A 288,358-nucleotide genomic window follows, 5' to 3' on the forward strand; every position below is an offset into this window, starting at 1 on the left:
AATTGCTCTGTGCAGATCTAGGTGCTCCCAATTAAATATTCAGACCTTGTGCTGTTGGTGTCAGTAGAAGCAGGGTTAGCTCCACTCTGGGTCATTTTGAAAACGCTTGTCCCAGTTGTACCTTCCAGCTCTCTAGATGGGAACCGGTGGCGACCGACGCAGTGCTACCTTCCTGCCTCGGCAAACAGCCCCAGTCTCAGTCCCATGGGAAGGAGCCCATTGACTTTACTTACCTGTTAGCTCTCAGCTGTGTGGGTACCATCCCAGTCATAACCACTGACGTATTTCACTGCTGATTAATAGACGTGCTCAGTTAACGTACCTCCATAAACAGGGTGTTATCAGGGCAACGGCCCGTTTCGCGATTGCTGCTAGAAATGTTTAGAATGGGGAAATGAGTTAATGCAGCTTTCCCTGGGTTTTCAGCTGGCTCTCGACTTCCCCTTTTGAAAAAGCAGAAGGATGGTCCATCCCTTCTTCGCTCTCAGCTATCTTTAGCAGGCATTTTTTGCACAGCTGCCTGCCCAAGGCTGCGTATTGCTGATGGCGTCGTTAGTGCTCACCAAAATGAGGGTGAGGCATCATAGCAAAAGAACTGTGAAAATAAGTAATTCCAGGCTACTGCTTGTCAAGTATATAACAGCAGTGTGGACATCCTGCAGCTTCGTGTGCAGGCGGTGAAAAAAAAATGAAGTGAAAACTCATGCAGTGGTTTTACTGGAAGGACTGGAGTCCTTATGTGACGCTGGGAGTTAGGGTGGTGGCGTGCGTCGTGTCCGTCCCGCTGCTGGGCTTGCAGTAGTGCTGATAGCGTGTCCGCGTTCAACACTGAAGTCTCTTTTTGGTCTCAGACATTTTGAGTTATATCCAGTAGAGAGAAATTAGACTGACAAAATAATTGCACCAATATTTATACCTTCTAAATATCAATTTTATATAAAGAATTATCTATCTATATATATAGTTCTAAGAGGTAGCAGACTTTTAAGATGTTGACCGTGTATGAAAATCTCACTCATTTCCAAACTAGTAATACATGAGGTGTGTCACTCTTCGGGTATTGAGTGATAATGCCCTAAAAAGCCTTGGCTGTACTAATAAACAAGTAAATAAATGAAATTGCAACAACTTACCAGAGCTCTGAATATTTTTTGTTCCAGCAGAGCAGCTTTGTGGTGATGAAGCAGCAGACCAGTCACTATTCCCCATGTGTTATTGAACTTCAAAAGCCCGTCCTGCACATTGGGCTGGTTCCTTTCTCTTAAATAGGAATTTTGGATCCAGGCAGTGTAGGATCCGGGGTGTCTGTGGTGGAGCCTGCCGTTCCTCGGGTACGGCACCCTGGCTTTTCTCGCATGGTGACCATTGCATGGCAGATGAGGTGTGGCACCTCTGTTGTGCAGCTGCTGGCCAGTGGTTTTCCCTTGGGATCTGAAGTTCTCCGCATACAAAACTTGGACCCTTTCTCCTTCTTTGCTTTTCGTATCTGTCCTATCCGTGATGGTCTGCTAAGGAAGAGCGCAGACTTTCACGTCTGTGATTTTGCAACAGCTGTTAGAGCACATTGTACTGTTCACATGTGCAGCAGTTTGCCCTCAGTGACATAAGCGAGGCCTCCTTGGCTCTGGATTGAATTAAGCTTAAATTTAAACTATGAAAAATCAAAATTACATTTTGAACTCAATTAGGTTGGCATTCTTTTCTTCAGCTTTTAATTTCTAGGAGGTTTTGGTACTAGTTAGGGGTGGAGCACTACAGAAAATAGGATAGTCCTTTCTCCTAAGAAACTCTAAACCTGCAGCGCTTTGTTTTCAATAACCTTGGTTGAAATCCATCAGCCTAAGTCCTGTATCTGCTGTTCTCACTCCAAAGCAGGGGTGCATTGCTGCAAAGCACTGGTACCAACTCTCCAGCTTGGGGCCAGTGGAAGTTCTCCACCTCTCTCAAATATCAGGTCCTGCGTTCAGCCAGCCTTGTTTCCCAAAACATGAATCAGCTGATGAACTCCATAAACAAGCTGAGTTTATCAGGTGGGTCATTACTCCTCCAAGAATTTTCTTCCAAAATTACACTGCTTGCCATCTACTAACTATGGGACAGTTGGTGGAAACACTAAGCAGGGGATCATGCAGTCACACGTTGTGTCTTGCTGAACTAACCGTTGCCAGCAGTGAGATCTACAAGCTCTGTTTCATTTTTCACATCACAAGATGAGGAGTGAGGAAACAGGAAGAAATGTGAATTAAGTGGTTTCCAGTAACGCACTGTCTGTAAAGCAGTTTTAAATTCAGTATAAGCCATTGTAATTATGAAATTAGCTTTCATTACAAAGCTTGTGGTGGTTCTGCATAAGAAGCAGCGACCTGGCTCTTACCCAAGCAGAATCTGAACAGCCCTGGAGGTGTCTTTTTTTAATATTACTGGTTGTATAGTTTTGCCTTCTGTACAGGGAAGTCCCCGTGTTAAAATAATAAGAAACCAAATTTGAATGATCGTGTTTCTGATCTCAACAGCTGCAAAGCACCATACTTGAGATTCAGGGGAAAGCTAGGGTTAGTATTTGATTTTTGTAATGCAGCTGGAGCAAACTTTTGGCTTTACAGCTCATAAGGGCATCAGCGGCTGACCCTGCGGTCCCAGCTCTGTGTGCCCTCAGGGGACAGCCCAGCACTGGCACCCATCGTAATCAAGGGTGCCCTTGCTGGGGACAAAGGAGGTGCTCCCGGGTGGCCCTTTGCCTAAGGGCAGCACAGGATTGGTAAGGTGCAGCCCTCATCCCTTCACACCTTTCTGCTCAGAGCTGGGGGCAGAGGAGGAGGACGCTGGTGTGCTGCTGTTGCAGAGGGGCTTTGCTGGGGACCCTCGTGCTCTCCCCCTGGGAGGCAGGGGTCCATCTCCAGCCCACCCTGGGGTTTCCCCGTGGCCAGGGCTCCCACGCAGCCCTGTGCCCGGGTAAGGCAGCAAGCGGAGCTGCAGTGCTGGGGCTGGCTCAGGTCCTCAGGGGCTGCTCAAGGGAGCCTTTTGGTGGCAGATTTTGGGGAAGCTGCAGGTGACTGAAACGGTGACGCAAGGGTAGAAGCTCTTGCATGCGCAGCCTGGGGCCACGCTGTCCTGCCTGCATCGTGCCCCCAGCTTCCCCAACCAGCTCTGGGAGCACAGGATGGTCCCTGAGCCATGCAGAAGGATGGTGCTGCCGTCCCTGCCCTCGGGGAGCACGTTACATGCTTCACTCAGCCCATCCAGCCCTGCTCAGGGGGGTGAAGGCTCCTCAGCCCATCACCAAGGCGCTTGTCCTGCCCATGGCCTGTGACCCTCTGCAAAACGGGTGCTGCAGCACCCTGTGCCGTCACGGGGCAGCGTCGGCGGTCTGTGGGGACGTTTGGGTACCGGGGCAGCCAGCCTGGCCCTGGCCCCTCTCTGTCTCCTGATTTCAGAGGTGCCACCAGGGCGTCCCTAAGGCCTCCCCGCTGCCTGCCTGCTCCCCAGCCGTGGAGCCGCTGGAGGGGCTGGGCTGGAGACTCTCCACGGGAAACACCGACTCAATACAAACCGCAGCGGGTAAACACTTACGGGCACGGGCAGGCTCGCAGCGGGACTTCCTCTTTCCCGGGGGCTTTAACGGCGGAGCGCGGCCGTGCGAAGGCAGAGGGGAGGAGAGGACGCCGAGACACCCGCGGAGGCAGGAGCAGGGGCTGGAGCGGGACACAGCGGCCGGGAGCAGCGATGGGGGACACCTTCATCCGGCACATCGAGCTGCTGGGCTACGAGAAAAGGTTTTTCCCCAGCCAGCACTACGTGAGTACGCAGAGACCTTATGACAAGCTGAGTAGCGAGGACTGGCTGGGGTAAAAAGCCTGGCCAGGTTATTTCTTTAGATAAATGCGACCAAGGGCCTAAAAGCATCTTTTTTGGGGGGGGTCATGGCGGCTGGCATGAGCTGGAGGCAGCCAAGGGCTAAAATGTCCTGAACGCACAAGATTTTGGGCACCTCCTTGGCAAGCTGTTGGTTACTTGGCAGGCTTGGAAAGGGCTTTTCCCTCTTTGATTCCCACCCGTCTGCGTGTTTCTGTCCGCTCTCCATCCCTGACGAGCTTCCCTAGTGCCCAGCTTGCTCTCTGCCTGGGCAGAGCCGCTCGCATTGGGGTGGTGCAAGAAAAACATCCAGTTTATCTGAAATGGAAACACCACAGGGCTCCCGGGGGCTTCGGCCGCAGCAGGGTGCGGGGTCCCGCTCACCTGCAGAGCTGCAGCACCTCTGCTTTGCCCCTCAGGTCTACATGTTCCTGGTGAAGTGGAACGACCTCTCTGAAAAACTCGTCTACCGCCGGTTCACCGAGATATACGAGTTCCACGTGAGTCGTCCCGGGGTGGGCACTGGCCCCTGGGGCGGGCACTGGCCCCTGGCCCAGCACACCAGGGCTTGGGGTGGGGAAAAAGAGGAGGGCAAATTCCAGCTGAAATTGCCCCAAAACAAACCTCGTTCAAAAGAGGCTCCTGGGTCCCTGTGCTTCAATCTCCTTCACCCCTCGAAGTGGGGAGCTGCTGGCTCCATGCTCCCCTGGCAGGTTTCTCCTGGTGTCGAGGCGCGGGGTCGAGCCAGCACGTGCCAGCGAGCGCCGGGAAGGGGGGGTGAGCTGTGGGCAGGGGTGTGGGTGCCACTGGGGGACCCCCTGGTGCCATCCTCACGGCCATGCCTGGCTCTGCTCTGCAGAAAGCACTGAAGGAGATGTTCCCCATTGAATCCGGGGACATCAACATGGAGAACCGGATCATCCCGCACTTGCCAGGTGAGGGGCAGGTGCCGGGGCTGGGGGCTGAAGTAGAAATTGAAGCTGGTTGGGGAATTCCCCAGCAGGCTGGGCTCTGCCGGCTCCCTCCCACGCACGTGCTTGGGGAGATTTCTGTTCCTGCCCACCAAACTCGAAACCAAAACCCCAGGAAGGTCTGAGCAGCTGCATTCTCCCAGCACTCACCAGCCCCACAAACCCAGTCCTTCCTCCCTGAAAGCCCGGCGCCCCGGGGATGCACCCTGCAGCATCGGCTGCAACCCATGGCTGGTGCAAAGGGTCTGGCTCTGGGGAGCCTGAGCTGAGCTGAGCCCTCCGGGGACACCATCTCTGGGACTGGTTTTAGTGCCCTTATGACAACACTGTTATTTCATAAGAGGAAGCGATGCAACATGTCTTCAGTGATAGGGAATGAACTGCTGATCCAAAGAGCTGGGTTTGTCCCCAAGCAAGGCGCAGGTCAGCAAAATTCCCCCTTTGATTTAGTTTCCTGCTTTAAAGGAGGGAGGAAGGAGCATGAGAAATAGCTGCGGGTTGTGGCTGACGCCTCTCGAGGAGAAATAAACCTGCAGCACACAGCACATCTGGGGGGGGTCCACTTGGGGCCGGACTAACACCGCTGTACCAGGACCCTTCCCACGCGCTGCCGCCACCGTGCCAGGGCTGTTAGGAGCGTCCTTGTCCCGTTTGGGGAACTGAAAGCGCTGGGGACAAGGCAGGCGTCCGGCTGCCGCGGGGGGTGCAGGGGTGCCACCAGCCGCACACGTGCACCCCATGTGGGGTTCAGCAGTGGTGTGGGTCAGGGCTGCCAGTGGCGTTTTGGAGCCCTGGGGTCAAGCTTCACCTTACAGGCACCACGCAGCCATGCAGCACCCTGGGGCCGAATCCACTCGTTTTCAGGTCAAAATTAATGATACAGAGCAGCCTGCTTGGGAAATTCATAAAAACAGGGCAGTCGGTCTGCTTTTTCCCCTCTCCCCCAGCCCCGAAGTGGTTTGACGGGCAGCGCTCCACCGAGAACAGGCAGGGCACGCTGGCCGAGTACTGCTACACGCTGATCAACCTGCCCCACAAGATCTCCCGGTGCCTGCACGTGGTCAACTTCTTCAAGGTCCGTCCTGACGACATGAACCCCGCCACGGACAGCCAGTGAGTCCGGCCGACTGCCGCTTTGGGGACAATCCTGCGTCCCCGGCCCCGGGCGCTGGCAGCAGCCCGCAGGGAGGGCTCCGCTGCCGGCGGTGAGGGGTGGTTGGCGTTGAGCTGCCTTTGCTCTGACCCATCTAGGATCAAGACGCCAGAGGTCTTCCTCCTGCCGAAGGATGCCAAGAAAAACTCCACCGGTAAGATGCCTCGCTGGGGTATGAGCAGCTGCCCCCACGGCAGCAAAGCCCTGCAAGGAAAGGGACAGCAGCAGGGAGGACAGGGCAGGGGTAAGCCGAGGAGAGCTGCCTCATGGCAGATGCCCTGGCCGAGAGCGCAGGGGGCATGGACCAGCCCTGCCTGTGCCAGAGCTACAGCTGGGAGGAAACCACAGCCTCAGGGAAAATGAGTCTGTGTCCTGGGTTCCAGCTGGTTCGGGCCCAGGAGGTGCTGGGAGGGCACTTTGGGGTGTCCTGGGCTGCTCTTGGCCTGCCTGAAATAGGGTATTTCTGTGCTGGGGGCCAGGAGAGGAAACATCTGTCACTTCTCCCCCACAGACATCACAGGCCCCATCGTCCTGCAAACGTACCGAGCCATCGCCGACTACGAGAAGAGCTCCACGTCCGAGATGCCTCTAAAAGCTGGGGACATGGTGGACGTCGTGGAGAAGGGCGAGAGCGGTATGTGTCTGCCCTCTGGAGACCCCCGGCAGGCCGGCCCCCTCCTGGCCACCATTTCAGCAGGGACAGGGGCTGCCCTTGCATCTGGTGTCTGCACACGCGTGCCCTGGGAACTGGTTATGCCAGAGTGTGGGTTAAGGGGGAGGTGGTTGTATGAGGGTCTTCTGATGGAGGGGAGAAGTGCAGAGCAAATGTAAATGGCAGCGCTGAACCTCTCAGCGCTTTCCATCCCCCGGGACATGGTTCACATTCACATGGATCCACATGATAGTCGGGGAGGGTGTGGGGCAATCCTAGACAACCCTGCAGCCTCCTCGCATGCCTCAGCCTGGGAGGTTTCCTGCCCACGAGGAAACAGGATGAACTGGCCAAGCTCCCTGGTTGCACCATGTAAACAGAGACTGGCCCCAGCACCATCCCTTCTGTCCGGGCCACGTGGATGCCTGCGCCCACCCCGGCGGGGACAGACCCGGTGCTGGTGCCCCCACAGCACCCTCTGCTCTCGCCCACGACTCCTTTCATTGCAGGCTGGTGGTTCTGCCAGTTGAAGAATAAACGGGGCTGGGTGCCAGCTGCCTATCTGGAGCCGATGGATGGTCCTGATGAGTCTGAAGAGCAGGAACCCAACTATGCAGGTAAAATGTGGGGGTAACTGGGGTGTGCACCAGAGCACAGCCTGCCGCTGCTCCCTGACGGGGTGGTTCATTGCAAAGCCCCCATCAGGCAGGACCGCTGGGCAGGGAGGTGTTGCTGTAGGAGCTGCCAGGAGGGATCAATCTCATGGGTCAGTGCCTTACTCTCGACCTCGGGAGCTTCCCGTGACCTCCAACTCAGCATTAGATGCCTGTTTTGGCCAATCACAGATGCGCATCTTCATCCCGTGGCCATCCTGAGCTGGCTGAGTGCACGCTGAGCGGCTGGGTTGGCAAAGGAGCATGGTGCAGCACCCAAATCGCAGCGCAGGCTTTCCCCAGTGCCTGGCTTCTGCACGGTCCTTATCAGCCCTCCGCATCGCCCTGCCGCGACAGCGGGGCCTTATCACAGGGAGCAGAGGGGGGACCCTGCACACTCATGCCGATTGCTCTCCGGGCTTCATCTTTGTGGTTTTCAAAACACTGCAACAGACTCTATTAGCACAACACTTCCTTTTCCTCTTTTAATGACGCGAATTATAAACACACTCTTAGCAGAGGTGTGCTTCCGCTGCTTGCACTCACCAGCTTTCTCCTGGAGAGGTGCTGGAATGAGCCACAGGCACCGACAAGGCTGGGGAATGTCTGAATCCAGACTTGGAGACCTGAAGCACCCTGGGTCTGGCTCAAAACATAGGGTAGACGCTCTGGGGCCTCCTTGGCGGCTGGAGAGGATGAGCCCCATCCCTGGGGCGGCAGCACACAACCCGCTGTCCCCACTCTGTGCGCAGGTGAGCAGTACGTTGTCCAGAAAAGCTACACCGCCGTGGAGGAGGATGAGCTGACCCTCAGGGAGGGTGACACCATTGAAGTCATCCACAAGCTTCTCGACGGCTGGTGGGTCGTCAGGTGAGAGCTGCCACGAACAGGTCAGGCAAGTGGAGTTCGGGCAGAGGGAGGGGACGAACCAGCCGTTCTCCGCACCGGGGCTGTGAGAGACACGGGGCATTTGGTGCCGCTGCCCAGCGCTTCCTTTTGCAGGGCCACTGCTAGTCGCCTGTGGCTTTGCCAAGTGCTAAACATGGCACGTGGGGCTTCCTCTGCTGGTGGCTTCACAGATACCCAAGAAGGAGGCAGATGGGAAAAAAAGTGTCATCTGTTCTTTTGCCTGCCCTGAAGTATTCAGCACATTTTGCTTTGCCAAAGCTTCAGCTTTCCTCCCAGCCCTGGCCTGCCCTGCAACCTCGGGCTTTCCCAAGGGGAACCCTGGCTGCGTGTGTGCTCTGAGTCACGGTTGTGCGTTTGCAGCACTACACGATGTGGCTGCAAACCCCAGGGATCCTCCTGGCCCAGCCTGTGCCCGGGCGAGTGGTCCGGGAGGATCTCCTGGTGCTTGCAGGTGTGCTGGGCTGGAGGGGAAGATGGACAAGGGCCAGGGAGTGTTTCTTGAGGACATCGCGGGGTGTCTGGCAGAAGGCCCTGAGCAATGCTTCAGGAGCCCAGCGGAACCCCCTGGGGAGTTAATATGAGCTGGTGAGACCCTGAAAGCTGGGAGCTATCGCTCTGTCCGCTGCCTACTTGCTTTTGGGACTTAAGCCACACTTTCAGGGAAAGCCACAGGCACACAAGGTGGGGGGAACAGCTGAAGTCCCCCATCCCTGCAAGCAACCTAAGAAGAAACATCCCACCCAGCACAGCAATGCTGCTGGGGACGGGGGCAAGGAGACGGCGGTCGTCGAGCTGAGACCGCAAGCGATGTTGCTTTGTGTTGCACTGCAGGAAGGATGAAACCACGGGTTATTACCCCTCTATGTACCTGCAGAAAGCCGGGGAGGCGAACACCTCCATGAAGAGTGAGCTGAGGAACCGGAGCGCTCCTCCGCGGAGGTATGAGAAGCCCTGGACAGGGGGGAGAAGGACTAAAGCTCTTCTTTGAGGCGGGGGAAATGAAACCAGACAGTGGTTGTAGTGTCCTGTGCTTGCCCTGGCGATGAGGAACTGCCCAGGGGAGATGTGAGCGGGGCAAAGACAGGCCAGGAGGCAGATCCTGCAGGGCTGCAGCAAAAATAGCTCTGTGCTCCCCGACTTCCACGGTCAGAGGGACCCCAGCATGTCTGACGCAGGGCTGCATGGTCCTCACTCCAGCAGGTCCTCCAGCCAGGTACATTTCTCCTTGTCCTTCTGCAAAGTTTCTTTTCTGGGCTAATCTCGTTTAATATTCAATTGGCCTTTTTCTTATTTCCGAAGCGTATCCCCTGAATCTTTGAGAAGCGAGGAGAGATTCGACGAATCAGAGCTGCCAAATGGCCTAATCTGATGGGAGGATTTGAGCTAATGGAAGGGATTTTATTTTGATTAAAAAGATAAAAAGCAATAATAACTCATTAATTCTGATGCAAAGAAAACTGCTAGGAGCGGCAGAGCTTGCCGCTCTCTTTTCCTCCCTACGAGACAGCATGGCAGCCTTGCTATAAAGTCTCTCAAAACCCAGCTCGGCTGGAGCACAGATTGAGTGAGACAGTGTAAAGTGGCCCAGATCCACTTATTTGAGCGCGGTGATGCCTGCGGATACCCTTGGGGGAGGCGAGGTGGCCTGTTCCAAGAACAGTGACTGGCCCCACCGTGATGAATGCTGTCCCTAGGCTGAGCCCTGTGGCAAAGGGGGTGACCTGCCGCTGTGGGCAAGACCTTTGCTTTGGGGTGGATACATGCCCCCAACCAGGGAGAGGCTGCAGACAGGTGGGCACAGCCAGGGGCCATTGCCTTGAGCGGAGCAGGAGGACGATGCCGTGGGATGGATGTCAGGAGCCACGTCACTCATGCCCTGGTAGTGAAGACAGAGCGGTGGCCCTGGTCTGTGTGCCTGGGGACGGTCCCTGACGCTGGGGTTTCCCCTGCAGCAGCGTGCCTCTGCACAGCCCCAGGCTGTTCAGCCTTTCACTTCTCTCGGTAGTTTCTCTGCTGCGGGTTCAACACCGCACACCCATGTGCGCGCTGACACGTACCTCACACTGTTCCCCTGGCACAGGGGCTGACCCTTGGGCATTGGGAGGCCATGCCAAACACCACACCAGGGATCTCAGTGTTGCAGCCAGTATAGATGCTGCATGTCCACCCACCCAAGAGCTATAGATTGCTTCCAGGGCTTTCTTGAACTTTGTTGGATAAACCTCGTGTCCTTCCAGCCTTACGCCCAATCTGCCATCCCCATCATTTCTTTTCAGCTTGTGCTCAGGCTTCACCCTTCAGTGTCTGCTTCCAAAACACTGCTCTAGCTGCCTCCTAACACACTGCACATCACGTCTCACCTACAGCTGCCCTCGAGGGCTGGTATCCAACTCCTGCCTCCCACCCAGCAAACCCAAAAAGCAGATGTTGGGGTTTGGGTGAGGCAGAGGAGGAAATCCTCGATGAGGAAGTGTGAGGTGTGAGAGCTGCCAGAACGGAAACTGAAAGTTTTATTTCTGACTCACTGCAGATCCACCATCCGAAACGCAAAGAGCATCCACAAGCATGGACGGAAGCAGATCAGCCAGGAGACCTACAGGAGGAACAGCAAGAAGTACATGCAGAGCCGGAGGAACAGGAAGGAAAATTTCCAGAACAAGGCCAACGTCATCAGTAAGTCTCAGCAGGGCCTTTGCCTTGGACACGGGCTGAAGTCCTGCAGGCACGGCCTGTGCCCTCCAACGCTGGTTACTGGAGTAGGACAGCACATGGAGGTCACGCCTTGACTGTCCACCCTTATCCTATGGGGAAGACACGTGAGGGGAGATATTTCTTTTCAATGAGGTTTCTTACCTCTAGTTATAGGTCTGAGAGAGAAGGAGCAGAATATGGTCCTGGTGGGAGGTCAGCCCACAGTTAGGACCTGTGCTTTACTCCGTGCACCGAACCTCACCTGTGCTGCTGTTACCATTATCATTATCACGTATGTTAGCTGTCAGCACAGCACCTAGAGGGAGGTGGTGCATGAAGGAGGAGGCTGCTGTTGAGGTAGATGGTTTAGATCTGGTAATCCCTGTGTGGGATTTATAACCTTCCCAAGGGAGAGCAGCTCCTCATGCAGACCTAGAGCTGGGCTCCCTCTTGAGCAGAGCTCCCAGCAGGGAACTGATGGGCTCAAGCCACCACCTCGACCTCCAATAAGACAGGAGGAGAGACAGGAGGTTTGGTGGCCATTGCATAGGAAGTTTTTGAATGTTCACACGAAGGTGTGGGGTGGTGGAGAGCTCTGACCCATCTGTACGCCTGCTTTACCCACAGTTGAGAAAAACGAGCGAGAGGAGAACAAGCCCAAGGCTCAGCCTGCTGTTCCTCCCCGTCCCAGCAAGGACCTCATCCTGAACCGCTGCACTGAGAGCACCCGGAGGAAGATCCTGTGAGCCCTCAGCCCCCCACACCAGCCAGCCGATGCTTTATCTCCAGCAGCTCCTTCACACCCAGGGCTCAGAGCCAGACCAGGGGACCCGGGTGGCTCTGGCAGCCACCGCAGGCCCTGGGGGGCTGCTGGCTGGATCGGTGCAGCCCAGCACCCATCTTCATCCACCAGCACGGCGACCCCAAGGCGTCCTAATGACACCATGAGGAGGGACCCTCATTTTGAATGTTTTTGCGTTTTTCACCAATAAAAGAGAGACACTTTACAGACATATTTCAACATCCACCTGGATGTTGCAGACAGCGGGGAGCAGCCCGGCAGCATGGCGGCAGGAAAGGCGTTTCTCCCCGTCGGGAGATTGGGCAAGGGTCTCTTGCAAAAGATGCTGGCGGAGAGGAAATTTGGTTTGGGGGACAAATGACAGCAGCTTCGTCCTGGAAGTCGGCTGCTTCGCTTCCTCTGGTGGGAAGCAAGGGCTGGGATGTGGGAATATGGTGTTTGCTGGGGTGGGGTAGGAGCCATGAGGCAAGGTGGCTGCCCCAAATGGCAGCTGGGTGTGAGGGGCACGGGGCGGGCAGCCCAGGGCCTGTGGGGTTGCCAGGGCATGAGGGGCAAGTGGCTTCCCAGGGCTGTGGACACTGGTCCCTCCTGCTGCCTCATGGAGGACCACCATGTCGGGAGGCTGGCGGCCACCACAGCATGGCCAGTGTCTCTGGGACAGGGCTGCTTTGCAACAGGGAGCATGGTGCGAGGGCTGCGTTTGGGTGCCACCACAGCCAGCCCTGCCACCGCCATGCCAGGTGGGTTCGGGTCTGGGTCAGGGTTTGGGTCTGGGTTTGGATTTGGGTTTGGGTCTGGGTTTGGGATGGAGTCTGGGTCTGGGTCTAGGTGTAGGTTTGGGTCTGGGATTGGGTTTTGGTCTTGGTTTGGGTCTGGGTCCAGGTTAGGGTCTGGATTTGGGCGTGGGTTTGGGTGTAGGTTTGGGTCTGGGTCTAGGCTTAGATCTAGGTTTGTGTCTGGGTGGGTGGGACCCACCCTCTGTGGAGGAGGCATAGCCCCTTTAAGAGAAGAGCGCCGCACGCCCGCGCTGGCCCGCGCCTCGCGCCGCCCGTGACCCGGCGCGGCGGCCGTGCGCATGCGCGCAGGGGTGGTGAGCGGTGTCGCAGGGCAGAGGTCGGCAAGATGGCGGCGGCGGCGGCCTGAGGGGCGCGGGGGCGATGTGGGGGGCGCTGAGGGGAGTGCGGCGGCCGCCGGCGGCCCTGCGCAGGGGCCTGGCCAAGGCGGCGGGCCCGCGGAGCGCCCGCCAGCTGAGGGAGGCCGAGGAGGCCGCCCCGGTCTTCCAGTACGTGGGGAAGGCGGCCAAGCGGAAGGACCGCGTCTTCGTGTGGGGTTTCTGCTACTCGGGCGCCCTGGGCATCCCCAGCTTCGTGAAGCCGGACGTGGGCTGGAAGAAGCCGCGGCGAATCCAACCCACGCCCTACCGGCTGGAAACGGAGGAGAAGGTGGGCCCGCGGGTGGCGGCTCCGTTTTGTGGCGACAGGGTAGCGCTAGCGTTGCTGCTCCTCGCCCGGCACAGCTCCTCTGGCGGGCCGGGTCGTCTTGGCGAGTTTCTTCTCTCTGCTTTGAAGGGCGCTGAGTAATCTGATTTAAACACTTCATCGTCGTTCATTTTTTGTATTGATACAGCGGTAGGCATCGGGGTGATGCCTGGAGGAGAGAAGGCTGAGGGGGGATCTTATCAACACTTACAAATACCTTAGGGGGAGCGTCAAGGGGATGGGGCCAGACTCTTCTCAGTGGTGCCCAGTGACAGGGCAAGGGGTAACGGGCACAAAATGAAACATGGGAAGTTCCATCTCAATACGAGGAAAAATTTCTTTGAGGGTGCCAGAGCACTGGCACAGGCTGCCCAGGGAGGGTGAGGAGTCTCGTTCTCTGGAGATATTCAAAACCTGCCTGGACACGACCCTGTGCAACGTGCTCTGGGAGAACCTGCTTTGGCAGGGGGTGGGATGAGATGATCTCCAGAGGTCCCTTCCAACCTCAGCCAGTCTGTGATTGCGTGATTTTTGGTATAACTACAGCAGCATGCAATTTGGCAAATAGGTGCGTATATATATTGTCTTGTTAGAGGCATAAGAGAGCAAGGGTGTGAACAACTTTTGTCAGAGAAATAGGGTCTTGTTTTCAGTGGCTTTCATGGCTGCTTTCACCTTGCCGAAATTGGAAGCTTGTGTTGAAAATCTTGTTACTCTTCTGTTTGCATGTTTCAAACATGCTATGCTGCCCAGTTCAAAGAAGGTAAGAGCTTTTATACTGGATTTTTTTTGGCAAAAGGAGTAAAGCAGGATAATGTTATTCTCTTTATATCTCTTTGTGTTTGTTGTTTTTTTTCTATCTACTGCTGCTGCAGTTCGGCAAATAGGTCTTTCTGTTGTGTTTGAATGGGTCCAAAGTAATGCAAAACTGAAAACGTATGCACGCGAAAACAAAACTCTGAGGCAGTAAAGCTGGACTTGAGTTTACACCATTGTGCTTATTGCTGAAGGATGTTTCTGATCATTTTTGCCAAGACAATATGTACCGTGAGTTTGGGCCATATTTGGATATAGCTTAATGAAGGATGAATGCTGATGAACAAATAGCTTGGGGTGAAACTTGGTTTCCTAAGCCGTAGTTTATACTGAATGGTGTGCTTTTGTTTGTCTTCAAAGATATCCTCTGCTGCCTGCGGTTATGGGTTCACGCTGCTGTCCTCTAATACCACGGACATCACCAAAGTGTGGGGCATGGGGCTGAACAAGGATTCCCAGCTTGGGTTCCAGAGGAGCAGAAGAGATCGAGGTAAGGGTTGAGGTGTTTTAAAGACTTACAGGGCGGCACTACAGGGTACATGTGATGTGGGAAACTTTGTGTTAGAAGGCATGAAAAATGTCTGGGAGGCTTTGATGCAGAGCGTGGGGCTGTGGTTTGTTTTTTTTTTTTTAGAGAGGTCTTTTTTTGGAACTTAGCTGTGGTTTTGTGTGCTTTGTAATTGGTCGAGGTATGCATCCGTTCTGTGCACTGCACTTACATCCTTGCCTGGATGTAACTAAAATCTATTCTGCAGAAGTGTGTGTGTGTTGGTTAAGGTGTTGCTTTGAATCTCTGTAGTTTGATAGTAGACAATGTAGCTGACTAGTTAATAAAACGATTTTGTCAAGATGGTTTGCTCACTTCTGTTGCCTTTGCATCTGTAGATTAGTTTCCTTTCCCTCAGAGATCTTTTTAAACAGTCAGTGGAATTTTGTGTGAAGCTGTAGGGTTTTTTCTATTTTAATACCAAATTGCATTTTGAAGGAAAACCATATTATTCAGTCATTCTGTCCTTTACCAGGCTCTCAAATGCGTTTAAGATGATGATTTCTGTGCAGGACATTGCCACCTTCCACCTAAGACATATGAAAAACACAAACTTACTTCACTTATAGAATGGCTGTCTCTAACTCTTTGAAACAATTCCTCCATAAACAATTGGGGAAAACCATGTTAAAAGCAGTTTTTCTCTTTATAATGTAGAAGAGCATAAGCCACCAAGGTATGGTGAGTCTTCTATGGGCAAAAGATTAAACTTTGTGGAGAAGCAATAGACAATTGCAGCTGCTGTGCAGAATGCTGAAGCTTACAGTGGTGCTGCTGGTGTGCGTGGCTGCTAGCGCACTGTATGGATTTCCAAGGGTGTGTGCACGCAGCAAGCGTGTGTGCTTAAACAGCAGCTGCCAAGTGAAGGGACTGCAGAAGCAGCCTCCACTCACTTCTGCTTTTAAAGGTTTCAGCCCTTACTCTGTCTTAGTTCTGTACACGCTCATGTCTCAGGAGCGTCTTGTAATTTTCTTGGTTTTCATTTGACCTGCAGATTATTTTTGCCAGAGAATCCAGAAATAGGTTAAATAGTTGTGCAGTTCAAGCCCTTCTAAGTAAGGGAGCGTTCAGTGTCTGGTGGGATCTGTTGAACGTGTGGTGGGGATCAGTGGGGTTGCTGCTGCTCTGTATTTAACTTCCCACAGACAAGCTTCCTGTCGGAGTGCGGCTCATTACTCTGCTTTGCAAGCGCTCTTGGGTACCTGCTAGTTCTAACGCTGTGTCCCTGTAGGTGCTTCTTTTCCAGGGGAACTTCTGAGCTTCTGACTTTCTGGATGGTTGTATTTCATACTCTAACCTCCCCTGCATTAGCCACCTTGTTGTCTCTTTTCTCTAAAATCCTCCAGGTATTATCAGTGATGATACTGAATTACTTAACATGGGTAGCTGTGTGGCTCTGCTGGAAGGAACAGAGAGAGGAAAAGGTTTTTTTGCTTCGTGACTTCCACATCTCTTTAGACAGATACAAACTTCACTGTCTTTCAGTTCCTGCTATATTGCATGGCAGGCTCCCACCATTTGCAAGCAGCCAGTTGTGATGCCTGTCCTCGCATCAAGTAGTGTCTTACTGTAAAAGGGTCTGTGTAGATTTTCTGGGTTTTTTTAATCGAAGGTAGTGAGAACTAGTTAAAGCAGTGCTATATGTAAGCAGAATGCTGCTTTGGGTCCTCTGGGATTTGATTTCACTTGTTACAGTGGCTTTCTTTGATATCAAAGCGTTTTATCTCCCCTTAAACTTTTCCCTAATACTGATTATGTTTTGCTGTTCTTTCTTTTTTTTACCTTTTTTTTTTCCCCAGTTGACCGTAAGTGATTACATATTCTTCAAGTTACTAAATCTTCCTTTTTTTTTAGTACAGCCCATCATTTTTTTTTTGGTAAACATCAGATCTTTCATCCCCTATGGAGCCAGGCTAGCTAATGTTTCTTGCATTCCTTTTTTCTGAAAGAGCCTTTAATCTACTGTTCTTCAAATATGAAGCCCTAAGATTTTTTTGTTCACCTTTTGTGCTCTTTTTGTGATTGCTGCTGTTGTACCTTGTTTGCAGTATCCCCAGTTGCACGGTGTACTTAGTTTGTGCTTGGTGTTAAGCTCTCTGGTAATCCAGCCTTATTCACCAAAGTGGTTGAACATATGGCTGGAAGCCTACGTTTGTCAGTTCTGGCCACCTGAAGCCATAATATCATTCAGCTTGTAGGTATGGTGGATTTTTGATTAGGCAGTGATTACTGGCTTCAACCATCCCCATGGCTTTTAACTTCTTCCTCCCCATGATGAATCCCAGTCACGCTTTTGCTTTGGTTAGTATCTTGGCTTTCTAAAATATATCTGCTTTTGTGACAAAATAGGAGTCAGTGTGTGTATGTACAACAGGATGGGCAAATATATGATGAGTTTGCTTTGTGGAAGCTACTGACTTTTTAAATTTCTCTCTTCCTTAAGCTAAGGGCTATGAATATGTCTTGGAACCATCTCCAATTCCATTACCACTGGAGAAGCCGCAGCAGACTCGAGTCTTGCAAGTGTCCTGTGGGAGAGCTCATTCCCTGATCCTGACAGACAGCGAAGGAGGTATAGTATCGCTTGTGCTGGTGACAAGGGACGCCTGACTATGCTTTTGTTAAAATCTCTGGAACAGATTGTCTTCTGTCCTTTAGAGCTAGACCCCAGATGGGCTGTCTGCACTGCAAATGTGATGCAGGTAGCTGTAGGCCTTTTTGGGATTGCTCCCTGGAGGCAGAGCCCTGAGCTGATAACCGTGCATTGAGCTCTGCTTGGCTCAAGCTGTAAATGTGTTGGAAGCTTTTTCACTACAAGTGTTGCAAAATATGGTTTGTTTATCTAACCCCAGGCCTCGTTTAAGTGTAGCCTGTTTGTCTTGTTCAGTTAGATGTGTTTTTGAATTCCATTTTGGATGGCTATGCCAATATTCCTGTGTTACTTTCCCCTTGAAGCCCCAGAGTGCTTCATTTATAAAAGTGATTAATTAATAGGCCTTTATTCAGAAGTTCCTGTGTGTGAATTGGCTCTCCACGTCTCTGGGAATTCTCTGGTGCAGTGCTTCAGTGTTGTGCTGAGCGATCCAGTGCTGCTTATCAGTGGGTGAGCTGGTTGGTTGGTTGATTTAACACTCCTGTGGGAGGGCTGATCTATTTCTGAGTCTCCTTGGCAACAGCAGGATGAGCTGGGCAATTAATGAAAAACAGCCAGTGGGCTCCAGGTACCGCTGCTGTGCCTGCCACAGTATCGCTGGGATATTGTTGACAAAAACGGGTTCAGTCACTTGCATTTAAGTGGACTTGGTTTGAAGAAAGCTTATGCCAGTTTTTACAGTACTATGTTCCACCTTTCATACTGAGGACCGCATGAAAATATTTTGTGTACTTGAAAAGAGGCTTTCAGGGGATTGGACACTAATAAAACTGATGCATTTTATCATTGTTTTTCAGTTTTCACCATGGGGAACAATGCTTATGGACAGTGTGGCCGTAAAGTTGTTGAAGATGAAACTTACAGGTGAGAATCCAAAGATCCTGGACTTCCTTAAAGTTAAAAACATAATTGCATGAAAACAACCCTACAGAAAAGTCTGGAGTTGGGAAAAATCTGGTAGCATAAGGTTACCTTTTCAGATGAAGGAGTCTGAGAGCAGGCTTTTATGCTGCAGGCTTCATATAAACAGCCTGGCTTTAAACCCAGGCTGGGCACGAGCACTCTTCTGACCACATTCACAGAAGACAGAAAGACATCAGCGTGTGACAGTTTTCACAGGGCATAGTGAGAAAACCCAGCCTTCATACATAGCCTGAGGTAATTGGTGTTAGTGGTCGCTCTTTCTCCCTTCAGCCTCTCAGAGTGGAAGTGCTATTTCTGAGGGTGTTAGAAATGCCATGTAATGATGAAAGAGGCACCCTTTTGTCGAATCTCTTGGCTGTAACTGCCTTTGAATCTGCAGTGCTTTTGCTTTACAGGGTTTTTGTGGGCCACAGTAAAGCATATTCTCAAAATGTTCTATATGATTTGAGTAGATAGTGGGAATATGTTGAAAGTTACTAATTCCCTGGCAGGGCCTAGGAGAGAGCTTGCTGATTGCTCTCTCTGTGATCCACAAGACTTGGCCTGTAGAGTTTAAGAAAATAGCTATAATTTAGCTAGGGTTTTTTTGCCTTGATGCTAGAAATTTGTCATTGGATTGTTCAGAATTCCTGTTTTTGTGAAAGAATGAAGTGCATGTTAACATTACACTGTTGGTGCTCTGGGATTTAAATCTGGTTAATCTCTAGTTAAGTATTGTGTTTACATAGGTGCTGTAGTATTATCTAGTGTCTGTGCTCATTTCAGACTAGGGAACGTGTTTGAGGACTGCTCCCACCACTAATTCCCATGAGAGGTTATTTTTAAAAAGTGACAGTTCTTAACTTCTTAAATAAAGAATGCTAAACTAGTTTCCTTCTTTGCACAGTAATTTTACAGTGGAACTGTGCTCTTTGAATATGTAAGAGAACATGTGAAAGAATGTCTGTTCTTGTAATAGCAAAGTGCCTTTCAGTAAAGGCAGGTCTACCTTCACGTTTTTCAGTTGCAGTCCTCTGAAATCCTCTGTGTTGCCTTTTCTCTTCTCGGTGGTTGTTTGATGGTGTCCAGTGAAAGCCATTTGATTCATCAGCTGAAGGAGTTTGACAGCAGAGTTGTCCAGGTAAGAGGACCTTATGAATCAAATTCTGAAGGTGGATTGAAAACTAGCTGAATAGCTGAGCCCAGAGAGTGGTAATCAGTGGCACGAAGACTAGTTTAATGCCACTAATTAGTAGTGTATCCCAGGGGGTACAGGGATGACAGCAGTTATGGGCTTAATATTCTTGGTAGTCGATCTCTTAACTTGTGGATCTCTTAACCTTTAATCTTTGCCTAATTTTTAATGTCTGCTTTTGAAGATCTTGGCTTTAATTCATGCCAAGCCTGTGGCAGACATGATTGCTAGTTCAACATAAATGTCAATTTGGGAACAGATGTGTTCCTGGAGCGTTTACATGGCAAGGAATCAATGGCAGTTTGTGGCTGGCATTGAGAGCCATGTGGTAGCACTCTGTGAAGGGAGATCTCTTATTTACTCTGTGCTGTTTTGTTGTGTTGTACTGCTGAATTGAGCTTTCTGTTAACTAGGCCTTGTTCTGGATCTCAGAACAAATCAACTGCAGCATCACCTTCCACAAAGAAAATTCTGCTGTGTTCTGTGCTGTATCGTGCTGTTCTTAGCCTTTGCTGCCTGTAGAGCCATTTGATCTGGAGAGAGAGGTCAAAATCGGAGTGGATGGGCGTTGTAGAGGTTCATTCCTCAATTTGTCTGCCAGTAATGCTTCATTAAATCGATTCTGAACATGTAGCCTTTCCTGACCAGCTCTGGCTTTTTGTTTGTGTGCAGGTTGTGTGTGGGCAGGACCACAGTCTGTTTAGAACCAAGAAAGGTGCGGTCTACGCATGTGGATGGGGAGCTGATGGACAAACAGGTAGGAGCTCAGCTCAGCTTGTGTTGCGGTGAGTTGATGAATATAGCAAGCTGTCCTACTTCAGAGCTTGTGATGTATATTTGTTGTGCATGTGCAGACAGAAAGGGGCTGGTATGTTTCCAGCTGTGTGCAGATGTTCTCAATACTCTTGTGTAACCAAACTGAGACAAACCAGTTCATTTTTAGAGGAGCTTTAGGATGCCATGCTGGCAATCCAAACATGCAGTTTGAGGACAATGTGTCTACTGTTTGAAGCTGATGAAGGGATGTGGAAGTGGCATGGGAAGGTTAGCTCCCCAGTTCTGTGCAGGCTTTGCCTTACCAATTCTCCTTTGTGTTCTGCTTCTTGCTCCTTTTGAACTGACAGAGACCTTTGGCAGCTACTGCTGTCTTAGCATGGGATCTTTGACCAGGCCCTTTTTCTGGTGGCCCCTGCTGTCAGAGGACTTCCAGTCCTTCCTACTGGTTAGTCCTGCTGCTCCTGAAGCTGGGTTCTGCCCATGGTTCTCTTGTGGAGGCATATTGTAGCCCGACTTGTTTGTCATCTACATTCTGGGCTCTTGTCCAGGCAGCTGTTTGTCATGTAATGTGTTCGCTTCCCAGCCTCTTTTGCCATGGTGTCTAAACCGGTTGCAGTATGCTGGCACTCATGGCTCTCCTTGCAGAAGACAGGATGCAGCTGGTTTGTTAAACTTCACCTCTGTCGTGATATCTGCCCAGCTTGATTACTTTGATCCGTGCAGACAGGAGAGACGAGGGCCTAGACTCTTTTCCAGGTGTGATTGTATAGTTGTTTTGTACTCTAGAGAGGTAGCTTTGGCTAGTAGAACTGGTGTTTGTGTCCATTGAAGCTGGTAGTTGAGAGATATGGGCAGAAAGATTTATTTTGGAGGGAGGTTGATTGGGTTATAACATGACAAAATGGTCCCATGTAGGCGTTAAAAGAACGTCTGGAAAAAAAATTCTTCATCATCTCTCTACTTTTTTCCTTTCAGGTCTTGGACACTACAACATCACCAGTGTTCCTACTAAGCTACGTGGTGACATTGCTGGAGTAAACATTATCCAGGTCTCTTCCTATGGGGACTGTTGTCTGGCTGTTTCAGATGAAGGAGATGTCTTTGGTTGGGGAAATTCAGAATACTTGCAGTTGGCATCTGTCACAGAAACCACCCAGGTCAGTTGGCCCGGGGGTGTGTTTTAACATGTGTCAGTTCAGCTGCTGAGCACAGAGTTAAAAATTACACACTTCTCCCTGCTCAGGGTTCTTCTGACAGCAGTGTGATTCAATATACACTAACACCACTAGCAGGCTGGTTTTACCTATTCTTGTAAGCCCAATCTGTCTGAAATGTTTGTATTGCTTTAGGGCAGTATGTTTCCCAGCTATTGATAGGCAAAGGCTTGTGTCACCTCACCCCAGTTTGTTAGTCTGTTATAAAGGAAGAGTACACCCTGTTCTCTCCTTTCCCCATCCCGAGGACTTTGCACCAAATTGAGATCCAGCTCGAGTGCTTGTGCAGGTTTCAGGACAGGAATTATTCTTCTGGCTGGCTAATACAGAATTTCGAGTGGTCCTGCTTTGAGCATGGTGTTGGTCCAGATGACTCTTGGAAGTCCCTTCCAATCAACCCATATGATGGTGAATTTTTCACGAACAACCTTAATAAGTTTATAGATGAGTCCTAAACAAATCCCATTGTCTCACAGAAAAAAGGGGTTTTGGAGCAAACTTATGTGGGGCAAAAATATAGTGCTGGCTTGACACTAAGCGTTGTACTACTGAGGTAATTAGGCAGATTGTCTCCCCTTACAGTTAGTGTAGGAAATTGAGTCAGGGAATTAATACTCAAGCTGCTCTTGGCAGAAGGCTAAGAGCAGATAATTGCCTTGGTATGGCAACAAAACCTTTGTTTCCCATGCCTCTCCTGGGCTAGTCACTGAGACCCATTAAGTCCTGAAGACAACGACCAGGTTAAGTAGTGTAGTAGTTTCCTGCCTGGGTGCTCGATGGAGGTCGGAGGGGTCTGAAATGGCTGAATGGCATGTTTGTCAAAGCAGGAGGTTTAGGTACAATATCGATAAAAGTCCAAATTGTGGAATAGCGGAGCTGGATGTTACCTGTGAAATCCGAGGTCACTGTTTATATGTGTAAAGCCATGTAGGCTTGTGTTGTATTGAACTGGACCAAGTAAGAGTGATTTCCTTTAAGTGTTTTTTCCTTAGTATGTTCAAAAATGCCACCACAGACCAAAGCTTAGTGATCTTGCCCATTGTGAAAACTTGCAAATGTGCTCACCTGTTGACTTTCCCATTGTCTCTGACTTACAGAGCCAGGAATGTAAGCACACCCAAAGCATTCCCAGCTTTGTTGCCTTGCATATAAGCTTTACAGTGGGTAACTTTTCCAACTTACTTTGCACTCTCAGCCTTAATGAATTTCATGTCTTTTTTTTTTTAATCTTGGGACTTGCATTCATTCTGTTATTCAGGCAATGAAGGTTGTCTGTGTCAGGAATTCAGTGTATGTAAGCTCTGACCAGAACTAGAGGACAAGTTAAAGCTATATGTCTAGTTTGCAGTTTATTACCTTGTCTCTAACGACTCTCTTGCAACCTTGTACAGGTGAATGTTCCCAGACATTTGCCATTCAAGATTGGGAAGATAAAGGAGGCTGCGTGTGGAGGGACTGGCAATATCGTGCTAACAGGTGAGTTAGTGCAAAGCCATGCAGCAGGTGGATTGTAACACCATGGAGCAACCATCTTATTCACTGGAAACAGGAAAGTATGGTCTGTTATGAGGAAAGCTGGGAGACTGAGAAACGTGTGATTGAAGAATGTACTAGGGGAGTTATTTTCACTAGCCACAGAGCATTGCTTCCAGTATGTGCTCTTGTGAGCACTTATACAAACTAGAACAAGAGTGTGGTCGCTGCTTGCTGTTCTGATCCCTTGTTTGCTGATCACATGGGCCATCTGTGGCCTATAATGAAGGTGGATATAAGGAGGAAGTAAGAGAGAAGGAAGAGCCCTTTGGACTCAACATAAATCTGACATGTAAATAAGTCTCTGTAAACCAGGATGGAAAGTAGAGAGTTCTGAGAACAGGGAAGCTCTGCAGCAGGCTTCTTAGTGACTGCTTCTTTGGATTGCCAATGGCCAGGGGAGCACAGCTTCAAACTCACTGAGTAAAGGAATGAGGGAGAGGATTGTACTTTCATGAAGGATCATCTCAAGGAAGATGTTCATATATATGATGCAGTTGTTGTGATGACAAGACATTTGAGCTTCTAGCGTGAAGGGAGCAGAGCTAGCAGAAATAGCAGCTTGCTCTGTCTTACGCTGTCCAACTGCTGCCTTTCCCAGGCACCCAGCTTAAGGCAGAGTGCCAGGCAGAGCGACTAGCCTGCCAAGGTTTGGCCAGGCCTCAAAGGAAAAAGCGGTGATAAAATGCTCAGCCTCTGTCCCATCAGTCAGTGAGCTGAAGTATTTTATCCAGCCCACACTCTGTTGGCATTATTTCCCCATGAAAGTTTTGCCTGTGAAGCTTGATCTGCTTGCACAGCTTAGGAAAAAATTAAGGCATTTGGATGGGAATGCATTGTTTGCTAATTTTAAATAATCAAAATGTGCTAGACTGCTCTGGGAGAAAGGAAAATACCCCTTTGGATCTGATTAACTCTTGGTCCCGGCATGAATTTCACAAGCACAGACTTTCTTACAGAATGTGTTCTTATTGTAATGCAGAAGAAGGAAATGTTTTTGTCTGGGGATATGGAATTCTTGGGAAAGGACCAAACCTAATAGAGACAGCAGTGCCAGAGATGATCCCACCCAGTCTTTTTGGCTGGTCAGACTTCAATCCGGACATCCGTGTTGCTCACGTTCGCTGTGGACTCGGCCATTTTGCGGCACTTACAAGTAAGTTTCTAATCCTACTGTCATGGAAAAGTCGCGTTGCCCTATTACTGGCAGTTAAAAGTGGAAAAAAACCCAACCGTCTTTCTTTAAACTTAAAGCACCCTGGAATGCAACAGGAGGGGCGGGCACACATGTACAGGTGTCAGCATGGTTTCTAACACAGGTAGAGCTTATTATAATGTGAACATATGGCTGTTACATACCTGTCATTTTTAGAACTAGCTTATGCTTTAATTAAAGCGTTATTCTTCTAAAGCAAACAAAAAATTTCTCTCAAACAGGAAACCTGGGAAGGTTTTTTCATTTCCTTGTACAGAAGGTCAGTCAGTTGCACTTTAGGGGCAGCAGTAATTCGTGTGATAAATGGACAAAGTAAAACTGAGAGTCTTAAGTCAGAGGTAGATGTCAGGGGTTTCTTGGCTCTTCTGACCAATTCAGTTAACAATCTGAGGTGGAAGGACCTACACATTTAACATGCCAAGGGTACGATACTTGGGTATGTACTTGATACCAGCCTTTAAAGGCAGTTTGAATTTGAAGGTCACTTAAAAATGGGCAGCAGAGGGCAGCAGCGCAGAAAACCCATGTGCTTGGTAGGGAAAGTAATGGTGTGCTCATGAAAAGTGCCAGATGCAGATGTGCGTTGTCCTGCTTGGGGGAGTGGTATGCATGACACTGCCAGTCAGGTTACAGGGTGCTTGTAACTGGTCTTCCCCTGGTATTCAGGAACTGTTGGAAACTGCGTTCTGATTAAATTGTGCTAGATCATTGGGACTGATCCGAACACTTCTGAGATCTACGTGTTTTGCTGAGGAGCTTAAAACTCTCCAACTCTGTTGAACACAAGTGTTTTCTTTTCCCCAGTTGTCATTAGAAGGTCACTTCTGTCAGGCAGCTGAATAACCGGTCCCCAAGTGATGGCCTGGGACAGATTTCACTGCCTTGCTTACCCCATTTGCTGTGCTGGTAGCTCATGTGGGTCAGCTCTAATTGTCTAACTTCCAGAACAAATGATTCGCTTCACCACAAATGATTCCGTGGAATCTTTTCCTCTGCACTCTTTCTTCCAATAAAATTCCAAAGCAAGAACTGTAAGAGGGGGAAGCAAAGACTTGTGTCCAGAACTTGCTGCTTGTCCTGCTCATTAGGCATCATTTTCCCCAAGCACAAGTACATTTATTGTACTTGGAACTAAACTCGATGGCTTTCGTGCTGCCTGTATAACCCTTTTTACTTCCAGAAGCACTGTAGCCACATTTGCCAGCATCACAAATAGAATTCTTCCTTTTTAGTGTCTCTGCCCTATTTTTTTATTCTTTTTGTTCTTTTTTTCCCCCCTGTATAGACCGAGGAGAACTGTTTGTATGGGGCAAGAATCTAAGAGGGTGCCTGGGAACTGGAAGAATGGAAGACCAGTATTTCCCATGGAGGGTAAGGATGGTAGTATGAAGGCCAAGAGTATATTCTTTGGCTGGTCTTTGTTTCCTGAGGGCAAGAAACATCATATGCTGCATAGTTTTGTTGAGTAATTTTGAAAGAAGTGGAAGCTAAGATGACTGTAGAACTGCTTTGTTTTCCAGAGATCCTGGCCTAGCCTGCTTAGGGATGGAGGTATTCAGTAAACTTTTTTGAGTCTTCTGGCTCTGCTGTTTCAGTTTAGATTTCAGATCCCAAAGCAAAATCTGGTGCTGTGCCATCACTTCTGAACAGTTCTTACCTTGCTCCTGTCCACAGTCTTCTACCTGCTACCCTTTACTGCCTCTTCCCTCCCCTTCGAAACTGCACTTCATTTTTGTACGTGCTGCAAAGAAAACCACCAATATTGGTCATGGTGGTGAGACTATAGTGGCAGCAGGTCCACGTAGCAGTGGGCTGCTTTCCCCTGTTTCTCTTCCGAGTCAAGCAACTGTGGTGGTGGGTGATTGGACTGCCTGTGTAGTTACAGTAGGAGATCCTTTGCCACTGAACTGTTTTCATGGCTGTTTTGCAACACTTCCAGTCCCGATCCCTTTTCTCAGACTGCTCTGAAAGCCAGACTCTGTGGGTGTGGAAGAGTCTTTGGCTCTGGAGTTGAGTACTCGGCCTAACAGATGTTCCTGGTCTCCATGAAGGCCAAGTAGGAGAGGAGGAAGGCAATCAGTTGGACCACCCTGGAGTCCCTTTCCGTGTATCTGAACTTGCAGTGGATGTGTTTCTTTAGTATGCTTTCTCCTCCTTTTAAAAATGAGGAAAAAAAAGACCAACTCTGGAGCATTTGCCTAAAATCATACTGCTGTGGCCGAGGGGCGTCTCGGAATTCACTGAGCATGGCACGTCCAGGTTTCCCTAAGTGTGGACACAGAGGGTTGTGCTCCCTCAAACAGCCAGCTCCTGTCTGACAGTACTACAGCAACGTACCAGAACAAGGGCAGTTACCAGGGTACTTGTCTGTAACCTCCTGCCCTAGAACTAGCCATCTCCCTCTCCCTCAGCTCTAAGGAAAAACTGGTGTCTGTAGGCTCTGCTTCCCTTGAGTCTGAAGTCAACTTTAAGTGGAAGAGCTGTAACTACACTCGTGAGTGAGCGGGGTCTGCTTAGCATCAAAGCAAAAACTGCCTTAGACTGAGTTGAGCTTTTGCCTTGTTCCAGTCCTTGCTGATGAGAGAAGGGGCAAATCCTTGTGGTGCTTGGGCAGATCCTCTTCCTGCTGTGTGGATTAGTCTTTGCTCTGTCATGCTGTTTCTAGTGCTGCACAGATGGGCTGAGGCTACAGTCTCCTCACTGTCTGCTAGTGAGACCTCTCTTTCTGTCCTTCCAGAAGTTTCCATGCTTCTGTGAAGGGAGAAATGGAATATTTCATGTCTGGTGCTGAATCTTGCTTTCTCTGGGTTTTCAAGATGACACTTTCATAGGTACAAGTCCATGTGAAACCAGCTGGCATGTTAAGCAGGAGGAGGATGAGAAATAGGAAATGAGAAATAACCCACTCTTGTGTGTCTCATCCAGGTGACTGTACCCGGTGAGGTGGTGGATGTTGCGTGTGGAGTTGATCATATGGTGAGCATGGTTAAGTCTTTCACCTAGTGATACTGCTGGGCCTCAGCACTGTGCTAAGAAGACGGGGGGCTTGGTGACAAGCTTCTTGGAAAGGAAGACTCATTCTGAGAAGCCAAGGAAGAAGTGACTGTGAGCAGAGACAGCCATGGCAGTGCCTGGGTGTGTTGTCATCTCTGCATCGTTGAAACGATCCAGCCTGGCTGCGGGAAGGATGTACGTTCCCCAAGGAGAGTGGAGATGCGGGGAGTGCTCTGACTGGTTTGTGATGAGCTCCCAAAGGTCTAAGGCCCAGCCCACAGCTGGTGAGTCCCTCTGTGTGTGAGGATGACGAAGAGCATCTCCCTCAGGGAAGACTGGCACGAGATGAAATCTGTAGCACAGGACATGGATTTATGGATGCTTTCCCTGTCACCAGCTCTGGGGTATCAGCATTGGGCTGAGCCAAACTATTTCTCAAGGGAAAGGTTTTTTTAATAAACTGTTTTTCATGTGGAAGAAAAGTCATGCTGGCTGTTGGAGTCCAGCACAGCTGTCCTTGTCATCCACCACCAGCTGCAGTCTGCCCAGGCTGCTGTTCTGTGCAGAATCTGGACGCACGGCCAGTGGCCCGGAGGCTGCGGTGTGCTCTTACCCTGGGCTGTGGCAGGCTTTCCATGCGGACTCTAAAGACTGAACACCCAAGGGACGCACACGTTAAACTGGAAGAGTGAGAACTTGTTTGCAGGGGGAAAGTACTGTTAAATTTAAGACAGCATGGAAAGATAAATCACAGGCTGTCCACACTGCCTCTGCTGTGGAAGGACAGATCGATAGTGACAGTAGCCAATCTAGCCTGTTTATGGAGATAGGCTGGAAACAAAGCTCCCTCTTACCTACCTGCAGGGTCAGTGCTCATCAAGTACTTTTGTCTTCACGGGCTGATCACAAACCACTGCCGTTGTTTTTTTGGGGAGTCCCAGCTCTCCTGTCTTCAGGGCTATGGTGGCTCTGTTCCAAACGGCCCTTAGAAATTAGCCAGGCTTTTTGGTAGTGCCTAGCAGGGGAAGGAGTCCCAACAAGCAAGCAACAGAGCCTTGTTTGTTGGTACCTTCTTAGCAGAGAAGTTGTGGTGAGTGTGTTTAGGACACAGTAAGCTGCTGGAGATGGGATGCAACAGCTGTATGTACCTGTAGCAGGCAGTCACCAAACCTCACACTGGAGTGTGGGAAACCGTCTCCTGTGGAACACTCAGCCATCAGGCAGAGCTGTCATTTCTCTCTGTGTGGGACACTTCTACCGTGAAAATTATTTTGGCAAAAATCCAAGCTAATATTTTTTTAATAAAGTGATTATAAAGTCTTTATCTTGAGCTTGAGCTGCTCTGTCTTACACTCTGCATTTAAACATAAGCATTTCAGTTCACGGTGATGTGACAGGAAACCACTTCTGTCAGCTGAGCCCCCTCTGCCCACAGGACTGGTACCCTCGTAGGCAGGCGCTGTATCCACAGTCCCAGGGGACACCGCGTGCTCCCATTTTGGCTCCATTAGCTGAAATTCTGTATCAAATCTGTTGTGTAATTACCAAAACTCGGGGGGGGTAAAGTCTACCTTGATGAAATAAGTCTTGCAGGGCTTTGCATAAAATATAGGAAAGGTGAAACAAAGTACACAGAAATAAAGCGAAGTATGTGAGGTGTTACTAATGTTACTGTGTCACTGGTGTTGCTGGAGTGGGTTGAGGCAGAACAAGCAGACCACTACCATTAAATTGCAGCAGCCCTTCACTGCTGCGATTCCCCATTAAATTAGCTTTAATTTATACCTTCTTCTACACTTGAGTTGGGCAACTTGAGCTGCCCAAATGTGTCTTGTTGGCCCCATGGGAGCAGCTGTGCCCTTTTATCATGAGGAAACTTATTAAAGCATTAAAAACAAATATAAAAAACTATGGTAAGAAATGTGTTTCAAACACTGCCCTTTGTGGATGCTGCTGTTTGAGGAGGGCTGCACAGGGTGGCTGGGGAGGGCTGGGGAGCACCACAGGCTTTTAGCTGCTCTCCTTCACAAGTGCTGCCTGATGCCACGTGGGGCTAGGCCTTCTGGAGAGCTGGGATGAGAATTAATGCCGTGTCGTACCTGGTTGTGTTGCAGTCTTGCTGTGCAGTAAATTGCAAAATCTGTGTGTTAATTAGATGCCAACAAGGTCTTTAGCCCTAAATAGAAGTGTTGTATGGCTTAATGCAGGGGGAGTGTTTGCACTTGCATTGCAGTGGCTGTGGGCAACCTCGAGCACGCTGCTGGATGGGAACAGGGTTAGTGGCAAACGCCAGCACTGCCCCTTGGTTTGGTCACAGTGCCATGGTGGGTTGACCTTGGCCTGGTGCCACCAAGATGCTCTGGCACTCCCCTCCATCAACAGGATGGGGGAGAAAATCTGATGGAAAGATTGCAGGTGGAGGTAAGGGCAGGGAGATCACTTACCAGTTACCAGCCTGGACCAAACAGACTCAACTTGAGGAAATTAATGTATTGCCAATGAAACAGAGCAGTATAATGAGGAATAAGAACAAATCTAAAAACATGTTTCCCCCACCCCTCCCTTCTTTCCAGGCTCAACCTTACTCCTCACTTTTCCACCTCCTCCCTCTCCTTCTTTACTGCCCTTGGTGTCTGCGTGGTCCGTCCTTTCACAAAGGGACCATGTTCCCTTTGCCAGGGACAGCGCTGCCGGGAGCTGCTGCACAGCATGTGCCCTGCGTGTCAGCGCAGCTCCCTGTGGGGCCATCCAGGCCCGGAGGGTCGCCAACAGCAGGTTGCAAATTGGGGAACACAGAGGCAGGGGATGAGCTGGGTCCAAAGGTATTTGGGGATTGTAGTGGGGGAGATGGATAGAGGAAAATTGGAACATGCAGATGAAAAAGTCCATACCAGTCCTAATTCACAGCATTCCTGTAACAGCACCCTTCCCTGGACTGCTTTGTATTTAGGAACTAAGACAAATGTTTTATTTAAGAAGAAAAGACTCAGAAAATAGAAAATAAATACACTCTTTCCCCGCCCAGCCCCTGTCAAAGCCAGCCACCACCTGAGAGGTTGGTGCTGCCTCCCTCGTGCCCCGTGGGCCAGGGCTGTGCAGGGGCTCTGGCGTGGTGCAGCGACCCCAGCTCATTACAGGGGTGTGCTGGAAGGCAACTTTGCATCATTCTTGTCCTTCAAAGCAGCAAATTAGCCAGCCCAAAATATACCTGCATCCCTAAATATACCTGGGGAGGGGGCCCAGGGACGCACACGGGGAGCAGCTCCAATTAGAACTAAAATAACCCACTTGATTTCGCATTGATTAACAAGAGTAATTCGCCCTCCAAACACCACTGCGCTGTCGGGTTTGGCTTAAAATAGCCTGAAAGTGCTTCAGGACAAGACACTCGTGTGGAGCCGTGGCCGTGTACAGCTCTGGGCACGTCGGAGCAGGGCTGCAACGGGGGCTGGGGGCTGCAGGCGGGGCGGGGTGAGGGGTCCATGCCCCAATTCCCTGTCCGCACCCCGCCATGCTGAGGGGCTGCTGGCAATTCCCCGCAGGAGAGCCGGCCCCGACAAGGCTCCTGCAGCCCCTCGGCCACCCCACGAGCCCCACACAGCAAGGCTGGGCTTTAGCGGCAACCTCCTGACTGGGAATAAACCACATGAAAGCCCCATAAAACAAAGATTATTTCAGGCACCTGCTACATTACAGCAAACTCTCTTCTCTACAGGATCCTTCAAAAACAAATGACTCAGAGAACTAATAATTAGCCTGAAGCATTCAAAATACTCCTGAAATAACATTACTGCCTCATGATGCATCAGATGCTATTTTTATAGATTTTTTTTTTTTTTTTTTTTTTTTTTGCAAGGGGCTGGAGCAGCACCTGCACAAGGGTGTGAGCCTGGACAGGTGAAGTAAGGAAAAAAACCAAAAACAAACCACAAAACACTAATGCTAAAAACCTCTCAGTGTGTCCAGTCTCTCAGGGGTCCAGGTGACAGTTTAACAGCCTAAATCCTGTGTATTTACCCTAAGTTGCTTTTGCGGGTAGCTGCAGGCAGTGCTGAGATTATATGGTGGTGCATGTGTTGGTTTTGGTGGTTTGGTTTGGTTTTTTTTTTTGTTTGTTTGTGTTTTTTTTTAAATGTATTAACCCCTCAAGGCAACGTGCTGCGTTAAGGCTGCATTCCAGATTAATAATCCCCACACTAAATTCTTATGTGAACACTCTTACACTTGACCAGAAGAGTCAAAAAATGGGTTACACTACGCTAAAAAGAGGATGCTTTTCTTGACCACAGTTTATGTAGATGAGCTGCTTCCCTTTAGACATCCACTGTAAATTAACTGTGATAGGGCTGATGATACACCTCATTTCACTGGTTTTTTCCTTGCACGCTTCAGCCGGGCTCTTCAGCTCCTCCTTGCCCAGAAGTGTGTGGCAATGGCATTGTGTGGCCGTGGTGCTTACTGAGACTGGGACAGCACCCAGCAGCAACTGCCCTAAACACTCTGCGAGGGGATGACATTTCTCCCTGCCCCGTTGGGTGCAAGGCTCAAGTGATGGCCTGGCACCATCTCTGCTGGGGCCTCCATGCTCCTGTGTGTTTCATGTCCTTCTGTGAGCAGGTAAAAATTAGGTCTTGCAATACACTAGTGGTGTCCCCTGACTTCTTATTTGAAGGGAATAGGCTGGGGCAGGTTTGGTGGCTCCCAGACAGCAGCGGCAGGATGGAGAAGATGGTGGCAGGTACCACCTAGGGGGGTAAAACACACTTGGTGACAGGGCCTGTGGTGAGCATGACATGGGACACCGAGAGCCTTGAGGACATCTGCAGCCCTTCCTATGGGTGTATGTAGGCAAAGGGCACTGGTGGGAGTAAGGCTCAGTGTGGCTGTAGGTCAAAAAAAGAGAGCTACATCTTATAGACAATGCCAAGCTCTGCTTTATTTTCATCAGTTTGATCAGTACAAAAGCAGACAGCGTATGTTTCACTTTTTATTCTTTTTCATTTTAATTAACACTTTACAAAGTACAAAATATACTGTCATTTATTTTGGAACATTAGGATTTTTTTTATTTTTTTCTGTTTTGTTTTTTTTTTTCCCCATACAGTACATAAATCTCAGCTTTTCAGCGTAAGACCAGCAAAAAAAGGAAGCGTGTGCGCTCGCTGGGAAAGCCAAGCAGCCACTTCTCAGCTCCACACTTCATGCCCAGAGCATGATCCTCAGCTGCTGCCTTGTTCCCTCTGCCCTACGCATGACATCCCTTCTCGCACAGAGGCCACCATCACTCTCAGTCTCCCCTACGCCTTGTGCCCCCGAGCTCTCAGGAGCTGCTGCCAGCACACGGTGCCCGACCCCACCGAGCGCAGCCGGCACGAGCAGCCTTCCCACAGCCCCAGCCTGGAGCAGGGGGTGCAGCACGGGCCCCTGTGCAGGGTGGACCCCCCCCCCCAGCTGGTTTGCATGAATCTGGTAATTAAAGGGAAAAAAAAAAAGCATTTTTTTGCCCCTCCCAAAGGAAAGGCTCCTGTGGGGTTTCTCAGCACGGAGGAGGGGCTGCAGGAGGCTGTGGTGTCCGTGTCCCCAGCCCGACCTCAACCACTTTGGTGGGTGTCTGAGGCCAGAACTGGCATTTCACGTGCAGAGAAAATGATACATAACTAACTTTTTTAAGAAGGTCCTGAAGGTTTGTGTTTCCTCCCCCAGGCTGCCCAGCATGGCCGTTCAAAGCAGCTGGGAGCAGCAGGGCAGACCCTGGTCTGAGCTGGGCAGATGCTGCGCCAGGAGCCTCTCTGCTCTCTTGGCTGCTCGCTAGAACCTCGGGTCAATGCCACGGCCACCCTGGGCACCTGGGGAAAATCTGGGCTCCTTCTTAAGTCCAAAAGAAGGGGAGAAAGAGAGAACTGCTTAGTCTTGTTCAAGCCAGTTGAGACGCTAATAAAGTGGCGATGCACTATGGCCGTGGAGGGCTGACACCCCCCCCATCCACCTCAGAACGTGCCCAACGCGGTAGAGTTATGGTGTAAACCTGCACCGTGACCTCACAGGGCAACAGCTCGCTGCATTTCAGCCCGGAGGAACCAAACTAAAAGTCTGTCCCTAAGCACTGGTGAGGGCAATGAGGCTCCCTCCAAATTAGCTCCTGGATGCCTTACGGTGCCCAAGGAGCAGGAGACACCCGACACGAGCCAGACACGTTTGCAAGGGGAGGCTGCAGGTCCAGAGCTGTTCCCTGGGCACTGTGGCACCGAGGAGCCCCCCCCCAAATCCCAGCACCACCAGGACCTGCTGGCACAGCTCGGTGGTGAGAGCGTGTTCACTCAGTTGAGGTCATCACAGTCCCTAATTTTAGTGAAAACAAGGGGAGAACGGGCTGCTGGGGAGTTCATGGAGAGAGGGAGGGAGACGGGCTCTTCCACAGGCTCAATCAGAGCATCCAAAGCTGGATCCTGCCATGAGCCACTGCCCGGTGACCTCCTTCTCCCTGCCTGTCCAAGCGCCATGGTCACCTGGCCACTCGGGTCGGCAGAACGAGTGTCCCCTTGCTGTCACTGCCATCTCTTGCTGCTGCAGAGGCAGAGTGGAGGAGGAGGAATAGGAGGCACTGGGAGAAAATACAGCTGCCATGGTCCTAAACAAACAGCCCACTCCTCGACTTCATGTCTCATGAACCCCAAATCCAAGCCTGTAGCCCACACAGAGGGGAGGGACAACGGGAGGAGTGACCCAGCCATGGGCAGCAGGGCCGGGGGACGGGACCACGCTGGCTGTGACACTGAGCACAGCCCTGGGCTGGCGAGAGGCAGGCGACTGCCACCGCCCTCCACATCGCCAGGGCCCTGCTCCGGGCACTGACAGCACCCAAACACAGGTCTCACACCCCAACTATCGACAGCCATCGGATTAGCATGATGATTTTTAGCAGCAGTGAGGTTTTTGGGTGAGAGGCAAGGGCAGCCCCGGCTGTGGGGCAGGTCTGGATCCCTGCTCCAGCACAACCAGGAACACTGGGAAAGGACCCTCCCAGTCCCCTCGGGGAGCTGCAAAAGAACCCAGCCCCTGGCCCAGGGACACCGACAGGCTCCTCCGTCCGTCCCCCCCCCGCTACTGGAGTGGTTCACAAATGCAGAGCAAATAAAAATTCAGAGGCAGGAAGAACAGAGCCAGCGTGGCTCGGGCCCCGTGGGGCTGAGAGAGGGGACCCCGGCAGGCAGGGTCTGAGGGACAGCGAGGGGACCATTCAGTTTTTAATTCTATGATGAACCTAAAATAAGGCCGAGGGCATCAAGTTGAAGCAGACTGCGTCTGTGCCTAATGGTAAAGGGAAACCCGGGCGCTCCTCCTGCAGAGCCGTCCTTTTCGTATACCGAACCTCCCAACCCCAGCACGGGGCTGGCTCCTGCTCCACAGCACTGACCCACACACACCATGTTCAAATGAGATGTTCAAAATTCCTTGATTTCTTCAAGAACAGGACTAGTTAAATAGCCTGCCTACGTGTATGGCTGCAGGGGACGGCGCGGCTGGATGGGAGAGCCCCGAGCACCCGGTGCCTCGGGCTGAGCCGCGGTGGGAAGGGTCCCTGCGCAGCCTAGTCCTGCCCGCAGGCAACCAGCCCCAGGAAGGTTTGCAGTTCCTGCAGTCGCAACAGCGGAGGCAGCTCTTTAGGTAATTTCAGTGATCTCAAAAATTCAAAAAAATCACAAGGCTGGCCTTAAAAATAATGACAAGAAACAACTACAACAGAAGGCCTAAGCATACACCCCCCCCTTGCCTCTTCCTCCAGCTCCCCGCATGGCAAATGCTCTTCCACTCTTCCTGCTGACCACAAACCCGAACAGGAGAGCGCTGGTTTTCTCCAGCAAAGGGGACGTTCCCTCTGCGTCCCCTCCCAGCCGATGGGAATGCCTCTGTGCGGGCAGCCAGGGCACGGCGGGCGAGGCGGCTCCGTTTGCCGGGGCCACGTCTCCCGTGGGACCCGTTCTCCAGAGCAGCCTCCCGACAGCCAGAGCCCGGTGCCTGTGTCGGTGTGCGTGGCCGTGGGGACACGGGGCCGAATGGATTAATTCCTCTTTCGGCGCCCGAAGGAGCATTAATGCTCTCAGCAGCTGTGCCGGCAAGCGGGGTGCTTCCAGCAGCGTTCCCACAAGGGCCAGGGAATCGGGTACTTGGAAAATTACATTTTTCAAGTTACAAAAGAGCTGGTAGGAATCCTTTGGGAAAAAGAAAAGGCTTATTACTGGAACTGCAGAAAGCTGGGGCGGACGCAGGGGGACCCCAAACTACAGCCAGCCTCCGACAGCATCTTCCCAAATGCAAGAGAGATGCTGCCTCTGCCCCGTACACACAGGGAGGATAAAAGCAACCAGCCCTCCAAAACGAAGGACGGAACAAGCCCCTGTTTTGGCATCATCTTTTAGGGTTGGGAGGACTCTGGTAAAACCGCTGTGTCTCCCTAGAGAGGGACACTCATCAGCCGATTGCTCTGCTGTGGTACAGGCAGAGCACGGACCCAAGGCAGAGTGGAGCGAAGTGCTCCCGCTCCGCTCTCAGAGGTACTTTGAAACTTCAAACCTGCCAGATTCCTGCTGGAATGCTTCAGCCTGAAGGAGAAATGGCTGGTGCTGTCTAGAGAGATCAAGAAAGGGACATCTTGGCTATGGATGTTCCAAAGAGGTATGTTTCTCTGCACACTCACACCCTAAAATGATAACAGACTTTCTTTGATACATAATTCATTTATTTCCACACTCACCAGAGCTTCTGCAGGGGCTGCTACAGCGAGGGTTCGCTGAGCAGCCTCCAGTGCACGTGCCATGTCGCAGCACCCAGTCCTTTTCGTCACCTGTGCCAACTACAGACGGTATTTCAGCCGAGCTGGTGTCTCAACCGAGCTGGTGTCTCAACCGAGCTGTGCTTAACGAAGACTGAATAAAGGGAGGCCGAGGGATGGAAAATGGGGGGGCTGAAGACAGGAGAATAACTCAAGATTCACAGTCGAGCGTTTCCCACCCAGGTGTCGTGGGAAGGTCCCGCAGCCCTCGCTGGGGATGGGCACAGAGCATTTCTGTACCAGCTTGGTGCTGCCAGGATGCCCGAGGGCTGCTGCTGGCCCCTGACACACATGGCCCATGGACAGACAGATGTGCTCATGGGGGGAAGGTGTCTACATCTGGAGGCAGATGTGCACGTCTCGGCCAATGTAAACACACCCCAGCACACGCTATAAAATGTAAATACTATTTGGCAAAGGATGACTGGGTTTTACTCTCTAGCAGGTAACAAAAGTTTCATCCAGTCCAACGTTTGCAGGCAGGACTGGAACAGGTCAGTGAGATGCCTTAAGCTGCTCACTGGGGATGTCCACAATCGTCACAGTAACGGAGAGGAACGAAATCCTCATCAGAAAATGATTTCTTGTCCATTGCCAAACGCTGCTGTGAGACACCTTCACTTGGGAGCTAGCAGCCGACGCGCAGGCTTGGCTGAACAAAGAATTTCTCCCTTGTCATGATCAGAAAATACCAATTATCCAGTGCCAAGACAGGAACGTTTGCTCTCACTGAGCGCTGACTGTGCTGATACGGGACCCGGCAACTTTTAGTCGAGTTGCTGACGTCTAAAGCAGGGAGTGTGGATGCCCCGGTGCTCTGGAACAGCACGTGTGGGAACACGGATGGGAAAACCCACATGGATGTGACTAACCCCTCTGGCCACAGTGCCCGACACCACCATTACTTCAAAACACACAGTGGTACTTGGAGGCTTTCTCCCAGGGAGAGGTTGAGCATCGGAAGATGTTCTGGATAGCGGGGGTGTGGGAGGGCTCGCGCCACCTTTGCTGGGACGGTGCTACCGGGACAAACGCATCCCCGGGGGTCACTGGGCCGAGCGGGGAGGCTTGGCAGGGACAGGAGGTCTGTTTGATTCAAAAAGGAAAAAGAAGAATGAAAATGCTTTTGTGTTCACAACAACAATGTGCAAACCTGCGTACATTCACATTTGCACAACTGAAAAAGAAACAAGTAATTCCTTCACATCACTCGGCCCTCCAGCTCTCCCCACCCTTCCCCTGGCCTTCCCGTGCCTCCACTAACAGGGACCTCCGCAGAGCCCTTCGTGCCGTGGTGCGGGGAACAGCCGAGACACAGACAGGGATGCCCACAGGAACAGAGGAGCCGGGGCCGACACCACGGCTGCTGCAAGTCAGCACGGACCAAAGCCACGGCCCTGCTCACACCAGGGAAGTTGCCCCCTTGGCAACAGAAGAAAATTCAAGCATTGTACAGCAAAGCTAAGAATAGATGGGAAACGGCTTCTCTCAGAGCCAGACTCTGATCAAACACATGCAATTTAGCCTTTAATGTCCCAAACAGCTTCCCAACCTTCATGGGATGCCAGAGTCACGCTATTAAAACCTCATCCCAGGGACACACTGTGAGACAACAGGTCCCCGCGCAGGGCAGACAGTGTGGGAACGTGCCTGGGGATGGCAAATGCAGCCCCTGCAAATGCATCGCACACGCCGGGGCAGCCTCTGCGCAGAGCTGCTTTCTGCCTCGCCTCTCTCAGGTGTCTGCACCCTGCTGAGAGCATCAAGTGCGTCAGGAGAACACCTGGGTGCTCACGGAGCCACGCTGGAGCTGAGCGACCTCCTCTCTACGTGCTCCCCACGCTGCGCTGCCTCATCGCCCTCCCAGCATCTGCAGGACAAAACGTAACGCTGCAGAAAAATTAAACCTGAAAAACTTCTGTTGGATGCTTTTCTTGGCTAAAGCAATCGTGCCCTTCCAGAAACATTTTCCTTCGAGTGTCAGTCCTGCAAATCCCTACGCCTGCTCTGCATGGCACGTCTTAACAGACCAAACTACTGCTCAGTGCCACCTGCAGCCCCCCAAGCAGGATCTGACACCAACAGGCTTTTGTTAGAGACAAGGGTTGAGTCATCTCTGACCAACAGCATTCCCTACCCGTGCCCTGGGAACGGCAACACGGAGCTTGGAGTTCAAAGCACATTTGGAAGCAGCAGCGTGAGGTTTATATGATGAATGTTCTTTCTAAACGGCATCGCCATTCAGCACTAATACCAACGTCACCCGCTGCAGGTGCCACAATCCCTGCGCTCCAGTCAAACCCAATACTTCCATTAAGGCCTCCCTATGCAAGAGAGATTAATACATTTAAGCACAGTATTTCAGAAACTCTACCAGCTGCAAAGCAAACGGACTGCCGTGTCTGACCAGAAACAGAAAGCTGCGCAAACCCACACGAGGCTGCATTCATGGGGCAGACAGGAACCCTGAAGGAGCTGCAAGGCAGCACCCCACTGCGTTTGGTGGGGTGTAACCGAAATATCAAACTAGAGGATTCTTTTTTTTTTTGCATAAAAACCTTCTCCCACCTGGACCCCAACAAACAGCACTGCTGGTCAGCAGGAAAAGCTGACAATGAGACGTGCAGACTGCACACTTCCATTGATGGAGTTCAAACAGCCCCTCCTGCTTTTAATGGGAAAAGACCCTCCAACATTTCCATCTATTTAAAAATAACCCACAGATTTAAGCTCCTCACAGGCCAACAAATCCAAGTTTTCCAATAAATACCAGAGCTTGTGTGAGCCATGGGTTGTCTTCTGGACACCAAACCCCCAACAGCCACATCTACCAAAAAAAAACCCATCCCTGGAGAAGTGAAGTGCCCGCAGGCAAGAGGCAGCCGGGCAACCACGTACCCACAGCCTCGCATGGGGACCTGGGGAAGGCCACCACGAACCAGCTCCGGAGGAACCGCGGAGACCTGGCAGGCAGGAGGTTCAGGAGGTGCTCCCGGACCCAGCCTTGGCTGGGGGAAGGCGGCACAGGCACCAGCTCGGTGCTGCCAGCAACTGGAAGCCCCATTGCAAACCCCCCAGCCAGGCTCTGGGCAGGCACTTCGCAAACGAACCATCGCTGCTGATGGGCTGAAGCGATTCAGGGCAGCAACTAAAATATATATAAAGAAAAAAGGAGCAATTTTCCTACAGTCTCTGTGCTTGAGGCACCAAACTGAAGAGGAACGGGGTGTTTCTGGAGCGGGCAGGCAAAGCTGATGCTCCGGGTCAGCTTTGCTCCTGCTCTTCGCTAAAAACGTGGCGAGAAATCCCGAGAGCGTAACTAGGTATTCATATTGCCTATATACTTGAATTAAAAATATATGGTGAATAAATGTGTGTATACAGCACTTACTACACACACATACACACACACACACACACACAGAGTGTGTGCCTGGAGTATACACACATGTACCCACGCAGTATATATTAACCGATATTGCTCAAGTATATACGCTATGTACAGTATAGAGCCATACAAACATAAACCACGGATATTTATATATATGTGCACTATAGAGACCTACTCAGCATTTCTATGTAAACACTACACAATTATATGAACGTACGCACACACTTGCACACACAGAAAGGAATTTCCAGCCAAAATCTAATCGGGGTGGGGGAAAAAAGACAAAAGAACTACGTAGTAACACACACAACATGAGAAAGGTCGAGATTTCTAAGAAAACAAAGGCCTCAGAGAAACAAGGAGGGCGCGGGAGGGCCTCGGTCTCCTTCCCTGCCCACCCCTCCTTGCAGGGCTGGAAACGCTTTTTGCATTTCGCTGTTTGGTGAGTTTTTGTGCAACGAGAGGAACCGAAAGGGCCCGGGGAGGGTCCCGCGGCGTTACGGCGATCCCTGATTAGCAGCAGCAAGCACGGCGGGGTGACGCTCTCGAGAGCCGAGCAGGGATGCTCGGGGCAGCATGGGGGGCTGGCAGGTCACCCGGGCTTTCAGCGACGGGGACACCCAGCCAAAGGGCGTCCCACGGAGACACGCTCGTCCTTCACACAGTGTCAAACAGCACGGCGCCAGGGATGCTCAGAGACAGTACTAGCATACAGCATTAAAAAAAAAAAAAGACAAGACCCCTCCATTTTTGCCCACCCCAAAGGCCAGGAGTTGTTGAGCAGCTTTAAAAGCCACCACTTTGGGCTCTTCAAGCACTGTGGTGTTATATTATTATTATTACTATTTTATTTTTTTTTAACAAAGCCCCTACAGACCCCTTCGTGCCTTATCCAGTGAAGGTCTCACAAGCAACACCACTGTGCAAGTTTGCCCCGATCCTGCCCGCGTGCTGGTGCGAGGTCCAACCAATTCTGCCTGAATTCAGAGTACCGCAGTTCCCACCAGCAAAGCGATGCGGGGAACGCTAAAGGGAAAGCATCAAACTACCCCAAGTTCTCTGAAACAACCTTCTTGGTTCTCAGGACAAAACGAGAGAGGAAATAAAAAGGTGAAGCCGAGGATGACGGCAGAGACAGAAAGTCCCTCAATGGCTTTTCACACCTTGTGAATTTTTCAGGCTAACTTTCTCATGCTGGGACATCAACCTGCTTTGTGAAGTATTGAAACACCCCAAAAATTTCTACAGATTTCACAAATTTAAGGCTGACTCCCTCGGGAAAAAAAGTGGAAAATTTAAATTAAAAGATCAGCCTCTAAAATAGCCTGAGTGCAAAGTTTAAAAAAAACCATTAAAACCTATTTTTTTCGCTTTCTCTTAAGGCTCAGTAAATCTGATGCTTGTTTCAAGTAATCCCTCACCATACACGTCGCGGTCCCTAGAAAGCAGCACCAGCACACGCGGAGGGCAACTCAGGTTGCTCTCTGATGCGGAAAGTGGCTAAATAATCATTTTCCAATGGCTGACAAAACCCAGGAGCACAAAGATGACCCTGTCCTGGTGAGCCTGTCCACGCACACAGGGAAAGCTCAGGCTCAACTGAGCCGACCACAAAGCCTGGCTGGCAATTCAGTAGCTGGACAGCAACTCATGTGCCCGTATCGCTCTCCAAACTAATCCTGCAGAGTCCTACAGACACCCCAATCTGCCATCCCGAGGAGCAGCCCTTCAACAGTGTAGGTGGTGAAAACCTCGCGACCGTCTTGCCACATCCTTCAGCCCTCGACGCTGCGCACGTTCCCATAAAACATCTCTGAGTGCTTTTAATCATCGCACTGCGCAGCCTGCGCTCGCAGCCTTACAGCACGTGGCAGGAGACCAGAGCATCCTTCCAGGCAAACACCCAGAGACGTGTGGTGCTGCACCGGGAATAAACCTTCACCCCAGAAATCTGGAGTGAATATAACATATCGTGGGGCAACTCTGAAAGCCCATGTAAAGGACCAGCAAAACATACTGTTCGGTAAAGGATTGAACACGTGCCTCAGTGCTGCTCAGCAGGGATGCTTTAATTCTGTTAGGGCCTACAAAGGAAAGTTACCCATGCTTTTCCTGTGGACGCTCTGACTCCCTGTCTAGCTGCCACACAACATCCCACTGACAAAAAAACAGAAAGATTTGAAACTCAGCACCTGGGTCCAGCAGCACCAGAAACCACAAGTGTTAAGCTCAGCCCTCCAGCACCGTGAATGGGGAACTAAACAGCGAGGCATAAGCTGGGGTGTGTGTTTGCATGTCCTACACACCACCATAAACCTGCATGTCCTACACACCAGTATAAACCTATTTGCATGTCCTAAACACCAATGTAGCCCATGCTATGATCTCAGGTGCTTGCTTACTGCCCCCAGATTAATGCAAAACCCTGGCTCAAACCTGCAAGATGCAGCCTCAGGAAAATCATGCTAGAGGCTGACTCTTAAGCAAGGCTGGAAAGCCCTCATTAGAACTGTGAGACCAGCAAGTTCTTCATATCAAAAATGAAATTGGAAGAAGAATAGAAATGCAAGAAAACCTGCAGCTCCTAACTGTAAAAGCAGAGTCCTCTGCAGGCGGCTTCTCCTTTCCGCCACCCCTCGCCGCACGGTCACAGCACAGTGCAGACCGCTGGTACCTACGTCCTGGGGGACACTTGCTCTCCTGGCACTGGTCCCTGCTGTCTTCCACGGTGCTGGGAGCAGCCACAGGCGCGATTCAGAGGCGGGTGCCACCACAGACCTCGATGCCTGGCTCCCACTGGCCTGCAGTGTTGGCTCAAGCCAGGAGCAAACACGCTCCTTGCTGCCCCACGGGAAAAGCCCCCATCATCTTCCTGCGCCAGGACCAGAAGGAAATGCCCGGAGTTTCATGCGTTTTCAGCACCGTTCTGCTTTTGAAGGGCTGCCCACTGAACCCAGTGGAAAAACCCCGGGGTTCAAGTCCCCAGCTGGCAGTGATCTCCACGCTGGTGTTGAAGGAGCTGATGAAAAACTGCAGGAGGGTCCCAGCAGGGCTTGGGCACCCTCCTGGCCCTGGTGGGGACAACCCGCTGTGGCTCGTGGCCAAGGTGGCCTGGGATGTGCAGGAGCAGCTACCCAGGGACCCCGGGCAATGCTTCGTGTCCCTGTGAATGTGTACAAAGCGGGTAGGAAAAAGCCCATGGGGACAGGAGAAGAGATGGCTCCCTCCTCTGGCTGGCCCTTGGGGACAAGGGCTTGAGGATGGCTCTGATGGGGGGGTGAGGGGACAGCAGCTGCCCTGGAGCAGGGGCCATGGCAGGAGAACACTGGGGGCAGCGGGAGGGTGACTGGGGAAAACGGAGCTGAAGCGGCTGAGTTTCACTGCAGACACAAGTCCTGGTGGCACCAGCTGCCGGGAGGTGGGCCAGAGCCACGCTCTCCCAGCCCGGGTTTTCTCAGAGCAGCCAGGCTTTGACTGCAGGGAGAAAGGGAAAAGGGGAAAATCCAAACAACTGGCTGTTTTCCCCTTTTCCAACACCAAACAGTTTTGCCAGGGGAAACAGAACCCAATTCCCATCCTAGCTCGACACAGGCAATGACGGACAGTCCTCAGAAAGTCTGATGCGAGGAGACAAGCCAGCACTATGCGACGTCTTTTCTGTTTAATTCCATATTTCATTGTTTATGGTTTCAGGGCTCTCTCTGAGCAAGTGGCCCGTCCGTCCCAGCCGTGCCGCGAAGCTCTGGGCAGAGCGCCCGCACGTACGGCCATCCGCGCCGCCGCGCTCCGGGGAGGGACGGGTGTCCCTGGGCAGCTCCCCCCACACCGAGAACACAGGCAGGTTACACTTCACCTTGGAACTGAACGTCAGGAAACCGTCTGAACTGCCTTTCGTCCTGCCCCTCATTCATAAATTTAATAAAATAACAATAATAATAATAATAATTAAAACAAAGGCTTATTGGAGCTGTTTCTGCTCAACTTTCCACAGTCTCTTTTCATGTCACTCTCTGGAATCAGATTTTTCAAGAAATACTGTGAGAAAAAAAGAATAATAATAATAATAATTATAATAATAATAATTATAATAATAAAAAGCATCTGGAACCAGCTCAGAAGATTTCTAATGCTTTTCAGCTTGACTGACTTGGAGTGCATTGACCACACCGTTTATATTTTCTTCAGGTACCTGCAAGGAAACAAAAAAGAAAGGTCACGCTCTAGCGAAAGCTAGGGAGGGACGACAAGGAAAGGAGAGGCAGGAGATGAAGCCAGCACAGTCCCAAGGAGGCACGTACTTTGCTGTTGGGCACATGAACTCCATCCACCAGAGCCACCCTCCGGCTCAAAAGCGTTAACCCGAGGAGCAAACATTGCAAGTAAGATCTGGCTGGTTTGCTGTCTGGATGGCAGGTGCTCGTAGGGAGGCAACTGTTTTGGGGTTTTCCTTTCCTTCTCCTCTTCCCCTCCCCTCCTTCTCCTTCCTTTCACTGGTAAAGCACCTCACTGGGGTGGGCCACGCTGACCCTGTGGATGGTCGCGTACCACCTCCCCTCTCGGCCCTGCTCCCTGGCCCTGGCAGACGGCGGAGCAGCTGCTCCCCACCTGGGACCGCAGCTGGGCAAGAGAAAACCTGACAACCTTTCAGTGCTGTCACTGCTCCAGTGCTGGGTCTGTCTCAAGAGAGCCACTGCCTGTCCAAAAACCACCTTATTTCTTGGAATTCCCAACACAGCTTTCACAGAGAGGAATGGGGATACCCAGGAAAAGCTCCAAGAGTCCTTGTAGTTCATTTATCACCACAAATATTCCAGAGACTTGATTTATGCGTCAAAGCATTTGTACACCAGGAGCTCACTCATGCAAGGTGGCTGCGCTGATGGATTTATGTGGCTGCCTAAGGGCCCCATGAGGCCCTCCAGTGCATCCTACAGGGCTGGGACCCATAAGTGTGGGTGGGGAGACCACGTCGAGTGACAAGGGGACATGTCCATCAAAGGAAGAGAACTGCCAGTCTGCTTGTGGTGGGGGTCCCAGATGATGTGGCGTAGCACCTGAGCTTTCTTATCCAGTCTTGTGATGAGACTGAACCATAGAAGTCCATATACAAAATTATTAGTGGGTGTCTTTTCACACTTACAGAATCATAGAATTGTTTTGGTTGGAAAGGACCTTTAAGATCATCGAGTCCAACCGCTAACCCAGCACTGCCAAGGCCACCACTAACCCATGTCCCTCAGCACCACATCTACACGGCTTTTAAATCCCTCCAGGGACGGGGACTCCACCACTGCCCTGGGCAGCCTGTTCCAGTGCTTGACAACCCTTTCGGTGAAGAAATTGTTCCTGATCTCCAATCTAAACCTCCCCTGGCACAACTTGAGGCCATTTCCTCTTGTCCTGTCACTTGTTACCTGGGAGAAGAGACCGACCCCACCTCACTACACCCTCCTTTCAGGCAGTTGTAGAGAGTGGTAAGGTCTCCCCTGAGCCTCATTTTCTCCAGGCTAAACACCCCCAGTTCCCTCAGCCGCTTCTCATCACACTTGTGCTTATACTTACTGCAAGAAAAACTCCTTGTAACAGAAGATGAAAAAGATCTCAGAGCAACTGTCATCGGTGGAAAAGAATATCACAAGTAAAGTTACATCAGACAGAAGAGAGGCGTCTGACCGTTACATAAACTCAAAGATGACACTCCAGGGACAGGCAGCTAACAGCTCTTGGAAAGTGGAAAGGGGACTGAGGGAAAAACAAATTATCTGTGAGCTGCTGCAAGAAGCCAAAATAATTCATGGTAAGTAAGTTGAAGAAGGGACTGTCTCCTCTGTGAGGTGTTTGGGTCCTTGGCCAGGAGGACAGTACCTGGATTCACTGGACACCCTCCAGAGCTCAGACAGTTGAAATACAACTGGACTGTGATTTTCCGCAAGGCTTTTGACAAAACTGAGGGGAAAAACCCATGAGAAATAACAAGAAAAACGTTCAGTTTTCCAATGGGAAGATGGAATAGGAGTGGCTAACTCTGATGATGTGTGAACAAAAGTCAGCTGGGAAAGGAAGAAAATAATCTTAAAACAACCATAGAGTGAATTCTTCTGGGTTAGGAAGAAAACCCCAGCAAACCTCCACTGTAGGAAACAGGAGTCTGAGGCAGGACTCTCTGCTGCCTCCCCTCCATCATTTTTCCCAGTATGCTGAACACTGCAGTGGAACAAGCTGTATGACTCTCTGCCTCTCCAGAAGATAATGAGAAAAGACATAGTAATCAATTTTGCAAAATACGCGTTCTCAGCCAGCCCCAGCGGAGGAACAGCAGGTCTCTGTACATGCTCCCTCAGTGCAGTAGAGAGGCAGGAGGAAGCAGAACCAGCCAGTCCTGGCCCACTGGCTTTGACCTGCACGGACCCACCTCCTCACCTAAACACAACAGGCTGACCCTCCATCCACTGCGAAATGCGTGTCTCCCTTGCCGTCAGGGAAATGGTATCAATCATACTGCAGATGTTTGGGCCGGATTTTCTCCAGGACAGATGTGCAAACAGTTTTGATTTGTAGGACACATCCTAGTTTGCCACCAGTGGAGAAGTCCTACCCCTCTCTGCCCTGTAGAGAAGATCCCTATCCCAGAGCAGCTGGTGCAATGCGTTTGCTTGTCAGCTGGAGGGCAGATCAAAGCATCTACCATGAAGGGAAAAGTAAAACTCCAAACTATGTCCCAGACATAGCTTCGGCCTCATTAGATGCAAAATGCCAGTGAAGAACAGCAAGATACCTCTGAGCATGAGGCAGCGAGAGCAGAGCACCTGGAGAAGGGACTCTTCTCACTTGCTCTCTCTAGAGGGAGCTGGAAACCATAGCTCTCCAGCCCGACCTTATGTCACCCAGCAGATACACCTCAGACCTCGAGGTTCCCATCTCAGCGTTGTCTCCCAAAGGGATTTCTTCTCAAGCACAGGTCCTGATTTCCAGGGCAAACTTCTACAGCTACAGCATTGCAGGAAGACCTGAGTATTAACACCCAGGTCAAATAAAAAATTAAGCAACAAAAAACACCTTAAGATGCACAGGAATAAAAAAAAGATCAGGTCAAAGGGAACCACAGGCTTTTACAAAGCACTCTAAATTGTTGACAACAAGTACTGAACAACCTTAAAGAACGGGAGGATGTAGAGAACGGATTCAAGATGCACTTAGACCTTGGGACATGTCACTAGAAGTCAAGGTGTCTGGGTAGCAAAGGTAGGGAAAACGTGACAAAATCTAGGTCAGGGTCTTGGCCAACAAAATCAACTAGAGCCAGCAAGTACACAGTCCAGCCACCACTCCCGGAGCAAGGTCAAGCACAGAAGGGCTTGAAATGCCCCTTCCCCATGGTGGAAGGATCTGACAGCTAGAATAGCACTGTCCAGATGAAAAGGCTTTTAAAGTCGTTAAGAAAAGAAAACAGCAAGTAGCAGAGAAAATGCTAAAATACTGATCTGAGTAAGGACGATCCGCAGACCTTAATGCATGGCCCCAATAATACCCTGCCAGCTGCTCGGAGGCAGGGCTCTGCCGTGCTCACATGCAGCAGGATGAGATGCTTTTAAAAGGCGGAGCTGCCTGCAGAGTCATCACAATTGTACGGCACAAGCTGCGAGTGAAATATCTATTTTAACTGACAGGGCTTCCTTCTGATATTGCTTGACAACTAGAAGCACTCTGCACCTTGTGCTCTGCGCAGAGAGCAGGCACCTGGGGCCACAACAACAGGCAGGAATGTGAGGCAAAGCTAACAGTATTGATTTTAAAATGGTGTTTTATTAGCTTATCTTATCAGCACAGTTAATATTCAAGAAAATAAGACAAACATATACAACACTTTGACCTTTGCTATCTGGAATAATATTTACTTTTACTCTTCACACACATGACCTATAGGCTGCAAATGGTTCACACCAACTGCGAAAAAACAAAATAATTAGCTGAAAAAAACCCGCCTTGAACTCACTGGAGCTTTCACAGGTGAAAAGTAGGGCTTGGGCAGTGAATTTACAGCGATGAATGGAGAAGTATAATGCAATAACGGGCACATTTAAGAAAAAAAAAACCCAAAAAGCACAAAGTGGCTGAGTTTTGTTAGCTTTGTTAGCGCGTGGGCTACTGACACCCTCCCTCAGGCCCCGGGGAATGGGCTCCAAGTCAAATGCCATGCTGTTTGTGGCTACAGGCACAGCAATTTTCCCTTTTCAAGGAAATTCCTCATTTTTGAGGGTGTCCTACACAGCCAAGGAAGAGCAGAGGTAGGCGTAATGCCTAGAAGGTAAAATATCCACCAGTATAAAAGAGAAGAAAAGAGAAGGCCCTCATGCTGGTGATGGTGCTGCAACTGCTATGGGCACTCATGAAAACAAACATGGCTTCGAAATCACCCTCCCTTGCTGTGCTGCCAGTTATTGCTATTTTATGAAAAGCCTACACCACGAGGAGGACGATGCAGAGACAGCAGAGCTACTCAGGACTCACAGGTGGGTCTCAAAATGCAAAGGTTAGGGCCGTGCGGGTACCGAGAGACGAGGGCAGGGGTTTGGTATTGGGAGACTCTCCAAAATAGTTCCCCCACACAAAGGCACCCTCCTAAGAGTCTGAAGCCTCTGACTATGCTTGCAGGAGAACAGAGAGGGTTTGTGGCTGTTTCTAATAAAATATAATGATGCAGTGGACGAGACTGCTGGGGAGGTTGTGAAGTCTCCATCGCCACAGGTCTTTAAGGACTGAGACCAGCCCTTTGCAAGAAGGACACTCCCTAACGCTGTTTTGCCTTGGGGTAGGGCTGGGCTTGGTTCAGGAGCCTCTGACCCAGGGCAGCGACAGGCAGGAGGCTGGAGAGGTATCTGCTGGGCTACATCACAGCAAAGGCACTCCAACAAGCTCTCCAGATGGGAAATGTTCTCATCATGAGTTTTCTCCCAGGCAAAAGACCTCCCCTATTTCAAAGAAGCTGCCTTGATACTCACCAACGCGTGATCAAACTTAAAAGTACTGATGTAGTAGGCTGGGATGTCGGCTGCGGCCAAAGGCTCAGAAATCTGAGCGACAATTCCACATTCATCTGTGGGGGAAATAAAAACTCAATCACTGTCTGAATGGCACCTGTCAGTCTCGCTGAACTCCTGGGTCTTGCCAGCTCCGTGCATGCACAGGAAGGAGTTTGTCTTCACAAACTCTGATCAGGAGGGATCTCTATAGTAAAATGTGTTCTTTCTCACAGAATGGGGCTCTTTGGGCCACAACGATACATTGCACATTTGATTTTATTGCTGCCTTCTTGTTACAAAGAATATAAATCCCCCAAAGGCACAAAACATTAGAACTGGAATGATTTTCAGAGGTCCAAAGAAAGGTAATTAATGACTTTCTGGAAGGAAGCACCAAAGACGGTCTCATATACTCTTAACCTCCATTTTTCTCTTTAGTTGTTGCTATTAAACTTTGCTGTGCATCTCTGAGAGAGGAGATGCTGACCTGCTGGTTGGCCTGGACACATGGCTGGTTCCTAGACCACAGACCACCCCAGCCCCTGAGACAGGATTTCACGCCAGTTTAAATGGTTCATCTGTCCTGTTCATTGCAGATCAATGGTACATTGTTTCCAGATGAAATCTGACTTTCCCTGATCCAAATTGCACATTTCAACTTGACTCTAAGCTAACATATTTAAACATCTCATATTTAGGGGACTGGCAGGTGTGCTGATGTCCCATCAGTGACATATACCATGCCATTTCTACACATTTTGCCTCTAAGATGCATAAAGAGAAGGTCCATGAAAATTTTCTTCTTGCTACTTTTGTTTGTCTGGTGTAGAAGTAGCAATTAAATATAAAAATTGTCCAGCATTTTTCAGAGATGTTCTTGAAGCCTGTATTTTGTAACAGTTTCAGAGACCATGGGCAGGAGCCCCAGTGTTTTCTAAAAATCAGGCCTTTGTTGCGGTATTCAGATCGGACTCCTTAAAGCTACAGGGGACACAAAAATAACAAGAACAGTTCTGCAGACGTGAAGCATTTACTCTGTGTTACTTAGGTCCAATATGCTTTTGAGTAGAGAAAATGTTTGCAGCATTGGATGTGACACAGGTCTATGAATAGGACTCCCCCTTGGACTGCTCTAAATCTACACTAAACCTACGAAAGGCACAGAGCTGCCCCAGGACTGCACTGGAGTGTCAGTGCTTCCTGACCACTGATTTCAGTGATCTATAATGCATTCCCATGTCATCTCTTTGTCCACTTTTTCTCTTTAAACAGAGACCCAGCTGTAGCTACCTTCAAAGTCCAGCAGATGAATGCAATTTGAATGGAGCTGTCAAGCATGTAGCACTTCCAAAAGTATATAGTATATTGCTATAGTATATAAATAATATAGTATATTTAGTCTGACTTATTAGATAGGAGTCAGACTCCTCCTGTTTGCAAATCTCAGCTTGCAAAGTCATGTAAAGCTGCTGGCTCTTAAAAAGCCTCAGCCTTAGATGGATTTTTCCATCATCCTTGAAGGCCCTGAGGCAACTGGCTACCTGTGCACCAACTGAGCCCACAAATGTTTACCCACCGAAGCCAAGAGGCTGCCCACCAATCCGCACCATCTTCCAGAGTTCGCCAGATGCACTTGTAAACAACAAATTATTAGGAAATCTGTAAAAGAAAAGGAACACCAAAGGTGGCAATTAAAACACAGCAGTGTGTCGGATTCTGCCCGTGGGGATGCTGCTGTTCCTGTATCCCTGCGCTGCTGGAAGCCAACAAAGCGGCGGCAGCAGCTCGGTGAAACTGAGAGAAGTGAAGGCAAGCGGGACAGATGCACCCGCCTGCCCCCCCAGATGTCCTACGGTAAATCAGCGTCTGATGCTGGAAGTGTGCACAGCGAGACCGTTAATCTGAAGGCTTGATTTGAGCTGCGTTTAGAAACACCTCGGGACAGAATATGTTTCCACACCTACTCTCTTAGGAATGTGAATGGTGATCACTGTTTTTGTGGCTGAGCATCGTCAGTGCTTTTTTCCATACCGCCCCTGGGAGGTCCCTGGGAACCCTGCAGACATCCCCATTTCTTAGCAGGGGAAAGAAGACCAGTGGCTAAGAGACTTGCCAGAGGTCAAGCAGGCAGCCTGTGACAGAGAAGGAATTGGCTGCCCGGGTTCCCCAAGCACCAGCTGCCACTCCAACCCTCTATCTTCCCTTGAAGGCAGAGAGAGGTTTACTCCAATTAAGGCTGAAGAAACTTTCAAGAGGGCAATTAACAGTTTGCAAAACAAGTCCCTAGGGCAAGCAAGGACCAAACCCAAACACTGCACCGTGTGTCAAAAGCAAATCTACACACTGCATCTCAGGGCAGCATCCTGTCTAGCCTCCAGACCTCAGAGATGTCTGTGATGTGAAGCCGCAGAAGTACACACATACACACACGAACAGGCTGATGTTTGCTCCCGAGCTGACTTTCTCCTTGCCAGACAAACGAGTCACGGGCTCCCACTGCACAGGGGTGACTCAGTACATTATCATCACAATGAGACTCCACCGAGCCCAGCCACGTGTAAAAGCAAAGCGGGAGGACAGCATCACTGACGTCCCCACCCTACTTTTGGCCTTTAGCAGTAAAATTTCAACCACGTACACCAGATTCTTTTGGTTTTTGCTCTTAAAAGCACACCTAATGAACAACGGAATCAAAATGTCAAGATCACTTTGCTCCAGAGTCTCTCATTCCAAAGTGAGGTAACCCTGCATTACATTGGCTTGTGATTTCACTGAGGGCTTGAACAGACAAGCCCAAAATTCAGGAGCTGGAATTAACATGCCAGACTTCACTCAGAAAAGTGACAGGTTGTAGAGGCACATGGCACCCACACAATGAGGCTCCCAAGAAATAATGTGCAGGAGCTTGAGTTGCTTCTTGCTCCATTGAGAACATCCTGGGTGCTTTTCTGGGGTCCAAGAGACCCTAAGACCAAAGCTCACCTCTGCTGTGTCTGGACATCCAAGACCAAAGCTCACCTCTGCTGTGTCTGGACATCCATGACCAAGGAGATGTAACCCTCAATGAGAGAAAAGGAGAAAAAGCGAATATGTCCCGAGTCTTCGTTGCCCACCACCGAGTCTTTTACTCTGAAGAAACAGAAGAGAACAGCATTAACTGTGGCTAGAAGAGCACAGGAAGGCTTTTAACGCAGATATAGCCAGTAAACCCAGAAATGTTCATACACTGACTCAGGGAAGCCCTGTCACATTATACTGCTTTTCATTTTTTTTGATTTTGCAGGGGAAAAAATGCCAGTCCCCACAAAACTCTCTCATCCCTGCCCCAAGGTCGTCTTGCAGGAGGCTGTGGGCCAGGAGCCGCAGGCACCCATGGGCAGCGGCACAGCTGGCCATATGTCCTCCGGTCATAGGTGGACATGCAGCACAAGGATCATATTGCTACTCTTAGCTTAAATCTGAAAAGGCTCAGCTTTCCAAAGCCAGTGGATGTCTTTGGGCACCCTCTGTCTCGTATGTGGCTTCCAGCTGTCAGGACAACCCTCTTGAGCCCATGAAACCTCCCTCCCTCAGTGCAGGACACGGCAGCAGCGTAAGGCCACAGCAGATCCCTGGGCATCCTGAAGGAGCAATGGGAATCTGTGCCTCCAGCCACTGGCCACATCTCCTCGGGGAGCCCGTCTCCCTGCTGGGACCTACCCATTGGAGTAAAACATGACATCCATTAGGAGTGTAGCAACAGTGGGAAGGGTATCTGGGTCCAGGCTGGTGACGCAGAACATATTACTCGGACTGGAAAGGGGATGAATGACAGGCCTCTGAACTGAAAGAGACACACACAGACACACACAATTATGAAGCCACGTCTGCAGCAGGTTCACATCCTACCAGACACGTTATCCACGCACTGGCAGCGGTCATAGAGAAAACTGACAGTGTTTGTACGAAAGTTCCTCATCGCTGAAGCCCCGCTGGTTCTCAAACAGGGACCGAGGAGCCTGGGGACAACCTGCTCTTGCAGTGTCCTCCCCCAGGCTACAGGGTGAGATCATCCTGAGTGACCCGCCCTGCACGGGGCACAGGTCAGCTCTCTGCTCGTAGGGGCTCTTAGGACACTGTGTGCTTCCACACAAGACAAGGGGCAAGCCAAAGGAGGTGGTAACACAAACTGAAAAGTAGAAATAAATTCAGCTTCCCTCATTTCAAAGGCAGGGCTATGGAAGGCATTTCTCTGGTTGTGGTTGCTGGCAGTACACCCTCTTTTCCCTCCTTTCTGGGGGTCTATTTTGCTGTAGTATCTACAAAAATTACAAACCAGCTGACATGCAGCAGCTTGGCAAACACATTTGCGGCCAGTAGCTGAGAAACAGCCAGCATTTAGGCATGCAGCTACTAAATACAGCAACACAGCAAACTGTATACCTGTGCATAACCAACGTGGGTTTCACTGAGCCCTTCATGCTTTTTGTATAAGGCTCATTTTCTTCAACAAGATGATTTATAGCTATTGAGTGACGAGGCTGAGTGGCACTTCATAATAACTGATCCCTGCTTTGTTTGGTTATGGGCACAAAATTACACACAGGCGTGTAGGTAAACATACGTATTTAAGTAGTTCCTTTTCTGATTGTGCCCTTTGCTTGATGCTTGTTCCTCTAGACTGGAAACATCCTAAGGTTCTGTACAGCCCTGGGCTGACAGTGGCCTTGATCCTGACTGGTACTAAAGTGTGAAAGTTGCACAACAATATTCTCTGTGCATCAGTCACTGCAATACTTAAACAAGCTTTTATAGAAGCCATTTTCCTTTGAAATGTTGAAATATGGAAGTATGGCCTACAGACAATGTTATTTGTGCAACTGACATGAACTGTATTTTAACCCTCTGTCCTACAAAAGGCATGTCTCCCCTAGAGATGTGAAACTAGCATGAAAAGGCTCCAATTCAGCAAAGCTCATCGGCATGGCTCAGAAAGTTAAGCACGTACTCAAATCCTTGGTTGAACTGGGACAGACTCAGGCATGTGTTAAGATAGTGAATTACATTATAACAGGATAAACCTTCACCAAAATGTTGAAGGAAGGTAGGAGGCAGACTTTCAGCCCCAGGTGTCATGGAGACCAGCTCCCTGGCAAGCTGAGCCCATGCTGGTCCTTACCCAGTTTTGGTTTGACAAATCCATTCGTTATCCCAAGGTCATCGGCAGCCACTGTCTCCCCATTCACTACTCTGAGGATGGTGAACTCAGCAGCCAGCGTGTGCATCACGAAGGGCAGGTCTCGCTCACGTACCTGAAGTTGACAACAGGATTAGCTCGTGCTGGTATGCACCAGAAGTGAGAATCCACTGCGGTGAAGGTTACGTGATCTCAGGGTACAGAGAAGTGGACACATCGCTCCTGCTTGAGCCAGCAGGTGCGTAAGGATAATTACCTGCTGGATGCGTGTCTAGAGCAGCACATTTGGTGATATCACTGAAAATATCAGAAGCATTAAGCACCACAGTGTTTATCAGACTGTGGAAAGAGTGTGGAGCCTTCTAAGAGGGAGATGTTTCACCTCTTTTCCAGCATCCCTTCAAGAACTCAGCACTGCCTGTTCTTCAGCCTTGTTTCCGAAGGAGATAAAGCTTATGTGGTTGTGCCCTCTGTGCATGCACACACATGTGTGTGAGACAGAAAGACAGCCTGCCTGTCTATCCCCAAAACAACTTCAGAGCCTCTTGGCCATCATCAGCCAACCTGACAGACACTATGTTCCTCTAACTCTCAGTGATGGTGGGAAATGCTGCCAGTACCTCCATTGAGGGAGAGACTGCACTGTGGGCTCAGCCCTCTCATTAGACATCAGAAAACACACACCAACAAATGCCTCATCCCATTGGAAAAGCTCCTGAGATGTCAGAGAGCCTAACTACAAGGCACAGAGCTCGGGGAAAGCAGACTTCAGTACTTCTGCTGCTCCTCAAACAACTTTAAAACTGCCCAACTGAACTTTCATCTGGTGGCAGATGACTCTGCCTGGTCCTCTCATGTCCTCTTACCAGGATGAAGTCCGTCTGATAGGTGGAGAGCATGAACACTGAGATGTTTTGGTCAGCTAGGGGTGCTATTACTGACTTGGCAATTTTGGTCACTCCGATGGGCTGGGAGCCGGAGAAGCCACCTCCGCCAGACACCACGTTGAGGGCAAGCCATGTCGCATCGGCCACGCTCAAGTGTTCCGAGGAAGGGAGCTCTGCAAAGAGACAGAGGGGGAGGGCAGAGGTTTGTTTCAGAGGTAGAGAAAGGCAGGTCCACCACCTGGTCCGTATGTGGTTAGCACAGACCTCAGTGCAAGGAATGAGGTGAGCCCACTTATCCAGCCAACCTCCTGGGCTTCCCACACTGCTTCACAGGTTGGTATTGTGCCACTTTTTAGATATACCAATTGCATCAACTTCCACTGCAGGATTCATATAGATTTTCAAGGACAACATAGGGAATTACATGAGCCTCAGACATTCACTCAGATGCCGGTGACCAGCACTGCTGACTTCCCCATGTGGAAACAGCCTGAGGTCCTTGACTTAACTTGAATCTCCTCTATCACACAATTTCTTCAAATAATTAACTCGAGCTTTTCTGGTCTCTTTTGTTTCCTTTTTCCTGCTCTAAACCCAAATTTTGTTCTCCTGGACTTGAGATGGAGGTTGACAGAACAGGCTGGGCACTACCCCACTTGGAGACTGGACTTGGAGACTTGGACTTGGGAGATGCAGAGCAGGTACCCTATGCATCTGTGGGCTGCTGCCTCCAATTCTAAAGCACGAGACAAGAGCCACACAGCTCTGTAATGAATGGATGGTGTAACGTATACACTAGAGACTACAAGGTGATCACATACTAAGATAATGGAAATCTTTTTAAGAATAAACCCAGTTCCATTCCATTTGCTTCTGGTTTATTGTCATTAAGTAGTTAAAAATCTGCAGCTAAACCATTTAATACAAATTATTAACTGCTTTAAAGAAACCTTAACGTATTAACAGCCCATAAAACCAGACGCGGACTCTGGAATGAAGGCATAAACTTCTCTAAGATTCTCTGGACTTTGGATTTTGGTTTGGCAAATTATAGGAACAAACAGTTCAGATCCAGATCCAGACTTACAAATGCATAATCCCAGTTAAATCTACTTGGCATAAGGAACCTGACCTCAGATGCAGATCCAGCCAGCAAAGACACAGCGGAGGTCCCAGCGGAAACCTACCCACTTTGCTCAGAGGTTAGATGCAGCCCAGCAACCCGAAAATACAAATCCCAGTATTGCTGTTGTTGCAGTCAGCACCCTGGCACCATAGGCAAGCACTTCATATCTCCATACCCACGTTCCCTGCTCTGTCCACCCACTCCTGGCTCCTCCATACAGTATCCTTCTCTTCTCCTTCAGCGAGACCTTTGGGAGCTGTTCCTGTACAGCTCCAGACACCACGTAATAAATTCACACCCTCACACACCCTGAATCCGCAGGCACCGCTGCTGTGAGAGGACAACAGCGCTGAAACCCCAAAATGAACTGAATAACAAGTACCAGGCGTTTCGCTCTCCTCAATAACCTCAGTTGTGTGTGGCATGAAAATAACCCTCAGCAAACACACTGCAAACAGTGGGGACGCTGAGGGTTCTGCTGCTGCATTTTCATGTTTAGCTTCATAGGCCGGTGTTTCTTTTTTACTGAATAATCAGAGCTTACATGGAATGAAAACTAGTCACCAGGGAGAGGGGGTAAGTTTGTGCATTAATCGACACCATGCTACCTCAGAGAGACCCGTGCAAGTTGCTTGCAAAAAATTATTGCAGCAAAATACCATTTTCTAATCAGACAGCCCTTTGCATCAGAAAAGCACCCCCAACACAAAGCTTACTCCATCAACTGGCATGGAGAAGCTAGGGCTCAAAACAACTGCTGCTGATCTAATAAGCAGCTGACGTGTTTTTTTCCTTTATTCCCACCTCTGCTCCTTGCCTGTGAAATAAATAAGAAGGAAAAAAAAAAAAAAAGGATGTGTTCCTTCTTTGGGCATATATTTGCTCCCTGGCAGCACGGAGCGGGGCCACCTGCACGTCGTCGGTATTTACACTTCCATTTCCCGTACCCCAGAGCCATTAAAGCAGCCAGGCAACTAAATCACAGAAAGGTCAAGTGACACCTTTCCTCTCTGCAAACTCATCCCCAAAAGCCTCGGGCAGCGCCAGCCGTGCAGGATGCACGGGCAGCTCCGCGTGCTCCGGGCTCCTGTGCTCACCGACCTGTGCCACCCGCAGTGGGCACGTCCCGCGTGTGCCCAAGTCCGCTAATGACTCGTTACCAGCAGCGAGAAGAGATCACAACTCATTTCCTTCTCTACAAACAGAGTACATGATATTCCTGCTTTGTACGGGTGACGTGGGCCTGGCTGCAGTTCATTAAATACCAGTTTAAACACTATTTCAGGTCAGGGGTGTGAGGGAAGATGCGGTATTTCACGGTGGATGGAGGCATTATCCCATTTCACTCTGGCAGCAGCGGTGCTGGAGGAGCTGCCTCAAGAAGACCTCATCAACCTCGTCCTCAAGGGGCAGGAAGGCGGATTTGCTGGTTGCATTTGTAATTACTGGAAAGTGTTGATCATGTTTGGTTTTGTGTGTTTAACAGGCCCCACGAAGTGTGACAGGGGCCATTGCATTTGCTGAAGTAACCTGCCTCTCATAATTCAATTAACTTTGCAAAAAATATACAGAAAGTGACTGAAATACCAATTTTAGACAGTGTTTCCACTAGGCAGCCAGATGGAAAAGTACAGCCCAAATTTTAATGAAACAAACCCAGACTAGAGGCTCAACAAATTCAGCTAAATAGCATCAAACAAGCCACGTGGGAAGGTGTTTTTGCCCAGGAAGCTGCTAAACGCAGTAAACCCAAGGAGAGCTGAAAACACCAGACGTTAACACAGACTCAGTGAGGCAGAATAAGGTAACAAATAAAGAGCAAAATGAGGAATTGCCCATGTTTCGGCACCAACCCAGCAAAGCCCCCATCTCCACCACGTCCCCCACAGGAGAGCAGAGCTCCTGACGCCCCACAGTTTCAGCACCGCAGCATCCCCTGCCCTGTGCAGAGATCTCTCTGTTGGGCTCTCAAGATCCTCTTGCAACTGGTTTATCAAAGTGCAGGTCATTCCCGCTTCTGATTGCAGGGGACATCTCACCTCTGGCTGAGAAGGACCTCTAAGAGGTCGGAGACTTGGGCTTTGTTTATTATAATCAGGGTCTTTGTTTTGAATTTGCATTGGGGTGAAGCCTTTCGATTTTTGTGTTGCTGCTGCGTAACACTTTGCAGACCTGCTGCCAGGAGCAGGCACCCAGGGGCGGTTCAGCTGTCCACAGCCTCTGTAGCCATCATTTGCTGCCCATCATCACAACCATCGCTGGCGAGGAGAGTGACAGACTCCAGTTGTCACTTCATCCACGGTAGCTGGCATGGAACCCCACCAACAAGATGTGATGATCCCGATAGCCCCAGCACAGAACTCATCTCGTGTATGATTTCGCCTGGCAGTGCAACACTAGGTACCAGTTGCTGGTGGGCTCCAGTAGCCCATGGCACCGCTCTCCATAGGCACAGCAGTTTCTCTCATCCAAAACTGAAACACGGGAAGTTCCATCTCAATATGAGAAAAAACTTCTTTCCTTTGAGGGTGCCAGAGCCCTGACACAGGCTGCCCAGGGAGGGTGGGGAGTCTCCTCCTCTGGAGATACTCAAAACCCGCCTGGACGTGACCCTGTGCAACGTGCTCTGGGTGAACCTGCTTTGGCAGGGGGTTGGACTGGATGATCTCCAGAGGTCCGTTCCAACCCTAATCAGTCTGTGATTGTGTGATTCTGTGAAAATTCCCTCCACTGCATGAAGCCTGCAGTGCCACCAAGCAGACAGACAGACAGATGATGTGCAGGACACAGCTCCTCCAAGGGAGATACTAAACAAATGCCAGTCCCTGCTCGAACCAAACCCAACAAACACATGTCAAATAAGGTTTAGGACGTGAGTTAAACTGCTTATTCACACCATGGGTGATTTAAAAGGCCAGAGGTCTGTCCGGAGCCTCACTGGCCCATTTGGCAGGTACAGTTGAAGCAAAGCAGCCTCCACAGCACACGTCATCCTGGGATGCGAGGTGGCGAGTATCGTATTGGCCATAATTGGCTCCTGCGCTCAAATAATCAATACCATTTCCAGTGAGGAGACAAGAAATGTTGGCTGAAACCCAAATAAGGACTGAATTGCTGCCGCTGGAGCGCTACAAAATGCTGTAAGCACGGCGAGCTGGTGCTCCATGTGGCACTCTTAAAATACCTTTGGGAGGATGCCGGCCAGACGATGAGCTTCCAGCTCACGGGTCTTTGCAAGCAGCCAAGGTGGCCATAGAAAGCAGGGAAGGAACATCTCCTGGTTTACAGCCCTGACCAAAGAGTCAGCCTGACGGTGGGGGTCTGTGTAACAGTGGGTAAACAGCAACATTTTTCTGCCTCCCTTTTCCACCCTGGGGACCCCTCAGCCTCCTGCACCCTGTATGGCTGGAGGCAAAGCACTACGAGAGAGTCCTGCTCTGGAGAAGTGCTGGAGAATGTGCAAGATGCTCTGAGAAAGTGCAACACCACCAGAACTTCTTTTTCCCCCTTTCTGTACCTAATTTCAAAGGGTTCAAATTTCTCATAAAAGGGCTACAGTTAAGGGGGGGTAACTGGAAACTGCACAGTTCCACAGTAGAAATGCACCTCACCTACCTACACTGATACTGGGATCAGTGCTGTACAAAGCACTGCCAACCAGAGGCTTACTCCCTTCCCCCAAAAGGATACCCTGTGAGCTGTTTTCCGTGGACCTCGTTCCAACTTAACGGCAATCAGATCCCCACTTGAGGACACCTATTAGCTTTCAAGTGAAACTGTAGATAGAGGATGGATTTTTTTGTAGTGCTTGGAGAGAAATGAAGGCGCTCAGCTGGTTTGTCTCCTTGGTGCAGTATGTTGGATCGTCTCCTGAGCACTTCACTCAGTACACACATTTTTGCATTACAGCAGAGTACTCTGGGTGATGTGCTACTCCTTGATTTGTCCTGGTACTCTGAATGAACCAATTGCTCATTCAATTCATCATTATAGGACTTACGTTCACAGCCATGGCTAACTCCAAATGTTAAAAAAATAATGAAATTAAAAAATACTGTGGATTTTTGGACCAGCCTTCTGGCTTTAGATCCCTTACACTGTACTTATTTCACCTTTTATAGCCTCCCTCTGCAAAAATGACAGCTAGACTCTTGCTTGTATTAAAAAGATAGAGAAAAAGGCTTCTGCAATAGCAGGACTCCAATGGCCAGGCATTAAAAATAAAAGCGCTGCCAACTGCAAAATTCATGATAAATTGGGAGAGCTGTCGCCAATGCCTCTATGTGGCAGCACAGTTTATGTATATGTATTTTTAATAAGATTTTTATGCTTATTAAAGGGTTCTCTTCCCCCTGTCCAGTGGAAGCTTTTCATTGCTCTGCAGTTTTAAAATCCCATCTTATAACGAAGTGAGGGATTATCTCAGGTCGTAAAGCCTGATCCAAAGCCCGAGCGACTTTCTGACTTCTCTGTTGGCTTTATCACGCAGCCACCGAGGAGGGGCTGGAGAGACCATGGGGTGCTGTGGCTGGAGGCTGCCAAGAAGAGCATGTGATGGCCAAAGCATCAACAGGCCCATGGGGATCTGGGATGCCCAAGGTAGGTTTCCAGCACCCACTGGTGTGGTTTCCCTGACATCTAATAAAAGTGCACGTTTGAACTGCATGTCTCTGCTCAGAAAACTTGGTAAGAATTTTTTTATCCTTGAGGGCACTATGGAAACTGGCCACATGAGCTCAAAATCTTGCGGAGGGGAGAGTGGGAGGAGGATAACCACCTGAGCCTCATCTCTTTTACAAAATTAGGCTAAGTAAACATTCCTTTAATGTTAGGAAATAGAGCACTCTGTTGCTCTCACTTTCAGCAAGCTGTGGGAAAGAGGATAAAGCAGGGTAAAGATGTCACTTATCAGTTTCTATACATGCCAAAATCCAGGAAGAGCTCTGAAGCTGGTCCTGTGCCCAGCTTTGTGTGTCCCAGTCCTCACTACTGTGGAAGCACAAGGGTTATTCCTGCAGAACGCCTCGTTTCTTGCTTTGCTCTGCCGCAAGGATGAGCCGAAGCACGATCCACTGCTGTGCTTCCCCCATGGGGACCCTACCAGGGCAGCAAACACGTCTTGGGGATGTTACAATGCAAATCATAACCTTTCAGAGGATGCAAACACCCTTTCTTTTCGCCTCAAACACGCACGCTGCCAGCTTCACACTGAATAACTGGGAGCGAAGACTTTTGCTACTGCACCAATCCTCAACAAGCCCCCCAGGCAGTTTGCAGCGTGGTGCGAGATGGCTGCCAGGCAGAAAGTCCTTGGTGGCGTTTGATTCGAGTGCCACAGAGCACCCCCACACCAAGGGACTTATCTAAGCACAATAGCCAGGCGAGATGAAAGCGCACCGCTTGGCTACGCGCTGGGAAACATGATGATTAGGTCCAAAAAATTAATGCTTTTGTGCACAAGAGAAGGAAGAAGATCCCACAGCTTTGATTCAGCTGAAATCATCTCACATGCCAATGAGCTCGAGCTCGTCCTGGGAAGAGGTCGGTGCGCTCACAACCCAGCAGCTTTTGCAATTTTTTTCTATTTACGCTAATGGTTTGGTCAGCTGCCACCCTCTTCAGAGGGCAAAACTGGAGGTGAGGGGCGCCAGAGGCTGGCACAGAAGACATCCCTGCGAGCATGAGTTGTGGCACAAGGAGCACAATGCCTCCAGCATCGCATCTCTGCCCCGCAGCATGCGCTCTGGCTCAGTCTCAGAGGCACGAGCCGGCAGCGAGACATCTCATCCAGCGGCACATCAGGAATTTTTAAAGCGCTGGTAGCTCCAAATGTTCATTAGATACCAAGCACTACCAGCAAATGGGACAGCAGGTTTCTTCAGGACCACAGTGGACCATCAAACTTCAATTTTTGTCTCCTTTAGCGCTCTTTGTGCATCCCAAATTTGCTCCTGTTGGGATGCCCCGGCACCTCTGCAGGCCTGCACCCACAGCCGGGGAACCTTGCCATCTCTAACTGCGCGCTTCTGTGGTTTTGACGTTTTCTCCTAACCGAGCATGCAAAACTGAGTTTTTTATTCCAAACTCCCTCAACAGGGAAGCTGTGAAACCTGTCATCTCATTTTCCTATTTAGGTATTATCCCACTCACAAAACTGTCAAAAGAACATTGTTAGGTTCATAAACTCAAACACTCTGCAGTGAGGAAATGACAGCTTGACATTTTATACATTTAACCTCAATGTTTCTGTGCCTCAGTTTCCCATCTATAAAGTGGGTACAAAACCCCTCATTTCTTCTAAATCTTGCTCTCGAGAAAGAGCTGACCTCTTCAGCTGAGGTTTATACACATCTCACAATTGAAGCATTTCACAGTTGATGCAAAAATCAGCACTAGGCAGACAAGCGGCATGGAATCTGCCTGAAGAGGGAGTTTGGCAAAGATTTAAGTGTCTGAAAACAGGGTGAGAATGGAAGGAACGGGGAAGTTTTGCTCTGGCCTCTCTGCGAATCTTTCCTTCATCATGGAGGGAGGAAGCTGTTGGTGCTAGTGCTGCTCTAGGGATATTAAGGCAGGTTTGAAAGGCAAAGGTCTCTCACTTTCCACTATCAAGACCATAAAAGACAGACAGACAGAGGGAAAGAAAGAAAAAGAAGACAAGAAGGAAGCAAGTCAGAAAGCACTGTAAGGACAAACAAGCCCACAGAGCCTGTCAAAGCCTCACTCCCTGAGCTCTGGGCAGCCGGTGCTCGCGCAGCACCCGGTACGGAGGGGCTCTCCCCAACTCCGCTCCTCCTAGGAGTGCTCCCAAAGCACATCCAGCGGTGCAGCCATCCTCCCTTATTTCTCACAGGAAATTTATCTTACCCCGGTCCTTGTTTGCTGGTACAGATTCTCCTTCAATTACGGATTAACTAAACCTAAAAGGCTGCTTACGGGTGTACATCAGAATGGGCAAACGTACTCATGCAATCTTCTCATGTTTTCCTGACAATGCAATTCAAACTCTGCCCAGTGTAATGACCAGTTTGAGTTTCAAACTATTCATGTGAACGGGACAAATTACATACACAGGGAATTACAGACGGTGACCCCAGTTCCCATGCCCATCTGATGGTAACTACTGTTATTACTCACGGGCAAGGGAGTTCTCCAAGCCCTTTACTGGAGGGAAATTATAAACACATTCATCCCACTTTTATTTTATAAAAATTGGGAGACTCAAAAACCTACTTCCAAGAGCACCAAGGTCACCCGGGGCATTTCTTCAGGCCCTGTTCTCAAAGAGAGAGAAATAGCTCCTAAGCAGAGACATCAAGTGATTCGATACTGAGTATTTCCAGCCACCTCGGGAGCTACTGGAGAGAGACTGTGTCAGCTCTGCCAGATCCACCGAAGCTTCGCTGGCCCCACAAACGATTTGCAGGGGCACATAAGTATTTTGATTTTTCAAAACATTTGGAAACTTTTAATGTAAAGTACCTACTTTGTCTAAGCAGCCCCATCCACTCGCCCGTACAACACAACTGTCTCTGCAGCGATCTAGCAAGGCCTTTACAAAAACCTTGCAGGGAAGGGAGGGTACAGCGCTGTGCAGCTTCTCCGCTGTTGTATGTCTGCCCACGTATCTGCACGAAGCAGGAAAGTCTTTCTGACAGCGCTGGAGATGTCACGCTCAAAGATGGAGAAGTCAGTGTATTTTTACCATTTACGGTACAGTTAGAAAAGACATCCCAGGCACAATGTCCATGCCCCGGGATGACGGAGGAGGACAGCTTGTTGCTGCTTCTCTTTGCCTCCCTGGGAACACATGCATCCCTTTCTCAGCAGCTACCAAAGGGATCCTCACCTCTGCTGCCATGGACACGGCCTGTGTAGATTTTGAGGAATGAGATGAGGTAGATGCTGAGGGTGGCACGTTCTTGCAAAGTTTACTAGACAGCCTGCTAAAAGCAGCAGAAGTAGCAATGTATTTACACTAGCTCCAGAGCTTGGGAAGGAGTATGTGCTAATTAAAATTATTCTTTCTGCTCAGCACGTCCTCAACTGCATTTGTACAGAGCAGAGATGACGCCATGTGGCTGACTGATCTATTTACACCTTTGGAGTTCCCTGCTCATCCCCATTCCTGTTTCCCAATTAAGGGTGCAGACAGAAATTTGGGCTAGTTCCAGCAATCAAATACACCTGGCACACCACTGGGACTGAAGAGACAAACCAGCAACTTTTACCCAACATAAGGTGTTCAGGATTTCTCTACTGCCTGAAAACAGGCAAGCAGAGGAACCTGAAAAGCCCATTCCCAAGGAAGAGCTAAAATAAAGTGAATGTTGTTACTGGGGCCTGTGGTGAATGCAAAAAGCCAGCAAAAGCCAGGTTAAAACTGTCTGCTGCTTTTTTTGACTTTAAGAACTAGAGGCAAGCATGCTGCATCCAGAAATGCACCCGTTCCTGTGCAGCCTGTGGTGCTCCGGCTCGGGGCACATCACACGTTCCTGGAAGCGAAAGGGCAGACAGCCCATGATGCACACACACCTGAGCACACAGCAGGTCCAACCCAGCACTGTTCACCAGCTCCGCACAGCCCCGGCCAGCTGCGAGCTCGTGTCCCCCCACCAAAATGAAGGTACCATTATTTTTGCAAAGACATCTCCTGCATCTGTTAAAAGAGAAGGCATGGCTGAGAGCTTGGAAGTGATGTAATTCAAAGATAATTGCACTGCAGATGGGGAATAGAAAGCTTCCAGAAGATGTGCCTTTGCTGAGGATATCAGCACCTCAAGGCTTCTGCTGGCTCCCCAGCTGGTCCTGGTCACTGAAACACCCATGGCTGGAAGAGCGATTTTAACACTTTGCGCTCTTCTCGCAGGATGGGGCTGTCTCTACACCCCAGGCCTCTGTTGGCATGGGCCACATTTCTGCCACGTGCTCAGCATACAGATCTAGAAAGCAGAGCCAGAATTAAAGAGCAGCTGACCACCAAGGTGGTGAAGAGAAAGTGCAGCAGACAAAGTTCTCCCACTGCACTCTGCCTTGCTGGTTTTGACCTAAACCATCTAGTTGTTGGCAGATGCCCTTTCCAAGTTGCAGATGTGGGTCCCTTCCTCCCTGCAGCACCCTGGGCCTGTGGACAAGGTGTTTGCACTTAGTTATAGCGGGAAGAAGAAGGAGCAATGATATTTAAAAGATTAATACAGTATGTTGCAGGTAAGAAGACTTTTGTAATTGAAAATATGTGCTGGGGAGCCTACATAATGCTACCTTTCATCAATATTCAGAAAAAAAAGTGAAATATGTTTCTTCTTATTCCCATTGCTTATTTCTCTTTTAAATATGGGGGAATTAGAGTATGTATCAACTACGTGCTGGGAAACATGAAACTGTTTGCTGATTTCCCACAGCATTTCAGCACTGGTGTTTCCTGGAGCAGCTAGTTCTCAAGATGAATATTCTTGTGGCTGCAGCAACAGCATCTCTTTCTTCCAGATTTTTTTATGCTCCTTGCCCAGCTGGCTGCTGGCTTAGGGGTAAGTAGAGCTGCAGGCTGTTTCACAGATGCCCCATCTCTGCCAGACAGAGACAGACCATGCACAGGGATGCTGGGGCGGTGGCAAGGGTTGCCGTGTTGCAGATGGATGCTTGAGTCTATCACAGTGGTCTGGCCCCAGCAGACATGGCTTACCTGCCTTACTCTGACCCTAGCTTGTGAGGTGACCTTGAGCACATCACGTCCTCTCCCTTACCTGTCTTTCCCTTCCACATTAAGTATTTGGTTGCTAAAGTCCTTCTCTCTTGCAATACGTATGTGAAATACTGGCAGCACATTGTGGTTCCTGGGTGTTACAGTAATAGCACCAAAAATAAGGTCAAGAAATGTGAGTTGGCCATCGTTCTGGTGCACTTAAAGGAAGCAGCTCCCTTTTATTTGTCTCCTGGTTCTTTCACTTAATGCAATTTTCCCAAAGCCACCTGTGTCCGCAGCAGTGGGGCACTCGGAGCCACCCCCAGCAGTGCCTGTGCCACTAAGGTGAAGGGTCTCCATGCCTCGTCTTTCACTCTGAAGTAGGAAAAACAGCAACAGCTGCAGAAATCCAAGCAGTTACTTTTTTCTTCCTCTGTTCGGCTCCAACCTACAACCAAAACAAGTGACTCCTTTGGTCTGCATCTGGAAAGCAGCTGGATCCCCTTGCATTAGTGAAAGGCCAGGATTTCCCATGAGGGAAAGAATGCGTTTGCAATGCAAGTTCCCTTTGCAGGACAGAGATCTTCAGCCCTGTGAAGCACAATACATTTCCTTTAAAATAGCAAATATTCTTCCCAGTCTCAGCTTGCTCATCTTCAAGTAAAGAATTAGCACCCCTGTGTCGACCTGATGGAGTCGGGAACTCAACCACCACTAAGTTCCAGGCAGGCGCTGGAGGCAGAGGCCAGAAATACTGCCTGGAGTCTCTGCTTGTCCCACACCAACCACTGATACACCCAAGCAGTGACATGTTCTGCTGCACATCTACCAGACCGGCTGCACCCCAAGCTGCTTCACCAGAGGCACCCAGCACAAATCTCTGAAGACCCACGTGAACTCACACGCCCAACACTCTCCCTTCCCTGGCTCAGTATTTAGTATCTGATGAGTGTATGCACTTGGCTTTGCAGGGATTTTGCTGCTACGACCATTCTTCCCTGGCCTCCTGGAAGCCCCCAGACCATGGTTCTCAGCCTGAGCCCAAAATGAAGGTTGTGTCAAGAAGAAAAGCCCGGTGAAGCTGTGCCCCCTGCGGGTGCAAGAGATCGTGGCTCCTGGAAGTGCTGCTGTGGTGCCATGTTCTGCCACCACCTGAAACACAGTGTGCATCCTGGGTCACGTCCAGAGCCCCAGACATAGCTAAGACAGTGAAATGAAGGAGAAAGGCCACTTTTAATATTCGCGTTCCAGTTAAAAGATGTGGAGTAGAAGACACCTTTCTTGGAGATGTTCTGGATAAACATCACTGAGTCAGACCAGAGGCAGTTTCATTAGTGTCCAATGACAGACGATCATGCAGGTCCATTTTTTGGGTGTTCCCATATCACTCTGAGACTACAGAATGGATCCAAAGCACCGCCCAAACAATTACAACAGTTTAAAAGTGACTTTTAGGGCGGTGCAGACCTATCGGCACGTCTGTGAGCAAACCAGAGAGAAACCTGGTAGCGCTGCCTGCCCAACTCACAAGCATGAGGATGATACCTGTTTGCCACTTCTCATCTGAGGCCATTATCATAAAAACCAAAGTCCCTTCCCAGCTGCCAGCCACACAGACCAGCTGAGTTCTGCTCTGTCCCCATCTCCTGCCTGTGCCAGGCACGCAGGTGACACAGGATGGTGCTGGGAAAAGGATTCACAGCAGATCAGTTTCCAGTTTGTGAGATGTTTCTTTCTTTCTGCCTCCCCTTTCCTACTTTATCTGTGAACTTGTGGATCGACAGAGGGGATATTTCAAGACTTTGTTCGAACTGGGAAAATCTTTCCTTGGCTGGGAGGCACCAAACTATTCCAGAGGTGTCATCAATCTCCACCGTTTCTGTAAAGCCAAGTACGCAGGTGCGAGGGCTGCACACACTCACTCAGGCAGCTGCTTTTGAAAGAGCCGCACAAGAAATGCTACCTTTTCTGCAGATGACATCCTTACAGCTACGGCTTTGTGTGCACGAGCCAGCATCGCTGCAAAGGCATGGTGTGAGGCACTGGTGGAGAGCAAACCTTTCCCTCCTGCCAAAGCGACAGATCTACCAGAGGGACAGAATTTACCAGCCAGCCCGGGACTGCAAATGGTACAAACATCTTTCCCTCTCCTACCTGGTTACACACACACCTTAGAGTCATCCTCCACCTCGTACCCAGCCAGGCTCCAGCATTTCGTATAAAGGGGTCTGAGCCACGGGCACCTTCTCTGACCCTGTAAAAGAAGGGACTACTTTTCTGGAGGGAGATAGGTGTTATGTTATATTTTACTTTTCAAAATCTGCTTATGATTCAGGGTAGACAACTGCTACTCATTCTTATTTGTACACACATACCACCTGGAGACGAGGCTGCTCCCAGAAATGGGATGTAAAGCTCATTCTGCGCTTTATCCGCCGACGCCGCTGTCCCGGAGGGGTGTACCTCTGCATGCAGCCCCACTAACACCCAGCTGCGTGCTCCCCTTTACCCCCTGCCCTGCTCCCTGCCCCGAGCTGCCCCACCAACCTTGCCCTCTTCCATGGCTAGCAAAACAACCACCAATTTTATTTAAAAGGTACAAGAGCAAGTGCTCCAGGTAAACCCAACCTGCGCACGCAAGCTGGGGAGAGAAATGAATGCAGATGAGTTTATTTTTGCACAGCCTCCTACTACCCGAGCACCCGGAGCTGCTAACATTACATCATCCGCACACCCCCGCCCCTCGCCGGATCAAACCCTGCAAAGGCACAACGCTTCTGCTGACGGCTGCTGGAAGCAATAGCCACAGGAAAATTAACTCCTTGCCGCGCAGGACGCACGCTGCGCACTCCAGCAGCGAGTAGTTACCCAGCGCTGGGTTTTGTGGTTAGCTGTTACAGAAAGGGATGGCTGAATCCTCAGAGATCAGCAACCCCAGCAACCGCTGCCTCCAAGTATTTATCTAACAGGACAAAGAGTCTGAGTTGCTCCCAGTCTGTCCCAAATGTAGGACTAAAGATGGGTAAGAGAAGCCACTTGATACCTCAAGGAACAGCCTAACAGTTTTGATAGAGGGACATGACTGAGCAGGACTTTCAATTCAATTACACAAGAAATAGGTATTGTTAGTGTCAGTTTTCCTCGAGACCCACGTGGCCTGACAGTGACGGAGCAGCTGCCGACTGAGACCGAGGCACAGGCATCTTGTCGAGAGCAACACAAAAGCTTTTCTTTGCAGGAAATTAAAAACAAGGAAACAAACACCAGCACTTGCGTAAGCCCCAGACTGGCTCAGACAGAAAATTACCTCGAGACTGTTTGTGTTCCAGATCAATGGATCAGCTGTGGCGCAGGGCAATTAGCACCTTGAAATTATTCAGCAAGCCAAGGGGTGGGAATTTTAGGGGAGGGTGGTGAGGGAAGGAGGAGAGCAAGCAGGAAGAACAATAGATCTTTCTGGATATAAAAGTCAACGCTTGGCTCCGGTTGAGCCCAAGCTACAACATGAATGTGGCTGTTGGATGCTTTTGCAACCAGGCACAAGGGGGTACAAGAGGGAGCCAGAGGGGCTGCTGACACTGCACCCAGGAATGGGTGTATGGTATGAACATGGAAAGCAGAGCAAATTTTTTCTGTCTGGGACTAAAGATATCTGCCCAGTTACACCACAAGCCTATTTTCTGCTGTAGCCAGCAAGGCAAAACTACTCTGTAAACAGATCCTAGCTGTGCTGGGTACGTGGATGGGCACCAGGTGCAAGCTGGCCACAAGGCAAACACTTCAAGCAGGTATCAGCTCGGTTAGGGCTCTGCCCGGGTCTGCGAGGAGGCTCAGGACCAGCCCCTTTCAGAGGAGCGAGCATCCTCGCAGGGGCTGGGTGGCCCTCTCCAACCACGCTCCTCGGCAGCACACACCAAAAACCTTTGTTGCTCTGGATGTTATGAAGATATTGGTCTGATTATTCCTGCCACTGTTAGGAACCAGAAAATCTCATTTTCCGATGTGCTGACATAATGCTCACATATATGTAACATGCTTTACTGTGGCTATCAGAGAAGGAGGAGGGAGGGAAGAAGGGATGACTGTGGCTGGCTCCAGTGTAACCTCTTTCATGGCCCTTCTTTAAACAAATCAAATCTCCAAACTCACCGAGGAGAAATGAGACATTTGCTCAGACGGGCCATGTTCCCCAACCCGCTGGGACCAGCAGGAATCACTCCCTCTCCCCGTGACCTGGGGAAGCACGCGTGGTCTTTGCTGTGGGACGTGGGGGCTTTCTCCACCATTCCTGAACACCAACCCCCAAAAAAGCCAGATAGCAAAGACATAACAGGGATTAAAGGTACTACATGAGAAAGCCTTGTTCCTTTCTAACAGGTCTCCACGCTTCTATTATTAATCTAGGATGAAAAGAAAACCATCTCTGTCCAAACAGTTTTCTATTATCACAAATGTGTTTGCATCTAATCTGAACACAGGGAGGCCAAGGCAAGCACAGTGCAAAACTCTTTCGGGCACTGATGCTCTTAACACTTTCAAATCATGCTAATCTGATAAGGCACTGAGGGAATTATGCAAGTAAACAAAGCTGGGCCCCGATAAGGAGTATTAGCAATAGGGTACACCCCACATTTAGCGCTCGGAGGGAGGGAGGCAGCAATGGCTAGCACAGTTCCCCCAGCCCCATCCAGGAGAAGCTGCGGCAGGGCCCCCCACGGGGAGGAAAGGCAGCCTGCCCCAACCTCCGACGGCTCTAGCCCATGACAGGGAAAACTAAACAGCAGGATGCGAGCGCTGCTGCTCACAGCTAGATTTTCCTGAGCATTAACATTTGATCACAGCACATCCTTCGCCAGGATACAGAGAGATGCAGGAGGAGGGCAGGCTAGAAACCAGGAATAAAAATGGCCAGGATATAAGGGTGAGCTGCAGACAACGCACACATGAGGTAGCAGGGTTTTTTTCTTGTTTCTGCATCATGGGTTGGTGTTTGGCAAAACCTGAGCCCTCTCTGCATTCCAGGTTGCTGGTAACACTTTAACTTTGTGCTTTGTGAAAACGATGCAGGAAGGCTGCAAACTGCTGCCTGTCCTCCCGCCATGCCGGCTTCGCTGGGAACTCGCCTCTTCTCTCCCTGCAGTCTTCCAGAAAAACAAGCATCACAGTAGGAGGAAAGCAGATCTAAGGTCCGCCTCCTAAATCAACTTTCTAATTTAGGGGCAATTTTTCAAAAGCCTCTCCCCACCCTGGGACACGCAGAGCCTGACTTTGTGCAAGTGCTGCTCTGCTCTGGGACTCAGCACCTCGGAAATACCAGGCTGCAAATCAAACCCCCAAAGCAGACCCACACCAGAGCAGCAGACACTTCCTACGAAGTTTTGTTGCTCCATTCCTCGTCTAGCTTTCCTTATTTATATAATGGGGATACGAACCCTGTCGTTTCAGGAATGCTGATGAGTGATTAATAGCTGCAAAGCATTTGGAAGGTAAAATGGTCTGGGTAATTATTACCCTGAGCGACAAAGAACAAGATATTTCAAGAGTACACACTGATAGATTACAACATCACACTACAAGGGAGCACCCAAAATCTCCCAGCAATTCCTGCTCAAGGGACCAGGTCCAATGCTGTATGTTGTGAGAGATAGGACAGATTTTCAAATCTTCTTCAGCTTTTGATTCTATTATTATTATGGTAATTGCCAGTGGGGAAAAAATAGATTAATGGGTTGAAGAGAAGGGGAACACAGGCTCCAGGAAGGGCTCACACCAACGGGATGAGGCAGGAATAGCCGGTCTCCCACCACTGGTTCCCCTTTCCTTGGCATCTGCTGTCTGGAGCATGATGCAATGGGAGCAATGCAATTGAGAAAGCCTCGTCTCCTTGATGTGTAATATGGGACCTTTCCCCGGAGCAGGAAAGGGTGAACAGGGACACAATGCCTCTCCCATTTCCCACTCACCCACTTGCACAATCATTGCAAGAATCTGAGATCTTTGAGAGCTTTTCCTCCACCTCCAATAAATTTGGTTGAAACCAGCCACGCAGAGACTCATTCTCTGCATATGTGCAAATCTCATTTTCCTAAGGAGAACGCTGGTGTTCCTGAGACAGACAGGCTTGCAGGTAATCCAGTGCTAAGTGCCACCGAAACAGCAGCGTAAGTAATTAAGAATGAGACGCTTTCCACACCAGGTTATATACCTTGGAGGCAGTCAGTTCACCCAAACAGGATTACGATAGCTCAGGACTTTTATTCTTTACTTCCACTCCCTTAACCATGAGATCAATGCAGCCAGGCTCGGAAGAAATAGGCACAAAATTCACTTACGCTGAGATGGGTCTGAAGCTAAAACGTATTTTTCCTCTATTTCTCCAGAACATTCAAGACAAAGACAAATATGGAACAGGACTGACACTGGAAAGCAAATAGCGTTTAGTCACCCACACAGACCTCTAACAAGCACTTTACTGCATAAGTGAAAATCCCCTGCGAAAGCAGTTTAGTTCAGGGGAAGGAAACCTTTAGGAGAGTGGTAGGAGAACTCCCTGACCGCTCATTTGTGGGAAATTAGAGGTAAAAACAAAACATACAAGGAAAACCAGAATGGTTTAAGTGGGAAACCTCCGAACTGAGGAAGCAGTTGGGCTGCGGTGGCCTGCTAGCACGTAAATATATAATGTGCTTGTGTGCATCTATATACATGCTCCTATATATAACACGTAAGTATGCCAGCTTCTGCACACACAGAGCAACGCTCTCCCCTCCCGACCAGCCCCATTTTCCATGAGTAGCAGGCTTGTAGGACAGGCAATTTGTCTTCAGGCCACAAACGTGAGCTGGCATCAGGAGCATTGTCCCCTTTTTGACCCCAGTGTGTTGGTTCATTCTATTTATGTATTTTTGATCTGTAACCCATGACAGAGGTTTTTGGCACTGTTGCTGGAAGGTCAGGGAAGGACCACAGAAGGGCAAGTCCCAGGCACGGAGCCCTTGCAGAGCATGATCCATCAGCTGCCTCCGCCAGGAATTTGCGGTGTTTTGAATTCAAAGAATCTCTTTCAAAAACAAAAAACCCCCCAGGCCTCCATGCCAAGCTGGTAAGCTGGCAGCCCAGAGCTGGTGGAAGAGCACAGGGAGCATCCCACGTTCAGACAGGATAGCCAACCTTACGGAGACACTCGGCCACAAGACCTGCGAGAAGGTCCTGGGGAGAGGGAAGGAATGGGGTGAGATGGAAAAGGCAGATTCATTCAGGAGGAGAAACAAGTTCTGAGAACAGGCTCTGCTCCTGCCCAGCACTAAGCATGCTGTTGGGCAGCCGGTTTATCAGCATGGCCTATGGCAGGAGAAAGTGCCTGCAGAGCTGATGGGGAGCTAAAAACCACTGCCTACATTTCCTTCTCCCTCCAAGGACCATAAAAGACATTTCATAACTTAGACCCTACTTCCATGAGGTGCTAGTGAACATCCCCTGATGATTTCTGGCACTGTCTTGGTGAACGATTCGATAAGAGAGTCCAGGATATGTGCCAGAGAGGACAGGAGGTTCAGCCAGGAAGACAACTTTGGTCCTGAGCCCCTGTGAAACAGTTAGGTGAGACAGAGGAACAGGAGACAATGACATGAGAAAGAGCCGTGTATGTCAACAGCGCGGGGAAAAACATGCCAGGGTGAAGCTACCAAGTGTACATGTTCTCTTCATGAGTTCCCAAGCAAACTCGTGTATATATGTTAGATACCCAAGAAGACATTTGGGGCGGTGGGGGGGGAGCTATGAGGCTGAGTTTTCAAATGATAGTAGAGCACAAATCTTGAAGGGATGGCCCTTAGGAGTTTCCAGCAGTTTTCTAAAACCCTAATTCCCACATGTCTGAAGAAGGTCTAAGAAAAGAAGGCGAATACAGGGGGCAGGTACTTCCCCTTGTACAAGGCACACATATATTCAAAGAAGCAACAGCAGAGGAGAGTTGTATATTCCCTACTGGACACAAACCACAGCATCCTGTTTTTCAGGGCTCAGGTTTAAAAAAAATCCCCCAAACCTGACAGTTCATGCCCACTGATGTCACGAGACAGTACCAGGAGATTTTATCATTACAAATGCTTCATCACAGGATGACCCCTCCTGCAGCTTCACACATCCCATGGTGGGGACAGCCTTTCCTGGGAAGGGACAATCCCCACAGGATTAGAGCATTTCGTGGACTAAGCACACAAGCCCAATGCCTCCCCACCTTCTCAAAACACACTAGTTATCGAACAGGCACAAGTGACAATACAAGAAATACATACGATGGTGATTTTCCCTGGATGGATGATAGCATCTTCTCTCCTCTGGAGGCCCACCTCCGGGCTGCGCTGGGTACCGGCAGCCAGGCACTCCCCTGGCCGCGGCGGCTGCATCGTCACCGTTCACCCACTCACGTTCTGGCACGTGAATTTTCTGTTTAATAAACTTTCCTGCAGTTTGTGTTTCTCGGTAACCCTGCGGTAGTAGTCATGGTGACAAAACTGGGGTCCTTGGCAACACACCAATGATGCTGCAAATCTGCGATGACTAGTCCTAAAAGCCTAATTTGTAGAACTCATTTAAATGCTTAAAGATATGCAGGTCACTGCAGGGGTCGATTTAATGGCTATGGCATATTTGGTGGTGAAGCAGTTGTTACAGGAGGAGCAGCCAGGGCATCTTCTGGTCATAAAATTAAGTGGATTTTTAATGCAAGACGTAGACTAAAGAGATTAAAAGGAAAGCACAATTTAAACATGGGCACAATAACAAACCCAGCTGATTTCCAGTGAAAGAGCTGGTCAAAGCTTCCAGTTGAAACACTGTTTTAAATAACAATCCCACACAACAATATCGCTGATACAGTATTGCCTGGTTTATTTGCGCCTATTCAGAATGTAATGAATGCTCTTCTCAACACATCTTGCCCGTCAGCGTGCAAAACCACAGTGCAGCACAGCCAGTTCCCCCAGTCGGCCCCATGAAAGGCAGAGGATGCAGACAGAGGACCTACCAGCGCAACAGTCCCAGCTTCACCGGGATGGCCGGTGGGCCGAGCATCTGCCCCGTGCCACCTTCCCCTGTGAATCTCCCATGGGGGAGCGTGCACAGGACAGCGGCTCTCGTTACCTATTCAATGTTTCAGACTTTCAGCTCCTTGTTGGCACTAAAAAATTCATGGCCACGTCTTCAGTTAATATGCTGATGACGTCGCCGAGAGAAGAGCGCCAAGGCATTGCTCTAAGTGCTCTCGGCTGGACCAACAAGGCAGCATTAAAGCCACTGGCTCTGTTTGCCACAGCGTTTACGTTTCTCCTCTCCAACTGTCTGCCACCTGGCATTTAACACACATAGGCACAAGGAAATGGAGAGCGGCTTCTGCTAACACACACATCAGCAAAAAGCCCTTTGCAGAGGCTCCCTCTCCCTCTTTATACAAATAAAGCAATAACCACTGTAGACTATTGTACCCCACAGAAAGCAAATTACGTTAGCCTGAGGCTGTAGAGACCTAAATCTTTATCCCATAGTGCTAATCAATTATCACTCACCTAATTTGTTGTGCTTTTGAGTAAGCATTCACATCACTTTGCTCAGCAACTACCAGAGACGAGCATCAACACACAACCTGGTTAAGCCTTTTTTGATCACACAGTGATACGATTTCCATGTCCCGATCCACTGCCTTCACCCACTGCCCTTCCTACACAGCAGAAAGACTTCTTTCATCTGACCAGAAGCTGGGACATGAAGCACAGCCATGTGGCAGAAAGTAGGCAGCTTCAGTTGAAAGCAAGCAGACAAAAATATTTGTTTGGTAAAATCCTAGTTCTACTTATCAGGATTTCCCCCTCCTTAAAACTGGATGCAACATAACTGCACTTGCCCTCGCGGCTGACACAGAGCCAACTCGAGCACAAAGCACCATTGGTTCCCTTCATTAGTTTGTCAATGTTTCTGTTTCTGCAGAGGAAGTTGAGTTTAACCAGGAGTTATCTCCACTCATACTTCACTATGTTGCTGTAATAAAGCAATAGCAACACCAATAATTACTGTGGGCACTAACGACTTCTACTGCACCTTCAAGAGCAAAGTGCGCCACAGGATGTATGTAATGCTTGGATGCGATCAAGATGCTTCTTGGGTAAATTCATGCAAAACAAAGTAAGTCTTGAAGATAGACTCAACCTTTGCTCTTTTGAAAAACAAGCCCCCTTGCTGATCCCACTGGGGACTGAGCCAGTGATCCTGGAGGGCCTGGGCAGTTAGACACCATCTCTGGTCACCTAAAATAGCACCTGTGATCCCTGCAATGGAAGCATTAGTCTCCTTCACCACAGAGATGCCACAGCTCATTATCAGGATGCATCTACTATAATAAGAAACCTGAATATAGATTTATGCCATTGATATTGATATTCTGGTCTTAGTGCTTGGGTATAGAAGAGCACAATGACTGTTTTCAATGACAAGGAACAGAAATTGCAATGCCATATACCAACTACAGCAAAAGATGGGAGTCCAAAAACCCCTTCTGAATCCCCATGTGTGAATATGTGATCCAACTGCTTCAACCATAGCTCAGTGCTACCACTGGTGATAACAGGTCTAGGTACCCTCTCCCGGTACTACTGTGAGGCTTTAATTAAAGCACTCATACAATTTTGTAATACATGGTGTTATTTACAGTGTTGTAAGTCTCTGTGCAGACTGAAATCCTGGACATGTGGATGTAAAGAGGCTTTTTGCTCATCGCTTTTTCAGCCAGGACTATTTCAGCTTCTCTTGTCAAAATAACAAACCTTGCAGGGTCCCCATCAGCGGTGCAGCTCACTGCTGCTGCCTCTGCAGCTCCTCCTTGGGTCACCTCCAGCAGCCTGTCACATCCCCTTGTCCCCTGTCCAGGGGACCACAGCTGATGCTTACTGCCCTGCCCCAGAGCAGCTGCCACTGCCCTTGAGCCCTGGCCAAGGCACTGCCATCTCACAGCGCTGCTCAGCCTGGGCTGCCCGCTCTGCCTCTCGGGATGGTGCTCCAGGCCCTGCACAGCCACATCAACGTTTTGCTACAGAAAATAAGGGGAAACATGGTCCGTACCGCACCTCTGCAGTGCTGGGTAAGAGCACCGTGGGGGTTTACTCCATTTCAGCAGTTGCAGCTAGGCTGAGCATTTGGGCATAGATGTCAGGTCCTGCTGGCAGCTCAAGGCAGGGCTTAAGGATGGAAAATGCAACATACTTTTAGCTGCAGCTCAGCTACAGGAGAAGAGCTCCCTATAAAACACCGCCTATGAAGCTGTCGAGTTTTCGATGGCGGCTGCACGAGCAATTGCAAAATCTATTCCCTGCTACGCTTTATGCTCCTCATGAAAACCCAGGGTCTACCACGGGCATTTAAAGCTCAGCTGAACAAAGCATTAGAAAAGGGGCTGCGCGGACCGATGGCGTGGTCAGCGGGGTGTGCAAAGAGGCGACTTGAAGAGGCATTTACCACTTCTAAAACTCCAGGCAGAAGAGGAAAAACAAGATTGGAGAAAAAGAGAGATAAGAGGCAGAACAGGTTGCTGGGCGGTCTAGGGGACTTGTAAGCTCTTCTCAACATCTGCAGAAGAGTTTGAATCCAGAACCAGAAACCCTGGGACGACGCTAGTTAAACGCTTCAATGAATTGGAAGTTATCTTCCCGTGTATTTTTAGTTGGCACCGACAGGCATTACGTAAGGGCTATTATACAACAGCACTACAGCTACACACACTCGCTTTGGGGCTTTGTGTTTCATTTTTCTTTCTCTCTCTCCTTTTTTTCCCCCAAAAAATCTTCTCCTTAGTGGGGGATTGATCAATAATTGCACTTTCCATCAAATGAGGGAGGCAAACCCTTAGGAGAAAAAAAATCAAACAGAGTAAAAATATTGTTACTAAGCCTGTGAGCGCTTCTCTCTTGCCCAACCTCAAACAGAATTAACTATTCCCAGAATAGAAATTCCACTAAGGCTTATCTGTAGTTTAAAGGGACAGGCTGTGATTCTGTGCAGACACTAAATTTCTCAATACTGGAGGGTTTTTTATCTCGTAGTGATGATAGCTCAGAAGACAAAAAAAAGGGGGGGAGCACTATGGAAGAGATGCTGAGGAAAAACTGAAGATTTTCTTTATCTGCCGGCAAGATCATTGTCCACTGATGCTCCTTTAAAATCTTCCCCGGCACATTTTCCATCTTTTCTTCCTCACAGCCGTTACTGGCAGAGCAACAGAGACTTTTGCTTCCAAACTAGGTGCTACATGAAAAAAAGAAGAAAGTTTCCAAAAGCTAGAAATATTTCCTTCCCTTTATTTCATCTCTCTGAACATGAAGAGAGCTGAAGCAGGCGGTCTGCCTCTGAATGCAAAAATAAAAACCAGTTCAGTGGCACACCACGGGCTCCCACATCATGCCACCCTCCGGGCTTCGGTAAGGGCTCACTTTGCTTTTGTTATCCCAGCACACGGCCTCTCTGACAAACACAGTGCACACAGTAATTCTGCCTTTTTCGGGCTGGTCCTCTAAAACAAATGAGCTGATTCCAGAAAGAGCAGAAGACATAATTTGGCCAATAATCACTTTTTTGTGAACAAGCTGCTCCCTTCAGCCTTTTCACTCTCCCACCTCCCCAAACCTGGTAAAGCCACTGATGCTCTCCTGACTCGCGCTGGGTTTATAAATAAACCAGACCCTGGGCTACCTAGATGGGAAGGCATCGTCCTGAGCACATCGCTGGGTGTCACACACGGGAACAAAAACAATCTTGAGAGAGCGGAGAAGGGAAAAATACAAATGCAGCTGCCTGGAGAGCACTAAGTCAATTCAGAGAGAGGCTTTTTGGCTTTAAAAGCTCTTGTGGCACACAGCAGACCCCGCTCCTGATAGCGGCTCTGAGGGCAGTGATTGCAGCCCAGTGCAGAAGGACAATCTGGCAGGGCCAGTCATGTGAACATGAGCAAAAAACCCAAGAAAACAGGACAAAGAATGAGCAGAAGGGATAAAAATGAGTTAGCTGGCATGACAGTGCTAGGTTTGGGCTGAAGTACTGCAGCTGGGGGAGCAGGAGCAGCTTACAAAAACTTATCAAATCTGCCAGGGTATGTTATTACATGGGGAATACTGCCTTGTTCTGTTTTGTGGGCTTCTGACACCGAGCTATTATGACCTTCAATAACGAAGTTGAGAAAAAAAGTAATTTGCTGGAAAAGCCGAGAAGTTGTTTGAGCAGTGAAGATACACAAGCATGAGACTCCTGCTCCACAGTGCTCTGCAAGTGGTCCATGCTAACCACAAAGAATACAGCCATTTGTCATTCAGGACTGAAAATATTAGAGAAACAAGTGTCAAAACAAGCAAAAGCATTAAGTTTACTTGCATTTGTCATTGTTTTCTCCTCTATACAAGCCATTAAGGGATTTTACAATAACTGATCACTTGCGGCACTGAGAAATAGCAAAAACAAGCTTAACTGAGACAAACGTTCATGGTTCTCGGGAGAAATGCTCCTAATTCGTTTCAAAGCTACTCTGCCCTGCTGAGCCTCCAGCCCCAGGTGCTCAGGATAAAGGCATTTGATACGGGTTCGGACGCAGTGTTGTTTCTGCCATTGAGTGCCCTTCTCAAAATCAAAGCTCAGAAGGCAACTGCCAAATCCTTTGTTAAGGAACCCTTCTACATGGCTGTACGTATATATTGGTAGCTTGTGCATGCATGTATGCAAATGAGGGGAGAAAAAAAAGAGACATCCTCAGGAATCAACAGCTGAACATACGGCTGGGCACTGTTTATCAAACAGCCGATTGCAGTTGCTGCTGCAGCACTTCTGTTTGAGTCGGCAGCGAACAGCCTGTCCGCAAACAGCGCAGCCACAATGGGAGCGCGCTTGGGGGTCTTCCTGCCGTGGGGAAAGAAAAGGATGTTTAATTTAAAAGGAAGGGAACAGCATACAGACTGTGTGAACTTGTAAAAATCAGGTTTCACTCTGACATACTCAAAGTTTGGCCAAGAAAACCAGCTGAACTCTATGAGGATGGAACAGCACCAAAGGAGCTTCCTTTGTCCAGCTCCCCATTAGTCCCAGCCAGTGGGGAGAGGGAAGAGCTGCTAACAAGGGCTCCATACGCACCTCCTGTGCTCCAGGGCCAGGCTGGGGCAAAGCCCAAAGCGATGCTACTGTGATGTGCTGGGGATACTGCAAACAGCCTGGCAGGAGGGAGAGCAGCAAACGCTGCGGAAGGCACTCCTGGATCTCACCCCTGCTCTGCCACAGCTGTGTGCTCAAATCTGAGCCCAAACCACCTCACCTACCAGACCAGCGTCCAGGAAGTGACATAAGCAAGTAGCTCACTCCTTCCCTTGCCCCACGTGATCTCCACATCTCAGTGGACCCAAACATGCCTTACCATTCCCATCCAGTCTCTCTGCACTTGCCTTTGCAAGTGCCTGACGTCTCAATCCCCTCTCCTGTGAGAGCAGCACAGTTATCCCTCATAACCTTGAGGCATAATGTACCGAGGTTCAGTTCGATGGTATTTCAGAGCTCCTTGGTTTCGTACTTTTACGAGACTTCTGGGGAAGCGCATGCAACAGCACTGCAAAGAATCCTAACCAGCTGCATGTCCAAGCACGAGCCTCTACAAACATGCTGCTGCCAGGTAAAAAAAAGCCAACTTCACTGTAAAGATTGTTCTACTGCATTTAAGATGGAATTAAAACATATTTAACTCATATAAGTGATAAGTAATAAATTTAAGAATAAAATAAAAAGCCTCAGATCTGCAAAATATGAACCATTAATCAAACAGACACTCTGAAAGACCTCACTGTGAAATCTCTAGTGATTAGCTGTGGGCACTCAGCCAAAGAGGCCTGCAAGCTCTGTTTCACTGACATGTATTTTTAAACTAGCTCCAGCAAAGAGGAGGCCATTTGGGGCACAGAATACCAGCTTTGGGGGCTGGGTCCAGTCCCCACCACAGACTATCTTGTAGAGCATCTCTCCATATCTCAGTTCTCCATCTCTAAGGCTGGGAAAATATGCCCTGCTCCTAATTCTTCCCTAGCTTTTATGTCTAAATCTGCAGGGCATGGACCACCTCTTCCTACATTTATGTAGTATGCAATGCAACTCTGTCCCTGTTTGGGGATGAGAGCTGTGTACATCTGCAATATACACCACGGAGACACTAAAAAACCAGGGTTGAAAGATCTTCAGGGCATGACACAGCCAGTCTATGGCAGGGCCAGTTAGCCCCAGATCATTTCCAATTCTATTTAATGCATTATTTGAAACCACTCAGCGATAGAGAGCCTGCTGCCTCTAATAGCCTATTGATTAAATGTATTGCCACAGCCCATGACACAAACTACTAGAAGCATCTCTCAGACTGCATGAACATCCCCTGCAACTCAGGTACACCGCAACCTGCCTGGGCTGGGTCAGGAGAGCTGACGTTTCCTCAAGCTAGTGGCCCCTGCCAACTTGTGCTGAGCAACATTATCTATTAACTTCTCTCCTTTTGCAAATCACCCAGAATGCTACAGAGACAAGAGGTTACACTGGTAACACATACAGAATTAAGCTGACGGTTTTAAAAGATTAGTAAAGTGTTGCTTTCCATTCAAATTAGGGGGAAAAAAAAAAAAAAAGATTACTTATAAAAAAATAACTTCCCCCACAGAGTGTTTACTCTCTCCTGAGATGCAGCAAGAGATATTTGCATTATTGCAAATCCTCATCAACAGAAAAGCAAATGTTTAAAAAGAGGGAGAAAAACATAAGAGTATGGAAAATAATGCCAGTTAAAAGGTTTTCAGATTGGTCTGCACAAAAAAAAAAATGGGTAAACAGTGCTCATCTAAACTCTGCTAAAGCAATAACCATTTAAAGGGTGTAAAATACCTGCAGAGAGGCAGCCAGCACAGGGGCCATGGGCGAGCAGGCTGCCCAGCGTCAGTCCCACCGCCGTTTCTGAATCCAGGTGTAGCACAGCAAACCACTGCTCGGCTGGAAGCAGTCAGCAAGTTCGCTCTTCTGTTCTGGTCAAGAACAGAAGCGTGATGGGGGGGGTTCAAACTCACAGTTACATTTGTACCTTCTGGAGATCCTCAAGCAAAACAAGGCACATAACCCAACGGGCAGCTCTGGGGGCAGATTCCAGCACCACTGCGGCTTGGCTCCTACCTGCTAACCCTGCAGGGGACAACAGCTCAGGGAAAGGGAACCCCTGCGGAGGAAGGTGATGTGCTGATTAAAAAAAAGAACAGAGCAAGCAGAAAAGCAGACATCAGTATCTTCAGCATGGCTCACCAGCTGGGGGTGATTTAACATGCACTTTTGTTTTAAATGCTTGTACTACCTAAGTTTTTAATATCAGTTTTTACTGATCACGTTACTTGCAACAAACGGATCAGAGACAGCAGTTACTCTGAAGGGCCCTGCACTTGCTTCAGAAAGATGTTTCTTGCCCCTGTGAGTTTACATTTCAACCTAACACAGAGAGACAATGGACATAAGCAAAAATGCATTCTGGCTGCTTTCACAGCCTGAGAGATGTTGGGAGAGTAAAGAAGGTAAGTATAGACAAGAATAGTTTAAATTCATTTCTGCAGACATAATCCGAGAAGTGCGAAGTGGAACTTCTCTGCGTGTTGCAGGGAATCAAAAGCAAAAGAAAGTCCCATGACAGGGCTTAGCAGCAGCTCAGCACAAGCTCTTGACCAAAGAAATAAAACAGGCATCTTCATATAAACACAAGTTCTGAAAGAACTGATTGAGAGAGATGGTGGATGTCCCAGAGAAGGAGACTTGCAAAGCGATGCAGGCTAAAATACTGCTTCACAGCTTCACCCTCTCCTCTTGAGAGGGTCAATCTGCAGGGAGATGGGCACACAGCCCTACCAGCAACCCCACTGCTCAGCGCGCTCTTCGGCTTAGAGTCTTGCCTTCAGACTATCCTCCCCAACTTCCAAAGTGCTACCCTTGACACAGCTAAACTCTAATTTCTAAGAATTAGAATCAGACCCACACATATTGGGTCCTAAAAATATAAATAAAAGGACAGCTAACTTTTTCAGCTCTGCTGTGCCCTGCTGTTGTTGTGAAAAGCCATGGGACAGCATGGTATGAAAGAAAGCATAGAAGCAAAGCATCCTGCAGAACAAAGCCGTTGTGTCTGCATTGGACTTGCATGACCTCTTCCTTAGGGTAAACAAATCTGCACTACTTCTGAACCAGACACAGTCGGAGATGACTCTCCACTCCCAGGACTCCCAACTGATCCTGAAGATGAAAGAGAGCAAGAAAACCCTAAACGTTGGGTTGTTGCAGCACCATCTCTCCCATGTGCGGCACAGATGGCCCTTCAAACAGGTAAAAGCAATCTCTTGACCTGCTGGACTCGAGTTAATAATTGATTAACTACTAATTTATCATTTATTAACATTTTATAACTTCCCTATACATGTGCCCTTAATGAAAAGGGTGATCCTTCTCAATCTAGCTGGACATTATTTGCAGAGTTTCTCCATAGGGACAATTTACTCCAGATCCCATGACAGCCTGGAATTTGGGGGCTACTACACATGCCTGGAAAGCAATACATTCATCAATGGTCAGGGATCACGCCCCACAGCAGCCATCAGTCCCCAGTGGGACAGTTCATCCTGCAACGACAGTGCAAATCAAGTAAAGCACTAATGCATGTGCCCAAGTCCCACTGATCTCAGTGGCGGTTAAACACCCATTTAGCGCCAGGAGCTGGAAACAGTGGTTCCTTGCAGACAACTTCTCACAAACCATCATCCTGGAGCCTGCTTTACACCAACCACTCCAGCACAGCTACTGAGAATTTATCTTACACATGAAAACATTGTTTAAAGTGGTGCAATATTGAGCGCTCTGAAGGCAGGAGGCTGCCAAACTGAGCTTGTCACAGACAGGGACACAATCCTATTTACCATGAAGGCATTCTTCCTTTTCCTGCCATTTACTTTATTTAGTCTCCAGCTTCCAGCAGCAGGAAGGATGCAGCTGCCTGCAGCTCCCAGCCGCATTTACCACCCGAGCCAGGTGCCACACCAATGCGGGAGCTTTGGGCACGCAGGTAATGGATCTCAAAGCAGTAGCCTGTAATGATGCAACTGAATGCCTGCATCACGAAGCAGACACAAGAGAAGGTAAATTATCACAGGCAAACTGAGTTTTGACATCAGCCTTTCTTTCTAATAACCCCAGGCACTTTTAGTAATAGTTAAAAGAAAATGCTCTGAAACAAAACCAGTACAACTACCAGCTTGGGCACTGAAAACTGCTGAAAAACTGCAATTGCATCAGAGCTTCATCGTGTTCTGCACATGCTCCTGTTTTAGAGCCAGCCCCAGTATTTTCTTCCAAGCTGCTCCTGAGAATGAGCAGAATGTTGTTGTTAAATAAGAACAATAACAAAAAAAAAAAATTGAAGAAGTCAGGTCCCCTGACATAGAGAATCTTACCCCAGGTTACCAAATCTAGCAGAGAATCAGGCAAAGCTTAGGGCATTTTAATAGAAAGCACTGGGCAAAGCTAACAGAAGGCTGTACTATCAGCCCCACCTAGAACAAGTTTTAAACTTTTGCTGACACAGTTCATTATCTTACAAAACAAATTGCTCCAAGTGAACTGTGACATTAGTATGTGTGATTCTCCAGTTGCTCAGGCTATTAATGTTTAAGATGTAATTAGAAGTAAGAGTAGAAAATAGCCTTTGCAGAATATTTTTCAGACCATTAGTTGAAAGAATTTTCCACACAATTTCTCTCTGGCATTTCTGAGTACAAGGGCCTTCTCTTCATCAAGTGCTCCCCACCCCGCTAAGCACTACGTGTTTTCAGCAGTCACGCCAGCCACCCACCCAACGTGCATCAGCAACTCCAGCTCTTATTCCACTCCTTCACCGAACCAGAGAAGATCAGGTCAAATTAGACTTACATTGACAAGGGGCTGCCTTGTTTCACTCGCCTCAAAGGAAAAAGGCCAAATCAATCTTACTCTCTAATCCATGAGTCCCTCTTGGTAGCCAAATTGTTAAAGAATTGAAGAAAGAAGCTGGGAGAAAAACAACAATAGATTATTGCACATCTACGTGCTGTGGAAATTATATGTACTGTCACTATCCAGCAACAGAGACTCTGTCCACTTACTAACATACAGTTCATTAAGCCAGCACTTCTCTATATGGGAAATTGTTCACATTAAGTCTCTTCGCCTTTTGCTCACCTTGGAAATAAGGTACCTTCTGCGCTTTATTTAAAATCTCTCTTGCCACCTAGAACCTTCTAGCTGCAATGGCTGTTTGGACAAAAAGTACTTGTCAAGCACACAAGAGTATTGCAGATTTTTGTCTCCTGGACAACATTACTGTTATTATTTATGCCATAGCAGAGGTTAGGAGACCTGGTTATGGATAAGAGCCCAGCTGCCTTGAGAGGAGGGGTGGGGGGGGGCGCGGAAATCAGAGAAATTCAAAAGCACGAAAAGGAGCAGATGAAAAGCAGTATCTAATTCTTTTCCTTTTCCCAGTTTTCCACCAAGGGCTTTTTAACCATAATCTTTCAATTTTCAAACAAGGAAGCAGGCTGCACCCTACGTCAGCAGCCCAACTAATCAAAACCGACAACAAAAGTGTCCCCACCTAGAACAATCCATCAAAAACATACCAAACTCAACCACAGGAATCTCTATAGAATAGCCTCCTTTTTTCATAGGAAATTTCCCTCCAGGAACTTTTCAACTGGAGAGACTTTTTAAAGCAGCTGGGGAAGGACTGAGAATCAGTGACAAACCCAATCGGAAACACTGCGGTGCCCATTAGAGCCTTGCAGCAAGCACGCCAGGAAGCGCTTTGCCTGCTGTACTAAAAAGCCCTGCTCAAAACCCAGTGTTCTGCACTGCCAGCAGACCATCAACTCCCCTCATCCCATAACCCAAGTCAGATACATCCACATAACGCGGCTTTCACGCGAGTGAAACATCTGCCCATGCCTTCCTCCTTCCCACTGTGAGGAGCCGGGCTTGCCCAACCGCCTTCCCTTCCTCCAGAGTCCTACACTTCTATAGGGCAGTACATGAAGGGCTCCTGAGCTTTTGGATATCTAAGCCATGTTCAGCACATGAGTGGCTCTCCAAGCCCCAGCAGAGAATATGTACGCTTAACATGCTTAAAATTAAGCAGGTGCATATGCCTTAAAGGTGCAGCCACTGCGCCACAAAGAGCATTGCTATTAAAGCTCCTGTTCGCCAGAGTGTTTTTCTTTGGGGCTGGTGCAGTATAGTCTGCAGTTCCTTTGAACTTCATGTTTATGAGACACAGGTTGTACTTTTGAGAGCAAACTGGTTTCAGTTTGTGGTTTCCTTTCATCCAACTGGGAGGCAATCTGAGAAGCTGGCATGGATTATCCTTGGACACATAAATACATTTCCTTGTAAAGGTACATACGAGCCACTAAAACCAGGCACATTGTGGCATGCTGGAGCATTCATATAGGTCAAGAATTTGTTTATACAAATTCTAAAAATGAATTTGTCTGGGGGGAAAAGGATCTCTTCTCTGTTTAGAGCATGAAGAGACATGGTAAACATCCATCACAGCAGGCACTCCTGTCTGCTGCAAACAGCAGAGAGCTTGTTCAAGAGGCTGTTTTATTTTTCGTTCACTGGTTGAAATGCCAAAACAGACATCCACCAGAGGCTCAGCCACACGATGACCCACATAAATCCTCATCCCGCATCTCCAAAGGCGCAATTCTAACTCTTCTTTTTCTTTTTTTTTTTTTAAAAAAAAAAAAACAAACCCACAACTAATTCACCAAACCTAAAACCTGGTCTCACTGAGGATATCAGCTGTATAACAGCAGTACTCAGGGACCAGGACACAATGTGCCATGCAGCTCCTGAGGATACCCTGCTCTGTTGGGCTGCCCTCAGTTATGGATGTTATGGATGTCTGTGTGTGAGGTGCCTATTTAATCCACCAGCTAAAGAAAAACCTGGTTTGGTCCTGGACCACCTGGCAGATGCTTTCACTAGATACATTAAAGCTTGAAAATCCAATATACTTTTCAGTTTCAAGCTGGAGTTTAAGGACAAGTTTCTGAAAAAGAACAGCTAAAAATGCTTTCACTTAATCCCCATCTACATCCCTGAATAAATATATACATATACACATACAGGTATATACACATACATACACACAGGCGTTACATATATATTGAAAATAAATAAATTGGCAACTTTTAATTACACAAGTTCAGCTCAGTAAATAAACATCCTACCCAAGCCCAGGGAAGCAGAAAAGAAAAACAACTGTGAAATAAATACCTCGCAGACACAGTTACTTCAGCAGGACTCCAGAGATTACCACTTACTTAGCGCTTACAATCTGCTCAGCAATGTGCAAGATCGAAAGATAAAGAAGTCAGGTTGTTGGGGACCCTCAAAGGGCATGCCAGCCACAGCCCCGCTGCTGCTGACACCTCCGGCCCTGGAGAAGTCCCCTCTCACATTCTTATGAAACTCTTCAATTTCATGTACTCCAAAACCAACACAAACAATAAATGCAGACTGTGACTGCAGAGATACGGTTCATTCCAACTTCCAAAATTCAATAAATGTGGAAGTAAGGAAGTTGGAACGGAAGAGGGATTGGTAAGTCTTGTAAAATAAACATGAGAAAGTTTCGGTAGAACATCGCAATGGAAATCCCAGAAAGACCAAACCCAAAGGAAAAATGGCCAAAACTCAGGCGAAGTGAAACTGGGGAGATGTTTACCACTTCTTGCCTAGATGGCATGCAGAAAGCTTGGAGAGCGATTCTGGAAGGAAATAAACTTGAGGTTTTATGGTACTCTGAAGGAAGTTAACCACTGAAAATCGTATCTTACACCTAAACTAGTTTCCTAGAGTCAGCATTTAGGATAAAAAATTATGTGATTCAAACTGGTATGTATATTCAGAGAGGGAGGGAGGAAAGAGAGAGGGAGGTATGAACCCAAATATACTGTGATTCTTTCCATTTGTCTCCTGGGGATGAAGTGTTTGTATTTTAGAATTTTATTCTTCTCTATCATTATAAAATCCAACTGGATTTTTTCTGTTAAAAAAAAAAGTATTATAGTTATAATGTCATTCTCAGAGATGTGATTTTAAGGCAAGATGCATTATGAAACAGCTTATCAAAAGGCAGAATTTGCCTTACGAACTTTTTTACTACTTCCCTAGTACCATGGGATGAAAGTGAAGATCCTCTGATGGACTTTTAAGAAAAATAGCAATAAACAATCAGTTCTCAATGGAAGGAATTTTGCAGGATCAACCAGTAGTGGCCCCTGGCAGGACCTAAGTTACTTAACATTTTTATCAAGGTTCTGTTCAACCCCCTTCTTAAGAGTCTTGGAGACACTGTGGATAGTTCTTTGAGAAACATCAAGTCAATGTTCAAAGATCTTTAAGAACTGTTGGGAGGAGAGATGTGAATAAGACAACAGGCATCATTATGCTACAGTGCAAACAAACACCTGAAACCAATGACTTTATCCAGGAGCAGGTTTAGAGGATCTGAACTACAAATTCATACGGCGCACACACTGCTGCACCTGCTGACAGAGGACGTCACGGAGGCTGGAAGAACGAAGAGGCTTCAAAAGGAGTTTAGACAACTTTGCGGTGGATTGGTATACTGATAGCTATTAAATATGGTAATGTGGATTCAACCTGTGATTTAGGAATCCCTCGGTTGTTGACTGGTGGGGAACTGTAGTGGGGAAAGAAGAATACAAGCTTCTTGTTCATCTTCTATCCTTGCAGATCTTACACAGAGGACAACCCATGGGCATTGCTCATGTAGCCAGAAGCCAATCTGACCTGACAAGCCCAGTTTTTTTCAAACAGATCAGCCTCTCAACAGAACTGGGTAAGTCCCGATTAATGCAGACAGTAAGTTTTCACTGTTACTATACACTGCAACTGATGCAGTAATCTCTCTTTCATTGTATTAACAGTGCCTGAGCAGGATGTCAATCACCTAAAAGCAAATGGATATACAGAATCCATACCAGAATTAAAATAGGGAGTAGAACAGTGAAAAAGAAAAAAATAATCTATTTTCTTTTAGATTCAAGACTTCAAGGGAAGTCTAAGAATTAAAGGAGGGGAAAGACTCCCCAAGAACCACTTCCTGCTGTCACAGGAGGGAATTCAGAAATCATCAATTTGTACAGCCCAATGCATAAAGCTTTCATAAGCACAAATCATGAGTCAGGATCTCATTAACATAACCTGATGCTAACACCCTTTCCAAATTGAATAAATGATTTGGAAGAACAGTTGACTTGTATGTTTATTTCTGTCACTGCCTGATTGTGTACTAAGTGCATGAGCCATAAAAGCAGCATATGGGCAACTCCACAGTGTAATACAACCCCCAAGAAGCTACAACCCTCAACTACAGGTACATCTCATATGCTTTCTTGTTGCCTGCGTGTCTCTAAAATGCTCTGCAGCCTCAGCTGTGCAAGTCCTGTTATTCTTGCTATGCTGATAAAACATATTTCTGGAAGGTGGTTAGAGCTGCAAGATAGATTTACTGATGACACAGTCCAAAAAGATGAGAAGCGTTTCAACCACAGGGGCAGAAGAGCGGGCATGCCTTTAGCATTATGCACTGAGTATCACAAGATAGACACGTCTCTGCCAAGGGAAGCTGGAAATGCAACTCACTCAACTTTCTCATGTGTAAGCTGCATACAAAATATAGTACCATGGTCGAATAAAACATTCTACCATTTTAGGCACATTGCCTAATTAGAGGCCATTGTTATCTGAGAACACTGTTTTTGCAGCTGTCAGGAAATTAAATAACCCAAGGGTAACTTGGAATTAAATGAAGCTGTACAAACACATAGCTCAGCTCTGAAATCCTGACTCTGACAAGTAGCTCCTCTGCTTTCCAAGGGACTAAACATCTAACTAGGGCAGGCAACTATCCTCTTCTACCAAGCCGTAGGAAAACACGATACCAGTCCTTCTTGAGTGGCTGATGTGGTAGTCCTTCAGAGACTGGGAACTTGCAGATCCATAAGTATGCACAGGCACTGCCTTCTCTCCACTTAGATAACCAGCACCTCCTGAGGAAAGACCTTCAGGACAAGTGTCCACTAAGAGCAATCAAGGACTGATAAAAGGGATTGCTTATACAGAAACCCCTGCCTTCCTCTCATTTTCAATCAATTACTTCTCCTCTTGCAGTCCTCGTAACTTTAAACTTTGACAGCAATCTAAAACTAAGCTGGTTATACTTTTACAGTGACTTTTTAAAAATTAAACAAAAAGGAGGAGTGCATTTCCAATGAGATTGGTACAGTCATGTAAAATGCACAGAAATGTCCATTTAGAAAACACATTTATGATGGCCTGCTTGCTTAGCTTCCTACTTGTCATTTCTGCTGTGAGGAACAAAAAAAAACCTCAGACTAATAGCAATAGTCTGAGTCTAAGAGCAAGTAGGTGAGTTCTTGCCAGGCCAGACACTGATTTAGCAATAAATAGCGTTGCACAAGAAAGTCAAGTTGCAATGTGGAAGTGGTTATAATGTGATAGCACGCTTCCCACCTGGCTGTGAGCACAGAGGGACAAGTGACTCACTACAGACTATTGGGAGGATCACTAGAAAACTGTGGTTTTACAGTAGTGCCTTAGAACAGATACTCAAGTCTTCAGAATACAGTGGTAGATAAAGTCTGATTTTGAAGTAGGTGGCAATTTGGGCTTGCAGTTAAGGCAAAAACTGATCCATGCCACAAAGAGTGTATGTGACTTGAAACAAGTCACTTTGTCTCCTTTTTATCAGTTTCCTCAAATGTGGGAGAAAAAAAATTAAATTCTTACCTCGCATGGGTATCATAAGACAGGAAGTATGAATACACTCCAAAAACAAAGCATCATTATTATGTTTGGCTAAAAATGTGGAACATGGTAAGGTAGATTCCAAAAATAATCATTATGTCCACTCTCACTGGAGAACGGGGTTAGGAAGACAAACCCAGGTTAGGTTCCAGCCTGCTCTCAGGAAGTCAGCCTGCTCTCTTCCTTCCTCTTCATGGGATAACACTCCACTAATAATGAGCAAACCTGGAAAATCAAAACCAGATCCAAGCTCCAAAAGCTGGTGTTTGCTCATGAGAAGCAAGAAGGGAGAAGAAATTGGCTTTTTTCTTTAGTGGTAAGTAAAGGAAGACTAAAAGTTTGGCTCAAGATGTGTTCAGAGCATGGATATAGGTATATTTGTCCTTCTGCACAGGATTGCCTCCCGAGTGCATTGACATGCCCTCTCTGTGCCATGATCAAGAGATGGGTCCTTCCCAACCTGTTGACCACGACTTCGTGCTCCCAGCCAGGACAGCATTGCTCACGGCTGGCCTGTCCCCACCCATGCGCTGCTTCACGAGCAAATGGGCTCCACAGTCCGAAAGAATTGAGGATTTTGTCTCTGGTAATCAGGGGACAGGAACTGCAGAAATCAGCAGATTTCCGCTTCCCGACAAAACTTTCCCCGTGTTTCAAAAACTCTTGGCAAAGGCTTTGATCGCAGAATCTGCGAGCCCGGGGGTGGGGAGGACCTAGCCCAGAGGAGCAGTTGAAGGCAACGCTGATGGCTCAGGTTACTGTCAGCAAGGGGACACAGACAGCGTGTTTCACTGAAAAATGAAAACCACAGAAATAAAAGAAGATAAAAAAAAGAAACTGATGCAATTGGAGTCATATTTCCAACTCTTTCTGTAGTTTCAAACAAAACAGCACAAGGAATCCTTTTCTTCTTCTTTTTTCGAAAATCACATTTCAGACAATATTTCACCAGACTGCCAGAGCAGAGCAAATAATTACATTTCAAACAAGACTTGAAGGTGGAGCCACTAAATTCCTAACTGTTGTATGACTGTAACCTTGAGGTGGTGAGACTTAATCCTGTGTAAGATTAAATACAAAGATATGAGATTTTAAAAAGATTATGCAACTTTTTTCGTAAAAGGGTATTTTTTTCCACCACAATCTCCGATCTGTTCCGCTGAAGAAATGATTTATTCTGTAGGTCTGCAAGTGTACCCACTGTAAAAGTGAATCCTGTGGGACAGGAGCTACCTCAGTTATTATTTATGATGGCCATTGCCTGTTACATTATCAAAGCATTTCCACATGTTTACTAATTAATCTTTATGAGGCCTGTTATGAGGTGATTTAATAGGATTATCCCTATTTTTCAGATGAGGAAAATGAGACATAATGAGAGACTTGTCCAAGGTCAAACAGAAAAGCCTGCCGCAGACCTGGGAACTTCATCACACTGCTCCGGCTCCCTGTCCCTTCACCTTGCGACTGCATTGGCAAAGCTGCTCACTCGCGAAAGGCTCATTTGCCGAACAGGCAGCCCTTCCACAAACCCAGAAGAGACTTTCTGTGACTGTCAGGCCAGAAGACTGAAGATGATGGTTGGCTGGTGTGTCACCATCGGCTTAATACTGCACACAAAGGAAAGAACATCCCCTCTTTGTTTTAATTGCACAAGAACTGGCTCAAAGCATCAAGCCTCCCCTCCTTCCCCTCAAAACAGAACTGTTAGTTTGGAGTCACACACATGCATCACTCTGCATTTCCAGAGTTAGGCACAAGGATTCAACTGATTCTAGGAAAACCCAAACAACTAGACTTATTGCACTGGGATTATGAGAGCTACCCTTGATTTGTCATTAGCTTTGGAGACTTTGTACCAAGGTTGGCAGAAAGCTGGGAAAGACTGATCACTGCACCACGAGAAAATAAAGTTGGTGAGGTTTTTGGGTACAAAACTTGCCACCTCTGCCTGAGAGCCTCTGTCTAGGTACAGACAGGATGGAAGTTTGTTTGACTTTCCCTCCCAGGTCACTTGACCAGGAGGATCCTCCAAGCCTGCCAGGGACAAAAATTTTCTCACTGACAAATGACTGCTGATCCTTGGGAAGCCTGAGGCACAGAGGCCTCCATCTCCTGCACTGACGAGAAAATCTGGCAAATCTGCTCAGAGACCAGCCCTGGGGAGTGCTGCGTGCTGGCATTTTGCAAGGGATTACCACAAAAGAAATGTTTTCTTTGTTTGCAGGCGATGACAGAGTGGTGTTTTTGAAGGTTATTGTAGTCTCACCATTTCTAGACTAAGGTCACAGCATTTATAAGATGCCACAGCAGAGGAAATCCACTTCCTCATCAGGTCACGAACTTGAGAAAATCTGGCTTGAAACTTAAAGTAGGTTCACGACTAGCAAACTTTGGGAGCTGAGGGTTGAATGTTTTCAGCTTTGGGAAAAGGAGTTCATTTCTCTGCTGTATCACTGATCCCTCAGCTCTCCCTCTGCTTCAGTTCCCTACCTGTGCACGGCCGGGTAACAGCACAACGTCTGTACAAAATTCACTTTAAAAGCAGGGAAAGATCACAAATTACAGTCCTACCAGCACTGACAATATACAAGTGCTTCAAAAGGTCTTACAGAGTGTATTCAGCCTTGTCCCTTCCTTGCCATGGGGTGCACAGATAGCCACCCCAGCATAGCTCCACCATGGTGTCAGACTGTGGTTAGCTCCAGATACAGGCAAACAATGAAAGCCACGAACTCCCCTTAAGTCCTGCCTTAAACAAAAAGCCAAACAAAAATGCACCAGTAGACCTGCATGCAGATGGTCAAATGCTGTCTAGTGAAACAAATAAGCAGGGCTGCTACTTCTCTGTTGAACTGCATCTTGCTTTTAGAGACCAACCTAAAATTTCAGTGAATCATTCCATCATTTCAGCCAGAAAAGCTTTTTTAGGTCCTGTATTTATGAGAGCGGGTTGGTAAGAGCGAGCCATGGTATCTGCTCATCTATCTCAGACTCTGGAAAGTGCTAGGAAGCAGCCAAGACGTAATAAATTTAAAGGAGGAAATCATGGTCAGTCAAGTGGTTCAGGAAGAGATGTCTGGGCTTTCTCACCACGGGCTGCGAAACAAAAATAGATATCGATACACACCCATCTGCTGGAGGAAACAGTGAAAAATATGTATTATTTATACAGTATTTCTTTAAATAGGAGCAAGCAGAGAAACTGGACCAAAAGACTTTACATGGCAGGTTACAAACATAAGGAATAATATGTGCTATCAAGATTTGCAAACCCACTCACATGGGAGCTCTAAGGAGAAGCTGAAGTGCTCCTTTCCCCAGGTGACACAAACCAGACCTTGGAATATTACATATTTCTCATCCTTCCCTCCCTTCCCCCAAAAGCTTTAACTACCAAATCCTACCACCTCTCGGGAGAGGGCAGAAATCCCATGTAATCACAGCCCCCCAACATGTTTATCGATCTAGATCAGCATATATGAACTGCAGGAAAAACGTTCCCAACCAAGCACATATTTCTAATTAGCCAGTAGTCAAATCCCCATGTTTTTAATTTGAATTTAGGTCATTAATACCACATTACTTAAAAAACCTGAAAACCACAGACATGGTGTAGTCTGGCCAATACAGAGATTCAAAAGAGAGTGATTGTGCACGTGTTTAATAGAGAAAAACATCTTCTGCCTAGCAACCAGCAGGCTCTCCTGGCAGTCCAAGGGAAGGAATTCAGCGCTATAAATGTCAGCAAGCAAATTAAGCCACTGTGCCTGAGACACAAAGGCCTAGTCACTGGGCAATAAAAAATTAAAGGAGAAATAGTTATGGAAGAAATATTAAAAAACCCAGATGCATCTATTAGCTTGCTTCCCTCTGTATCTTTAAATAAAGTTACAGATTGCTCCCAGCTAGATGGGTTCTGTGCTTGCACTTATTTATAAGCTGATTTCTTGCCCATTTTATATACAGGAGGAGAGAGAGGACACTGAAAGCAATTTACCATTTCGATGCTATTGAAAAAGGGACTCAATGTGGTACTAAAGCATATGATGGTCCTGAATCCAAGGTCAGATAGGGAACAGGTTGTCTGAGGATGATGGCTATCAAAACAAAGCACTGCCAGCAGGAGGGCTTTTTCTCTTTTTATCCTTTCTTTTTATTAGAATGAGGTCAACATTTTATGAATTCTGACAAAATCTCTCTGCTGCTCTAACTAGTTGAGATTTTTCAAATAGTTCCATTATTCTTAATGTAGTGGGCAATTTATTGTGAGGTATGAACTGAGATTAGGAGCCTCCTCATGCTGGAAACTCTGTAAATGCATGGATTTCTGGCCTTAGAGAAGTTACTAGCCGTATTAGGCAGCTGAAGAAGGTTAAAGGAAGGACTGTCACCTCCATCTTGCAGATGAACCTCAGTGTGGGGAGGGGGAGAGTCTGGCTCTATGTTCACACAGGGGATCTTCCCACTGGCGTTTCAGTACTGAAATCAAATTGCCCTTCCTCTCTGGTTCCTGCTGACTGCAGTGACCTACGTGAAACAGGCTGGCTGGTTCTAGAAGACAGAAGTCCTGAGTACGTGGTGATGTGTTCCCCTCACTCACCCCTAGTTTCCCTGAAACTAGAATAAGCATTTTTACCAGCTTGGAAATCACAAGGATTCACTCCTCCCTTGACCCCAGCGTTTGATTTCCTTTCCCCTTCTCTGATACCTTTTAAGTTCACTGCCTACAGAGAAAGAGTGCATGCAAGGGACACCAACCAAGTGCCAAGGCTGGGAAGGCAGTGATCTCGCCTTGAAAATGGCAGCAACTTGTTGGTGTCAACCTACTCAAAAAGTAGAACTTGTTGCCTTCTCGGAGCAAAGAGACTATCTTGCCATAGGAATGGTAGTACAGCGGAGCTCCTTTTCCCTTAGCACATAGCCAGGTCCCAGTGGTGGTGATTCTGGGAAGGTCCTTATCAAACAGTCTGGCTTTGTTTCAAGGGGATGCAAGAGATACTTAAACAAAGAAATACCTGAGGGTAAACTGTAGTCATCTCCACCTCCATGCAATTGGACCAAGTTACATAGATGACACTGGATGGGCTCTTCCTTCATTAGGCTTGTAGACAGTAAAGGTGGTTGAGGGAGAGTGTTAGTTCTTCATTTCACACTGTGTCGTGCAATCAGAGAAGTTCTGCAAACGGGAGGCTAGATGGATGGCACTTCATTGAAAGCTACCCAAGCACAGCTATCGCTAAACCTAGTAGTGGACTTCCAAGAGAAAAAAGGATGAACAGGACTGCAGACAAACCAGCTGGAGAAACCAGGAACAGAAAAGGGTCAATCAAAACAAACCAAACACCCCAAATTTCCCTTTGCCTCCAATAAAAGGCTCTCTGGATACATGGTACAGAAGCTGGGATGTGACAGCTGCTGGGAGTGCCACTGGAGGAATGTTGCTACCCCCAAACCCCGTTATTTTATTCAGATGGGATCTCCAGGACAGGACTGCAATGTCAGCAACTGCTTTCCGGTGCACATACACAGGGTTTTCTGAGAGCACGGCTGTCTCCAGGTGTGTTGGCATGTGCTTTGCTTTCAGTGTGTGAAAGCTAAAGCCTTTGATGAACAGAAACTACTGGGACCAGGGAGACCACAGGCCAAAAGCTCTGCTGGTGCAGCTGCCCAGGGATGGAGGGAGTCTGTCTTTCCTCCCCTTTAAAAAAGGGACAGACAACCCAGCAAGCATAGGAGCTGTGGTGTATCTGCACCACACACAGGCCGCGCTCCTGCTTTCAGCCAAACCTTGGGAATAAAGCAAACCAAACTCAAACAAATATTGCTGTATTTCAGGGAGCAGCAGCCGCTCAACTACTCTGCCACGCACTGGCTGCACAGCAGGTGATAAATGCAAGGATTTTACACGGCTCTTCAAGCACCCCAGTAGCTGAGACACTTGTCTTCACACAGGACGGCCCATGGCCGAACTCCTTCTGCTAATTCATCTCAGCATTGGCCAGGAAAAGAGCTTTCTGTGCACTATCCCCCTGTGTTATTTGCTGAATAAAATTCTTCCTCATTAACAGGCCAAAGCCCAAGAAACGGCCACTGGAACAAACAAGGTTCTGTGCAGATATAATCCCCACCTCACCGCCGGGGAATTAAAGCAAAGAATTAGGCTGTAGCTGTTCCCTTCCAGCACGATGAATGCTTAAGCAGGTTATGGCTTTGCACTGCAGACATTTTCTGGGGAGGAGAAATAATGACATCTTTACAAGCCCGACTCACTTGCTACTCTCAGGGAAACAAGCCTGAGGATTATTTTTTGACAAACCAGTTAAGAATGATTACTGCACGTCAGTATGGTTGAACTGTTGACCTCAAGGATTGCTGAAAGTGCCAGTATTTCTCCAGCCTATTCTCTTCCCTTCAGTGCTGTTTGTGATATGCAGGAGAAGGGGCCTGGCTAACTTGGGAGATGCCAGCTAACAGGACAATCCTCTCACTGCTGCTGCAGCAAAAATTCATATAGGTGCCCGAGAAAGAAAGTCCCTAATTTTCCACACAGAAAAGCCTGCCCTTCAGAGACTTACATCACGTTTGTAAAGCACTTGAAGAACAAAAGTTACCTGGAGCAGGAAAAATAGTCACTTCTTGCTGCTGGACTTGCTACCTACACTGCTCACCAAAGGTGAAAATTTACCCTGTAATTCTTGAGCTGAACCTGGCACTTCGCTGGTCAGGTCAAGAAGCAGCTGATGCACTTGAGGCAGACATGGTCGGTGGTGCTTTGCAAGAAGGAGGGATGATGCAATTCTTAGAGATTTTGATCCTGTTCAAGTCCATGGGCTGATTATACACTATACAAAGGCCAGGTGAGATTCCTCCTCCTGAGACATTTATAGTCAGACTGTGAGGGGAAGCAGGTAGTGAAGCAGAGCCCTTTCACTGTTACAAGGCATCCTAGATGGTAGATCCTGAATTCCTCCAGACTGTGAAAAACTTACAGCATATGGAAATGAGGAACAGGGATGGAGCAACAGTGGAGACTGCAGTCAGGGCTAACCCTGATAGGAAGCTTTGGATGTGGTGGTGACAATTCAGAAAGAAGAGCATGTGCTGGCCACAAACCCAAAAGGCTTGATGGTTGTGTTAGGAGAGTTACCAGGATGCAGAGGATACAAGTCTTGCCATCAGATCTTCACTTAGTAGCAAAGAAAAAGTGATGAAGTTGCCAGCTCCATGACACTACTACCCATGCTGGGTTTTGTACCTTGCCATAGTAAAGGATGGCCTTCACGTGCTCCTTCCTTCCCTTGTGTTGCCTCGAAGGTGATCTTTTCTGCTACAAAGCCCTGCTTTAACACCCCAACTGCATGTGGTGTATTTGAAAAAAAGGGACGTTATATGCTGCCAAAGCCGTAGCCCAGTGGAAGCTACATGGGTACTGTAACTGTCAGCAGTAAATTCATGTGCCTGTGAGAGCCCAGGTAACAAAGTCAAAAGGGTCCAAGCAGAGAGGGCTGCTGCTTTGAAGTGCAGCAGCACTGTCTGGTTCACAGAGATAACCTGGGGCACCAGTGCAACACGCAGCTCCTCGAGGACACCAGTCTGGCTAGACCAGGGATTTGCTCCAAGTACAACCAGTGGCGCACACAGTGCAACACAATCCCCCATTACTGATGAGCAAAACCACCACTTAAGCTTACCTTTGTTTCGAGCTGGAATAACTTTCAGAGAGGTAAATAGCAGCATGGCTGCTGGAGGCTGTACGGGGGTGGCTGCAGCCCAAACTTGCCACCAGTGATTGAACTGAGGAATCTGCCTTGTGCCAACTGAGTGCTGTGGATATCACAGGCAGAGACGTGATGCTGGAGATGAGCATGCCCCTAGCACGGCACATCTGCGAGGACAGCATGGGTCTGTGACGCAGACTCCCTCCTGAGAATGGGAATCTCTGGGTTTGTTGCTTGGCCACGTGCTGTGGCCCTTGGGAAAAAAAAAAACACCTTCTCCTCCTTTGGTGAGTTCTCTCTTAAAACAAAGCTCTTAGAGGGAGGCTTTGCATCCTACTGTTATGGGGAAACCAAATTTGAATCAATTTCCCCAGCTACCACCAATAATTAAAAAGCTGATACTACTGATAGCAGTAATAAATTTTTTGTGCACATGCCCCCTGAAAAAATGCAACCAGGGACATTCTGGCAGCAGAATTGTATGTCACCCCCTCTTTTGGGAGCAAAAGCAGAACACGTGACACACACTTTCAATCAAAGCCCACAACTCCCAAATTACAAACAGCAATAGCTGTAAAGATCCATTCACCTATTCTCAACCTAGTGATTATTTTATGAAAATATTTAGCCACCATTGTAGTGTTCTAAAATGTAATAATTTATTCTATGTTTATTAGTACTTCTGAAACTGAAAGGGGAATAATTCAGCAGTGCTACCAATTATAAAACTGACTCTGTACTAAATAAAGATGGTATAGTTTCTCATTTTCTCCTTAGGGTTTGGATATTACAAACCCATTGAATATTACAGTGTCACAAGTAGATGCTCGACAGCTAATGCCTATTCAGGAATGAAATCCTCTTTTTTCATGTTTTAGTGAAGTTTCTCCAAACCTGTAAAATGCACAGACTTCCAATTCCAACCACAGAAAGCAGTGATTGAACAAAAATAATAATAGCTGCACAACACTTCCTCATTCCACCACCTCAATAACACTGCTACAAACAAAACCTCCCCACATGATAAATGTTATTACAAACTATTTCCATCCACAAAGCCAAACCATTCTCTCCATCAGCACTCGCCCAACGCCAAGCGTCTGCAGCTCCCAAGCACATGCCCACCACCTTCTCTGACACACAGTCAACTCCACCTTTGACACAGGCAGAGAGACCTTCAGCCACCAAAGGCTGGGTGGAAGAAATGGGGATAAATCACAGCTTTTGGTGATGAGCCAAAGGAGCTGATTCACAACTCCACAGCATTGTGATGGTTGTGGGGATGATATGAACTACTCATCTTCAAGTGCTCCTTTTAAAGAGAGAGGTTGGATGAACAAGCTGGAGACACAAGATCTGGTGTGCTTGTGGAGGTTTGGGGACAAAGGCCCGCTCATTTTAATACAATGATATGCAGATGGTTTTGCTTTTTCATATATGCTTAAGCTGCTTTAAAGGCTTGTGTGTGCTCTTCTGCTGGCATTAAAATATATTCATATTCCATGTGTGAAACGCCTTGTACCGCACAGCAGCAGTGACAGTGTGCTTAAGTGATCAAAGCACCTTTCCAGCTGTACTACTAGCACTGACAAACAGACCTGTTTTACAAACGCTTTGGTTTATCATCTCAGTGAGAGATGATGTGTTCCTCCTCCACCCCCAGGTTGGATACCAAAGCGGCACACGCCGACACTCACCTAGGAAGCCCTCTTCATCCACAATGATGGTGTAGTCCTCCGGGGTTTCTGTGAGGCTGAAGAACTTGCACCTGGCAAAGGCAAACAGCAGGAGAACATGATTAGCTGCTGGACTGAGCAGAGCCTGCTCTTCCACCTAAAATGGAGGTCCTTTCCCAGCCAAGCTATACCAGAGGAAAGAGCCACGGTCTGGTGTATATGGAGAGACCTGATGCATTAACAGATCTGGATTTTATTCCTGGCTCAGCCACCCAGCTGTGTGATCCACACTCCCTCCTGCCTGCCTATGCAAAACGGAGCTAGTAAAACACTTATTTTTATGACATAGTTCTTAGTTACTTTTCTTAACTACCATATCCCTTAAGGCTTCCCGTCACAGCCCAGGACCTGCTGTACTGCACTGACACAGAGCAAAAGGCTTTGCTCACCAACTGATCACTCCAATGCCCTCCAAAAGCCTTCCCATGGTTCACATATGCAGCTGTCTTCCCTATGTACCCACTGAAGTTTCTTGCCTTGTCAAGGTTGGATATCTAATCTCTCAGCCAAGCCCCAGTATCTCTTCTTACTGCTCCAGAGGCTCTTCCCACCAGCAGACAGCATCCCAATTCCCTTTGCTGGTCCTTGCCCCTTCCCTCAGTAGACGCCTCCCTTCCCTAGGGAGCTCCAGGTGAAGAGACAAGTGGCAGCAGCCATCAGACACATGAACACAAGGTCGAGCTTCCCCCCCCCTCAATCTCCTATTGCCTCTGTTCTGCTCCATGATCATCTTTTGGCACCGCAGGCCATGTGCGGCACGGCCTCTCCATCTCATTCAGCACTGAGCACAATGTCACCCCTAACATGAGATACAAAACAAATGTGACATGGGATTCTTCCACTGCAGACACACAAAAACCCCTCAGCATTAAGGTTTAACACCACATATAACTGCATTTATTTTTTTCCCCTGACACACCAACGTATGTACAGCAACATCAACTCAAAAAAAAAAAAAACAAACAAAAAACTTTCTCCAGCTTCTATCCAGTTGGTCCCCAGCAACAGCAGGAAGGTTTGCACAACATTTTGCAAGCTCATGTTCACCTTCAGCAGAGCATCAGCACAGTGCTGGCTGGCTCTCCCAACCCACACGGGGCTCCTGGCCCCTCCAGAAGCATGCCCGAGCACATGGACTGTGTTTGCCACCCAAGCCACAAGAAAAATGTTTCCCTCTGGGAAGCTAAATTGGGTGCAACAGGAAAAGCCTGTGTCTGTAAGGACCAAAATGCAGGATTTCACCGTTACGCTGTAATACTATCAGATTTATCTGAGGCCACCTACAGAAAATATTTTAAATACTGGAAAAAGAAAGATTGCTCTCAAGGCCCCCAGATTTCACAGTATAATTCCTGCATGGAGCGCAGTTCAGCAGGACTCAGCAACGAGGGACTACCAGGGCTTCTCAGCACTGCTGAGCATCTGTGCCCCAAAGTCTTCACAATTTCTGAAAGCCAGGAGCCCCACACTAGTGGCTCAAGACATGAAAAATTGGAAGCATTCACTTGATTATAGAATCAGACTAAAAACTGGCTTGAGCTTTCTTTAAACTGGCTGAAAAGAACAGAGATTGCAGCGATCCCCTCCAAAAACAACGAGAAAAATGAGATGGCTGCTGCCTTCCCCCTCATCTCATCAGGAAAATCAGAAGAAACAACATGCAGCTCTATTACTGATCTGCCATGTAACCAACAGGATTTCATGTGAATTATCAGACAACCTGCCTTTAGAGACTCGTCCTGTTTTCCTAGAAGTGTCTGTCACGACAATCAAGCATGACACTCTCCCTCCTAGCAGAGATGTATCACTGTAAAATACAGAAGTGGCCCCACCACAACAGAAACCACAACTTAATTATTTTGTGTCATTGGTAACAGCTTCTGTGACAGCCACATTTACTAACTCAACTCTCTCCAGGAACAGTGCCAAGAGAAGCAGAAAACAGTAGCAGCCCCAATTTTTTACTCTTATTTCTTAACTGCACAAGGATGGTACCTGTGCGATGGGTGATTCAAGCTGGCTAAAAAGGACTTCTGGGATGGTGCTCCAGCTGTCTCCCAGGAGGTGTAAGTACTTATTATTTAATGGATGAATTCCCTAGAGAAGTCATTGAAATAAAATTCTTTGCTACTACCCAACTGAGCCACATGCATGCTGACTAGGGAGAAGCTAGTGGTCTTAAAGGAGGAAATATTAATATTAAAAAAAAAAACAAAACCTTTCCTGATCTGTGATAGCATTTATGGAGAAATTTTGTTCCAGAACAGTAATACATGTCTGTGTGCACACATTGACCCCAGCAGTAAAAGTATGATTGTGACAGATGCCATTTTCTTAGCACACAGCTAAAAGTGATGATATTTAAGGGATATGTACAGATGAAATCCCATAACTGCTGGCTCAGAACACAAGTCAAAACCTCACATCTTCATATACCAGCTCAAAGCCCAATCCCCACCTCAATGCAATTCTGTAAAAGGTCAGCAGCATAGAGCCATCTCAATTTAAAAGCAAAGTCTTTTCACCAGCAGAGAAGACCTGTGGTTCTTGTCATGTACATTCACTTTGTTGAAGCCAATAATGTGTTCTTTTTCCCACGGAAAGGCTAAAAATGAAAAATTGGAATTGCAAACATTGTGTGATACAATACAGCATGGAAAATTTTCTTACCAACGCATGCTGTCAAAACTCAAGTCCTCACCCTAAAACCTGTGCCCGACCATAGATATGTAAAGATCTGCTTCCACTGAGTGCAACTTAAAAATTATCTTGAATCATCAATGACAGAAGGAACTCAATGTCATCTTTCTCTCCCGCACTATAGTACACCTGCCTCTTCCATTCAAGTTATCCCAATAATTTATCTTTCCTCTTATACCAGTTCTCGATAAGCTGAATGCCAGCAGCATCTATTATCACGTCAACGCCAAGAAAGGAAAAGAATTGGCCTTTAATAATTTTGAGATATCAGGCAAACAGTATTTCTCTAAGTACATGTGGAAAGCATATATATTTAAGACGACAATATTTTTGGTTTCCCAATAGCTAAACCTCGGAGAGATTCTTCTGGATTTCTGCCTTCTTCGTGTTTCAGCACATTTCCACTTCAGCACTGTTGCTGACTTTGACTGCCTGACAACATATGTCTTTTTCTGGCAACGCAGCAAATGTAGACCAATCTATTATTAGATTAGATCTTTGAAACTGCAAAGCTTACACTTTGTATGGAAGTAATACCCAAGCTTGCACAGAGCAGAAAAGCATGTGTAGGATGCAGCAACAGCATCATTTCAGTTTGCAAACAGCACTCAAGTCTCCACGGGAGAAGGCGGCAGGCAGGAAAGTGTACTGGTTGGCCTCACTTGCAGGTCCGCACCAGAAGGGTCTCCTCAAGACATTTGGTCCCCAGGCCTGCCTAGATCATGAGGACGAGATAAAGCTGGAATGAATGCGACTTCCATTGGTTCTGGGTCACACACAAAGCACACATTTGTGGGAATACTGCTATGGGTCATTTGAGAGCTCAGCACAGACCATGGTCTTTAAGGAAGCCACAAGTCCTATCTTCTCATTTATAAGGAAACTACTTAGTTAATTGTTGCCTAGGCAGGGTAAAGTGTTGCAAAGTTGTTTGTTCTATGGAAAAGATCCTTCCCAAAAGCAGGTGTGCGACTGGCCTCCCCACGTGTCAGCAGCCATGGCCAAATGCCATTCAAAAGCAACATAATGCCTACAAGGCATTCAAATGCAGAGTCTGGAGGGAACCCAAAAGTTTGCAAAGAAGCAGTTGAACTGAATGGGAATTAAGAAGCAGCAGCAGAAAGTTGATCCGAGTAAATATGAAAAACATAATTTGTTGGGTTTTATTCCAGGCTGTCTTCTCACTTTAGATGAGAAGGGATTTGTATGCTTCACTCTGTACATTATCATGATAATATATATTCTTACTACAGAAAGACAGTCTCATGCTAATCATCTAATTCTTGGTGATCTTATCTTCTTTGCAGTTTCATACATAATGACAAGAGGTGGATTCTAGTACGACATATTGTGAAATGTATTTAGGAAAGCAGTAAAGAACACTTGTGCTGTTAATGCGTTTTGACATATTTGTGTAACATGTTAAGTACTTTACACCATCTAATTACAAGACTATGCAGTCAAATGGCACTGAAAATTGCAAACAGTGAAATGGCTGGTGTTTTCTAAACAGCATATTTGCTTGTTAGCCAAAACACTTTGCCATCTTTTTGGTGAGACTGATAAAACACAGCTTAGCTGAACTCCAAAGACAAAAAAAAGCCCCTTGCAAGAGGTGTCAGCTGACTTTCCACTCAACGCTCAGATCAGAAAGTGGTGGGTTCACGTTTCTGACAGTAACGTAATTCTGCAGCCTGATATTAGAAGGCTGCTACCCTGAGCTAAAGGAGTGTCACTGTTCGTGTGAGTTGTTTAAATAAACTCCACACTACTGTCCCTACCAAGGGAAACACTAAAGATGTCACAGCACTGTTAGAAACGGTCAAAGGACAGCGGCAACATTCCTTCCAGTCATTAGTTGTGCTCAGATCTGGGACGGAGACATTAGCAAATACAATCAGGGACCGCCTAAAGAGTCACTGTGATAGCAGAGTTTGGTTCATTACAGAAAGTTAATCATTTTCAAAAACAACACAGAACAAAACTAACAGATTTGTGGCCAAGGAAAGCAAGTCACGGACAGACATAAATTCAGGGAAGTCCTACAGCCTGTGCTACGCCAAAACTTCCACACAATAACCATGATGGTCTTTTCTAATAATAATAATGACAGTTTAAGCTACAGATTACGTTGGGTACAGTTAAAAGGGGGGACTTTCAGTCAACCCCTCTCCTTGCTACTTTTGTGTAGCTGGGGAAGTTACCTAAGCCTTTACTTAGACTTTGAGACAACTCGGAGCAGAATAATACAAAAACAATCAGCACCCTGAAGGAACAGAAATCAAGACAAAACACAAAAAGGATGACCTGCAACACAGAAAATAAAAAATAATAAATAAATACATGTGGATGTGCTGAAGAAGATACTAATCTTAAGTACAGCTTACTGTTAAAGGCAGGGCATGGCAAAAATAAGAAAGGATTATTCAAAAATAAAAAAAATTAGCAGTAGCTTGAAACAATACCAACTAGTAATTCTGATACAATTTCTATTTTTCTGGAGTCAGACCTGGTTAGTCCAGACTTCCCAAGCTGCAGATTAAAGCAAGCTACAATATTCAAGAGTTATCCTGCAACATAACCACAGGAAATATTTTTTTTGGTTCTACAAACACACACTTGGAGTTTATTTTGTATGACTAGCAAAGCCCAAGTCATGATGCTTCCACTAGAGTCAAAGCACAGCGTTTGCAGTATTGCTTTCTAAAACTGTTACTCGGGATACCAAAACATATCTTTCCTTCATTTGTCATGACAGCATTTTTTAATACTTCATGAAAAAACAATTAGAAAGCAACATGCAACTTGGCTAGTTTATTTTTCCCCCTTCAACAGACTTCCACCATCATATTTAGGAAGATTCTGTAAGAAAATCTGTTTTATCTCAACTTCTGTGTAGAAATAAATTCTTGCCAAATGTGAAGAGAGAGGCCAAAACTACACTGACGTAGCAGTAAGAAAATACACCACATCAAGAAACTAAGGCATGTTACATGCTGGAATGGAGTGGAAAGCTCAGCTTATTGAAGCAAACTACGGGAGATGAAAGGGTCCGAGTCCACCCAAGTGCAGCTCCCTCATTAAGCCACTCCATCTGATGAATGTCAACGACGCTGGTTTCCCATCCCAGCACGACTGCCAACAGGCAAAGAGCCTGTGGTGCTTAGCAGAGATGTACTGCAGGAAATATAAATGCAGTTTAAGACCATGCAAGTGTTACTGCACTCATCTGTTATTTGTTCATTGAAGGAACCAAATAGAGATTTTTTTTTTTTTTTTTTTAATGAACTCAATGAGAACAATATACAAACCAGTGACTTTAGGTGTGGACATACTGAAGTTAACACATCTTCTATACCCAAGACTTGTCCTGGGCATGAATCTGTAGAATAATTTACTGACTTGATATAATTAAAAGTTATTCTTAGCACAGATTTTTCTTCCTGGGTCATAAATTATTTCAAGTGAGCTCTGCTGTGCAATTTTTACTTGGAACGTCACCACTCACCACCTATATCAGTGAATGGGGCTGAATCAAAAACCTGGATCTGAACTTTACTGCTCTGGCCAGTGCCCAGACGATGCAAGTGCCAGGTGCTTGGCAGGAGCACTTCCTTCCACACACAGAGAAAAGTCACCCGGTTTCCTCCAAATGGCTCACTTTGCACTTTGGGACTCCAGTCTGCAGGGCACCATGTAAGCACCCTCAATGATAAGGGTGCTCAAGGGTGCAAAGCACAAGGACAGGAGCCTGCAGCAGATCTGCACCCATGATGCACCTCACTTCATACAACCACAGCATGTCATTCTTTAGGTTTTAGCATTCTTACTGGTTATTTAGCAGTACTGGATACTGGTACTCATAAGGATTTGGTGGATACAATGCATCTGAAAGCCTGTCTGGTGTTCAGAGAGGAAGCAGCTCTTGGTCTAAAAAAACATCAGTTATAGCAACATAATCTCAATTTTCCTGAAGTAACTTAAAAAAATTTTTTTTAAAAAAAGGAAAATGGAATTACCTCACCTCGACTTCTCATTCATAATTTTGTTTTGTGTTCTCTGCCATCTTACTTCCCAAAACGGGACAAAAGAAGTTGAGGGAACAAGTTCTTGATAAATTAAATCTAGGAAATCACTTCTTATAGTTTCAAGTTGAAACACTTCCTTTTAGTTTGACTGAAAGAAAAAATTTCATGCCAGCATCAAACACTTCATGGAAGGCACTATTCCATTTTGACATTAACTGAGCCTCTCAAGTCTTAATTCTATAAAGAATCTTCACTGGTTAATGCCTTCTGCTTGGGAAATGTTTGCTTGTCTTGGTGCAGCAAATGACAAGGGGAAAGGAAGAAACCAGCAGTCATGGTTCAGAGTTGCAGACAGGAACAAGAACCTCCACTAATCTTAAAGGTAAAAAAAATATGAGAACAAAACAGCATTTAGATAGGTATATGCTCATGCTTCCACTCCTCTCTTTTTGGGCCTTTGAAACTGTACTGTGTTTCACAGCAGGTATGACTGCCACACACACCTTGCTGACGCTTACCCTGGAACCACAGGATTATCTCTCTGGCTTGCACATGTTGCATGCACTATACATGCTGCCACTGGAGCAGGTTTAACAATCCCATCACACTAAGGGAGCCATGACAGACCTCACCTTCCTGCACAAGGCAGTGGCAACTGGGTGTCCGGCTACAACTACAGTCAGTAACTTTGCAGGGTCTTTAGTAAAACTCCTGCTGTTCACCCCAGGGACATCCCGGTGTGCATTCAGAGCTGTCGGGGATCTGGGTGATGAACACTGGGCACCTGCATGGGGTCAGCATGGGTTATTACGGCAAAAGCCTTTTTTGCAGCTCTTGTTCTAGGGAGCTCAAGGCAAACTGAGCACAGCTCTATCTCTTGATGCTAAAACCAGCTTTAAAACGCTTGCTGTCAAGCCTCTGAGGAGTATTTAAGAAACAAGCCTTGCAGAGCCATTGGAGCCGACGTGCCCAGAGAGCCCCCCCGGCTGAGGAGCCCCACTGCCTGGGCCAGGCGTGGAGCAATACCGTGCACACCAAGCACGTATTGCGAGAGTCACAAGGTGTGAGACAAACTCAGACACTCAGCTCTTCCCAAGGCAGCATTCATTCTCTGCTGCCCCATTTTACCAAATGGTGCATAAATTTCTACTGATTGAGATGGTCTCACATAGCTCTAAGTAAACACTGATAGGGTGACAATCTGTTTGCATTGCAGGAGAAGCACTGAAGCATGTTTGCAACAGAGGCAGGTACAACGCGTCAGCGCTCTCCCTGATCTAGTAGCCCGACTCTTCTGACTTCCATCAAACCCAACACTAGCTTCAATGAACACAAAACAGGCAAAGGCCAAAAGCAGAGAGTATTTTTGTTTATAGAAATCTCCCTTTCACACTATTGTCTCAAAGAACAGCAGTAGTGTGTCTTTATCATACAAGATTCCCATTAGGATTATCTCGCTCTGTGTTCAGCTTTTCACGGTGGGCTCTGGGCATGTTTCTGCAGCTCCTGCCAGGGTGGTGCAGAGCTGCAGAGGAGTACCTGGGAGTTGGACAGTCCCACAAAGCCAGGAGATTGGTAAAAAAATTACTTGCCACTCTTCAGGTCAAAGAGAAATACTTGGAGGCCTGGCACTAATAAAATGAATGAAGGTCAGGCTAAGACAGAAGGTGAGCCGCAGCACAGGTGAAAATGCCAGACGCACATCTCTGCCCGCAGCAGGAAGCGGGTCTCTCCAGGATCCAAAGCAGCAGGGCACTGCCAGCGTCAGTGATATCAAGAGCCTTGAATGTGGACTGGCATTGGCCATACTAAGCACTGTTGAGGTGCTGTCTATGCTACGCTGACCTACTATGACCATTAGCAGGAACCATAATAACCATTAACACGCAGGAGGAGCAGGGATGGCTCCTCTCAGCCCAGAGCACTTTAGGGATAACAGAAAATTGCCCTCAGGGCCTCTGTGCACATTCTCCTCTGTTAACCTAAAACCTGTAAGTAAACAGATTCTCCTCCCTTCTGCTCCTTCCAAAAAATTTTACTAGGAACAACTGTGAGAAGGGACTAAGACCATAGCAGCATGATCAGTGTCACAGCCCTCAGAGCCAAGAGACATGAGAGCAGCTGATAATAGAAATATTCAAAAGATAATGTAGCCTTAGAGAACGTGTTCCTCCAGTCAGTACAGCCAACTACGTGAGGACAGTCACAAAACAGGCTGTAATCACTAAGCCAGATCCTGTTTTAGAAGTGAAAGCACCCCAGGACTGGTTGCATTCCCAGCCTCCGTGCCTGGTGGGATGGGAGCAGCTCTTTCCCAGTGTGAAGGCAGGTGGTTCCAGGATCCAGTCCCAAAGGCTGCAGGTGCATCTCCATGTGCAAGGAGATGAGCAGGGGAGGTTGTGGCCATCGCTACTGACCTAAGCCTATGTGGCAGCAAGAGAGCTTTCTCTTCCCTTTGGGCAAATCCATAAATTACATCAGGAATTATTTCAGTCTGCTAATTTAGATTGCATTGTGTTTGGATTTACAAACAGGAAAATGAATCAGGACTTTTATCCACTAAAAACAAACAAACAAAAACAAACACCAAAAAACACCCCACCCCAAAACTGTCAGAGTTATGTTACTGCCTCCAGAGACTCTAATCTAACACCTTGCTCCATGCTCGTCCTATGAGCCAGCCTATGACTCAGTTTCTGTTTGTGATACAGGTCTAAAACTATCCCTGTTGAGAAGTATGGGGATATAAAACCTAACCAAATCTCATCATATTCTCATTTATTGTGCTAATGGGAACTAAACGAGCATCTCAGGCATCACTTTGCTCATGTTTTATTGCTCTTCTTCCTCCAGCTTTTTTTTTTTGGAATCAACATACCAGAAACAAAGCAATAGAGCAACAGTAAACATGTTTGAATCCCCAAACTTGCAAAAATGATAAAATTATTTGCAAAGATGAAACTACTATCTGATGCATAGTGCAATGCTGCCTGTACTAATTTCCCTCTCCAAGGACGATGGTTAAAAAGTGTACATCACTCCTTATTCAAGTCCTTTAATTTGTTCCTTTTGGTTTGATGCCCCCCCAAAGCATCTTTAACAATATTGTTTAAAGTTTTATCACTGATAATGACAGGGAAGTAATTTTTCAAATCTCCATAAAGGGTCAATGAACATTTACATCAAAATGGCAAGAACTCTTTGCTTTGGAAAAGAATGCTGTAATCAAATCTCTGAAGGGGAAGTTGGAGCAGTAAATGAAAAGGAAGCTTAGTTTGTGTGCATTGGAAAAGGATTCATTCATTATCTAACAATTAACTAATTGATCCAGACACACCTTTTCCTCTTCTCTCTTTGCTATCCCAGCCTGCCAGCACTCTTAAAAGCCCATCTATTGTGACCCAACTTATCCACACAAGAGATGTAAAGGCAATTCTTTCCATTTGAAACAGCCCATCACTTATTTAAGCAGAAGGTAACTATGCTTTAAAAACTTTTTATTTACAGCAGTAACAGTATCCCCTGATCACTGTCAGAGCTGAACTGACTTTCAGCACAAGAAAGGGAGGTGGAGTACAACACAGAATTTTCCTTAACCACAAAATTATCTTCTACAAATCAGAAACTGAACTGAGAAATACGTTACAGATGTGGGTGTGGGACATAAGGTTTACAGTTGAAAACAAAGCATGATTTAGTGTACAACAAAGGCTTGTGAATACATTTTAGCAACTGGATCCAGAAGGATTACCCTAGGAGGACAATGCAAATGCTGAGAAAAAGAGTAAGCCCTGTATCCTTTCCCCTTCCAAATCAGGCACTATACATCAGTACTGGCAAGTTTGATTCTCTCCTATATTACTCCTGTAATGCCCTCTGCTGCAGAATATTGACTTTGAAATCCTACCAACAATAAAATACAATTGAGTTTTCATAAGTGCAGTTCTGCTGCACATCCAAACCCAAATATTTGGGGTACATAGTAGCTATTATTGTGTTCAGCCAAAAACCCAATGATTATTTTGTGGACAGTACTGAAAAACACAGACTGCAGAGCATATGCTTTTTATTTCAAAGATGGGAGAAACCCAGGCTCAACCCAACGGGGGCAAGAGGTTCTTACGATATTGCTCCAAGATACAAAAGAAGGAGGAAGAAACAGCAAAACTGTTGTGGACTGGAATTGATGAACTTGTTTCCCTGCAGGAACCATAAACACAATTTTCCCAGCATGAGACATAATAGTTCTCCCACAAATTACTAAAATATATTTCCAGTGCTCAATATAGAAAGCTAGATGCACAAGAAATGTTTGCAGCTTCAATGCAGGCAGTAATTGAGAACATGTGTGGCAGGGGGATTGAAGGCGGGGGGAGGAGAGAGCAAGCCATGCTCCATCGAAACCGAGCGGCAGGAGAAACACATTTCAGTCTCATCATTTTCAAAGAGCTTCCATTTGCAAGTGGGTCCAAAACCCCGTGTTGTAACTCCATCTGAGGGGGAATGCTGTCTGTGAGTCTGCACATCAAACCCAAATTTAATGCACATTAACAATTTATGAGCCATTGTTGAGCCTGAAAAAAAAATTTAAAAAAATGGTTTCATCAACTTTCCCTTAAGCACAGAGAATGGGTTTAGTTTCTCGTATGAATTAAGGACACATTTACAGGAAAAGCTACCTTTGACTCCTCTCATTCTCCCGGGCTCTGCTTTTGGGTTCTACCCAACACGGATATCGGCTAGTCCAGCAATGAACAAGAAAAGCAGTATTTCTGTATATTCTAGCTAACATTTTGTGCAAAATAGCGTTGTAGATGTGCCCATGGCCGGCTTTCCATGGACTTTTAGTTAAGGTGTTTACCAAATCTACCACAGTCAGAGGGTCTGAAAAGAAGCTTCATTCGCTTCCTTTGCTAATGAAGCAAAAGGAAGCTGCTCTCGTGCCAATTCTCTCTGGGTTTTTTGGATAAAGTTCCCTATACACATAAGCAAAGGGGAAAATGCATTTCAAGAATTTTTTTTTTTTTTAAAGTCAGTCAGTACTGACAACCCACGAAGTTTCAGCCTTGAAAATGCCAGCCAGTATTATTTTTAACAATGCTCTTCCAAAAGGCTCTTTCTAAATCGGACTCTTCAGGCTGCGAAGGAAGAGCCCAGGGTAAAGGTAGAAGCATCAAACTTCTTCCCAGGCCTACCAGACTCAAGAAAAACATGAGAAATTATTCAGCAAGTGAGCACTACATGGCTCAGACTGAATCCTGTAGCTTCTGAGTATTGCCCCTGACATCCAGCTGCCAGATCAACACCCAAAACAAAAGCCAGAGCTCCTGGAGAAGTGAAGTCCACTGATAATGTAGAGTGGGTCACTGTTTGGGTCAGAAACAAGGTCATGGCCAGTTTTCCACAATCCCACAGACATTTCTTGTTGCTCGGCCACTCCATAGGAACATTACAGCCACTCCACAGGGCTTAGCCTCGCTGGGTCTGTCTCGGATCCCTGCAGAGCCACCAGTGTGAAAGGTGTCAAACAAGCTCAAAAGCAGCTTTTAATTTTTTTTTTTTTTTTTTTTTTGCTTTTGATCCTCTCAAAGTTTCAGCACAAGAACTCTCTTGTGCTCTCTATACAGCACCTAACACAATGAGGCTCAGACATTTCTAGGGAGCATGTGACACAAAAGTGTGCATTAAGAATACTAGTTTGAAAGGCTGTTAAGTTTGCTGGGTGATGAGAAAACAGCTGCTTACAGCCAAGGATTCATAAACGTGATTTCCACCTAAAGATCTTATAATGCCTGGTGACTGAGTAATAAGGTGGCAGGTGAAATACAAAGTCAATAAATGGAAATTAATGCATACTGGGGGAAAATAATTTAAATTCTGAATGAAGAATGACAGGCTCTAAATGAGCTATTACTACTCAGGAAAGAGATTTTGGACTCACCATGGGCTGTTCTCCAAAAGGGTCAAGGCTTTCAAAGAAGCTGAGAGAACAGGAGTAACCAGGCAGGGAGGCGAGAACATCCCATTAGCCCAAAGCACAAATCCAGCACACACCCAGCTGCCAAGTACTTCATAATCAAACCATCCCAAGGCTACCAAATGAGTTGGAATTCAGTTGGAAGAAACATAAGAGAAGGGGCCAAGGGCGATCCAAGGTGTGGAAAACTGAACAGATGAGAACGATCCAGCTGCAAGGAGCGATGCCTCAGTTTGGGATTATGGGAGAAGTTATTATGGCCAAAGCGATTAAAGAAGAACAACAACGTGTGAAAGTGGGGCATGCAATGAAGTGATCTGAGAGCACAAAGTTTTCCATTTAAAAACCTGCACGATTGTGTAGATATATGAGAGAGGGATGGCCAGATAATAACACAAAAGCCAATACATGCAAGGAAGAGATGGATTCAAGGAAGAAGGGTTCACTGGTGAACACGGTGCTCCTGATGAAATCTTCCCTTTAGGACATGTCTCACAATTCTGGTTCTGGGAGGATGCTCCAGGGTATGCAACACAGGCCCTGTTTCGCTTCCCTGAGCAGCACAATCAGTGCTATAGGAGACACAGCGCTGGGTGAGATGGCTCTTCGCTGTGACCAACCTTGTATTCCAAAGGGTAGCACAGTTCAAATCAAGGGTAAGACAGGAAGACACAGCATGAAATAATGTCACTGTACCCTCTCAGTCCTTCTAGGCATGTATCCTAGAGGCACTCTTCATGCTCAGTTGCCACCTTGGGAGAAATCTGTCAGCCCTTTCCCAGGGTGGGGAAGAGAGAACTACCAGCACTAAGCTGAGCTGTTGTCTGGCTAAGGTAAACCAGAGCCCACTGCCTCAGATACAATAGCAGACAAATCCATGTTTCAAATCCTGATCTCTAATTCACACTTCCGAGCCTGTATGTCAGGATGAGTAAAAGAAAAGTGGGAGCCAAACGCCAGGTAAAGTCTGTTATCAAGACATATCCCCTTCTGGCATAGCTCTCATGGTTACTAAATTTGTAAAGTTGTTTTTAGACAAGATGAACTGTGCTGGGGAAGAGGGATAGAACAGAAGCGTATCAGGTAAAAAGTCAGCATTTTAGTAATGGTTTAGAGGTTTCAGGTACCAGAGATCACTATTAGCTGTCATCTTAGTCAAACTAAAAAGCATCTAAATGGCAGTGGTCTGTATATGTTTTAAAGAGGCATTTAAAGTCTATGGGAACAAATACAATGCATTTAACATGCTGGGAAAACCTTTCCACAAGCAGACTCAGCAAGAAGTTAAGGTAGTTCTAAGGGAGAGCCTGAGGGCACAGACAACATCTTTCCATTTCCAATTGTCTTGGACTGGATAGGCCTTTTGGAAGTGAAAGGAAATGCTGTGCCCCAGGCAGGTTTTAATACTTTAACTAACAGATTTTCCCCTGCCTTACCCTCTTTACTTTAAAATGTAGATCAATCAAGTGCAGCACCATTTTAAATACCACTTCGCATGAAGTTCTAATCACCATTTCAGTTTATGTACTGCATTGTTCATGCCCTGCTTCCCCACAGAGAAGGAGAGGAAGAGAAAAGGAATGAGAAGATGTTTCAGTAACCGACAGAGTCCATAAACATGTTCTCTGGAAACAGCCAAAGATTGCAAAATGGCCAGGCCTTATGAAGACCCAACAGGCTGTAATCATCTGTGTCCTGTCCTCACCAAGTGCTGTGCAGGATAAGTATTAAAATAGATTGAAAAAATTAAAGCAACACAATAACAGCTGTCAAAGACTTACAGAAAATTAAAATTGTGAAATCACTAACTGAGATTAAAAAAACATAACAAAACTACACAATCTTCCTCTTATAAGGGTTTGGGGAAGAACAAATACTCTCAGAACAATACAAGGCTGCATCATCAAAAGACACCTCCAAAGTACGAGAACTTAATGAGTAATAGTCTTGGATCTTCCTCTGTGTGCGGTTGTGTTGAGGCCCGCAAACAAGGGTAAGGCTGGGCAGTATCAATATCCCCTCCATCCTAGGCAGCTGCCTGGGAATACTCCTGACTTCATTCTTCCTTCCAACCAGTAAGTGGTTAAGTGGACACAACAGAAAATACACTGTCAGATGTTGCTTTTAATTTTCACCAATAAAGAAGTTTAAACCATCAGACGACTCAAAAAGGGAAGATGAGACACCTCCAGAGAGGTCCTGAGACACCTCAAGCACCTGTGACACCTGTGTGCTTACACCACACTGCCTGGGCTGAAGAGCTTCAAAGGGAAAGTTCCCCTGCTGTGGAACAATGCGACCAGCTCAGGTGCCCAGGAGCTCAAGTCTGCAACACCAACAGTGTCCAACTCGGAAAGGAAACAAGTCCAAATCTCAGCAAGTTGAGCCTTTAATAGAAACGGCTCTTCTGTCGCCTCAGTTCTGTATTTACCTTTTAACCTTAAGTACTTCAGCAATGTAAGATTCCAGGGTAAGAGACCTGTGCAGAACATAAGTAGCTACAGACCTAAGGGAAAGCACAGTCTTGTGAACTGAGGGATATGCTTGAGGTATGGTAACAATACGTTTCCACAGATCTAAATAAGGATTTAAAACACACTTTACAGATAGAGATGAGGATTCTCATTCATTGCCAGCATGAATACTTTCTGCCAACGGTGTTTCAAAATGTTTCCAAGCATGATCATAAGACAGAGGCTTATTGGTTCATCTGGGTGAAAAAGCTAAGTTTTGCTTAATGCTTCCTGAAGACTTCGATGAAAAGTTTATTCTACTGAGGAACCAAAAGCAGGATAAATGACAAAAAAATCAGGTGAGATGCAGCTCTGGGCTTCGGGTAGTATAACACAAGATGCAAAGGTATCAATAACAGCTTATAGCCTGACTCACATAATACAATTCCCCCTTCTCCAGATTAGCACCATCAGAAAGCTCTCTCAAAAATATATTTAGGTCACAGAAAACACTTGAATATCCTCAAAGAAGATACAAGACTAAGAACAATGTTGAACTAAGACAATCAGAGGTAGAATAAGAACTGGAGAACACAAGTTATTGCTAGGCTGTGAGTGGACCTGACAGGGAACTGCTAAATTACTATTGTCGAGGAACAAAAGAAGACAAGACTCTCAGAAAGGCACAATTCCACCTGGCTCCTATTTGCTGCTTTTCGCAAGTAGACCTCAAAGCACTTTCTAAAGAAAGTCAGTATCAATATCAGGTTTTATTGCATCTCAGCTTCACAGGACAAAGCACAAAAGTAGTAATTCTCTCCGGCCTCACGCAGCCCAGGCAGGTCTGAACATTTAGTGCTCTTCCAGTGAGTCCTCTAGTAGAATAAACAGTTCATAACAGTTGAAGAACATTTTTAACCTATGCTGAGGATAAAGGGAGCACAGCCTTCGGCAATATACAAGACCTTGCTTTCAAGCCAAGACTTTGCTTTTTTCACAGCAGAAAGAAACAGGAACAAACCCACCAGGTATTGCTGTCTGCACCCTCCACACAGTGAGAAAGCAGTGAGGAGATGAGAAAACAGCACGGTCCCACAGGACAGCAGGGTCTGACCCAAACCACCAGCACCCTCACTTCCTCATCCACAGATCAATCCAAGCAATGGCACAACAGCTGGAAAAGGAAGTAATGACCTGAAAAATAAAAGTCAGTCCTGTACAGTAGATGAATACGAATAAGATTCTTTAAGCACGACTAGGGTTCTGCACTCAGTTTGGTCTGATGTGGTGCACAGGTCTCCAGCAGGATCTGTTCTCCAGTAACAAGATGTCCCCAGCAGCACTTTCAGGAGGTTTCTGCGAACACGTGCAGCCTGTGCTCCCATCCCAGGTAGCACTTGGAGGACTTATAAGAAAACTGTCTAGAACCAGGACTTCACCACTCAGGGGAACAGACAGTGCAAGACAGCCTGGGAAAGACAGATATCTCTTTCAATATGGACGACTTCTGTTTTGCTGAGCCCAAGGCTTTACTGTCAAGCTCACACTTTGTGATACACTCTGCAGGCTTTGTTCTGGCAGCAATTAATTGGCTTAGTCACCATTTTTTTCCTGCTGTCGTTGACCTATGTCAGTAAGTAAACAACATGGGTTTTTTGATCAGACAAAGAGTGAGGGGGTGGAAGCTGCTCAAAGAACAGAAAACAATCATAAATGAACCTCTGATCTTAGAAGCTGTTATAAATCAAGAGGGGGAGCAACAGAGAAGGTGCTAGGAAACCCACTGGTTATTGCACAAGCTTTTCTTCACTCAGTGCCAAGATTCAAATCCCACTGGAAGGTTAGGAACAAAACAGCCTTCTCCACAGCTATAACAGCGTGCCCAGTTTCCAAGCCGAGAGTCGTCTTTGTTATTCCAGTTCAAGATACTGCATTAATGTACCTACATTATCATAGACAAGACTCTACTATGTCCATCTTAGTCCAAATCTCAAGCATTTGCTATTATTCTCAATCCAGAACATCTCAATACACAATTCTGGTCTGTTCTGCCCCACTCTGCTGTACCTTTTCCCACTGCTCAAGCTCTGCCAAGCAGCCCTGCCTTCCCCACCACCTCCACTGCTGGTATGGGAAGTTGCACAGACTAGGGAGGCTGCTGAGGAAGATGAGCAGCCACACACTTCAGATGCCACGTCCTGGGGGCAAGCACTATCTGTAAACCTCAGCAGGATCCTGTTCCACAAACACATCTGATCTTGTCACAGTAAGAGAGATATCAACTTGAAACATAACAATACAATGATCAAAATTCAGATGCGGTGCAAGTCATAGTAGTTTGAGGATGATGAATGTCTCACAAGGGGTGTTTTGGAGGGATGAAGTAACTTATTTTTTCATATATCTGTATGATTAAAATTTCTTTAAGTAGCAACAAAAGCAAAACTAACAAAAATATAATTGAGTACTTGTGTATTAAAGAAACTAGACCACATCATATTTTTCCCTGTAGGTTATTTCAAGATCCACTTACACAGCCCTTCATAAAGGCCTGCTGAAAACATCAATCAAGCTTCCTAATGCAGAATGACTGATTTCTCTGGCCATTAAGAATACATTTATATCACAAAGAACTGAATAAATCCAACAGAGGGAAGTCACCATTCATTTATTTGCCAGCAAGTTCTTAGCCATTTTGCTCCTCTGCTAAAACAAGTACTTCCATGAATCACAGAATGATGCTCTGACATACAAAGCAGTCAATTCCTATCACATCAAAGAATCCAAACAGCATTTTGCACCCGAAACAGCAATTTCACCCATGAATTTAGGTGCTATTCACTGTGAGTGCAGGATCAAGAGTCTGGTCTGTGATGGAGCTGCGAGAAGGCTGGTAGGTATGTCTACACACTGCTGTCTCCTGCAGGTCTGGCCCAGCAACATTAATGTTTTGGGAATGTGGATTTTTAATTGCTGTCTTCCCTATAACCACATTTCACTGTTTAACCTCAATAGAGGGTTGAGATGCCCAGGAGGCGTTTGGAGAAATTGTGCATGCGCTCTAGCAGATGAAGCGTGATCCAGGGTCACCCACCTAGATGTGCCTCCAGGTGAACGGGCTGTGAGCCCAGGGCTGCCCTGCAGGTAGACAGGGCCACGAGTCACTGAAGCTGCCCAGCGTGGAAGAGTAGTGGTGACCTACAGAAGGAACTAAGGTCTTCTTAAGATGAGAAGTTCTGCTTTTTTTTTTTGCTGTTCAGTTGCTCAGAAGCAAGTGGAACATGGAAGAGATGATCACTCTCTTCCCAAAGACAGGGCAGGGAAGATTTGGGAAAGAAGTACTCATAGAGCCCATAATTTGGGCCTAGTTTTAAAGAGAAAGGCAGTTTTAATGCAAACACAGTATGCCACTTGTCCCTTCCATGTAAGTTTTTGACCTATTGGCTAATTTCTGCTAAATGTCAGAGTTGGAGATTTCAAAGGTACTAAACTGACATAAGGTTCATTATATCAAAGAGAGTCTTTGCTGCAAGAGAAAGCAAGAGGAAACCAGCTTTGCTAGTTTGGCTGCTCCTTTTCATCAGAGATGTGCAGCCTGGGCATGCTTTGCGAGGCAGAGTCCTAGTTGTTTTAGAAATCCCACATAAAGCTGTGGTGTTTCTTTACATCAAGTGCCTGAAGGGGCTGGAACACCCAGTGGTATCTCCAGTCAAGGGAAGAGCCCATGGACTGCTGCACTGGTGGGAGAGAGCTGTTCCAGCACCTGAGCTGGGGACACAAATACATTAATGCCACCACCCTAAATGGAAACCAGAGCTGACCCAAACCCAGCAGCCTATACACATGCACATGGATGTCCATGTAAGAAACAGGGTCTATCTCTGTGCTTGCTCTGGGGAGTTTGTCATAACTGAGGGGCCCCTCTGGCAAAGGACAGGGCTTAGCCAACCCTCCTGCCCTGCCAGGTCACAGCAGGCCTTGCTTCCCTCCTGGAGCTCCTCAGTCATTTTGGAAGAAACTCTCCTCTGCTAAGAAGCAGGGGCACCCAAAGCCAGCTCTGTGATTTCGGAGGAAAGAAGGCAAGCCTGAGTATGAGTTTTTGAAGGTTGAGGACTGGCAAACTTTCATTAAAGCAGTCTAGAAGTTTTCAGTTACCTCAACATCTGCCTGTATAAATATAACATTTCTCTCAAAGTCAACAGTGGTCTGTTTTTATCTTCGCTATCCTTTGATGTCATTGCCCAGAGGGCTGGAAACGCTACTTAGCAGCATCACCACAAAAGCGTAGGTAGCAGGATCTTCTGCATCAATAGCTGATGACTCAGGAATCCAATATAATTCAGCCTTCACTTTTGGCTGTTTCCGTTACCTGGATTTCCACCACACTGCAAAACCTGCACAGAGTGCTTAGTATCTTCTCCTTGGAAATGGCCATCTGTTTACCTTGACACGGTTGGCTTAATTTCAGGTTTCAGCATTGCATATTAGCTATAAGCCACCGAGCAAACAAGGCTTGAGGAGAACCCTCCAGAAATTAGACTGGGGGAAGGTATGTTTTAGTCATTGATACAAGGGGAAAATCAACTTAGAGCTGCTTCTGCCTCACTGACGGCAGCACTTTTCCAGTTACTTGCCAGCCAGCCAACTTCCGAACTAAAACCCAGCGGCCAGGCTTTCAACAGTAGGCAGGGTTGCCAACAGTGCAGACTACAAGGTTTCCAAAGCATCTGCCCCTTCAGGAGAAATGGAAATGGAGTCAGGCACTTCAGTACCTCTGAAAACCCCTATGAGTAACCACATCTCAAAATGAACTAAATCCCTTCACACACACGGTGCCCAGTCTCAGCCTGTAAGCGTGGGGAACTTCTGCTTCCCACTCAAGGCGCTGCTGTACCACGGGGTCTCTTTCCCAGGAACACAAGCAGGGACTTTTCTAGGAGCTGTTATCATTTCTAGACCCAGTGAATCACTGAGCCCTGGCAGTAGGCTGGGGGAAACCCCATCCAAGCAATCCTTGCTGTCACAAAAGTTAAGTAAGTTAAATAAACTCTCAGTAAACCAGAGATCATTCATGTTGAGTTAATCTGGCTAAGGCACAGCTCCAGCTCTCTTCCAGGCTGGTAGGAGGCAGAAGACACAACAAGTGAGATCAAAATGAGCGCGTGGTGCCAAACGCTTCCATGCTACACATGGAACAGAATGTCATCCTGCACTAATTTGTGCTATGGTTTCTTATTCATTCCTCTGCATCAGTTTCAGATACACTCAAGCTGCAGATCTTTAAACGGGCATGCTAAATATAAGCTATGGAGCTGACTGACAGGTTTATTTTTGTCTTTTATTTAAAGACATGACTGAATATAGTATTGCTAGGTTTCTCTCAGCACCCATGTTCATCATGTGAAATTCCCTCCACAGCAGGTAAGAGAGGTAGGGGAAATTTCACTCATCTTCCTAAGAAAATTAGATACTTCTATCTTAGATAAACACCATTTACATCCTCCTATATAAATTCAGACCTGCATCACTACACATAAATATACCAGTCATACTAATGAATATAGAAATGATTTACAACCTTCCTCTGTTTTCACTAGTTTCACAATCTTTGTATCCAAGCAGCCCTTTAGTAAAACCCAGAAAACCCCACTCCCAAGAAAGCACACTCTCCTCGGAACCACTCACCGGCAGTATTGCAAATTTGAGGCAATAGGAATTACTTGTGCAATTGATCGCGAGGAATCAGCCAAATCAGTCTTTCTAGTTTATCTTGTTACTTCACTGGATTTGGGGAAGACAGAACTTGGCAGCATATGTCATACAGAGACACCTTGCTAAGCCCTTTGTATAGAAAAATACCACAATAAAAGGAGTGCTCACCAGGGACAAGGAAAGTCAAAGGAACAACAGAAAATGTTTTCGCTTAGTAAGGGACATGCTTCACCCCACGTATCACACAGGTGCTACAAGACTAATCTGCTTTGTCAACACAGGCCAGCATCCGCTTCTACTACCTGACGCAACGAAGCAGATTTATTTTGGGTTTCACTTACAGTGGCTTTATCTTTCAAGCTCTGTACCTCAAAGACAAAAACAGTCTCACAACACAGTATCATGAATGCCAGCCTTCCAAAGATGGGTTTTGAGGGCCAAAGGGAGATCTTGTCATGACTGATCTTTGTCCTAGCACAAGCCACAGATTTTGACATCCAGTCCAAAACTTGCATATAAAGCAGAACCTCCAGTGTGGGAAAACAACTGCACCTACAGGTGCTGAGTTCTCTGGAACAAAGTCCTGTGGTTTTAGTAAAGAAAACAAAGCCAAAAAAGATACTTTTCCATTTTAAGATGCTTTAGTGTGTGAGGGCTCTTGTTCTCAAGAGGCAAGTGTGAAGGGCAGCCACATTCCCTTGGGAAAAGGCCAGCTCCTCTCCTCCAAGAAAGCGTCCCTGCAAAATAAGAATGCAGTGCTCGCTCCTGCATTCCTCCCTCGCTTTATGCCTATGATTGAAAAGGCTTTTTTCTCTCAAGCACGGGAGCGGGCAAATTACTACCTTCAATTTCTGCCTAGATAAAAAGCACACGTCCAAGAAAGCTAGAGTGAAAACTGAAACAGCCACATGAGTAGAAATGCGTATGTGAGCACACACGGTTGTTCGAACTGCCAGGACGAGTCTGGATCTTTGCCTGCAAGGGTAGAAATCTAGGCAAAGTGGCAGCACTGGGACTCGGGGCTCTTTGATGCAGCTCATGGCTTCAACATGAATTCACTGCAGTATTTTGGGCTGGCTGCTGAAAATCCTCTTCCATATATTTTTTCCAGTGAAAATCAGAGAAGAAAAAAAAGCACATCAACCTCTCAGGTACCCTCCAATCTTACCAGCTGTGCTGCAGCACTAGATTTCATAGGCAAGTCCTTCAGCCAGCATCAGTAAAGGTGCCAATTTATTTTATTTTTCATATGATAGTTCAGTAGATGTGGTAAAACACTTAAATCATGAAGAAAAGCTAGCAAATAGAAAATGTATGCAATTGGGGGTGACACATTATGGCTTCTGCTACTACTACTACTTGGGTAGGGGTTTATAACAACCCATCTATTCAGGACTTGAATTCAGCTTTCATGAAGTTTGCAATCATCCTTAAAAGTCATTAAAATAAAGTGCACTGAAGTGCCAAGGCACGGGGAAGAGATAAGGAGAGAAGTATTCAACAGTGGGCATATAAGAGCTTATGTACATGCTCTAAGTGTTCATATACCTGTCCCTCAACATGCAACTTCTTTACATTCATCTGTCATGTTATTGGGAATTGTAGAATACTTCCTTTCCAAACACAAGCAGTTGCCAGTGCATATTAATGAACATTAGCACTGACAGCATGCTACCATACTGTCAAAATGGGTAGCTGTGCAACTTGCTGATTTTCATGAATTTTGAAGCACAGAGGTAGGTGGGTTTGTGCACATATTATTCATCTGCCCAAGGAGAAAGAACAAACAACCCATTGTGTTCATCTGAGAAAGAAAAAAAACAAGCTGCTGTGGTGAAGACAAATCGTTTTTTAGTAATGCTGCCGGGGACACTGTTGATGACAAATGCTGAATTCTGGCTTGAATGTGTGGGGTGGGAAGATTAAACGTGCTCTGCCATTTAATAAACTTTACACTAAGCTCCGTTTTTCTCTGCCTCGCTCCCTTATCAAAAGAATGAAGCAACTTATCAGATATTTCCAGGCATGCTTCAGATATTATTACCAACTTAAATAATATCAGCTGCCTTTGCTGCTAGAAAAAGAAATGAAAGGTGAGACATAGGTCAGAAGCCCACAGTTTGGACCAAGTACTGTCACCAAGTTAACTCCTTTTGTTACAAAACCAAAGGCAAGATTACACATAAAGGGTCATATTTTAGGCATCAGACAATTTCAACAAGCATGGAGGCAAGAGAAGCAAAGCCTCAGTGTATTATTAAACCAGAACCAAGTACAAAGAAATCCAGTTAATCAGAGACTGCTGGCACCTTATTGCCCCTGGGTGTCCAGACAGTCTCCATCTTGTACCAACAACTCAGAAATTGCTGACGTGCTGGCATAAAAGTGAGGGAGTGTCAGAGAAAGCAATGCTCCCCACAGCACTTTTACCAACCTGCATCAATTTGTTGTTGTGCCATGCTACCAAATTTGCATGGTTTTTTGATTGTCAGATCTTATGACTGCCTTGTGGCTGATATATCACAAAACAGATCAAGTTTTCATGTAATCACATGCCATTTAAAAAAACCAAACCCCTCTTTAACTGAAGCAGCTAAGCTAGACTTCACAGCTGTGGAGAAAGCTCCTGAAGCATTAACGAACAACCCAAACCCAGGATGACAAATTATGTGCATATCTGAAGATTTGATGCACTTTGAATGCTGCAGGTTGACATTAAAAAAAGGGCATATACCTGGACCAATATCCAGGGAACATCCAACACTATGAACTGGAGTTAGAGATCAACTACTCAGCTACAGAGGAACAGTATCATTGGTGTCCCCCAAATGCTCATCTTCCATCAGAAATTTCTTCTTGTTTGTATTTGACAAGAATCAAGTCTGTAGCTGAACAGCCCTAATTCTCATCTCACACCAAAGAGCAAGGAGGGGAGAGAACAAACATTAACAAGTCCCCAGAGAACAACTAACCTGTTCCCTGTGCCTGACCACCATGAACATTGCCATGCCCATAGCACTGCTTTTATTGTTCACCAAGTAATTCCTTGAGTGAGTATTCAATTAGCAGTAGAGACTTGAAGAAGTGTTTGAAGATCTCTCTTCCTTTTAAATGATCTGAAGATCTTTTGAAGAGGGAGACTATATTGATGGAAGCAACAGATCTAACACGAGCCCAGGTACTTCCCCAGGTAAGAGAAGTTCGATGTCCAGACCAACGCAGAGCTGCATGTGCTGAAAAAAAAAGCCTGCAAAGAGAATTAAGCAGTTGTGCACATAAAGGAGAGCAACTGGCAAAAAATAAACAAGAATGGGAAAAGAGAAAGAGGCAATAGATGGAATAAGGGTTTCCAAGTACATTCAGTCATTGCTTTAAAATGCAACTATTGCATATTTTTGCATAGAAATAATAATGCTCTATTGTACTTCAGTGTAGTGCTGGACAACCTCCACCCTAAGCAGCAACGTCTTGTGCTCCCAATACATCCACTGTCCACCTCTTAGCTTACAAAGGAGGAGAAAAATAATTAAGGCATATACTGGGGCGTTTCTGAGGATACTGCTGCTCCAGTACAAAGCCTATTGCATTACGAAGTGCTCACCTATACACTTTCTCAGCTCCCTCCCGCTATCAGAGAAGATAGATTTGCTAGGTGCAGGCAACACGCTCTTAAACTCAGGATTTCCTGGTAGCCACATCTTGCTAGCATTTGACCCTGTGCTGGCACACACAACAGTCCCAGCAGGGCAGTATCAAGGCAGTCTCAGTGTAAGGAGCTTTGCTCCTTTTTACACATACATTTTATTTGATGAAACGGTGAGAAAGGTTCACTCTCCTGCAAGACCGTAATTGCCCCATTCCTGGTTAACAACAGTTTTTCTGTGGGTTTGTGTTCCAGGTGCATTCAACAGAGACAGTCCTGTCTGACCACAGGGGACCAAAAATTGGAATCTCTCTCTGTCCTCTATTGCGAACTCGATCAGAACAGTTCTGGCAGGATAACACAATGGTAGGAAAGGGTACATCTTTAGTAACTTTATTGTGCACATGGAGAACAAGAATTTTGTCACCAGCTTTAATGAGAGGAGGATTAGGCCGTTGTAGAGGTTGTAGAAAATCAGAAGCAAAAGCTTGTGATCCACTGGGCTGGAACAACCCTACCAAAGAAGATCAATGTCATCAGAGCCAGCCACGCTCTCGACTCCTGAGCATCAAACCACCATTACCGGTTTAATGCCACTGGAGTTCACATCTGCTGATCCTAAGAACAGCTATGGAGAAAGAGTTAATTTCCCATAAAATTTATGTCTATCAGGAAGCTATTAGGAACTTCTTCCTCTCTGCCCTGCTTAATTTCTTGCTATTTATTCATGTTCCTCTGCCACGCAAACTCAGGCCAGCACTTTCAACTTCACTGCCTAGAGGCAGGGACCTACATCTGCTTCCAAGTCCTTCAGCAGCTTCCGAAGTGCTGAGCTACTGGTAATTCCTGTTGCCATCACCTGGAGCTGCAGTGGCTCAGCACCTCTGTAGGGAACAACCTACTCAGGGTTTCAGTGCAGATGTGGCGATTTGAACACTTCCATGTGAAAATTTTGTTCCTGATTTTAAACATTCCAGTAAGTAAAGGCACAACAGCAGACAGCCATCACAAAACCAGCCATGGGTGGCCAGGGATCCCCTTGGTTACTAATGTTCTCAGATAACCTGTACATAGAACAGGACAGAGAGACAATTTCACCCTCCTGGCCTCCCAAGGCTCCTTATAAGCATGATTGAGTTGTAGCACTGTTCTAAACAGTGCAACAGATCCCCCCATGACTGATGCTCTTGCCTTACAGAGAAAAAGGCTGCTTAATAAGCCTTCCCTTCCACCCCCAATTACCTCAGAGTATTTCATTCAGTCTTTTTCAACACGTCTGATGTGGAAATCAAGCTATACCTACTAAGTAAGCAGAAAACTTCAAGGTATAACATAACGCCCCAGTTTTCCTCTCTGCTCTGCAGAGACTCAGAAGACAGTTTTGCTAGTGTGCTTATGGCAGTATCCTCAAACAAAATGCATTCATAAAAACCAACCTTACTCTGGAACTGCAGCTACCATCAACACACAACGTTTGGATCTTTTGAGGTGACAAGAAGCTGGGGAGCCTGTTTGTATTACGGTAGCAACCCCAAGCCTGAAATACAACATATTTATATGGTCACAAGACTGAAGTAAGGGATTTTTTTCTGCAATGTTTTACAGATCAAATTTGAGAATTCAAAGCTGCCTCTACTATCATCCTAGGTTCCTTGTGTGATCTTAGGCCAGTCTTTGCCCTGGGAGCTCCCTTTCACATCTACCTCAGAAAAAAAGTTTGAGAAGGACTGGCATTATGACACTGCCAAAAAGCCCAGAAGCTCTGGTGCAACCTGGGTAGGCTGAGCCCTTTCAAGGATGGAGACAATAGAGTGGAGCACAATCACTAGAAAGCAATTAGAAGACACAGAAGTTTGATTAAAAGAAAAGGCAGAGAGAGCACAGCACCGAGAAGCACATACGTACTGCTAGGCTCAGCCCATGTTAACAGCCCCTATCAGTCTGTTTTTTTAAAGTGAAGAATTGCAGGGATGCCAGACAAACGAGGAGAGCAGCAAGAACCAATTCAGTCAGACCAGAGAAAAATGTTTACAATCTCTCAAAAATCCAGCTTAAGCAAAGACCTAGAGTGGGAATACAGCAACCCTTCCCCCCATCACAGTGTTCAGCCTTCTGCCCTCCCCACTTGCAACGAACAGAGTGAAAACTGAGTACCCGAACCCCGTTAGCGAAGGAACCCAACACAGGAGCCACTGCCCGCACCTCCGTAACCAGGCACTTGCCCACATGCTCACCTTTCACAGCTAAAGTCACTGGTTTAAGCAATAACACTGCCAAAGCATCAAAATCCGGACTAGGCACTATCACGCACAGAAAAAAGCAGCTCATGTGTTTCCATGGGGACAGCGGTGATTACATATTTAGCGGCGGTGAGATAAGGCAGCGTGCATGACCAGCACACCGATTTCCTGGCCGGCAGAACAGCCACAACACCTAAAAGCCGGGACAGCCATAAAATGACAGACGGCAGATTTCCATTCAGGCTTTAATGTCAAGGCAGTATTTTCCGCAGAGCAGGAGCTGGTGGAGAAGGTTCCTACTATTTCATGTCTTGAGCTCCGAGAAGCGATGCCTTAACTCCTCCCCGGATTTGCTCGTTATAGAAATCCCAGCGGAGGAGGCCTGCCACATCTAAAGGAGTGCAAGTCCCACGACTCCTCCCTCCCGATTTCGGAGTGCCAGAAAGCCTCATGGCACCTCACAACTGACATGTGGGAAGAACAGCAAAACGCAGGGGCTGGCTGGGACACACAGCGTAGGGTCTTGGGGCAGAGACAAACACACAGGGTGGTGCAGGGAAGTGGGATGTAGTGGGGGACCAAGCAGTGCTTGCAGCAGCGCACAGCACTGTTCTGCTGCTGAGCCCCACACACCGACCTGTGAGCAGAGCCCAGATCAAGCTGACACCTGCATGGCCAGCAGGCAAGCTCCCCATTTGGGAACTGTGCAATACAGAGCTGAAAAGCCCTAACGGGAGGGAAAGCAAGAGAGTTTCGCTGACCATAAGGCCTGAGAGGGCTGTAGCGCAGTGCTGCAGGGCAGCAAACGCCTCCCAGCACCAGCCAGTGCTGCAGGAGCACCCCCAGAGCAGCCATTAAAACCTTCTTGACTATATTAGACCACTGGTGTCTTTTTATGCTCAAAAATAAAATAATGCAAAGGACTGCAGCAAAATTAATAAAAATATAAAACTCTTCTACCAACTGAAACACTTAGAGGCCACTTCTGCACGTGTTTATGTCAGTCCTTTTGCACCCTAACCAGCATGGGGCAAGGATCAGGGGTTGGTTCCTTACACAGCTGCACTTTTGTGCTAATTCCTTTATGAAAGCAAACAAGCCATTTATGGGCAACCCAAATGCACACAGACACACAGCAAAAGCATGCAGTTATAGAGGGCTTGATAAAATTAAACTCCCCGATGAATTTCAATTATATTCCTTCAACAGCTTAATAAACAGCAAGCTTAAACTACTGGCAAAAACAAAGTCATTTGACTGGTCACTGAAGTACACTTCTATGGCTTATGTAATTATACCCCTGTGGCAAAGCTGCAGCATTTGAAGTCCTGTTTAAAGAAAGGGAAGAAATTAAAAAACAACCAATTACTGTATGCTGGCCCAAAAACTCCACTACAAAGCTCTGTGCTGGCAAATAGCCTGCAATCACCAGAACAGGGGATAACCGGTGTCTAATGCTGCCAGGGAAAAATGGGGCTCTGAAGGCTGACACCTCAAACTCCCACACAGGAATGATGCAGCATCCGACATCCCTCACTGGGCTTTTCAACAGCCTATTTCACATTACTGCCCGGTACTCAGCAATTCAGGACATGCATCGTCTGCAAACGTATTTTACAAATAGATCTTCACATCTCCCTGAAGCAAAGAGGTGTAAATTGTCATTAACTTCATCACTTTCATCTTCACACATGGAAGCAGGGGTAAAACCAACTTCCAAAGCCAAGTTTAACATTAATCTAGATGCCACGTCTGTGCTCAGCTCAGACATCCCACCCCTCCACTCCCATATCTGCTCCGTGGAGAGTGTAATGCTCCTGCCATGCCTCTGCACTCCCACTACTGGAAATGGAAATTGGAAGCAGCTATCAAGCAAATTTAAGAGCTCCTGAATTAGGACACTGACCCTTGAAAAGAGAATCAGGAGAGCATGGACCTGCTTTAAAAGATAAAACAGGCTGTACTGCAGAATCAGAAGAGCAGCAAATCACTAAGTGAACTCTGAAATTTATAGTTTAAAGCCCAGAAGACCGTTTCATCACTCAATTCAGTCCCCTTTTAGTGCCAGTATTACACTGGAGCTGGGCTTCAGGGGATGGAGGATGAAGGACTCTGGACAAGAAACGTTTCCAGGACCATTTTCTGATGCTCCCCCAGACTGGGCAGATAGCAGGAAGGGTGCTGTGAAACCAGCACATCCAGAAATCCTCAGAAACAGATGTGGGAAAACCATGAAACAGACTGACACACAAGCAGCAATCCAGGACCAGGAGTTAGGATCGTATTATCTACCCAAAACCTGCCCAAGCATTCATTTTGGGGGAGCTTTTCGCTACAGCAGACCCCATTCCTCAGATAAGCCCTTCTCACAAATTCTCAGTCATTTCCCAGGTAGTTCCTGCCACAGAAAGCAGGAAAATAGTTGTTTGTTTGTTTGTTTTTTCCAGGAGTACTTTTAGGGGGCTACCTAGCAGGTAACTCCAAATTACCTTTTGGTCAACTGAAGGCAACAGCTGCCCAGCTCTACCCCAGCCAGCAACAGCCCTTTGCTGACAAGCAGCCAAGGCACAAGGCGGTTGTCAGCTGCAGAGTCGTCACTCACCACTTTCCTTCCCAGACTACAGCTGTTGAGTAGTAAATATCAGCATAATTAGAAAGAAGAGGAAAACACACAAACAAATCTAACCAACCAGGCAACAACAGCAGCACTGTGAGAACCCCGTCCTGAAGTCAGAGGCATTCTTGGCTTGCTGTTGATGTCCTAAGGCTGTGCTGGAGGATGACAACCTGGCAAAATGGGAGATGTGGCCCACATGTCCCCTCTACAAAGGTATGTCTGTACCACTAGTGATCTCCTTATCTAGATAGACACAGCAGGAAAGGGTGAAGATAGAAGGACATTTATCCTGCTTTGCAGACAGGGAAAGGAGACAGAAATTAAGGCCAGAAATGCCAATATTTGGCTTCAAGGTGTTTTTTGCTGTCCAAAGGTGGGCTGTTGCTCTTGAAACACATGAAGCAGCAGTAGTACTGAAACTGAACAGCAGAGCCCAAGTCCCACCTTAAAGACTAACCCAAGCCCTCCCTTTACAGCCTACAGAAGCACTTGCAAGTCCCTGTTTGTTGCCCACAGACAAAGCCCAGCTGCTGCCCACACCAGCTCTGTCTTCATTCAGTCCTGACATGCGCCTTGTGCCAACAAGACTGCTCCCTCCAGAAAGGCTGCAGAGACACCTCCAACTTCTCACAGATTTCTTTCTACTAAGGACATCTTCTGTTGTGGAAGGAAAAATGAAGAAAATGGGCAGACAGCAGGAGACAAAGTTCCCATCCTAGGAAAAACTATAAGTTTCTCACTTTCTGCTGGTTGGCAGGTCTTGGAGGCTGCCACCAGCCCCTGGGCTGCTGCTGGGAGCAGAAGCGATCCAGCACTCCAGGCTATGCCAAGAACTCTGCCTGCTGTGCTGGAAGGAAACAGAGGCAAGACACAGCCGCAGGGATCTTGGGGTTGCCTTTCCACCTCCAAATCAGTATTTAAAGTTACAATAGGAAAAAATGGCTACTTGTTGGTACAAAATTATTTAGTTATGACAATAAATCCCAGCTGAGCCATAGAGGAGACACACAAGGAGAGCAATTTTTCCTACCTGCGTAGTGAATGAACTGTGTAATTCTACCCTCCCCCCCACAGATGTGTTGTTAGACATTTAAACAGTGTTGCTACAATGCCGTGATTATGGCTCAAATACAGCGTTTGTATTTACTGGTGCACTTCCAAAAGTTGCACTCTAATATACCCTGATAGGGACACCATAAGCTATCCTGGGATCCTATGGAGACGGACAGCTTTCCCCCCTGCACGGCCCGCAGGCCTTGCATTGCAGCAGATCAGATGGCTACACGCTGTTGTGAAGGTTTGCGCATTAAGCATTACTAGAAATAAGCGCTTGCTCTGTAGATTGCTTGGGCTGGAAGATGGAGAACATAACACCATAGCAAAGGGAAATGATCATTTCTTTAAATGATCTAGCTGCCACTCATTCATTTAGTCCACATACTAAAAGAGGCTCCCAGCTATCATCTGTCTGCTTACACTTAACACCACCCCACCGTCCCCCGGTAATAAATACAACTGCGCAGTAACCCAAGTTTTCTTGCAACCTGATCTATAATAAGCAGCTGGCTTCCCTTCCCTCTCCCAAAACTACCTTGGGTTTCCTGATACTCTTGGAAACCTAACAGGGTTTTTATTGAGCAAGTTGGCATTGGGTAGCTATAAACATGAATTCTAACCCTACCTCTCTAAATATGACTTACAAGGTCAACATCTCTCATCTGCCCTTCACCCTGCCCTCCAAAACAAACAACAAACACAAAATTTCTTTAGCCCCTTTTCAGCTTTTGGAAGCTACCAAGCATAAAATTAAGATACTGCCTAGTCGTGTCCTCTGCTTGAATACCTTTGGCTGACATAGAGGGAGAGGAGTCGTATTCAGGAGTACCTGAACGCAGCTTAAGTAAATAAGGGTAAAATTCCTACTCGCAACCAAAGTGGAAGCAGACCAGCATGGCAAATTCTTCTTCACAGACAGATCCCTATCCCTTTTTCTCCTCCCCTAAAATGTTGCTTGTGAACTAGACCATCAAGGGCATCCATTTTAGAAACCCCATCATCACAAACTGCCTCCATTTTAGCAATTCTCACTTGGCCTGTAGTGATGCAAGGGATGCAAGAATGGTAGGCACATCTCAGCCCTATACCTTACTGCCATCAGACTGGGAGACAGAGAAAAGTCAGCAGGAACAAGGACAGAAGAAAAGGAGAACCCTGCAGGAAGCAGGAGATGGGGGGGTACTCACTCTCACTCTGAAGGGGAAGGAAATCCCATTGCAATTGCACAAGTAGGTTAACGTATCCATCTCAGTTTCCCAGATTTTGCCACGCTTCTGTCCACTGCTGTGTAGACTCTTTTTTCCAGCACCTTCATATCTGCTTGGATTAAGCCTCTCTGCAGACAGTTTTACCCGATATCTTCTACACTCTGGCCAAGACCACGTAGAGAGACATGGATCCCCCCTTAAAATCCCCTAAAGCTGCATTTTGCTAACAAAACTTATGATTCCTCCCCACGCTATGGGTTCACATGCACTCTTCATAAAATGACTGTTAATGAAATGGCTGCGTCCTGTTTCTCTGGTCTGACGTCCTTATGCTGGAACATCACCCCATTTAGGGTACTTGGTCACTGTATGGCCCACGTCAGTCTTCTCTGCCATGCCAGGCTTCAAAAGCCTGGCAGAAGGAGCCAGGTACAGGTTGTTACGTAGTGCTTTTGACCTCTCACAAGTTCATCAGTTGGCTTTTTTTAAGAAGTCCAGAACTGCTTGTGCAATGTTGTTTTGGTGAAGAAATAGCTTATTATTTACAGCATGTTTTTTCAGGAAAATATATATTCAGGCTTGAGTATAACCTTAAAAGTAGGCTGAGAGTACATCAGGGAGTAAGAATGAGTTGAGCTAATGACTTGCTCAGATTCAGCCTCTGCCTTCTGCACTGTGTATTGAGGGAATAAGCTGCTCCTACAGCACAACAGTATCAGAGCATTTAACCTGTACACATCGTCTCGTCCCTGCAGTCCACATACAAGTATTCTGGGATCTGTACATGGCTATAATAGGAGGTAATTCATCAATAACCTCTCCTTCCCAGGTCCTCAAGGAGTATTTACCCAACTCTCAGGTAAATGAGGCAAGACAGAGCACGTCTTGTTCCCAGAACCAGCCCCTCTCTATCAAGTGTTAGACACATTTGCTGAAAAACAAATTAGAGCATGTTAAAACACTTCACTTAATTAAAAGTAATGCTAACAGTATCACAAAGGTAAAAGTAATTCAATGTTTTGGTTAAACACTGAAAACAGAACCAAGGTCTGTGAGATCACTCTGTGCATACTAAATAGTGCTTTATTTTTAAAGCATACTAATGGAACAAAAAGTGATTTGAATTGGCTTTTTAATCACACAACTTATCCTGTAAATAACTATCAAAAAGCATCTGGACACAGGTAAAGGTCATGACAGAGACTTTTTTTCAGCGTTAAAAATTGGTAAGATGCATCATCAATATTCTGAAAGTCAATTAAAAAAAAACCTGAAAAATTCTAATTTCTTCCCTCCTCCAGGGCCTGTCTTTTCTCCAGCTTTACAAACAATACCCTGAGTAGATACCTGGCTCCTTGCATGAGCATGACAGAACAAATGCACTGCCTTTCACAAAACATGGATGAGCTATTGATACGACACAGAGCTCCTCTAAAGTCTAACTTGCAGCCTCCCCAGTGCCACAGAGGCGGTGGGCCACGTTCTCCCTCCAGCGAGGGGTAACAGCCTTCAGTTGCCCACCAAAGTCTGACCACAGGCTGTCAGAGATTTCTGCGGTTCTCCAACAGGCAGTTCATAAGAAATGGATCTGTCTGGCACACCAACTTTTGGCTATGAAAAGCTGGAGGGGAAAAAAATACAAAAGAAAGAATGGAAGAAAAATACAGAAGGAGCAAACCTCCTTCATTTAAAATTAAGTGTGGTAGAATAAGCCACCATCATGTCTTTTTTAACTTAATTGCTTTTTTCTTTCAGTCTCCTTCACAGTGCCTTCAAAGAGAAAGCAAGTTACATCTTAACTTTTCCAGCACTATGCTTTACTTCAGACTTCCTTAGGAAAATACATCAAAAGTTATTTAAAAGAAAGAAAAAGAAAAAAAGCCAAATTACTCATTTCTTGGCATTCAGATAATAAGAATGCTCTATCGAGATACAAGCAAAACTTCAGTTTTTGCACTAATGTATGGCTGTTTAAGAAGGTATAGTCCATTGCTCTGGACAGCTTTTATTAATTTCGTTTTTACTGTTACCATTTGATGCCAAAATACATTTTTCCTGAAGAATTATGCACTAGGATCCATAAAAAGCCAACATTTTCACCGCTGAACGCAACGAAAGCAGGATCTAGGCTGCAGTGCTGAGCATATCTATGTCCAGTTATTTTGAGAACATAAATTAACACTGAAGCATCCATCTGGCATAACAGATTGTTTGGTGCACTTCGTCCCCTGCTAATTAATCGATTAGCTCTACTGGGTAACAAGAGAGTTTCCTGCCTGGTTCTCCAGTTTCAGAGGACGGGGAGGACGGGCTGCCTGACCACAGGCTCGATGAGTAAGGGCTCACACCGATATCAGGCCTTTTAAAGCCCTTTCAATGAAACTACAGGAGGCAGGAAAATCCTTGGCCAAAAAGTATTTTGGAGAGGAGACATGGTTAGTTTATTGATTAAAAACTGTCCTTTTGCAAAAGGTTTGCAGGTGTCAAAGCTCTTCGGATTTGACAATGTGGAAAAAAAGAAAAGAACTGACAAAATTCCCACAACTTACCCCCCCCCCCCCAAAACTAGCACAGGCAACACAGTAAAGGCTGAACACACCAATTCCCAGACCCAGCGGTGGAGCCTCAGGCCAGATCACCTGGCAGCAGAGACCTGACCCACTCGAGGCAGGGATGGGGGCCAGCCACCTTCCCCCTGCCCCAGCCCTCTTCTGCTGCAGTGATGCTTGAGGGAACTTCTCAGGGCCTTCTGCTTGTAAAGTCCACCCCTGTCCCCAAATATAAGCTCATGAGAGTAACACTCCCGACCTGGGATGGGGCCAGGCAGCAGAGGATTGTGCTGTAGGTACAGCGTGATCACCACAGGGCTGCAGGATGGGGAAGGCCATTCCTGTGTTAACTGTGCTCCTCATCCAAGCCTCCACCCTGAGCAGTAAGAAAGCTTGCTGAAAGCTGAAAACCGAATTCCACGACTCTGAAAATGTAGAAAACTTGGAGGATTTCTTGATGCATCCACAAATGCAAGATGCTCTGGGAAGTGCTCTGGTAGGAAACTCTGTATAGCTTTAGCAGCAAGAACAAAACAGAAGTTCGGCTCTGTTTAAGGTCACTGGCCAGTGTATGTCCTGCAGTTTTGCTGGATTTAACCACTGGTAGCTATTTATCTGCAGTTTTTCCCAACTGCCAACTTGTGCTGCTGAAGGAGCAGACACAGGCCCTGGGAAGCCACCGAAGAGCAGAATGCGGCTCCGCTGCCCCGGCTCACCGGGTGCACATACCTGCCTGCAGCCACAGCGGGGCCTGGGCCCACAGTGGGGCCGTTCAAACCAACCCAACCCAGGAAGTCAAGGGTGCCTGTGTCAGGAACTGGGGATTAACTGACATGAGACACTGACAAGAAAATTTCTGCACATGAAAACGTTCTTTAAGCTCCTTTTTGTAGCTCAGTTCAGCAAGGTAAAGGGCAATGATGATTTCATTCCTCTGTCTGAACTGGCCTGTTTGCATAAGCTAACAAGTGAAAACTCAGAAGTGGCTTGAGGAATAACAATTTTTCCTCAAAATCTGCCCATGTCATAAAAATATTCCAAATACACTTTCTGGGAAATACGACTTTCTTAGAAACTAGCTTTCCAAATTACATTTATCTCCTCGTCAAAATTGCATGCTAAGACGGGTCTCAGTGATCTGTGTTAGCACCTTAGGGCTGGGACCATCTCTCCCAGTGCAAGTCCATGAAGTTCCTTATCACATTTGAGGGCGGTCCAACAAAAAACAGCAAGTGCAAGTGTCTGGAAAGAAGATATCTTACAAGCCAACGAGATATTCATCAAAACAGAAAGCTGATTAAACTCTAACAATTCAGTAAACAGCCCAGTTCTTTGCTACAGGGCCACCACTTTGTCACATAGGGTGTGACTGCTAAGAGGACATGTACGTAACAGTCCATTTTTGAGAAAAAAGAGCAGCTCTCTGTGCCTATGCAGAATTTTTTAAGTATCTGATGTCAGAAAACAAGGACTTTCAGTCCCTGGCATCACCACAAAGCTGCCTTAGACAGGCCAACAAGAAGTTTGTATAGTGCAGGATGTGGGAAAGAAGAAATATTTGGTTTATATGCTCACAAATAACAGAATAAAAATTCAAATGCATTTTAAAACTCTCCTGCAGGATGTGAAATTGTGTCAGGGAGCCATTCTGATATCTGAACTACGCTTCAGCTAGACATATCACATGGAAAACGTGGGACCTATACTCATACCGGGTCAGGGTCCTGAGCTTCCCACCTGTAACAGGAGCCAAACAAGCCTGAGGTACAAGGGATAGTATTCAGGTCCTGTGCGCTGGCCGGCCAACAAGTCTCGGATGTGACACAGAAGCTGTCAGAAGGATTGAGTGCGACTTTAAAATAAATGCCTGTCACAAGGAAAACAACTGCAAAACAAAATGCCTTCACTGACCAACCATCCTGCCTGCCCTGGCCACGCAGTCACCCATCAGCCACCTTCATGCTGAGATACACTCCGTGCTTTGGCTGGCAAAGGGGCTCCGTTCAAGTAACACTTGGCCATGAAGTAAAGCCTCATGAATGATCAAACACTACCGGCACACAACGATGGCCCACATTGCCCCCCTCCCCAGTATCAAGTTAGATAGCTTGGCTTATTTTCTCTCTGTACCACCCTGACTCCTGCAGCTATTCAGTTCTATTTTTTCCCCTGCTCACTATTTCCTCACACGCTCCCTGGCAAACACTGAGTGAACACAAGCTTCACAGCGCTGTAACACAGCGGCACTGCAGCTTGGAAGAGGAGGGCATGGTGAAAAGATCAGTCACTCTGCTACAAAGAGATGCAAATTATGGCTCTCCCTGTGCTGAGGCAGGACAAGCCTCCTGTGACTGCAGTATGAAACTTCCTGGAAGAAGGAAAAGTGAAGACCAAGGTCAGGAAGGATAAAGTAAGTGTTAGAGAAGGGGGAAGGCTCCCCCAGCAGCTCCAAAGCCCCCTGAAAAAAAACTGCGCATGTATCATGCATGGCCAAGATCCTGGTGCTGGTCAAAAGAGCACAGGAGCCAGTCCAGCACATGGCACTTACAGACCATGAGCACAGGGTAACTCTGTCCACCACACCAGAAGTCTGTCTGCAAGGCTCAGCTTGGAAGCTCTTCAAACAGGGATTTCATTGAAGTTACTTGCTGAGAGCACTGTTGATCTTCCATAATCCAAAGGGGGGCGGCCATTTATCCATTCAAGCACTAGCCAACACAACAGGAGCAGTTATTATCCTTCAACTCCACAGGCTCAAAACTTGCAAAGACAGCTATTTCAAAGGCAAAAGAGTTAAAAAGAACTTCCTTGCTCCTTCATTTACTTCCTTGATTTAGTTTCTTCTGCTCATCAACCAGAGTCTGGCACTGTTCTTCCAGGAAGAGTTTCCAATAGATGCCCTTCGTTACTGAATCTAATTACTGCTCAACAGGCTTGAGAGGTGGGCCTGTGTGAACCGCATGAAATTCAACAAGGCCAAGTACAAGGTCCTGCATGTGGGTCAGGGCAATCCCAAGCACAAATACAGGCTGGTCAGAGAATGGATTGAGAGCAGCCCTGAGGAGAAGGACTTGGAGGTGATGGTCGACGAGAAGCTCAACATGAGCTGGCAACGTGCACTTGCAGTCCAGAAAGCCAACCGTATCCTGGGCTGCATCAAAAGCAGCGTGGCCAGCAGGTTGAGGGAGCAACCTGGTCTAGTGGAAGGTGTCCCTGTCCATAGCAGGGGGGTTGGAACTAGATGATCTTTAAGGTTCCTTCCAACCCAAACCATTCTATAATTCCATGAACACATACCAAGAAGCCACATCCCTGCAGTCTTCCATGCAGGAAATTCTAGGCTTCATCAAAACTTGGCTTGAGACAAAAAAATAAAAGCTCTTCATGTTCACATGTCACATAAGTCTTCTGAGCACTATCATTTATACAGCCATGAGTATTTAGCTTAAACCTCTGTCACGACAGCCACATGTTCATTATTCTTATCTCAAAGTGAATTAATCAACCCTTCTCTGGTATCCAAATCCTCCATATCAGTTTTCTTTAGAAACGTATCACACCCAGAGTTTACACCAAGGTCTTTTGAGCAGTGGGGAAGGAGGTAGCTTGAGACAACAGACAACTTTCTTCCACAAAGGCATGGGATCACATTCAGATGAATGATCTCCATAAACCTAGAGAGGTCGGGAGCTGCTGAGGTACTGCGGCTTTGGAGCAAACCACTCCCCTCTTTTAGCCTCCTGCATAATACTGGGCCATCATTCATTGCAACATGGTTAAGAAAGCAGGTACCTTTTATCCAAATCTCTACTTAGAATAAGGTGATTATGCAAGACCAAACCTAAAAAAAATAAATAAATAGGTTCAGGCTTGTTTGCAGACAAATTTAAACTGAAAGCCTGGACACTAATCAGAGAAAGAAACACACAGAGAATACTTTTAAATAAAACTCACCTTTCAAAGCCAGTCTTCCTATTTCTTAGGGCCCAACCTCCTGGGGTTTTTTTTGATATCTGGGTTGTCGATGCTGAAAATGGAATGTCCAGCCCACACCTACCTCACACAGGTGTTCTGTGGCTTAACCGCTCTTAATGAAATGCTGCTGGTCCTTTGACAGCTATTTCTATTCAGAGTTTGTGGTAACATCACTCCTTAAATAGCTGGCCAGCTACAAGAGGACTTCAAGCAGTGTTTTCTCTGATTCTGCCTGGCTACTGTGCAGCACTCACCTTCATACCCAGGCTAGAAGCGACCAAGCAGAAGCCAGAAGAACCCAGCCAGCAGAGTCAGCTTTCTGCACATGTTTTATGCTCATATTCCACACAGCAATAATCTGAAAAAGATCCTTTACCGTAGCAACCTGGAGAAGCAACTCCAACAAGCCCACTACATCACATTCTTTCCATTTGGCCTCTGGCAAGTCTCTGCCTGTTTGAACAGATGCCATCAGCACTTGTCCACGTTGTGCTGTGCTGTTTTTTTCTACTTATTCCACCCTTCTTAAAAGAACAAACCAGCTTTTACAACCTGAATGTTCACCTAATGGCAAAAGATGGCTAAACATTAAACCAGAACAGTTTCCCATCCAGATCCCTAAGCACAAGTCTAGATTTAAATGTTGTCTCCCACACATTCGACACTATACAATTATATCTGTGAAGTCAGTATCAGCTGTTAGAATGGTGCTAAGAGGCGATGTTGAACAAAGCTGCCCTTTACTGGGAATGTGTGTACAGACTTGCTCTTCAGAAGTACAACCCAAAGCCAAAACCTTGGCTGAGAGTCACCTGAGAAGGCCTATACAGGCTCAATCACTGTAAGTCAGATCTGAGCCTGTTCTTCAGCTGAGGATACAGTTACGACACTCATCAAACTTTTTTTTTTAAAAAAAAAAGTAACTTCTGTATCTTTTCTTTAGCTTTCCAACTGTCAAGTATATATGACACTGTTTGGGGTTCCACTTGGAATAAAATACAGCATTACCAATCTGTTTTACTCTCACTGATCCCATGATAGGAGCTTTTCTTAAAACTCCAGCTTATAAAAATAAATCATATGCAGCTCAAGGATATGTATTTTAGGCACCTAAACAGAAAAAGAAAGGTAAATGTGATGCACGCATAACTAAAGAGGCTCGGACTGGAACATAAATAACAATAGCTCTATTTTTATTTAAAAAAAAAAAAATCAAGCTTTCAAAATTAATTCCATTGTTTTGATGACATATGTATAGTTGATCTGAGTAAAAATATTTAAAACCATCTATCTTGCTTTTTTTTTTTAAACTCTAGAATCCAACAATGAAAATAGCCACAGGCATGAGCAGGTTGTAAGAACTCCCTTGCTACAAAGCCTGCGGGCAGACAGCATTACTGATTTTATTATTTTTTAATATATGCTTTACGTACCTTGTTGAAAAAGTCTTGAGGAATATCATAAGCACTTACCGAAAGTTAATATCTCTGTAAAGCATTTAAGGAATTGTAATCCCTCTATATCAAATGCTTAAATTGTTTGAACAGCCATGGACAAAAAGTTATTCTTAATGATACTCTACATAACTTAGTTGCTTTTAAAGTAAGTTTTCTGATTTTATCACCTTTGAATCCTAGAAGCCTGTCTTCAAAAGAATCACTTGACTTTTCTTCTGCCAAACTTTGAAAAAGTTCATTAGTAAATCTTGGAAGCAAACAAATCTTGCAATTATACCACCACAGAAGGGGTTACGGCCAGATGACAGCTGGGGAACAGCCCCCCAATCCCTACTTACAACTTGCATTCCCAATTTATCAAGTTACTTAATCACATACCTAGCTAATAAATTTTAAATGAAGTGACTTATGCGCTTCAAGTTAGGCATGCCCTAAGGCAGCCTGATGAACCAGGGATATTGAGAACCACACGTGCTGACCCTGCAGAAAAAACAACCCATCTAACATAAACCAAGTTCTTATAAAATCCCACCTTCCTATTAAGGCCATCGCTTTCAGAGAAACATCCCCAAACTATCTGGTACTGTGGAGTACTGCATTTTCTAATGCATGCCTTCAGTCATTACTGGCTAGTCCATTAACAGAAATTTTAGACACAAGTTTAACAAAAACTACTTTGATCAGAAGTGAAATGTGATTTCTGTCAGCTTTGTCAGTCTTGCATCACACCAGCAATCCCAAGAGTTGACGTTCCCTTGGTTGTATTGGGTTCCCAGGGCTGTATTTTTCTTCCCAAACCTCCCAGACAGCAGGTTGCCCTTACGTTGGCATCTCTGTAAAACAGTCACACACTTCCCACTGAAACAAATTACTAATGCTCCCAAGTTTCCTGCTGTAGTTTCTCCCTCTCTTATCAAACTAAGGCAAGAGAGAATATGAAGAAAGAGACAGGGAGAAAATATACGGCTTCATTACCTAGAAGACTGTGCATAATCAAAGCAAGTCACAGGGCTGAAACAGGACAAACACATACTGCCTTTTAAATAAACAATAAATATCCACAGCGTACCCCTGATTACTAAAAGTAGTCTGCCACAGGCTGAACTGTAACTGCGTAATTAGACCCAGTGAGGACAAACCACCAAACAGAAAACTGTGTCCACACAGATAGCGCTATGGGGTTTGGAGCTTAGGTCCTTACACTTTGTTGTCATTACGCTATGAAAAATAAATTCAAATCCAGGGACTTACCAATGACTTCCAGCACTTAAAAATTTTTCCTTGCTTTTCTCTTTTGTGAAAGATTAAGTCCCATGTTTTCTTACTGAGAGGATGCAAGGAAGTAATTAACCTTCATATCAAGCTTGAAAACAAAGCCCTAAATCATATGATGCTCTAGTGTCAGCAAAAGGAAATGAACATAAAATTAAAGAAAATTTGCTTTATGGCTGAAAACACAGTAAAAATAATGGAAAAAAAATTACCAGTGTACAAAGGAGGCCAAGAGTCTCTGTTAGTTTTTGGGCAGGCTTTAGTCAAAATACTAAAAGCATCAAATGCACAACTTAGTCAACACTGGGCTACCTTTGAGTGCATCTTAAGGTGCTTGTCTAGTGCAGTACTTGGGAAAAGCAAAGCAAAGGCTTTTTTCCTGGACCATTTGTTGGGGATGAGCCCTCCTGCTTTTCCAGGGTGAGAAACACTCAGGGCTGCCACCTTCTCTGCAAAGGAGAGGGGAAGAAAAGCAGAAGCTCACATCTACTTCCGAGTCCTCTTGAGACAAGCAAACCAGCCAGCTTACCCCGAAAATGTCCCTTGCTTTACCCCCAGGGGCTACTGGTGCCCTCAGGCCTAAGAGCAGCAAACAGGCTCCTTCTGAGAGCCTTCCCTTCAAGGCAGGCAGGATCTAGCAAATGATAGAGGGAGAGAGAGCAGACAGGAACGCAAGAGACTCCTGTACCTTGAGGATGAGGAAAATAAGTTTGGAAAAGCATCAGAACAAAATGAGGGGAACCTCACTGAAGAACAGGAGCCCGCTGCACACACAAGGGCTCCAAAGCACAACTGCAAGGAGCAGAATGACACACGTTATTCTTATTTGGGGGGGACAGACCCAGCCCTAGTGCATCGATCTCTGAGGCTCTCTGTGGATATGGACTGCTTTCCCAGCGCTGGGACACGGGCACGAGCAGGACCTCCATCCAGGGACGCACCAAGAGGACCAGGAGTCACCAGCACTGGTAGCAGCTCCAGTCCATTGCCTAATATGCAGTCACATACAATTAGATAAACTGTAAAGCTGGAGAGACACCAATAGATTTATATGTGTATTTAAAGGTACAGGCATGTAGCTCCCAACAAACTAAAAGTCATCTTCAAGCTTCTGACTATGGGTTACCAGTGCTCTTTGCACCATTGCCCCCCCAGGCTCCCAGAAATGTCTTGCTGTACAAGTCAGGACAATACTTTCATTCAATGGGGAGAGAGGAAGGGAGGATGCTGTCCCAGCCTGAGGGGCATGGGAGGTAATAACTCTGCTCCTGTGCCTCTTACTTTATCTAAATAATTTACTCAGCAAGGCCTGCCCACTTTCAAGCCCTGTCAGTCAAATGTATGTAAGTCCCTTCCAATCCCTAACATTCTGTGATTCTGTGTAAGCACTGGGACAGACCTGCCCCTTCACAGGAGAGAGCATGAAGTGCCACTACCAAGCATTTCCTAACAGAAAAAAAAAACAAAAAAAAAAATCCACTCCCAGGCTCTGTGTTTTCAGAACTAAGTTTACAAAGAGATCATACTTTCTCTAACACTTATCAAAACTCAACGGACACAAAAATAAATTTGTGTTTTTTCAAGCTGACTCCCCACTGAAAAGCCTGCTAAGAGCTTTTGCCAACAGCTCTGTGGATTAATTCACCTCTGTCCCTGCACCAGGAAAATAAAGCCTCACACAAACACCAGTAGAGCAAGATGCTGCACTCAGCAGATACCAGAACTGCACGTGCCACAACATACAGCACAGCCAAATGTAAAGGTAAGGGGTTTGCACATTATAGTATCCTTCTTGTTGTGCCCTTTTATCTTACAAGATACTCTAGAAATTAACCCCTAGCCGAGAATGTTTTTAACTCAATTTCATTTTAAGATTGAAGCTCCGATGATCTTAAAGCAAAAGTACCGTACAAAAATGAACGTCCCCATTTACCTTTGCAAAAGGGTGGGAAATTAATTTAAGGCCAATAAAAGCAGAGTTCACTGTAGGTATTAATTTCCAACTCTGAGCTTGACAACCCCAGAACTCCTCAATTTCTAGCTGAGCCAGCAGCATAAAGAAAGAAGCAGCCGCACTTATCCTGGCATACAAAGCAATTGAGCAAGGTCCACGCTACATTGACCTTGCCATCTGGACATGTGGAAAGCCCAGTGCAGAGGCATTTCCAGCATTATCCTCTATAATCATGTAAAATTGTATTCTGATGAGAGAGACCAAAAATCCCATGCTCCAAAGATCCATCTGATAACAGCAATCAATCAATCCCCTTTATGGATGCCAGGTCACACACATCACAGCGATACCCACATTGCTGCTTCACAAACATTAACAAATTATCACACTTTCCGCATAAAAATGTTGATTTTCATTCTCCCAGTCCTACTGAGTAAGAGAAAAACAGCAGTTAAGAAGCTGATCCTACGTCCCCAGGGAAAAACTGAAAGGACTTTATTGGGGGCTACTATACGTGCAGAACTAGGCCTGAATGATTTGCAAAAGGCTTTGCAATGAATTGGTGACTGAGCTAAGAATAGAAGCTAGGAATCCTGGTTCCTAGTTCTGTACTCACTACACAAGTGCTGCCTGCTCAGCCTCTGTAACCGCTGCCTTCTCCCATCCTGGGCACTGAGGCACGCAGCTGGACTCCAGTGTAGCAAGACAACACATTGCCCTTGCAAGGATTCACTCGGGAATCTTCCATCAGCTACACTGCGAGAGCCATGTGCTGGAAACTATGAAACAGCTGTAGCTTCAGCTCCTACTTCAGTTTTACACACCAGTGTTATCAGTCTCCATCTTTATGCCAGGAATTCTGCAGGAATTTGCTTTCTGCAGACTAAAGAGAATGATAAAGATAAGGGGAAGTGATGATTTTGTGTTGTGAGAGAGAAAGAGAGAGAGATGAAAGGCTTTGTAATTCCAGTTTAACCTTCTGCAAAACATCGGCTGAAAAAACTGATTTAGTAATTCCTGTATCAAGCCCCTAACTTCTCAATCTGTATGGCATTCACCCTGCCCACTGTTCTACCATCTGTATTGCAACAGCTTCCAGCCTGCATTCAGACCTCTTGCACGTACAGTCTCTGCCCCAAGAAGCTTGCTTAGCTGCACCAGACAAATCCCATTGCTTCAGCAGCACAGGCTTTAGCCAGCTGAGCACAAGTGGCATTTCTTCAAAACAGCACATTTTGGGAAGAACCAAATGCCTCCAAGGCCTGAGATATAAAAGATGGACTCAAAAGGAGATCCCTCAACAACAAAAATATAGACAACCCTCTCCCACACACCCTGACATAACAAGACTTCACAGGGCTTGAGGGAGCAAGCATAACAGTTATATGTCGAAACAAGTAATGTCACTCATTCCTTGTCTTGTACGACAGATTGACCGATTGTCAGTGCAGAACTTGCAGACGATTTCAAAAGGCAGCAAGCTGAAGACAAACCGCCAGTGAAGGGACCAAAACCTTGTTCTAAAGTGAATTAACACAATCCCTGAATCTCCAAGCACTCTGGACTCTTAATAAGACACAAAACACAATCCAAGAGAACAAGTCCTGCTATAAGCCCACAGAGAAGAACAGTTTGTGCATCTTTTCTAAGCAGAAGAAACTGTTTTCATGAAGGATGTCATTATTTAAGGACCAACAATCTGGACCAAGAAAAACAGGTTAATTATGAAAGAAAAGGACCAGGAGACATTACGGGGTTTTGAGAAAGCCAGTAATGAATCAGCTAACTAGAATATCAGATAATTCCACTGAAGCCAGTCTCCCAAAACGATACTTCCCAGTTCTGGATGCAGCCATGACATTCACTAGTTTGGTGATGTGTAACTATGAGACACTGATTTTCTACATGGCATCAAGAAGGAAACATGCTCCCAGCCTGTCATCTGCAGAATGGGAAGGCTGCTCCACAGATGTAAATGTTTCAGGAGAAGGCTTCATGTAGCCAACTCTTATCACCCATAAATGCTTGGATGAAAATACTAAAAATGGCTTTACAGAGCTTGTTGCTTCAGATCTATCAGTGTGCAAGCCTGTACTGAAGTCTACTACTAGTTTGATAGCAACGTTGCACATATTGAAGGTATGCAGGCCAGGGGATCTTTTCGATTAAATCGCTGTCAAGCTTTCTCCACAACAGAAATCCAACAGCATACCAAGGTTTCCAGGCCAGTCACTGCTGACCTGTCCAAAGAAAAGCTGAAGTATAATTTACTGGATTTCTGTAAGATTAGCTTCAGTTTCATCTGAGGCTGCAATAACCAAAGCTACAGCTGCTGTGGAGTTTTAGTTGGTGCATAAAGCTTCATGCTAGAGCTGTGCGAGCAGTGGGCAGCATCTCCTGCTTAAAGAGCCATAAAGAACTGAACATAAGCGTGCTGAAAAAAGAAAGTAACACTCAAATCCATCAACAGACAGGGACAAAGTCCATCCCTTGCAATTACATTAATGTCAATAGGGCCACTGCTTTCGATCGAATCAAGATTTCTCCTATTACACAGGCTTAGCTTGCTCATTGTCTACTGAAAACCATTCAATGTTGAGCCATGCTCCTGTTAACTTCTTCCTTGAATGAGAGTATTGCCCTCATTGAAATGAGCCTGTATCACTGCCAGCTGTAATACAACCGTACAAGGTACCTGAAAAAAGGACAAAATGAGGCTCCAAAATTGTAAAGACAAAGACCTGGCAAAGATAAAATGATTGGATGTTTTTACTGCAATTATTTGAGCACTAGCGAACTTCAGTCTTTCCTGCTCTAAACAAAGGTGGTGTAAAGAGGTCAGCAGCACTGCGATGTGTACCCAACAGATGAATCTCTTCACCGAGGCTTACACAATAGATATGCAGAGAAGATGTTCCCCTCAGTTTCAAAAATAAAGCTCAACACACACACAAAAAAATGTACACGCAAGTTTTCCTAGACCCTTGATTAAGTCTAACACCGTTTCTTCCCTGCATCCTCCCTCTTCCAGCATGGCAGCCAACTATTGCCTAGCAATTTGAGAGATGTTCTGAGGTGGCATGGGCTATTCCTCACTGCAAGGCCTCACATCTTGCTTCTGAGCAGCAATGACAGCTGTAAACAAAACATCTATGAAAAGACTACTGAGGGTGAAAACCCATGTCTTAAATGGAAACAAAAATTTTCTATTTGGCCAGACTCCCAGGCAAAGGTAGTCCTGTGCCAGTTGCACTCTTAACCAGCATTTTCATGCCCAAGGAGCAAAATAATTTCTTCTTAAACGTCTCCATCAAGAGCCTGGTGAACAGCCATTCTTTGAAATGATGGCACAGAGCCATCATGGATTTTTTTCTTCAACAAACTAGCATTGAACACAATTTCACAGTCACAAAGGCAGCAATACAAGGGGAAGAGAGGTAAAAGAGCAAGGCTTCGGCAACCATCACACACAGTATCAGCGTCTTCACACTCACCACAACGCACAATGGCTTCAAACCATGGTGGAGCTGCTGAGCAACAGGATGGGAGCACTGTAAACATAAGTTATCCAGAAGAACAAAGGGATGGGAGAGCCTTGGCAAAATAAAACTTTAAGTAGCAGAAATCATGCAAATGAGTCTGGAATGGGATGATGGGGAATGAACCATCAGCAATCCTGTCGCCTGCTGAGTTTTCTGAGCTGGGAAATCAGCAACAAAATGCCAGGAGAAGGTGGCATGCTGCTTTTAGTCTGCTCATCTAGATCCAGACTGGATGTTTTGTCCCCTTAGTACAGGAACTTCACCATTTACACAATTGACCTAGAGATAATCAAGAGCTGGTTTTAATATAACATGAATTAATCCAAGGATCCTAATACATGCTACATCCAGCAAAAAGGGTTATTTTCCCCGAAACCTCAAGCGTACTGATGTCTGATTCGCGTGAACAGGAGTTTGCAGAAACATTCCGTCTCAGATTAATTTTTCAGCCTGGGCTCTAACTTGCTCACATCAATGAAGAGAAACTTGCTGACTTTGCCAGGCATAGAATTAGGTTATCAGGGCATCCCAAGCAGATCTGTAACAAAATCATTGGTTTTGATATGGACATTTCCACTCTTGTATCTGTAGGCATGGTAAAGAAAGAAATAGATCGTGCAAGAAAAAGCTCTGGTCAAGCATAACAACCAAGTCAGCTACATTTCAATACAAACAGTAAGGTAAATCATTATGCAGTGGTTATGCTGTGTTAAAGTACATATTGGCATTATGTCATACCAGGTTTTAGGCTTTCCAATTCAATTCTATTCTACTTTTTTACCTGGCAATGTTTTTCAACTTGGTACAACGCAAAATATAGTTAACTGGTACAACCTTGGAGTTTGGGCTGAATGCCATTTGTTGGCCCTACAGCAACTGGAACCAATAAAACAGGGCTTATTTGCAGCAGGAAGCTACCTGAACAATTGTTTTTGAAGGAAGACAGCAAACTCCAGGAGAAGTGCGAAACATTCCCATGGAAAAGAGAAGGCCACACCTGTAAGCTTCAGGTATTTCCTTATTATGAAACCTGCTCTTGGGGACAAGACATACTTACTCAGCATTTTTCTCACTTCTTGCTGCCAGAAATAGGTGACGCATTTGAAGAACACACAAACTTAAGTCTCTGTAGAGACCACCATTTCGCAACAACCTGATCTTTTCTGTTTATCAGCAGAGGCTGGACTAGATTTTTCAATACTATACACAAACACCTATGAGATTTGAGCTAGAAGAATACTGCCATAATTGGCAAGAATAAGTACGGCCAAATGTTTTCTCATGCGGTTCAGAGATATCACAGTCAGGCAGCATCTACTCAAAACATAACGAAAGATGACACTTCATCAGACAACGAAGATGTGCCAGGCAATAAATCTTGCAGCAGAAGGCTCCTTCCTATTTTAATTCTAGACGTCACCGATCGAGAGATACAATTGTCTTTCTCAAGACAGACACAGGAGAGGTGAAACCAAAGCAAACACCTCAAACAACTGAAAAAACACAGAAACGCTCAGGGTTTCATTTGAATCCTGGTGTACTTGTTCTGGTCTAATAAAAATAGCCCACCCCACTGTTTGCACAATTCCTGAGATCAGTAGATACTATCTTGCAGCTGCCTGCACTATTCAGAACAGCAAGGAGGCTTGTTTCCGTTGGGCACATCCATCTGTCTCCCCCTTCCCTTTTAATGGATGCATCATTTCAGCCCCAAGTATTGAACAGGTTGGAGATCTCCCCCACCGTGACTTGCATGCCTGTGCGCTACTGATCGCGTAAAGGTGTCCCCACAGCTTTGGTGTTCTGCACTATTCTAGGATCTTTCATCTAAATGTTAGCAAACAAAGCTGTTTTGCAGTATTCCACAAGAATGGTTTTTATTTGGCATCTGACCATTGCTGCTGTCAGGGCATGAGGAAAGGGCTCTCATGTATGTAGCAGCACAGAGCAGCATGGACTACAAAAAAAAAAAACAACATCTAAAACCCAGGGTAAACGGTCACTTAGTCCATGCCAAGTTCTGTGTTTTACTGGTTATAGCACCAGATTTATCCAAGCTACCTAGTTTAAAGCTATAGGCACGTTACTGCTGTGTGGCTTGGTCTTGAGGTAGGAAGTTTTAGCTCTCCATCCACAGACACAAAATTAGGCACCTACAAAGTGCAAAATAAGATCCCAGTGCCTTGTTCCCAGGTTCTCCAGCTCGTAAGGAAAAATTGAGCAGTGGTAGCATTAAGAGTCAGAACAGTTTAAAATGTTACTTCTTAAAGAACAGATTCAGAAATATTATCTAGTAAAATCTATTTGTGTGTTGGTGGCCACTTTTCCTTCAGAAGAAAAGCTCCAAGGCTCCTTCAGTGCTAGAAGCTCGGAGCTCACAAATAACCCTTTGACAAGAAGCCAGCATGCATTCAGCAGGGATATACGGCCTATGGGGATCAGGACTCAAACCAGCTTGCTTCTCCTTCTTGTTCTTCCACATCTCCCTGCATGCCTGTGGGTAAATCACTCAATCTTCCAGTGCCTAAATTCCACATTTGTATAAGAGGGATAATCACTCTTTGCTACTACAGAGGGCCATTGTCCGGCTACATTTACCAGTGATTGACAGGAGCCCAGGTACTAAAGACAAGCATCACAAAAAAATCACCCCTCTGCCCCAAATGCTTTATGAAAAACAAATGTTCCTTAAAAAGCAGGTTTCAGATTCAGTCCCCTAGTAGTTATCACGAAGAATAGCAATTTAACAAAGACTCTACAAATGCAAAAAAAACTAAACAAAACACCCAAACAACAAAACAAAAAAGCACCAACATAATTTGACAATGTCCTTTCAACCTGACACTTAAAAAACTACATGCACAACTACATATGATAATGACAAAACAAGAGAACAAAAAAGGTGGGCGATACTGTTCCTGCTAGCTTTAAAAAAAAAAAAAAAATCTATAGTGCACTCAGTTTGCCAGTTTAATAGGTGATGTGACAGGTCCTTAGTTCATCTTGAGACAATTTGGGAACAGAATGATTAGCAGTGTATGATGACAGTGATCACTAGCTGGTTCCTGGAGAGCTGATAAGTTATTAAGCTAAACAATGCATCACTATTATGAGCAAGTCAGTGCACTAACTGTAATTTCCTTGAAAGCTGAGCAGTGCATGATTATACTTGTCCACTCAGACTCCCTGCTGGCAGCTCCGTACTCTGCTATTGTTCTGAGCTCGAGTCTTCCCAGTGCCCAGGATACAGCCGCGTGAAAATGTATTCTTCGTATTCAGCCTTCGTTGTGGCAGCTGTCATCTGAAGGGTACCGGGAAGAGAGACATTCTCTATCCTGAAGCACAGCTATTAGAGGCCCTAAAAACATGTGGTTTTGTTTGTCAGCACGAGCTACCTCTCATTTCTAGCTGAGGCAATTTCCATTTCAGGACTGCTCTGACTTCAGAATGACACACATATATATCTACAAATATATTATACACATACATACATACATGTGTGTTGATGTGTATCAAAAACCACGCGTACATACAAGCACATTTCTGGTTGTTTTCTTTATGACTCTCAGGAAGCTGCTGTTATTACTGGAAGCTCAAACAGACATCTTTCAACTCATATTTCTCTCTCAAGGTACAAGCAAAGACAACAGAGCACACCTCCACTAACGAACCTAGAAAAACTACAAACAGAAAAGGCAAAGAGAAAGGAGGCAGCAGCTGGATGACAAAGATTTCAAGTGCTTCACACAAACACAGATTGGAAACTCGGCCTTCATCTGTCCTACCAAAGAGAGGCAGTTCTAGTGGTGGAGACAATGCAGGACCTGGAAAAAACAGTCAGGTCCTACTGCGGACCTGCTTTGTGAGATGGATGCACTGCTCACCCTCCTACGTGCCTCAGTTTCTTCCTCTGCAAAGAAAGTCAGCAGCATCTCCCCACCTCTCAGAGGTGCCGTCAGTATGAACGGTAACGGGTGATCCCCGGAGCGCACAGGGCCCAGGACTGCAGGATCACTGCTGCACAGCGGGGCACTGCAGGGGCCTGATGCTGGAGAAACGGAGTAAAGCGAGTCCCTAACCCACGGGGTTATGTGAGGAGAGAAGAACAAGGAGACCCCCATTTTGAGTCCCTAAACTAATTCTCAGAAATATATCTTCACTCTCATCTGCATGACCAGCCACACTAAGCCTCCCTTCAATGCATTTTTACCATGCTCTTGTCCTGAATGTTGTCAGCTAGTCTGTCCAGGAGGCAAATTTTTTAAAACCCCTAAGTGTCTTCCCCTCCAACAGCAACAGACATTTCCGAGTAAAAGCCCCATTGGCTTCCAATGAGCCTTGGGGTGCCAAGTGCTTAAGCAGTTTTTTTTTCAATGGGACTTTGGTGATTCTGAAAATATTATCATGTACCTCATATTAGATTTGATATAAAGTGAACATTAAGCGGGAAGAGAACCTGACACTGAGAACATTTGACAAGTGCTTAAAAGGCAGGTCCTAATTCATTTTAAACTTTGCTTTATGTAAGACTCATTTAAGGAGCACCATGAAATTGTTTCATTGTCCTTTTCTCTGTGCTGATCCTGCAAGGAATATATAATCAGTAATATGTTTAAACAAGGCAAGGAAAAAGTACCACTCTATTTTGAATCCAGGAACTGTTCTATTCCTGTCACCGAGTTTTTTCAAACCCAAGTAAAAGGGAGAAACTGTTACTGTTGGAATTAAAACCATAAAATTAGCAAATGTAATATTCAAAACATGATACTAGTAATACATACAGGATAAGCCTGCCCTATAGTTTTGAAAAAAGGTCAACACCATTGCTATTCGCACACCTCATTCCTTTACAAATAAATTATTTCTATCCCTACAACAAGATCTAATCATCTGACCATTCTCCTGGGCAGTAAAGAAAGGTTAAGAAGTCAATCATTTCTAATCCAACTCTGAAATTAACCATCCTGTAGCTGCACTACTGCAACTGGCTGTGAGCCTGTGCCATAAACACAACCAGAACGATTTGGCTTCAAAGGTGTGGGGGTTTTTGGTGGTGGTGGTTTGTTGGGTTTTTTTTTTTCCCTCCCCCCTGAACTTGGATCACACTCAGCAAGTTAAAAGCAACTTCCACAACACTGGGGGTGGGAACTGTTGACTCATGGCCAGGAATTTCATCAACTGCTTTGCTATGATCCTCCAACTACACCCTCAGTTCTCCAGCCAATGGAGACTGCACCTAGAGACAGAGCCATTAACTAAGTACTGTGGCCATCTACAAATCTGTAAGAAAAATGCATGGTTATGGTCCAGTCAGTGGGAACTCAAAAGGAGATAAACAGCAATAACATGCCATGGAAGGCTATCAAACATGGATTAACAGCCAAGGATGTATCAGTTTAAAGCCTCAGTGATACACGACAAACATAGAAGAAAATTAATTTAAAGCATATGCTCGTGTACATCTCAAAAGGACAGAAATCTCACAGGAAGCATTTTACACATATGTGCATATACTATTTATCATTTCTGATTTTTTTCCTTTTTTTTTTTTCCCCCACTGATAATTAGGTCATTGTCACCTTTACAATGAGATATGCATTCAAAATACACTGCTTCACAAAATCATTAAAAGCTAATAGATAACCATATTGTTTTGGGACTATTTCATATTTAAATCATTGCCTAAGATTACAATTCAACCACCATCTGAATGAACAAAGCCATTCAAACGGGTACAGGACATACAAAGTCCTTTTACTTCAGTCATTCCAGGCTGATTTCACACTCCTGTGCAAACGAAAAGTATTTCTGGCCTGTCACAGCATAAGAGCGAGCAGCGGATAGCTCAGTGATTCGGCACAAACCCTTCCCTAGAGACTTTCATCCTTCCTCAGACACAAGCCTTTCCCTACATACAAACATAGAGCGCTTGTCCTGGGGTCAAGCCTCAGCAGCCTCTGGATTACAGCACTGCGATGGGTAATGTGACAAGGCATAAAGCCAAGAAAATGACTGTACATACAGGAATTATGAGAACCGCTCAGAAATGCAGGGCCTTGGAGTAACTTGATACCAATCGAAGACTCCAGAGAAAACTCTTTCATATACTGTGGTTTCATCGCATGACCACTATTACAGTAGGGTTTCAGAAACTGTACAATAACCAAAGCACAACTTTTACTGTAGGGCATCCACCACACAATACTGTACATTGAAGTCAAACCAAGCAACGTTTGGACTTCATGCCATTCTAATGCTTTCCTTTACTTACGTCAAGGACATAAATAAAACTCCTGTGTAGAGGGCTTAGGTACAAGTAGCTTAATTAGTCTTGTACATCCATCTAACACCCTTACAAATTGTAATTCAGCTGTCTGCACTGGTACAGAAGTGAGTACGTGCCCTTTCCCAAGGCAAGCTTTGCTCTTAGCCAGCTATGGAATTTTTTGGCTTCTAGTTTGTTCAAGTTAAAGCAGCCTTGAGGCTGCTCTAACTTCAGATAGTTTTTCAGTTTACAGCCAATAAGCAGTTTCACATGAAAGGCTCACAAAGAAACATAAAGGACCAATAAATTACTGCAGTAAGCAATTTTTCCTCCATACCAACAGTTCTCTCCAAAACTGAGAGGCTGTACAGTCTCACTCATGTTGAGGTTGTACAGTCTCACGTTCAAAACACACTTTGTCCTGTTTGAATGAGACATTAAGTCACATATTATAATACTGTGCAGAAAGTAACACCAAATGGAGCAAAGGGTTACAATGTCAACAAGGTCAACTACATGTTAACACAGAAGAGAGCCAAGCTCCGTGCAGGGCTTTAAGTACAAGATCCAACTGGACAAAATCCTGAGCAACCAGCTCTAGTTGACTCTGCCTCGAGCTGGGGTTTGAGCTAGATGATCTTCAGACATCCTTCCCGGTCTCAACCATTCTGTGGAGGTTTGCTGTTGGCTAATTTTGTGACGACAGCACAGTACCAGGCTTAGACTGAAAACAGTACAAAAAGGTTAAGGCTCCACTATGGCACTGTCAAAGTCCTGCATGAGGCTCCCATGGAGTGATGAGACATCCATGCTCATCCACCAGGCCAGCCCTGTGCTTTATCATCTTCTGTTCCTCTTCCTCTCCCCCACATCGTTCCCCTCCAGAAAACCATAAAGCCTGCTTTGGTCAAGCTGAATCTTTGCTAACCTCTTCAGTGCTTAGCCAAAATTATACTTGTCTAGCAAAGCAGTTCCTGGCAGCCATCAAAATACTGTTACACATGTATGCCAGAAATACTGAGAAGAAAGCAACCATTTAAAAAAAATGCTGTGTCAAAAGTGATGCTCTGTTCTTTAGGAATCCAGCTGTTTTGTACATCTGTAACCACCATTACCTTGCCTGCAGTGCAGGTAACTCAAATCCATTTCATTTTCCAGAATAATGTATTAATATCATTTGCACAGAAATTGCTATACACTGTCTACTCTTCACAAAAACAATAACCTATCTCAATTTGGGTCCCCTTAGTCCATAAAAGGCAAGTATTGCAAAATACCAACTCCCACCACTCACCTCAAAAAAACCATGCACTAACTAGTCTAAAACCTGCGGTAAGCTCAGGAGAGAACGAGCCACAAGCATATGGTTTCACACCTTGCTAGCTCAGCAGATGCAAACAAGCCACGCACTTTAAAACTCTGCTTGCCTTATGAAAAAAACAAATGGGTAATAACATGCAACTCAAAGCACATCATCTCGGTACACCATAAACTGTCCCAAATTTATCCCCACAGCAGTGAGAGACAGGTTAATTCTAACATTTCCATTTTGCAACCAAGTACTTCGAACATGAAAACAATTAAAGCACAATTTTATTTTAACATTAGCTAATCTGACTTAAAGATATCTGAAATCATTTTTTGAGTGATGGCATCTTAGGTGTAAATAAAATAATTTAAATAATTATCGAAAGAAGTATGTTTGCTGCTGAAACTCCAAAGCAAATTAAACAAGTCAATTGAGGAGAAATCTGTGACAAAGCAACTGGAACCAGTCCATTTACGCAATAAGCCAGATTCTGACAGCAACAGCATCTTCTGAAAGAAGGGAGAATATTTTCCACATTTCAAATTACTCAGTTTAGTTCAGAATGATCACTAGTTCATTCCAGGTTCAGAAACAAATCAGGAACTGAAAAAGCAAGTAAACTTGTTTTTTTCCTTCCAGTCTGCAAACAAGAAGCAGGCGTGGGAGGCTGAGATCTACTAGCTCCAATGCCTTGACAAGCACAGTCTCAAGTCACCATCAGTTTCGTTTGTTTAGTACAGGTCACATTACACTGCTTAGTTATCAACACAAAATAGGCCGAGATATTTTTTCCTAAATACTCAGCACATTTAATATTGCTTATTAGTTTAAAAACAGCAAATGAAAATGTTTGGTTTCCATGTTATAATCAAACTCCAACTCCCACCCAAAAGCAGCTTGAAAAAGGTCACAACTGAAAGATTAATCATGTAATAAGTCATCCATCATTTTCAAAAAAGCATAAAAATAAAGACTAAGTAAATCTATGTAAATGTATACAGTTGCTTAGACGCATACAGAGTATATCCTTCTCATTATTAAGAACCACCTTATTTTCTTTTTGCCCAGACTACATTTATTTGCAAGCGAGTGCCTTAGAGGTTATCAAAAGAGAAAAGTCAATCTTTCTTCAGAAAAAGAAATAAAAGCTACAAGTGTTGAACAAGATTAACATGGGCTGTTTCAATCAAGGTCTCTGACTTGTCAACTTCAACCAACTCACCCTGTAAAACAGGATATATGTGTGGCATAATAAAGGGTTGAATACTGATCTTTTAACCACAGAACTAGGATAAATATTCAGGTATCACTAAAACCAGTGCATATCATTACCCAGATTCTCTAAAACAATATTTCTAAAAAGTCTGAACAGAAAAAGACAAGGAGAGTCACACCCCCATTTTAGCTGTTCGACCCATGTCAAAACTTGTAAATTTTCCCCTTCCAGCTTTAGAAATTCCCCCAGTATCAATTTTTTTTAATTCACCTATTTGAATACTTTACATAAGACTTAAAGGTTGCATTTTACTCTAAACTTCAATGGTGTAGCTTGCAACACCTTATGACATCTCTAGTATCCTCTGTAACAAGGATGCTAAAACTTTGCAGGCAAAGAAAATGAACTTTTCCTTTACAGTTACATCTTGATCAAACACACATTCACACTTACAAGAGGTTGGGTTCCCAATTTATAAACAATTTGCATTGGAAGAATTTGGGTCAAGGACAACCTACCACCAAGAACAGCCTGTCAAGGACAGTCTCCCTACAATTATTGGCCAATAAGTAGCGCAAGTATCTTAAAAACATCTATTTCATCACATTATTGAAACTTAATTGGACCGCAAAGGTCTGAAAAACTCACTTTGCCTACTGAGACATCCCCACAAAAGCGTATCTCAGAAGTCCCCAAAACATTAACAAATGCTTTGCTGCCACCAAGCAAACTCACCACTTCTCTTTTCCATGTGCCAACTTTGTGCTAAATAGCAACTCTGATGTCTCAGCATTATCGCTGTGAGTCTTCTAAAGCAGGCGGCAGTTCAGAAGTACACTTTTTATTTTAATCTCTAGTAAAGCACATTTAACAGACCAAAGTAAGGAAGTCTGTTCTGGTTGGTGAGGAAGTTTAGGCATTCACTGCTTGTTTTGGATGTGAAAATAAAACTTTATCAACCAGTACAAAATGTTTATTATGCATCCGACCACAAAAATGAGATCAGATTCTCTGTTTCCATGGTCAGCACAGTAAAACTTTGTGCAGTTAAGTCTGAAATTAACAAGGGATTGTACAGTCACGAAACAGGCTTACTCAAACTTTATTTCTTTTGTGCCATAATATAACATTTTTGTCTGTTGTTTTCTCTCTTAACAAACATATCTTATCGTTAGCTACACAAAACCAAGCCAAGCTCGGGGTGGGGAGTAGAGATCTTTTTACTTTGAAATTATAACTGCAATGTACAGGCTTTGCTCTGTTGATTCTGAGGAGCAATGAATGGAGTTATTTCCTCACATTCCTGTTGTATAATTCTCCCTTTACCAGCCTTCAGCTATCAGCAGATCAGAGCTGGAGTTTACTCTGGAGTTGGCAGTAAACAAAAGAACAAATCTGCACTGTTTCCTCTGAAAAAAGAAATTGTAGCCCTTGTCCAAATATATTAAAACATTGAAACATGCAGGACGATTAAGGAGTTGTGTGTTAGATAAATGAGGGAGTGTGTTCAACAGATTAAAAAAAGAGAATAATTAAGTGGAAAGATTTACATATTTATAGAGCACAAACAAGGCATTGTCAAATAGTTCCATCAAATGGAGCCTAATTTAAGTTATAACTCAGTAGAAGGAGTAGCCTGTGGATTCAAACTATTGTGTTAATGAACAACTCAGCTGTTACTTCTTGATGACGAATGCACAATAGTCACACTTTTCTTTAACAGACCTGCAATACATTTGCTCTACTGCTGAAGCATGAGACCCCCAGCTTGCAGGGGGAGCCATCTAGGAACTAATAAAAGCCACATTTTTCATTTAAATATTGACTTTCATCTGAAAGTAATAAACAAATATTCAGCTGAAGAGATTTTTAATGAGCTACATAGCAAAAGATAAATATTTTTTTCCTCTTTTTTATTTCTCAGCTCAACATCAGTGGGCAGCAGTGTTGCTTCCCTTACACCACTGATGTTGTACCTTATCCCCACATGATGCATTACATCCATGCAACAGCTCTGCCAATGGATGGAAATAGTCTAGCATGGGAAATAAGGAAAAACAACCAGCCCACTACAAACTACAGCCAGGTATTTATTTATTTAAAAGGCAAATGTCCAAGTTCAGACAAGAGGAAGAAAAAAAAAAAATCTTAAAAAAAAAATGAACAGCCCTGTTAAAATGTCCAATATCTAAACCAACATTTCTCCAGCACGTGGTGCTCCCCAGCATTACACTGTGCATTTGATCCAGTACTTCTGCTCCACCTTCTGAATCTTATTTAGTTTCTAAGCACTCCTGTCAGCTTCTGACTTGGCATCAGCCTTAGCCTGATGAGACCACATGGTAGGTTGAGGACCGCACGACAGGACTGCCAGGCAAAGAAAGATGTAAAATAAGGCAGTGCCCCACTGGTCAGCCCCTGTGCCAGAAGCAGAAAAGAAAGGGAAATAATAACAACATTTGTAGATGAACAATAAGAGACTATCAGGAAGGAAACCTGCTCTTTCCAAGGTTTAATGGATTAAAACACTGCAGAATGTTCTCACAGCCCAGCAGCAGCTGAAACACCCAGCAGCCCTGAACCCAAATTGGTAACATTCACAATTGAAGAGCTTACGTCCTTCATTAGCCCAAACAAGAAACTTCTATTCTCTCTCCTTCTCATTTAACTGATTCTCACCAGCTCTTTCTGATCCTGAATATCCACCAGCAAGTTCAGCACCCTACATGCACACGGTGACACAAAAAATAAGGTCAAGTTCTTTGGGGACGTGCAAGCAGGCGGCTTTAGCCGTGAGGCTTCCCATCGCTCCAGCCTCCTGTGGTGTCTGGACATCAGCGCTCGGTCCTTCTGTAACAGATGGTCACTAAGTCAGACTGAAAAAGAAGTCCCCATACCTCAGCTATCACACACACAGACACTCCCGGGGTGGTCGGGGTGCGGGGGGGAAATATCAATAATCAAGACATTTGGGAGTCTTTGCCACAACAAAAGAGAACACGAGCAACCTGTTTTGGATGAGTAAGCACTGTCTTATAACCTGCAAAAGCCTTATTTCAGTGGTCTTCCTAGGACATACAGGATGGCAGAAGCCAAGGGGAAAAAAGAAAAGGTTTTAACAATAGGAGTAACTTGCCTTTGCCAGATGATCACCCAATGTTGCAAACCAATCTGTATTTCATGAAAGGACATAAATGACATTTGTTTGTCTGAGTTCATACCAAAGGGAACAGACTACTGATCTCTTGAATGTCCTCAAATGATGCACAGATACATTTTAAGCACTTGTTTGTCCTATTTGCTCTGAAATCCAAAATAGAACTTTTATTACAGTATCTCCAATTTCAGGACACCTAGACAGTAAACAAGTGATCAGGGAATGAGAAACACTTATATTAATAGCAACAACACACTGTTCATAAGTAGAGGTGTCAATTATTTCTAGGCAAAAGGGATAGATTACCAAAAATACCACCACAAACTTTGCTAAGATAACAAACTTAGTTTCACTATTTTTTCAAAGACCAAAGAAAATCCAGCTTATTTTGTACAGTTTATCATCGTTTACTTCTTGTTACCTATTTATTAGAATATTTTTAAGCACCTCTCCACTCCAAGAATACCTCCCACCTCTGAGCATCCCAAGGTAGAGGCAGCATGACAAACAACGTCAAACATGGGGCAGAGCCCAGCCCGGCTCTTCCACCCTATCCGGCTTCTTTGGGAAGCATCTCACCTGCATGGCCGGCTTTTTGCACTTAGTGCCACATCTGCAAGCTTGCAAAGTGCCTGTTTCTGCTTCAAGTCACCAATATACACAAACTGCAGCTCTAGAAGAAGACCTGAGCATCTTGGGAAAGAAACCAGATGGACAGATGCTTTTGAAATGGCTGCCTTAAACACTTCTGTGACCAAGTTCTCATCCTTTACACATGCAAAGCTTGTTCCTTCTCCTCAGCATGCTGAAATACTGACCATCTCAAACTAAACAGTATCAGAAAACTCTCAGTTAGAGATGTTAAAATTTGTGATGCTAGACACATGACCTACAATTATTTTAACCACCCAGCCCTGTGAACAAACTAACCTCTCAACTTCATCCTGGTTATAAATTAATATCATTAGAATGTAAATAATACCTTTCTCCCTCAATTACTTTATTTCACTGTTTACCACCAAATCTTTATATTAGGTACCGATACAGAGAGAGGAAAGGCTACTCGTTAACTCATTGACTCCAGATGTTCAAGGGTCTACCAAAGCATTACCCAGAAATCAGGCTAACTACATTATACAGATACAGTGCTTGGAAGAACCCTGACCCCACTTTATCCTGCAGGACTTAAGCTCTCCATATATTTTTATATACACTCAAAAGACAAGGTCAGGCTCACCTTCCTTCTCCCTATTGCATGCACTGGTGGCTCAGTGCAAGCATTATCCAAGACAATCCTTCCTCCCTCTCCATTCAGATTTAATTCCTATGCAGTAAAAGGAGATGCAGTTAAAAATATTTTGCAATTAGGAAAAAAAAATTAAGACAGCAGTGTAGTGGCACATCAGTATGTCTATCAAGTCCTCAGGCAGGTTACTTGTGGCACATCATCCAATAGCATGAGATGGTTTAACTCTGACCAAAGAAGCAGAAAGGAGACACTTAATTTTGGTGGGAGGGAATCTGTTCTTCTTGCAGCACACAGGAGGCTGGAAGTGGGAATTTACAGACAAGTACAGTTCTTTGCCCCAGAGAACTAACACTTACGGAGGCACGTACAAAGGATAAAGGATGCAATGTGAAAACCAGGCACAGATGTTACATTTACCTGCATAAACAAGCAGCACACCTTCTGAATAGGTGAAGATCCTTGGCACCAAGGAACTCTCAAGCCAAACACAGACACAACACAATCAGTAAAACACTAGGATGATGATGACAGCAACAGCAAAAAAACTAGACACGTGCCAATCTTCAGCATGCAACTAAAAATTACATGGATCTGATCCCCCACGAGGGTGCCTGGCAGAGCTCAGCTGAAATCAGTAGGTCTGCACACACTTAGGCAGAGCATGAAGAGCGCAGTGCTCAGTGTAACTGCTTAGGAGTTGCACTATTATTTATTTCCGGACTACCTGTCTTAATGTAACTTTGCATAAAATACCTCATGCTCAACTTAAAGTTATGATTAATAGTGTTTTTCTTTCAGCTCAGTTCAGCCCACCGCTTTATTCACTACTGATCTCACCTCTTCACCTCGTTAACTGCTTTTTTGCTTCTGGCCATCGGAATACTTCCAAAATTGCTGTTCTTTGTTCAAAAAAATACTGCTATTGTAACAGAAGCTAAATTAAAAGACTCATGTCATGAACAAGGGCAGACTGAAAGTGGGAAAAGGTCACAGAAAAAGAGGAAGATTTGTTACTTTTCCTTCCCAATAGGATTAAGAAAAACGTACAAGATTTTAAAAACTGTTCCAGCCCTTTTCCCTGGTGTATGAGAACATGAAAGAGACTCCAATACTCCCTCCAGATCACTTCTCAGAAGAGCCTATGTAAAATTTGTAGAGTTTCTTGCTTGACTAACATAAGGATACTGATGATGTCATTGCCACCTCTCTGGATCACATCTGTCCCACAAATCATTTTTTCTTACTAGCAGTCTTGCAGCACAGGTAAAAACTCACTGGGAAAAATGTAGGTGGTGGAAATAACTGGTATCTTTGTTATCTCATCAGATAAGAATAGCAGGGGCATAGGCCACCTTCCCCTTCCATCCTCCCAAGTGGTCCTTTTCAGATGGGCTGGTTGGGTAGGGAGATTTGTCTCACACCTGTATAAAGAGTCCTTGTCTCCTGGGCCCATTCACTACTTAAAGGAGGAGGAAAAGCAAACAGTGGGATCATAAATTTATGGAGTTAGATCTCCCAGAGACCTTCACATTCCTCATACACATGGTGTTCATCAGAGCAGAAGGTCCGTGGGGCAGGGACCTTCTTTGCCTCAGGGCATGTAAAAAGCACACAGGAGAAAACAATGTTTCAGTACTATCAGTTGTCTCAAGAATGACACAAACAAGCTTTCCCTTCCCTCCCCTGCATCTCTACTGTCTGCAAGAACAACAAAACAAACAAAAGGGAAATAAATAGAAGTTCCCCAGACCAACAAACCTTTCCATAAACAGTTTTTGCTCCTGACCAGCCAGATTCCATGAAAGCTAGGGAAAAATTATCGATACTCACTGTGCACAGAAACGGCCAGCCACCACAGTAACCACAGGCAATACCAAACTGTCAAGTGCTGCACCCAAATGCAGGACAAGGTATCACACCCCAAAGGGCTTATCTTACTGTCCTAACCCTTTCACAGCTCTCTAATGCTGAAGCTGTGAAATGCAGTGTGAAACAAAAAGACAACAGGACCATCTCTGAAATTAAAAAATTAAGGGGGAAAAAAAAAAAAAAGAAAAAAACCACCAAAAGCCAGTCTAGGCATTAGGAGTGACAGATTTAAAGATTTCGCTGTTGACATTAACAGTGACATTTTAAGCACGGGAGGGAGAGCAACAACCCCTCCAAAAAATCAGCAACTACTTTCAATTACAATGAAACAACACATTAAAACCAGAAATTTAAGACTGGAGAGCCTTTAATGCCCTGTTGAGTATTCAGGGACAGCAGTAAACAAGGTGCTGATACACTTTACACTGCAAACAACGTTAGTGGTGAGCCAAATGGGCTGAGCCCCAAATCAGAGTGAAATTTCAATGCATGAAGTTTAACTGTAAGATAAGGGACTGTAATCAAATTACACCACAAATAGATCCATTCAGCTGTAAGCATTATTGCAGAGACAGGATTGAATTACAGCCTGGAATAAAACAATTTGAGAAATAAAAAGCAAATTTATTATCTATTTATTATTTTCCTCCTGCCAAAGAAAATTTCCCACCTTCATAAAAGAATGCTATCCGAGATGAATATGGGTAGAAAACTGAAATACGAATTATCAGGCTGGAAAAACAAGAAGAGTTTGAGTTGTGTTATTTACATTCCCATTCCTCTTTCTGAATAGAGCAACAAAGTCAACAAGCTAAGTGAAGACACAAGAATATGCATTTGCAATTCAAGTTGTTCTGCTGAGAAAGGCCTAGGCAGCTTATATACATTCAATAAACCGCCCAGAGTATTTTTTTTTCCTCCCCCTAAAAAAAGTCAAAATTTCTCACAGTGCCTTCCACTACGTTTTTCTTTTATTTTTTTCCCTCTGAAAGCTATCACAATCCTTATTACTCAATACCACAATTTTTAAAGAGAACCAAGTGCAAGGCATGCATTTCCCCTCGTTCCCCTCCAATCTGGCAGCACTGAAAAAGCACCTTTTAAGACAAACACGCGTGTGCACGATCCCCTCTCTCACTAAGTGCTGCAAGGAACAACAACCGGGGGGGGGGGGGGGAGCGAGAGGGGAAAAAAACCACTCCTCCTCCTCCTCCCGTAGCTGTTGCTGCCTTTGTTGTCCGGCGCTCGCCCCGGGCCCGCAGCCGCCCCCCCGGCCCCCACCTGTTCTCATTCATCCGCCCAGCGCGGAGCGCAGCCCCGGGCCAGGCGGCCCGGCAAGGGCGGCAGGAGCCGCGCCGGGGGCTGCCCTGCAACGGTACCGGGGCACCCCAAACTCCAGCGCTGACCCCATCACCATCTCCCAGGCTTGGGATGGCGGGGATATAGGGAAGACACAGGTTTCCCCCCCTCACCCCCAAAAAACCCTGCGCTCTGGCGAGGAGGGTGCCCTCACCCACCCCAGCACCCTGCCCCTGTACAAGGAGGGTGTCCCCCCCACTCCAGCACCCTGCCCCTCTGCAAGAAGGAGGGTACCCCTCACCCCAACACCCTGCCCCCTTGCAAGAAGGGTGCCCCTCACCCCAGGACCCTGTCCTCCATCCCAAGACCCTGCTTTTTTTTTCCAAGAAGGAGGGCACCCCCCACCCCACCAACCGACTCCCTTGCAAGAAGGAGGCTGCCCTGCCCCCTTGCAAGGAAGGTACCCCCCCAACACCCAGCCCCTTCGCAGGGACGGAGGGTGCCCCACACTCCAGCACCCTGCCCCTCTGCAGGGAGGAGGGTGCCCTCCCAGCACCCGGCCCCCTTATAGCAAGGAGGATACCCCCCCCCCCAAGACCCTGCCCTCTCACAAGGAGGGTGCCCCCCAACACCCTGTCCCCTCGCAAGGAGGGCGCCTGGCCCCCTCGCAAGAAAAGCGCCCCCAGCCCCCGCGCTGCCCCATCCCCAGCACCTACCTCGTCTTGGAGGACAAGAAAGCAAGTTTGATTAATCCATAGGTAAACAACTGGATGCTCTCCTTGGCTATGCTGGCCACTCTGAGCCTGTGCTCTAGGATGTGCAGTTCCATCTTTTCCTCTTTCTCATTTGTAGTTCATCTATCCCTGGGGTTTATTTTGTGTTTTTGAATGGGGAGGGGGAGGGGGGCTGTTATTGTCGGTGCCTTTTTTTTATTTTTTTTTTTCCCCCCTGGCTCCTTCTCCTCCTTCCCGGCTCCAGGAGCGGGCAGGAAGGGATGGGGTGCTGAGGGTGGCAAAAGTTGGGCCGGCGGGGGGAGGCCGGCGGAGCGGAGCCGGTCAGAGAGGCAGCGGAGCCCGGAGTGCCGAGCAGCTGGTGCTCGCTGGAACAAACAACTTGCCACTCAACCCCGGCCCAGGGCGCCTGCGCGCCGCGCCCGCCGCATGCCGGGCCTTGGAGTCCGCGCCGCGGGACGGGGCGGGGCGGGGCGGAGCGGTAGGCCCCCGCCCCGCGGAGGAGGCCCTCACCACACCGCATCCCACCGCCTCTGCCTTCAGGTGCGATTTTGACCGAAAAAAAAAAATAACAAGGAAATTTATTACAAATACATGTAAGAGACGAGCCTGTTTGGTTCTAATTTTCACTGCACCTCTCGTTCCGCCTCGGGCACGGAGGGAATCTAGAAAATCTTCCGCAACCCAAAAGCCAGCAGAAAGGAGAACTTCAGGAGTGATCATTAACGATAAGGAAATACTCGAATCTTACCCTGTTTATTCTTCTACGTGGCAGACAGGGAATCCTCGTCTATTTCCCTGCACGGCAAAAATAAAGTGGGAAAAAACCCGATTTGCATGAAAGTATTACAGAAGTACAATTGCAGTTGTTCAGAATATTAAAACAGCTTTGTGTGTATGACAGACGGTAACGTAGGAAGGGTGAATGGCCTGTTCGTCCCAGTCCTCACCCCACTCCTCAACAAGGAGGTTGAAGGGAGGTAGGAATGGACGGACCTTCAAACCTGCACCCCAGAAACAGGGGCTGCTCTGCCACCGCGAGTGCCACAGGGCTGGCACCCAGATGCTGACCCCAGCCACGCTGTTTGTGAGCACCGGCTCCTCTGCACAGAGCCCCACGGACATCATGCAGACTAAACCAGGAATTAAACTCAGGCTCGGGATATTCTTAAAACAGGCCTTGGGCCATAAACCTGATTATAGCTTCTGTGCAGGGCTCCCTCTGACTTCAGATCACACTGCTTCTGCCATGAACAACAACAGCAAAAATACCACCTAGATCACCATGGCATTTTCCATTAGTAGATCTCATATAGGCTTTTTAAAGCCCATCAATAGCATGGGGAAACTGAGGCACAGGGTGTGTCCAAGGGCACAAGATCAGAGCTCAGTTAGCCAAACCCCACTCCAGGCCATTCCTCTTCCCTACACAGAAGGAAGAGCTACTGCAATTTGTAAATTAAGCTTTTAGGGCCTGTGTTCTTGTGGCAGAAATCCCTTGAATCCAGCTCTGGAGACAAGCTTCTGAAAACAGGATTTCCAAACCCTTTCTATTCTGTTAGTTCCCACTGGATAGCTGTATTTCTCCCCTGGACATGTCTGTTCTTCCTCTGCCTGTGGCCATACTTCTGAAAGGCTGTCTTAATTCTGTTATATCCCAAAAGGAAAATCTTGAAATGAGAGACATTCATACCACTAGTTAGTCGCAATCATTCAGAGGAAAGGCAACAAAGATAAAATGCCAAATCAAAATAAGGAGTTATTTTACTTTGTTGCCTCACACAGAAGTTCAGATAACTGTAGCAGGCGTTGCATTTTAGGAAGCTGAGGTTTTAATCTGCTTCTACTGCCAGTTCAAGGTCTTGGTCTGCAAAGCTCTGAATGTACTGCGCCCAGCTAGAAAAAGTGCCTGCACCTGCAGCTACAAATCACAGAGATATCAGTGTTCCTCTGGGACAATGCAGACCGCAGAGTCCAGAAGGAAGCAGCCAGGGACAAAACATGCATCGTCAAGGTTGCTATGAGCTTCCAGAGGAAATCAGACAAACGTAGACTGAACCGCTTCTAGGAAACGCTGCAAAACTTTCCTCTTTTTTAAAGATTTTTCCATCATAATCAGGGTAACATTCACAACATCACATTTAGAGAAAAAATATGCTGCCCCCAAGCAGAGCTTTCTCAACCCAGAGAGGCCAGACACTCCAGGAAGGCCACCAGGGATTATGGTATTACCCGTCTAATTACCACAGAAAATGCTTACGTGAAACAATGAGAGATGGTAGAACAGACCCAAAGGTAAAAGCAGTGGAGACCTTTTGAAGCAAGGAAATCATCAGAGACTTTGTTCTGCCTGCAGGGAAGGAGAAAAGAGGCCCTGAGTTAGTCATCTGGATTTACTAAAAAAAGAAGAATCAAGCAAACAAGCAAAAAAAATCCCCCAAACCCACAAAACACAAAAATACTTCTTCATTTTGTAAGTTTACATCTGGTGCTCTCAAAAATTGCAATTTCTTTCCTGGGTCTGATCAGCTGCTATGGTTTTCCAAGTCTTTCAAAGAAGGCCTGAAGGCCTCTTTGAGCTGGAAACACAGACCTCACAACTACGTGAACCTCCACATAGTTGACTGTACGAAGCATTAGCAAAATATAAAGCCCTACCACCACCCAACCCCATTTTCTACACATGAAAAATATGCCTAGCTCAGCACTGACAAATTTTTCAGGAGCAGGCAACCTGGCAATTAGCCAAAATACTATTAAGTGCCCCCTCCTCCAGCTGTCATTAGTATTCAGATCTCTCTCTCCCTTGTTGCCAAGTATACCTGGGAGATGCCATGCAGGGAGCAGCCTCGAATGTGTTATTATATATAACATGCTATAATATCTTTTGATTATTGCAATTCCAAGTTCTCCATATTTTTGCAGCTCAAAAGGAGTCACTTGGCCCAGCGCAGGGACCTGTTGCGCAAGATGATGTAACCACACTTTTTTATTAAAGCCAAAACCCACTCCCTGCCCACACAGCTTCCAATGTCAGTTACCGCAGCACATGCTGGGCAGACAGAACAAAGAAACAGGGAGAACGGACAAGAAAACAGGAAGATGAGATAGCAGCAAAACAAATCTTGGTATGAGGACCAGGCACCATGAGTCATCTCCTGCCTGGATGGAGAGCAGAGCACTTACGAGCCATCATAAGCAGATGAGATTTCTAAGTGCTCTAGGTCAGAAACCACACATAACGCAAAGCAAAACTTGGGTTTTGAAGCCTCGATGCTAGAGGTGGCAAGGTTTCCTTGGGAGAAGAATGCAGACTGGACTTGGACTGATGGGCAGTTTTCAGATATCTCAGCTTCTGCTCATGATCACAAGGACCTTCTTACTGGTGAGCAGGGCAAGAGCCATCTCCCGTTTGTCCTGGGGCACTGTTTGTCTAGAAGTGAGGTCCTCAGAAGGAACAGAGTATTTTATGAAAAACCTGAGTTCAAGATGATGGTCTGTATTTTTGCCTTGAACATTTATCTCAGCAGCAACCCAGGTACAGGTCACTAACAGTCCTTTGTGAGACTCTAGCTCTTGTGAGTCTGAATTGTGTCCGAATGTGAGATTTCTCATAAAGCACACTGCAGTCCAACACTCAAGTCTCTGCATGCAGAATGCTTCCAAATCAAACTGAAACACTCAACAACAATCAGTGTTTCAGGAAAAAGAAATTATTAAAAAATTGTAGAAATAGTTTAGGTGAAAGGAATGTAACTACGTGCTGTGACGAACAGTTCATGAAGATCAGCACTATACACAGAGGAAAAATAAAGGAGAATTTCTAATCACGTGAGTCATTGTGTTTTATGCAGTTACTCCAAACTACAGTGGGATATTTCAGTATTATTTTACTTAGACGGTGGAAGAAAGTTCTTAAATCATTTGTAGTCTCTTTTGATGCCATAAAAAAAAATCCCCAAGTTACCCTATTTAGTTCTCAAGGGTGAAGCTATGGTAGCCTTTTACAGATGGATTTTAACATGCAGTATCTAAATTTTTGGCAATAAAACTTCATTTTCAGAAAAATAAATGTAATTCAGATTAAATTATCTCATGTGATTTGTATGACATTACACTGCTGCAAATCTAACATTGCTCTGCTGTTGGCAGAAGCATCTGAAGTTCAACAGCATCTTGACCTCTGACTAGGGCTTGTAACAGCTTCTAAGATCTAAAATAGCAGATAATACACATCCTAATGTGAATGATGTAATGGCAATACCCTGGATAAATATGCCCGAAGCAAGATTAATCCAGTGTTGCAGTTGTTTATACTAGCATTTGCTCTCCTGCAGTAGACAGAGCATATGAAGTTCTTAGCACGTCTATCGCTCTGGTGTGAAACCAGGGTCGCTGTGCATTTTTGGGGTCCCTTTCAGACTCAGTACATAGGGCACACAGCAAGCTGTTCCAGCTTCTAAGCTCAGAGAGTACTTTTTGAACGCAGACTGTGTTTAAAGCTTTGAGGACTGGAACTACCTTCAGGTCAGTCACCGGTTTTGACCAAAAGGGGAGCCATCACGTTTCTCAACAGCCTTAACCAGTTTATTCTGAGATGAAAGTTACTAAGTAACTATAATTATCCTGGAACTCCTTGCTTAAGTTAAACAGGCCTTTTTGACCCAGGGAGGGTAATGCTTCTTTAGACAAACAGGTAAACAAAGGCACAGAAAGGCAGGCAATGAACCAAGGTCACACCATTAGTTACTGTCATTTTGGAAGTACAATTCACAGGCCACTGCTTGATCATGAGACCTCTATGAGGTTGTTTGAGGCAGACAGGCAGGATGGGTTTACAAGAGCTATCTTACACTCCAGTGACAATTTTCTAAAAAATAAAAATAAAAATCAGTTATTTGAGAAAAAAATAAGAAAGGAGAAAAAAAAAACCCTCCCAAATGATAGCTTCTGGGCTTGCTTGTGAGAAATTACCCATTTGTTTAATTGAAAAGAGTGATTTATCAGGCTAATTTCCTTCTAGCAACCAGAGACCTTTCAAAACTTGATTGCAGTTAATGTGCCAGTGTTTCAAAGCATTTTATTCAACTATCAAACAAGCTAATGAAGACCTTTAATTTACTGTTGAAGTACAAAGTGGGCTGAGCAGGTCAGGCATTTCATTCTCCCAGGGCAGCAGAGGTGTGGATGAGACTCTGCTGTTGCATCAGCTCCTCAGAGAGGCTCAGATGTCCTGCAGTAGAGCTGGGGGAGGCCAAACCAGTAAAAGGATGTGCAGAGGCAGCTCCTGCTCTGGGTATAAGCCATATTACCCCTAACCTGAATAGCAGCAAAGAGCTGCAATTAACCATTCACAAGCCAGCTTGCAAATGAAGATTGTACAACTAAATATCTTGGTCAGGAAGAACAAAACCTCACCTCTCTGTTCCCCCATCTGTGTTCTATGCTTTGGTGACACCTCACAGCTACTGTCTTAGAACAGAAAACAATGGGACTTCCAGTGCTGGGCTGGGGAAAGGAAGTTGTGGCACTTGTAATCAATGTTACATAAGCCTCTGGATAGAAGAGATGAAACAGCATGTACCTGTCACATATAGCTGGACGTAGCAACTACCAACTGCAAGTAACTCGCCAAAACTTAGTACACCACAAAGTGGCAGGCTAATACTGTCCCCAACTAAGGCAAGAAAAATTTGCTCAACCTTGGCCTGTGAGGAGCCAAGCATAATTATCTGGTCTTGGTATTTTGCTCCAATTCCTTGTTCTCTCAGCTAGTGGCTGGCAAAGCTTGTCCACATCCTTGGAGATTCAATGACTACAGCCACTCCTATGAATCCCTCATTCTCAGTAACACCTAGATGCATTAATAAGTTGCATCCATGACTTCACTGGAAACATTCAAAGTCTGGGAGGGAAAATGATTTTTTAAAAAAAGAGGAATGTGTTGCTGAGCCAAAACATCACACGAGATAGAAGCTGAAAGTTTCCTAACCAAGATGCTGATCACACTGGTTTACTGATCAGGTGAACTACTTACACCTGTTTGCTACAGTAAGCATTATTGAAATGGACCCAGTTCAGTCCTTTAGCTCTACACAAAGCCAGGTGAAATGGTGAAAGTCACATCCACTTCATGAAGGCTGAAAATCATTGATGATGAAAAACAGATATGGCTCAGGATGTGGGAAGGACGTCTTCACAGCAACTAGGAGGTGTTAAAGATGACCTCATCTTCTCTTTTACTTCTGATACTGAAATAGGCAATTGAAGAAAATATCCCCCACCCCTCCCGCCAGCCTCCTAAAGATCAACACATCTGCAAACACGTTCTGCAAACCTAAGGGAAGAAAGCCAGATTGTAGCCTGCCTTATCTCTTCTGACTTGCTAAATGTATTTGAGGCCTCTAACATCACATGACTGTACATAACGTGTGGATACAATAACTAATGTGGCTTTCATAACGGATGAGCAGGGATCAGCAATGTTGGACAAACACCCTTATTTGCAAAAGCACCTTCCCAGCCCATGAAGCAAGTGACCTTGTCTCCCAAGGGTTACAGTGCAAAGTTAATGAACCACAAATTAAGGATTAGAAACTCATGTGAAATTTATCCACAACTCCCCCTTAACCTCACCATTTTGCACTGAATCAAACGCTGTCACTGCTCTACAGAAACCTAGTGCAATAAAAGAGGCCTGTTCCTGACAGTGCAGGAGGCAGTGGACAGTGCATTTTCTGCAAGAAGGCACCTGCTGGTGGGTCAAGATTTCATGAGAAAGCATAGATCAGTATCTTGTTGAATGTCCTTTGTTGTACCTCCAACCGAAGAACGTAACACATCTCTCACATAGTCCTGCTTAGTCCCATGGTAGACTAGGTAGGACTCCACAGCAATCTGGGTACTCCTAAAGACCAGGTCAATGTATAAGCTATTAACATTTTCCAGAAGAGTTTTCTACACACTGGGAAGTTCCGATTGTACAGGACAGAATCCTGTATGCTCTGCTGGATCACAGGAGCCAGCTATTCACAAGATTTAATTCTGGATGAAATGCCACATGGAAAAATTCTCCGCACATTACCTCTCACATTCTCAATAAATTACATCCCATATCTCGACGGTGAGAAGGCCCTATTTGCCCACATATTTATAGAGTAACCTGATGTGCACAGAAGGCAGTATACTTCAGACCATGCTATACTTCTCTTACAACTGGTGCAGCTAAGTTGGGCTCATAGGGTTTTCCCATTTCCTCTTGAATCTCTTGGTCAGTATAACCTCTGGATAAGTCCTGGGGCTTTTTTGACTTTGTGGGCCTGTGAACGCCATGCTCTTTCCTTACTAGGGAGTTTCTGGCTGTGGCAATGCATTTACTGCTGTTGAAGCTGGCTTTGGAAGTTGCAGCCTGCCCTAAGGGACTAATTCCTACACATCTGCTGTGCTAGTCAAAGCTTTTGTCTGGCTACAGGACCAACAGGGAGCTCCTGTGACAGAAATTCAGCAAAGAGGAGGAAACAGTGAATATTTTAAATCCACTCGAATGCCTGCCCCCTTCTTGAAGAGAAGCTGAGGCAAGCTGGCAGGAATCCCAGTGAGGCAAGGCGGCTTTGCTGAGACAAAGCAGGGCCTGTTGGTCATTTGTCTGTAGGAGGTGGAGGGCCTGAGCCGGCATGTCCAGGGCTCTCTTGGCAGCAGCTCCAACAGGGAAGCAGCCTGGTCTCTCTAACAGCCTCCATTTCCTCCAGCACATTATCAGCATCCATTCCCTCCTGCTTGTCTTCTTCAGAAGGATCTTTTTTTCACATGATTACTGTGATACTAATGAGCCCTCCTGGAGTGATTTAGAGATAAAGCCCAGTTGGTCCTGTAGTCTCTAACATGGGGGCTTCCTTCAAATATCTCAACCCTTCTGATTCCAGACAGCACATTTCAGCAAATACTTGAAAATACTCTCCTCCTCTTGCCTCTCATACCAGGATAAGATTTTTAACCCATTGTTGTCCCTTGAAAACAGCAGCACGCAAAACTACTCTCATGCACTCCATGGAGTTTAATACTAGAGACAGACCAAAACCAAAATGAAGGATGTACTAAAGAAACAAAAATAATTGCACAATTGGAAGTGTACACACATTTGCCTACACAAGGCCTGCTTCTGTAACACTTGGGAGTCCTGTATAATTGCTTCAGGCTCCAATTTGCAAGTGCAAAAATCACGGAAATGTCATATCTATCAACAGGATACCTCTGCAGAGAACTAGAAATGTGTTTTCACATCTTCAGATTGTGTGTTCCACCGTAGTGACCAGGGAATACTTTTCACTTGATTTATACACCATATTTGTAGATTTATAGATGCTGCAAGGGGGAAGTTGCTGAAACAAAGTCAGTGATGAACATAACGAGCTGCAGAACTGGACCATCTTGCCTGTTTCTGACAGTAGCAAATGCTGATGGCAGAACGTAAGAATAGGACATTTTTGTAGCCTCTTCTGCTGCACTGTCTAGAGTCTAACAGGTACAAAACCTCACACTCATCTAAATCACTTTTTGGACCTTGAGCCTTTATTTTAAGAGCAAAATTTTAGTAGCAATAATCTGAGTGTCCTGAGGAACTAAAGCTGAATTGAGGAATAAAGAGTCTTTAAGACAGCAGGGGAAAAACCACTGAGATATTTTAAAATGGAACATCACAAACACTGAAAACAAGCAGACTGAAGAAATGGGACAGTGAGACACACAGGGGAGCAAGTGGAAGGAGGCAGAGTCAACTGCATTTAACTGTGTAGAAAGTTTGCTTTATATAAAACATTTCCACTCCTAGGCTTAAATCATGGTTTTCCTCTGCCACTGATGCCCAATAAAAAAAAAACAACAGCAGCAGCAACATTAAGAATGTTCCAGCTTTGGGGATCAAGGGAGAAAATTCAAACATGAGGTTCTATAATATGGTCGTACATATCCCCCTCCCAACTGCTTTCTCTCCCTCTGCCGTAACCACCCATGTCTTTGTCTGGAGAGCTGACAGGTTTAAATAGAGCATATAAAACTGGCTGTTTTCAAGACCCCATTTCTGCCTGTATCAGACAGCATGTAACAGACTTCTTTACACTCAGAGTCACTTTTTCAAATTTCAGTTTTGATTACTTCAGGGCTGTGTTTCATGCTATGCTGTTATTTATTTTAATGAACTCTGCCTACTCTATCATTTGGTTCAAACTAGGAGATCTTTGGAGCTGTTATGCTGCACACAAATTCAAGATGATACAGCAAAGTAACCTAAATGGAATGAGGCCAAACAACATGTAATCATGTCTAACAAGGAGGGAGGGTAGAGAGTGTAGAGGGGGATGGGTGGGGAGAAATGGCAATGCAATAAATACCATGGACAGAAAACCAATGCTTCTCACTACACACGAGGCCTGACAAACACACAGGAGGACAGCTCTGGCTGAGAGGGGAGAACAAGATCTGGCAATCAGGTGGATAGACAGTGAAAGTCATTTTCTGAACTGGTAGCTGATTTTTTTGTACTGGCCTGTTTTCCCAAGGGGAGAAATGTAGTCCTAGAGAAAGAACCCTGCGGTAAATTGCTCTTAGGTTTTTTGCATTGCTGTTCATGACTGTCAGAAAGCAGAAAAGGGGAAAAAAAATGCAGCTACACCAAGAAGAGAGACTCCAGACAGTTACCTGCTTCCTAATCTGCTTGTTACCTGCAGACTAAGCTTTCTCAGTTCTTGGCATTAACATCATTTCTGCTGTTCTTACTCTTTAAGTGAAGGGAGTAAGCAGTGCTTTTCTGATTTGCTTCTTGGGCTGAGCTAGAAATGGGATAAATTTCTGAGGCAGAGATAACACTAAATGGGTCCACATGTTTGCAGAACAAATAGATGAGTTGAAGGTAAGGCAATACATTCACCAGAATATTTCACTGCTTTTGCTCCAGTGGGTTGAATGATGGAAAGGTGTCTGCACTGCAATAATTTGTCCCAAGGGGAAATTATAATGGAGTAAACTAGGTACACAGTATCTGTTTAACTCAGGAATGTGCAAAAAGAAAAAGAGCAGACATAACGAAGCCTAAGGAAGAGCAGAAATCCTGGAGGTTTTTGTTCCTTCCTCATATAGCAGCCACACTCATAGAAGCACTTTATGTTGTTCTCCAAGTCCTTGGACATGAACATATAACTAAGCATACCAGAACTCCCCCTACTGTGGAGCTACCACAACCACAACTAAATATTTGGGGAATTTCTTTGGTGAGAGAGTACTCTGTTGGAAAGTGCTGATTTGTTGAAACCAAAGCTTTCTGTGCAAAAACGTCAGCTTCAATGAAATATTAGCTAGGAAGAGGTTCTTGTGCTCACAGTGCAATTGCTTGGCAAGACCAGGCAGATACAGCATTGTGCACTGTCCATATACTGCAGGGTTAGACAGACAAGCAGACAGAAATACAAACACACACCAGAAAGGGCAACCTCTTCAGTGTGGAAGGCCAGATTTAGAAGTGTTTGAACCTAGCCTTTCCCACTGGACTGGTACCACATGGGAAGGCTGCTGGTTCCCGTCTCAGTCTATTTCTTCAAAAGATAGGCTTAGGCGCTTTCGGGTTTGTGGTTTTGATTTTTTTTTTTTTCCAAGAAGAGAACAAACAAAAAGACAAAAGCATTCAGCTTTTCATGAAACAGCACTCTGTTCCCACTCTCTAGTTTTAACACAAATGATATCGTTGTGCTCACACTAGGGACTTGATAATTATTTTGGCTAAAGAAAACTAAACAAACAAGAACAAAACCTTGTAACTCTGTTTGATAGTGCTACATTTAGAAAGATTAAGCACAAAGACTTAAAATGAAAGATATCCTGCCTTGCTCTCTACCCTTCAGCCTGAGGCTGACTCTCCTTGCATGCACACTTCAATAGTTGTTGCCAGCACCATCTCACTAAATCAGTGGAACAAGGTGCAAGCTGGGCCCCCTGACTAGGGAACAGCATTTTCTGATGATGTTTAAAAGCCCTAAAAATCTGTCTTAAAATGCCAGATCCTCTGTTTAAATGATGTGTCTGCAGTAAAATTTTCTTTGAAAGAATCCAACTGCAGGAAGTTGGGGGTTTTTAGCCCAGATGGAAAACAGAAAGGGTCTTTCTGGTTTTTTTTTCCTTTCTTATTTTCCTTTTTTCTTAATCTCATTCTATGCTATCTTGAGCAACTGCATTGTTTACCTCCCTTCCTAAACACCTCAGGCCCCATATATGCCAAGGACTTTTAAACCAGGCTCAGGTACTTGGCAAATTCTGTTAGCTCAACCTGGGTGTGTGCTTGTCCACGCTGATGACTGCGTGAGGGTTGTTGCTGCACGTGCTCAGGATTGAGGAGCTTAGTGTGCTGCTCTGGGATGTCTCTGCTAAAGGCAGGTGATGCATGTTTCACTGTAGTTGTCCCGAGCCCAAAAGAACTGTGCTTCCTCCTGATTCTGTGTTTCCAGGGCAGCAGCATCAACTAGCTTCAAGTCACTATCAAACTTGGACAGAAACAAGCAGTTACCTCCTGGATATATTTATATGCCTGGCTATAAAATATACCATTTAAAAATGTTTTTGCCTGATATTTTTTTTGGAAGCCACAAGCCATGAAAACAGGATGAAGACAAGGTCTTGCAGACACTGCTTGCTGGAATACAGTTGAGCATAAATTAATTGAGGTTCCAAGTAACAATGAAGACTAGTCCACAAACAAGCTGTGAGCCCACAGCCACCTTGACACAAGTCTGCATTTAGGATTAAAAGCTGAACCACAGCCATGTCAAAAAACATGGCATTATCTCATCTTAAGTCCTTTTGTTGGTCCAAAATAAGCTTTATCTGTGGATCAGTATTATGCGACTGACATTTTTATGTCCCTCATTTGCTGTACACAATCACTATTGTGGCAACAAGTGATAATGCCTTGCACTTTAGGGTTTGCTGATGTATAAGCCACTCCAGAGGGAACCGCCCAAGGAGAAAGCAACAATGACCCATGCATTAGCCATATACAGAGGGTCAAGAAGAGTTAAAGCATGCTGCTGTGCCATCAAACCTTTCCAAGCAATTATCAAAAGAAAGGTTAGCAGAGACACTTTGGTCCCAGGCTGTGTTTGCCCATGGGGTTTTTGAGCTGTAAAACTCAAGGGCTAGGAGAAGCCAAGAAAATTCAAGAACCACTTGGTGAGAGGGAGGGGCTATTTGCCAAAGCATGGGTCAGTGGAAATCTGCTTTGACCAAAACAGTAAGTAATACAAAGATTGCCCACATGTCACAGCTTCTATTAGGATATTGACTTTCAGCATCCACATGACTGCATCTGACTGACAAGGTGGCCATGATGCAATTAGCAATCTGTATACATCCACCTTTAGTACTATTGTGCATGTAAAAAGGAACAACAAATCTATCACCCCAAATACCATAAAAAGATTATGTTCCTAAAACGCAGATGCTCAATGTCTGATTGATGCCAATCACTGATTTATTATATTTTTTCCTCTTTGCTTCACAAGATTTTTTTCCTGCAAGTATAAGTGTCCCACTTGCTTAGATAATCCAGTCTAAATACTTACAGCTTTGTAGGAAGTTATGGCTTGGCTATAGCTTTTTGACTAACGGTAGGAGAAAGATCCATAATATAGTCCTGTGAGGCTTGATTCAGTCACACTTCAAAATAAGATTTTGGCACACTTGTCATCTCTGTATTTAGAATCATTGACACATATTTACAGCCTTTTAAATCTGTTTCTTCCCAACTTTCAGTCTAAACATTTCCTTGAAAGCACAGAAATATCCACGACAAATTAGAAGATACGCATCAACCAGCTGATCACAGGCTTCCTCTGATAGGCGAGAAGAATATTACTATTACACTGTTGTCCAACACAGAGGCAAAGATTCTTTATCAGAAAGGTGTCTTGCTAGTAATGTGGGCTTGCCAGAGACTCAAATTATCTGAACACAAAAGGCTTGATAATGAGGAGAAATACCACGTTCAGACCACTACTGCAAAGCTAGAGTGTTTTTTCTTTTTTCTTTTTGTCTTTCAAAAAAGGAAAAAGGAACTTCTGCTCAAGTGCCTTTGCTGTAAGTTATAAGAAATGATTACAAGTTTGATCCCCCCCTCCTTTATTTTTTTGTCCTTTTCTCCTTTAAAGGGAATCTTTCTGGAGAGAATGGCATTGCTGAAGTGTTGAAAAAACAGAATGCAGGCTGCCTCCCAGACATAGGATAGTCCATATATTACCTCTGGTTTTATCTGCTCCAGCAGCAGGTGGAACAAATTTAGGCAGTCAGGATAACAGTGTTGTCACTGCCATATTATGGTCGTCTTTGTGCCAGTCCCTCTTTGGAAGCCAGTATGAAATAGTACAGCTCCACCAGACTTTCCTGGGATAGCACTTGTTTACACCAGCTCTGATTTTCAGGCTAACTCTCTAACTACCAGTATGATGTATGGCAACAATTATAAGAGATTTAAGGAAAAGACTGATGTCTTTCTGCAGTTATTCTATGCTTTCTTGTACCACGGTTTTGCTGATTTACAGATGACTTGCTTATTAACCCAGTTTGCCCTCATGGTATCATAACTAACCTAGGGGCTGTTTCCTGCTATGCTAATCTATCACTTTGTGCAACAGCTGCATCTGAAATTGGATGAGAAATATAGATTTACTGCAGAGTAGCAGCAAGCAACCCTTAGTACTGAACCTGCAATCTTTACACAGTCGGAATTCCCATGGGGCTTTGATTGAGGTGTGCAGAATTCACTTTTAAAGGTCATACATGAACAGAAACACACTGAGGGCAAGTGCTAGTAGGGACTCTCGTGGTCCTCAGAATGGTAAACTATAACATCATACACTAATGTAAGGATACTAGGAGTTAACTATTCATTTTCTCTTGCATTTTTCAATTTAAGCTTCCATTTATGTGTTTCAAATAGTACAGTTTTATAAAAGAAATTGTTCAAAGCAGGTGTTTCAACAATGTCAAAACATTTCCTGTAAAAATGATTTTGAAAGACAAAATGGGATAGGACAGTGTCAGAACAAGCCCTCTCCTGAAAAAAAGGTTTCATTTTAATGAATTATCATTTTAAAACACAGACATTTCAACAAGAAATTCTTGATTAATTCCTTCCAATAACTTCTCAAGAAGGAACATCCTTTTACTATTTATGAGCCTGGAATTACTGTGCAAGTGTGCTGAAGAGTGCTAGAGACAGGTATGTGCTCAAAGCCACCTGGGTACTTCTCCTTCATGACCCTGGTAACCTCAAAGGAAGCACAGAGAAAGCGTTCCTCTCAAAATGACAACAGAACAATGCGATCTCCATGCCCTTGATGAATGAGGCCAGAACAAAGTAGGTTGCTTTATTTTCACATGTCACTCCAATATCCTTTTGCAGGCTCTTCAACAAGGAAGACAAGAAGAGTGCATTAAGTGGCTTTACCCATTCCACGTTATCCTGTTCTGCATCTGTGTTGATGATATATGCTGAGCGAGTTAAACTCATTCTTTAGAGCATGCTGTATCTGAAAGTTATGTTCTCCTCCCAAGGATGTGAGCAGGGAGCATGTTCTGAATCTTGAGATTCCACTCATTAGTGGAGTGTGCTGCCATTACAACACTAAGCTGCCATAAAAATGATAGCTTCAATTACAGTTTCATGATGAGAAGTTTCCACTAAAGCTGATTTTACAATACATTATACTGTCTATTTTCCATGCTTATGACGATGAATTGGAAAATTGTAGAATTTTGAACAAGAGAATAAACCAGACCTAATTGCAGCCTCCAAGTGTCAGCACTGCAGTTTGGTTTCTTCCAAACCGGTTTGGTTTCTTTGATTATGAAATTCCAAAACTTTGCCAGATGAATATTAATATAGGCTCCAAAGGGTGACTTCTGCAGTTCATTGTTGAATAGAAGTTTGTATGGTCAGATGACAATGAGTTGAACATATTTAAAAGAAACACATATATATTTAAGTCAAAAAGTATTATCAAGGATACCTTTCAAACCTTGTGCTTATAACCTTCATTCATTTCTGAAGAGACATCTTTCTCCTCTCTTCCACAGCTAGCATACCTTGCAAACAAGATTCTTTTCAGTTCTATACCTCAAAACAGACAAGGGGCTACATATTCTATTCTGCTGTGTTACTGTTCATTAAAAAGATAAGGGAAGAAAAGAGCACGTGTGAGTGCGTGAATGGACAGATTATACACATAAGGCTACTGGCAACAGCAGGAATATATTTGCTTCCATGATCTGCTTATGTTTTGTCTTAGAAAACACATTAGGAATACACCATTAAAAAAATGTCACATGCAAACTCATATTGAATGTAGAATTTTAGCAATTCTTAGGGTCAGGCCTTGAAGACAATATAATTTCTATAAAAGAAGCAATGGAAAACCAGTTATTTAATGTCTTCAGTCACAGTAAAAGAAGTTACTGTTTCTAATACACCACTCTTCAATTGAAGCAGGTCAGATTTCTCCCCCCCCCCCCCCCCAAAAAATTTTATTGGGCAAAAGACAACAACAAAAAAAAAACAAAAAAACCCAACTTTGTGGCGATTTCTGCAACAAACTAACATTACGAGATACTGCTAAAAATTAAAAGCATGTGTTTTCCTGCCTAACCATGCAGGATTTTTTTCTACTAATGCTAATGCAAATCACTGTTGTGGGTGCACACACACCACTCCATGAACTTAAGCCATTTTGGAAAGACACGAGTAGAGATGCAGAAGGGTCAGCAGAGATGCTGCACAAGGCAAACACTCAGCCTTGTTCTAATAGATGTTGGCAGCATTGGAGGACTTCAGAGAGACTAAGAACCACAAGTCTGGTGTCTTTTTGGTATTAAAAGTTATGCATAAACATCTCTTTTTGAAGACAAGATGACAGCATTTGCCTGCAGAGGGTCACTGCAGCTTTCTCCAAGCCCAGCAGGAGCTGCTGAATACTTGCAAGCAGTCCACAGAAAGATAAGGCAGGATTGGAGCCCAATAAATCCAAGACCATTTACTAATCACTCATCTCTTTGCTTCCAATGTTGCCTCTCCTCTCATTTGCCTGGGGCCTGAGGCTCCTTTCATCAAACACTGAAGGGCAATAATCTAGATCAAGACAATGGGAGTGAATCCTACTGTTGAAAAGACCATGAGGGTAACACAAAAAAAACACCAAAACAAACCAAAAAACCCTAAACTCCCCACACAAAGAAACACATTGGAAAGCTAAAGACCAAATACCCTTCCTTTTCCTTGCTGCAGAAAGCATATACTCCCACACATACTCCTATCAGCAGAAAACCAGTGATGACCACAGCCAACGTTCACAGAGAAATACTCTGCTCAATGAACAGCCAGCCAGCTCATATCCCTGTCTCTGCATTCACCTTCAGCTGGCTGCAATGGGTATTATTACATTTATAAGTGATGTACAGAAGATCTGTGTAAACACAGTATCTGGTTTTAAAAAACCCTCTGTCAAGATTATATAATCTAACAAATGTAAGAACAAATGCATGTCCTACCAACTAATCCTCACGAGAGCTGCATTTAGAAGAAACTGCAGCGCTCTGGCATTATGTTTATGTTGCTGGCTAAATCTGCTGGGTACTATCAAGGCCAAGTTGTAATCTTCCTCGGAGAGCTTACCCCTGCCTCGCAAGGCAGAGCTCAATTTCACTGGGACCAGTATTTGGCGCTCAGCGCATAAACTCCAAAGTAGCAGCCAGGCCACACTGCTGCAGCTCACACAGCCAACAGCAAAAAAGGAAATGAAGAAGCTAGCACTGCCAGTACTTTGTGGGGGGAATGAAAAGGTCAGCATTTCACAGATACGTTCTGCGTTTAGACACATGTATGTACATTTGCAAGAAACTTGTTCCCTGCCCCGGTGTGCTACATGTTGTTTTGTACATGCAGCCCTCTGTTTTCTGATTGTAAGCCTTGAGGAAGTACTATTGGAACAACCATCCTGGACATAGATATAATTGTTTGACTTGTCCGTATTCTACTTTATCAAGCTTTGACACAAAAGTTTCACATCCAGGAAAAAAAGAGGGCTCAGACATAGGGAGCTGATTTGGACCCCTGTTTTAGCATCAGCATGCTGTTAGGCACTATCCTGTGCAGTCTTGTTTCTGTCACTTACTACAAGAAGAGCAATAGTTAAATTGGCATGAAGTTCCCTGCTGTTTGTCAGTGACATTTTTATAGTACTGGAATCAGGTGGACTTTTGCTGTTTCATCTCTATTCACTTGTTTGTTTTGTAATAACCAGTCTATTTTTAAAAACAGAATCATCTGTCCTAGATATTTGGCTGTGCCTGAGAGCAGTACATGAATTAACCTTCAAATGTGCAAATTTAACAGCCTGCAATTATTGCAGTCATCTTTCATTACAGACTCTTTTAAACAAATAGTTTTTTTTCCATGGAGGGTGAGCTTCCCCAAAACTAGCAAAGCCAACAACACAGGCATCAAACTTAATCACATGCTCTCTTGCAGGCAATGGAAAGGAGGCACCAACAGCACAAGCCAAGACATGCAAAGAGCTTTGGGAGGTGAGCACTGCCCCTCAGTCCAAGGCCAGAGATGTGACTGTCCCTGTCCTCCCTGGAGCTTTGCCAGGGGTATTACCCCTGTACTGGCTCTAGAGCAGCTGCACATCACCACTTAGTGTCTTAACTTGAACTGGTATTACAGACTGCTTAGTTCCTAGCTATGGCTCAGGGCTCGGCTCATAAGTGGTTCTCCTGCCATTCCAATGGATTAGCAGAAGCTTCTGGACAAGAAGTGATACACAGAGGTAACAGGAAATGCTAACAGCAAAGCAGACACCGGGCCTTCATAGCCCAAATCTGCTATTCCTGACTGTACACAGCAAAACTTTGTTGGGAAACTGCCCATTTGCTCTCCACTTGACCAAGTCCTCTCTTACTCTAAAAAATAATTTTAACAAGCTAAATACTCAGACAACCTCATCTCTTAGTAAATTATATGAAACTATATTGTTTTCAGTCCATAAACTGGGTCATAAGAGGAACTAGATGATCTTTAAGGTCACTTCCAACCCAAACCATCCTATGATTCTATGATTTTGTATAAGGAACTGCACTAGAGAGTAAAGACAGAAGGATCATGTTCCCAAGGCTCTCCCTCTCCAACTGGGTATTACTAGAAAATAGCACTCAATTTTCAGCATAAGACTCAGCTGCCGCTTCAAATGCTCAAGGCCGAAAACCGTGGCAGCTTCCATCTTCTTATCTGCTAGTGCTTCCTTCTCCTTATCAGGTGCTTACAGACAGCAATAGGATGATAGGGAAGCTGCTGCTTGTGCTGCATCAGAAAGCAAAAAGCAGCACAGATGTGTACAAACACGCAACTCAACCAAGCCAAGCTCCAGTTCCCCACCTGCTTGTATGAGGCCAACAAATCAAGAACCAGTGGAGAACACACTTGCCTAAGCCCTCATATTTAAATTGTTCTCCTGCCAGAATAAACACATACAGGAAATTTGATTACCGCCCACTCCAAAAAGGGCAATACAGTCCTTCAATACCTTTTCACTTAATGAAAAGGACAGTTTACAAAAATACTTTGAATAATATACAACCCCAAGATGGTGCTTCCCTTCCTCCAATTTGTATAACATGCTTGTCAAAGAAGAGCTCATATATGACAAAGATAAAGGTTGCCACAGTGGTCATTATCGAAAAAACACAATCTGCACATGCAACTTAGGCCATATTTAACCTGTCACCACTTAAAGTCTCAGAAAACAACATGCACAGAAAGTAAACTCATTTAAACTTTAACTCTGAAAGAGAAATAAACTTCCAGGACATGATGTGCAAAACTTCACATGTATCATGGTCCTGGATAGCAATGGATTGCAGGGAAAAAAACCCCACTATTTTATTTTCCACTTATTTTTCTTGAAATTTGTCACACAATGTATATATTTTATGGGATGCCACTGCACTAGCAAATATAAACTCAAAATCAGGCTTTTTCCTTATAGAAGAGCTGACGTCATCCTTCAGTCATTCACATTCTTAATTTAATCAGGAACATAAACATCATATGTCCAAGCACAATGGATCAATAGATGCTATGTCAGCACAACTTACAAATAGAGACCAGTTACTGAACAGCTGACCACTCAAGTTTTGCACCAAATATAGATTTTTTTTTTTTAATTAAAAACCTCAGAGATGACTAATTAGGCAAAACAACAATAAAAAAGCCATATCTGCAGAAAGATAGGAGTGTACAAAGAATAGTTTCATATAGATATGCTTCTTTATTGAGAAAATGAATTTTCTGTTGATGAGGTAAAGTGGAATCTAGATCAAGATCTACCCACATGTATGATAACAGCAAGGAAAAAAAGAAAATGTATCTTGAGTACACAGACATTTGCTGTAGATGCAAATGTTTTTACTTAACTTGCATGGAAAAAGAGGTAGGTATAGGTTTTCTCCATATAACAAAGTTTCCTTTGGAAGCTGATCCCAATCCTTGCACATTTGCCAATCAAGGACGTATTTTCTTGTATGTCTTTTCTGAGTGCTAAAGCCTGTCTTAAGCCTTGGAATGGAGGATAGATCTTACAAAACAGCATGTGCAGAGAGGAGCCCTACAAAGCATACAGCCCCTGCCCTGTAACAGACAGGGTGCACTCACATCACATCCACATCAGGGAGGGGTTTCACACTGTCTCAAGCTGCAAGGCTGCGTGGAAGAGATGGACAGAGAAGGTGTTTCCTGTGCCTTCTACATCAATTACCCAAGAGTGTGTAAATTACTGGCGTACTACCATGGTAGGCAGGCATCCTAGAGTCCTGACAACCATCCTGACACTGAGATTCTGATGATGTGCAAAGATTATGTGTATTATCCATTATTTTACTGCTGACATGCAAAAAATCATGATTCATGAAACACACCTGTGTGGATTTTATGCATTTCCTGTGTCATGCAAACTAGCCTGAAAAGGACCCCCTCGAACTTTCTCTAGGAATGTGCTGTTTGGGTGAAAGAACACATTTCATAGGGATTAAGTGGAATAACTCTTTGCCTTCAAATCAATGAGACTCTTGACAAAGTAAGTTAGAGTTCAAGGGATCTGGAAAATATCTAAACTTAGTCCATAATCCTTCTTAATTGAGTGGAAAAATGTTGGATATTGCTCTATATCCAATCTGATTTTTTTATCAAGATTGCCATGGCAGCCTCTGATAGCATTTTGATTTGGGGTATGTGCATAATCTCATGGGGTGGGTCTGTTTTGTAGTAGCATTGGTTGACTCAGGCAGTTTGCTGAATTGAGGTGCTGTGTATTTGTTAGCACTTCTCCCCTGGATATACACCTGGTTCTCACTACTTTGGTTCTACTTCAGTTAAATCCTCAGGTAAATCCAGATGAAAACTCCCATGGCAAATTAGCTTGCCAAAGCTTGTACAGGCATTAAGAAATATATAGAGCAGAAGATAAAAACCTATTGCCTCTCTGCCCAGGCACTGATGATTCTGTGAGTCTCTACAGCTTAGAGCTAGGTTTTGTTTGGCACTAACAAAAAGGAAAGAGGCTGTGTAATGATTAGTGTTTAGCAAGACCCACCTTGGAATCTTAGAAAAACACTTGTGGGTTCAGAAAATAACCACTAAGATTAACTATGAGATCACCATCATAATAAAATTACTTTAGCTTAAAAAAAATTTTCAGATCTAAGATTTAAATCCTACAAATTCTTGGTGCTCAAATAAAACTTTTTCCTATAAATGTAGTTAAGAAATTAAATTGTCCCAGAGGATCATAAAGCAACTATTAAAAATAATCAGTCACACAGGGCATCTCATTAAGAATTAAATTGACATAGATTTCAATTAGTCTCATTTCTAACTAACATAACAATAAACCTACTGGGGCAGACAGCAAGATATGACTTTTCCTTTGGCTATCTTTTACAGATTCTGAAAGAACTGAAAAATAATATCCTCCCAGACAAGAAGTTACCCAACTCATAAAACATACTGGCATGTTCTAACAACAAAGGTAAGACAAGTTTGCATAGGTTGAGGTAAGTCAGACAATATTTTGAATAAAGGTTTTACTTCTACCTATCATGCCTCTTCTGAAAACCTAGACAACTAGCCTGGAAACCTGACACAGGCAGTAGCCTGGGAAACACAGGCAGAGGGGATTCTACACTGTAGAATCATGCCCAGTGAAGATAATACAGCTGCACTGCTGGGTGTCATCAGAAAACAAAACCCTTTACTTTCATCCATGTTCACTTCCCCAGTGCAAGGGGGAACACAATAAAGAGATCTGACACTATTGACCTGGTTAGGCAAGATCTTACCCATGATTTCTTTAGGTACACGTTAGTGCCCAAAGTGCAAAGGAGCAGAAAACTGGAGTACTGATTTTAAGTACAAACCATCCATATGCTGCGTGGAGCCTAAACACTGGACACCAACTAGGTTTCAATTCAGTGATTTTTGGATATTGTTGAAAGCAGAATAACAAATGTAAAGCTAAAACAGATAGTGATTTTACTTGCTGCCAACCTTCTCCCTTCCTTTTTTTTTTTTTGTTTTTATACCTAGCTGGTTTTGATTCAGAAGTAATGTTTTAAAAAATCATCTAACATTTGAAATAAGGAATACAGAGTTTAAATAAGCTGGTTTTAATTTCTTTTTCGTATTTCAGAATTTTTAAAACCAGACATGCTGATAAGACATTTTTCCTTCAGCTTCTTTGCAAAAAACTTCCATATTGAACCATGCCAGTTTTAGGTGAAAAATATTAGGCAAGCTTAGCCACACTTTGATGTATATTCAAAACTATCGTTGTGTTTATCTTCATGTTGCAGAGCAGCCTGTACAAAGCACTGTGGGAAACCTAGACTGGAAAGCACTTGTTCTTTCAGAATGAGCATTTCATTTGTTAAGGCTCACACTCCTTCAATTTACACAGGAAACATTCACCTAAAGAAAGCACCTCAACCATTGAAAGCCATTTCTGAATTTTAAAATAGTTATCAGCTCATGGGAAAGGATATCCAAGGAATAAGAACTCAGAAAAAGTGTCCATAACATCATAAGTAACACCCCCCAAAAAATCCCACACTCCTTCATATTTGTAAATAGCAGGCTGTGTATTAATTAACACATTATCTACATGTTCCTTGCTAATATTATTACAGCCCAAACAAGTTAATTCCCTCGGGGTGATTAGGGTGTAATTTTCCATTTAAAACATGCAGGATGTAAGCACATACAACTTTGACATCCTATACCCCCCAACACACCAAGCTCTGCCTAGAGCTGGGAGAACTGCACCAAACCAACACTATTTTAGATGACCACAGTCAGCTGCTTCAGGGCAGCCAAAAGCACAGCAGTGGAATAAGAGTCATGAATCCCCATTTTGCAAGCCTCCATGTACAGATCCTCTGTACAGACACACATCCAGTGTCAAAGGAGTTTGGCCAAAGTGCAGTATAGTTAACTGCATTCACTGAATACATGTATTGAAAACTCTCCTCTGAAAGACACTTCACTGATATAGTTGGTCCTTGTCTCCTTCAATCAAAAAAAAAAAACCAAACATTTGGCTGTAAATCCGTTCTTTGTTTTACAGAGTTAGGAAAATATTTTTTCTTTCCTTTGAAAGCTACTTGCTTGAAAGATCAGATGAGACTTTGCCAGGTAGTGAAGATGACTTCTAGTGCAAAGCGGAGTTTTTCAGTTTTGCTCACAGAATTTTTCTTGTATGCAGGCACCTAGTTTAGAAGACACATTGATTTGGGAAGCAGTAAGTACCATTTGCCTATAATTAAAGGCTGCCTGCATTGATTAATGTGCATGTATATAGAACACACAAAACAGATCACAAGGAGGAATGAAGAAAAAATGCCTGACCCATTGGCAGAACAAACAACTCGCTTTCCCCAATTTCTCTGCTGATACAGTTTGCCTGAAACATACCAGTCATGCACATTGCAATTAAAAAATACAAGTTCTTGTAATCAACAAAATCGTTAACAGAAGAGGCCATCTCCTCCCATGCCCCAGGTTGTGAATGGTAGGTTTTAATTTACTAAATGAAGACAATCTCACTGAGAGGAAGAGCCTCATTTTAAGAGGCACACTCATGGGCACCTGTGTTATCAGCCAGTTTCTCTTGCCAAATGCAGCTGAAATCAAGGTCAAAAAAGATCTCTCTCCCTCTCAGAGAACAGCTTCACCTCTCCCACCTGTAAGTTTTAATCAGTCCAAATGAACTGACCTCCAGCCTTCTCCAGTTTGTTTGAACAAGGCTGAACAACTACAAAACAATCACCTCCTTTGAAAAGACTGCAATGTTGAAGCAGAGAGAGGTGAAGCCACTTAAGAGGTTACCACTCTTTGCTTCAGTATTCTTATGAGTTAAATGATTACAGTGAAGTCACCTGCCTGTCAGCTAGCAGCATAGCCAGAAACACACAGCAGGAGTCTAGCTCCCAGTTTTATCCTCCCACTTCCACATTTGGAGTAATACCTCACACTATCATCGCTGCAAGGAGTAACAAGGATCAATGCAGGAGCAACAGGCAGAAGGCTGTGCAAAATAAGTGAAACATGGGACAGTGCAGCATACACTTCAGTGAGATGTGAACAGGGAAGTGTTTAAGTAGGATCCATCAAACTCAAGACAGAAAAATGGATGAGAAGGCCATAAAGGAAATACTAACATGACTCTGTTTTTAAGGATAACACACATGTTCAGAAGATAAGACATAAGACTTATAGACAGAAACAGGCAGGCAAGAGATTCTATGCAACACACTGATCACCTGGATAAGAAATGCAATACCCTGTTTTCATGGATAAAATTCTCCTGAAGTAACAGAGCTGTGAGCCTCGGAGGTGAGTGTGCACAGTCTGTCACCTTTCCTCTCTTCTGCAGCCTTTGCAAAACCAAGGCTCCTTCTTTCAGGTCTTCTTTAAAGGCCTCGGGCTACTTTGCCATACACAGATCCCAAAGTAAGAGTTATGAGGTCTTTAGCTCAGCTATTAATTTCTTATCCTTAGTGGTAGCATTAAATCAGCCAACCTCCTCCATCCTCTTTAGCTTTCAGACTGAAAAAAATCCAGAGTTACACTAGGTTACAACCCCAAACACACAGCAAAGCCCAGGAATTACCGTTATATTTCCCTCCCCTACTCTTTCTGGAAAAGGGTCATAGAGATATGACCTGTAACACCACAAACACAGAGGGACTTAACCTTGAGGCCTTATGTGTATCTCTGATGATCAGCTCTGTTAACTCTGACTCCTCATCACAAGCTTCTCTCTCCTTCTGCTTCTTGTTGAAGTATCCTGTGGAGCAAGTCAGGGGGATGCATTTGCAGGTCCAAGTTCTCCCATTAATATCTGCTCATCAAACCACTGCTTCTGCATGAGCAGTAGCCAGAGGTACTCCTGAGAACACAAATGCTGGCAGGAACACCAACACTCAGCAAGTTTGCTTTTCTGGAGTGTACAGTTACTTTGAGGAGAATCACTGCTGTTGAACTCTTTACACGAGAACAGGGCTAGCGCCAGTCATTTGCTACATTCCTCCTTAAACAACAGATGCAAACCCAAAGTATCACCAATACAGCCTGCCACTGACATCCCTTTTCTAAGGCAAGATAACCCATCTGACTGACAGATCCATGGCTACATCATTGGCTTTGATTCAGAAGGCTGTATTCTGAAGGGTGAGCCATTTACTCAGCTGCTGTTAGGCTACAGCTGATAATTCAAGTGCCTTCAGAACAGAACATTTTCTGAGTTCACCTCTGTGCTTTTCGTGACTGAGATACGAGGCTTTTCCATTCATCAGGTTTGTCAGCTTATTTGGACACAGCTGAGGCCAGGAGACTTATCTTTGCTCTATGCAGGGAAACAAAGATCCATGCTGCAGTGCACCCAGCCAATTTTCCTTTCTAGTTATCTGTGCAGAAAATACCTTCTGCACCTCCCTGAGCTGATGAGCCCCTACCAACTGCCTTACTTGAGAGCAACCTGTCACTTGCCTTACACAAGACACTTGAAAGCATATTATTCCCAGGCAAAAGATGCATTACAGGGAGCATACACTTACTCTAAGTAGAATGGTCTTTTTGTCTATTAAAAATGATAGCAAGTATCCAGCAACCAGAATTTGGCTTTGAGTTCGACTGGCATGAACTAAAGTAGCACAGTTCAGTTCACTGCTGCCTACAGAGACAAAAATCATCAGATCCAAACAGCACCGACAAAAGCTAGCTCATCCTCATTGTAAACACAGAGAAGCCCAAACAATCATTTGTTTGAACAGTATGAGTGTGACCAAATTCTTTACAAACCAATTTTTATTAGGTATATTTGCCTATATTATTTCAGGAGGATACAATAAGTAATACAAATACAGAGTTAATCATAAGCATATTTAACTGTCATTTTGAAAAAAAAGCATACAATTTGTATTGGCAAGTAAATATTGGGTTGGGCTGCACTTTTGATTAAGATGAACCAAGACATTAGAGACCAAGTATTTAAACTATTTGCATGATTTGCTTTGATTTCCAAAGGAGTTCCCAGATCTAAGAAACTTGACCACTAGCAGGAAAAAAGCAGGTCAGAGCAGAACAGGAAAGAAACTTCTTCAGTCTCTTCTGTCCTTGATGAGATACAGCTGTGGCCTATCAGGTAGCTGAAGGAAACAGTCCTATTTCTTAAGTAGATATTAATCTCAAAGCTAAAAGAGGATCCATCCTTTCTGGTATCCCCGAGTATATCTACTCTTGTAAAATGTATCATGGCTTATGTCAGAGGACAAATTGTTAAAAAAATTGGAGAGCCTTATTTCAATAGTTATGTATTCTGGTCAAGAAGCACTGACATTACAGATCTAGGCATACAGCAAGAACTTATATTCAGCTCCCTAAATCCAAATGTATCACTAAAGTTAAATTAAAATCTACTAGCACAAACAGAAGACGGAGTTCTGTCTGGATTTAGTCACTGATAAAAAGATTATATTTATCAACATGTGGCACATCTGGAAGAGTTACAGCCATGAACCAGATGGGGAGTAAATCAGGACAGAATTAGACCTCTGGAGTGCACGGCTGTATGGCAGCCAGATGTGCTCTCTGTCAACAAACATAATCCCTTTCGAGTCATTGACTCCATCACCAGCAGAAGTGGCATTATTAGGCAATGCTGTGCATGCAGTTTCACTAATGTACTGCCTCGGTTTCAGGGATAAACATGTGCATAATCCTCTACTGCACGACTCCCACACACTAAACAGGGGTCAGGCAGATTGGTCAGACCACCCAAGCTGAAGGCCAAACAGTACAACTTGTAAAACATCCAGACTGCAAACCCTCTACTCATACTGGTAAGCAGTCTCCTTACTTCCAGTTCACCGAGTCAGCAGGTAACGGCTTGCCAGAGGATTCACAGCCTTGCCTCAGAATAGCAGAGATACTTTTATCTTAAGAAACATGAAGCGATTGCCATAGTATACATGACAGTAAACTGGGGCAAAACAGACAGAGAATTTATAACTAGAAATACCACAACCATCTCAGAGAACTGTCTCTCATAGATACCCATCTTCAGACTGTAGAAGGTATTTGCAGAGCCTGGATCACGTTCCATGTTTTGCAATTAGAGTAGCAATGACTCTTCTTCTCTGGAAGATGACGACAGATCAGATGACCTTGCAAGCTCTTTCCTGGTCTGTCTATGACTTGATATATGCTACTTCTAATCTTCAATGGCTACGCAATGCATGGAAAGGAGGGCTGAAGCTTTACTACTCAACATGAATGAAGAGTAGAACACAGAACTCAAACAAAAGTTCAGATTCCTCTATTGATAGGATAATCAGCATGTCCCTTACGTTGTTGATGCCACCAGGACTATTCCTGGAGTAGAGTATCATCCTAGCCTGCCTAAGGATGACAAATATGACTTATGGCAACTTTATACAAGCATCACTTGCACTCTGAAAACAAAATAATACAATGCAAAACCCTTTTAATAAAGGAGAGCAAGTTTAAAGCTTCTTGACTGGCATTGCTATGTCTATGGAGGCAAGGACCCAGAATGCCTTGCTAATTGATGAAGGAAAAAAGCAAGCATCAAATCAGTGAAGTGAATTAATGTTCCCTGGAAATGACATTGAAGAGGCATTTAGAAATATTTTTAAAGGTGTACTATGCTAAAGGGACTAACAAACATTTTGTTCTGGGCCAGCAAAAAAATTGTCTGGCTTCAGGGATGGGAGTTCCAGTCTAACAATTTAAAACATGATATCTGCTCTTATACACATGAAGATTACCTAGGTAGCATCAGAGGTATATAATGTCTTAGCTCATAAAAGGTCACCTCAGTAGTTCATACTACATCCATGGGAGAAAGGTGAATTATTCTCAAGTAGGTGAATTATGCTGACAGTTTTATTTAGCAGAATTTATTGGAAGAGATGAACAATTTTCTCAACCGATATAGAAGAACAACAGAGGAGCAAGCTTTACACGTTTGAGATTTCCTTATGCGTTACATTTTTCTAGGCTTAATTCTAAACTAAAGAATTTTTACCATTTTTCTTAATGGGAGGATCATCCTCATGCTGTGTGTTGGAGTATTAACAAGTACTATGAAACTTCTTTCTAAAGCATGCCTGAAAATGGAGTTAAACACTCCACTGCTAGGTTGAGCAAATAATGCATGAGCCTTTCCCAACACCCTTATGAAACAGCTGCACAGTTTAACCAGTTTACAGACAGCTAATCAGGGAGACAGACACACTGGAGATTGGCCTACTCTTGATACAGTATCTTCTCCCATCTTTAAAAAGATGTTTTCACAGAGCCTCACAAATACAGCGAAAAGTTAGTGCTTGCTTTAGAACAAATCAGCAAGTTGCCAACCAATGCAAGCAGCATTGATTTACATTGCTTCCCCACTGAAAGTTGTTATTTTAATAGCTGGTATGAAATCCCAGGACTATCTTTTAAATTCTATAGTTAAATACAGGTGTTCCATATGCAGACAATAAAAATCCACCCTGCTTTATATCTTTGCTGGGCTATCGAGCTCTAGAACATTTTATACTATACAAATGACAACACCACTCTGCTATACATAGAAGAAATGCAGAGGGATTAATAGTCAGAAAAACCTTTAGCAATCCAATACATTCCTTGCTGCAGCTGTTTTCAGAATGGAAGTGATCATTACTCAGACTTGCCAGAATCCCTAAAGGGGCGGAAAGTCATTCACAGTTCACTATTTTCTGCCTAGAGACTGTAGGAGTCATGGTAGGCATGGAAAAAATCAGCACATTAGAGAAATTACATAGGAGCAGAATTATCAACTGGAGAAATAGGTATTTTTCACAGCACCTCCTTCCCTATTGCATAAGTGTTCCTAAAATAACTGAAATACTAGACAAACAATATTTTTGGTGGTGTCTACTAGTGTAAACTGACAATTTATTTTACTTTCATTTTGCATTTTATAGCAGACAAACAAGTTTAATGCCTGGTGATAGGACAATAGCTAAGGGGCAACAAAAAAAACCCTCCCATGGCTGTGTGAATGGCAACAAGGATTATAAAAATAGAAAGGTATGTTTTCCCTATAGAATTAGATCAGGTGATTGGCACAGGAGACAGCGGCACAAAAGATAAAAAAAAATACACATAAAGAGATCATACCAGAGATCTGTAGTAATTTTGGGTGCTGTGCTCAGTTTTGCTTCTCCCTAGTACTTACTATGTAAAAATGCCAGGAAAATACCATCACTATTTAGAGTACTTCCTCCGCGCACAGTAGAAGCACTACCGGCCATCCTGAAAGGAACATCTGACCTTCAGCTTCTAGCCTCAGGAAAACCAGTGTAATTTGTGCTGAAGGATTTCTCTGCAAGATCTAGGCCCGAAACTTGTGCTCACTGTACAGCTTATGAGTTGTATCAGGGCTAGCAGAAGTCACATGTGAAGAAAATCTGTTGCACTAGAAACAGCAGCACTGGTTGGTTTCATACACTGCCTGTAATATGGCTATTTTTAAAAAAATCCCCAATCTGAGAATTCTATAGATAATTGGATTTCAAGTAACAAAATTAGAGAGGAAAAACCAGTAATAGTATCAGCACCCATCTAAGCAGTATCAACAACTGACCCGTTTATTTTAAAAAATGCCTGTGCTATTTCATTGAATAAGATTACTAAAAGAAAATTAAAAGTCCCTTGGGCTAGATGAATTTAGCCTGAAACTATCACAAATTAGCCTTACCCATGAACCTTTTGATTCGAGGACAGCACATTTCCAATCACAAGCAGCGAGCTCAGCATCCTCTACTATCCACAGCTCCCAGAGCCCCACTCCTGTAAGACAGACCTATGCACAGTCAGGGCAGAGCTAAGGGAATTTATTTGCCTTAGGCTTCTTACTGGAGTGAGGCTTTAATCTCTGAATGTTTGCAAACTCCTGCCTAACAACAGCAGCCTTATACCTTTTCCCTCCCCTGACAGCCATTTTGTTTTATTGGGGTTATTGAGGCAGCGTTACTTAAGAGTTTTTAACACAAAGCCACCCACAGCACTTAAACAAAAAAAAAAATATCAACACATTATCTATATAGCTAGCATCACCTTGGGCTAACAATGATTTTCTAGCTAGGGATTCATATTTACTTGTTGGTACTAAAGGCTGACTCACCTGCTGAGGCAGGTCAGTCCTGCCATTCCAGTATCTGCTACTGTGCCTCTGCTGACAGGACATAAGAAGACAATACAACCCACTTCTTTGAGGAACTTTCTAAAAGTAACAGAAACACTCCTTTTAAGGATTTGGTGCTTTAATTAGTGGGGAGAGGAAGAGGCGGGCCCCTCAGGTGAGGCCTTTCCTCTCCCTCCTCCATTTCTTCTCAGGGAGTGAGGCTGATGGCCCCACCCCAGTGCCCGGGGGTGCCATTTTGTGTTCCCTCCTCACCCCTTCACCCCCCCTCAGCTCTACAGTGCCCTAAGCAGGGCGGCACCAGCAGGAAGGACTTGTAGTTCCCACCTGCCCTGACGAGGTGCTTAATGTGACAGAGGGAAGATGTCTTTGTAGTGACTTCTTGTTAAATTACCTCATGAAGGCCCAGGAACTGGGAGGTACAGCTCATTCCTGTTGTGAGGGCTGTGCTCGATGTTGTTGCTGAAATGGTTTGTAGGGAAGACCAGCCTCCAGGGTGTCGTGCAATTGGGGCCTGAGTACTTTCTGCTCCATCATGTTATACTCGTTGCTGTTTTTTAAGTCAGAAACCTTTTAAGCAGCCCAGTGTGCTTACAGCTGTGTCAGCAGTGCCAATGTCTCCAGGTGTACATCAGCTTCAGTGCTCTCTTCAGGCTGTGAGAAGGTAGGTGGTGAGGGCTGGGGCTTGGGGCCTGTTTTACCTGAGGGATGTTGCTGGCAGCCCCTTCAGAGGGTTTGGTTCTGGAGTCTCTGAGAGCATCTTTACTGACTTCTTGTTGTGTTTTAAGAGACTGCTCTGCAACCTGTTGTGGAAGTCAAAGCAAGAAAGGTTTCAACCTGAGGTAAATGAGAGTGGATGTTTAAAACACACATGGGGAAAAAAAAAAAATCACCTTTGCCAGGAGAGTAGGACTTAAAAAAAAAAAGTGTGGAATATAAATCCTAAATACAGCTATTTCTTTGCCACACAGCATGAGTTAGTAGTGCTGAATTTTGCAGCATGTTACATTCTGTAAGGCCTAGCTCACCTTTATTTCTGTGGCTATCTGACAGATTTCCAGTGCTTTATTAGGCTTTCCTGGTTGGAATTGATTTTTTTCTTTGAAAGTCTTTTCCCTGATCAAGGATTTTTCTGCATTAATGAAGCAGTATGTTCTTGTATCTATAAATGGAATAGTCTACACTGTACAGCAAGTGAATGGGGAGCAATAGAGAAACCTCTAAGAAAAAAATACCTCTTCCTCTAGCGAAGTAAGCAAATGCATGGAATCAAGAAATATTTTGTAAAATCATTGGTGTGGCAGAAGTGCTGCATATAGGCAGTACCTCATTAGCCTTAGGTTACCATAATATTTGTTTCGTGATCTTTGTGTTGTAATTCAAAAGCAAAGCAGTATCACTTTCTTGCATTTTTTAGTATTAAGTTAGAACAATGTGATATTTAAAAGCATTTTTCAGTTTCTGTATTTTTTTAAATCCTGCTCAAGTTTTCTGTTGGCAGTCCTGTAAATGTTACTAGCAGTGTGGTGTTGCTGATCCTGCTAATTGCTGTGTAGAACTTGTGTTGATTTAGCAAGCTCAGTTGTCCTTTTGCTGCTAACACAGATATCCATTCCCTGTTTCTGGCTTCCTCCCAACCTGTGGTGAAAGCTTGCTGAATAAGAATGTTTTGGCTGCCCAAGTTTAACTCATTGGAGTTATTTTAAAAATAGAATTCATATTGGTGCTGTGTGTGAAACATTCAGATTTAATCCTTCAAAGAGATATTAAAAAAAAAATCAAACCTAAACCAAACCTCTTGTGCTAGATAGTTACAGCCTGAGAATCCTGAAGCCATCCCTGAGGAGCACTGCTTCAGAGAGAGATGGTAGTACAGGACAATTAGATAAGAATTTGGTCGCTAGATGAAAGGAAATGTGAACTCCTAAACCCTCATGACAGCAGCACAAATTGATTTACCATGACGTGCAAATGATCAAAATGAGTAAAATGCAAGTATAGAGCAATTTTGCTTTCCTCTGTTTTGCTTCTCTTTCCTTTGTCCGGAGGCAAAAAGATAACATTGTGCACTTTAGTAATTTGTTTTTTAAACTGAAGATTTATATATCGTTCTAAGCAGTCTATAGTAGTTACTTCACCCGCAAATTACCATTAGGATTTCATCCTCAAGGCATTTGTATGTGAAAGCAATTCTCATTAACGGCAAGACCTATCTGGTTGACTGAGCCATAGCTTATCTTGGTGTTTGTATTTGTTGGTAAAGTATACATATAGAGTTCCTAGGAAGGTGGTAGTGTGAGGAGAAGGGAGATGTGCATGCAGGTCAGCTCCTGACTCTAACCAATATAGCTTTCCAAGGGTCTGGTTCAGGCAGAGGGGACACCATGATCAGAATGGTGTTTTCCTAGAGGGACGTTAATGCCTTATGTTTCAAATATGCTGACCCTGAAAACTTAGCTGCATCACTTGGGGGGAAATGATGTTCAGAGATGACAGCATGCTGCCCAGGCACTAACCCCTTTTGCCTAAAGCTAGAGTGGATTTTGCATAATGTGGTAGGTTTGCAAAGCTGCGGCCAGGTGAAGGCCTTTGGACTGTAATGCATTTGAAAGAAGTTGGCTTGTAATTTCTGTGCTGAATGAAGTGTTTGAAACTTTAAGTACTAATTCTACTGCGGGATGAAAACAACCGTGAGACTTAAGTGCAAACATTCCACAGGAACAGTATAACAGGACTGCTGTTTTTCAAATAGTAAAATTTTTCCTAATTGTTTCCCTTAAGAGACTAGTTAGAACAGCATAAGCACCTTTGTAGCCCTGTTCACAGCTGTGGGAGGTGTGGCATGGCTGTGTTGTATTATTTCTGAAGCTAGGACACTGCACCACTGCAGATCTTGCTCAGCAGCTCAGCATGCCAAAGTTAACCCAAATGTTTAGGATGAGAGTTGTAGTCTCTCTGTTTTAAAAGTTTTTTCCTTGTGTGCTTCCTCTTTCTCCTCCATTATTCAGTGTTTTGCTAAGGATGCATCTTTCTGTCTGAAAGAATCCTGCTGGGTTTGTCTCTGTGTAGAGAGAGACCCAGCAAACTTCAACAGAGAGTCTCTGCAGAGCGAGTGATACCCATGAGTTGGGCTCTTTGTAGCTGAGGCAACTTGTGACCTGTGTCCTGCTTCCTCTGAAAGGCTCAGCTAGAGCTTTCTGCGTTGAAACCACACGTGTTTGAGCAAGCCTGGGAGTGAACTGCTTGCACTGTGGGAAGTAGCAGCTGAGGCAATGGGTAGAGGAAGGACATAGTCCTGACTGGTGCTGATAGCCTATCCAGTTTCCTTGATTTCTGTGATGTTAGTAAGGGAGAATGAGGTCAAAACAGATTTTTACATTTATATTTTAAAAGCAAAAGAAGCTTCCAGGAAGGTAGAGATTGAAAAAACATAATACAAGGGATGAAGAGTAGCAGGAGGATTTATTTGCTCTGCAAATTAGCGCATAACATAATGAAGGTTAGATGACTCACCAGGGAGGTACAAGGGCTTTTCAAGGCCCAGGCTACCTAATGGGAAGCTCCCACTGATTTTTAACTGGTTTTGGGTCATGCTTCTACAGAGCAGAACTGAGACTGCTCTGATAGTCATGCATTTTTAAAAATGATAAGCATATGCAAAAGCTCTTCTGTGGGATTCATCCAGGAAGCAGTAGGAATACACAGATGAAGCTTTTAAAACAAAGCAGTGTGAAGGCCAGGCCATGTTACATGGAAGAACTGTGTATGAGATGTCAAATACACATATAATTATTAAACCAGTGCTTGTATGCTTGCTGGAACAGGGGTAATGTTAACAAAATGGTGTTTGGACAGTAGCTAGCACAAAGGCTTGTTTGTTCCTTCTATGAGACCTTATGCATGATTAATAACAAATTGAAAAATTTACTTGAAGAAACAACAACCTTCAAGGTTTGAACTAATGGGGCATCCTTGAAGATGTGCAGGGTTTAGATCATTACCAAGGTCTGCCTAACAGCTGGGAGGAACAGAAATACTTCTGTTAACATACAGGTTATATGAAGTCTCTTTCTGTCCCTGTGTTGACTGGGTAGTTCTGCGAGGAAAGTTTTGTCTTAATGGTGTTATAATGGTAGCATGGCTTATCCTGCTTCATTGACCAATGCCTTTTGCATTCTGTTTCTGCTCTGTTTTTATGTGATACCGTTTGCTGGGATTTGTGTGTCAATTGTTTGCAAACCTATGACTCGGAACACTGTAACTGTCACCAGCTACATTAATATTTATAGTATATTGTGGTGTCCCCCCCTCAATCTGTAAACACCAAAGCAACTCAACAACCACTATTTATATGTAGTCAAACAGGATGCTTTATAGATCTGTGGCGTCCAGTGCTGAATCCCAGAGTTTCATTACAGGAGACTCAGGAATTCACTACCTGATGTACTGAGCAGGGGTTTATGGAGGTGAACCTAAGAGGCAGAGCAGTAGAAACACATACCTTTTAAATAACATTTATTCCCAGATAGGTGTCTTCAATCTTAAAAAAACAGATACAGTAATTTTCCCTCTTATTTTACAGGTGGAAAAACTGAGGCACAGAACAGTGACAAGTCCTGTCTATCACAGCGCTGGAGGGACAGAGCTGGTAAAATAACTTGGATTTTTTTGAGTCTTAAATCAGTGATTTCTCTAATGACATTGGAATATCATGGTGGATGGTAGTTTTCAGTCTCAACTCTTGGAGCCTCCCCTCCAAATTTCAAGGTACTCGTGTGAAATTTTTTATGGGTCCAAGTGCAGGTTGCTATATGGTGTGCACAAACCTGATTTTCTTAGATGCTTTTTGTGGATCTCTCCCAAATAGTTTGTGGTCCCCGTTCCTGCACCCCAGAGGAGTGTGAACCACAGGATGAAAATTGCTGGTGTAGGAGTGTTATTAGCCAAGGCTGTAAGGACTGAAGTGTGAAGGAAAATGTGTTTGAAAGCAGGTCTGTGCTTGCTAGATTAATGCTCTACTTTGCTCCTCAGATGCTGCAGCTGGAGGAAGATCTTAAGTGAAATTCTGTTGTGTATGTCTGATTTTAGGGTAGGTCAGAAATGGAATTTTTTGAGCTTTTGTTTGTGGCTGCCACTGGATGCCACCTGTGTGACCACAGGTGATGCAGGTTGGGGCAGGCAATAGGGGTCTTCATGTGGAGCAGCTGTGCTTGTTGCAGGAGTCAAAACTGGGAGGAACTTATACAGTGACATGCAGACAGCCCCTTAGTGTCCTGGTACTTCAAGAGGGGTTTGCAGCTTATGTTCAGGGATGGCTTTAGCCAGCTTGACTGTTGCTAGGTTTATCACCCCAGTGGAAGTGCTGACAGAAAGCTGCTGGCAAGTACCATGTGTGGGGGGTTTAAAGGAAAACGAGCTGTGGGAGAGTGTGTGGGATTGGGAGCAGGTGTTTAAGCCCATGGGTGGAGTTGTGGGGTTGTGGAATGAGAGAAGGGCTGGACAATGCTATGTAAGATTTATTGGTGTGGTTTGTTTTTTTTTAATATATCTTCTGAAAGATGAAAATAGCTTTTGGGATGAGGCTTTTAAGCACTGGCTGAAGCAAATACATGCTGGTGCTGCAAGGAGCAGCTCCAGAGTGTGTTCTATTTGTTTTTCTCCTCTTGGAATGTAATTTATTTTTCTGCAGGTTCTGTCATCTTCTAGCAGATTGTTTGATATCCTCAGTATAGGGCTAGGAGACTGCATTGAAACTGTAGCTCTCTTGCTGGCTGTTTCTGAGTTGTTTAGATGAGGTCAGTGGGACATTAATCCAGTTATGAAATGAAGAGGCTGCCCATGGAAGAATGGCACCTGAGTGCATGATCCTGCTGTGTTTGTGTATTCGCTGTTAACTTAGGCCAAATGTAAAATGGGAACAGTAAATCATTCCTCGTTGTCTATCTGCAGCTGGCTCTCTTTGCTCTGAATTAAATAGCAGGGGACATGCAGTGGAGTACAGCACAGATGATGGAAGGCTGGGTTGAGCAATGCTTTAAAAAACTTTGCCTAAAAGCTCTCACATGATTGCATTATTCTCAAGAACCACACTATGCCTGGCCAGCGCAGAGCTGCTCCTTGGTGGTATCTGCACTGGTCCCAGGGCAGGAAGGAGAGCTCGTCAGTGTGTGTGCTGTGTCACATTGTATTGGCTTTAGCAGAGCTGGTATCTGAGGGGGACTGCCCTGACCTGAGTCCTTGTTCTAGCTCCAGGGTTTCCAGGCAGTGTTGCAGTGTGTAGCATAGGCTAAACGCAGCACTTTTAAACAAGAAAACTGAGCTAAGCCAGTCCCAGACTGCCAGGAATCAGAGCTTTAAAAACAGTTTACGTTTGAATATGCCTTTGAGGTTCTCCTATATCCCAGAGTTTAGCAGTTCCCTCCTCTGCTGAGGATGGACCATGCTGGAAAACCATCGGCTTTCATAGCAACTGATGAAATAATGTTAGAAGTGTAGCCACCTCAGGTGCCCTGACCAGCTTCATTCATGTGTTTTATTCTGTGTAGAGAGTGGCAGCCTGAAGGTGTAAGTTGCCGGGATCTTGGTTGATCGTCTCCCTGAACTGCAATATGCAAGACCATGGTCCAGAAAAGCATAGTTTCTGCATGGTATTTTCAGTTCCAAGTTTGATGATGGGCAGATGTAGATTTGCTAGAAAAGCACGGTGACCTCTTAGTTAACGCACATTTTCTAGAAAATCCAGGCTCGGTTCTCCACTTCTGATAGGAGGATTTCCAGGGCCTAGGGCTAAGACCCATCCTCACACTAAACTGCCTTCACTGCGTGAGGGTGGCTTTAACTCTGTGCTGCTGGCTGAAACTCAAGGGAATCCAGCTTGACAGGAGCAAATGTGACTACCCTGTAATCTCTGTGTCAACTGGTATCGCTTAAGTGGTTACAGCTTATTCATCTCTCTCTGTGCATGCTTTTAATGGACAATTTTTCACCATTTCTGTGTGACAGAAATGATTGGAGTGGTACATTACAGTTACAAGGATCACAGTATGACCCATGTCATTTGGGGGCAATTCATACAAAGGAAGGCTGTGCAGACTTGAGTGCCTTTCCCCACTTGTACCCAGTAGCAGCAACGGGTACAGTGCGTGCTCCTGTATGCCACGACCACTGAACAGGAGTTAAGGATTGTATTGAAGTAGTTCATGAATTTATGACAATAACTGAAACTGGAAAGTGGAAGTTGTCTTTCTTGCAATGAAAATCTATCATGTCTGTTAGAGCTTACTGCTTTGTATTCAGAATTTTATTTATTTTCTACAGAAACAAATTGATTTTTAAAAACTAAAATATTTCAATGTATTCATTTACCTCTGACTTATTTGTATAAACATGACAAATTTAAATTCTAACCACCTTCAACCCTTCACCCTTCTGATAGTAATTAATTCATAGTATGTTCCAGTACCACTCAGCGCAGGCTTAATCAGATCATCAGTTGTAGATGTTAACCACAACATCTGTGACGTTTGCTTAAAACCTGTAGGAGCCTGACGCTGTATGAAATCGCTCTCATTACACAGTTCATTTTGAGATTGTAAGTAGCTGTGCTGCTCAGAAAACAGGATTAGGGTTAAGTATTCTATTAACACACTTAAGCCATAACTAAAATAATATTCATTATTCCTATCCTGTTTTAGGAGACTAATGTTTTATTTAAGCTGAGAATGACCTTTCTGAATAGGACCTATGTAGTTACATCATAAAATTGAAGTTCATAATGAGAAAGATTAGTTGGAGCTTGTAATACAGCAAAATTATGTGTCAGATAGGAGGCAGCTGTGTCAGAGGTGTCACCACTTTGTCAGAGAGTTGCTTCTCTGCAGCTGGCAAGGATAAAGTTGTAATTCCTTTCTTTAAAAGTTGCACTGTGGTGTATGTTGGAGAGGTCCAACCACTGTGTGTTCCCTGCATATGTCTGAGTTAGGCATTAGTTTTTCAGACCGCTGACTGTCTGCTGGTATTTCCACAATGTCGGTATTGCAGCCACAGTTTTGGCTCACGTTCCAGGGCTGAACTAGAGGACTCCAGAGCTAAAACAATGAGCACTGACAGCTTTGGCGAAAGAGCCAAGCTCCTGTCGTGGGTGGCTGTCACAACACATATGCTTTGCATGTTCACTAGAGGATGGACATGAACAGCAATGCTGTGTTTTTCTCCCTACACAAAGGCTGTCTGTAGGCTCTGTCAGAATTACTTCTTCTGCATTGGAAACAACCGCGGGATCTTTGTCAGTGAGCGTGCTGTGGAAGAGTCACGCTGGTGACTGCCTTTAATTGAAGTGAATGCAAAATGGCTGCCTGTCTCTACAGCAGAGCTGGGGCGTTGTACAGAGAAAAGAAAGGCACAACAGCTATGCACCTACCTTGCACAACTCGCTTGCCTGAACTCCAGCCATGTTCTATTGCTAACCCAACTAGGAATTTAAAAAAAATTGTATTTGTTAACAAAAAAGTAAAGGTTTTCTATGACTGGAAACATTTTAACAGCCTTTGGGTACCTTGGTTATTTCTGGCAAAGTCTTGCTGGAGCAGAACGACTAACTGGGGTGTGGGATGCTCCATGTTTTCTGTTCTCACTGATACAGAGTGGAGTTTTTTCATCCCGTGTCACTTCAAATGAGGCTGAGCAGGGACTAGAATGAGAATCTCCCTGGTCAGTACACCTCAGTTCATTTTTCCCAACTTCACATGCTTAAATGCTGCTTTTTGAAGTATAGAATCAGCATATGGCGGGGGGGGGGGGCGTGTGTAGAAAAGACCGTGCTGATGTAGGGGGAGAGAAGGTAGGAATAGAAAAAATAACGGTGAGTTAGCAGAACAGGTAAAAAGTTAAAAGTAACAAAACTGAAGTACAACTACTGTTTTGTACAGATCTTTGTTATATGCATAAAGCCTTGCTGAATATCAGTGTCTAGCCCAGAACAAGGGGGAAATGGAGGGAAGGAAAGCATCAAGCAATTCCTTCTGTTAACAGTTTCTAGATGTAGGTTTTTTTCATGGTATTATGAAAGAAGAAGTGGCAGAGCAGCCCAGGATCTGGTTTGCATAAGGAACAAATCTGGCTAGAGCCAATCCTTTGGTCAGATAAGACAGAGTTTTATATGAGGAGACTTCCAATTCTATGAAGCTTCCTGTGGCAATGGGCAGAGGAGCCTTTGGGGTTTCTTTTCTGATAGTGGAAGATTTTCTGATGCAAGAACCATAGAAGATAGCCATAAAGCCAGCTTTTGAAGGTACTTTCCAAAACCTGTTTGGAGTCAAGAGAATTGGAGACTCTCCTGTGGCATGCCTCTAGGGTGGTTCAGAAATGAAGAAGGCCCATCTCTCTCTGAGAAAGTCTCCTTTATTTTCTGTTTTGCCAGTTGCCTTTCTTTCTATTTCTGTGATGGCATTTGTTTAAACTAAGATTTAAAATATGTGAAAACATTGTGGCATTTTTGGACAAAGGTATAATTTTTTATGTTAATGCTAGGCTGCTGTTGGAGAACAATCACAATTATGTGTTTTTAAATTAGTTTTTAGTTGAAATTGATTTCAGAAACAAGGGATAAAAGCAGATAACAAGCACAATTTAAAAAAACCTGTCAAATAGACAAATGGTTCTGTTAAAACGCATTGATGTTGTGTTCAGATATTCTTTCTTCATGAGTGTGGTCCTGTGAAAAACTGTTCTCTCCTTCAGAATTTTCTAATCTTCCTCTATTAAGCTTTCAGGGATTGTTCAAACATGCTGTAGAATATCTTTTATTTTCTATCATCATTTTATAGGCTTTTCTATGTCACTTATGAAGAAACTATTCAATTTCATCTGTAACACATTGTATGTGTCTGCTCTGTAAAGGATCTGTATGTGACTGCCAAAGATCTGGAGTATGATGGAGTCCCCTTCAAACACCTTTCTGAGAAATTAATGTAGCAAATATCTCTCCACAAGAATATGACTTTATTCAAACTGTGCTTGAGCATGGAAACAAACCTTGCCAGCTAGCAGTCCTTGTAAAGTAAATGCTGGTGTTTAGTCGCTTGGTTTAGTTTCAGCCTGAATTGAAACCTCTGATTACTGTCAATGAAAAGTGATTATATAGGCTGTTTATTTCCCATCGGGCAGGACAATGAAAGCCATGCCACGTTTTAAGTATTTGTGACAAGCTTCATGTCAAGCTTCCTGCATGTGAGTTGGGGCAATCCCAAGCACAGATCCAGGCTGGGCGGAGAATGGATTGAGAGCAGCCCTGAGGAGAAGGACTTGGGGGTGATGGTTGACGAGAAGCTCAACATGAGCTGGCAATGTGCCCTTGCAGCCCAAAAGGCCAACCATATCCTGGGCTGCATCCGCAGCAGCGTGGCCAGCAGGTCGAGGGAGGGGATTCTGCCCCTCTACCCTGCTCTCATGAGACAGCACCTAGAGTACTGCGTCCAGCTCTGGGGCCCCCAACATAAAAAGGACATGGAGCTGTTGGAGCGAGTCCAGAGGAGGCCATGAAGATGCTCAGAGGGCTGGAGCACCTCTGCTATGGAGACAGGCTGAGAGAGCTGGGGCTGTTCAGCCTGGAGAAGAGAAGGCTCCGGGGAGACCTTCTAGCACCTTCTGGTACCTGAAGGGGCCTATGGGAAAGCTGGAGAGAGGGGCTTTTTACAAGGGCATGGAGTGATGGGATGAGGGGCAACAGTTTTAAGCTGAAAGAGGGTAGACTTAGATTAGAGATTAGGAAGAAATTCTTGATTGTGAGGGTGGTGAGACACTGGCCCAGGTTGCCCAGAGAAGCTGTGGCTGCCCCCTCCCTGGCAATGTTTAAGGCCAGGCTGGATGGGGCTTGGAGCAACCTGGTATAGTGGAAGGTGTCCCTGCCCGTGGCAGGGGGGTTGGAACTGGATGGGCTTTAAGGTCCCTTCCAACCCAAACCGTTCTGTGATTCTGTGATAAATAAAAGGCATGGGCGATTTATACCACTAAATAGTGATTATAAATGTGACAAATGACTGATGCCTTTTGGTTAAAGGGGAGTGGGGAGAGCTGGCACCTTGAGATGCTGTGTCTGTGGCCATGCTTGGCTGAAGAGGCCCCTGGGAGCACTGGGCCCCTCTGCTCTGGCTGGGAGCCCGTGGGGGGCTGTGCCCGAGGCCCTGGAAGAGAGCAGAGCCAGCTGTGCTCTCTGGCTTGGGCACTCGGCTGGAAGGCAATGGCAGGCCCTCTGCGGGGTGAGACGGGAGCGTTTTGCTCACCCTCTGTTTCTGAACAGGCTACTACAAGTATTGGTTCTGGTTTTGTGGTTTAAAAAAAATAGGAAGTCAAAAAGAAAACCCTTGATTGTAGAGATTTCCTGTAGCACAAGGTGGCAGTAATGCTCTACAGTTTTGCATTCACCTTCCTGCTGTTGAACAGACAGGAATTTAGAGCTGCAGAATGCTAAGCTGAGATTTTTTTTATTTTTTTTTTTTCTTGGAGATTACTTTGTCTCTTCCTTGGCCCCCCACTGATTCTTCATATTTTTCCCTGAGGTCCAGGGGTGGATGGAGTGGGACGGAGTGGGAAATTCTTGTGACCTCAGTGATTCTCAGTCCTGAGCTTCCTACCTCAAAACCATACATAACAGTTGAGGTTGGTACTGTAGGAAAACACTGCCTATTGTTTTGCTTCCAAGCTGCAATCCAACATTGGGTCTAAAGCCCAGATATGAGGCATCTTTGTCTGTATTGCTAAGATAACAATGTTTTGAAGGTACTATGATTTGAGAGTTTTTTGGTTTGTGTTTTTTTTCCTTGTGGCAGTGTTGCCTGTTCCACTTCTAGGGTGGTATCACGGTCCTTGCAAGTCTCGTGGGACAGAGCTGGAAGGAATTACAATGAATGCTTTTGTCCTTTCACATCCCTGCTTTTTGTCTCCTTCACCTCTCTGAAGTGGACACGGTTATCCTTTCTTCCTAACACCAGTATAATTGCTACTTTTCTGCTGCGCAGTTTTGATATGGTGTGCCAAAAGTTTGTCTAGAAACCTCTTGAGCGTGTGTGGATCCCCCTGAAGTGCTGGTAGTTGTGTGTGTGTTTGCACAAAGGGCTGTCCAGATCAAAGCCTTCGATGTGTTGGCAGTCAGAGCAGTGAGGGGTCTCTGGGCTGGGCTTGTCTTGGTGCCTTTAGGTGAAGAAAGCCCTGCGTGCAGCAGTCCACATCACGGCAGATGTCACTCTTGGCTCACAGGAGAAAGCTGTGTGCTGAGAAATCCCCCATTCTCCCTACAGAACTGCTTTTCCCTTTGCACGCTGCTGTGACACTACCTTGCTGTGGTTGTCTTGTGTTGTGGTACCAGTGCTTTGCTTCAGCTGCGTGTATCATGGGAGGACAACAGCGTGGTGTTCCTGTGGTTGAGTGTGCAACATGTAACTGCCCTACATTACTGGCTTTTGGGAACAAAAATTTTGTACAGTTTACAGAGATGGCTGTTTTGGAGGCATCCACACAGTGTCTGTGCAACAGCATGCCATGACTTAAAAAGCATCTGTGATTTCCCTCTATCTGTCTGGTTAACTTTGAGTAAGCAATTTTATTTCCACAGTTATTTTGGTGCACTGGCAACAACATTTAATTCTTGCTGCATTTCAATATGTAGCACATTCCAAATGTGCAAATGATGTCACCCTCATCATTCTGGGTGGCACGTATTGAGGATTAGACCTTAGGTTTCTTGCCTTGGGCCTTCTCACCAAGGGTTAGCCAAACGTCCCTAGTCTAGTTAGTGACACTTAGTTTGTAGACTGTACCGCAGCTGAAAAGTTGCCCCTTGTCCTGCTGTGTCCCACAGCCCTTTACAGCTGTGTGTGTGAGAGATCTGGGTTATAGGATGATGTTTTGGCCCTAGGGTGGGAGGAGCAAAGGCTTATTGGACTCAAGCTGATTGTGGAAGAACATCTTTCTTCTGCCTGATGATAGGATTTTTTTTTTTTTAAAAGATTTTACTAGGTTCTGAGGAACGGGGACACTTTTTAGCAGCTTACTTCTGCATTGCTTAATACACCCTAAAGCACTGTTTGACCACAGACAATATGTGGTGTTGAGTAATATCAAAGCCTGTATGGGTATTTTTTACATACATAAATGCATCCATATGTGGGTTTTTTGTATACAGTAAGAAAGTCGTATCATTGCTCATAAAAGGCAGACTGTAGCTATTAAACATATGCGAAAGCTCAGAGTTTCCATTAATTTAATATACCATGCGTAGCTGGAGAATATACTTTACTAACAGGAGATTCCCACTCTAAGCAGAATTGGGATTCGGGATCTCATGTGTTTTGTATCACTTCCTTGTCTTGCCTCCATCTTAAAAGTATTGAAGTGCTTTTTGGTACAGTTCCCTCCCACCCCCCTTTTTTTTGCCTCCCCTCCAAATACTTTCACAAATTGTTAGCTTCAAAATTAATAGTGTGGTCCTTGTGGTGCCAAAGTGTAATGGGAGAAAGAGATATTGGCACTTCAAGCTGTGGGAGTGGTTTTTGCTGTCTGTGGGCTTCATTCTTTGGTATGTGGTCTGACTTGTGCAGGTTCCTGAAAGGAAGGCCATCCACAGAGCTTTGTGTTTTGGGCCAGGACCGGTGCAGGTGGGCCGACTTGATAGTTTGAGACTGTGAACCAGAGAAGCATCCATTGGGATGTACTGACTTTGACACGAGCCAAGGCTTCCCTGGTCATAGAGGGCTGGCTGGCCTGCTTTCTCTGGAGAAAAAGGCATCAAGGTTACGTCTGTGCCTTTGAAGGAGGGTCAGACTGCAGCGCGCTCTGGCACGCTGGAGCGAGCTGGATGTGCCTACCAGCCAGCAAATGTAGAGAGGATGTAGAGGAGGGTGCTTCTGCTTGCTCTTGGGAATGTGTAGCCAGGTTGCTGGCTTGTTATTATCTAGTTTTGTGCTTTATTGTTTACTAATGCAACTGTTCAGACTACATGGGTCTGATATGCTGATAGATATACCTGCTTGAGGTTACAACCACACCTTTGTTTCTCTGTGTGGACATACCCTGGGAAGACACTGTGCCAGGAAGCTTCAGGCATACGTGTGGCGCTCTGTACCTAGAGCTGTCAATGAGCCTTTTGGGCCTGAAAGGTATCACAGAGTAACTCTGTTTCTTTGTTGTGCATTTGACAGGCAGGACATTTTCTCTTGTCCCCACCATGAATTGTGACTATTGCCTCCTAAAATGCTTGCACCACTTATTGAACGTGTAATTATTTAGTGTGTTGTTTTAGACTGACACCTTTTGTAGGTGTATTGTCAGGTCAAGGCAAACAGTGAGTTCATTCATGCATATACACCTAAGCCTGCCTTCTGCCAAAGCAATTAAACTCTAGAATTGCACCACAACTGTGGCATCAGTCAGCAATGTCAAAATCTGCTTGCATGGCAGTGGGTAAACTGTTCTTTTCTCTTGTGACTCGCACACGTGCTCTCTCTCCTTTTTCCTTTTTCTTGGTGGAGGCTCAGAGCTGGATACTTGTCAAATGCTGTAACCTGAAGTTAAACATTTGACTTGAGGAGAATGACACATTGACACTTTTCATAATAATTGCTTCCTACGCTGGAAACCTCCAGCTGTTTTGGTGGAAATAACATGATGTGACTGTGAAAATAATACAGTCCCAAAGCCTGTAGACTGAAAACAGAAGCTTCTAGGTCCAATTTTAGTTGGAAAGTAGGGTTTTTAACATTTATGACACTGATCATAAAGATGACTAGATATGGAAATTAAAGGACTCCCAAGAAAGCTTTTCCAGTTTTTGCACATACGCATAGGTATTTGTTGGATGGCATTATGAATAAGGATTATTTTTGTGCCTTTGCAGAAGTAAATGTCAGGAATACCCTTTGGAGAGGAATAGGTTTAGATCCTCTTTTTGCTTTGGAGAATTCGAATTGCAAAATCTTTATTGGAAGATCACCCTGTTCAGTCCTGATGCTATGCTAGTGTAGGCAGCAAAAGAATCTCTGAGGCTTTTCCCTCTGAGGAGAGTATATGGCCAGTCCAAGCTGAATGGAAGGTCATCTGAAGGTCTGTGGTAAGATAACTCTGGGGCACCTTTCCATTCTATAAGCAAAATTATCGATGTAAATAACAGTCATTAAAGTTAGAGCTGAATGGGGAATATTTATTTTTCATATTTTTTGCCTACATGCAACATTAAAGATTGGACAGTAAGTATGCTTTTAATGAGACACATAACTATTCTGTGAAAGGATGAACATGGCAACTGTATTTCATTATCTATTTCTTTGGAATTAATGCCTCTATCCCCCCCCCAATAAAAACAGGATGAACATACATCTACTAAATCTTTAATGTCTCTAATGGCCTCTTGATCATTTGCATTTCAGATCCTTCTTCATACGCAGCAGCAATTTGCGATCTTGGAATGTGCTGCTGATTGAGGCTGAAGATGCTGCTTATTATTATTATTTTTTCCCCCATTCAGCCCTAGAATGTAACAGATAAGACTCTGCTGTGATATTTCTGGAGATTCACTGCTGAGATCTCATCATTGAGAGGGTACAGGCTCTGCTTAATTGTGTTCTAAAGGGAATATGTGTTTATGCATCTTTCTTTTTGATGACAGGGATTCAGAGGAATTGTTAAAAAAAAAAAAAAGGCATTTGTTGAAAGCCAGAAAGGCAGGTAGGCCGTAGTGTAGTAACAGTCATTGCCCATCGTGTTTAAAGATGATCCCAGAAGTCCCATCACGTAACTTCATTAAGAGACGGATTAAAATCACTTCAGTACCTTGTGTTTTGTCAGTGGTGACAGAGCCACTGATGGAGCAATCGCTGAAAAAACAACTCATGGGACTGAAATATGTTATTAAACCATGGTCCACTTTTAGAAAATACGAAGTACAGGGACTTGAGTGTAATTTAGGCTGCGTGAATATGGCCCTCAGAGGAATCTGTTCATCGAACAAGTTACTTTCTCAGCCTGCATCAAGCTGAGGTTAGTTATGCCAACTGTCACTATAAAATACCAAATCCAGGAATAACTTTCTTACATCAAAATATCCTAGTCTGGATTAAATTCTCTTAAGTCTGTCTGAAGAAGACTTGGAAAGTAGTTCACTCCTGTAATTCATTTATTTTGACTTATGCCAGTCACCAGGGCATATGGTCTACTTTCGGTTTTCAGTAGCCAACACTGCAAAGTTTCTTTTCTGTTACTCAACTTTGTGTGAGGTACCTTAAAAGGACCCTTTTTGTTAAGACAGGAAAACACGGTTGCAAGCCGTTTGCAAAATTGTGGTTATTTACATCTTGAAGTCTTAATCTTTTTGTAGGGATACCAACAGATACTGTGATTGATAATTTTTTTTTTTCTCCCAAGACAGCAGTTTCTCTCTTTCTGGGCCATACCAGATCTTGCCTGATCTTTCTTGGGAGCCCTTCCGTATTATCTCTGCTCTTTCATGCTTCTGTGAGTGTAAAGCCATTGAAGAGTGTATCTGGTACATATCCAGAATAAACCCTCTGCTCTTACTGGAAGGTAGAACTAGATACCGGATAACCAGACACCAGATTTCAGAATTTGCTAGTTGCAGTTCAAAGAATACACAGATGCTATAACTATATCCCCTATTTTCCAGCTTAAAATGTTAGACTGAAATGAATACTTCCCTGTTACACGGGGTTTTTTTAATGGCACAATCATTCAAAAGTCTCAATACCTTTTTAATTTAGACACAGCATTTTAAAGTGCAGTGCCAACTTTACTCCAAAAGATATCTAGTCCCTCTCATCTTCAGGAAAGACACCTGTTATTTACTGCACATCTGTCATTGTCACTTCCAGTTATCATGAATAGCTGTTCAGTGAGCCACTGCAGGAGGACTGCAGGTAGATTATTCAAGCTCCTGCCTTCCTGTAGTGGATCCAGGTGGATGCTAAGCTTGCCTGAGAGGTTTGTGGTGCATATGCCCTTGTCTGCTGCGGACACAGACCAGGTGTCAATGCTGATTCTCAGCCTGCAGCCTTGATCTCTGTGCCAGTGACAGGAAAGTGATATGTCTGTTGGACCCTGGCAAGGATAGGTTAGATGCCCTTAAGTGTGTCTGTTTTTCATCCTTTGAGAACCTGAAAGTTTCTATGTGATTGCTCATCTGCCTTGAGGGTTAACTCTTCTGCGGTGGGATAGAAACCCATGCTGGCATCCCTGTTGTTCAAGGCGATGAAGTGATCTGAACGGCAGTGTATTTGGATGCTGTAAAACTCCACCTGATTTGTTTGGCTTGATCTATGTGTTGTTGAAACACATGTATGGGTCAAAAGTGGCCAGCTGAAGTGTGACCTAGATGATGAGGGAAGCATCTAGCAGAAATGGCTATAGTCGTGACCCCATGTATTTTATCCACATTAAAATCTGAAGGACATTAAACATGCTTTCTCACACTGTATATCTTAACTCTTAGTAACGTGAAAGTGGACTTGCTTTGTAAAGCTCAATGGTCTGTCTGGTAGCGTAGTGCTGGCTAACATTGCCTGCCTGTTTTTCTCAAATGTATAATAATTTGTTTGTTCTTTTTAAATGGCTTTTCACATCTGGACAGCAATACAGATGCAACTGACCATTTAGGAACATGAATCTGATAGTTTCGTAAATTCTTCTATCTAAATTTTACTGCTTGCAGGATCTGTATTTTGTTGACCATAAGATTCATCTATATTTCCTGTCTTTTTGTGTCTCTGTCTCTATAATAATCTGGTTTTGATATACTATATTCCATAGTTCAGTACTTAAGACAGACACTTTGTTATTATTATTGAGCAACTATATTCTAGAGGGTTTTTTTGATGTAGTACATCTTGCTCAATCTGTTAAACCAAGGCCTTCAGAACGCCTGACCACAGTAATCGCATCATTTTTTCATCCCTACTTCCAATTCTTAGTTGGTGACTCGTACCACACATAGACACTGTATATCCTCATTCTAGTAGTCCAATTTACATATTGCTACAATCACCCTGAAAATTCTAATAAATTTCCTTCAGTGGCAGAAAGTTATTTGAATAATGGCTGTGTCCAAACCTGTCACCTTAATGCCTTGGAGCTTGTCATCTTCCTGGAGCTTATTACTCAAGTTGTAACAGTATCCGGTAACTGATGTCCTGCCCGCATGGTTGTCTTTTAAAACTATGTGAATATTCCTCTGCCTGTGGTGACACTGCAAGTGCTATCAGTCCTTCAGGGTTTATATAAGCAAACTGAAACTGAGTGTGCTGGATGAGGTTGTTGCAGGTTCCTTTTTTTTTTTTAGTCAGATGCACTGTAGTTGCGATTGTTGTACAGGAGGTATTGTAAATAACTTTGTTCTTTATTTTTCATGTAACTTTGCAGTCTACCTTAGCCTCCTCTCCTCCCTGGGCTTTGCTTGTTGTTACTTGCCACATTCAGATGGGCTTTGTGCCCTCTGACTTTACTAGTTAGAAGCATGATAGAGAAAATGAATGCTGGGGCAATCCATTGCACTGGGACTGCTTTATGAAGACAAACCACTTGCATATAATAGATGAGTTGAAGTTTTTCTGTTAGTGTCCAAGACAGGTTATATACTCTTCAGCCAGAAAAAAAAAGAGGCTATTTTCATCTATAGAAGGAACTCAGTCTTTGAATGGATTGATATGCATAATGAAAATGGATATGTCTGTGACAAAGGACAAAGCACTTTTTGCTACAGGGCTGAAAAGATCCCTCATGTGGAAGTGCAGTAGTTGAAAGGATGTAGTGAGTATGTGTTTGTGTACGGGGTGTAACTGTTGCTTGAACATGGTGGTAGTTTTAAAGTTAAATGGTCTTCAGTCTGATGATAGATTTAGGTTGGGGGGAGGTGGGGGTTTAAGCTTTAGAGTGGTGTGGGTTGGTTTTTGTTGATGTGTGGGGTTTCCCCTCCACCCTGTCCCATTGAAACATGAGTGTCCAACCTAGAGCAATAGCTGCTAGGCCAGTGCTCTTGCTCAAATGCTGAGGAAGGCTGGTTCAAGACCCTGCTTCAGGTGGGTGAAAGCAGCAAGTGAAATTGGATTTCCCATGTTCCAGGTCAGTGTCCTATCGAGGAGGATTTAGAGGGAGGCTTCTCTTCTGCTTTTGTTTGTGTTTTTAGCTTTTGTTCTGATGCAGAGTGAAATCAAATGTTCTTTCTTACAGAATGAATCTCTCTAATTTTTTGTAAGTGGTGCTGTTTAGGACCAGATGTTGTCAGCCAGTAGTGATGTGCACCTTTCACTGAAGGACACTTTTGGTATTAAGGGTGTGACCCAATTTCCAATGAAGTTGCTGTGCATTTGTCCTAGGGAGCTAGGAACAAATATACAACATGCTGGGAAAATGTGACTGTCATGTTGGGGACTGGGAATCTGAGTTCAGCTCCTGCTTGCTCTCTGTTTGCTGTCCCCAAATAGAAAATGGATATGTGCTTGCAATACTCAATATATTTTTTTAAAAAATAGGTTATAAGGGTCACCTGATGATGAAACACTTGCACAGGCTGCAGTTCTGGGCAAAATTGTGGAATTGAGGCCAAAGCTTTAATGTTGTTTGGGTGCTCAAATCCTCATGATTTCTTAGGGATTCATTGATTTTGGTGGGAGTGAGGTGGTTTCAGCAGTTCTGGCTCTTGCTCCAGATCAGAAAATGCCTAGTTAAGCACACAAGTGGCCTCACTGATGTTTCAGTAATGCCTTGGTGGACATAATATTCAAGCCAACTTTCAGGGTACACAGTTAGTGATTTCTGGGGCTTTTTGAACATGCTTATGAGAGGACCTGATTCCTGCCCACCCCCCCTCCCACCCCGTACGCTAAAAATAAGACCTCTCATGCTCCTTAAGTCAAGCACTTCCATATCAAGGATCTGTTTGGAAAACTGTATTTGGTTTCAGTGTTTATTATTTATAAAATATGGATGTAAACATCCACACAGAGTGATGATACATTCACAGTGCCCACAGACTGAAAAATACATTTTTTAAGAAGTTATATCCTAGGTAAAATAAGGTAGAAAACAAGTCTAGAAAATACCAAGGAAGGAGGAGAACATTGCCCGTCTGTTCATCTCCTCTCCTCTGCCACTAGATATTGTTTTGAGTCGCACGTAGAGTTTTATATTCTAGATGTAAGTAAACAGACTGCATCCCTGTAAGATATTTACTGCAGTTTGTCACCCCATGCAGCATTCCAGTGATTTCTGTGCCTTGGCTGTACAAGCACATGCTGAGTTGTTGGAGCACAGACAGTCTGGCAGGTGGCTGCACAGTGTCTAATTACAAAAGGGTAATATGGGTTTCTGTTGTACGTATATGTAAACATAAATCAGGCAGGAGATAATGAAAAAATATTCTTTGTCCAAATCGGGCAGCAAAACAGGAAAAAGAACTAGATAGCAATGACTTTGCTGAACTTTTGCGCTAACTTTGCTGGGTGTCTCATCCTCGGGAGCTACGGCACATTTGTCTGTTGAGCTTCTTGCATCAGACGTGGCAAAAGTCAGACCTTCCTCCTGTGACCTCAATCAGGAGGCAGATGGAAGTGTGAATTAGACTCTCCTGCCATGTGGGTCTGTTCAGCTAGTGCTTATAAGGATGAGTTCTAGCAGAAATTTCGTTTTGGTTACTGTTCCCCTATTAGAGGGAAAAATGCAGTGGCAGAGATTAGCTATGTCACTACTACACACATGGAAGGAGAGGTTACAGTCATCCACCTTTGAGAACTGTGTATCAGTCTGGTTTAACTGAGTTCATGTGACATACCCGCTTTGGGGAAGGGGGATATCAGTGAATCAGCTTCAAACTCTTCATGTTTGTTAATTATTTTTTTAAGAATAAAAGTTGTGGAACACAAAGCTGAATTATTTTATGCATCAGCTAACTGTATTAGGAAGGGCAATCTCTGAGCTACAAACTGCTATGTAAAATTCATGGTTTAGTAGATTGTTCCCAGCTTAACCTCTAGTTTGTTATTTGTGTGACACTGGTACTTTGAGATTCCAGTGGAACTTGGACATTTGTTGCTCTGGGCACTGCACAGAATGTGCACAGTGAAACCTCTTTGCCACTAAAGAACTGCAGTCTAATGTCCAAGGTAACCAAAGGACTGGAGCCTATAGCTGGTCAGATGTCCAGCCGGACACGTACCCCCAAGTCCAACATCCCATGGAGTGTTGTGTGCAACCTCCTAGTTGAAATATTTGTGTTTAATACAGCCATTGATCAATGAAAAATCTGTTATACAAAAAGAAGGTAGGTTGCCAGTGCCCTGATGCTACGTATTTGCTAGACTTGAAGGGAAGGTCTGTTTTTAAGCAACCGGTGTTCTTGGTGCAAGTACTAAGCCAGCTGCTCCGAGCTTTATGCAAGACAAACCAGACTCTGCCTCCACAATAAAGAGGGAAAGAGGAGGAGGAGGGACATCTCTTATTGTATTATTGGAGGTGGAAATATGGAATTTGGATTGTGCTGGTACATTAGAGGGTAGTATGAATGCAAGTGCCACCTTTGATGCTAAGGCAGCTGGCAAAAATTATGGCATCTGTTAAAATACGTAACCTCTGTTTTATTTCAGGTTGAAATCTAGCACTGGGAGTGCTAAGGAATATTTTTCTTTTTTATCTGACTAATTGATGAATAAATTAATGTACTGTTAGCATGAAACGAGAACTGAATTATTTATGCTTGTATTTTTTTGGTAAAGACATGTAAGTCATGAACAAATAGTGTTAATAAATTTTGGCTGGTGTGAAGTCAATAACTGACTGAAGTACTGGAGCTAGATGTTTTAATAATGTGCCTAACCAACTGGAGTGTGAGCGTTTTTAGGCAGGAGCTCCATGAATACCTAGAAAATTGCTTTTTAAAAGTACCTGATAAATTGCAATGCCTTATTGAATCCATTTGACCCAAGGCCTGGTAGAGGAATACTTCCTGTCTACAGGAAAGCCACCCACATACACAAAGATTGTGAAATCACCGTGGAGAAATCCACCCCCTTTTTTTTTTTTTGACCCAGACCTTCAAATGATAGCATGTGTGCCTTTGATTTTCACCATCCCTCCCCGTTTGTCATTAAAAGGAGAGGGCTAAAATGCCAGCAAGTATTCCTACGTATGCACTTCCAAAGGTAAAGAATTATTTTTTCATTAAGGCCATTTCCCCACAAATATGTGAAAAGATCAAAATACGAGATGTTTTAATGTATCACGCTAAAAAATTAAGGCTGTACCTGTGTTGCAGTTCAGAAGGATGATACTAAGTCGTAGCAGGGAGTCCAAGTGGAGAGGAAATATGGAGCTGTGGCCCTGAGCTGCACTTACGCATGTCACAGGGGCTCTGGGAGACCTTGAGCAAGCCCGGGTGGAGGTTTTTGTCTCCGCTTCCTAGCTCTAGCTTTGCTGTTACCTGTTTAGGTGGTAAATATTCAGAAAATGCTCTGTCTTGAGATATGTACAGCAACTAGCGCACAGGGTCTTGCTCTCAGGGCACTGCGGCAATATGAATAATAATCCTTAGCCTAGGAAGAAAGGCACGTTTTCCCTTTGCAGCATAATAGCACTTTAAATTCCTCTGCTGTCCTAGGTTAGATGCATGCCGACTCAGCAACATCAGGAGACACTACAGAAACATCTTTACGTATGCTATGGGCTTGTGACCCTGCTTCCACAGCCATGTAAATCAGAAGTAACTTTGCGGAAATCAATGTTTTATGTACGGGTATATAACTATGGGACAGAAGAACAGATTTATTTTGAAAAATGGGAACGGCAGCTTGCTTAACGTTTCTTTCCTTGCATTAAAAAACCAAAATGTGTTGATGATGTTTTTCTAATGGGCTCTAAAGACTCGGCCCTTAAAACGAGTGGGTTCATGAATAAAAGAATTGTTCTTGGCAAGGGAGAACTGCCAAAAATATGCTTAATTTATGGCACTAAGAAAGAAATACTGATGTAATAAATGAGTTAGTTTTGCCATTCGATTATGCAGCTAACATTATGGGTACTATAATCTTGAAGTTGTTTCCAGTTTCTATTTTGTTTCCTTCCCACATCATATGAATACTGCAAAGTAGTTTCTAGTTTAAAATGGGCGAGTACTGTGAAAGGAACACTTCCCTTTGGTCTTTCTCACGTTAACTTGCCCAGTGCCACGTGAATGCTGTTGCCTATCGAACACGTCAACTACCAGCACGCTGACCTAGCCGTTCTACTTGTCTGTTCTCATTAGATGATGTGGATAATGTCCATGAGGGAGAAGGCTGCTTCATGTTGACATGTGCCCTTGTAACTTGTTTCTCTAAGATATTACCTTCTAATTATAAAACTAGAACATTCTTCTGTGTTGTGCTTTCTCCATTTAGTAACGTTTTTGTAAGGTAAAAGACTTTTGGTTTTTGTATTTTGACATGAGCAAAAAAAATGTTTAAGGGCTCAGGGTTGCTTCTGACTTTGTAGTATGTTCTGCTGTGGACCCTGAGCAGTCAGCATCAGCTCTTGGGTGGCATGATGCCCAAGAGAGCAAATGATAGTCTGCTCTCGTTTTGAAAATTAAGAGAACAGGGAACTTGGACCAAGAGATTTCATGATGGTTATATAAAACTGACTGAGAAAACAAGATGCCTGGCTGGCAGCAACTCTCTTTGCTAATTACCTGTTTTTGTTTTGTTTTAAAATTGATTTGCAGTGGTTCTTTGCCAATGAATGCTTTGAAGGAATGTCATCTACTATGAGGTGCTGATTACCCCTTAGTACTAACATAATCTTAGGTAGTTCTCCAAGGATGCTATAACAGAGATTATATTTATCTCCATTTATCAGCTGGAGAAATGGTCAGATGGCTTCCCTGAGGTTTACAAGCATGTTCTAAGGCAGAATTAGGAAAGAGTCTCAGTTTGCAGACAGTGCTCTACCCACAAGACATCACTTCTAATTCAGCTGGTTGAACACCAGTTGAATTCTGATGCCTGATATAATTGTCCAAAGTTTGGTGTATTCATACTGCACAGCAAATAACATCTGATCATCTAAGACTGCTGCCAAAACCTGCTGGAAACTGAAGTGATTTATGATCAGCCTTGTTTCTTTCAGGAAGTAAAGTGCATGCAAATTTATAGAAGTGGGCTAGTTTTGTCAAGTAGAATAGGAGTAAGGTTGGGACTCTGAATGTTGGGTTTTGGTGACCTAGATCTCTTAGGAATCGCTTAAGAAGCGGTCCCCAAAATCTTTAAGGTGCTGACACTGGGATGTAGGCAGATTTCAGGTATCTAAGCCTGGAAGCACAGTCCTTTATGTTTGGGAGATATCATGAATGTATGGATCTGAGGCTGTGGAATGAAAAGCTAAGGCCTTATGTTAGGTCTTAATTTTTCTATGATCTTATAGGGGTCTTGCAAAAATTACTGGAATTTCACATATGTGACTTTCGGGTTATCTTAAAGTAGAAAAAAGGCAGAGAACACCTTATTTCCTCTCCAAAATAACCTTTCTCAATTCATTCCTCTGTAACCTTGACTGTAATGAGCTTGTCTGAGTGACATGAGGAATAATTTACATCAGAGTCCCTGCCCCTGTTAGTCCTCAGGTCTTTGCTTTTGATTGCGATGGTTTGATGGTTTATCTTCTGACTTGCTTTATTTGCAAAATGAGGTTGAATGTATGAACTAAGGGCTTAGTTGTGCAAAAATGTGCTAATAGAGAAATCAGGATCATTTATTCAAAAGTAGCAATTCCTGAATTTCCTCTCAAAACAGGATATGGTTAGTTTTTGAGTGGTTCTTGCTTTTAGGGTCCATTAGTGTCTAAGTCCGTAGCTTTTAATTTGCGTAAAGAACTCTGAATTCAGAAGGATTTTATCTGGCTTCTGCAAAGGAAGTTTCATTTATGGCTGTTGTTTTCCTCCACTGAAGAAAATTCAAAGCTCTTACCTGGTAGTGTGAAGGGGTGAGGGGATAGGGCATTGCTTATATTGGCTGTGCTTGTGGTAAATATTCCTGAGGACAAGGCAAGGAATAGAAAGCCTGAGCTTTAATTGACAGACTCAGACATGAAAAGAGAGACCTGTTTGATGCATTTCTCATTACTGGGCAAACAGAAGGTCAAGCTAATTAGTTCTCTTGATAACTTGCTCACTCCACTGTGGGAAAACTTGAATGTGTCTGAACAAAACTGGTTTGCAATGCAACAGAGAATCACCTTCCAAAATCATTAAAGAAACATTAAGGAAACCACAAGTGTAACACACCTGAGCAGATTACAAGGTTCTGTTAAACTGGTGCATATTTAAAACTAGCTCTAATTTCTGCCTTCATTTAATGCACCTTCATCCCTTTAATGAGCACTCTTGTGAATTTTAACAAAGGGGGAGCTGAAAGTGTCCCAAGACTGCACTGGTTTGCACAAATAATTCAACCAATTGTTCTCTAGCCAGATTTAATGGCCGATAGTACTTCATCTAGTTTGATTCCAATGAATGTGCACCCTGCACTGAGGCTAGTTTTGTCTCTTATGTTTGTCAATGTATATCTCAAAACTACGGAAGGTTAATGTGGTCTTGGTAAGGGGAAATCAGTCAGGTTAATGTGTTGCTGTGTTTTGCCTAAGAGTGAAGGGTGTTTACAGCAATCTTGTGACTTGAATCTTCATGGAAATTTGATGCGGTGTACTCCACTGGATCAGTGAATGTGTGTTTGTTGTTTGGGGCAATCTAGTAGAATAACTTTTATGATTAAACAATTTTGGAACATTTTGGTAAAAGTCTAGCACTCTGCTTCCTTGCTCTGTATCCTACAAATCTAGAGGAGAGGAAAGCTGTGCCTGCAGTATGATCTGTTGTTGTAGCTATAGTCTGCGATTTCTCACCACCCCAAGCTCTCTGGTTTTGCATCTGGATCTAAATAGGGCTGGTTCTGTCGCAGCAGATGTCTGTCTAACACTGTTCTCTTTTAACTGGTAGGGCTTTTTATACACTTAATTATTAGTATAATAATAATTATTATTATTTTTGGAGTGGCTGACACAACGGAAGGCTGCGCAGCCATTCAGAGGGACCTACACAGGCTGGAGAGTTGGGCGGGGAGAAATTTAATGAAATATAACAAGGGCAAGTGTAGAGTCCTGCATCTGGGCAAGAACAACCCCATGTACCAGTACAAGTTGGGGACAGACCTGTTGGAGAGCAGCATCGGGGAAAGGGACCTGGGGGTCCTAGTGGACAGCAGGATGACCATGAGCCAGCAATGTGCCCTTGTGGCCAAGAAGGCCAATGGCATCCTGGGGTGTATTAGAAGGGGTGTGGTTAGTAGGTCGAGAGAGGTTCTCCTCCCCCTCTACTCTGCCCTGGTGAGGCCGCATCTGGAGTATTGTGTCCAGTTCTGGGCCCCTCAGTTCAAGAAGGACAGGGAACTGCTAGAGAGAGTCCAGCGCAGAGCCACGAAGATGATTAAGGGAGTGGAACATCTCCCTTATGAGGAGAGGCTGAGGGAGCTGGGTCTCTTTAGCTTAGAGAAGAGGAGACTGAGGGGTGACCTCATTAATGTTTATAAATATGTAAAGGGCAAGTGTCATGAGGATGGAGCCAGGCTCTTCTCAGTGACATCCCTTGACAGGACAAGGGGCAATGGGTGCAAGCTGGAACACAGGAGGTTCCACTTAAATTTGAGGAAAAACTTCTTTACGGTGAGGGTGACTGAACACTGGAACAGGCTGCCCAGAGAGGTTGTGGAGTCTCCTTCTCTGGAGACATTCAAAACCCACCTGGACGCGTTCCTGTGTGATATGGTCTAGGTAATCCTGCCCCGGCAGGGGGATTGGACTAGATGATCTTTCGAGGTCCCTTCCAATCCCTAACATTCTGTGATTCTGTGATTCTATATATCAATGGGAATGAAACAGGATTAAGGATCCTAGAGTGCTGCACAAATGTAGTTTTAAAATCTGCACACCTTGAAATCCCAATCAGCAGGTACAGAGGGGAAGCAAAGAAATATATTTGTTATCTATGTATGGGAAGCTAAGTCCAGGAGAAATAAAGTAATTTACTGTAGCTCCCTTGGGAGAGCAAGTCTAGGGAAAAGAAGTTGTTGGAATCCAGATCTCCTGAAATGCAAGCTGATTCCCCAGCAGTGGAACTGCTCTGCACAGTGCTGCATCTGGTCTAAAAAGCAGAGAGTGTTCCAGCAGTGTGGGTTTAGCTGCTTTGTGCACCGAAAGAATAAGCGTCTGGGAAAGTACTCAAATGCTTTCTGGGAAGTTTCGGAGGTATCTAGTCTTTTTTAATGAGTTGCTTTTCTTCTTAAAGCTGTTCTGTGGTTCAAATCAAAAGTGGATACAGATTTTGAAAGTAGAAGTAATGTGCAGGTCAGCTCATTTGAAAAAGTGGGAAGTATTTAAAAGTATATTTTTCTGTTGGCTTTTTCTTGCAAAAGGGCCCATGTTTTAGTGAAATATATAGCAAAATTTGGTTTAAACACAGGGGTTAAGATTTCTTTTTTTTTAAGATTCTAAATATGACTATTGTAGGAAAGTGTGTCTAACTAAGTTTCTGTTAAGTGTTTCTAAGGCCTAAATGTCAGCTCTTTCATATGAGGATCGTTCCCATTTATAGTAGAATCTAGTTTTGTGTAACTTTCCCTTTGAAAGAGAAGGGAAAAAATGTTTTCATTTTTACTGGTATCTGTGTCGCTAATCCTTCTTTTCTTACCACTTTCTTCTGTGGTATATTCCCTGCTGGCTCCTTCTGTTTTGCCTTGACATCTAGACTTGGATCATGCATAAACAACACCTGATGGTGTCAGTGGGACCACTGCATACGTGAGTGTCCTCGCAGTAGTGCCCTGCCAGCAGTGATGACATTCCAGCCCCGAGTATGACATTGGTACCTGTTCCAAAGGCAGCAAGGAATATTATTGAATGCTTGTGTTTAATAAATCATGCATGTGATTTTAAAGAGTTTTCCTTTTTACTTAATATGTCTGAAAGGCAGCCCACCCCACTTTGCTGGTTTAATTCTTGACTATAAAACCATATATATATAAAATGTGTGTGTGTATAAGAAAAAATACCTATTAGAACTGTGCCAACATCCTACTTTTTCATGTTTAATACTTGCATTTGTCAGTTACTAAATGAATCTTTGAATTGTTTCTGATGCATAATTTATTTTGATGCATCTATGTTGTTTTCTGGCTTTTCAGACAAATCTAAAGAAGTGGTTTTACAAACTTATTTTTTTCTTGAGGCCTTAGACACTCTTTCTGCAGCTGTTGTCAAGATAAATGGAAATCAGAGTTTCCATGTGCCATCAATGGATGGCCAGTCAGAAGATCTTTCTTTTTGCTCTGAAGTATACAGTTCATTCCTTTTTTGCCACAGAGCTACATAAGAGACATGAAACTAATCTGGATGCAGTTCAAATAATGATGTCACTTCATGCAGGTTTACTGTGTGGCTTGTAATAATGAGAAACTGTGTGTAATGGTGCTTTTTATTTTCCTACATTTTGATTTGTGTTAATGGATGGCAGCTGCTATTTGTAATACTGCAATTATCACAAATCCTTTTGATTCTGGCGTTAGTATGAAATCATATTACTGGTCATAGTGCTTACTACTGTTAGTGTTCCCCATGGCTCTGTGTGACAAAAACTGCCCATGTGTGTAAGTGAAGCCTACTTGAACTGTATTACTACACTTTAAAGTTCTATTAAAGCTGAAGTCCTCCTGGAAACCTACTATTAAAAATTCAGGATTTGAGTGTTGTGGTGTGTACTGAGAAAGTGAATGACTGATCTGAACAGAATGAGTTTCACTGGGTAAACAGTGAATAAGGCCTAGTGGAGTCATACTACTGCATGAGGTAAGACCCTAGACCAGCAGTATTTTTGCTATTTGACACCTCTGTTCTTCCTTACGTGAGCATTTTAGTAAGAGAGGAAGTCTGCTTTAATATTGGCTTTGAGAAATAAGTTTTATTTGTTAGATTTGCAGTAAGAGATGACTGGTAACTGTATTGCTGGAGGTAGACTAAAGTGAAAGTCATACTAATATTCTGTCTTTCATGGCCTCATTGTGTGCAAGGTACGTGGAACTGAGTCATCTCAGCCTAAGAGGATCAACTGTACTAAAATCCAGAAAGACACTGTGTGTAAATGGAGGAAAGATCATTCATTTTCCTTTTAAGTAGAAGTGCTGCTACACTAACGCAGGGTAGCTCTGAAAAAAGATGTTTTGCAGGACTTTCGGAAGGTCCATCTTTTGCAACACCTTTTTTAAAAGTTGTTTGTTTTTTTTTTTTCACCCCACCCCACTGCCAGCAGGCCTTACAGCAATAATGTTTATAACATCTCCCCCCTGCACCATGGTTAAGAGTCACTGTGAGCAGGCAGCGGCTGCAGAACACCAGTTGCAAGCATTGATATCCAGCCCCCCTCACATGCCAAGAAATGAGCCCGGCAGTTAATTAAATGGATCTTCCCTAAGTCCACATTCAGAAATATAGATACTCTAGTTAGCGTTGTGGGACTTACTGCCAGTTGAATCTTGTTTTTCTTCCCATAAAATTCTGTTGTAGGGCATCAGTTGAAAAATTCTGATGAGGAGTTGAGGTCAAGAGGACAGGAGTTAAGGGTAAGAGTCACTCTGCTGGCACGTGCAGCTTACTTGCAACAGAAACTGGAATGGGAGAGAAAGGGAGAGATGCGGGCAGGCTGCCTTTGTGTAGATAGTGATAGTCATTCCTTTGTCGGTATTTTCCATCACAAGGAGCTGGCCTAGTGGAATTTCTGCCCGTTCTAGAAGGCTGCACTTTGGGTGAAATGTATGTAGCGCTCTCGTAAAATGAACCAAATTTGACAATTGCTGCATTCCCCTGTAGCAAGGATTAACTTCACAAAATCTCATTCGAGTGGAGCAAGTCTGCTTCCCTCTCTCCCAGAAGAGGCTGCTAATGACTGATCTAGAGCATTTGCTGCACGGTATTGCTGTCAAGACATGATGTTTTGCTAAAGTTTTATAAGCCTTAAATAAATATAAACTATTTTGAAATTAATTTCTTCATGTAATGCCCCTCCTCGGAGTACTGAGGATGCTCTTGTTTCTAGCTATTTTTTTTCCCCCTAGACAGATGAATATATGCTGTCTGCTTGGAAGGGTGATGAGCTGCTCATAGGGTAAATGCATTTGCCTTAAAACTGCTGCACCTGGATAAGATACTGCTGATGCTTTTTGGACTTTGTGTTTTCTTGCAGATCTGTTACCAGACAGCATCAAGTTTTAAGTTTTTAATAAACACTATTTAATCACTTGGAATAGGAAAATGAAAGTACTTTTAATGCTCTGGGTGAATCACACTGCAAATATGTTAAGCAACTTTGCCCACTTCAAAACTGGTTAAGTTTTTGATGTTAGTGTTTGCAGGACTACAATTCCCAAGTGGTGAAATGGTAGGTTTTGGTCCTATTTTAGTGCTTATCTCATGTTAGAAATATCTTCTTTTTTAAAAAAGTAGATACTAAAATTCTTCCTTATCATGTAGGCCCATGAGCATAGTACACACAAATAGGATGAGCATCATGATAAAATCACGAGTCTGTCTGCAGTGTGTTTTTGTAAGTCATCCTTGAATGGATTGTTTTGTAACACTAGCAAGTACTTTTGAAGTAGACTAGTTTTAAATTAGTACATTTAGCAATGACATGCTTCCTAATTTACTTTGGATCAAAGTTTTGAGGCCGCTGTTCTGCAGAAACAGGCTGTAGAAGTTTCAGTGGATGTGGAGTGGGGACCCTGTGTGACTTCTTCCAGGTCTCTTGCATGCTAGGGGCAGCTGGAAACACAAAGGTCGATTAAGCATCCTGAGCTCTAACCTTTAACATAGCAGTGTCTGTCCTAGCAGGCTGCTGCTTGCTAAAACTTGAAGTGCACAGTTTGCAGTTGATACTAATTCCATATCAGTATTATACAAAAATGAAGTATGTATTCATGCAAGAGCAGTGAGATGTGGGCCTGTGTGAGTGAATAAAAGTAGAGGAGGCAGAGATAGCAGCTCATGTGGAGCAGAATTCAAAATACAAAGTATTACACATATATCTAGGAGAAGAGGGAACTGAAGCCATTAAGTTACAATTGCTTGACTCCCTTTGCCTCTGAACCACAGAAACAGTATGCACATTTTAATAACATTGTGGTATGAGTAAGGACATCATTGTGCACAAGTCTTTTGCTGACTCTAGTAATAAAGCATTCTGCCCTTTATTTATAGGACTGCCTCAAGGATCTGACAGGAGGAATTGAGTATGCTGCCAAGATATTAAATGAAATTCCCCAGAAAGGCATTCAGTGCACTAAAAGAGCCTCAAAGGCAGAAAAGGAAGGAAATGGGCAAGGTAAGTCATACATAATGATCTCAGTTGGCGTCCATTGATCTCGTCCAGCATCCTTTGAGAGTGGAATATCCATAAAAGTCTTTTAAAAGTCACTTGGATATTCTGTGTAGTGTTTGTGCTCACAGACATGCATTGTGCAGCAGTAATGTTAACTGTGACAAGCTATTTTCCTTTGACCCAACTAATTTAAAAAATAAAAATAAAATTGTTGCCTCAGTCCATTGCTGTTAATCTGAAAAGTCAGCAAAGAAATACATATTTTGTCCTGAATATCTTTAGTGCTCTGCATTTTCCACTGGTTTTCCCTGAAGGAGAACCATCAACATGGGACCGTACTAGGAGAGATGAAAGGTCCCTTGAGCTTGTGCTCTGTCTCCAGCACAGGCCAGTGATGGATACCTGGAGTGAGTATAGGAACAGGGCAAGCACATAGTGATGTTCTTCAGAATTGTCTCTATCAGCTGTCTCTGGCTTGGAGCCTTCCTGAGCCACATGCATGAATTTATCTACTTGGTTTTTGAACTTATGTAAGCTACGAGCACCCATAGGGCCTTGCAGCAAGAACTTCCAGAGGTGAATTACATATGTGTAGTTAATTACCATTCCTATGTTGTGTTTAGTGCTTCCCCTGAAGTTTCACTTGATGCTTCCTGATTCTTTCACTGCGGAATTCACAGGACCTGACCCTTCCCTTTATGCTTCATGTGATTTCGAATCTCCCACCCTCCCCTGCTATGTCCTTTCCTACCAGAGAAGTCCACATTTACTTAAATTGTTCCTCATACAGAATTTGTTCAATGCATTTGTTTTGTAACTGAACTGGCCTGAAAATGTAGCTCTTGAGATGAGAAGACTCTCGTTCTTCCCCATACCCAGCAGTAATCAGAAAGATCTATATTTCAAGTGACTATGTAAAGCAAAATGTATTGATCTCTATACATCGTTGACAAACATTTTATCCTTTGGGAAATTGTCTTTTGATTGAAGGAACTACCTGTGATCTGACGAAGACTAATAAGCTCCATAAAAGCACAGAGCATGGGATTTGTTCTTGGTTTTGGGTCTTTTGTGTGGGAGGGAACATGTTTCAAAGTTGAGTTAGCTCTTTCAATTTAATGCCTGAACAGCTTCTTTGAGGAGATCTGATAGTAAGCATAAATATTTTACGAAGGATCAATAAAAAGTATATTCCTGTTCCCAAAATGCACTTAATGCTTTAGGTCAACGTTTTGCTAAAATACAGGATGGTAACATAAATATTTCTTAATATTACAAAGTGCTTCTAACCCATATCCAAAGAAGATGGAAGACACAACTGTGTCTGTGGCTCTGTTGGTGAAGGCACAGGGATTAATCAGAAAACATGCAATCACTGTCAGCTCAGAAACAGTTTCTGTACAGCTAGCTTGCAGTTTGCTTTGTTATGCACTATTTTATTTACTGCTATAGACTCTTAGTAGTGTTGTTGTGCAAATGTAGTTTCCTAACCAGGAAGGATGAAAGCATGTTTTTGTTTTTTTTTCTGGGGAGGGACAGGGCTTGATGTGATGCAATCAATGAGGATATCAAACCCAAGAGTTCTCATGAATGAAGAACCACCTAAATCTTTTGAGCAGCTTGTGGTTCTGTGTACCAACATTATAGTTGTGAATTACATTTCTAATCCTTCCTGTTCCCTCTTCCAGCAGAAACATAAAGGACTATTCAAGTTTTATCACGTTCTTAAACAATACTACTGCATTATTGTCATTATTTAAATGATGTTGATGAAGTGCTTGGAGCTGTACAAACTGTACAATAAATATTGAGGTTATAGTGTCTGAAACATGACAGTCTCTAACTTTGCTCTAGTTGTTGATTTGGGTAACTGGCAAAGGGTGTAATATCTCTTCTTTTTGCTTGGTAAATCAACCCTTTAACTCTACTCTCCAATTTATGTAAGGTAGTTTATCGTATGCATTGTATTCGCAGGCACTAGACAGTGTTAGACAGTCAGATGTGTAAGCTTCATGTTTTTGAGTCTCATTTTCTTTTCACTTTTTTTTTTGTTATGCTCAGATTGCTCTGGGGTACAGTAACAAATAGAACATTCTAATTTTAACAGTCCATGTCCTTTTCAACAGGAATGTTACCTGCCTGGTACAGGTTTAGTGACTGATGCTATTGGTGAAAAACTGGAATTTATCTGTCCCATTCATTTTAGTTTCAGTTAAAAAATTAAATCACCAACCTGGAGGGACGCTACTCCCCTTGCCATGGCTAAGGATTATAATAGTCTATGTTCACACTCCCATGGCCCAAAAGCATGCTAATGTCATATGGGTTAGTCTTCTATGTAAATATTCAGGTTTCCCCCAATGGGAAAACAAAGTAGTGATGCCATGTAAGAAGCTTTGCACACAAAACTGTGTAGAGTTGTTAAAAAGAGCCTAAAGCTGGTAATAGGCTTAGCAAAGTCATTTTGTTCACCACAGAACTACAGTTACTAAGCAGGAAATGGAGCAGGCCTCCTGTACCAAAAATTAAACTGCTTTGGGGATCTTCATAACTGCAACAACTCCGGCTGCTTTGGAAAAGCAGCAAGCTATGGCCTAGTTGGAATTTGACCTGGTTGGACTTTGGCTGAAACACCTGTGTGACACTGAATTAAAAAATTCCTCCAAGTTTTGATGACCAAAAGATGTCAGTGCTTTAAAAAACCAAACCAAAACAAATCACTTTGAACCTGGGCAAACACTTCATCCTGTTCCATGACATTTTTAATAGAATTTTTATTGATTGCAGAGGGAACTTTAAATACTGGCTTTTCTAGCATTGGACCTCCTCACTAAACAGCTGCACCTAAATTTTAGCAGATGTTTCTCTATTTTAGGCTTTGTGAAACCTCTAAGGATTTTTTCCATTTAAGTATATTAGGACTAAATGGGGAATTACTGAAAGTCAATAAACTTTGTTTTTATTATAAAAGTGCTTTGTAATAACAGAAAAGGCGATATTAAGGCCTTTATTATTGTCTTCTGGATCAAATTGCTACAAATTATTCTGTATTTAGTCCAGTAAAACACTTGTGATTACTTTGTATTGAATATGAACTGTAGCGAAGTAAAGTGGCAGCTGAATGAGCTGATGAATTAAAAAGGAGAATCTTTTACAGCTGGGAAACTCTTTGATGTGTCATTTATTATTTCCATGCTCCACCATGTGCTAGTGGTAAGCGTGGCTTCTTTACGGTCTGCCTGCACTTGTGTATGTGGATTAGGCCTATCCCAGTTTTGATCCTGATGTTAAGATGATAGGAACCATTGCTTAAAGGGAGTGTAACTGTTAGAAACTGGGGTTGAGAAACAGGGCTTTTATTCCAATGAGCAAACAAATAACTGAGCATAGCTAACAGCTCCCTGCAGTTAGGAGAGAGAAGATTTGACTGATGTTTCCATATAGCTCAGGAAAGAAATGTATCTAGCAAGCTCGTGCTTTCAGTTGTTTGAGTAACGATGTTATGCCAAAAATGACTACTGTCAGTTATTTGAATGGAGTAAGTTTGCAAACCCTACTGTGTGTTCTTAGGGCTGAAAAAGCCTGCATTGTGGAAGGAGTTAAGTGTACATCTTCCCAGCAGGATTCCTGTTGTCGTTGTTTCTTTGTTTTTTTGTAGGGTTTTTTTGGTGTTGTTTTTGGTTTTTGTTTTTGTTCCCCCTCTGCCCACCCCTCCCGGTAGTGTGTAACTAACTTCAGTTGCTGCTGTCTGTAGAGGTAGTAGTTCCCCATCCTCGGCTATTGTATGGAAGACCTACACCACCCCTGGCAAGAAGAGTTCAGGCTTTTGCATTGTTCCATCCTATATTTTTTTTCTAAATCTGTTGGCTGACTATCCAAGATTTTTAATCAAAATGTAGGAGCCTGCCTTTTAAAGCACAGTTATGATACACTATTGAACTGGTAGTGCATTGTGCTGTATCCAGGCTTCGAAGACCAGCTGACCTTCCCTTGCACTGACACCTGTGGTGGTACTGCTTTCCTGACAGTGTGAAGCTTACAGTGCAGGAAACCACTTGCTGTTGTGGCAATGTAGAATCAAAAGAATATCTTAAACTTGCCAGCCTTTGTGGGTCTTTCGGGTACCTGTTTCTTCCTGAAAAGAAAACTGTATGTGAAAAGAAAAAAGGTGCCAAGAAGGTATTCTAATAGAGTAAAAAATAACTGTTAAAAGGGAGCAGCCTTCATTTCTGTGAAAGTTGTTATACTTTCGCCTTACCTTCAATCCTGATGGTCATCTACCTTCTTTAATTTCTCTTTAGAAAACAAGCTAATTTTCTTCCTGTGCATTCAAGTGTGTGGTCATTTGTTTTTTTTTTTTTTCTTCAATGTTGCTATTTTTATATGCAGAATGAGTTTGGGATTCCATTTTTAGGAGATACTTTAGGACAATAAATTGCTCTTGATTCTGGCCTTTTTGACCATTGCTAGGTGTTGGGGATAGCTGGACTAATGCCTCCTCTAAGCTGACATTTCTTAAAATGGATACTAGATTTTTCCAGGCACGTGCATTTGTTTTAACAAAGTTGCTTGTAATTATAGCTGCTAAATTTCTACTTTCTTCCTCAGCTGCTGGGTCAAGCTTGAAGTCATTTAAAACTCTGGGAAATTTGAGCTGATTTTTAAACCGTTTTAAATGCACCAAGGACCTGTACTGTTGCTATTAGAAGGAGGAATAAAAGCTTAATTTTTATTTTTAAAAAGGCAATTTGTATAGTAATGTGGACATTTCTTACAGGGGCTATATGCTAACCAATGTGCGATTACTTCTGGCAGCACGGTATTACTGTAGCAATACCAGTTCGTCTCATATATTAATGGTTTTATCATTACTGAAACAATATTTCTAAGCCCAAATATATCCAGTGGGGTTTGATACATTTAGTCAAAGTTTTCAGGTTCTCTACAGGAAAGAATGAGGTGTCTAAGTGAAAATGTCGTCCTTGGAGATATTATGTAGAAGGAACATTTTCTGTGTCTGTTATATATTAATCTCTATTTTCACTTGCTTTCCACCCATCATATTAAGAATTTCCTTGGAGGAAAGACTGCAAAATCCAAAGCATCGTAATAAGACATGAACAGAATAAAAGGTAGGAGCTGTAGCATGTTACCATGCTAAGTAATGGAGTTTCCTCCTGGGTTGCTTCCATTAAGGGTAGGTGGAAATTTTAGATTTTATTGTATTTTTATTGTTTTATGTTGTCAGTTATATCTGGGAAGGTGCAAATCATTGTTTCTGATTTCTAAGGAGCACAAGTAAGAACAAAGGTGTTGAAAAGCATAGAGGATAAAAGTCCCATACCTGACTGAAAAGATATTGTTAGCATGAGTTTCCTGCAGTCACGGACCCACAGGTATTCCAGGGGGTAATGTTGAAACTGCTGCCCTCTCTGTGTTACAGCGTACCACCATAGTGCAGTGGTTTGGGGTCTTTTCTGGTCTCTTGAAATACAGATCTGCAGCAAAACGCCTTATATCACACTGCCCTTTGACAGTCCTATTTGCAACACCATTGCAAGCAGCTCTGAACAGCAACAGAGCTGTTCACTTTTACAGTTTTTCTCTGATTTTTTTGAGAGATATGAAACACACATTTCTGCTTCTACCAGGAATCCATTGTTCCGTTGTTTAGCTGGGTGTCACGTTCAGAGATCTATCTAGATACAATAATAAGCTTCTCGCACAGTGTCTGCTTTGCAGAGCTTTTAAAAATTGCTTGTGTTCAATTAAAAGTGGCTTGCTTGCCTCCTTAATACTCAGTGGATTTAGTTCATACTTCAATAATTGCTTTATTAAACTTTTGAATAGAGAGGCTTTATACATCCTTTTGAGTCACTCTTTTCTCCTCTCCCTTCTGTGGTTAATGGATAGCCTGGATTAATGCCTGATTTTGTAGTGTGGTGGCATCTTCTGCACTCTGTAAGTTTGGTTGCTATCATATCAGGTTGTGACATGCAGCTCGGTGTAACTTAGCTCTGCATACTCTGCAGCACCAATGTGACTGTTCTGGTAACTCTACTTGTCAAAGATGCTTGGTGGGGTTTTTTTTGTGTGCACAACACTAACCCTTTTGAAGGACATCACTTGACAGAATGAGTCTGATTTTCATACAAAAAAACAGGTGTCTAGGAATGATCCAGTGTTCTGGAATTTGTTCTCAGTGGGCTTTTTTGTTCATGTTCATTTAAATCTGTAGTTTGGGTAATATGATTACAGGTGCTTGGCAAGGGGTTATGCTACTGTGAACTGAGATGTTTTTCTATCCTAAGTACATGCACGTAATTTCCTTTTTGGAGGGAGCCTTCAAGCAGCAGCCTTGCCAGGCTCTGCGGCAGGATATGGCTCCACAAAGGGAGAATGCTGGGCAGGGTTTCTGAAGGTTTTGTTTAAATGTAAAAGGGTCACCCAAAGATCAGTGTGCCCCAGGTGATGGGGAAAGGCATCTCCTTCATGTGGAAGGAGGACTGAAGTCCTCAGCAAGCAGGAAAGTGGAATTCTGACATGAGCACACATAGCTTAGTCCCTGCCTGACCTGGAACTCTGCCATTGCTTCCCAGAGTGGGGATGCTTCCTTTTCTCATACGGGCATAAAAGAAGAAAAGTGTAATTTACTTTTTTTTTTTTTTGGTGGGGTGGCAGGGAGAGGAATTTTCTGAAAACTTAAATCTCTCAAAGGAAAATGGTGGGAGGTTGTTTTTCTGGGACTTGAGAAACTAAATTGAGCAGGGTACCAATAAAGAGCAGTGCTGGAGACTTCTGTGCTTGCAGGGGAATGCGTCAGCTGAGATATTCCAACAAGCCTTATCTTGTCTGTCTGCTATAATTATCTGTCTTGGAGGCTCAGTGTACTAAAGCATGATGACTACAGATGTTATCTGCTACATGATGGAAAAACAAGCACTTTAAAAACCAAACAAACATGGTGGTTACAGTAATCCTCTTTCCCCAGAACAGTTTGCAAATCATGCAAACATAAACAAATTCTATAGAATTTTGAGCAAGTGTAATCTGCTCCCATTCAAACAGAGTGGATTGTTGCTTTTCACATCTTTAGCTTATAAAATCTGTAATATAATCATAGTGTAGAAATAGCAAGAATGGAAGGAATTTAGCTTAATGTGCAGCAAGTTTTCAAATGGGAGATAAATACAGATATTACAGGAAACTATGCACAAATTGAGCAACACACACAGTGAATGAAAAACATCCTGGCCCGGAGAGTGTGCTGACCTCTTCCTGAGCAGGCAGCACTGGAAGGAATGCATCGGAGTTTTGCTGCCTCTTTTTAAGAGGTGAGTGAAGATCCCATGACTGACTTCTTGTCAGAGGTGGGTTGAGGTCAGCTCTGTTTGTCATATCAAAGAACCAGGAGCAAAGCTGGGGGGAGAAAGCCATGTTTTGCTTTCCTTATCCTAGGGCTCAAGAGCACAGATTAGTACTGGCTGCACATTAGATGAGCCTCACTGGTTTTAAGCTACCTGCTAATGGCCCTGGTTAGCTACTAAACTATCTGAGAGAGTCCCAGAGACTTTCCTCTCCTGTCTGCTCTAACGCATCAGTCAGAAGCAGGTGAAGAGATCTACTGCTGTGCCTTGTGGGGACCTCTCCTTCCCCTGCTCTGTTAAAGAACTTAGTTGCTCAGTAAAGGCACGTGTACATCCCTTTTCTGCCACTTGCAAGGGGTCATGTGGAAGGCCTGCGTCTGGCTGCATGAAGAGGAAGAGTCTGGATGATGCTATGGAAGCATGAGGGTGTTAAAAATAGCTGGTGTAAGTTAGTATCCTTGGCCTGCTGCCCAAAAGCATAAACAATTGTGGCAAGACTTCAAATGTTTTTTTTTTGTGACTAGAACTACAAATATAAAGGCATTCTTCACAGCTCTTGTATCTTTCACAAATAAATTGTGATAGGAAGTGCCTCTCTATTGAAATATTTGAGTGGTGTTAGTTAATAATGCTCAGTTATATGTAGCAAGGAGCTGAAACACATCCATAAATAATAGCAACTACTGCATGGAACAAACAAGAAATTTGCCTTGTGCGTATAGTTTTCTCATGAACTAATAACGCAAACGCTAAGCAGTCTGATATTATTTAACATGAAATCCTCTGATTTGAAGTGCTGGCTCCTCTTGTCAGAAGATGGGCTCAGCTGGTAGAAATCAGCATTGGTCTGTTCTTGTGGTAAATCCTCTTAGGGTTTCATGGTGGTCAGTGAACGTACGCTAGCTGGTGTTTCTGACTTTGTGGGCTCAAATCAGCATTTCTTTCTGGTGCGGCAGACAGGGAGCTTGCTGTAGCTGACTTGGCAAACGTAGGTGACTGTATTTGGGAATTCTGGCCTTAGGTTATCTGAGAGCTGGACAGGAGTTTGGGGTGGGAAGGGTGGAGAAAAGATCTGGAGAGAGGGGGAAAAAAAGATGAAGTCATAAAGAAAAGTGGAGAGAAGGTAAGTTATTTTTGGAGTTCGAGAAGAATAAGGATGAGGTATTTGGGTTTTTTTGGTTTTCTTTTGAGGGTTTTTTTTGTGTTTTTGTGGTGTTTTTTTTTCTTTTTTCCTCCAAATGGGCTTTGTCCAAATGGGATAGATCTCCTAATTCAGAGCTGGAAAGCATTTGTTTTGTACTCAGTGTTCAAATGTGTTTCAAAATTGGCACTTCTGTGTGCCATGTAACTGGGGAAATAAAATGTATTTACAAAAATCTCTTCTCTGCCAAAAAAGGTCAGTCGTATTTATGTGCACTGGCTGGATCTCGCCTCCTCAGAGGAACCCCATGTGTGTACTGGAACTCCATCAACTTTGCATTTTAATGTTGTGTGATTTGCTCTGTCCTGTGTTGTTGCTGTTAGCCTTGAGGCTAATTTTTTAATACATTCTCTGCCTGTGCCAGCAATATAGAGCCTGTCTGTCAGATCACTTTGAGGCTAGGGAGGTGTGCAATGGAGAACACGCTCTACCTGGTTGCTCACTGCTTCAGCTAGAGCAGTGGCATGAAACTTGGCACAAAGGCAAGTCCTCTCACTACAGTTCCTGCAGTCTGCAAACTCTTCTTCACTGCTCTTTTCCTCAGTGATTCCTTAAATGTGAGTTGGAAGTGATTCATAGTCCTCCCTGATCCCATGAAAGTACATCTACCTTGTTAAGAAGTGGAATTGGCTTCTGTCTTGGGCCGTGGGGGAGTTGTGGGAGTGTGTACGTATCCTCACCACAGGCTGTGTGACCTCCCCAGTCAAAAGGTTCCCTACTCATGACATACAGTGAAGGCTTCAGTCTTGCAGACAAGTTTCTCTGTTCAGTGTTTTGTACTAGGATGAGGGAGACATGTGAAGACTTACAGGGACAAGCATGAAAATTAAGCACTGGCGTTCATTCTTCAGGATTTTAACCTTCAGGGGAATGAAGCTACAGAAGAACTAGTTGTATTTACATCCCTATTAATCATATTCTGGCAGTAAAATAGTTCAGTTTAAAGCTTGTCTCCATTGTGGAGATAAAAAAACATAGAAAACAACACAGAAAAGTTGTTTCAAATTAATTTCAACTGTGTATTGAATTAAATGTGTTAAACCTCTCTATACAGGCACTGTGTCAGAGCTGGAGTGGCTTTAATTTGCTTTACATGTTAAACAGCATTCAGGCATTTTCATTCTTAAATGAGAGGGTTCACTCCAGGGTTTATAGCACTTTCTGCAGAGAAGCCCATATGCATGTTTTCAGCTGAAATGTTTCCAGGCTTTTGATGAGCAGGTTATTCTGTAATTGTTCAGCTCTTGATACTCTTGTTTCATTTTAAGGCATGTGTTAATGTCCTGTGTCAGGAATCAAGAGGTCTCTGGATGGACTTCTGGCCTCTTCTTACATGGCTACTCTTGCCTTCATCGAGGTGGTGGAGAAGGGACATTAAGACAAGATGGCAGTGAGTTAATGTGCTGGCTGTGCATTTAGAACCACCTATTCTTGGCATCTCTGCCCTAGTAAAACTGGCACATCACCTAGTGAGCCGGCAGTATGCCATCCTGACAGATGGCTGTGGAAGCAAGCAGCCAAGAGGCTATACATGAGCACCGCATGCATTTGTTGAGGGCAGGATACCGAGCCAGAAATGTCAAAGTGGTTTTCAACCCAGGGCTGCTGAACCTGTGTGCAAGAATGTCATTGATACTTCAGCTCAGAGTTGGATTAACTGGGTAAAGGTAAAGCTGGAATTCCCAGATCACAGACAATGAATTTCTGGAAAGTCTTAGATCAAATTTTGCCTGTTACAGGGCACAAAAGGGAGAAGGCTATCGCACTGACCCTTCCATTCTTCTCTCTTAAAATGTTCTCTATAGAAGTGACAGTAGTACATCTTGATCTGTTTCTGGTTAAATAGGTAAAGCTGCTGGGTACCTCATGGGTCACTTTTTATTTTTTTTAAACCTGAACAATATTTCTGTGGTTAGAATCCTTTGGCAGCCTTACATATTAATGCTAAAATATTACATGACAGAGATGTCCATGTTGTAGTAGTCCAATAAGCTGCTGATTGGCTTTCTCAGGGCAATTGACTGGGACTCCAGACTTCTAAATCCAGCCTGTTGCTGATGTAGCACCACAATGTATGACATCATTGTTCTTCTTCTTCAAAATTGTAAGCTTTTGGAAAAAAGCAAGTGGTAGGAAACTTCTTTCTAATCTTCTTATATAATTGAATTTGAAAGAATAATTTAAAACCAATGTGGTTTTTTTTTTTTTTAAAAAAGAACTTTACAGAAAAGTCTAGTTTAGCAAATCTGAAACACAGCTGGCACCTAGAGAAGTATTTTATGTGATGATCTATGGGCCCACAGCAGGCACTTTTAAACAGTGCAATTACACTGATTAGCTTTATTCATACAATAATCAGATCAGTGTCTGGTAGAATGAGGGTTTTTCTATTTTCTGACATAAGGAGATTATTTTCATTTAGTAGGTTTCAGAGTTTGTTAGTGCCAATATGCTAAAAAAAATAAATTGCCTGTAGTCATGTGGGACAGTTGGAACACAGCGAGTAAATCTGTGTTCAGATAGGAAGGGATCCCATGGGGAATGCTTTAGCATGGATTTCCATGCTTTGCAGAGGAAATAATGGTCTTTAAAACTGTCAGTTTCTCACCTAAGCATTTATTTATACTGCAGTGATACCCAGAGGCCCCTCCCGATAGGGAACTGCTTGCACTGAGAAGTGGAGCTGCTGGTGCAGGGACAACTGATGATAATTGCACACCTTGGCTAAGCTTTCCCAGCACCTCCTGGCTATTGCAACAGGGTTACTGGTAGATTCAGAACTTTAATCCATTATCACTATGCTAGTCTGGCTTTCTGCATACTGTAATCTGAGAATGCTAACCTTTATTTTCTGTGTCATGATCTTAATTTTCCCATTTTATATTATGTTATACAAAAATGAAGACTGGAAAAAACTTGTAACTTGTTGCAGTACCTTGAAATTTCTGTTTAGAGACCAGTTCTGATTCTCTGCTCCCCTTTTACATTTAACCTAGGAAAAGAATCTGTAGTTTACATAAGGAACTTGGAAGATGCAACAGCATCAGTAATATGTATTCAAACTGGAGTTAAATCTACTTTTTTTTTTCCCCCTGTTTATTTGAATTTTAAAGAAAATGAAAGCTAATCGATACTCTTTAGTAAAAATAGGTTGGTTTAATATCAAACACTATTTTAGCCTTATTAATAATTCAGCTAAGGTTGTACTGTTGACCTGTTTTTTTTCAATTTTATTGTATATTGTTATGTCTCCATAGTATTCTTATTACTGCAGAGTCCTATTGTGGGTCTTCCAAAATTCAAATGACTCTATAAATCTCCCTCAATCCAGTAGTATGTTAATTAAATAAATGTATTGTTCATGCCTTTTGAACACAGACATTCATTATTTTGCTTGATGAAGTGACCTTAGCCGGAGTTTGCTAATGTCCAAAGGGGTAAGCTTATGACCTCAGTAACGTGGTTAATTTTAATTAGTCAAAGACATGCTCAGGCTCTCTGTAGCTTTGAAGCATTTGAATTCAGTTTTGATGGCATTATTCTCAGGGAGCATGAAACAGATGCACATAATTCTTGTTAGCATATTACTTGAAGTTGACTTCAGACATGTGTTCATGGTAAATTGTTAACTGTGTTCATCCTCTGGGAATCCAATCTGCCCATTTGCCTTTTTTTTTTAATTACTACTACTATTGTTGTTTGTAACTCACACCAAGGAGCCTATGTCATCTGGTGGGCCCTTTTTATGCTGAGGCCTGTATTGAAAAAGCCTCTGCTCCAACAGTTTGTAGTTTAAGCCTCAGAATTTCTTGCTTGGTTTTGTCTTACACAAGATTAACTTTTTAAAAGGAGATATTTTATTTCCAATTACATTTTTTTTTTTTTTTTCCTATTCTGGTGACAAAAGAATGGTGATGGCCATCTGAGTGTATTGTTAGAAATGAGAGTGGGAGTACCAGGGTCACTTGCCATGCGTAGCTGTCAGCTTTAAGGAACTGTGTTGAGTGTGGCAGTTTGGTTGAACAAAGGATCTCAGATTTTGGTGCTTTGCAATAGAAAGTGAATCTCTCACATAAGCAATGTGTTTCTTTTTTCATACTTAAAGGTATAAGATCATATTTGTCGGTCTACATGACAATATTATGTAGTACTGTGTATGTTCAGCTTCATACAAAGCTGAAAGGATCCATTGCTAACTCCATAGTTATTTTTTTTAAGTCACTATTAGTCTGGGACAAGGTTTGATAGGGAAGGATAGAAGAGAATTTTGTCTGTATAGGAGTAGTGACCTTTATTTAAAGCTTTAGCAGTTAACTGAGTTTAGTGCACCTAGGTGGGTCTAAAATAGGAGGAAGAGGGATCAGAACAAGACCCTTCGTGACCAGGTCACCTCCCCTTTATAATTTGTGCTTCCTGTTTCTCTCATGCCTGCTTGAACATCTTTGTGAGGCATTCGTATCACAATACTGATGCAGAGAGATCCAGTTTAAAGTTGTGTTCTTGGAGGTAGTTTCTGTTGCTTAGGTTTTTCTGCCTCTATCCTGTTCAGTCTGCTTTCCTGAGCAGAAGTATTAGAAACTGCCAAGACATTGGGCATCGATCTGCAACCAGCCTTCTCAAGTAATTGAACAATATATTCTGCTTACTATTTTCAAGAACTGGAATTGGGAGGAATAATTTGATGATTCTGATTGTGACAGTTTAAATACTCTAACAGAAAGAGATAAATCAAAGTTACTCTGGCAATGGAAAAAAATGTTAACTTGGTGGAGAATCTCTACTTTTTAATACTTTGAGAATATTTTTTTAAACAGAGATTAAATGCTTAAACAACTAAAAATAAAGGTGGAAGAATTAGAGAGCATGTAGATATCTCGTAACCTGTTGTAAACTTCTCTGCACTCTTTCGTTGTCTGAGTGGTAATTTGAGCTCCTTTCTTCACCAAAATGTTCATAGAAGAAACAGATTCCAGATGACTCTGCAATTTTATTTTTTTTTTACTTCCCATTCTCTGAAGATATGTTCTTAATCATGTGCCAGATGAGCGTGCTTCCTCCTGCATAGTCCCATTGGTTCACCAGAGTTCCTTGTTTTTGTCTTCAATCAGTATGTTATGATACCCCAGCTGTAGAATAAGGCCTTGATTTTCAGATAGAAGCAGCCTATTTGCGCAGTAAGAAATATGTTTGCAGAGTGTGTAAGATGTGATTTTACCTAGATGAAAATCTTGGGGTTTTTTTGATTGTGGTGGAATAGTTCATTATTTCCCCTGTATAGTCACTGGTTAGTATATTTCTGATGAATTCTTTCAAGCAACAGAGAAGGTTAAGTTTTCATGGTGGTTTGTGTCATACCATATAAGACATTATTTTCTTGCTGAGACAGTATGAAAGGATTGGCTAAGCATAGCAATAATGCTGTACCTTGCTAGGCTGGAGCCTTAGTTTGCAGTCTTGGCTATAGTTCTCTTCCTCCCAAGTCTGGAAGGAGCTATAAAGTTAACAGTCAGTTCTCTGCAAAATTTACTTCCCTTCTGAAAATGTTGGAAAACATTCTTGGGGTGATAGTGAGTATTAACACCTCTTTAGTTGGGGAGAAATAAGGTAGGCAGCCAGTTTCTCCTGCTGCTCTAAATTGATTCATGCTTTATATGGCACTTAATCTTGAATGCTTTCAGTATGTGTTGTTTCTTATTTTTTTGTAATGTTTTCATTAAATGTAAATGAGAGGTTTGAATTTGTAGATATGGAATGTTGTAGATACTGCTAAACCCAAACAAACTAACCACAGGAAACACTGTTGGGGGGGCGAGTGTTGCCCAACACAACATCTCTTCATCTTAACTTCGTGGATAAACACATGGACACCCAACCTCTTAGCCAGGTGGAAAGAAAATACGAGACTGCAGAGAAAGCATGGGCCTTCCCCTGAGGCTCAAGTCTACCTTTGAGGACATTGCACCAGGCTTTTCATTGTGCTCCGAGTCACGTATATCATGAGAGTGTGTTGTGTGATCTGTCCGATGACAAAATAGGACTGAAGCTCCTCATGGGATGTGCTGACTGCTATCTCCACCCCATATACTTTCTGCAAAAGGCAGAAATACCAAGTGTTGATCTGTTTAAACCATTCTATAGCTAGGAAACAGTTGAGTGACTTTGGTATGTGGTTTGGCAGCTGCACAAGAGAACTACTAAAGACATTGCTTGCTTTATTTATTTTATTTCAGAAACAGACTTCTGGGGGCACATTAGACTTCAAAAGACCTTTCTTCCTCCTTCTTCCCTGAAAAAGAAGAGTTTCCCTTACACATATTGCTTTAGGCCCATATTTCAAACTGACATGTTGGTGCCAAAGATGGTAGAGCTGAGCACATCGCTCATGATGCATTGCTCCCTATCCACATAGTTCTTCCACTTTATGATCAAAATAAAACACTTGAAATATGGCCTAGTCTGCTGGGTGGGAGACAGAACAAAATGCTGGAGGGGAGCCTTTAAGTAGTATCTCTCTGGACTTATTTATAAGATTGCACTATTTTTCCCCCAACCCCTTCCCTGTTTCTCCTCCTCTTTTCCTTCAAATATTCTGACTAGTGCTGACAGAAATGATTATAGCTTATGAGTGATAATATAATTCAGTTCCCCTCAAGGAGAGATGCTATCAGAGAAGCTTTTTTTAAAATATACTGGTTGAAAAGAGCCATCTTTCTTCCTAGAAGAACAGTTATTAATCTCTTACTAGTACATTTTCATATCATTTTGGACATTTATTTCCATGCTGTGATATTATAAACCCAGGCATTTGTGTCAGTTTTGATGCAGTGCAACATGCTGGAACATGAAAAGCCGTAATTACCACTGTGGTCATTTGAATTGCTAACCAGATCCTGACATTTTCAAATCGGACCAATTTGTTAGTGATCCAGAAGTAAGCCTGGGTGCTATATCAGCTGCATTTCAATTAGGCAACTCAACATTTAAAAAGAAAATGCAGAGCATTCACATCCCCAAAGCATTGCTAAGATGAAGAAGTGCTTTGCTGATTTTCTGTTGCCTCCTCTAGATTGAATGTTTTACTTGTGAGGATTTTCTGATAAAATTGTAGTTACTGTTAATTTTGATGCATTTTAAATGTTCAAGATGATCTCTTTAAGGAACTTTTTCTGCAACTGTTAACTCTTTTTAATGGAAATACTCATAGCAACCTGCTCTGAGGTTTGCATGTGAATGGGCTGTGTACCTTCACAGGCATGAGCTCTCAGTGCTCCTGAGGTTCTGTGTTAGGGACTTCGTTCTCTGGGCACTGTTTGCTGTTTCTTGTGGTGCAAGCTTCATAAATTGAGTTTCCAAGGTGGCTGGAGAGCTTAACTTTAGCTAGTGGATTCACTTGTCCGTGCTCCTGCTTGCTGATGGTGCTCTGCTACTTGGTGGTGTTTGGAGAGTTTGTTTTGTTAGAGCCATCCAGCGGCACTGGCTGGGAGGAGGGAATGTGGCAGAGCAGAGCCACAGCGAGAGAAATGTTCCAGTGATTAACAACCTTACACATGAAGGGTGTGACACCGTGTGACATCAAAAGTTTTATCTTTGAAAGGGTAATCCAGAGGCTCTCAGCATCCCAAACCAGTAGAGTAATAGATATACATATGAATAATTTTTTTTAATGAAAAAGAAGATTCATGTGCTTTTAGCCTATTGGACCAGAGGAATGTAGCATTAACAGGTAAATGGTGTCTCTTAGACTTGAGGTTGGAGAAAACCATATAACAATCATAAGTATGAGGAGGGAAAATAAGAAGAAAGAATATTTAGTTTTATTCTGCAGAGCAAAAGTGGCAATTGCAAAAATATCTTCCACTTCAGGTCAGTAGCTATGGAAAAGCAGCACCTAGACTTAGACTAGACTGGAAGAGGAAAGAAAGCGGGAAACAAAATGTGTTTGAATTAGTGGGAAGTACTTGTATATGATTAGCCTTTTCTTTTTCCTTATTTACTTGCAAAATTTTGTATCTAAAAATCTGAGGAGCCTGATATTTTTATTAATTTTTTTTTTTTTGTAAAAAATTTATGCTCCCTCTTCTTTTTTTTTTTTTTTCTTTGGGAAGTGCTGGAGTGTTTTTCCACAAAGAAAAGGTGACTTCTTGGCTCAATCTGGGGAGGTCTGTTGTTCTTTTCCTTGTGTGGACAAAATAATCATTTCCTTAAGCTGTGGGTCTGCTTATTGAATCAAGGAGAGAAAGATGACAGAATCTAGCTGCAGGCTACTTTTAAATATCAGACTTCAACCTTTCATAAATAGGGATTTCACCTTTCCTGCTTGAAAATATCAGATTTGCATATCTGTCATAATGTTTTTGTGTATTGAACTATGAAAGCATAGCTGTGGACAAATGAAGCTAAAAACTGGCTTAAATTAACAGTTGTTTTCTTTATGACTGTTTGCTTCTTAGAGAAGTGCTTTAATATGTTCTTGTGAAAGAATTTGGAATACATATTTTTATATTCCTAGCATGCAGTGCAGTAGTTGTTGGAATATTACTTGTCAAAGGTACCATTCCTGATTCAAGTCCATCTCTCTTCAAAGTGGATTTTTAGATCTGTTTGAATTTCATGTGAGTTTTGGAGTGGCTGAAGCAGTGTTGATGGTGTCATGATGTGTGGTATTTAATGTAGTCTTTCAGGAGGTAAAGTTGATCTTGAGAACACAGATAATTTGGGTATATTGTGCTTTGCACTCAAGTTGGCAGTGGATAATTTTCATGCAACAGATGTGTTTGATTATGGCAACCTGGGGCATGAAATTACTCCTAATGCTAAAACTAGTGGATTCAATACAGTGCTAGGCTGTGCAGTTGTTATTTCCACTGCAGAGATGTCTAGACACCTCACCCAGGGAGCCAGGCCCCCAGGTAGTAAGCACTGTATGTCTATGGAACAAAAGGTCCCTTCCAGACAGAAACAGCTTTAAAAATACACTTGAAAGCATGTTGGTTGTTCCAGACAGGGAGGGGGGGGAGGGGGGAAAGTCTGTTCTGATTGTGAAACTCCTATGTGTGGAAAAATAAGAAAAATCCCTGTGTGGCAAAAAGTGAATGAGTCACAATGTGCCCAGCTACCGACTGACTCATTACCTCTCTGGGTTTTCTCCTTCTTGCATGTCTCTCAGTGTTCAGCCCAATGTGGATCCCAGCAGTCGCCCATGTGCCTGTTGCATTAGCGCTAGCCTGCTTAGTCAATGAAAAGTGTATATGATGCAAAGAGTTCAGAGGCAGGGATTTTATAATGGGCTGTCCCTGGCCTGCTTGTTTGAGCTTGTATTCTCTGGGTGGCATGGGGTTGGTTCGTTTGCTTTAAAGAACAACGTATGTAAATGACTAACTAATAATATCTATGTCTGGATCTGTGAAGTTTCTGAAGTCCAGAATATGAAGCAATGAATAAATGTGTTGGCATTTTTCCTTGTGCTTCTTCCATAAGATGCATCATTTTATCTGAGCCAAATCAACCACTTCTGCAACTGCTTTCATAGGCATGGGCTCTTTGCATATGCACTGCTACTCTTCTTGAATCAGCATTGTACTGTTTTTACTGAAGCACAAATAGCAAGTTTCCTTAGGGCATGACTGCAGATGGGGTTATTTTTGCTAAGAAAAAACAGAATGTGTGTTTGCATTGTCTATAACATGGCATGTCTTCTCCAAATATAATTGGTATCATATTATTAAATTGGAGTCCCATTTCTGTGGCATTTTAGAAATATGCTAGTGAATATTGCCATGGATTTGTGTTTTAAGTCAGCCATAGAAGAAAACTGGAGGACTCTGACCCAGGATGGAGATGAAACAAAGGCTTGCAGACAGAGCAATGGTCACTGCCATCCATCACTTCTTCCCTCCTCTGTCTGACAGAGGGCAAGGTGAAGTTCTTCTCATCCCTTGTGGGGGCATTCTGGCCCCTTGTCATCTCTTCATCAAGAAGCAGTGTCACCTGCGATGACAGGACTGACATAAGTAAGTGGCTTGCAGGGATACAAGAAAACATTGCAGTGAACAAAACTTGTCAGCTTTAATTAGCAGTGTTGAATGATGTCTTGAAAGCCTGTAGGTATAAACAGACAAATAAGCTGGTAGAATTAAAAACAGATGTTAGAACTTAACTCCTTTAATAACAACATCCCCTGCCTCCTCCCCATTAAAAAAAAAAATCTAATGTCAGTTAATGCCCAATTCTATTTATACATTTCTCATTTACATAAAGATTTAGCATAATGTATTCAGGAAGACATGCTTTTTATTTGAACAGAGGTGGCTGTTGGTATTTGTCAGATCTCTCTGCTCTTACATTCTTCTTAGCCACTCCTCTGTCCAGAGAGAAGGGACTTGACTTAAAAACTGACCAAGCTATATCTCAAATTCCATAAATTCCTGATCCTCCAGAAGAGGGTAAAAAAAAAAAAAAATCTGTAGTAAAATCCTAGAAAAGTGTTGCCTGGAATACTAGAGAATACACTGAAAACTCTAAATGTGAAACTCATTCAGTGCAATAGAAAGATGGTTTAATATGAGGAACCTCTTCCATGCGCACAGTTTCCAGCGTCCCCGTGCCTTTCCAAAGCAAGCTGTTAATCGTGACCATATGCAACTGGAAACTGAAGCAGGCACAGTCCTCATCTGAACAGCATAATCGCACAGCCTCCGACCATGGCTGTGGCATGTGATGTAGCACATGCTACACCAGCTATTAATAGTAAGGGGGAGGAAGTGGAAAGAAAAGATGTCATGGCTCCCTTAGCCCTCAGGTAGATCTACATCCACCTTGGTTTGTCTTTGGATTTTTTTTATTTGCAAAATGCTTTATGTTGCTGTAAGTCTACAGAGCATAAGCAAACTGTAGTCTTTTATTTCTCTCCAAAGTCTGGATTTAGGCTGGAGGTGCACAGTGTCTTGGAAGGAGGACCATGGAGACAAATGCAATCTTTGGAGCAAAAGGCTTTTTCAGTAAGCCTGATTTGGAGGCATGCAAATGCTTCCTGACTGAGTGAGGAGATGCTTGTGTTTTCTAGCCTGTTAATCTAAGGATCAACAGTCTGTGGCAGGGATGCCAAAGATGGCACCCAAGCATATTTTGAATGGCATTTGGCAAGGCTGCCACATTGTGATAGGAGGAATAGCTAAGAGAAACAGGGTCTTCTCGTTACAATGTCCTGTTGAGTTGCAAACATGGCCAGAGTGGGATATCCATCTTACACAAGCAAGAGGTGGTGGATAAGCAGCAATTTTCCTCTGAGAGGCAGCATCTCCTGGCTCCGGTGTTTGTCTCCATGCTTAACACCGAAATTGGAAAGAGAAAATATAGTCTGGCACAGGTCCTCTGGAGCAGAAATGCAGCATTTCCCAGCAGTGGGAACACAACTCAGAGCACAGCTTTTCCCCATCAGCCTCCTTAAGGGGTTCAAATCTTTGGGAATTTCTTTAAAGATAAATCTTCCTACTGGTATGTACCAGGAGAGAAAATCGCAGTCTCTGATCTAACTGCTATTGCTATTTGAAAGTGATATATTTTTCTGGATGACATATTTGATGTCAGAGTTCCCTGTTGGACTTTACTGGCACCTGAGGACCAAGCAGTGAGCATGGGTGTACTTCACGATGACTAATTGGAATGCTTTCTTTCAACTGTTAGTCATTGTTTTTTCCTGCAGGCTAGACCTGTATTTATGATATGAACTGCAAATGCTCCAATAAATTATGAATAGACATGTAAATGTTTAAATCCATGTGTTTGGATGAGAGTCAAGACTGGAAACATAAGAGCAATTCTTGATCTACTCTGATTTTCACAATACGACAGACTGTCAAGGTTAAAAGGACCTTCACAGATTTTTATTCACGTTTATATTACCTGCTTGATGTAAAATGTAGATGGCAAAACAGGAAAGAGTCATGGCAAAGAGTCAAGTTACTAAGACTTAATTGCTTCTAGAGAGTACACAACTGAACATGTACAGTGCTACGATGTAAAAATAAAGTACATGTTAAATTGACTAAATATGCACCTTGAGGACATACCTTCCATTTTATGTTTTTGGCTTGCTGATGCTCACAGCTCGATAAGACATGATTAGTCTCCGAATCATTAATATGATACTGCTATAAAACATTGCTCCTGTTTCTATTCATCTTACTGAACTATGTCCTGCTGAAAACAGAATAATGGGCAATTATAACTGAAATCAATAGCTATTGTTTCTTCTGTTCCAAAGCATTAATATGGTAAAACTAAACATAGGCAGTATAGATTTCCTCTCAGAATTATGAGAAGTCGTTGGTTATAGAAGATTTTGATGTATGAAAGAGTCCCACCTTTGTATTAAAAATACCTTTCGACCCCTTCTCTCAAGTTCATATGCATGTAAGTCTTGAAAAATGCAGAAAGGAGAATATGTAGGAAGGCTTCTTGGGGACCTGAGAGAGGTGGTGAGCTAAGGTCGGCATCGCCTGGGTTCTGGTGAGGGGGGGTACTCGAGCAGTGCAACCCCACCTCTGCAGGTGGTTGTCTTTTTCCCTCAGAGGCACTGCTTTGAGCCGAACCAGCAGTTTGATAACTGTGCTTTTTGAAGATGCTTGTCATGGTTGAAGATTTTGCCGTTTTAAAAAACAACAAACACCACCACAAAAACAAAAAAAACCACAAAAAAACCTTCTATGGAAATATGGGTGCAAATAATTAATATGGCCATGGTTCTGCTCCTCAAATAGCTTTCCCTGTTACAATTGGCTTGTGTTTTTCAGTGATATGGAATCTGAAACTTGCTGTATTGAAACTATGAATTTGTATAAAATTTATCACTGAAAGTAGTTAACCCTTAGAATGACATCCCTCTAGACAAGGGGGTTCCTTCACTGAGGAGTTGGTTACTTTATTTCTAAAAGAAATTGTCATGCTCAACCAGAAGTTATTCTCCTGTTGCAGGAATACACTGCTAATGCTGTGTGTCACACTTTAAGTGATAAGACTTTATGCTCTCTCATGTCCTTAAAATCTGACTCTACTTTCCCCCCCCCCCTCCCCTTTTACAGTAATGCTTTCAGCAAGAAGTAGATTGGAGGGTGGGAGCCTGAAGGTAATTTTCTCTGCTTTTCTTTTCTGGGAGGCATTGTACCTTCATCTGCCAAGAGCAGGCTCGTTCTGTCCAAATGAGGCAGTGGGTTGACTGCAGCTTTCATCTTTTGTTATGAGAACTTTCTGTTAAAAAATTGTATTGTCTATTGAAAAGACTCTGATACTTAACATTTTTCCCCTATGTTATATAGAACTTGGACAAAGATCAGTCATAATAACACTGTTGTCCATTGTGTTGGTAGGACCTTATCTAAAATGTAGTAGGAAAATTATGAGCTGCCATTTGAGAAGGAAAGATGAGTTCACACGGGGACTGGGTGAAAAGGGCTACAGGAGTGATATGGGGAATGAAGATCTCGTAACAGGAGACGGAATGAGCTAGCTCAGGTGTCTGCTGTATGTGTCTTCCTTGTGCTCTGCAAGCATGCACTTAGATAAATCCATTTCTATCTTGCCAGTCTCATCTCTCAGCAGAGTCCAGATTTCTCAAAAACAAATATTTGTGTTTAAATGTCTGAAGCGTATCCTACAGTGATAAATACACTGTTAACTCTGGGAAAGCAGGAAAGGCCAGAAAAGACTATCTGGATCAGGTTTTCCACGCTGGTGCCCCTCCACACCATGCTTTCTGGCCATGCTGGCAAAAAATTATTCTTCCTCCTTGTGAAATGCAAAGCACTAGAAATAATCCTTACTGGATTGTTCTTGGCTGGTGATGTTGAAAGCTTTATTATATTTCCCTGTAGCTGGTACAATCTTGCTGCCAGCTTGCTATGCGGGTTTGTGTGTTTCTCATTCATTTTCAAGGAGTTTAATAACATGGAATGCAGAGAGCAGGATTTGGGACATTAGATTCAAAGAAAATAGTTGTGAGGGGAAAAAAAAGACTGTTTTCAATAGAATCTAAAATACTGAGAAGTTTTTTTGCTGGTTTTGGTTTTTAATAGTTGATGAATTCTTTTGTCTATTCCTCTGACTTTGCCTGTTTTTTTCAATTGTTTAACTTACTGATTTTGAAACTATTGCTATTAAATAAGAAATGAGAAAAAACAACCCCCAAAGCCCAAGCTTGTGCCTCCTTGGCAGGGAGAGCTCTGCTACACATCTGCTAGTTGAAACTTGAGAAAGCAGGCTCTGTGTTCACGCTCCGAGCCTGGAACCTGATCTGGTGTCCATTTATGTGGAAGGGAATCTTGCCATGAGTTCACTGGGCTTTACTTCACACTGTCTGTGTAGCAGTGGTTTATCAGTCAGAAATTTGAACCCTTGTGGCTGTTTGGTTGGTGTGTGTGGTTTGTGGTTTTGTTGTTTTTTTTTTTTTTTAAAGAGTTCAGCTAGTTCATCCATTCGCTTTGCACTTAGAAATGCAGCCGTGTTAATTCCTTAAGCCTTCAGTCCATGTTTTAGCAAATACACACATCTCTGCAGTTAACTTCACACAGACACAGCTATTTTCTTCTATAACAAAGCTGGCTGGAAGGTCTATGCTATCAATAATGGTAGAAAATACTGGTTAACAAAGAAACAAAAATCTGCTTGGGATTTTATTGCCTTAATCTTGGAAAAATTTAGCTTGTCTGTGCTTTAACTTGCTTTTAAGACTTTTTTTAGCTTTAGCTTGCTTTTAAGACTTGCAGCAAGTTTAACATTACTAATGATGGAAAACAAAATGTGTTTGAATTTTGGTTTTCATTCAGATAGAGGATGACATCTACTCTGTGGGCAAAGTGACAGCCCCACATGTCTTTCAATGGTGCAAACCACCTGGAGCTTTCTCTGTAGCCTGATTATTTGATTTGCTTGTAGATAGACTTCTGCTTTGGAGAAACGAGACATAACACCACAAACAGTGGTCTGGTACTTCCAGTGGGAATGTCCAGAGGGCCTTCTCCTAGATAGAAGTGTTTGAAGTATGTTAAAAACTACTAAATAAAAATGGTTGATGCAAAAAAATGTGATGTTTGCATCAAGGAGGGCAAGATGATTACTTTCTCTAGGCTGTGGGAGAACACTAACATATGCCATCCTTACATCCAGTTAGATTGATGAATAGCAGATGGAAGTCATGCAGAATGTTTTCTGTAGCATGCATAAGTGTTGCTGGCAGCTTTTCAGTTTTTGATATAGCAAAAGACAGTTGTACTTGCTTTAGTGAGTTGAGATAAATGCCTGCAGACTCCAAAATCTGTCTAGGAGAAGCACTGCAACTCTGAAAGTTTTAAGTGATCCTTCTTCTATTGTTGAAGTATCATGACTGTGGCTATTACTTAATACAAGCACTCAATGTAGACGATCTCTTAGTAGCCATTAGTGCAGATAAGCAGCTTTTTGCACAACTTTATTTTTCATGAATTTTTATTTAAATCTTAGATGTACGTACTGTTTTTTTCATTAATAAGCAAATGTGCATGTTGAAATGTTCACTAAATAGCCTTTCATGAATAATATGGCCGATGAATTTCCCATTTTTCTGTTTCTTTTCCTCAGCACTTTGTCCATCTTGTCCATTTGGGTCTTGCAGCTGCATTTAATCTGCATCAGTGGAGTCTCGTCAATTGTGACCTAAAACAATGAGCTGTGCAGTGCCAGTGTAGTCATCTTGCGTGCATGCTCCTAACTGCATTACTAGCAGCAACAAATCTTTGAGATACTATAGAACATTCATCTATTGAAATACCCGCGCATGCAGCTGTTATATTTTGGCACTGTGTTTTTATGGTCTTCTCCATCAGTGGGTTTACTCTCAAGGGGCTTAACTGACTTTGTTATTTTGTGACTTCTAGTTTTTAAGCTAATGGTCTGCAGCAATTTGTCTTTTGTACCCTTAGCCTCTGATCTCGGTCTGGTTTGGGTGTGATTTCCATGTGGCTGTTGTTTGTTTCCACCAGCCCCATTTGTGACTGTTTGGCATAATTCACTTGAGACTAGTTTGACGTAATTTCAGGTGAGACCAGAAGTGATGGAAATCCATACTGAAAAACCACTACATAGACTGGCCTTTGTGGCCCACTTGTGCAAGGGTTCAAAAGAGACTGTGAACCATGTGGCAGTTGCAGGGAGAAACAGTTCTGTGGCTCATAGCCTTTGGCAAAAGGGAGTGAGACTCTAAATGGCTGCAAACACTTACTCTGGCTGGCGAACTGCAAGCTGTCTTCAGTTGCCCAGAGCAGCCCAGTCTCCCAAGGCTGGGGGGGGAGTGTGTTACCTCCCACAGTTAGCAAATACAGCCGGTTCTCTCGTTGCTTTGCCATGGAAGAACTGAGCTGCCGCCGACTGAGGACACCGCACAAAAGCAGAGCAGCCAAGTAAAGGAAAGGGTAGAACAAGTTTGTTTGAACATGTTTGTGAAACACGATGAAATAACTTTACCCCAAGGTGCCCAGAGGAATAGGATAATAATTTAGGATAATAATTGGAGCTGGTTGTGAACTGTTCAGTGACTTTTTTTTTGCATTAGAAAATGCTGGCCTCTCAAAATGAGAAAAATGGGTTTTTGAAGCGTATTGGCTTTGTTAAAACTTAAGGAGGGTTGCTAGCATGAGTCTTCTGAACATGAGAGAGATGCACCCCTGTAACAGTTCAAAAGGCTGGTTGTCAGAGCACTTGCCCAAGTTGGAAGATGGACATCCTCAAGTCCTTGCTTTGCTTCATCAAAATGGTCCTTAAATCCAGGTGGAGGCAACAGCTGGATGGACAACAGACTGCAGTGCTTGCAGTGACTGACAAGGTTGCTGTCTTCAGCACCTCCCTGCTCCCCAGGGACCAGGTAGCTGAGCCACTTCTGAATTTGTCATTTAAGTGCTACATTTCACAGCAAGGAAATCAATGATGTTTACTTTAAAAATCACTGGGTAAGTGCCCCACTGCAACTTCATTAGCAACTCAAAGCTATGCAGTCCCTGCTCATCAGTCCAAGTCCTCTGTGATTAAGGTTCATCAAACTCTGATGCCTGGGCTGAGGTCTCCAGTGATTCAGTACTGCAAGGTATACTGCCCTGTGCTGTGTCCCCTGCTCTGCAGGAGTTCTGGTAGCATGTCAAGTAAAGAAAGCAAAGGAAGTCTGAAGAGCTTAAAGTCCTCATCAGGCCTTCAGAAGCAGAGATGAACTAAGATGATCGGATATTTCAAATGTGTCCCAGACAGATACCAAAACCCTGCTGCATGGTTTGGATTTGTTGTGTTGCAAGCAGCTTTCAGTTGCTTATGGCCTGCTGGACAACTGAAAGGCCAGACTACTTTTAACCTGTCTCGTTATAAAAATTACTTCCCCTCATGCTGTCTCCAGCTCTGTACACTGCTGGCTCTGTGTATCCCTCTCGTTCAAGCAGTAGCATGCAAAGCTCAGGTATTGGCTAACCTCTTTTTAGGGAGAGTGTTGGTGGGGGGCAACAGAAGTCACGAGTATAGAAGACACATAGCTCGGTTCATGTGCTTTATTTAGAGAATAGAGGCATCCAGATAGACTTGCAGTTTAAAATGAAGGCTATTGCTAAACTCTTGAAAATGTGAATAGTTTGATTTTTTTAATGTGTTTACGAGGATGTTCTAAAGTCTGAATGCTGCTACTGTTCACCACTGAAATTGTATTTTATCTTGTTAAAAGTAATACCTGTTTAGTAGCTAGTAAGTTTAACTTAAATGATACTTATGTCTAAATCCTTTGGATGACTTTAAAAATGCCATGACTCAGTTTGCATAGTTTCGAGGGGTTGTGTTGTTTGGTTGTCTTTGATAGCAGAGGAGGGGACTTAGTGCTGTTGGTGGTCCTGTTTCACGTGTGCCTGTTTTGGGCCCTAGTTCTATACGTGAATCGTAAGGGTACTGCAGAGTAAGTGTATATGGAATACAGCATTGTGAGGAGGTCATTAAGCTAGTGGTGGCCTAGACTACTGAATCCATCTAGCACACCGTGTGTCTCTGTGCTGGGAGAGGCTGAGTCAGAGGACCAAAGTTCAGCAACCTGATAGATGTCATGAATGGAAGCAGGAGGCAGCCTTTGCGTGTGGAAGACCTGGGACATGCTGGCTGTGCAGGCGTATCTCTATCCCTGTCTTGTCTGCTTGGGATCTAAACTGTAAAGGTGAGGGACTGATACAGGTAACTGTGTGCACTGCCTGGTGCAATGAGCTGCTGGTCTAGGTTGGCTCCTTAATGCCAGGATGAGTACAATGAGCAGAGTGTGCATACATGGTGTGCTAAAGCTGAGGACATGAGGGTGGGTTGTAGTAGTTCCTCTGAGTTCTGTTACTGTGAAAATTCCCTGGTTGCTTCTCTGTCCCAGGATATGGATGTGAACAGTGTGTGTTTGAATGGGAAAGGGGAGGGAGGGCTGAGGAGCTGGGGTGGCACATCAAGCAGTAGAAACTGTAAGCAGAGTGCCATTTCGTGTCCCTCAGGGTGCTCAGGGCAACAGGAATTGGGGGGTTTTATCATCTGATTTCCCAGCTTTTAGCTAACAATGTCTGCTTTCAGCTCTCTCCTCTTTGGCAAGAGCTCTGTTCTGCTGTTCTCCTGTAGCAGGTTTATAGGGTGCCTCAGAGAATGAGGTAGTAGATGGAGTCATCACATCCTACTTGATTGCAGGGGAGGCAGAGTTAAACCTTCACGGGGCAGGAATGTCTTGCTAATTTAATACTTAAGAAATATTTTAAAATAATAGTACAGGTAACATGCAGTAAAGCAACCATCACTCTTCCTTTCCAATAGACTTTTTAGGTTGTAAAAAGACTGAATTTGAGCCATAGTTGGATTTATGCTTATCTTTCTCACTGTACTAGCAAAGCTGGTTAGGGATTTATTTGTATTTTTCTGAATGAGGGATTTTTCCAGACCTCCCCTGAAGATCTATTGCTTTTGAAAATCCCCTCCTGTGAGACTTAGGGAAAAGAAAGAATTAACAGAACTGGCACTAGAAAGGTGGGAAAACAGTGGTAAAATGGTAAAAGGAATACTGAGCAAATGACTTTTTTTCATTCTAAACATAATTACAGGAAATGTGTTATATTATGATGTCAAACCCTGTGAGACGCTGAGATAGGTATTAAAATGTTTATGCTCAAAATAATCAGATGGTAACATAAGGGCAAAAAGCAGTGCAGGCATTTTACCAGATGATGGTGCTGTGGTTTCACAAAAATTCTCCCTACAGCATTAAATAAAATTTTTTGACGTGGCTATTATGAGCTTTCATTCTAGCTAGATACATCAGCAGCGTTAGCCCTGCAGTGCTGTGTCACTTGGGACTCCTGGCCACGACTTGCAGTGATGTGGAAAGAAAACTGCTTCCCGCTCCAGAGAGCGAGACCCACAGTGAAGAATGGCTGGCGCTGCAGCATCAGTTCTTGGGGAGAATTTGGGATAATCTTAACCTTTTCAGTGCTCTGTACTACTGTGGAGTACGCATGCCGTCAGCTCCAGGGTATAGTGAGGGAGAGCGTCCTGTAAAACAGTTTGGTACTCTTCCTTTAGCCTCTGCAATCCTCAGCGCGTTGTATCCAAGTCACATGTTGGAATAGCACAGAAGTAAATAACCATCAGAAGATGGTCATGGTATGGCAGTGGGACACAACACATGGTGTCAAAGAGCGTGCGTAGAAGCATTAGAAAAATACATGTTATCTTTCTTTTGAAGCATGGCAGAGCAACACAGTTCCTACTGAGGCTTGATATCCAAAAGCATCCAAAGCAACTAGGAATTTTTTCAGTGCGGAGCTCTTAGCGTTTGTTCCTAAGATCCTGAGTGACTATGTTAGAGTGTCTTAGCAAGTAACTCATCAGCCAGACTTCAACAATTGACCATCTGTGTGCTCCTAGTTGGTAAATGTGAATGGTTTAACTACCATCATGTATCATTATATTGTAGTAGAGAGTATTTTCTTTAGCAGTTTGTGAGCCCTGTGATGCCATTCAGTAATTGCCATCATATTGCTTTTAGCAGAGCAACATGAAAAGCTGCTTAAGCAGAGTAAGATCCTAAATAATTGTTTTTATTTGATATATGCAGGCAGGTGAGGCTCAGTTACACATCTGGCTTTTTCACCATGTTTTGGTGTGATTCTTGAGCACAAAGCAATGATAAAGGAATGTAGATAATTAAGGGTATTGCACTCTCCCTGTATATTGTACTTGGGTATCTCAGTGGTAACTTAAATTTCCCAGCTAAGCCTTTTGCATCCCTACTGAATTCCTTTAACTGTCTTTAGGGGTTTATCTGAGCAGTCAGTGCTTGTTTAAAGTATCTCAACCCAAGCTGACTGTAAAGAAGCAACTAGTACCCAGGGAATTGTTAAGAAGGTTATAGTTTAACTATTGCAGAATGAAATTTATTCTCTTAGCTGACTGTTAACAATGCCCCTATGTCTCAAGTAAGTATGCCATCAAATGGTTTTGTGCAATTGGGTTTTCCTTATGATGGCTGGGGGAAATGCTGCCAAGAGGATGACTGTTGAATGCTTAGCTTCTTGGTTTATCGGCTCATCAAATAACCTTGCTGTTAGAGTGTGTTTGTTATCAGTCTTAATGAGTTCAGGACTTGCACAAAAGATGCTTCCTTCAGGTATGTTTTCCTCAGTTACAATGTAGCTGTATGAAATTTTGGGTGTTTTATGGTAAAAAAGAAGCATCACATGGAGTTTTCTCTGGTTTTATTTCTAACTGGTGAGGTCTATCACCCCTTTGCTTTCTTTCGCTTTGATTCACACTGAAGCTTGCAGAAGGTCTATCTTCTCAGTAAATCACACATGCCAAAGCCGGCTTTCAACATCATCCATAGAACTTCACTGGAATGCAGGCAGTGAGATGGCAAAAAAATAGGAAGCTAAAGCCATGATTTTGTACTGTAGAACTTCAGAGAAACTTGTCCACTTCCAACAGACTGGGGTTTTCTGAGTCATCTCACAGGACTGAACACAGAATTAGTATGCAGTGTTCTGAGCAGGAGGCAGAAAGCGGCAGGAGGCAGGTGGCAAAGCAGCTGTACTAGAGGTGTTAGTACCAACATGCATAGATGAACATGAGCTTCTTGGCTTCTGCCTGGCAGGGATCCCATGCTGATGGAAATGTGGGGCGCAGGTTTGAGCAGGGCCTGTGTAAGCCCACCTGCTCATCTTGCTGGGCTCCGTACTGCCACAACCATGCTGCTCTGACGTTCGGAAAACCTTTGCTGCTGAACTTTTTTTTTTTTTTTCCCCTGTGATGCTACCATGGCTGTCATTCCATAGGAAATGACTTTATTTCTCTGTGGCTGGGGTTCATCTGTAAAATGTGGATAAATGTGCTGTCTTTGTAAAGTACTTTGGGTGCTGAAAAATGCAGGGTGCTGTGTGGCAGCCGGGGAAGGGCTGCAGCTTTCTGTTTAAGGAGTGTTATCATTCTCTGCCCAAGTCTACTATGCAGGACTTTTCCCATGAGGTTTTGAATCACAGGAGGAAAGGAGGGGAAGGTCTCTACTTCACAGTGACTTGTGACTTCTACATAAAACATTTTCTCAGAACTAATTAAAACTTTGAGAAATCATCAGAACTTAAATGAATCAGTGCTGCGTAACTAACAGCTTATATTAAAGGCTTTGAACAAATATCCACAATGCATCAGTAAACATGCAAATTACTTTTTCATGTCGGAATGTGTCTCACTACAATGCTGTGCATTGATAAAAGATTTCTCTGTGTCTGTAGCTTTCCATACTTTTAAGTTTATTGGTTTTCCTAACCTCTCTTTCAAGCCTTTTAATATATGGAGAAACGCTCTTTAAAATGACTTACCAAGCAAAATTCACTGTGCTTCAGCAATAACTAGCAGTTAACAAAGTGTCTAAATTAAGGAGTGAAACAAAGCTGGGACCAGTTACTGTTCAATCGTGGCTGTTAACTTTGGTAATCTCCTTTAAAGGGGATTATTGCAGCTATAAAATATTTTCCCATGGTTATGATGGCAGTTATGGAGAAGATTCATGGCTTGCAAAAATTTTGTTGGGCATAGTTCACTCCTAGGTTCTTTAACTGATACTGTAAAGTAAGCCTCAGTTTGGAGAGGGAAAGGAGGGAAGAAGATTGGATCCAACAGTGAATATAATTGACACCACTGGCTACTTTTTCAGTTAGTTTTTCATGAGCAATAACGCCCTATTGCTTGAGCTGTTTCTAACACTCTTAGGCTTTTTGGATCACTTCATACCTTCCATCTGTGTGTATAATACATGCTAGCAAGCATTACTGTTCTGCCTTTGTCGTGTTGCAAGATGGTTATAAGCTTGCAACTGCTGGCTGGCAGATCTGGTGCATTTGCTCTGTGGGCAGAGGCTAATCTTTGTGGATTCCCAGTTGAGTCAGTACAACTGGCTCATACGCTGTTGGCTTCCTGTTATGGATTCACACCAGGTGGACTTTGTACTGCAGGATGATATGAACTTTGAAGGACTCTGCAAATACAGTATTCAATGTTTTAGTAATGGTGCTTACAGCATTGTAGTTCTGTCTGCTTGTACTGTTGGCATCTAATTTTTCTTTCTCTATGGACCTCTGCAGGTTTTCCAGAATCCGTTTGTGGTGTCACCACTTACCAGTTCTTCAACCTTGGTGCTTTTTGGTAGTTACGGATGTTCTTTCTGTGTGTATAAGAGTGCAGGTCAAGAATGAAATGCCTGCTAGTGCAAAATCTCTAGTTTGAGCTGGCCACTCTTCCTCAGTGGCACAAATGTTGCACATCTTTCTGTGATGGTTGAAATCTCTTTTTGGGACTTCCAGACTGACTCGAAGACTGTCAAAAGAAAAGGTGTGAACCATCAGAGCAGACGACAGCCCACACCTCCTAACCTGGGAGTTGTCACCTTGGTAATGGACTAGGGTGAACTTTTGTCTTGGCCCTTTCAAAGCCAGTGTGTTCATATGTGAACTTGAGGAAGTCAGTAACGAGGGCAGTGCTGGTTAAGAACAAACTGCATCATATTGGATTAATTTGTTAGGACCATGTGCCAGCCCATAATGAACTGGGACAATATTAGTGTAATGGTACATTATGGACACTGAGCACTGAGAGGTGTTTCATGCATATCAAGTCACTTCTGTTGCCAGGTCAGCATTTGCTGCCTTCACAGTGGGATGGTTATGGGGCTGTACTGGAAGCAATTAAAATAATTCCAGTCATGTTGCAGGGAAAGTGAATGATATCCCAGATCATTGCAGTGATGAACTTATATCACAACATTCAGTTCTATCAGCACAACTGAAGGGAAGAGCAGAAAACTGTAGCATTTTAATGGGGACAAGAAGGGAGAGTTGTAGTAGAGCAGGAATTCCTTGTGCTAGCTTTGCCACCAAGGAATACACATTGTGTAACTATACTCTGCAAATTAAATGTTACGCTTTCATGCCCTTCTTATTCAGTATGCCTTAATTAAAAGCCCCCTTCCTTTGGTTTATGGGTTCAAAACTGTGTAATGGTGTTAAACAAACACCTGACTAAATTTCTACTACCAGATTAATTTTGTAATAGTTTCGTGAATAATGGCATATCATTAAGAGTGGACAGTGTATTTAAACCCAAGCAAGACTTCATCAGTGGAGGTGGGTGTCTTTTTGCAATATTGTGTATTTCAACTTACTTGCTGTTAAAGAAAAAGAAAAAAAGGTGTATTTTTCTTCACAAATAATTTCAATTTTGCAACTATTCCACTGCAAAACATGCATTCATTTCCCAGCTACTCTCTATGTAAAACATAAAAATGAGCATGGAACAACCATATTTCTGAATAGTGGAGCAGAAGAGCTGAAAAGTATTCATACACTTCAAAAGTTGATTATGATGAATGAGTTTTTGTCCAGACATAGTTACAAGAATATAAACAATATCATACTTAGAATTGTAGGGCTGTAAGGATAAAAAGATCAGTGGCTTATGTAAACTAAATTCAGCTAATTAACACAAGATGATGGCATTTAGTTTCTCAGTTGTTTTCTGATAGCCCGTTGGCTCTCTGCTTGCCTAATTCCTGCCAGAGGTTGTTGCAGCCAGTGTTGAAGCAGTGCTTGCAGAGTGAGGAACTTTGTAGCGTAGTCCAGGCTTGGCTGGTTATGGTGGCGCCTGGGTGGGTCGCTTGCTGGTGTGGTTGGGATGTTTGCTTCGTGATCTGTGCTCTGCTTAATAGAAGAGTGCTGCTCTTTAGCTCTCACGGAGAGGAATCCTCAGTGTTTGTCTAATAACAAATGTTTGTTATGTGAAGAAACTACTTTCTCCCAAATAGGTCAGAGAGTAAGAAAGAAGGTTTTTTGACACTTACGGAGAACACTTTGTATTAGACTTCATTTGAATGCGTTTTGAAAGGAGTCCTTGTTTTAGGTTAGGACTTCTGCATTAAGATGAGAAACATGCTGTGCTGGACCCTGCATGTGCTGACTGTATTCCTGGATTTTCAGTGTTAAATAGTTGCAAGTGAGTTTGTGTAAAGAAATGACCATGGTTTTGTTGTATGTATTTGGAAGCTTGATGAGTTTGCTTTTGTGCAGGACAGTTTAGGAAGTGGAAATAGAAAATGTTTTGGTTTGTTTCACAGAGAATTTTCTTAATTTGTTTCAAAACATATGCAACTTTAGTACTTCATTTTAATGAGTTTAGACGGTGAGTCTAGGTAAAACGAGGCATAATAGAGCACATATACAGAGTAACATCATTGCCAGAAACAATTGTATGCTCTGAGAGTAACATCATGTTAGATTCTTTTTTTTTTCCTCTTGGCTATTAGAATCAAGCTATTGGTTCTTCCCTTAGTTTTTAAATCTCCTTCTTGGTAACAAAAGCTGACTTAACCACTTGATTTGAACATACTGAGTCCTGACCAAAAGTGTGGCAGCTAGCAAAACTTGTGAATAAGCTTGTCAAGGCTAATACTGCTGCCATGGTTTCTGAAACATCTTGATTATGAAGGAATCTCCCAGTACCAGACTGAAAGACTTTCAGTGTGAGTTTTAGCAGAAAGTTGTCTCTTCTTTTCTGCCAGGACTCATGCCCCAAAGGACGCTCTACTGGCTATGACCTCAATTTTCAGTCTCAAACCCTAGGTACGTACATCCTCCTAATGTAACATGATGCAACACATCTACAGGTTTTTCTGCTTAGTGGTGTGTGACCACCATTAACCTTCAATATTGTACCCAGTCAGGCTGCTCACACCTGCCACGTACCATATGCAAAGCACTATTCCAGAAACAGAACCTCTGCACTTCTATGTGTGTGTGTGTGAGACTGTTCGACTTGTCATGATTGTCAGTTCCCAGCTTCTTTCCCTTGCATTACACTGGTGAACTGGAACGCTGATAAAGGAGTTATGTACAGTGATGACAAGAATTGATTTCCAATTTCCTGTAGAATGACTCTATCATTGCTTGTGACTCAGGCAATTTAGCTTATATTACAGTGCTAGCTAGGGGCTATAGATCACCCTGACAGTCGTCTAGTCACAGAGCATGCTGATTTTGACAAGATATTGAAAGAGATTTTACAAGAGTTTCCTTTGTAAAATAGCTTAAAGTGCCGTTTTCTGTTGTTGGATCATGTGTAAAGAGATTTTGTATGAGGCAAAATAAAAGTATTGGGCTCAGTTTGTCTAATTTGCCCTTAATCTTTGCACTTGAGAGCCTATGGAAAAACTGACCAGCCCTCTTGCCTTAGATTTGGTTTAAAACATGCAAGTATCTGTGTTAGGTTAGACAGAAGTCCCAGGATCATTTTAGGAGTGGTAAGTAGCAGATACTTAGGGAAAGAGTATATGAAATGAGGCAGATGTAAGCGTGCTCCTTTCCTGGATATGCCCTGTTGGATTGAGCAGTTGGTGATCTGGAGCCTTGCTGGGTTGGGTGAATAACACTATAGAGAAATAGATGCTATTGCTGCCCTCGTTCAAGAATTTCTGTTGCTAAATGATGATCTGATTTGCTCTCTCGCTACTGGAAGCCATAGCACTCTGCTTTTTAGTGTTCTCATCATCTTTTGACACTGATGACCTGTAGGTAGAATCGGATGGGAGTTCAGTGTCCTGTTGCTAATGCAAACTGCTTCAAGCATGCCCTTGTTCAACTCTGTCACTGTTAACTTGAGCACCAGGCCCCTGTGACAGCTGAGGTGAGGACTGAGGGGCAGTGAGGGATTTGGGCTTCTCTGACATGCAGTTATAAAAAGACAGGAGTGGACTTCAGCTGGGAAGGTCCCTGTGTCCTGTTGGCCTTTTGAGAGTGATCTCAGCCTTGGTTGGTAGGCAGACTGTTGGGAAGTCCTCTGCTCACAAATGACTGTGTCAGGCAGATAAAATTCAAGGTATACAGCTCTGGGAGCATAGTTACTATGAAGCAAGTACACAGAAGCAGCAGTCAGGTGTTCCTCCTCTGGCTATCTAAAGGGCAACGCGGGTAGGAAGTCACTCTTTTTCAATAAGCTGTGGGGAACTGAAGTCATATGCTCTCCACTATGCAAGTTTTTTCTCCAGTGATATCCACTTAGTTCCTAACAAAAATGTATTCAAAAGATTAGTGGCAGAACACTTGGAAGCCAGAACCACTCAAGACTAATGATATAATTACTCTATAAAGCCATTTGTAAAGCAATTATGTACTATTGTTCTTTTTTGTTCTATATCTTTATAAAAGTGAGCCATCTTGGCAGGCTGTGATGTGAATGCATTGAGCTGGCTGTTATGTAAGAATGTGAATAATTGGTGTGCATATTTATAAAAGAAAAATGATGCTTTTACAATGTGACTCTATTGTTTACATGTAAAAATCTTTTTACAGAAACAGCTTGCTGTTATAATTTCTGATGTGGCCAGTGTTTTTCAATAGGTAGCCTTGTAATTTCTGTAGAAAGTTTTTGTGGGTGTATTTTATTTTTCCCTCTAAAGAGAATGTTATTAGATGTTTTATTCAGGTGCTAGAGGTAATATAATTGTTAGAAATAAGGACTATTATAAATAAAATTATTTTTTTTGCAACTTTTTTTCATTTAAAAAGCTCCTACCTTCTAATTTTCACCTAATTCTGCAGAAGGGTTATGTGCGTAGCTGTAACCTGTCGGTATACGCTTACCTTTATTTGTTACTATGTGTGGGCATCAGATCTCTTCATATGCCTCAGCATCCATATCTATTTTAGCTGAACTGCGAGTACATGATAAAGTGTCAAGCTAGGCTGAGCTTCCCAAGGATGGGCTGAGTTAATTTACCACGGGAAGTGGGGGTCCCACTGAGCCTCTCTCCTGTGTGCATGCTCCTGTCAGATCCTCTGTCAACCAAGTCAGCCTGTTTAAAATGAGGGAAAGCTCAGCAAAACAAAGTTTGTTTTCTGCTGGGTTAGAGAGCTGAACTGGCTCACGGAGAGATCAGACAGGTGCCAGAGCCAGCACAAAAGGGAGTGGGACTGCATGGCTAAAACTGAGCGGGGGAAGAGGGAGATGGGAAATGGTAGGGAGCAGGAGCAGCAAAATGTTAGGTGACTGCAGCCTTCTGCTAGCATTCAGTCTGAGAGTCTGGCGTGAGGGTGGTTGAGCTCGATTTCGGTTTCTTGCTGGTAATGCAAAAATACACAAAAAGGAAAAGCATTGTCCACCATGTAGTTTTTCTGGTACAACGTGTGGAGCATCAATGGTGCATATCACTATTGCGGAGCATCAACTCTTTCAGCTATTGTGATAAGTATCGTGCTTCCTAGCCCACAAAAGCTGCAGCACGTGGCTGTAAAGGAGTGGAGTGCTTGCTTTAAATTTCATACGAGAATCTATTTGTAGTCTAATCTACGTTGAATGTGGAATTTTTTTAGTTTAAAACTCTTCAGCAAGGACTGTAATTTGCATACTGTAACATGTACATGCCCCGATACTACACATGCGAGAGTGGGAGCGAGTTAATTCTATGTCTGCTTTAGCCTGGAGAGAACCCACCTTGTCAGTGGTAATGCTTTAGACAGGATGCATGTGTTTCTGTGACATTGGTGTTGCTTTTGGCTTGATTCAACTGAAGACCTGGTGATAAAGTGCATCTTGTGTGTGCTGGAGCTTGTTGAATCACTGCTGCTCATGACAGAGAACACTGAGCTGCAAAGGAGAGAGCTAATATTAATCTGTAGGTAGCAGGAGGCTCGCCTGCAGAAAATGTTTGACTTGACTAAATTCGTGCTATAGTAAATGTCGACTGCCTTGCTAGGATGAGTAGTTGAAGCACAACATAGGTGTATACTGGTCTCAATTTGTTAGGCTGAATTTATTTGTTAAATATTAAATAGATTGTAATCTCAGTTTATAGAACAACTACTCACAAATTTCTGAAGGAGCTTTAAAGCAATACTGATATTTACTGATCTATTGTCTACAGAGGAAACAGTGATCAGGCAGTGGTGGAGTTGAAGCTTGAAGCTCAGATGTAAGCAGAAAGGGGCAAATGTTACAAAATATTTCCAAAATTTTATTTTTCTCCATGTTTTTTCTCTAACAGAAGTGGAGAGAGAGCTGTGTAATACAGGGGGCTTAGAGGAGAGAACCAAACGTTTCCCCTCACAAGACACTTTCCTGCTGCCTATGCTGCTAGTTTGATGGGGAAAAGCAGGCCAGTTCGTTCTTTTTTTGCATTCTGTCAAAACTTGCCTTTTACTGTAAAGGAGTGGGGCTCCACTGACGATAAGAACAGCGCTAAGGGTTAGAAATCATTGTTATTTATTGCATTCGGTGTTTCCAAGTGAGGGAAACCTTTGCTCTTCACAGCTTTGAACGGTGCATCATTAAATTATGTGCCTTATTTTAAGAGTTCCTCAGAGGAACTCTGGTTTCCTCTCATTATTTGCTGTTGGCAAAATATTCTTAATAATGTGATATCACAACAATTGGGCAATTAAGTGTGAAATGAATGATCTTAGATTACAGAAATGCTGGAGAAGTTGAAGATAATTGTGTTCATCATATGTTAAGCTTCAACTTGGCTTTCTGTGAATCACTGAGTAACTTCTACAAGACATTATGCTCTCCAAGCACTTCTTGAGTTTTTCTACATAAGAGTAAAACACAGGATATGAGAAGTGATTATGAATCTATGTTGAATAAGGGATCATAGGAATTCATCCAGCTTTATTGTATGTAACTCTTTATTTCCCACATTAAAATCCTGAAAATCCCTGTTAGGTCATGCACTTGAGTTCTCAGGAAATACTGAATAGTCTCTAATGCCTCTCCCTGTCCCCCCCTTCTTTTTTTTCCTTCCAGATAGGTTGCATGGTTGTGCTAGGGTTGCATTTTCATTTCTGCTACATGGCAGTAATACTGATAGCTTCCAGTTTTGTTGTCTGGGACGTTCTTCACTGACAGCCGGTGCTGCTTCTGTGAATGCAAAACACAACCCAGGAAGGGCTGTGCTTGTTACCTGGCTGAATTTTAATTTGTTCAAGTTTTTATCTATTGAGGTTTTTTTCCTGATTCTGCTTTGCATACTACCTCAAAGAATAGGCTGGATGGTGGAATCTAACTAGCAATTTTATATGTGGTATGAACTTTATTTTCTGTTGAAATCTGAATGCCAAATGACTGTGACCCAAACCCTAGGAAGCACCTTCCAGATAATATTGCTGAACAGTGTATAAAGCATCATGAAAGTATTTCAGGTGTATACATGAGACTCTGCTCCTTGAAGCATATAGAATTCTTTGAAGTGGAGGTGTCTGCAGCATTAATAATACAAAAATTTGGCATGATAGCAGGGAAGAGCTGTCATGAGGTATTGTCAGTTCACCTGCTGGAGCCTTTAAAGTGCTAATTCAGATATCTAAAACAAGCTTAGACCAGATATACTTTGGAACTTAGCCACTTCAGGCAGGGTTGAGGTAGGAAAAGGAGTTTCCCTTGTTTAAAACCCAGTGGAAAGAAGATGGAGAACAGGAAAAGGACACACAAGTGACATATGAGATTACTTCTTTGAAGGCTTGTGCAGTCATGTGGTATGTATGTGTCTGTTTGCCCTTTTTGCCCCTCTCAGACTGTTTCTTTGACATCTCTTAAGCAGATTTGAATAAAGGGACTCAAACACACTGTGTTGCTGCATGAAGTGAACTGGTTAAAACAGTCTTTGAGCAAAAGCCTGCAATGTGAGCTGACTTCTCACATGGGGACCCTGCCATGAGAGAGTGTTCTTTTGCATGTCTAAATTGTGCAAAAAGTGTTCCCATGTCAGGGAGCAGCAAGAGCATGGCAAGCCAGTAGCCAAGGGTGGTGACAGCACAGGGTGGGCGATGGCTGCCACGCTGGTGGGGCAGAGCCCCGCAGCACCTGGACTGGATGAGCAGAGCTGGGAAGTGAAGGCAACAACCATGTCTAAGGTCCTGGCAAACCAAACATGAACTCAGGGACAGAGCTGGGGACAGGCACAGCTATGCCACAGCTTGGTCTGGGCCTGAAGGCCTGGGCTTGAGCTTAGGTAGAGTCCCTGGGCAATGGGCAGCGGGTCAGGGGAGATCCCAGGCACAGACTGCAAATCCCCAGGCAACCAGTGCTGTTATCTCTGCTGCCAGCACAGGTGCTTGTTTTCAATGAGGGCCGACATCTCTAGGTGTTTCTACAATAAACCCATGAGTATTTTATATTTTTTCCAAAGAACCCTCTTTCTGATAATGTAGATCCATAATATTTCTTAAAAATGCTTATCTGAGGAAGGGGTGTCTTGCCAAGAATGAACATCGACATTTGTTCCAGCAAATGCTGCTTTCTTTCTGCCTGGTCTGCAGCCTTTGAGGAAGTATCAGACACATGGTATTTGCAAAAGATGTATATTATTTCGACAAAATTTTGCCCACATTTTCATATATGATGATTGCGAGTGACAGTGCATTTACATAGTTATAAGTGGCTTTTTGGAGCTGATAACATCTAGGGCAGGAGTGGGAGTAATTTATACACAAATTATTTGCCGTGCATGTGTGTTGGTGCCATTTTCTAAAAAAATATTAATTGTAATTAAATTAATCTGGTCCTGTGGAAATATAATCTTGACAAAGTGTGTTTCTTGCTGCAACAGAATGCTATTAACTCACTGAGTTTTATGTGTTGTTAGTAATTTAAGTACTGTACCAGTCAAAATAACTGCAAATTGCTGGTACCAGATGTCATTAATGCAGAAAAGCATTTCTCCGCCCTAACCTTATTTTCAGTAATGTGAAGGAAAATACTGAAGATACTGTGCAGTTAATTAGGAAATTAACTGTTACCTAGTAATCTTGCATTTTTTTCTTAAAGAAAATGCCACCTTCTGTATGCAGATCAGAGAATGAAACATAATGTTGTTATTAATTCCTCCACTGGAGGAACTGGTGGGGAATCTTTGCTTAAGCATTTTCAGTTGGCAAATGCAGATAACTTCAAGCCAGTCTTTTTATGCACAAGCTTATGTGCATGAATTAAAATATCACTGAGGAGATGGGGAGGGAAGCTGAGTGGGCAAGTGAGGTCAAAACTGCTTCCCAAAGGAGATAAGAGAAACCCCACTGCAGGTGATGGAGACCCAGATTCAAAGTCCTGCTCCATGTGATTGCCAGCTGGACTAGAATTTGGGCTTCCAGCTTTTCCCTAGGGAATGCCCTCGGCACCTGGCTGTCGATGTTCACGGGGATAGGTAGTACTTAGGCTGCACAGATATTCATGGTGTAGGTTCTTTGCCTAACTCCTTTTTTGCTATTGGTCTAAGTCATTCATTAAATGTATAGTGTAAAACTAAGTGTGACAGACTTCTTGAGCTTGAATATACGCTTTGGAACTAGGCAAGGTTTTTATTTTCTCCTTTACTGTGACCTGGATCAAAGTGAAGTGAAAGGGAGAGATAGTAATGCTGGGAGAAAGGAAGGAATGTGTCAGCCAGAAGGTATTCACATAACAGTCAAAAAGAGGAGAGGTGAATGCAAAGCTCAGAACTGAGGCAGGGTATTGAGCAAAGAGAAAGCAGTGGTGGGAAAAGGTAGAAAAAGGAAAGGGGAGAATAAGGGTAAGCAATAAAATGAATGATCAAATATAAAAAGATGAGAAGTAGAGGAGATGAGAAGTAGAGGAGAATCAAGGTACAACTGGAGCTGAGTGCTAAGTTGCAAGAGGAGTGAGAGCAGGACGAGCAGTCTCATGCCTCTCTAAGCAGAGCTGGCTGAAAAAGGAGGTGAGGAAAGAGTCAACAGTCTATTGACTGTCAGTCAAACTCTGGACCTGCTTGGTTGGAGGGACTGTGATTTTGGCATTGGAGTTTGGGGCTCATGGTATGTGAACAAGCTGAGGAATCTTGCATCTGTTTATGCAAGTGGTGAGAAGTTAGCCAGAGTGCTGCGGATGCAGAAGGGGAGCCATAGGAATTCACTACATCCTCATGAAACAGTCCCCTTTGAATGGTAGAAGGGTTACTAAGATGAGTGAAGTATTTTCATGGGGAGAAAACAGAGAGTATTAAAGGGTGTTTGAATCTAGCTGAGAAAGAATGAGAAGCAGTTGCTGGAAAGTGAAACCAGATGAATTCAAATTAGAAATAAGGCAAGTGTCTTTAACGGTGAAACAGATTACCAAGAAAGGGGTGAATTTTCTATTTCCGAGAATCTTTGTCAGCATCCTCCTTTTAAATGTGGAAACTAAAGCTATACGCAGAGGCATTCTTATCTACTCTCTTTTAACATTTTCAACAAATGGGTCAGGTCTTTGCCACAGAACTGTGCTCGGAGCTCGTGTTGTCACTTCTTTACCACAAGCCCTACTTTCTTTGTCCATTACTGTTTTCCTGAGTATTGTTCCTTAGTCTTGAAAACAGGATCAGGGAAGAAAAACTGAACAAACTCTTTTTCATGAAAACACAACTAAGGGGAGACGGGCAAACAGACTGTTGCAGGCTGCTGTTGTAAGAGGATGTTGCAAGGACAAAGCGTGCCTTGCTCTTCACGCCGACCGAGGACTGGCTAAGAAGGAAACATGATCTGAAATGGCAGTTGAGGAGGTTGCAGTCTAGATGTGAGGGGAAACTTTTCAAATTATGAAGGAAAATGGGAGACTAGATTTACTTGCCAGGCCTGTGCAATCTGAATCATTAGAGATTTTCAAGAAAAAGTTAGACAAATATCTATCTGGATGGCTTAGATCTCAGTAGGCAGATGGGCTTGGATGATTCATAGACCTTTCCATTTAGAATTTCTAGGATTTTTCCCAGATGAACATTTTTGTGAGTTTTGATTTAAAACATATTTTGTTCAGATGAGTCCTGTTTCCCAAGTGGCTCTGCTTTCTTTGTCAGTGCTCTCATATTTTCCTCATTTGTCAGTCTGCGAGTATTTGTAATATCAATTCCCTCTGCTCACTTTGCTTTAGTTACTTCTCATTGATGGAAGCATTCCTTTGTAAAGGGTTTCATCCTAGTCCTTTTGGGAACTTGCTAGTAATGGTGCCTCAGATGTCAAGTCCCTGTTAATGTCTGTTTTCAAGCTAGGTAGATATTTTTGATCCATTTGATGTGTACTTTAGTCATGCTGTATTCTCAGGTGCTAATTTAGAGGTTTTACATGAATCTAAGAAATCTTCACTATGGATATAACTTGTAATCAACTGGAAGACAAAATCAGGTTTCTTAAATAAGAGCTAGTGTCCAGTAAATAATTTTTGCTGGCATTTATTATATTCCTGGCATTGTTCTGTGTTGCTTGAATGCTAGGTTAATCATTCCATTTACCTGCACCTATTAAATATTGGGATAATGTTACCACTCTTGCAGTCTTTGGGAATGCACAAACAGCCTTGGGCCCAGGGTTAGTCTCACTTGAAATTAATTTTATCACTTAGGGGGGAAAATACCCAAAAAACCTGAATTTTGGGACAGTGAGGTTTTTCCACAAATTTTCATCCACTTTGGAAGCAGTAGATGTACCAAACTTCTTTTATATATAAAAAGCCCCCTCTCTTTCCTGTGTAACCATTTTGCTGGTTTACTATGTTTTTCCTGAAGCTAATAATTTTACCTCCCCTATGGAAAGGAATGCATGGTTATGGCTGAGGGAAATGACGGAAAGTGAAGAGTTTTCAGATGTGTCCTCCTGGAGGACTGAAGTGCACTGCTGGTTCATTGCAATGCAAGGCTGTCAGTAGCATAGGAAATAAATACGTAAACGTCAGAAACCGCTGCAGATTTAGTGGGCCAACTTTCAGAAGAAATGTATCAGCTTGGAGTGATCAGCTTTGAGAACACATCAAGAGCTGTCAACACAGCCCAGAGCCATAAATATTTAATTTATCTTGACCCTTTTGATGTTGACAATCAATGTTGTTCTCTTCTGCTGCAGATCTGTGACTATTCTGCTGACAGGGATACCAGTCAGTTTGTCAAACGGAATGACACTGTCTCTCCATATTCTGTTCTTCATGGTCATGGGATTCTGTCAGAAGCCTTTGCACACAGTGCATAGACCGTGTGAAATTTATAGCTGCAATCCTCCTCAGAAGTAGAACAGACCAGCATAATTAGGTCATATATCTTGTTAATGATAGTTTTATGCAACAAGGTATACAAAGTAAAGCTGTCTGCCTGCAAAAAAACCCCCGCTTTAACTAATGATAAAATTCTGAATGCTTATAAAAGTCAAATAACATTGTGGTTTTGCTTTGCCACCAATTATTTTTAGTTTATCATTGCATTAAAAACATTCAAAAATATTTCCATTGAGTTAAAGGTATGATTTATCTGTAGCAACTGTTCCTTTTTAGCTGACTCTGCATATTATAAAGATTGCTGGGTATGGCTGTCCAGCAATTACACTGGCGCATTGATTCCATGAGTCTGGAGAGTACATCAGTGTTTAAAAGTGAGTGTTTTAGTGAAACAGGTAAGTCATTTGAAGTGAGGCAGTTAAAACGGTTGTTGGTTTCAGCTATTAAAGAGAGGGAGAATTACACCTAAGGTAAATGGATGATTATTGGTCATCAGAGCGATGATAATTTTTAATGTAGCATGTTTCATAGCAGTAGGAGCTCAAAAGCATAAGATTTCCTATGCAGTCACTTCAGGTTGCAGATCTTCTGTGAAGTTTGGTTTGACTCAGCAACATTTACGTAATGATTTATAGATTGGAAATAGAGAACGTTGCTACCATTTGAAACTTGATAGAGCTCTTTCAAGGTCCATTAATGTGTGTGAAGTCTGAAGAAATGACATTACCACCCAACTCTTCTGAGAAATGCTACGGACGTTTTGTGGTTATATCTCATCCAGAAAAAGAGGAATTAGTGGACATAGAGCATGTCCTAGTATCACACAGCAACCTTAAACAAGGTGCCACCTCCTACATCCATTATTTCTCTGGGTTTGTCCAGCCTGGGGCAGGCCAGGACTGTATCTGACTTACACTAATCATACGATTGGAGTCCCATTGGATCTGATTTCCAAACAATATCACAGCTCTGGTGGTAATAAAAAGTTCTTAAGGGTAAGAGTACCCATAATAAATAAATAAATGTGAATTCCTTTCCTGCAGGGTTTGCTCTTTGTAAGCAAAAGCATGCGATGAATTAAAAAGGTGTTAGAGCAGGGCATTTGTGACTGGATCACAATGGCTTTTCACAGCTACATATGAGAGAGAGATGCACATTTTGTCAGGAAATATTTTTAAATGTTCATGTTCTTTTACATAAATTTGCAAGACTGCTGCAAAATGAGTTTAGATAAAAGCAAAGCCATCACACAGTTGCAACAGAGCATTTTCAGCCTCCTACAGAATGAGGCTGTTTCAACATACTTTATTTTTTCCTGTTTGTTTTCATCACATTTTTTATTATGCCTTGAGGCAGGATTTCAGAACAAACTTTCTGTGGGTACTTTCTCAAGATGCAACATTTAGACCTATCAGTTAATTCTCCTTTGTCAATGTTTATGCTCTGACTCTAATCACATTTTAATTCATGTATTTTTGTCAACTGCTAAACAATTTATTAAAAACAAAATATTCGTGTACTGCACCAAAATGTAGATCAAGTGAATACCTGAATTCTGTTGTTCAGGGAGGTTTGTGTGCTTGCTCAAGAGACAGAAAATGTCCTGGCCAATGCTTAGCCATCCTTCCTATTCCTCACCCAAATTTGTTTGCTGTTTTTTCCTCTTTTGGAATTCCCTCTGAACTTTCTGGTGGAGACCTTTGCTTATTGGGGGTGTTAGGTGTGGGTGTTGGTATCTTATTTTATGTCTTTGCTATTTCAGTTGAGGCTCTAATGCTAGAGATGTCTCATCTGGTTGGGAATTGAGTATCAGAAGAACTAAAATATGGTCAAACAAACAACCTCTGTTTGCATTCTGAAATCGTAGAAACTTCCAACAACCAGTGTTTATACCGTCCTCAAAATGTGGAGAGTTACAGTTGGGTTGTCTTGATTCACCATGATTTGCATATCTGCCATTGTGTCTTTGTAACTTCCTGGAGCGTGTTACATCTGAGGGTGTATGATTTGGTGCAAAACAAGTTTATATCACTTAAACTTCAGGCTTTGGACAAATAACTTTTAAAATTGTAAGAGACTGAGCTGACCTGATGACTCATCAGTTTAGGAAGGTAACTTCTGAGATTCAACTGCTCACAATCGACATTTATTCCACCCTTACTTAAAATAAAGTGTTGTAATCACAATAACTAGCACTGACTTGTAATAGTTTAGACAGGAAACAGAGGGGATTATTTGTCTATAGGATCATTTTTATTTTGTACATACAAGCCTTATTTTGCCCATGAATTGAAAAAAAAAAAAGGTGCATGTGTGGCAGATGGGCTGGAATTCTTTCCTCTGAGGAATCCAGTTTGGAAGTGAAATCTGTATTATGTTTTGTTCCTGTCTTTAAGGTTAGAAAGAAAGCAATTCTACAGGAACTTGGGGAGAGGTGTTCATGAGGCATTTACATCGACTGTTGTTCACAAGCAGACAGAAGTGCATAATGTTTAACAGGAAATAGGAGTTAAAAAACCCCCGTGTGTGGCACCAAGAAGGAGACACCCAGATGGTGAATCTGCAGCCTCACGGAGTGACACATCCAGGGGCTGCTTTCAAGCTGCCAACACAACTGGTGCTGAATCTTCCAAACGGGACAGATGTTACTGCTTGCTCTTTGCATGGCTGGGACCCAAAAAGAAAGACTTGCCTCGCATTTTCTCTGTTTTTACACTACCATATGGGAGTGGGATGCAACCAGGGTGAATTGAATTGCGTGTAGTTTTCTCGCTGCCATGTTAGGTTTATCTCCATTCCCTGCTACAGCAACTGCTGATACTTGAGGGCCTTTTAGGTTCTTAGAATCATTTAGGTTGGAAAGGACCTTTAAGATCATCAAGTCCAACCGAGACCAACCCATTGAGTCTTGCTTTGGTTTGCTGAGGGGTAGGCATCCAGAAAGGCACAGATTCAAAAGCCTTGAATCTGCAAATGGTTGTAGAAAAGTTTTGGAAGGAGAATAGTTTTTTTCCTGTGAAGGCAGCATTGCCGTGACCTGATAGTGTTAGATGGTGCGTGAATAGGTTGTACAAGACTGAAAGGTCATTGAAAAGGAAGGTAGTAGAAAGCTGTTCATGTTACAAGAATAAGGACTAGGAAGCCACAGTCACGAATGGAGCCCCGTGGCAATTAAGTATTGGATGAGACGTTGAGGGACAGTCTGTCCAACACTTTAGATGTTAAAATCTGACAATCTAGATGTTAAAAGCAGGCAGTGCAGTCCAATGTGGAGTATATTATCCCAGGGGTCTCGGAGGACATTTCACTTATTTGCAGAGCTACTGCTGACCATGGCCAGTTGATCCACTGCTCTGTGGCTATCTGTTTTGCCAGTTGTCCTTCTAAACTGTTTTTGGAAATGGTTTGCATTGCATGCAGTCCTTTCTCAACTCCTGCCAGCAATGGGTACATACATAATGGTAAGGGGCTGTACCTTCTGGCGTAGATAACTGGTATCATAATATAAACAACAAACAGAAATACTGAAGTAAAAAAAACACGTGTAGACTGTGCACCTTACTGGAATGTGGCAAAGGGTTTTGTTTGGGTAATTGGACTGAAGTCAAGATCTGTTTTTCCCCGCCTAAGGCAAACTGAACTCCAGGCCCCATCTGTTGAGACGGTTGCTGGCAGCACTGGATCCATGCATGTGCCAGTGGAGGTGCTGGCACTTCATGCATTTGCAACACAACTGTGGTTTCTCTCACGTTCCAGGCTGTGCCTGTTGCATAGATGTGTGAAGTGGGAAAGGTGCTGCAGTGTTGCTCCAGCTCTCAGTGCTGGCCTGTGCTCCAAAGCTTCCCCCCCCTCCTCTTGCACAACACTCGCTTCCCCCAAGAGCAAGAATCCTCGTGCTTCAGCCCTTTCCTGCCATGCAAACTGGGGGCCTGCTACTGGGCAAGCACAACACACCCACCAGTTACCTGCTGGTAGAAGGGGACGGGCTGTCATTAGGGGACATTAAGAGGTCTGCAGCAGTCTGCCTGCACTACAGTCCTTCAGTGTACATCTAAGAAAACAATAGCTTTTTAATCCAGCCTTCTGTGTTGTGGCAGCATGTGGGTGCCTAGAGGCACTGAAGTACTTACAGCCAGCAAGAGGAAAGTGGAGAGAGTGAATGTGAATTGCTATTATTATTAATAATAATATTAATGAAAAAGCTCCTAAAGATCAAGGACTTTCAAATTAATTATTCCTAGTTACAATATACAGCATGAAAAGAGGCTGCTTAAACCAATAATGGGCTTCTAGTCCTCTCCTTATTAAATTAATTTTGTTTCACATCTTCAGCTTTTTCCCCATCTGTGCAAATTTTTTTATAAATATTTAAAAGAAGAATTAGAAAGGAAAGATTAAGGACAGCAGAAGCAGCAGTGAGCCATCTGAGAAAGGGGTATGGAAAAGAAATAACTTACGAGATACTGAAGCATTTTAGAATAAATATCCCTTCATTTTTATGACTATTATAATTCTTTTTCAAATACTCTTATGACCAGATCCTGCATTTCTTGTGCATTTAAATCTTCCATTAACCTCAATGCCACAGTATTCAAAGGACCCCATCTTGCCTTCCATGTGCTCAGTGGGACTTAGGATTTGTGAGGAATGAAGAATTGCACCCTTAGGATAATTGAGGCATCCTTTTATTCTAAAACTGATGGTAGACATTGAAGGTAATCAGATACTTCTGCATGAATCATAATTTCTTAAAATATGATAATTGCTTAGGTTCATCTGAACTATAGATGTGAGTTTTACTGCTGTCCATATGGCTGAATATTAATTGCATATTTCTTTGGTGGTTAGCTAGCTTCTCTGAGCACTAAGCCCTGCATGGCACTCCAGAGGTGATACCCTCCTTTCTGTTGAAAGTGCTGGCAAAATTCTTGCTGACTTCAAAGGACCCAGGAAGTCACTGCAGATACCTTAACAGAATTATACTGGAAAATATTTACCATTATCATTAGACCCTTGGGAACTTTTCCAGAATGCTTTGCTCGTACACGCACCTTTGGTTTCAGTAAGGCCGTTTATTCTAAGGTTATCATTTGTGAATGTGTGGAACACCAAAAAAAGATCAAATGATTGAAGATATGCTCTAGTTGCTTTGTGTACTTTTTACTACAACTCTCTGCATAATAGCATGATTTACACATGGTTTTCCATTGTTTGTATTTTATTTATGCCACATTTTTGAGCTGGTAATTTAAAAGCTTACAGTATCTTTTGAAAGTATTACTTAAATAGATAATTTAATTCTCAGTGGGGAGTCTCTATTTTTCCCCTCCAAGAAGAATGACATTGCAGTTGTAAAGTATATTGCAATTAAAAGGAATTGTTTTGACCAAAGAGAGAGAGAGAAAACAATGTGCTTTACTCTTCTGTTATTCTATACCCCCTCTCCCCCCCTTTACAAATCATAGTCATAGTTGCATAAACAATAGGCGTTTGGATGCCTAGCTGACTCTTCGTGTCCGTGATTAGTTGGTACCTACTTGAAATAACAGGAATTTTACACGCCCGAGATGTGCACACCAGCTCAGATCCCTGTTCTCAGACTGAAGGCAGCTGGTTGGCTGGGAATGTGCAGGGGGAAGCTGCCTGGGGTGCTGCAGCAGAAGGTGTAGTGGGAGTGGAGTCTGTCCTGTCTTTGCCAAGTGAGTGGTATTAAAGGGCTGTTATAGTCTGAAGTGGGAGCTGGTGTGGTATGAATTCCTCCTGAAAATAAGGAGCTGCTGTGACCCTTCCTTGGCACCCTCTTGTTCCTGTTGTGCATCTGAGTGGGAATCTCTGACTCCTGGCTATACTTGGAAAACAAATGTCCATTTTTCCGTTAACTGTAAATAATTACCTGTTGGGACACTTGAGCTGAGATGTCCAGTACAATCTGTTTTCTAATTTCTGTATTCATCTACTTACCAGTAGAGCTGTGTGTATATGGCATAATCCCTGCCATGAGTATTTGTTCAGTTCTGACTGCAGGTTTGGATTCAGCCATACCCAGGACCTGCTTTCTTCCTCAGAAGCTTTGAGCATTTGCTTGACAAATTGGTTTCAGCTGTTTGCTCAGTTCTAATTTTAAATCCTCTCATTTGGGGAGGGGGGGGGAACCCCCACCCAACAAACCCCACCTTTCTTCCAGTCTGTCTCCTCTCTAAGTTGCATCACGGGTATGATTAGTCCTGTCTCTGGTTAGAGAGAGCTATATGCTGTCCTCTTGGTTCTTAAGTTTGGTTATCAAGTAGAAATCTGCTTGGGAAGGATTTCTTGGCATACTGTCAAGCTCACTGATGAACCATCCCATATCTGTCTGTCATCGACCTGCACAGTCACGACCTGGAGAGGGTCTCCATGACTAGAGCTGTCAGATGCTGTGGACTAGTATTGAATAGGTTGTTTCAACGTTACTTTTTAATGACATCAAGATTTTGGGATGTGCTGCTTTTTTAAAAGTTGACAACAAAGAAAATAGTGCTGGGGAAAAGTAGATTACAGACCTCTAATTCCAGCAGATTTCAGTCTTGTTTACATCCTAAGTGTACACAACTTGATTGAAAGACTTAATAATCAATATTCCCATCCCTTGTGTTTGAACATGAAAAATGGATTTAGAAGAAGCAGAGAGTTATGCAAATGTTAATTAACCTGTGCATATTATAGAAGTCTGGATTTTTTTTAAATGCATGTTATGGGAATTATATTTTTTCTGTTTTAACACTAGTAGAAGTTGTTAAATAATTAAAAAAAAATAATTTCCCAGCTTAGAGAAAGCTTTAACTATGTAACCTATTATTTGTACAGCCTCCTCTTTCAACGTGTTGCTGAAGTGCATTTGTTGTTTTTTCCTTTTCTTCCCCAAAGAAAAATCCATCTTACTAGGCCAGCACTATGTTTTAAACCACTGTGAAATGTCCATTTTATTATTTAAAAGTAGAACAGCCTTAGAATCGTCCTCAGGGTAGAAAATTAGTTAATAGAGAAAAGGCAGATGGTGATAAAGAAAAGCTTGGCAGGGAGTGGGGAGATCTGAGACCTGGCAGAGAGGCCTGTTCAGCGTGTTTGAGGGGACGTCTGTGCATGCGTGGCCTTGTTCCTTTTGTCCCTTGAATCTGTGCAGTTCATACCCTTCGTGAGCACGGTGAACCTCAGTGACATTTAATGTATAAAAAGAAATTATTTTGCTGGTCTCACTTGGGGATGTGAATTTATTACTAGTCTCAGATCTATTTCTTTTCTTCTTTTGTAATGCTTTTCAGGGAGGGACGCTCCTCCTAACAAAATGGAAGTGTTCGTTTTAAATTATTTTCTTTTCTGTTTTGCCATGGGTGATCTGTAGCTGTTAAGAACAAAACAAAAAAATAAAACAAATAAAAAACAGAGTAAATTCTACATGGTGAGAAAACTGAAGAAAATTAAGGACTTGCCTTTTGTAAAGTAGAAACAAATATCGTGCTTAGAGAGTTTTTTAGTTTCATATAACTATGAGAAACTCGTGTGGATTATTTTCTTCTAATTTATGTGTTTATAGGGGACAGTTCTCGCTATATGTAATAATAATTTCAGTTTGCATTCCTGAACTACCTATTTCTTGCAGTATATTTTTGCAAGGGTCCTTAGAGAACCTGTTAGCTATGTTACTTGCTTTTCTTGGTAGGTGTAGAACTGCAGAGGTAATATTCTAGTACTGCTTGTACCCGATGATGACAGGAGAATTGAATCATTACAAACGTACTCTTCATGAAAACTCCTGATGCAGATTTTAGCAACATCTGTAGGGTCACTTTCAATATCATTCTGCATTTTCTTGTTGCTTCTAAAATTGCACTGGAAAACAGGTAGCATTTGTAATCCATTTAACTCATTCCTGCACCAGCTCATACAGAGATGATGAAATTAAACATCTCTTTGGCCATTAGGGCAAGTAATAAATGACACTGACCTGACTAAGGAACAATATTGATCTAAACTGCTCAAGAGCAGCTAAGGAGACAAAGTCCTTTAGAAGCAAATGCCTCTTGAAGATAGCCAAGGGGGCAAGAGAAACTCTCCAGGGCTGCCTCTTTTCAAGGTGTACATGTTTGATCACTGAGCTGTGCAGGCTGGTGTGATGTGAGTGTATAAATCTTAATGGAACTTCTTTCCATCCCCTGCGGTACAGATAATGACCCCAGGGATATTTAGTTTAAAGAAAAGTCAACTAAAAAGAGAGGTTTGATCAAGGCAGACAAAATGGGTCTTCAGTGGGCACAAATTGAAATTCAGGAAATTCTATTTAATTGTAAGAAAAAACTATTTTACTGTAAGGGTGCACAAACTCTGGAACAGGTTGTCCGAAGGCGTTATAGTATTCCCATCCTTGGAGATGCTCAAAACTCAACAGGACACAGTTCTGAGCAACCTGCTGTGGGTAGACCTGCTTTGAGCAGGGGGGCTGGACTAGATGGTCCCCAGAGGTGCCTTCCAACCTCAATGACCCTGTGATTCTGTGAAATAATGCTGGGGTAAAAAGATGAGCCAGGTAACCATGACTTACCCTTTTTTTATAACAAGGTCAAGCAGACATTTGAGAAGTCTAATGATTAAGGACTGTGCCGCTCTTGCAGGCTTTTCAGCCCCAGAGGGAGTTTGGTATAGTTCAGGAGCAGGAGAGGGTGTGGAGAAGAGAAAGCAAGCACTAGCGAGTTTTAGATTTCCATCTGTGGTCAGTGAAATGCAACTCATTTTATGCTTGTATGTGCCTTCAGTGCTGGGTGCTAGGATGAAAACTGGATTAATTAGCTTGTGCAATAGTGGTTATACAAATCCATGTGTGGTCCATGCATTCTCTGCTCCTAGAAATAAGACAAGGCTGCTGCAAATTGTGTTTTAAGAAAAAAAGCAGGGAACTGAAAAGGAAAATAATGGGTCTTTTTGAATCACCTAGCAGCACACATTCATTCTGGGCGCATACTTGGCTCAGCAGGTGGTATTATTTACTGACCAAAGAACATTAGTCAGCATGGCAAGCCATGGGCATTTCAAATCAGAAAAAAACCTAATAATAAAGTCTTCGCTGACTATATAGCTCCTCTTTATAATTTATTGTTCACAGTAGGTGGAGAAGATTGAAATTATAGTGGTGATTAAAAATGAGCAGACAGAAACTTAGCAAAGTAGTCTGACAGTTTTGAGAAATATCCAGATCTAACAGGAAGAAGTCTGAAATCAACTGCAGTCCCTCATCCTCACTCAAAACATGCCTGCCAGTGACTGGGTCTGGCTGTTTTGCAGCCCCTTTCTAGCACTTGGGTGGGTGGGTGGGGAAGGCAAGGTAGCAAGCCAGCATTTCAGTAAACTTCAGTGGGTGGGCTAACAGTGAGCCCAATGTAAAGCCTTACTGTAATCATGAGAGCTGTGTTAGAAATGTGTCTTGGAACATAGATGATATGTTGTCTGCCTGTCTCCAAATGGCTCGTGAATGAGCACACTTGCAGGGACAAAAGCTTGGTTTTTTGAGATGTGCGCTAATGTTTCAGACTCCTTGAGTCTGGTATTCCATGGATGCAGAAGATCATTTTCTTTGTGTAGTTATAGCAGACAGTTGTTCTAGTAATATATTGTGTATTGAAAGATTAATACTGTTCTGTAGAAATTGCCATAAAACATCAAAAATTAAAGAGAATGGGATTCTTCCATTCTTCTGGGGCAGGGTGGGGGAAGAAATTACTGAGATTGACTGCCTGCCATGATGGAAAAAGTTCACATGAAATAAACATGCAACATCTGTAAAAGCCAAATGTGTATCTTCTGCCAGCCCTTCCTAAGAGAACAGTATTTGAAGGAGAAGGGGTTGTTGGTAGTTGATAGTCTATGAAAAGTTCTGCATGTTTGGGAGGTCAAGGCTAACATGTCACAGGTCCTGCTGTGGCCCATCAGGAGAGGCCTCTAGCAAACGGGGACTCAATAGGGACCAAACTGAAGCAAGTGCTTAATTCTTTTAATGAACTGGAGAAAAAGTCCATCAAGTTCTTTGTAAGACTGGGACCTCCGTTTGTCTGTACAGATACTGTACATGGCCTCAATTTCTGTAGTCATGTGCATGCACTGTCAGTGACTCTCATTCAATATGTGACGCACGGAGCCTTTTTCAAGTACAGAATATTACCCTGCAACTAAACTTTAAATTCTCGCATTAATCTAAGGTTTAGAATTCAGGATGACAAATCTTATTTAAGGGCCTATGTAAATTTTGACATTAATAATTTTCTAGCACTTTGACTTAAATATGGGAGCTCCTGCAATGCCTGACCTCGGAATCATGCTACAATATATTTTTCAGTTGTTTTTATCGCAGCAATTTGTTTTAACCCGTCGCAGAGCATTGTCTCTGAACGCAGAGAAACTGTCAGTAATGACTGTTTAGTTAGTTCTTTATTTTGTGACTATAGAATGAGAAGTTTCAATTGCTAGTGTTTTGTTGAAAAGCTTGATAATACTTTGAAATGTGTTGATTTCTCCCTGATAGGCTACAACTTGTGGTCTTTAAATACAGGAATGCTTTGATGCCATGCAACAAGGCACTACTGCTTTTCCTCATGAAATATTTATACAGTACTGGACAGGAGAACAAATATGACTTCTTCAAATGAATGTTTGAGACTTTCCAACCTTTCTTTTCCAATTTTTTTTTTTGATGCTGTGTGGTTTTAGTTGTATGTATTCTGCATGGGCAAAGATTTTTCCAGTACTGCAGGAACTCTTGTGTTCCCAGTCTTCCTCATCTCCAAAACCTGACTTTGTTCTAACATAGCGAAGTGACACCTGCCATCTCTCACTGATGGCATCTCAACAGTGATTAAACAGCACACTAATCATCATGGCATGTTCTGTCCTGCTGTTCCTTTTTGCTTCACATTGCAAATTCCCGTAAAAAGTGTTCAGCGTCTCTTAGTTTCTTCCATTTTCAGTATTGCTTAGGTTCATGGACTACTGAAATCCAGCTGTGAAGGACAATTTTATCTGACCATAAATTACTTTTAATTTCTAGATTTTAATTAGGTAGTTAATTACTTATGACCATATTGTATCATTGATGACATTTCAATTTTTAAGATAATTACACAAGTAGGCGAAGCTAAAGAATTATTCTTTACAGTTCTGTAAATCTTGCTGTTGTTATAATACAGATCTGAAATAGAGCCTCATAATTTTGAAAACTTCATTTTCCGTAAGTTAAATAACTATTAATCGGTTAGTGAAGTTATCTAATATTTCTTTCATAATTGTAGAATCGTTTTGGTTGGAAAAGACCTTTAAGATAATAAAGTCCAACTGTCAACCTAATGCTGCCAAGGCCACCACTAACCCATGTCCCTCAGCACCACATCTACACGGCTTTTAAATCCTTCCAGGGATGGTGACTCCACCACTGCCCTGGGCAGCCTGTTCCAAGGCTTGACAACCCTTTCGGTGAAGACATTTTTCCTAATATCCAATCTAAACCTCTCTTGGCACAACTTGAGGCCGTTTCCTTTCGTCCTGTCACTTTTCAAGGAGAAAAGAGGGGAAAAAAGAAAAACGCTGTAAGAAATCAGGTTTTATTATTCTGCTGTTCATGGAATAACTTGTGTTTTATTTTTTATTTCCCTCAAATAAAGAATGCATTGATTTTTAGAGAAATCTTGGACTGACATTGCTGGGGTGCAATTAAATGTCTCTAACCACTGAAAAAAGGCCTTGGTAATCTGCATTTCTGCTGTAGTCCCATGGGTCTGCTTCAGACTATTGCTTGTGAGACTGAATCCCTAAGTTGACTTATTCCTTTATCTGACTGATTAAGTTAATCACCAAATACTTGTTGTACCTGCCAGTTTGAGGCATGGAGTGAGAATGACAATTCACTCCAAATATGCTGTCAAACAGCCACCAGATGCCAAGAACCATCCATCACTTGTGACTTGGGCTGTGTTTGAATCCATAACCTTGAGTGTAATGAGTGTGTTGTCTGTGTGCTTTAATCGGGTATGCCTTGGGAAACGTGCAGTTCAGCTCCCTGCATGCACAGTGTTATTGTTTAGTTTTAAGTTTTAGCTAACTGGAACTGATAAGAAATATAGTAAAATATTGTGTGGTCCTATCCCATTCTTTCTCCTTCAGTATTCAGATACTAATAACCACTGAAGTCTAATTTGCTACTGTTGCTGCAGGAGCTGTCCCTTGCTACAATGACAGAGAAGGTATTTCTCATGACCCATGACACAGCATATGTGGACAAGGTTTCCTTTCTGTTGTTTGGAGGAGATGTGGGATACGTGTGTGTGTGTGCCTCTGAGAATAGCAGGTAAAACAGTGGAAAGGTAAAGGCAGAAGCTATAGAGGAAGGTTACTAAACTCTGGTTGGAAAAGGATGGGAGCTGAGGGCAGCAATATTTTGATTCCTGCTCTATTCAAGGAAGCAGACTTGGTTCTTCAGGCTTTTGAGCCTCAAGAACATCTTTGATCTGTAGTCCTAAAGGATTGTGACCTTGTGGATGGAAAGCTTTGAGTCTGGCAGACTAATTTGTTGAAATGTGGCTCATCTCTTTTCCACAAAGCAGCAGAGTGCAACAGTAAAATGCCTTGAGACTGAGGTGAACATGGAGAGTTTTTACTTCAGATTCATGTTAAGAGCCTAGACCTTGGGTGCATGATTTTCCATCAGCTAGAGAGGACACTGGACTCCACCAACTGCATGATCCAGAGACTAGTTTCTCCTTTAGATTCCCCTGATAATAACTAAGCTGAGATGCATTTTGTTTTGCTAGTCAGTTTTACAGTCTATAAGCTATTAATTGTAAATTGGGGGGTTCTTAAAAGCAATGTTCTTCATACAAGGTTGCTTAATATTCAGTCGTACCATCTGTTTTGTAGTAATGCTTTGCTCTTCTGTGCATACTAAGTGTTGCCTAGATTTTTTACTACAAAAAAAAAAGAAGCTGGACAGTCTGAAGTGCGAGATAATAATGACAACAGATCATAAGTGCAATTTGCATGAACGCCAGCCGAAGACTTTTCTATTTATCACATAGATGGTGGGATGGTCTGCTTGTTCCAACCCTTTGATTCTGAAAATGCACCTGGTTCTTCTCTTTTGTGGTGTTAATGTGTCACCTTTTATTTCCATATCAAATTTTCCTGTTCTAATTATTGATCTTGGAGTGTGCATACACAGACTGGTAGATCTTACATAGGATTCCAAGATGATGTTAGGAAATTATCTTGCAGTGACATGTACGTTACTTTTATCTTTCCTGAAGCTGAATTTAAAGTCCATTCTCAGGGTGTGTGCATGGCAGGACCACATTGCTGCAAACCTAATTATGAATATAAATGTTTTATATGAATATTAGTATGAGTCCTTTGCAAAAAACAGCTAGTGGGTTTCAAGATGTATGTGAAACAAAGCTTCAAAAGCGTTGTTGCCCTTCTCTGGACTCGCTCCAGCACCTCAATGTCTGTCTTGTAGTGAGGGGCCCAAAACTGAACACAGCATTCGAGGTGCAACCTCGACAGGGCCAAGTACAGGGGGATGATCACTGCCCTAGTCCTGCTGGCTGCACTATTTCTGATCCAAGCCAGGATGCTGGTGGCCGCCTTGGCCACCTGGGCACACTGCTGGCTCATATTCAGCCAGCCATCGACCAACACCCCCAGGTCCTTTTCTGCCAGGCAGCTTTCCAACCACTCTTCCCCCAGCCTGTAGCGGTGCGTGGGGTTGTCGTGTCCCAAGTGCAGGACCCAACACTTGGCCTTGTTGAACCTCATACAGTTGGCCTCGGCCCATCTATCCAACCTGTCCAGATCCTTCTGCAGAGCCTTCCTACCCGCAAGCAGATCAACACTCCCGCCCAACTTGGTGTTGTCTGTGAACTTACTGAAGGTGCAGTTGATCCCCTCATCCAGATCATTGATAAAGATATTAAACAGAACTGGCCCCAATACTGAGCCCTGGGGAACACCACTTGTGACTGGCCACCAACTGGATTTGACTCCATTCACAACGACTCTTTGGGCTCAGCCATTCAGACAGTTTTTTACCCAGTGAAGCGTACGCCCTTCCAAGCCACGAGCAGCCACTGTCTCCAATGCTGATGTGAACACCCAAATCCTGTGATGGGGTGCTTACCCTACCCTGCAGGATAGCAGAATTGATCAGTCGCTTGCCCCTTCCAATGGTCATAAATTTTGTCAGGGTATCTTATCTTGATTTTCATTTGTTTAGATATATTAAAATTAAACATTTCTTGTCCTCAGAAGAGAAACAGACATGATTTTTGTGCTTAGCCAGCTCCAGGTATAGACTTGTTCAAATGTTTCTATGGCATGAGAAAGACATGTCAATGTTTTCTTTTTCTTGGGAGGGGGCAAGAAATGCAAATGTAATTAAATTTTCATAGAACAAGATGTATGAAAAATTAAATTTGGTAATGCATTTGGAACCTGGGATTCCAGTGCACTGATCTGGGCCGAAGTATTTTCTCATGATATAGTATGATATTAAATGGAATTGTTTTGTTGTGACAAATTGCCTACAGGAGCCTCTTTGCTTCAGGATTTCTTGTCCCTGTGTGTTCAGTTCGATGTCTACACAATACTGCTCGTCTTACCTCAAGATCTGTATCGTAGTGATGGCTTTTTTGTCTGCCAAGATGTTGGGAAGGGCTGAGCTGCCTCTGGGAGAAAAATGTATTTTGAACTACCGGACCCATAACGTAATACTTTGTTACAGTGATGCAAAATAAAACATTTGGGGCAGTTGTTCTTTGTTTTTTTTTTTTTTATTGAGTCTGTCCAGCTCTAAATGTAACAATTCCTTCAGAGCTTGGACTGGAAAATTTTGCTTTTTGTAGCAAAAAATGACAAGAAACTGTTTTGTGCAGGGAGAGATAGAAAATCTTTTTTTTTTTGCAAAAATGGTTTCTTAGGAAAATTCCCAACTATCTCAACTGACACCTTGGGAAGTTCTCACAGCTTTACAGCCTCGTCTGGTTGTTAAGGTAGAAAACAGATTGTGTTTGTAAGCTGGTGTTTTCTATCTCTACTACAGATTCTCTTTGTCTGAACTTAGTGAAGTAATACTTGTTTTCTGTCTAAATTTCCCATCTGTAAAATAGGCCCGTGGTAACTCCCACTGTCTTCTCTGCTCAGACCCTCAATCCTTGTGGTCAGTCTTTGCACTTAGAACAGTGAGGCCTTGAACGGAGCTGGATCGTCGCTAGACCCTGAAATGGGAGAAATGATCCGTCATGTACGTTTCAAGCTTAAATGTCTGAGACTGAACTTGAGCTGCAGTTGTGTGAACTGGGAATGCAATGTGGCTGAACTGAGCCCAGCCTGTGATGGAGCAGGTACAACGCCTCATAAATGTAACCAAGTGGCAAATCAGTTTGAATATTTTCAGTGAACTATCAACACGCGGTCCGCAAGCATGAGTTATTCGTGAATAGTTTTGTGTAACGAATACATTCCAGGATTTCACAAAATGTTCAGAGAGATGAAAGGTGAAATGCAGTGAATAAATTATTCATAACAAATTATTCACTAAGCTCTATTCATCACTGAGATGAGACAGAATTATTGACTGGACACGGAAACAAAATTTCATTTCAGAGAGATGATATTAAAATACCGGTATGTTAGTGTAATTGTGCTGTGACTGTAAAGACTTTACTATTCTGCAGTAAAATATGCCTTGGGTACTGCTGCAAGATTGATATTCTCCAGGGCTAGCACACTGGATTTTTCCTTTAGCTACATAATGGAATTTAGGTACACTATTGATCTCTTTCCGTAGTGAGACAAATTTTTGCTTATTTCCTTTGCTTATAATTTGCTGAAAAGCAAAAACTGTGCTCAGCTGGGCAGGATGAAGAGTGGTTAAACTAGAAGTGGTATATATGTAGGTATTAAGCATTTTCCTTGTGCTTGGACGACAATCTGCAGTGTCTTAATTGTTCCTATGATATGAGAAGAAGGGTATGGTTCTCCTATAACTTGCATGTTTGGTACGTAAGCATTTGTGTCCTGCTTCAGCTGTGTAAGTACTTGTGTTGACATATGAATTATCTTTTGACCAGCTGGTTGGGAGGCAGCAGTTAAAATGTTATCTGCAGTGACAATCTCCATCGTCACTATGACCTGTGAATCTAAATGGATATTGTGAATGTGTATTCATGTTTCTCCACCCCAAGGGATGCTTCCTTTAGTCAGCTCCTTAGGTTTTTGAAACATTTTCTTCTTGATTTGCTTCTTATGGTACAAAATTAATATTAGCATGTCTGCTGCAGCCTGTACATGGTTATTTATTATTGACATGTCCCTAATGCTCCAAGTTGTATATGAAATCGATGTATCATTGTGTTAGAAGCTGCATTCCTACAAAAAGACCTTGTATTTCCTGGAGTTTTACTGTGTAGTACTTTCTTTTCTGTCCATGGGCTCTTAACATTGCACTCCTGCTAAGCCATTGGTGAATTCAGGCATAAATTTTTCTTCTTCCCTCACTGAGTCATTGTGTTTGTCCCTGTGTTGTGAAGTCCTTGATGCATGGACTGTCTCTGTGTGATCAGATACTTCTACTGTATAGAAAGTATGCTGTGAACAGTAAGTACAGGGGGTCACTGAAGGGTACAACTGTTCTTCCTTTGAACTCATTGCCCAAGGGATGGAGCATGAGATAAAACAAAAGAGTTTCCTGATTTTAGCACAACAAATCTAGTGTTTGAGTCAATCCAGACAGTTCACCATTTCAGATCAGGACTTGAAATCACTTTAGGACTTTTCTGCTCTTTTTAGTTGTCCTGGGCTATTTTCAAAATCACATAATAGAACTGCTGTTTATTCATGGCAGATGAGCACAGATTGGTTTGTACTGGAAGGCCCAATTTGTTCCACCCCAGTTAAAGATGTTGGCCTAAAAACAGGAAAGGGTCACATGAAGACTTAGTGCAGCAACGCTTCCGATGCTGCTGTACTAGCTGTAGCTTTGGCTTTGGTTACTGAATTGCTTTCACTTATTACTGATAGACAGTCTTCCAGCAAAAAGGGAGGCTTTTCAAAATGCTAATAAAAGCATTAGTGCTCCATCATCATCATCGTGCAGAAAACAATGTCTAGATCAATCTATCTCCTTCTAAATCTTTAGAGAAACAAAATTTAAACCCATTTTGCCAAGGCCAAATGTCAATCATAAGAAAAAAATCTATATGAAATTTTAATTGCAAGATGTTCAGTGCAAATTTAATGAGTGAAATAAGAGATCTGAGAATTCAAGCATGCTCAGCTCATGCATAATGTTGACTTAAATTGGCTCTCTAGAGGTGCAGGGAATTGCGTTTTTAGAATTTACACACTGATAGAGCAAATGTACTGGGCCCTGTAGGTTAAGGTCATAAATCAGAATCATTTAACTGCCTTTGAGTGATTGCTACAGACTATAATGGTTGGGAGAACTGGCTTCAGCTACAAGTGATTACTCTGCTTGGATTATTGAAATGCTACTCAATATTCATAAATCAGTGATCATTAATCCCCCAAATAGTTCCTGTCAGCTTTCTAAATAAATTTCCTACTAGCTAATTGAGATTGAAGGAGACTAGCATGCACTGGTTCAGAATTAGGACAAATGAGCTGCTTTGCCTACCTAGGATCAGAAACACGTCTGTGGGGGGAAATTGAACCATGCTGAGTACATATGTGGCTGCTAAAATTGTCACGTTTAAGCTGTTAACTGGAGAAGCCTTTCTTAGCAGGTTTTGCTCTCATAAGTTACAATGATTATAAAAAGACTTCTTTAGGTTTTTTATGATGAAGATATTTATGTGCTATGCATCAAAAGCAGCTAAACTGTCGATTGGTGGCATTTGCCTCAGTGCAGAGGGCAAATAAGTGAGACCAAGACCTGCAACTGCATTGGTGTAAGACGCTTGTTGTCTTCTCAACAACAGTTGAAAGAAATCAAAATTCATAACTTTGGTCTTGGGATGATTTAGCTCTGTAGAAGTTGTTATTAGCTGCACATATTAGCTTAGTTTAATTTTGTTTATCACTGCAACTGCTTATACTTAAATGTGAGGAATGTTTTACACATACTAATGGTCTGTATTACCTCCTGCTGTGGTAGATGTCAGGTGGGTTTGCAGACTTGAAATACCGAAGTTCTCTGAAAGCAGATGTTTGAAGTGTAGGAGATCTGATTTGAAGCCCATGTAAATGGTTGTTTCTGTGGGTCCTACAGAAGGGCTCGGTACCATTTATGCGTAACAGCTGAGAGGCACAGCTTGGTCCTTCTGTCCAGAACCATGTAAATGGCCCAAACGTATCTGCAAAATGCTGCCTAGGACATCCCTGGCATGTTGCCTATGGTTGGATTTGCTGTTGGCTTTCCTGAGGAGATGAGGATGCTGTGCAGATACTGGACGTGTGTCTGTACAGGTGTCTGCCTGCTCTTCCTGCCTGCCAGCAATTTTGAACCTGTAGACCAGCTTCTGCCGAATGTAGCAAAGCAGAAGAGGGGTTAAAACTATCGGGTTCCTACAACTGGGCAGGGAAGAAAAGACTCTCCTGCTAATCTCCTCCACAAGGAAAGGTGGTAGTGTGAGCTCTGCCTGTTTCAGGCACTGGGGAAGCCACGTGGACCTTACCCCACAGGAAACCCTGGGGTTTTGTAGCTCAGGTGCTCACAGAACTCCTTGTTTTTTTCTGTTGTCCTGTTGAAATGTTGCTGTTGCCATGGACTTGGAGAGCATGTGTTTTTAAAAAACTATTATTGTTTAAGTGCTGCTTCTTTCTCCTAGTTTCCCTCTTCTCTCCTGTTTTTCATTTATTTGCACATTTTCTTTTTTAAAAAAAAAAAGACAATATTTAGTTGAAGGGCAATAGACTGATTAAAATGGTATTTATAGGTGCTAGCACTGGCAGGGATGCTACTCCATTGTCATGATGATGTACAATATCAAAAGTCACTGAGGAAAGCAGAGATGCTGGTGCCTTGTAATTATCTCAGAATATCTCTTGTTAATAGGATTTATGAGAAGATGAGCTTGAGAGGAAGGATTTATTTTTTATCTATTTTGTTTTTTAAATGCAGAACTTAAACCAGAACTGATGTGTATCTAGATTCCTTTCATATCAGGACCACCAGAGCTCCAGGCAAAAGCTAATTGTATCCAAAAGCCATACTTAATTTGACAAAGAGGAATTATTTTCAAAACATATATGGAAGGATTAAACAGTGTCCTTTAGAGTAAGTGTAGTTATATTGCTGCTGCAATGTACCCTTCTATTGCTGTCAACGCTGACACAGATGTTAACATAAGTCCTTTATCTTTAATTGAAACTAGTAATATATTTAAAGTTGAGGATGTGATGAAGCAGTCTGAGGGGAAAATCTCATCTTTTGTCTCTCCCTTGTTGCTGTTCCACTTGTATTATCTCCATCCTGAACCTTCCCTAGCTGGCTGCTGTGCCAAAATGGCAATGGCCATCCTGTTACACAGTTATACCTTGGGGTGGAGCACACACCCTCACTAACTGACATCAGCTATGCCCTGCAACAAGCTTTAAATCCAAGTAATCAAGGTTGCAGTTCCTTGTGCTGTGAACGTTTATTCTTTCTATTACAGGTGCTTCCAGGTAGTACAAGATTCTAGAAACGTTTATATATTATAGTGTATCATTACTTAATTACTTTGCTTGGTGTTGCAGTTTGGTTAATGATAAACTGTAAATGCTCCTGTAATCTCTCTTAAGCTTCTTGAGTCAGAGAATGACAAGTAGGTTGTGATTCTTGCCTCCTTCAGGGCCATTTGAGCTGGCTTTGGGGAAGCACTGCCTCACTGGCAGGGTTAGCAGCACCGCTGGGGAGTGGGGAAGCCTTTCTTACCGTACCTTGTGCTGGTAATGGATTTTAACTTACTGCTATTCAGTAGCCCCTTCAGAAGTGAACTGAGACTTCACTGTACTGGATGCTGTCCACATGGAGATCAAAAAGTTACTCTAAACTTCAGTTTGCAATTAAAATAGAAAGCAAAAGACACCTAGTAGGCAGACACGAAGGAACCACACATGGGGCATGTTTTTTTCCTTGCTGGTGCTGTAGAGGTATAGCTCCACATTGTCACTATCTGTAAAATTCTTCTGCAATGCTCCGTGACTTAATTTCCTTTCGTTAAAACTGTGTTGTTGTATGTGAACAGGCCTCTGTGGCTGATGCTAGAGACAGAAATAAGCTGGTGATAACTTCTTTAGTAAAGCCAACTTGGGTTTGCACGGGGATGGGACCAGATTGCTTTGTTGTGTGTAAAGCATGCAGTGCATTGTCTGCATCTGTGTTCCCCAGACGAGCAGGGAGAGAATGTTTTGAGGAAATAAGCTTCCTCCAGGTGGACTCAAGTGGCTTTGTTTTTGACACAGAGGCAGTAAGCAGGTAAGCAATGCACAGAGGCTCCTTCCACTGAAGGAGCATGATTGCTCAGTTTGTTTCCACGCTTGGCTTCCCAGACATGGGAGCAGAAGGTGAAGGTGCAGAGTATCTGAACAGAAATAGGGCAAAAGGACTGTTGAGGGCCAGGCTCATTTTCTGGTTGGCCTAAATACCACCTAGACCTCTTGTGCCCTGTCAGTAGTTGGAGCAAAGCATCCCTTGGGAGCTGTGTGTAGGCAGCCAGCTGGCAGGAATGGAGCTTAGTTCATCCGACCGTGGTGTGTGGTGTTTAGCTCTGTTGTCATTGCTGTTTTCTAGTTTGGCATGAAGTTGAGATTCATTTGACTTGGCCACCCCCCTTACACGCTGTTCAGTCCCACAGGCAACCTGTCAAGACGGGGAAGCAACAATGGGGTTTTTTGTTTTTCAACCT

The 288,358-nt window shown here is 44.0% G+C and overlaps 3 protein-coding genes across 3 annotated transcripts; 2 read left to right on the forward strand and 1 right to left on the reverse strand.

Annotated features, from left to right (window-relative positions):
- Nucleotides 1-3,452: 3,452 nt before the first annotated feature.
- On the forward strand, nt 3,453-11,827 carry NCF1 (neutrophil cytosolic factor 1). The gene is made up of 11 exons (XM_068415835.1): nt 3,453-3,795; nt 4,272-4,352; nt 4,712-4,787; nt 5,771-5,936; nt 6,075-6,130; nt 6,488-6,610; nt 7,138-7,245; nt 8,034-8,151; nt 9,022-9,129; nt 10,721-10,863; nt 11,509-11,827. The coding sequence occupies exons 1-11, from the start codon at nt 3,724-3,726 to the stop codon at nt 11,625-11,627; spliced, it is 1,170 nt and encodes a 389-aa protein (XP_068271936.1). The 5' UTR covers nt 3,453-3,723; the 3' UTR covers nt 11,628-11,827.
- Nucleotides 11,828-12,840: 1,013 nt separating this feature from the next.
- RCC1L (RCC1 like) lies at nt 12,841-28,671 on the forward strand. The gene is made up of 11 exons (XM_068415562.1): nt 12,841-13,125; nt 14,338-14,467; nt 16,968-17,096; nt 17,975-18,041; nt 19,170-19,221; nt 19,948-20,032; nt 21,028-21,209; nt 22,658-22,742; nt 23,782-23,955; nt 25,301-25,386; nt 26,941-28,671. Exons 1-11 carry the CDS (start codon nt 12,841-12,843, stop codon nt 27,016-27,018), a joined length of 1,353 nt encoding a protein of 450 aa, XP_068271663.1. The 3' UTR covers nt 27,019-28,671.
- A 3,249-nt stretch (nt 28,672-31,920) lies between these two features.
- Nucleotides 31,921-163,389, reverse strand: CASTOR2 (cytosolic arginine sensor for mTORC1 subunit 2). Its single transcript, XM_068415373.1, has 9 exons — nt 163,014-163,389; nt 99,512-99,582; nt 54,293-54,486; nt 53,409-53,541; nt 51,950-52,073; nt 51,269-51,379; nt 49,827-49,909; nt 48,230-48,324; nt 31,921-43,419 (listed from the first exon to the last, which is right to left on the reverse strand). The coding sequence occupies exons 1-9, from the start codon at nt 163,124-163,126 to the stop codon at nt 43,354-43,356; spliced, it is 990 nt and encodes a 329-aa protein (XP_068271474.1). The 5' UTR covers nt 163,127-163,389; the 3' UTR covers nt 31,921-43,353.
- Nucleotides 163,390-288,358: the final 124,969 nt, after the last annotated feature.

Source organism: Nyctibius grandis, chromosome 18, assembly GCF_013368605.1.
Source record: "Nyctibius grandis isolate bNycGra1 chromosome 18, bNycGra1.pri, whole genome shotgun sequence".
In the NCBI taxonomy this organism is placed as follows: Eukaryota; Metazoa; Chordata; class Aves; order Nyctibiiformes; family Nyctibiidae; genus Nyctibius; species Nyctibius grandis.

Bases quoted from the DNA above. Each gene is read 5' to 3' on its own strand.
- RCC1L (XM_068415562.1), top strand. From the start codon at position 12,841: ATGTGGGGGGCGCTGAGGGGAGTGCGGCGGCCGCCGGCGGCCCTGCGC. The intron at 18,042-19,169 runs GTGAGAATCCAA...GATGGTGTCCAG, and splicing joins GTTGAAGATGAAACTTACAG to TGAAAGCCATTTGATTCATC. The intron at 25,387-26,940 runs GTAAGGATGGTA...TGTCTCATCCAG, and splicing joins ACCAGTATTTCCCATGGAGG to GTGACTGTACCCGGTGAGGT.
- NCF1 (XM_068415835.1), top strand. From the start codon at position 3,724: ATGGGGGACACCTTCATCCGGCACATCGAGCTGCTGGGCTACGAGAAA. The intron at 4,788-5,770 runs GTGAGGGGCAGG...CCTCTCCCCCAG, and splicing joins GATCATCCCGCACTTGCCAG to CCCCGAAGTGGTTTGACGGG. The intron at 9,130-10,720 runs GTATGAGAAGCC...GACTCACTGCAG, and splicing joins CGGAGCGCTCCTCCGCGGAG to ATCCACCATCCGAAACGCAA.
- CASTOR2 (XM_068415373.1), bottom strand. From the start codon at position 163,126: ATGGAACTGCACATCCTAGAGCACAGGCTCAGAGTGGCCAGCATAGCC. The intron at 48,325-49,826 runs GTGGGTAAACAT...TTTCCCCCACAG, and splicing joins TGGGCAGCCTCTTGGCTTCG to ATGAATGTGGAATTGTCGCT. The intron at 43,420-48,229 runs GTGAGTATCAAG...GTTTCCTTGCAG, and splicing joins TTAAGTTTGATCACGCGTTG to GTACCTGAAGAAAATATAAA.